The sequence below is a fragment of the Elgaria multicarinata genome, chromosome 9 (assembly GCF_023053635.1).
Source record: "Elgaria multicarinata webbii isolate HBS135686 ecotype San Diego chromosome 9, rElgMul1.1.pri, whole genome shotgun sequence".
NCBI classification, from domain to species: domain Eukaryota; kingdom Metazoa; phylum Chordata; class Lepidosauria; order Squamata; family Anguidae; genus Elgaria; species Elgaria multicarinata.
This window is the reverse complement of record NC_086179.1, coordinates 18931684-19210024: the sequence shown is the minus strand read 5'-3', so window position 1 is coordinate 19210024 and position 278341 is coordinate 18931684. Positions and strand designations below refer to the sequence as shown.

General features: G+C 41.6%; 3 protein-coding genes across 8 annotated transcripts; 1 reads left to right on the top strand and 2 right to left on the bottom strand.

Annotated features, from left to right (window-relative positions):
* The first annotated feature begins 2414 nt into the window (after window positions 1-2414).
* BCL2L13 (BCL2 like 13) lies at window positions 2415-37679 on the top strand. 5 transcript variants are annotated; one of them, XM_063134853.1, is made up of 8 exons: window positions 2415-2584; window positions 3263-3541; window positions 9757-9938; window positions 15921-16028; window positions 16480-16636; window positions 21414-21483; window positions 24388-24531; window positions 33680-37679. In XM_063134853.1, exons 3-8 carry the CDS (start codon window positions 9818-9820, stop codon window positions 34490-34492), a joined length of 1413 nt encoding a protein of 470 aa, XP_062990923.1. In that variant the 5' UTR covers window positions 2415-2584; window positions 3263-3541; window positions 9757-9817; the 3' UTR covers window positions 34493-37679. The 5 variants fall into 5 exon arrangements, with proteins under 5 accessions (XP_062990923.1, XP_062990925.1, XP_062990921.1 ...); XM_063134855.1 differs by lacking the exon at window positions 3263-3541 and having other exon boundaries at window positions 15954-16028; XM_063134851.1 differs by lacking the exon at window positions 3263-3541.
* Window positions 37680-41915: 4236 nt separating this feature from the next.
* On the bottom strand, window positions 41916-73080 carry BID (BH3 interacting domain death agonist). The gene is made up of 6 exons (XM_063134865.1): window positions 72998-73080; window positions 53561-53631; window positions 51833-52049; window positions 49779-49909; window positions 46740-46952; window positions 41916-42632 (listed from the first exon to the last, which is right to left on the bottom strand). Exons 2-6 carry the CDS (start codon window positions 53567-53569, stop codon window positions 42627-42629), a joined length of 576 nt encoding a protein of 191 aa, XP_062990935.1. The 5' UTR covers window positions 53570-53631; window positions 72998-73080; the 3' UTR covers window positions 41916-42626.
* A 17571-nt stretch (window positions 73081-90651) lies between these two features.
* Window positions 90652-232562, bottom strand: MICAL3 (microtubule associated monooxygenase, calponin and LIM domain containing 3). Of its 2 annotated transcripts, XM_063134836.1 has the most exons (43): window positions 232167-232562; window positions 220491-220879; window positions 215966-216173; window positions 213113-213229; window positions 212736-212837; window positions 210791-210946; window positions 208657-208757; window positions 205938-206195; window positions 205234-205349; window positions 202870-202996; window positions 200829-200922; window positions 199523-199670; window positions 199132-199328; window positions 196969-197081; window positions 196087-196149; window positions 194537-194710; window positions 193160-193252; window positions 187914-188009; window positions 185825-185881; window positions 184689-184802; window positions 183202-183309; window positions 177967-178074; window positions 177036-177222; window positions 174570-174658; window positions 172803-172890; window positions 154886-155081; window positions 152407-152654; window positions 149595-149684; window positions 147567-147704; window positions 143367-143429; window positions 139237-139329; window positions 137730-137858; window positions 136076-136167; window positions 130190-132041; window positions 126296-126390; window positions 122146-122196; window positions 118955-119062; window positions 118136-118229; window positions 111577-111627; window positions 98966-99031; window positions 95926-96025; window positions 93650-93723; window positions 90652-91146 (listed from the first exon to the last, which is right to left on the bottom strand). In XM_063134836.1, exons 2-43 carry the CDS (start codon window positions 220752-220754, stop codon window positions 90962-90964), a joined length of 6903 nt encoding a protein of 2300 aa, XP_062990906.1. In that variant the 5' UTR covers window positions 220755-220879; window positions 232167-232562; the 3' UTR covers window positions 90652-90961. The 2 variants fall into 2 exon arrangements, with proteins under 2 accessions (XP_062990906.1, XP_062990905.1); XM_063134835.1 differs by lacking the exons at window positions 111577-111627; window positions 122146-122196.
* Window positions 232563-278341: the final 45779 nt, after the last annotated feature.

The window sequence follows — 278341 nt, the reverse complement described above, 5'->3', positions numbered from 1 at the left end:
CCACCTCGATCCAGAGGGAGAGGTAGGTAATAAATATATTATTATTACTACTATTACTATTATTACTATTATTGCAGGTTGCGGTGGTGAACGTGATTTATAGACAGCCCTACAGTGTAACCCATTCTTAACATTGCAGGTTGAAGATCCGTCCAGAGAGCTTCAGCTATTGGGTGGTATAAAAATGTAATAAATAAATAAAAGAGGGAAGTTATTTATTCCCACAATAACCATGAGATATATAGTTTTGTTCTGGTTTTATTGGTAGAAAATAGACGTTGAAAAAAAGTCACTTGCCCAAGGCCTTCATGACTCAACTGAGGATAGAAGCCAGGCAAAGCCAGAGCTAATATGCTTTTATTGGACCACAGGAGTTGTAAGCAGATTTAGTTTCTCTCTCTTATATTTGTCCACCTAAATTTAAGTACAACAAAATAACAACAACAAATCATCTTTCCATGCTGGGCAAAGAACACTATAAAAATCGTAGGCATCTGAATCCTAAACCCACTTCAAAAAGTTAGGCACTGATATTTACACGCCATTAAATAAATCTGGCTCAGCGATAAGAAGGATAAGTGGGAATCAAGATATGAAGTACGTACGTGCTTGGGCACGTGTAGCTCTCAAAAGGAAGGGGGGAGGGAGGCGGCCCACGTGATAGGGTCCTCCACAACCGCCATGATTGATACTATGGCGGAAGTTACGACATGCCTCCCTGACGCATTGTCATAGAGATAGAAAAAGTTAAGAGTCGTACACCATCAAAGATCTTTTCGACACGGTCAATCTAAAATGGAGCATACTTTTTCACTGACTTCCAATGCGAAATATAGGAGGTCTTCATCACAGACACACCAAGGGATAGAGCGATGCTTCTCTGATTTGCATCCATAGAGCAGGAGCAGGCAGAAGGGTTAAATCAGGCTGCTGAAATTAATAACAGCTTGCTGGGAAACCAATAGTTGATTTAGAACATAAGAACTCCCATGCTGGATCAGACCGAGAGTCCATCTAGTTCAGCATTCTGTTCACACCGTGAGCAACCAGCTGTCGACCAGGGACCAACAAAGCAGGACACAGTGTAACAGCACCCTCCCACCCATTCCCCCAACAACTGGTGCATACAGGCTCACTGCCTCAGATACTGGAGGTAGCACATAACCGACAGGGCTAGTGGCCATTGATAGGCTTCTCTTCCAGGAATTTATTCAACCTCCATTTAAAGCCGTCCAAATTGGTGGCCATTACTACATCTTGTGGTAATGAATTCCACAATTTAACTATGTGCTGTGTGAAGAAGTCCTTCCCTTTAAGACTGCATGCTTGGTTCTGCTATTGAAAATAAATTCTTGGGCTCAACAAGAAGATTCACAAATGCCCTGTTGTTCCTTCATTCCAAAACAACGAGGCACCGTCAAGGCTAACCCGTTTATTATGGCATAAACTTTCTTGGATTAGAGTCCATGTCACCAGATGCCTCGAGGGTTATCCTCACTTGGCAGGTATATACAGCCAGACTGAGTGTAAAGGGGGGAAAGTAAAAAAGCAGGGTCAGAAGGAAATGGAATGCAAAGAATACAGATTATGCCAATAACGTTAAAGCTTGAATTGTACTGAAATAACTTTATTGATATCCGAAATATATGTCCATTCCCTGAGCCACTATTCACTCCAATTGGTGGGTCTCGGGTTCGAATGAGGAAACAAAAGCTTCAAGTCCGCCCACTCCTGCCATTGACAAAACGTTTTTATGCATTCATTAGAAGTTTTTTTTATTATACCACTCCTCAGTCAAAAAGGCTCCCAGAGCGGCTCACAAATTTATTTATTTATTTATTTATTTATTACATTTTTATACCGCCCAATAGCCGAAGCTCTCTTAGCGGTTCACAAAAATTAAAAACACGAAAAGCAAAACAACCAGCAGTCTAAAAACACAAATACAAAATACAATATAAAAAGCACAACCAGGATAAAACCACACAGCAGAAATTGATATAGATTAAAATACGGCATTAAAACAGCAAAGTTTAATTTAAGTTAAAGTAGGTGTTAAACTTCTGAGAAAATAAAAAGGTCTAATAACTCAGTCACGAAGAGTCGGAAGCGACTGAACGAATAAACAACAACAAATAACTTAGACAAGACTTGGACAACACATGGCTAATTTCTTTTTTTGGTTTTGAGCAGAAGTTCAGGCTGTATACCACTCTACACTTTTTCCTAGCTCTATGTCGACGAATGAAAAGGGAAGTAAATTCTCGTCAGAGATATTTCCGCATGGACGAGAACGCCCGGGTCTATTTCCCACTCCTAGGTCGCGCTGCCACGGATGACGTCATGACGCCATCTGTGTTTGGTGCATAAGCCCCGCCTTCGAGCTTGCCCTCTTCCATCATGGCCGCGGTGGAGGCTTTCATTTAAGGCTGCCTGGAAGCGCCGCGCGCGCGCACATTTATACATATATATACACACGCGTATAAATCATAACACGGTCAACGGCGCGGGTCACTTCCTAAGGAGCTTCGCGTGCCCTCTTGCTTTGACCTCCTTTACTTCCTCCCGTCCTCGCGAGACTCAGGTAAACAAAACAATAATCTCTTTCCCCCCCCCCGCCCCGCTTTCATTTCCAGACGCCCGCATATTGAGGGGTTGGGAGTGAAAGAGCCCCCCCCCGTGTGTTTCGCGCTCATGGTCACCGGTGGTCGCGTGCCACCCTGTGGGCGGTTAGGTGCGTTGCTTTGGCGCGCGCTCCGGGCATTCGAGGGTAGCCCTGCTGGGGGGTGGGAGAGGGGGGGGACTGTATTGGGGACGGCTTATTTCTACTTCTCTTCACCCCGCCCCTTTCCCGAGTTCTTGTCTGTGTGGTTACATTTACCTCAGATGTTGTGGTGTCGCCTCCCCGCACCCACCCCAGAACAGCAATTCCTTTATATTGCTTTTTGTATAAATTTCCTCAGAGGTTCCCTCGCGTGTCCATACGTTCCTCACACACTCTTGTGTGTGAGGCGGGACTTTCCTGGCACTGGCGTCTTCCGAGGGTTTCGGTTTGAAGGGCAAACTAATCCCCGGGCCTGAAAATGTGGGACGGGTTGAAAGGAAGTCGAGCCGGTTTGGGGAAGTTGGGGAAGCATTAATGACTTGTTACTAATATTGTGGTCATAGGCTGTGAGGGGCGCGCAATGCCATTCTCTCTCTCTCTCTCTCTCTCTCTCTCTCAGTATCGCAATAGTGTGTGTTGGCTATTGTCTGTTTCTAGGGGCCTCCCCCACCCTGTGGTGTGATGGGACTACTGTTTCATCCTCGATAACTGGCTGCTGTGTGTTTCTGAAGTGGCTGAAGGGACAAACCCCTCCTCCTGGGGCCTGAACAGGGGTCAGCGTTGCTGACAACGGTGTGCCCTGTCAGCCAGAAGATCTCTTCTGCTCCCTAAGACAGTTTCTGCTGTTGGGGGTGTGCGTGTGCTTGCATGCACTCCGGTTGCCTTCCCTTCCCTCTAGTATCGTCCTACTTTACAACTGCATTTGCTCAACAGTTGGTAAGGATGGCGTTCTTTGCATGGGTGTGATAATGGGAGGGGAAGAGAGCATGGGTGCATGGTACAGCATGCCCTTTGTCCTTCGTTATGCTTGTCCTTGCAAGAGAAGGCCTGTGCGGTTGTTCCCAGACTCTGGGCCTGGCCTTAATTTCATTTCATTTTGCATGAACTCCAAACTGACACTTAATGGCTTCTGCCTTTGGTTGTTGATTATATGAAATGGGAATCTTCATGTTTAGAAGTATATGCTAGAATTCTGTAGTTGCCAATGCTTCTTGGAACTTTAGTTGATTGAAGATCAACTGGAATATTTGCTCAGAGGTGTTTTGAAGGGAAGTCCAGTGCTTCTGTACATTCTTCCCTGCATTGTCAACCAACACCCTGTGGTGTGTGTGTTTTGCCACACGTACCTAGGTATACCTCTAATATTGCTCATCATTGTAGAATCTTTGGGTATTGTTCTAAGAGGTTTGCTCAGCCGTTCTATTCAGCATATGTCAAATGTAGAAAACTTTGAAAACAAATGGATGGTAGTTTAACACCTTTATTGCTGCTATTAAGAACTGCTATTGTACATGGATGAATGATTTGAACTGTCTAAGATGTATGAAAATATGAGTTTGAAGTGTGGAAAAAGTTGTGCAACTTTTGTAGGAGATAATGCAGTTAAGTCTATTGAAAACTTCACTTGTTTATTGAAGATCAGAAGATACATTCTAAAGTTTAAAGTAAAACAGCTCCCATAAAGGTCTACTAAACCTTTTGATTTCCCCCTCCCCCATCCCTTCAGTTCCATGTGGAGCAATTGTAGATACATTTTTTTAAAAAAAAAACCCAAGTTCATAAGACTTGCTAGAATTTCAAATACTGGATGGTAATATGTCAGATGGGCAGTAATTGCCAACTTCTGAAAAAGCAGATGTTCCCAGATAAGTGAGGCGATTTGTGGATGACAGCTATTACAGTGCTGCCAGCAAACATTGGTATCATTTTGTCGTCTTGTGCCTGATATGTTGCATCTAATGTGCAAAAGGAAAGATCTTAACATGGAATAACGCAATGGACCAACTCTTTGCACTGACAAAAAAAATGCTTGATATCCTGCTCTAGAAACAGGCGTTTTTAATATATGAATACTCATAGTTGCTTCCTAGAGTCTGTCTTGGGCATAACTCCCGATAGGCATAAATTGACCTAACCACTGTTACTTGTAATCTCACTTCAGGTAGGCCAGAAATGTTTTAAGCCACAAGTATTTTATCATGCCATGGCTTAGCTCTGGATGGGAAAAGTTTGTTTTCTTCAAACAGATGAGATAGAGTTTCTTATCTCTGAAACAAATAAGATAGTGATGGTACAGAAGAGAGTGGGGCAATTTGTTACAAAATAAGCTTGCTATTGTGAATTTTAAAAATTGAAGTGAGTGATCTGTGTTATTCATAACCTGTGTAATGAATGCATAATATATAATATAAAGGAAATTCTGACACATTTAAAGATGATGCCTTTGGGACATTCTTGTGTTACACTTTTAGATCCATCATAAATCTTCATATTTTAGGCCATAAAAATCAATAATGTAGTAGGAGAGCTTCTTTGAGTATAATTGCGCATTTCTTCATATATTTATATGGTATCTGCAAGGCTGTCTGCTATGGAATTTCATAACTGAAGACTAAAACAGCAAAGCCCCTTTGCTAGAGGATTATAGCCATTTTATTCATTGGTAACTATTGCTTTTCCATGTGATTGATGATAATCTGTGGATTAGGATCACTCACAGCATCTGGGGATGTCAATCTGATTGACTATGATTTTCCAAGTAATCTGAATAGCTCAAAGTCAAATGGATAAGAACGTTTTGATGGGTAGAGGTAATGCACATAAATTCATTTATACATTGTAAGTTCCATTTAGTTGCTTACTTTCAAGGTTTTGATATAGGCCAAAGTTTCAAGGAAGAAACAATCTTAATTGCTTTGAGTTCAAGAGCTGGGCAGATTCTGCGGATTCTTACAAAAACAATAGGTAGCTGTGTTGGTCCATTAACAAAAAGCCGTAGTTGTGCAATAATAGAATCAAGTGAAATGTCACAAAGTAGTGACACAACTTTGTGACATTTTAATTGGTCCCAGTAAAGCTATTACCCTATTGTGGCTTTTGCACATTCTTATTTGCCAGAATCAAAATGTGCTTGAGGTTCTTACAATCTTGGGTGTGTTGCCTTGTTTCAAATTCAAGGCCTCCTTTATTTTACAAAATACACACTGGCTACATTTTGTCATAATTGTTGTGAATTGCCCGGAGAGCTTCAGCTATTGGTGGCATAAAATAAATAAATAACATAAATAATATCACATTTTGGTTTTCTTATCAACCCTGATCACAGTTTCCAGAGTACCAATTTGAGAAGACAGATAGGTGACAGGCCAAATCCCCACACCCTCCTCACCCTGAAAATAGCCTGCTGACAAGTCTCAATGCCAGATCTACAATAACACTGTTCTTCCAACCCAGAAGAACATTGTAGTGGTATATGCAGTAGGGTTTGAAAGCATTTTGGCACAAAAGGCATTCCGGTAATGTATCTTAATTATAAGACAAGATGTCAGTGTGTTGTCAAGTGTTTCTCGCTATTTTGTATATTATGATTCTTGGCTATAATACATTCTCCAGCAGAGGAGTCAGGCTGGGAAATAGCCCGTAAAGGATTCCAGGCATACTCAACAATAGGAGAAGAAACAAGGCTTCCCGGAGAGTTGTCTAAAAGTAGTATAAATTCTCCTTACGAAAATGAATGAGTTGCAGAGGTTAGAAACTGATCATGTACAATACATTACATATTACTTATAGAGGCTGAATTCTTTGCATAAGATTTGATTGTTGAAGTTGCAGCAGGGCTGGCTGACTACATATGAACAATTGTTTTCAAGCAGTGTTCCTGAAAAAGAATGGAATTTTCAGAATTCATTGACAAATGGAAAAGTAATGTCACCAGAGCCAGACTGCATTTGCTCAATAATTCTTCAAGCAATTGAAAGGAACAATTGTGGATCTTTTAACTAAAGTATACAACCTAGCACTTATCAACCTTTTTTTATAAGAACTGAAAGATGGAGTGGATAGACCCCTCCCTCAGGGGGCTAAGGGGTGGACCATGGCAGGGCTGGGTCTAAGATTGCCAGCAGGTGTGGCATCACTCAGCTGGGGTGGGCAGAATGTGTCCAACTGTGACAGCTGTATAAGTTTGCTTGAAGGCTCAACCTAAAGGCAATTCCAACCCGTATGAAGTTGGGTCTGTTTGCTGGTCAGTAAATAAAAGTAACAAATGCTGTAAATCAGGGAATGGTGCATTAGTACTTGCCAGGCATCTCAGAAGGGTGAGGAGGGAGCATTTGGGCATAGGACTCATTCGTGTACACGTGAATCAAACACATGAATTACATGACAATGTTGAATGTGGGGAAATGGAGCACTCGTTTCTTACACTTTGGAAGCTGGTGTCAAGCTTGGCAGCACATAACATCCTGAGGCAGATATCAGGTCCCTCGCACCTTGGTGGGCCCCACCACTAGCCCTGTCCTAGGGCCCCTTTCTTAAATCAGCAGGATCTGGGAGTTGACACTTTGTAGGAAATTAATGCCCCAATGTAGTGTCACTTCAGGACATTGTCAGAATTTTCAGTGGCAGCTCAAGCCAACTAGTATTTATTTAGAATGCTGCTGCTGCCACCAGGTTATCTTTTTACAAACATTTCCTGGGACTGAAGGCAGAGTATTTCTTCCCTTGCCATTTGTCCCTATATTATGCAGTCTTGTTGTTAAGATACATTGGCTGGGTTCATACGATTACAGGCTGAAAGAACCTATAATTGGTTCTCTCCCTGTCCCCACATGTATCCATCACATGGTTGTGATTTGCATAATTACCAGAGATGCAGCAACTTGTGAGTTGTAGAGTGGATACGGAGCCACCCCCACCGCACCATGCACTGGGTTTGGATGACACAACATCCTGTGCAACCTGCACATGTGGGGGCAGGGAAAGTACTGACTGTGGGTTCTTTCACCCCTGTGATCATACAAACCCAGCCACTCTAGTGAATTTCATGGTCTCTTAAAAATATGAATTTAAGCAGCTTGTTTATCAATAGAAACTTTAAGGATGAAGGGGAGGGACAAGTTTCCTATTATGGCATTATGCTCCCCATCTGTTTATTGCCTAACACATACAAAGAGTGAAGGTTTTGTGGGCTCAGTAATGAAATAAAAATGTATTGCTAGAAAATCCCATATCTGAATTGTAGGCAACACTGAAAAAAACCACTGTGACCTGTTTCAGGATCAGTTTATGCAGTCAGGAGAAGTAGTGGTAAAGCTCTTCCTACTTCAGGCTGTAAGTGATGGTAGTTTCATATTTGAGTAGTCCCCCATTTAAAAAACAACCAAAGCAGCCACTTCCTAGACACTGAGAAGGAGCATGTGAAAAATAAGATTTTAATATAAAAAGATGTTTTTTTAGGAAGCAGTTTTTCATTTATGATCATATTTTGAAAACTGTTTAAGCATTAAGCATCCTAGATATATTTTGCTCCACACATATGCATGCACACCAATTTTAGTGGCTCTAGGGACTTGTGTGTAGGGGTGTTAATCTCTATTCTATTCTTGAAGTAATTGTTAGGGAAGTGGGGATAGGGAGGACGGTGTGGTTCCCAACTTGAGCAGTACAGCATGGCAACTGTGTTGCCAAACCTGAATGTTATAGAGAGTAGTGGCAACCCATTACCTGGAATATCGTATTTCTTCGATTCTAAGATGTCACCGGTTGTAAGACGCACACTAATTTCAGTACCACCGACAGAAAAAAAGCTTTGATTCTAAGAAATAATAAACGCACCTGCGATTCTAAGACGCACCCCGTTTTTAGAGATGTTTATATGGGGGGAAAAGTGCGTCTTAGAATTGAAGAAATATGGTAGTGGATTAACCCCACTTCTATGCTGTATTGGAGAGTTTGGGACTGAATGCACTATGAAACTGGTGTGTAACCTGAATTCTGTAGGCTGAGGGGCAGGTTTGGAGGATATAAACCTGAGTAGTATGATGGAGGAGTGGTGCTAAATCCCCTTTCCCCATTCTTTCTGGTGAGCCCTATTATTTCCATGGACATCAAGATCGTTAGAAGCTGGTAAAAGCCCTAAGAGTGATAACATGGAAGCATGGAGGATAAATTGGAAAGAGAGGAGCCAGTTTCCATAATGCAAATCTTGGTTAAATGGGGCCTTCCTACTGCCATCTCTATCACTGCTTTTATCTGTTTCGAACCTTGTTTTCCTACAGACTAGGGATGTGTGAATTTTGTAAAAACCATCCCATTTGCGTTTTGTTGATTGCCAGGTGCCTTCTTTTCCATCATGTGCTTATTGATGGAAATTTATTTTTTCCAGTTCCCAAATTTGTGCAAATTCACACTCACGAAAATGTGCATATCCCCCCCAAAAAGTTCATTTTCTTTCTCTAGCCTATGGGGGAAATGTACATTTTCAGCCAGAGTTCTTTTATTTTATGAATTTTTCTACAACTAAATATGTGTAAAATTCCAGAGAGTAAAAGAAATGTTTTGCAAATATGTGGAATCTTTGTGACTTGCGAAAAGCTGATCCGCTGCAGAAACTTTGGGTTGGATTTATAGAAAACTAAACTCATTTAAAACCGTTGTGGATTTCTCCAACATCCCTACTACAGACATGATTTTCACATGCACTCTTTAGTAGGGTTTTGAGGGAAGGTGTCTTGTTTCCTTAAAGGAATATTTTTCTTTACACCTATATAGTCCCCTACTTTATGGGTGGACTTTTTCACTGCCCTACACATTGGCATAGGGCTATCAAGTCATTGGCAGAGAGAATGATTGTACCTTGGCTACTATATACTATATGTATCTATAAATAATTTTTCTACGATGACATTAATAGACATAACTCTTCTCAATGGAATAGTCTTCTGGAATTGATAGGACTTAAGATTTAAAAACCTTGAAGTCAACCTGCTTAAAGTTTAAATCACTTTTGCACACTGTTTCTTTTCCCCATTATATGTTATTGTATGTTGATATGGGAACCAGTGGTACTCCAGTGCTTGCACAATTGCACTTAGGTAAATAACCTGAATATGGTTCTAATTTTTTTAAAAAAATTATCTTTCACTGTTTAGATCTTGAACAGAGAAAACATTACATCTTCCATAATCCTGTGGAATATTGGAAGTCAACCAAATGGCATCCTCTACTGCTGTGCCTGTAGGTTTTCACTATGAAACAAAATATGTTGTCCTCAGCTATTTGGGTCTCTTCTCACAGGAAAAGCCTCAGGAGCAGCACTCTATGCCAACTCAAGGTAATGTATTCATAATGTATTTAAAGATACAGTTAGATATAAAATTGGTTTATATATTTTTAATATTTCAAAATGTGAAAACTGTACTGGAAACATAATACTTTGAAGGAGGACAGTGATTGAAATATTACAGTTTCTTAAACTGAGTAAGTTAGGTGATACTGTATATGTTTCAGAAACTTTTTTTTTTTTTTTTGCAAAATCTGGTTAGTATGATGCAATCCATGTTCATTGGGGCTTGTCTTTGTTCCAAAAGTTGAGTTTCATACTGATTCTAAATGTTAAGCAGTACCTACATACTTAACAAGTGGGGCCCAGTAATAGCAAGAATTGGAGTTAACAAGAGAAAATAAATTACACTAGTTTCTCATTTCTGAATTATAAATTACAATATTTTCAAGTATATTTATAATTGCCATTTGGCTCTGAAGAATTGCCAATAATTTTCTAGCTTCATTAAATTATTCTTTTTAATAAGTTACTATTTGGTTTAATTATTTATATCTATCTAAAAACTTCTAATTTTATTTTTTGTTCAGCATAAATTTGATGTTCCTATAGAAATATTATAATTGCAGTTTTCCCAAAAAATAATGGCTTACAACTGCTTTATTTTAGTTTTTTAATTAGTTTGTTCTCCATGTCCATTAACTCTCTGCATTATTGTGAAATTTTGAACATGTGAAGTTTATGATAACTTCAGCTTGCCCACCCATATAAAAAATAGGAGGTAAGCAGAAGTAATACAACTCATGTCAATTAGTTGTGCTGCCTTGTGTATCATACATGTGTAGGAGAAGGTATAAACAATGTTATCTATTTTTTGAGGTTGGAAGAACTTCTGCCTTTAACTATCCATAGATAGAAGCAGTACAAATCTTGCTGCTCACCTTCTACCCCACTATATGTATAGACGCGTTAGGGTCAACAGGATGTGAGGGTGGTGGTGAAGCACCAGAAACCAGTAGAAAGCAGTACACCACTTCTTTAACTATTTTTATTTTATTATGTGTTCCTTGAGGGCATTTATATACACCCTTTTAGTAAAATTCTCAGGGTAGCGTACCATAAAATTCGGGGGGGGGGGGGAGAATCAAAATAACCGTAGCTAAGGAGCTGCTGCAGCTGAAACATTCTAAATATAATGTCTTCCTTTGTTAAAAAGGCCCTCTGAGGTAACTATAGTACTGCTAATTCAATATTCGACACTGAAATTTTTGCAGTTTTAGTTTGAGACAGGATATTTCTGTGTAATCTTTTGCAACCAATACTGTTTTAAGTAGCACTAGTGACATGAATTTCACAGCCCATTTTTCATATTTTCAGTTGCCATTTATCTTGGCAACAGATTTGATGGCTCGGACAGCAGGATGAGCCTCTTATAAGAGAAAGGAAGGGTTGAATAGTACTCAAGATGTAAACATAATCTTTCAGAGGGAATGTGACTTTGTCTAGAACAGGTAAACACCCATGTTCTGTTTGACTTGGGTCTCCAATCATTAACATATTGTCTTTTCTGCATTCCGTTTTGCATTCTTGACTTTAGTGGCATTTGTTTTGAACTCCCTGGTTGAATTAGGGATTATGGTGTTCTGACTCTGAATCAGTTGTAATCAGTTCAATATTGTATCTCTAGAAAATACAGGTGAGTGTTTTTAAATTTAAAACATTATGTGTTACTATCTTATAGCTGGAAAATGCGACTCTGGGGCTGTTTGCATGATAACCACAACTTCTTGTGGCTTCTTTAAGCCATGATGAGTGACAGTGCCTGTGGCTGCCATCCTGAATATTCAACCCCCGACCATGGGTTGTCATGTCATGTGAACCTAGCTGGTGGGAGTTATGTGAGGATTACATTAGCCATGAGTTACATGAGATTCACATGATATGACAACCTATGATCAGGGGTTGAATTTTCAGGTTAGTTTAAAAAGCCTGATCACCCTACTAACAGCAAGAATACAGTGGGACAGTTCTCATGTCATGACAGCAAATGGTGGGTCCAATTTCTATGTACAACTTCTGAAGGTGGTGAGCATGATGTGTAAATCTGGACCGTGGGTTGTATAGGGGCTAAACAAAACAGCGGTTAACTCAAGTTTTTTTTCTTGGTGTTACCATTGCATTGTCTAGCCCATAAACAACCCATTGGACTTGGTTCACATATCATGCTTACAACCTCTGATTGGAGGTTCTTTACAGAAACCATAAACAGCTCGCAGGTAGCACACATCAGGCAAATCACTGTGAGAAACAAAGAAACTTGTGATCCTTTTTGGTTAGAAGTAATATTGAGGAGCCATCAATGTCTGCTCTAACCTTTCAACAAATGTGACTTTCTGTGGAATTATTGGACCAACTAGAGGGCATCACTTGAGAATAATATACTATGCTTTATTTTTCTGGAAGTAGACAGGCATTTTAATTATATATTTTTTCTGTTTATTTGCAATCACCTTCGTGAACAAATAAGAGAAATAAGAAAATGTAAGAAAACAGTTTTAGTTAATTAAAAACATCTTAATTAACCAGTCTCTAAAACTGGACATGCTGTTTCCTGTTGCTGTCTGCCCATCAAGTCAAGTTCAAAATCAGTTAATGTTTGCTGTGTTGCTTCCTTTGGAGCCACTGAACCAGAGTGGATGTTTTTGATCCATTATCACTGTACGGTTGTTGCTTGAATGCAGAGTTAGCAATCAAATGGGAATGCACTGATGATACAACATTAGTTATATAAACAGTACTCCTGTGTATTGAAAGGATTAAACATTCTTCCTCATTTTTTCAGCCTGGTTTCTTACCAAGTATGACAGCTTGTCATGTGTGATCATCAGGTGTGGGAAACAGGTGCTGTTCTGAATGAATTTTTTCTCAGTTGGTCAGGGCAGTCTTAACATTAAATTAAGAGTAGATTTGAGTCTTTCTTTGCATAACTGTAGTTCACTCTGTCCAAATGGAGCATATTTTACACAAAATTAGTCCCTGTTACCTTGACAAAGTGGACTCCTTGTCAGGGTAACAAAGGCTAATTTTGTGTAAAATATGCCCCATTTGAACAGAGTGAATTACTCAAATCTTCCTTTGTATAACTGTAAAATATGCCCCATTTTTGCAAAATATGACTTTGGTAGTTGGCTTTGGGTGCTGTTGCATGGAAGTAGAGTTATAGGACATATGAGTGAAAACATACCTATTTCCTGGGCCAAGCTCCAGAGATGCCATCATCATCAACACCTAGGAATGAGTTCTGGCCACATTCAGCCCATCTTACAGCAGTATCATTTGGACCAGGCTATCATGTGACAGCTGTTTAGAAAGTACACAGAACATCTTGATGACTGTTTACAGGGTGGGTTTCTGTTTATTGTTATATGCTTGAGTGTGTACAGCAGGAGTTGGAGTTCACAGCATCAGGTAAGTATGGTATAATTTGGAAGATACAAGGGGAAAAGAAGTGATGCAGTTTGGTGCTCTTGCCACTGCTGTCATCTTTTGAGCTAGAACTAAACCACTCTCGTAAACAACAATTAATTAAGTTTGCATTTTTTAACCTCTATTTTTGACGGAACTTTATGTCAGCTGTTAAAAAGCCTGTTCCTGAATGACAGAAATATCCATATCATACTTAAAGTGATTTTAGTTGGGAATTCAACCCAGGTTGTGTTAGTCTGGGGGATGCTCTCAGGATGTTTGCACAGATTGCCTCTTCTCTCTGCTTTAAAGCCAGACTACAAGAAGAGGGAATTGGAGAGTTTGGTTGGACACTTTCTCTCTTGAAGAGTAGGAGTTAGTCTCCAGAATTAGAGGTAATTTTCTTCTTGCAAATTTTAGTGTTTAGAACAACAGTTTATTGCTGCATTTCAAGGAAACTTAATATTTTGTAATACTGGATTGTCCATACTTTATTTACTTTGTCTTTCCATTAAAATACAGATGGTAACTTATAACATTAGCCCCAAAATACAAGCTGACAAAAGTGATAAGAGACAGTAGATAAAACTGTTTTAAACTGCCCAGAGAGCTTCAGCTGTCTCCTTATTTTTCATTATAGAAATGAAATAAATAAATAACAATTATTATTAATAAAAACATCTGAAAATTAATATTCCAGGGAGACAAAAAAAATCAACTCTGCAGGTCATATGCGTGCTGGAAAAAGTCACTTTCAGCTCTGTTAATTTTCTTCCACTTAACTATTTTTAAATAATCGTTATAGCACAATCCTGTGCATGTTGGATGGTAATGGAGTTAAAGGAATTCTCCCAATGGAGGCATGTAAACAGTGGTGTCCCATCGGGATCTGTATTGGGACCAATACTTTTCAACTTATTCATAAATGATTTGGAAATAGGAATGCTAACGGTGCCAAATTGTTTAGGGTGATTAAAACAAAATGAGATTGTATGAAGTTCCAAAAGGATCTGTCTAAACTTGGAGAATGGACATCAAAATGGCAAATGTGTTTCAATGTAAAAAAGTGTAAAGTGATTCACTTTGGGGCAGAAAATCCCAACTTTAAGTATAAACTGATGGGATCTGAGCTAGTAATGATTGACCAAGAAAGAGATCTTCAGGTTGTGGTGGACAGCTCAATGAAAATGTCAACGCAGTGTGCAACAGTTGTGAAAAAGGCAAATTCCATGTTATAATTAAAAAAGGAATTGAGAATAAAACTACCAATATCATACTCACCTTATTCAAATCTATGGTGTGACCACACTTAGAATACTGTGTATGGTTCTGGTCACCACACCTAAAAATATTGTAGAGTTGGCTAAAGTGCAGAAAAGAGCAACTAAAACATCAAGAGGCTGGAGCAACTACCCTGTGAGGAAAGGTTACAGCAGCTGGGATTGTTTAGCTTAGAAAAAAGGTAAGTAAGAGGGGACAAGACAGAGGCGTACAAAATTATGCATGGTGTGGAGAAAGTGGATAGGGAGACATTTTTCTTCCTCTCTCATAATACTAGAACCTGAGGTCATCCCATGAAACTGCTTGATGGGAGATCCAGGAAAGATAAAAGGCAGTAGTACTTCACAGTATTCACAGTAGTACTTCAAAGCCCTATGAAGAGAGACTGGAAGAACTGGGCATGTTTAGCCTGGAGAAGAGAAGATTGAAGGGAGACATGATAGCACTCTTCAAATACTTAAAAGGTTGTCACACAGAGTAGGGCCAGGATCTCTTCTTGATCCTCCCAGAGTGCAGGACACGGAATAACGGGCTCAAGTTAAAGGAAGCCAGATTCCAGCTGGACAGCAGGAAAAACTTCCTGACTGTTAGAGCAGTACGACAATGGAATCAGTTACCTAGGGAGGTTGTGGGCTCTTCCACACTAGAGTCATTCAAGAGGCAGCTGGACAACCATCTGTCAGGGATGCTTTAGGGTGGATTCCTGCATTGAGCAGGGGGTTGGACTTGATGGCCTTGTAGGACCCTTCCAACTCTGCTAATCTATGATTCTATGATTCACACACCACAGAGTTAAACTACAGAATTTACTTCCACGAGAGGTAATGATGGCCACCAATTTGGATTGCTTTAAAAGGGGGACAAATTCATAGAAGATAAGGCTAGAAGGCTGCCTCCAGTATCAGAGGCAGTATACCTATTCATGCCAGTTATCCTGCTTGTGGGTGTCCCATTGGCAGCTGATTGGCCATTGTATGAACAGAATGCTGGATTAGATGGACCCTTGTTCTGATCTCGCATAGTTCTTCTTACTTTAGAAGTAAGTCCAGTTGAGTTCAGTGGGACTTACTCTCCGATAACTATGCATAGGATTTCAGCCTTGAGTTACTGTTTTTCTTAGGGATTTTGTCTTCATTACAAATGTTTTGCTGTTTGAGAATATGACCTGGATGCTACTGTGCCATAAGAACTCCATCTTGTCTTTCTGTTTTTATAGAAAATGAACCACTTTTGCTTTGACAGAACTAAACAGCATCTCTTTTTGCTGATTTCTTTGACTTATTTCAGTGACTGATCCATCTGCTGTCTCGCAAACTTTAGATAAGGAGATCCTGGACAAAGTTAAAGCAGAAATTGAGGATGAATTGAAACGCCTTGATGAAGAAATTTTGGAAGGTCTGTTGAATATTGGTGGACTTTCTTCCTGGTTTGTTAATGTTCCCAAGTGTTGTTATGTTTCCTAGATCCTTATTTTCAGAAGGAGACATACGTTCAAATATTAGTACATGTTCTATTACAGTGTAATAAATGTATAGGTTAAATGCAAGTAATTAGTATGCTAATGAAGCTTTATTTTCTTGTTGCAATAGTTGCTTTGGATGGGACCCAATTATTTTCCTCAGATAATTCATGAAACTGTTTTTGATTAGATTTTTCTAGCTGAGTTAAACCATGTTGACATATTTATTTTATACTTATAGCTTGTCCCTTCAAAAAGCTGTTTGGCCACTTATTGAGCTGGTTCACATGGATTTAAGAACTTATTAATGCTTTTGCATTATAATGATTCCTTCTCTCTGATGATATGAAAACCATTATAAACTGACTCTCTGCTGTTTGTCTTCAGCTTTCACCAGCACTGGCTTTGATTGCCACACATCTCCAGTATTCAGTCCTGCCAACCCAGAAACTTCAATAGAAGATTGCTTAGCTCATCTTGGAGAGAAAGTCTTCCGAGAATTGAAAGAACCTCTTCAAAGGGCATTAGAGACCCTATTTAGCAAGTGAGTTCTCATTTGCTTTGCTCAGCAGGAAGGTACTTGCTCTTAAAATTCTCACAATTACAATAATGCTGATGATGTGTCTGAATTTTGCTACAACTTCTTCTCAGCCTTATACTTAAGAAAGAAAAATGAATGTACTTACCTTTAGGTGTATGAAATGAGCTGCCAGTCTTCCATTGTTTAAACTTGTGAACATGGATCCACCATATTGAAAGCAATTTCCTTCAAATCCACTGTTTATGCTCATAGTTGTAAATACCCAGCAAAATAAGATTTTTTGCATATCAGGCAGTAGCCAGGGTACAGTCCTTCGTCCTAAATGTTTAAGATCTAGATGCTATACTACAATGCCATGGAGCTAATACTGATATCTCTATATTCTAGGTACCCCAGATGTTGCCAAACATATCATGGGTGCACATCTGCTATTGGAACTACTTCCCTATTCTCATAGTGGGAGCGCTCCTGGCCTTTAATAGAAGGGACAAGTAGGAAGTAATAGAAAAATTGCGTTGAGGTAGCACAGAAACGTGTTTAATGTAAGTCAGTCCACTTTTTTCCACATAGTGGGATAGGCTTTCAGTGTTGACATGAGATAGAAAATGGGTCACTTCACTGCATTATTTCAAAGGAATATGTAGTGTTTTTCTTATAAAACAAAGTACTGGTGTCTTTTGTTGGTAGTGTGAATATCAGTTGGATAAATTAATTGGCTTCATAACAGCTTGCTAAACTTGGCTGTTCATATTTATCAAAAAATTGCATCGATTTTATCAAATTGATTGCATTTTATTTCACTCTGCTGCATGTAGTGTAGCAGTGGATGGAAGTCCAAATTTGTTCAGGGGGCAACTGATGTGGAAAACAGCTTTTTTTTTCTTTTCTTTTTTTTTTTGCAATGGGTAAACTATTGCCATTCTACTATGTCTGGTCCTAAACACTGGGTTATCTGTGTGAGTGGTAGCAAATGATGGACAACCATCTGTCAAGTATGCTTTAGGGTGGATTCCTGCATTGAGCAGGTGGTTGGAATTGATGGCCTTATAGGCCCCTTCCAACTCTACAATTCTATGATTCTATGATCGCTTTTATATTTCAAGTTTTATTGAAGATTGTTCTTATCTTGTATAGACAGCCCATAAAGGCAGCTATAGAGAAAAAATGAAGCGGGGTTGGAGTTGAGCTCTCCAATATTTGTAAGAACTTCTTGCATAAGATATTGTGAGGTAATATGTGTAAGTAGTTCCTTTCTTCCATCAATTCTTTTTCTAAAACAGTTGTGAATATCTGGCATAAATCTGACTTTAGGGTAGTCCTCTATCAGTATCTCACCATTTTAAGTTAGTACAGAAACCAACATTAGGAAAACTTGTGGAGTTGCAGCACCTTTGTTGACTATTCTGTGTATTCACAGCATGCAAGCAGAGACAACTAAATTGCTTTAGGTTTATAGTATAGATGTGTCAGAGGAAAAAGACAGACAAATGGCCTTCCAATTGCAAGCAGATCAAAACAAAAAAACGACAGAACATGGTTTGTATGTGCCTCTTTCATTGAATTTTTGTTCGATTCTTTCCTGAATGCAGCATTTAACAATCTGGGAAGACAGATGTGGCAAGGAACAGTACAGCCAAATATTATGCACTTTTGAGAAAACACTACACAGCCTTTTCTTAACGAAGTTTATTGCCTTCCTAAGAATTCCCACTTCTTCTCTGAAATAATTCTTATGTTCAGTATTTTTCTTTTGCGCCATGTGGACAGAAGGAAAAAGCACAGGCTGCAGCCCAGGAGTCCAATTTGCTAGCTGGGCACACATGGAGCACTCTGTCAGCTGTTTGCCTCATGTACAGCTGAAGTGACTGCCACCATTGGCAGGTTGCATACACGACTCTCTTGTTTGATTTCAGCACTAAAGGAAAATAAGTCTTTTAGGCATAAAGGGAGGGCCACATATGAACTTGGTGTCACGAAACCAGTCCCAGTCCTCCATGTATCTGTGTTTGTTGTTGGGTGCTTGCCAGAAACCAACTTTTATTTACCCCCAGCAAATGGAAAATAGGAAATTTCTTGAAGGTATTTCTCCATTATTTGGAAACATAGTGAGGTATTAACTTACATAGCTATTACTGCATGTAGGCCTTCCTTCACATATTGCTTACAAGTCCCCAACATAATAGAGAAATGGAAGAAGATGGAGACTTAGGGTAGAATCACATAAAAATTTTCTGGTTTTGACATGGTGCTTTTTTAAATAACTAAGTTAGAATTTGTTTGCAACCCCTTTCAGAAATCCAGTTGGTGCCCTTGATATATTTTTGTTGTCAACTGAAGGTGTTTGTTTTGTAAGCTGGTGTTGGTGTTCCTTTGCTACATGCCCAGTTTGAGGGTTGTATGTTGCTACTTGAATGTAATTTCTGTTAGATTGGCTTTTAGTTCTTATTTTAACTGGATGGTTTTTAGACTCTTATTGAACATTACCTTGAATTATTAGTATTGAAATTGAAAAGAATCTTCATTATTATAAACAAAGAGTTATGAAAGGATGCAAAGTATCTGGCTTGCTAGTCACTGACTGGTTCAGACAACGTGATAACCAACGGTGGTTTAAATAGTCGACAGTTGGTTATTTAACCTAATGTGGGTTATCTTGTTGTGTGGCAGGAGGTTTTTAACCAACGTTGTCCAAAATAACCAACGCAAAAAAACAACGCTGTGCAGAGTTGGCTATTTGAAGCACCATTGGTTATCATGTTGTGTGGAGGGCACAGTTGATTATTTCCTCGGCCACCGTTGGTTATTTCATCAGCCACAGAGTCTTAAGGCAAGAGTGGTCAAACTGGTGGCTGCCACTCTAGTTCAGCCAGCAGGATAATTTTTCAGCAGTAATGGCTGATGGGATACTAGTGGGAGGACTGAGGTGGGGAGAGAGGGCAGAGAATGAGTGAGTCAACTTAGTGTTGACTAATAGTCAACTAAACGGTTGATCCACACCACGGTTGATTATTATCATGTTGTGTGGAGAGTGTCCCCTAGATAAATAACTGTTGAGCTGATTATTACCCCGCCATTGACTATTGTGTTGTCTGAATGCAGCATTAGACTCCCTTGTGCCTTGAAGCAAGCAGCTAGTCTTTTGCATTTCTGTTGTACCCAGAAAGTCCACCTGGGGAGCCAGTACCTGAGCTAGATTTACACTAGTACTTTTTAGCAGTATTGAAGAGCACTAATAAGAGTTGGGGCTCATTACACTTTGCATATACTGCTTATCTAGTATTATTTCCCACTTTTTATTCCGTATTATCCAAAATACTGCAACAGATGTCACCCGAAAAGCCTCCTGAAACGAAGGTTTCACAGAGCACTGGAAAGCCAGGAGTGAAGAGGCCCAACATGTTTGTTGAGCAAGAGGGTTCCAAAGAGTTATTGCACCAAGTATCCGAGAAGGCACTGCCTGTGTGTTCACTGTGTGTTCTGTGGACACTGTGTGTTCACTGTGTGTTCACAGGTGTTGATGGAACACAAAGCCTCATCCCTGAACTGAAGAGAACCAAAGATTGGCTTCCAAAGGATTATAATTAAAATGCACGGAAGGATAAAATTATTATAGGGGTATGTGGTAATATGAATGGCAGAGTATTTTGATCCCTGCCAATTGATGACAATCTTCATTCAAAGTTCTTCTCACCTGGGGGAGGGGGCAGGGGAGTCCGTCAAAGTGTGATAGCAACAATTGCCACATAATGGGAAAGAGTGTGATTTCATATAATGCTGCAGAATTTCTAGATAACTTGATATGTTTCTGTTAAAAATAATTGAGGCTGTTATCCACATGCATGCTTAAGAAGAAGCTATATTAAAATATGAATATCAGTGTTTCTCGGTAAGAATGTTTTTTCTGAATGATGCCTTGTTTTTACTTTTATAAATCTAGTTCAGATGTTACACTAAATTATGATTTAGTACAACAAGAAGAAGCTGCATTGAACCTTGGGTGCTTGCACAGGTTCCCCTCTGTTTCCACACAGCTGCATTCAGAAGGTTTTGCTTCCGTTGTTAGATAACTGCAGTTTGTCATCCAAACCAGTGACAGTGGTTAACATTAACTGTGGTTAGTTTAAACGACAGCTTCAGAAACCATGTTTTGATGCTTGTTTTAAACTAACCATAAATAATGTTAACCACATTTTGTTTCATTCAGATGACATTACAAACCATGGTTAACTAAAAACTGAAGTGAAAGCTTTTAAAATCCTCCTACTTGGCTGCATGATAGGAGGAGTTTGGAAGCCTTCAGCTTCCACTCTTAGTTAATCATGCTTTGTTCCGGTTTGGTTAACCATGCTTTGTTCATACCATTCAACTATGAGATTGTATAGGTGGTTTGGAAAGTCTTATCTCAGCCTGATTCCACAGGGTAGCAATGAAGCTAAGCTCCAGGTTTGCCTCCACCAGAGTAGACTTCCTGATTGTAGCCTGTTTACTTTATTCCAGGGTAGTGACAACTGAAAAGTGGTTAAAAGATAACAATTCCTTAAGTAGTTTTATTCAGGTATTTGGCTATTCATTTTCTGTCAGTTACATGCTTGAGATCATTAAAAGAGAAAGCAAACTGATCTAATGCTATTTGTAGGTCTAAACTGACTTCCTGAAACCCGAAGGTTTTTGACATTTTTATGTTTGCTACTTCAGCAGTGTGCAAAAGTTGTTGAAAAATGAGTTACATTTTTTGTTTTGCATTTCCTTAGCCTCTTATTTTTGTTTTTCACTTGTTCAGACCAGTGACTTACCAGGAATACAAGGAAAGGACACAAGAAGCAGCAACTCATGCCACTGGATGGAGCAAGGTATTGGCTAACTCAAGTTTACTTTGAATTGGCTAAATGTCTACTACAGGCCAATGCCTATCTATGCCATCCATAGTATGTTTCTGATGTGCCTTGCCTATACTATAATGGAGGGGTGGAGAACTTTGAGTGTTCTGGGGGCCATTTTTACCCGCCAGAGCTGCACTCCTGCTTCCACCTCACAGAATTCCTTGGGGCATGCCAGCACTGGCCTTTAAAAATGGTTTTGCCCATTTACCACTATGGAGTGGTAAATAGGTCAAATTTAGCTTCTTCGCAAGCTTGTTGAGAACAAGCCAAATTTGAACGATTACTACTCTGTAGTGGTAAATGGGCTATTTTTTGCTGCTGTAAATTTTGGCAGTGAGGGCTGCATGCTTGCTCCTACTGTAATGCATGTTTGCCATGTTTCAGTACTACTCAAGTGCAGAAATTGGTATAGTTAGTACTTTACTGTGATAGTAAGGATGAAATTGCCATCCCACAAAGCAAGTATCCTGAGAGTATCTTGGCTTTGACTTCCAAGTTTTTTTAAAAAGCAAGATACTAGTATTTAGGTGGCAAAGAAGTCTGAAACTTCAAAAGTCAGTGGGGAGCATTTCAAGTAGTCATGATGGATAATACTTCATTTCTGCTCACAGGAATTTTTCTCCATAACTGTTAAAAGCAAAACAAATTTAACAAAATAAGCAAAATATTCACATAATGTATATGATTATTGGAATTACTTTTCATGGTAAAAACATTTGAGTTACTTTCTTGTAGAACTTGATTTTCTTTGAGCACAGAGTATATACAGCTCTGATTATACCCTCCCTGAAAGGCAACATTGGTTGGCTGTTGACTCCATGCCCAATTGAAGTTGCTGGTGACATTCCCATGCTAAATAACATAGACCCAACATACTTTGGGGAGCAGCTTCACTCTTGCCCATTTTCAGGAGAGAGCCTGCCCTGAGATGAGGGTTTAAATATTTATCCATGTATTAATTTATTTGTATTAAAATGTATAAACTGATTTTAGCTAACAAGGCTCCCAAAGTGGCATGCAATCATATCAAAAATACAATGCACAAAAAAAACCATAATTAAAAACTGAGAAGCACAATCCATAAGTCAGATAAAAACAAACCATCTGATGGAAGCAAAAATTAAACTACATTGAATGCTGATCTTGTGACAGTAGTTTTCACTAGTTCCTTAAAAATTTAGAAAAGCAGCTAGATGGCAGTTCAGTGTGGCTGCCATCTAGCTGCTATAGTTTAACCTATTGCTGATAGTGACTCCTGTGAAGGAACAGGGAGTTTTCAATGTTGTATGAGAGCTCTGAGGAAGCAGTGCCAGAACCTGACCTTACAAGTATTACGGAAGAAGTCAAAATTGGTTTGGGAGATAGTTCTGGTTCAGTATTCTATATATCTAATCTTCGTTTTAATATGTTTTAATTTTGATATGTTTAATTCATTTTTGTCTCATGGAACTGACTCATAAGAATGTTTAGCTGCTTTGGGTGTTTTGTTAAAGAGAAGGTGAGATGTAAGTTTTATAATTGTATGAAAACACGATTTCTGATGCATCAGCAGGCTTGATTGTAAGCAAACAGTGTTTCAGAGTACATTGCATTGTAAGCAAATGGCTTCATTGTAAAGCTACAGGTACTACTTTGATTTATATAGGAGCTGTTTTATTTGTTGTTGCTGTGCTACAATACATCTACCCATAAGGTCTTTGAAAATGTAGCAGGTACAACTCAGACTTTTCTGTTTTATCTTTATGACTGCATACTCTCTTTAAAATTGCCTAAACAGAGGGCTGAGTTGCTTGACACACTGGGCTCACTGTGAGTTATTTAACTCATGATGAGCCATGGCATGTACTGGAAACCATTTTGAATATGCAACTCCTGATGGATTCCTGTGTGTCATCCAAGCCTGGCCATTGGGGGTTAAACAACCTTTGCATAACTCTTGGTTTGTTGTAGGATGACCCCAGTGTGTTGTGTGAACCAGGTCACTTAGTGCTTGCAGGAAAGACTGTAATGAAAACAATATGTATAGGAATTATTATTTTTACCCAACGGCTGTTTTTCTTGAAAACCTGTCCTTTAGCATGAGAATTTGAGAGGAAATTAAAAGAATCAAGGAAATCTCTTGTCTCCCAAACAGTTTATAAACTGGTAGACTTTTCTAAAGGAGGAAAACTGAGATCTCTTGTCCTCCCCTTAGACGTTGCCTAGTTCCTTAAGGGATTAGAGATGTAGTTCATCAGTTTGCTTCATTTTTAATAAAAGTTTCCAATATGTTCTACCTATCAAAGGTTTTTTAGGTATTAATGATTCTAATTATATCCCCGCCCCCTCCCAACTTGGCAAACAACTTGGTATTGTGGGTACTTTGTGAAAAGAAGCTCAGAGTTTGCATGTTTTGTTACTTGAGGGAATATAGATACCGATACCCTTTTGGGCTTCCCTTTTATTATTTGAATTGTGTTCTAGAAAAGAAAGTTTGAAGTAGAAAAAGAAGCAAATTTGAAGGAAACTGGGGGGAAACGAACAGTGCAATCCTATGTATGTCTACTTAGAAGTAAGTCCCAGTGAATTCAGTAGAATGTACTCCCAGATAAATGAGTATAGTATTGGAGCCTGCATTCTATCCTTTGGAAATAAGATGGGCATGATTTGAGTGCACATGAAAGTCTCCTGCTGAAGCTAAGCATATTATCTAGGAGCAATATGCTCATTTTTGTGGCTTCTGTGCATTACCACATTGGGAGCTAAACATATTTCAGTTATCTAAAATTTTAGATGACCTTAATGTTCCCTAGGCACTCTTTGGAAAAAGAATCGTGTCATTGAACTAAAGTCCTGCAATCCCTATTCATATCTCCCTGTGGCTTTCCCCTCAAGGTTTTAGTGCCTCTGGTGATTCTTCAGCAATTCCTGATGGAGCTGACAAGACGGGGCCAAGAGCCACTTGGTGCACTGGTGAATTTTGGAGTGACCTATCTGGAGGACTATGCTGCAGACTATATCATCCAACAAGGTGGATGGGTAAGAAAGCAAATGTCTGACTATTCCTCCTGAAATAACAAAGTTCAGATGTATGTCTCTCAGTGAGTTTTAGAGTTTACTAGAGGTTCAAAAACTGCTGAATGTTTGTCCATGGCAAAGCACAGAGACATTCTTTAGGACGATGGTCGGCAACTTATGGCTTTCCAGATATGATTGGACTGCAGCTTCCATCAGCCATAGCCAGCCTAGCCAATGGCAAGGAATGGTGGGAATTGCAGCCCAGCATCATCTGGAGGGCCACAAGTTTCTCACCCATTCTTTGTTGAAAGTGCTTTTAATTAAAAATGCTCACGGACCTTCATGTGTTGCAAAGCTCATTCCTAAATATATTTTGTAAAGCCTGGTCTAGTCAACTTCCTTATAGCCATGGGCAACTCCGGAGTGTCCATTTAGACCAACTTTTTGTTACGTTGATTGAACCTTTCTGAATATTTTAGGGGATGTATCATGCATCTGATGAAATGGATTATAGTCTATGAAAGCTTATGTCTTGATATAAGTATGTTAGTCTTTAAGGTGCCGCAAGACTTTTTTTTTAATTTGTTTTTTTATTATTATTGAAGGTAGAGGGGAACATGAACAATATACATCCCCCTTCCTCCCTTCTGTTGCAACTTGATAGTTCAGCTGTAGCTGAGCTGGCATTCAGATTATTCCTCTCTGGGAGGTAGAACACTGCCAGATTTAAACAGAATTAATCTGGGATTAGTGAAATGACTCTCAAGTTGTTTTTTATTGTAGAAGTAAAGCTGGTCAGTGATTAGAAAATCCAAAGAGCAAGAACATCATACTAATAACCTCCTTTTAGTATTTTCATTTATAAATATTTTGATTTTGCAGAAGATACTTGGAGAATGCAGACAGATGTCCTACCCATTAAGTTTTCGTCACACCCTTCTCCCTCATTCCCTTTTTTTACTTACTAGAACGAGCATGTTCTTGATTGGGAGAAATTGCTTTTTTTCATGGTGCAATAGCAAATACTTATATTTTTTCTTTTTGACCTTTACTTCTTGCAGAATGAACCAGGACTCCTACATCTGTTTATGCTTTATGCCTTGATTTAATGAAAATGTCTCCAGGACTTTTTTTTATTGGCACATATAATTCTTCATGTTTTACTCTCCAATAATGTTGCTCCTTTAGATGTTATTGTAACACTCCCAGACTATGTTCGAATCCTAAACATCTTCTATAAAGGCTTTTATAATCATACCTGTTACAGCATTTCACTGTGTATGAAAAATCGGAGATCCTAGCTCTGTCTGAGGTGGAAGGGTGTATTCAGTGTGTGACAATGTTTGTATTTGGCTTGACTGTTCCATGAACCATGCACTTATCTATTCACCTCTAACCAGGCATAAAATTGTACTGACACAGGCTGCATAGCCAACAGGGCAGAGTTATTTTTAAAACTGTGCAGGAAAGGTGAGGAAAGAATTGAAGTGATGATAATTCTTTTTAAACTGATAATTCTTCTTAAACAGAAAATATTTGACATGATTAACTGCTTTGAGGAGAAGAGTGGGATTTTTGCTAAAAGTGTAGGTATTTTTGTTCTGCATATGGTACTCTATGTTCAGTTTGTGGTAATACCCAGATTTATTTTGGTTTGGTTTAACCAGCTTGTATTTAAGAAATGGTGAGCTTGCATTGCAAGACAGATGTGAATGTTTGGTGCTTGCAAATTCATCAAAAACAAAAACATTTTTTGTTGCCAGGAGTCGTCTATAAAATTGCAATTCCAAGTTAAGAATGCTGCTGCTTGGAAGATCAGAAAAACTAGTAGATGATCTTTACTGATGGCGGTGTAGTGGAAAAGGAGTGTTAGCTGTGTCACTGCCTGAACTACTTCAACCCAATGGAAGATGTAGCTGAACTCCTAAATTACCTGTCATGATGAACCTGTCCAAGAAGGAGAGGAACCAACATCATGTGTGGGGGAAGGAACAGCTAAGAGTTCATTTAAAAGTTGAAAAAAGGCTAAAATTAGGCTGTTCAGCTACACCACCAGAGGCAATAGAGTTTAGAGTCTCCCTTTATGCTTCATTAGCCATATAGGAGTATTGCATTGGGGGCCCTACACTTCCTTATCAGAATGGCAAGAAATGTTCAACATACTCTTGGATTAATATATGAAAAAAGGGATATCTGTCATTTCTGTAGCGTGAGGACTTCATGTTTAGTATCAGGTCTTTCTACACCAGAAGAGCCACTGATAAAAATTGTACAGCCTCAGGGTGCAGATGTTCCAGACCCAGCAAGTTATTTTGTAGACATGAAAAATATTTGGTAAGTGACATGAAAATATTCATTACATAACATGGAACACAGAGGAATACAATACTAGGAACTACATTTTTAGCATCTTAATTTTACATTTTAGTCACCCAGTATTAGCACAGTGAAAATGGAAATCAGTGTCTGACACTTGTGCCTGTGGTAGCTTTTCCCATATGCAGAGTATATTTTGCAGAAAGGGCAGGAAGATTCGACCAGAAATGTGTTAATTGTATAAAAGCTAAACTTGGAACTAGCTTATTAAAAAACCTGAAGTAGTCTCTACAGCATCCTTTTTTGTTTTATTTGTATATAGCTCCTGTGTATCACATTTTTCTACTTTTGCTTTTCTAAGTGAGATGGCTTATACATATCTTGAGTATAAAGCAGTCATTAATAAAGATAAAACTGGCATTAAGGGTGTTTTTTTAAGTACAACAATCTCAAGAATGGAAATGCAGTTACAAATTCTACATCCTCCTAAAGTCATGCCTATGTAAAGAATAGCTAAAGTACAATGGTTACCCAATCCAATTTGTTACCAAATTTGGAAGAAGTTTTAAGAGCTGCAGAAGGAGGCAGGGGGAGGAGGAATTGATTTAATTTTAAGAGGTAGAAATCCAATTCTCAGCATTTTTATAGACATAGCTTGCTCTCCTAACATTACTTATAGAAACAAGAAATCACAGGAAGGTTTCATGTTTTCCACTGGGTCAAAGCAAAAAACTTCCATTCTAATTTGGCAGCAGCTTAGCTCCACAGCTTGCCCCGAAGCTGTATTAGGACACAAACAAATTGATGTGCAGTGCGCACACTCCCTCTCCCTTCCTCGGTTTGCTCTCTCTCCGTCTCTTGTTTGCTGTGTCCGCTGCATCAGAAGCTTCTCCTGGAAAAGTGTAGCACTGTCAGTTTAGGTAAGATATTTCTACCAAAGTAGTATCTTTAATCTTAAAGTGCCAACTTTGTCCTCATTTCCAGTGTTTAATCTACATTGAAAAAGGCTTGTGAAAAATCTAAAAGGAATAAGGATGATTTAAAATTGTTTCTTGAAAGTTAGTATTCTGCATTGTCATCAGTCTACTTAATTGTGTCTCGCTTTTACTGGTCTTTGCATAAAAAGTATAATTAAATGCCTTTTGAACTCCTAATACCAATTGTCTTGTAAAAGGCAAAGTTGAATCTGCAGTACACAATTAAAGCCTTAAGTGTCCCTTACCTTTAGATTGAGATTGAATTCATAGAATGATTTGGAAGACAGGATACTTTTCCTAGTGATTGGCTCTAGGGCTAATTTTTAATCTTGGGATTTTGTTTGAGGTGATGAAAGAAAGTGTTGGCTTTTCAAACTGAAATTGATAAGTAGCTGCATTTCAAATTCTGATGGTAGATGTATATGAAGAAACTTTATTCTCCACTTGAGCTTGAGAATTTTATTCTTATTAGAAAGATAATTAGGGTCTTGCACCACAGTTTAATGCTCCTGTTACTTCCCAAGACTGTAACAGTGACAGGCTTTTTTTGAGAGCAGTTTTGCCTGGTTTAGGATTTTAGGATTTTGGCTTGAGATGACAAGGCAGAAATCCTTAGACACAGTGTATCAAAATAGCAACATGCTTCGTTATAGGCATCTGATAGAGTGTTTAGCAGCAGAGTAAAATGATGTACTTTCTTTAGGCTTTACTTGGTCACAGAAGTGAGATATCGAATTTGGGATAACGTCTTAGATGGGATACTTTGAATGTGATCATTGTTGGAAGAGTATATGGAATACTAGCTGGATTTTTGGTTGGCTTGTGAGACGTTATTGACATTTATGAAAGCCTACTGCAGCTTTTCAGTAATGGATATTCCTGTTTCTCTTAGGTGGCATAGCGTTTTACCACTGCCCTGCTTGAAAATGAAACATAGTGGGTTTTAATTTGATTACATAGTGAGTGAAACTATATTTGATGGGGGAAAGCTTATTTTGTTGAGTTAGGGTTTCTTGCACAGACTGATCATGGTCCTGGAATAAAAGTCCCCATAGATTTTGTGGGAGATATGCTCTCTAAAAGAAATGGGCAAATCTTCATTCTTGATAGCATAACTAGTATGACTAATGAGTTTAGATCTACCTGATCTTTAGTGTTTTTAATTTTGGCTGTATTGAAGTACTAAAACTTATCCTTCATGTACAGTAGCACTTAATTATAAACAATTTTATAGCCTGCTCCTATCTCCAGTGCTCTGGGCAGGCAACAAAAGCTTAAAAAGTCTATTAAGACAAAAAGATTGTCCTGGCAGAAGGCTGTGTGTTCAGCCCTTTCCATAGCCTCCCACCCTCTCTCCATTCACTTCATGCTAAAGGAGCCCACCCACTTCCAACTTTCCTGTATCTACTATAACATCCACTTCCATTCTTCTGTCTCTCCACCCTCCTCCCTCGTGTATACCCTTCGCTCTTACTGAAGCTGCTCCCTAATCTTGTTCCTCTAGCTCACTCTTAGGGAAGCCATATCTTTCCCAGCCCATACTTCTTCATTCCCACTGGAAAACTAAAACTGCTGCCCCCACACCCAGGGAGCCAACCTATTTGATAGGCTGTACTTTCTGATCTTGCATGGTTTAAGATGTCTTCATTGCTACTTATTTATTTATGTGTTTTGTACCCCACCTTTCTATTAAGAAAAATGATACTCAAGGAGGCTTATTATTTATTATTCTTTAGTTCTACCCTTTCCATAATTTCTTTAACTGTGAAGTACTGGCACATAAGAAAGCTGTTAAACTGCACTCTGAAGACTTTTGTTTGATCTCTGGCAGATGAGAGCACTTGTGGATGTGTGTAGACTCGGCATGTAACTTTTCTGTCAACTCAAATGGCATAAAATAGCCTGTTGTATGGATCTGGTGATACTGCTAAAAGGATTCTGTAGTCTGTGGTGCATCTTGAGTGAAATGGAGGTATCCACACTGCTTTCCTTTTTGAGCTTAAGAATTTGTATGATATTACTAGCTTAAAACAACTGAATTCCACATACATCTATTTATTGTACACACCACTTAATATTCTGCAACTTGAGGCATACTCTTAAAGAAAAGTAACTACATTCTTCGGCAGAACTGCCTAGAGAATCCCATTTATAGTATTTGAAAAAGGCATATATGACTGGATTATCCTCCACCCTACTCCATGAAGTCCAGGGCGCAAATGAATGCAAGGGAAATTTGGACAAGGTACAGACAAGGCTATACTGACCACAGAATAGTTGTTTTTAAATGGATATTGTTCGTTTTTGTTTGTATTTTATGGTTTTTATGGTTTTAAATTTTGTATATTTCTTTTAAATGTCACTGTTTTTAACTTTTGTAAACCACCCAGAGAGCTTCAGCTATGGGGCGGTATAAAAATGTAATAAATAATAATAATAATATACTTAAAACAAATGTATGGTCTTGCCTCCTCCTCTGCTTTTCTACAAACAGAATGCTGTTGCTACTCCTATGTAAATCTACTTGAGCATGCTTGCCATGCCATTTGAATCTTTATAGGCAGTACAATGCCAAATTGTCTCTCAATTATAGTGACTGAAAGAGAGGAATGGCAGCATGATGCTAGAGTCCCTTTGGAGGTAGAATTGTGTGTTTTTGATTTTCTCTTTTACTCTGTCCCACCAGTGTGGGGGAAGAATATTTCAACCTGTAGATCTTGGGGTACTTCAGTGTATGTTATTCTAAATTTTTTAGTTATCCTGATCACCTAAGAATAGATGTATTAGATTGGAGTGTCTGTCTTCAAAACTTAAATGCTGTTACTCAAAAATTAATCTGCTTATTCTAGATTGACCTACCCCACGTCAACAGTTAACTTTATCAGATACATAACACTTCAAATACTTAAAAGGTTGTCACACAGAGGAGGGCCAGGATCTCTTCTCGATCCTCCCAGAGTGCAGGACACAGAATAACGGGCTCAAGTTAAAGGAAGCCAGATTCCAGCTGGACAGCAGGAAAAACTTCCTGACTGTTAGAGCAGTGCGACAATGGAATCAGTTACCTAGGGAGGTTGTGGGCTCTCCCACACTAGAGGCCTTCAAGAGGCAGCTGCACAAGCATCTGTCGGGGATGCTTTAGGGTGGATTCCTGCATTGAGCAGGTGGTTGGACTCGATGGCCTTGTAGGCCCCTTCCAGCCCTGCTATTCTATGATTCTATGAGGCTAATAAGGCAGTAGGTAGGTATGTGAAAGTGTAGGATGTGAAGATGAACAGGCTGTGACATCTGTTACCCCATTGATCGCCAGTGTTGATTTCGCTGATTTAGCTGGCTAGACAGGTGTCGGCTTCCTCACCACTCCATGTGTGTCCCTCCTAAAGCTGTGTGCTCAGTGGAAGAGGACAACCATCCCGGATAGAAGGGGTGTACCGTTCTTTGGTCAAAAGTTTGCAATAGCTGCAATGTGAAAGTCTAAATTAGCAAAATGAAAATGGAGGACAGTAATTGCTATCCAGCTCTGTGGAACAGGTTATTTGTTGAGAAGCATACCTCTGTGCCTAGCCCACAGTTGATGTTAGAGGTAAAGATGAACACTAAAATATCCTTACTGGCAAATAACTTCTCTGCTCGTGCTTATACATATCCCTTCTTGGTTTTGCCTTTGACCTCCTGATGCAAAGTCCTTTTGGTTATCACAAATACCTAATAGAGGGTCTAGCTACATATGTTGTGAAGCATGTGAAAGGGTCTTTAATGTGAAAAAGTTCTTTCAGAAGGGGATATTTTCATTACAGTTCTGCTTTCTATTGCTTCTGTTTTTATATTACTCAGGTGCTAAAGCGAGGATGAGTAGTGCAAGCCAGCCTAGAGCTATGTTGAGAGTAGAAAGGGAACCATTCATGGGAAAATAACATTATCAAAACCACTGAGCCCATGAGACAGCTTGATCAGCACACAGAGAGGGTGGGTGGGGATTTACTGAGTAATTACTTTCTGTATGGCAGCAGTCCAGCCCCTGATGCAGCTTTCTACATGTGACACATTCCATTAGCACAGATGGATAGATGTGAAAGGCAGCTATCAGCAGAAGCTCTGAAAGCTTTGCCTGAGTGATGCATGAGTGCTTCTATCCTAACTGCAAACAAGGCTGTATATTCTATGTAACGTAAACAATTCTCATACCAGTATAAGGAGATGAGGTTAAGTTCCTTTATTCTAATGGGAGAAGGTTTGGACGCTTCAAAGTGTGGAGAAATTGTATTGTGACCTTGGAGGAATTTGAAGACTAGATTTCTAAAAATAAAAAATAGCTCCTTTGTGCTTCTGTACCATTTGAAGTTCCTGAGGCTTTGACTGTTTGCTTTCCTAATGGTGTTGGGACCTACTGTAAGAGTCTGAGATATTAGTACAGCACTGTTATGCAGTAATATCTGAAAATGTATAAGGCTTTTTTAGAGTTTTCATTTGTCAGATGGTAACCATCAGAACATGTTGGAGGAGGCTTCAACTACACTTCGTTTTCATCCTCCAGAAAATGACCCAGTTCACATGATCACCCTGGCTTAAACAAGCCACAGTAGCTTGTTTAAGCCACTGTGTCTGCCGAGCACTATTTGCCTAATTACATGCCCAGACACAGCTTATCATGTTAACTGAACCTAAGAGGCATGGCTTATTTCAGTGAGGGAACAACCCTCAAAACCCAACAACAGACTTGAAGGCAGATCTCTTTGAGCTCTTTATTTGTTTAGAGTAGACTTTCTAAAGGGGCTAGAAAGGACTATTACATACTTTACTTTGTGAGTTTTCCATCAGATAACTTAAAACTATAGATGCTATTAATGCACTTAAAAGTTCCGATAGACACTGCTCAATAATAAGATAGCTGAGCTTGTTATAGCCTTACAATCTGAGATCTAAAACACATTAATAAGGAGGAATAAGAAAATTGGCAATTATACTATAGGCAATAAACAATAAAGTTTCTGTCACAGGCTGTCAAAGTACACTTACAGCATAATCCTATAGATGTGTACTATGAAATCCCACTGAGTTCAGTGGGGTTTACCACCAGGAAAGTTGCTATAAAGTTGCTATTAACCTGGAAGTAAACTCTGTTGAAGTCAGAACTGGAGTGTAAGGAAGGATTTCATGTTTTGTTTTGGGTTTCAGTCACCAAAGCATAGTTAACTTTGAATGGTTACTAAAATTCATGTAAGCCATCCATAATTGTGGTAAATCACAGACAATTTCACTCTTTTAACTATAATGAAAATTCCCAGCTTTATTTGCTTTCCTGCAAGTCTGTAATGCAGCTCAAACTTACACTCTTCTGACTCTGTTTTTTCAAGTGAAATGTTCGTTATTAGTAATGTATAATATATGCAGCCACTAATCATGAAGCATTCCTCTGTGGATATACATTGAGAGCATCTGAGTGAATAATCCAGTCCTCTGTGACTAGACTTACTGTCCAGAGAAGTCCTTCAAATCTGTAGAGAACAGTAAATAGTGTGGGGAAAATGCCTGGACAGTAAGACTAACGTAGAGGATTGGGAAACCTGAAGTAAAGGGAAGGAAGACCAGTGCCATAAATTATTCATAAGTTTAGCCATCACACATGTTCCTCAAATAATTAAACTTCTGCATGGGTTTTTCACTCAGTGACAAGAGTCCTACCTTATTTCACGCCATGCGTCATATGGCTTATACTACTTAGAGAAGTCTTGGTTTCTCTGAGGTGCAGAATTAAGTCAAGCATGTAGACAAAGTACTCCTCTATAAAAAGTCAGTTCCTTTTATTTGGGCCTTCTGTAGCTGTTGTGTGGAACATTGGTATTTTTTTTACTGACTCTTGTGTGTTTTTCTTCCAGGGCACTGTCTTCAGTTTGGATTCCGAAGAGGAAGAGTACCACGGAATCATTGCTGAAGACAGCAATGACATCTACATTCTAACTAGTGACAACTCGGGCCAGGTGAGCCCCCCTGAGTCACCCACAGTGACAACATCTTGGCAGTCGGAGAGCTTGCCTGTTTCTTTATCAGCTAGTCAGAGCTGGCAAACAGAGAGCTTGCCAGTATCTTTGGGCCCTGAGTCGTGGCAACAAGTGGCTATGGATCCAGAAGAAGTGAAGAGTTTGGACAGCAATGGAGGTGGGGAAGAAAGGAGTGAAAATAACTCTTCAAACTCAGATATTGTGCATGTTGAAAAGGAGGAGATACCAGAGGGGGTTGAGGAAACAGTGTCAGAAGTGGGTCTGCAAACTGACACCACAAAGATGGGTTCCCAAGAAGCTCCGACTGCACTGCTGAAGATGGAATCAGAAGCTGAAATTGTGTCTTTTAAAAAGCCAAGTCCCTCTGCATCTTCACTCACTGAACACCAGAAAGAGGGAAAAGTAGTGGAGGTGCCAGAACCTGACCCTTTAGTCTTGAGTAAACCTGCCAAGCAGTTAACTCCTGCAGAAGAAAAGGCTGCCCCCATACCAGAGAAAATACTGCTTCCAGAAGAAGAAACAAAGGCAGGGAAGGAGAGCTATTCTGAAGAAAAGGAGAAGTCCCCTGCTGGAGAGGAGAAGCCCATCCTCTTGCCAGAAGGCAAATCCATTCTGCTGTATGGTGGGGCAGCTGCAGTGGCTATCTTGGCTGTGGCGGTGGGTGTAGCACTGGCACTGAGGAAGAAGTAGAGAACTCTTTGCAAGGAGTAGCGCCTGATCCACTCTTAGTTGCATTGACTGAGGGTTGTGGTGCCTGCTGTTAATGGGAAATTCATGTAACTTAAAGGGTGGTGGGCAGGGGCAGGGGTACACAGTAAGGCTAAGCCTAGGGACAATCATGTTTTCAATGGACTGGGACTGGATCTTCCTGTTTAACATTCAGGGGTGTCATTTTGAAGCCCCCAGCACATTTAAGTATCTAAGAATAACTGAAAAATGGGGGTGCTTTTACACTGGAAACTGGAACAGGAAATTCCTAGGGAATGGGAGAATTGGTTGTTACCCCCTGGAGGCTTCTTTTACATAGCTGCTATTGCAGCTTCTTGATTCCCCTCCACCTCTCAAATGAGAGGTTCTGTATTCCTGTAGCATGAGGCTGGTCTCCCTTTTGTCTCAGCTTCCTCAGGTACTGCACTGCTCCCTTTGACCTCCCAGTTTCCTTTTCATCCTCAAAGGGTAGTGCTTATTTAATACCTCTTTGCTTTATACCTTTTTTGCCCCCCCAAAACTTTCTCATTAATGAAATTCCCAAAGCTCTGTAATGTTGGATGAAGAAAGCAATACTCTCCCATGTAGGAGTGAAAATATAATATAGTTTGGGAAAATGTAATGTTCTTTGATCACCCATGTGTATTTGTCACTTTGGTGATTCTCTCCCCCTCCCTGTCCTCAATCCCCCAATTCATTCTGCTTTACTGTATCAATTTAGTTCTTAAAGCACACTCCTTTCATACAAAAGAAAATGGCAATATTTCTATCCAGCATTTATAAGCAAAATTGAGGTGAAGAGTTGAACAGACACCAGTTGTGAAATATAAATTTAAGTACTCATTTTGTCCATCTCTTATCTATTTTGTTTCCCCACATGTTCAGGAGTGGAATACATTTAGCCTTAAATGGGCTTTGACCACTGACTAATGAGCCAGATACGTCTTAAACACACACAAACAACTGATTCAGGTGGTTCAACCTAAAGAACACTGTGCTGTACCTTCCAATTGTTTGCCTGGTGCCTGGCCACAGGATGAGTGCTGATTTGAAAGCCACTAGTCTTGTACAGCTCCTTTATCTTCAGATAATCGCTATGTGTTACTTTTTAAAATCTAATCAGCTATAATTGATCTCAGAGAAGAATAAAATCGGATTCTTCTAGTCAGTGTTTGTGTTTGTATTGGAAATGACATTTAAATATTAAGGCACTCCCTATGTATTCCAGATCTGTGTAGTGGAGATGCTCCTGTGTTTCAAGGGATTGGTGTAGTTCTTGTTTGGCCTAGAGATGTACTGAAAATGTTTAGTCAAAGTGAAAACAAAATAATCTTTCCCCAAATCTCTCTTAAAACCCATGGGCTGCAACATATAGACACATTCTCTCTTCTAGCTACTCCCCTAAGTCTATCAAATGTCACTGATTTGTTTTCTAAATTCTTGGTGTCCTAATCTGGATATGATGACTCGGCACAGCAATCCAGTATCTAGTCATATATTGCTCTGTAGTAATGTTAAAGCGTAGAGTAGTGGTTTTCTCTTGTTCCTTGCCATAGCTGCCTTTTCTGGTTACCTTCTGTAGATTGGATGATCAGGAAATTCTTAAGCTTCTCTTCAATCAGACATGGCATTCCAACTTTCCATTCATGTAAATATAGTAAGAACTATTTCAAAGTATTGCACGTATGCTCATCATGTGGCAAGGGTGATTTTGTTTTTCTCCAGCGCTTGTGTAAAAACTGTTCTTGGAGCAACGACTTGGCAACAAGTGGTCTCCTCATGAATGATCTGTGTTGATTCTCTGTGTTACTAAAAAATGGTTGATGACTAAATTGCCCTTAATGATAAAGCAAATGCAACTTTGATTCATTTTAGGCATTTGCACATGAATAGAGAGCATGCTGTTCCCACAGGTAGCAGCCAGCTAAGAAACTGCTGCAAATGCCCTCGTTATGTAAGTGGCTCAAGTATGGGTAGGTTATTTTTAAGTAGATGCAACTCAAAGGGAAGAAGGAAAAACGAACTCCCACCATTTTTGGAGCTTTGCTGGGTTTTTTAAAATGCATTCCCCTTACAAAAACTCAAATTCATTATGACTTTAGTGCTGTGGCAATTGGCTCTAAAAACTGTGTTCTTAGTTGCTGGCTTCATGGCTTAGTGTGGTTCCCATTTACTTGCTATTCTTAACTCTTAATTCCATTTAGCATAAAATTGGCTTCCTTTGTCGCTAATAACAGTCAATTGATTTTTTTGGGACATCTGAGAATATCTGGTGGTAGTGATTGCATCAACATTAACTTTAGTACGGATGACAAAAGAGTTTGGTTCTAATGATTGTTGATTTAGGGTTGCATGTTTCCCTTACTATCAAAGCAGCTGTAAAAACTTAGGAACATTCTATGCACATTTCATGTTAGCAAACCAGGTGTGCACTCAGTACATTTGTCAGGAAGCAACTGCCAGTCCCATCTTCCTGGTGAGTGTACATGTATGATATGAGATCACACCTACATACATACACACAGTAATGTGTGAAGTGGCTCTTAGCTATATGGGAACTTTGGCAAGTGGGTTTAGAGTTGCTGGCTAGGTAATTTGCAATGTTTTTTTCTAGTGCTGTTTGTTAACCATTTTTCAGAATAAAGTGCCTCAGTGTGTTCCAGTGGGCTTTAACTGTTTTTCTTATTTATCTTTGCCTACCTTCTATTTTGTAGAGTTACTGCCCGAGAATGCTCTCCCCCTGTAACTCTAAACATGCTTTCGGAAATGAGGAAGACTCCCATGCTGGAGAAGGTGAAATAACCACAGCTGCTATGTGATTTAGCATAAGCATTTTTGCATGTTTCTCTAGCAACTACTGGTTCCAACCTCTCCTAGCTTGACACTATTGTACCAGTTTGAGTTCTTGATATTTAGAGGTGACACTTTTATTGGCCCGTTCAGAAGATACCTTAAACCACGGTTTTTACCACGGTAGTTAAAGCCGTGGTTTAAGATGTCTTCTAACCAGGGCCATTGAAGAACTCCATCATTAATTAGAAAGGTTTTGATAGGTTGTACATAGATGTTGCTTACTCTGCATGGACAGTTACAAAATTCTTTTTTACTGCACACACTGTTAAAACTATACATGAATTCTTCATCCTGTGAAATAAACTACTTTTCTTGACTTCTTTGGTAGGAGTATTGCCAATACAGTATTCCACCCATCTTCTAGATGGGGAAGGGGAAATGAACATGTGGTAAGCAACCACACAGGTGCCTGTTTTGTCTACTTTCAGCCATGTGTCTTGCTTCTACATATTAGTCATGTATTCATATGAAGAGGGGAGACAGTGCACAATTGTGAAGCTATCTCTTGAAGTGCTTCTCTCATTACCTGCACGGGTCTTCAAAATGCTATAAAAGACCATTCAATGAAACAAATGAAATTGAACTGTGAACTGGTACTTTAAACAACTACCCAGTTAAGCAAGCAGATTATATCTTCCAAAGTTTTCTGAATTGAGTGGGGCACATACTGTATCTGAAAGATTAAGGCTTCATAATGAATTAGGGCTTGATTTATTCTTTTACTTAGTGATATAAAGTCAAACTTGTATTTAGTTGATTGAAATTAATGTGTGTTCCTAGGCAGGCAGTGCAACTGATGCTTTGAACCAGTATTATTCCACAGGTTTTCCTGAAATAGCACTAGGGACTGGCTTGTCAGAATTGACATCTAATGTTCTATACTCTGCCAATGGTACTTCTCAGGGTTAATGTTCATAAAGTGTAGGCACAGCCTGGAGTATGAATTTAGTTTTTTGGTTACACACATTAAACTGTATAGTCTCTGAAAAGCTAGTCAGGATGAATTATGAACATATCTTTTGTAGTATTAGTAACATGAAGAAAATGGTATAGGTATATAGGTAGAGTTGCAGAAATGTTACATGTCATTTTGTCATCTAGAGGTAGCCCTTTTGTATTAGCTATGACTAGGCTGATGTACAATTTTGCATTTGAACACCAAAAATTGATGCAAATCCAGCTACATGGGCATATTATTCAGACTGTATAGAAACTACTTTCTCCTACCACCTCCAGTTGGCAGAAATACTTGGGGGAACAAGGAGTTGTGTTGTACAGCAGCCCATTAGAAGCCTTTCTTCTACCTTAATTCTGAGCAGGTTGAATTGCCTGAGTGGAAGATAGGCTGTAGGTTTGCAATTACTGCCGATTTATAAAGGCATGGGCTGATTTGGATGGTTGCCTGTGAAAACCTCTTCCCTGTGCAGGCAAGGCACACAGAAAGGGTAACATTAAAATGTTCCTACAGCAATTCTCCAGCTAAGCAGTTGGAGTGTTTAAATGTCAGTGCTATAGCAGCTGAAGGGTAGCTGATGCTGACATGCTAACACTAAACCTCTTAAAACTCCCCCTACAGAAAGCAGCTTTCAACAGCAAAACGAGGTACATAGTAACAGCTAATGTTCAACTCAATACTAATCTCTCTAAGTAGTGAGAGGTGTGATCCCTATGGCTGATATTTTTCTGAAAAAAACCAGGAAACACATTGGCTTATTTCTCACTCAATCCTGCACTGATCCCCTAAACTTCTTTGTTGTAACGCCACTTACTTGGCTGCATTGGTGGTCTGGTTTTGGTGGCAACAAGCAATCCTTGAAGAGAGAGGGAAGTCTTTTCCTACTGACAGCTGATGTGGTCTGTCATGGCCTGGCACACATTTTAGGGGCTATTAACATTGCAGTAGCCCTCGGGGAAACTGATTTCTTGGTGTTGAGGAGTGGGGTGAAGAGAGACATATCTTTCTCTTCCCGTTAGCTACTGCAATTTTATCAGAGAGATGGGTTTGCATGAATCCCAATCCACACAATAACGGGGAGGTTGTAACAGTTGAGGCAAGTACTATAGCCCTGCCGGAAACTCTTAAGCTGGAAGTGCAAATTCAGTTACATCTGTAAGTGATCTGTTCTCTTAACTGTCTACACTCATGTGACCTTACACCAAAGTAAGTTTTGCCCACAACCTGCTCTAGCAAATAAGCTATCAGACATTGTTCAGAAGAACACATTATCCTTCTGCTAGCATTTTACATTATGCTGTAAGAGAAGGAAGGAATTGAAGCCTGGTTGCACAAGATTATACAGTTTGGTTTTTTGATTAGAGAAGTGAGAAATGTAAGGGTACAACAAACTATGGTTTATCCATTATAAAAGCACAAAACTGTAAAAGCCACCCATATGCTAACTGGTATTAAAGCTTATTTAAAATCCTACGCCTTGATTTCATAAACATAAAAATAGTGGACTTAACTCATAAATTAATATGCATTAGAAGAAAATCTTCTAAGGTTTTAGTGAAAACCCCCCCCCCCAAAATAATCAGTTGATTTGCAAGAATAGGTAAGTTTGAATTCTTAAATAGTGACTTGAGATACTGTAGTAGGCCAAGGAAATGCATTCTTCCTGTTCATTCTTTATGCAAGTTTAACATCTTCAGAAATGCTGTCTTGAAGCCTTCTGTGCCATTTGATGAATTGAACAAAAATGCTGTTTCCAGTATTAAAAAGGAGTTATTTTTAGCTCAATCTTTTTATAAATGAAAGGAGTATATGTGTATTTTTCCTCCATTGGTGGGACTCTTGTACAAACATGGCCCTAGCCTCAGTTGCACTTTATTAAAGTCAATTTTGAAGATAAAGTGTGTGGACTTTTTAATACATAGTGAAAAAATGTACTCTTTCTAGTCCTTTCTTGCATGTATACAGGAACAGGTTTGTACAATTCAGCCATGGATGTGCAGACCATCAAATACCATGCTTTTGCAAAGCTCAAAACACAGCATACTACTTTTGCAGTGGAAAAAGCAGCCCTTCTAGAATAGGTGGTATGGAAAGACAAGCAGTTCAGAATCCTAGTTCTAATGTAATTCAACTGCAATTCTAAGCTCTCTGGTTTAGGTCCTGGCCCGGTTTATAACCCACAATTTGCCTTTTACAAGCAAGAGTGATTGAGCAAGAATGCTGCCTCCTGCACACTCTTCATTCTTTCTTTTTATCGGCAACCTAAGATCAGCCAGGTCTTCTGTTTTGAGCACAACCATGGAGCACTGGGTTGCTAAAAGGTTGAACAACGCAGTGATTAACTCAGGGTTTGTTGTAGATTGTTAACTGCTTGGACAATTACAAAAAAGCCCTCTCTGCCACTGCATACCTTCTTAAACTGTACAACGACTTCTAAATCCTGTGAAATAAGCTATTTTGTTTGCCTTCTCTGGTAGGAGTATTGCCAATACAGGATCCCACCTATCTACTAGATGTTATAACTTATGGAAGAGGAAATGAACATGTAAGCAACAACCCAGCTGCCTGTTTTGTCTACTTTCAGCCACGTGTTTTGCTTCTACATATTAGTCATGTATACATATGAAGAGGAGGGGAGACACAGTGGGCAATTGTGAAGCAATCGCTTGAAGTGATTCTCCCATTACTTGCACTAGTCTTCAAAATGCTATAAAAGAGCACTGTTCCTTTAAGCACTGCCCAGTTAAGCAAACATTTTTCAAAGATTTCTGATAATTGGGTTGCTCTAGGAAGCCACTGTACATCAGCCTTGATTGTGGAACTGGTTAGTGCTTCTTCCTTTTGGAAGTTTCATTCAGGCTTACAGCAGAGCTTTTAGGTTCAGTTCAGATTCAGCATTAAACAGCTGAAAATGCATGAGATGAGCAGATGAGATAGAGGCCAGGCCGAAGACAGGATGAGTTCCTTTTTTCTCCATCAACTCCTATATATACTTCAAGATGCTTTTAAGGATTAATTGCAAACAACTGAATCTGTAAACCAAGCCCTATAACAGGGAAAGCAGAACCCAGGATGAACCAATTTGGCTTGACTAGGAAATTCTCAACTCCAAATACAGCACTTGGATCTGTATCAAATCACTGTAAGGCAGGGGTGGGCAATTTGTGGCTCTTGAGATGTTTTGGCCTACAATTCTAAATTGCCCACACCAGCCACAAGGAATATTTACTAGGCATCACTTCCTGGCATTGAGTTGAGGAGTGGAGTGGGCGTAAGAAAACATCCTTTAAAGCAAGGACCAGGAAACCTCAAGATCCATATTCCAGCAGCGGCAGGGTCAGAACCAAAAATTGGTAGTGTCACAGATGTGATTCTAACATTTGGTCTATGCCCAAAAGGGGAAAAAAGATATTTGCATCAAGCCATCATTCGTCCCCAACCTATTCATCAGCTTTGTACTTAGGGGACAGAGCAGCACAGCCTTAATAATACCAATAACCCAGAGCAGGGCCAAGGAACAGGCAGGGCCTGGGGGGAGGTACCCCACCCTGCTCTATAGCTGACCACCTACTAAACAAAAGGAAGCAGTAGGCAAAATTTAATTTTTACGACTTTAGAAAAAGCAACTTAGGAATTTACAGAAGTCACTTGAACTTGTAATGGCGATCTCCCTGGAACTGGACAGCAAACAGGTATTTATAGCACTAATTTCTTCAGAGACAACTTTCAGGTGAACTGATATGATGAACCTGGTCTAAGCTGGGAATCATGTGGCAGCAGATGTAGTATTGTCCCTCAGATGAATAAAGCTTTATGCATATTAGTGCCCAAGGCTGGCAACAATTACTCCCTCCTGAAGTAGTTCACTGTACAAATTAAAGCTGGTGTTATCAAGTATATCCAGGTAGATTTAGTCACATTTTTCAGGCTTAGTAGTTTTACAAGAAATCCCAAGTGTTCTGACCCGGTTGGCAAATGGTAGAAAGTCTCCAGGCTGTTATTAGTTTCTACTCTTCTTTGCAATGGGGATGAAATTGTCAAAACTACAACCCCGAGAAAAATAGTCAATTTGCCATTTTTGTCCTGAGATGGGGGTAGAGCAGGACCAAGTGTTTCAAGTAGAAAAAGATGGCTGAGAAGTGGCACATTAAAGCTTGGTAAGCAGCTAAATACTATCAATAAAAACTGCAAACATATCAGCAAATGGTAGTAGTTCCTTTAAAAAACAAAAACTAAAAATCACACCTCTCATTCAAGACAGAGTCAAAAAATAATGTCTTGTAGGCCGACATGTCACCTTCTCTTTGTTCAACTCTAGAGGAGAAGAAACAGGAGAGAGGGTTAGTTATGCTCAGCAGTCCACCACAATTATATTCATTTAAAAATGGGTCCCACATTGCTCTTTAGATCAGAGGCATTGAACCTCACAGCCTAAGAGTCAAATTTCATTTTAGAGAAAGTCCTAGGAGCCATGTTGTAGTGGTGGTGGGGAAAGGGTGAAGAAAACTACACAAAACCTGTGAAACTACTGAATGACCAGTGGTTGGGGGAAAACGTGTGTGGTCCAAGGAAGGGCATGACTCTCTGGGGAACCTCAGGAGACCAAATATGGCACCTGGTGCCCTGCTTTAGATACAGTACAGCGGCTTAACAATTTCTGGCCAAATCATGCACATTGTGATACAAGTGTGAAATTTGGTATGGTGGTATTTATGACCATGTAGATTAAAATGAGATATAGGGGCATCTTGGGAAATCATCATAGCGGCCACCATCTTGGGAAATGGCAGCCAAAATCCAGTTTTCGCACAATAACTATTATTTGTAATCTCACAGAAAAGATCTCAGTACAAAATTAAAGAGCATAAAATTTGCTACAAAAAAGTCATTAATAATCTTTTCATAGGAGCAACCCTCGTCGAGATATAAAGGTTTTATTCCTACCCATTTGTCTGAGAAGTCAACAAGATGCACTATCTCACCGTCATTCCAATCTTGCACTTTGTGTTGCAAGCCTGAAACTTTCAGAGGTCACATTTTACACACTGTTCAACAAGAATACGTACTGAGGCATCAATTTGGGGCGGTTGGGAAGAGAGTTAATAAAAATAATGCAAAATTTCCATAAGAGGCTCATTTATTCTTTCTGGATCTAGGTTTCAGATAATTATAGAAATCTATTTACTGAATAGCAAATGTATTAAATTAACTTGTAACACATAAAAAATTACATTTAACCATTTTTTGTTTTTTAAAACAACAGAGTTTAAAACTTTTGCTTTTGATTTTTTTTTAGTCTCGACTACATTCTCCATCACACTGACACATCACAGTACAAGGTAATCCAGCGGTACTGCATTTGCATCTGTTATTAGTGTCACATTTTGTTTTACAGCCACAAGAAACCAACTCGAGGCAGGATTTTGAAGCAGGAGGAAGTGTAGTCCATGTAGGTAGCCAGACAGATTCAGCGTATTTCTCCCATCCCCAGTTGCTGGGATCAGGGTATGATGGTATTGGCTGTAAAGAGGTTTTCCCCCTCCCCACATGACCTGCTTCAAAGACAGCACATTTTACATGCTGTAACAGAGCACTTGAAGTTGGTGGGATCCGTTCCCTGTGTGTTCCTTTTTTTTTGCAAATAGTTCTTTCCTGTTTACGTCTTTTTTGATGCTAGTACGATCATACATTACTATAACAAACTTTTCTATTGTTTTCAATTGCTGCTGTGTCACATCAGAGACTGGCATGCTGAATCAGAGTAGGGCTCTATCACACCAGTGATTTAATGCACTCTCACCATGCCTGGTGTGCGGTTTTGCAGCATGGTTCTCACATACCTCTTCCCCAGTCTTTTCTGTCTTTTCCTAAAATGGGGAAAGTCTGGATTATTTTCTCCAAGTGAATTTAATGCACCCTGAAGCCTCCGTGTAGTGCTGTCCTCTTGCTTTGTCCTTTGTTGGGGGGTGGGGGTGTGCTGTAAGGAAGAGCTTGCTGATGAAAGGGAAGGGTGGGGTGGTTCTCCTCCTCCACGCCTTTCAAACCAAGGGGCTGAGCTGGTGTAACATACAGTACTTTTGCTGGTCCAACCCTACCCCCCCTTGCCCACAGCTCCCTTAATTTTAAAGATAAACAGATGAAACTTGAGACCCTGAGAGCTTTTAAGTAGGGCTTTGGGTATGCCAAGCTTGAATCAGATCAGTCCATCCCTTGATTTTTTAATGATTTTTTAATCCCCCCCCCTTTAAGCCATTGTCCTGCTAGCCCACCAATGCGAAATTCCACGTGTTTGCATCTGTGGAGGATCGGTTTCTCTTTACTTTGATAATGTTCAACAATGTGTAAAATGTGACCTCTGAAAGTTTCAGGCTTGCAACACAAAGTGCAAGATTGGAATGAGAGTGAGATAGTGCATCTTGTTGACTTCTCAGACAAATGGGTAGGAATAAAACCTTTATATCTCGACGAGGGTTGCTCCTATGCAAAGATTGTTAATGACTTGTTTGTAGCAAATTTTATGCTCTTTAATTTTGTATTGAGACATCTTTTCTGTGAGATTACAAATAATAGAGTTATTGTGCAAAAACTGGATTTTGGCTGCCATTTTCCAAGATGGTGGCCGCTATGATGATTTCCCAAGATGCCCCTATATCTCATTTTAATCTACATGGTCATAAATACCACCATACCAAATTTCACACTTGTATCACAATGTGCACGATTTTTTTGCTAAGTCGCTGTACTACAAACAGAAGTTATTTGTCAGGGCAGGAAGTCCAACCACACACACATGTGTGTGACTGCATGGTCCATTTCCTTTAGGATCTAACTTAGGGCAAATTCATTAGTTAAGCGATCACACTAAAAACAACTTTGTCTGTTACTCCCCAGCCTGGTACTCAATACAGGTTTATATCCCAAGAGGTCATATCAAGAAACATGCTCATTCTTTACAAATTCAGCAAGCGTTTTGAGCCAAGAAATGGTTTGACCGCAGTTGTGGATCAACCTGCCATTTAATAGCAGTGCTGCATACAGGAAGGCTTGGTGGATGCGCTACCAGCGTTATGAGAGCTAAGGAAAGGGACAGAAGTGGAACAGTGTGTAAGCATCTGTAACACCTTCTCTGATGACCCAATCCCCCTTCTCTTCCTACCATAGCCCCCTCTGCCCCAATGGAGGCACCATCTCCATGGAACACCAGATCAGTTATCTAAACACATTTTTACCACACCAAAACTTCTCTCTCTCTCTCTCTCTCTCTCTCTCTCTCACACACACACACACACACACACACTCTGCAATCATACTCTTAAAACCTCACACTCCCCATTCACCCAATCAACCATTCATAAGCAAACCAAACAATCACAACCAACTGTGGTCATAATCAGCTGCCGGTCACATATGTCACATCAGGTTCACCAACCCCCCAGGCAGCATGGAAAATGGGCAAAGCATCTCTCGCTTTGCCACTTAATCCAAGTCCCATTAACCCTCCACCTGGAGTGATACAACCGCTTCTCCCTGAAAGTTTCACATTCAGACTGAATCCCACTTCTAACCACCAACAAGCTCACACTCTGGGTATTCTCTTCCCACGTCAGCAGAATCTTATAAGCAGCTGTGCACTTAAGCAGCACATGATGTGAAAACAGACTAATGAACCTGACATTTGTTTGTCTGGACCTCCCTTTACAGCATATGTTCTATTTAACGTAATAGTGAGGGTGAGGTTGGGAAACAACCCTTATCGCTATTATTTTGTCAAATGATGGGGTGAGCTTCAAGCCACACAGAAACATGAAAAACCAACCCCTTTGTACCTGTCCTGAGCTTCAAAAATAGAGTTGAGAGTGCTCCTCTGACAGGGAGACATAGGGGCAGTTCACATGGAACAGCAGCTCATGGATTAAATAAACCATGGGCTAGCAGGGAAGAGTGTTAATCCGGTGGTAAAAGGGTTAAATTATGCTGCATGAAGAAGGCTACTTCAAGTTAACTATGGATGATTTGATCTGGAATGTTGGTGTAGCTTGAGTGAGGGTTTGGGGGAGATTAACTCTGTGCCAGCCACTTCTGCTTTTAATCAACAATTTACAATCAGTCAAACAACACAGTGTTTAACTCAACAACAAACTATGGGTTAACTGCTGAGTTGTTTACCTCCTGATCTACTCAACACTCTGGGTTCGCATATCATGCTCAACAACCTACAAACAAGCCAATCCTAGGTTGTTGAGTAGACGTGCGAGTGGTGTGTGTGCATTTGGCAGCACACCCATTCTCTCCCAATCATGGATGACAGCCCATAGGTTGTTTAAACTATGGATCGCTGTCATGTGCAAACCAGGGTTGTTGTAGATTTATGACCTGGTTCGGACATGGCACGTTACATCCTAATGATTTTATTTTAATCACCTCAGGTTCCAAGTCGTTCAGATAATCACGGAGATTGCGGTTGATGAAATTCACAGTCACACTGAACACTTGCTGTAGAACGGATGGTGCTTTGTTTGCTACTTGTTTGGCCAAAACCATTGCTGCCACCAACATGGCTCTCTCCTGTTGCATATCCGAGGGCATCCTTCTCACAAGTGCCTGCACTGCCTGAGACAGGTGCTTGCTTATCTCCTAAAGAAACAGAAGAAAAAAACATATCCCTGAAATGCAATTTTTCTGGCCCACTTCACTCCAAGCCAGTCACAAGTAGAATAGATTTCCATCCCCCACGTAACATTCAGCTGATCTTTGGAACTACTTTACAGTAATAATATTTTTTAAAAAAATCAATACATGGTAATCAGCAGCTCCAGATAATCTAAAGAAGTTGAGTAATAATTTATAAACATAACAAGGTTTCATTTAAAACAAAAGATTCAGATATCTGGAATTTCTCCTTTAAAAACTCCATACAGTGTATTAATTTTCAATATCAAAACTATTTGCAAAAAATGTAACAACTTTAGATTATAATTTTCAGATGCTGACTGGTTATAGGCAATCGACTCTCTAGTCTGAAGCAACCAAGATCCAACAGGTTTTTTTACTGAGCGAAATTCACCAATGTACACATGTAGTTTGTATTTTTGTACACATGTAGTTTGTATTTTATATCTTTGTTGGCATTTTCCTAGCACTGTACCCAATATGTCTGATCAGACTTTTGTTCTGAGAAAGGTTGCACAGGCGGCTTGGGTCTCATGGCAACTAGGAATAAGAAGATGCTGATGGTAATAGGCAGGGCTACCTGCCTCTGTTGTAACTGAAGTAGATGGCTTGTATGTCCCCTACTGAAACCTAACCCAAGGACTTGCCCTTCTGCAGTATGCAAGGCTTGGGAACTCTGCATAAACCCAAAGGCCTTCCTGAGCTCCAAGCCGCTACCCTGGTTCAAGCAACCCATGAGCCAACACTCAAATTGGCCAAACCAATTTATTTATTGTTATTAATTTTAAATAATTTATATCTCACTTTTCCTCCTGGGAGCTCAAGGAGGCTAACAACAGAAGCATAAGTTTTAACAATGAACATCATCATTACACTTGAAAACAAAACCCACTAAACATTAAAACATAAAAGCTGTAGCAGCAGCAGAAGCACAAACTGCAAGTCAAAATGTTTAAAATATTAAAAAATACAAGAGGCTAAGATTAAAAAAACAGCCATTACAGGAAACATGGTCTAACCCAGAAGCATCCTGACCAGAAATTAAATTAGCATGTTAAAGCACCAAGGGAGCATCCCATATGGCCCTGCTTGTTCTAAAAACCTCTTCCCAATTCCCTGTCGGAAGGATGGCTTTTGTAAATCTCAGCCAGCCAGCCTTCATTCAACCAAGCAGCCAGCAATTCAAAGGAGAGTTCCCTTTCATCCACCATAACCAAGCTATTGATTGCTTTTTTAAAATCCATCCTGAGCCTTTCCAGAGCCATCCTGAGCCCGCTTCTTTGTGTTTCCAACCAGAAGTCTTTAACTACCCTTGGGACCAACCACTCAGTATAGTTTTTGATTGTGGGACCCAGGGAGGATAGACTTTCCAACACAGCTCCATCCTGTTGCTCGGCTCACGGGCCATTCTATGTGATCCTTCCTAGCAAGCTCCCTCTCCTACTCCGGTGCCTAACCCACATTTCCAGGATCAGAGTTCCGCTCTTGCTGCCAGTATGAATTGTTTGGTGCAACCCTGGGATACCAAAGCGCCTCCTGTGCTGGGTGCACAAGTGCTATCTTTGGCTTGCTGACCTCTTCCAGGCCTCTCAGAATCTCTGCCTTGCAGCATCACTGTTATGAGTTACTGACTTTAAGCACAGTGAACAAGCTGGAAGCCTACAGCAGTCTGCTGACATATTTCAATATCTCGAGCCACACCCAACCTCCCAACACACGCCTCCTTCCTCTAAGTTCCCTTTTCTCTGTGTTTACTTTTGTCGAAATAGAGGAAGATGCTGATTGATTCAGTCCTGCTTCCTTCTGAATAGACATGCAGAAGCTTGTCCTTCTTGCTTGTGAATAAACGGGCTGCTCATCCTTACCTCTGAGTAGGCATGCTTCCTACTATAAATGGGTAACAATGGAATTTTGGAGGGGGCGTGTAATGTTTTCAGCCACTCTTGCCTGTGGCCCACCCAGCACTGGAATCCAGCTCCTGGGTACTTTCCCCAAATCCCAAAAAGATTCCTACCCCAATATAAACCACATAATCTTCGTTAAGTCTGTGCCTAAATTGAACAAACCTGCCTCCTTTTCTAATGGGGCAGGCTGCTCCTGGCTTTTGTTGCTGATAATCCCAAGGGTGTACTGGCTAGACAAGCCCGGACCTGACCTGCCTTATGTTTTTTACAGGAGAACCATCTCATTCCCTCCTGGCTTAGAGCTCTTCTGCCTAGAACACTGTTCTGTCCCACAGCCAATTTCACAACTAAGTTGGCTCTAATAATACAAGTTGGTGGTGGATGGAGGCTTCAATGGCAGGGCTGCTCAAGATGTAGAACAGCCTTCCCCAACCTGGTGCCCTTCAGATGTTTGGGACCTCAACTCCAAGCAGCCCCTGTCAGCACGGCCAATGGTCAGGAATGCTGAGCCTTATAGTCTAAAAGACCTGGAGGGTTCCAGGTTGGGGGAGGCTGAAGTAGAGATATCTCTGGAATTCTACTCTAGAGTTTAATGCCTTTTATCTTACTTGATTATAGAAGATCCCATAGCAAAATACACCTGCCTATTATGTTGAGTAAGGATAAGTACCTAAAGCAAGAAACAGTGCTTTGTTTTTTATTCCTCTGACTCTAAGCACATGTTCTTTAGTCCCAACAGTAAAGCTGAAGTAACCATCTAATCCCATTTACCAGGTGACCCCTGGGTTGCTGGGATAGGGCTCTCCAAAAGACCCCAAGGTAATCATGATGCACGTATTTGGGAGATGAAACCCTCCCAATTATCTCAACAAGCCCACAGTCTCACCTCTTTGGGCACGTTCTCTGCCACAAACTGCCGCGCCAGGTTGTTTACGAATGATGGCTCAATCTCAGCAGCCAGTCTGTCTCCAATTACAGCCAGCTGGGCTCCAATAAGCCGAAATATTTCCTCATTGTCTGCAGAATTGGAAAGTAGGAATGGGAAAAGTGGGTTTAACAAAATGGAATCCTCTTCCCCAACCTGCCTCTCTGACAAGGATAGAGTCAGTTTTCAAACACACGGCTGAGGAGGAGGACAAGGACAATGATACTTAAAAGGTTATCACACAGAGGAGGGCCAGGATCTCTTCTCGATCATCGCAGAGTGCAGGACACGGAATAACGGGCTGAAGTTACAGGAAGCCAGATTCTGGCTGGACATCAGGAAAAACTTCCTGACTGTTAGAGCAGTATGACAATGGAACCAGTTACCTAGGGAGGTGGTGGGCTCTCCCACACTAGAGGCATTCAAGAGGCAGCTGGACAACCATCTGTCAGGGATGCTTTAAGGTGGATCCTGCATTGAGCAGGGGTTTGGACTCGATGGCCTTATAGGCCCCTTCCAACTCTACTATTCTATTATTCTATGATACGCAAGATTTGCCTCAGGTACTGAGAACAAGTTTTGCATGATGGGTAGAGTGCTCCATCACGTGACCAGCGTTCAAATCTCTGGGCAGCTTCAAAGTTTGCTAAGGAACTTTAAGCCAGACACTGTCACTCATCCGAACATGCCTCACAGGGTTGTTACGAGGAAAAAATGGGGGTTGCAAAGTGGAGGAATTATGCTGCTCTGAGCAACTTGCAGGACGAACAGGATAAAAATGTAACAATAGCAAAAATAAAGTAAAAATACTTGCGTGGTCACAGTTAGCAAAAAAACAAAATGAAAACCTCCATCTCCCTTGACCACAATAAGCAAAGCACTACTTCTCTGTTATTCTCTCTCTCTCTCTCTCTCTCTCTCTCTCTCTCTCTCTCTCTCTCTCTCTCTCAATATATAGGATGTCCAGATATTTGTTCATAATTCTAATCTGCTTAGAATAAAAAAAATGTCTGAAATATGGACCCCCATACCTGCTTTAAAACATGCATGAAAAATCCAGGCAACCAAAGTCCTCACAATATTTTTGGAAAACTCTCAGGCTGAGATCCAGATTTAGTTGTGGGCAGCTGGACAGGAGGAGGCTGACTTCCCTGCCTCTCTGTCCTATAGCAGCCCCTCCAGCTCCCTGAAAATGTTATACAGAGGGGTGGGGGATTCTATTGAATGGTCCCCCAACCCTGTGTGTGGTATGGGGGGAGGCAGTATACCCCACAATCAGGCAGAGGTGCCTTCCATGAGCAGACCCCTTCTATCAGGAGAAGGCAGATCCCGGATCCAATCTTCAAATTTTAGTGAAGGATTTTAATGCTAGCAAGAAGCAGGTGCTGAGGATGTCCGCTTAAGTTCCCTCAGGCACAAGCGGTGTCCTAATATCAATCACAAACAGCATCTTCTCAACTGATCTTAAAAGGAGAAAGAGTCTCTAAGCAATAGAAGCTGGTGGCTCCGATGTCAGTTAGGCACTGAATCTCGTCCAGATTTTAGTCAGAACTCTAACAAAGCCATTTAAGATAAGATACAAGGCTCCTTTAGAGTTAGGATAGCTGCTTTAGAGTTCTGACTGAAAACTGGAGCAGATCCACCACCCCACTGACACTGGAGCCACCAGCCTCCACTGTCTCTTAAGGAATGAAAGTTTAGGATTGATTTGAAGGGAATCCAGGGAACCTGCAAAAAAACATGGTCATATTGGGCTCTGGATAGGTCTTCTACATGAACCCTTTATACGTTCAGGGGGTGGGTAGCAGGACTGTGCCCACTAGCCACACCCCTCACACACTGATGCATGCTCCAGCCATGCTCCCCCTCAACACATTCAGAATCAGTATGAAGGAGGGGGGCAATGTGAGTTCAGAGGTACACGCAAAGGTCTCCCTCCACATGGATGGAAGCTCTTTTTCCTTCTATAGCAAAGTCCCAGCACTGCAAGGTGAGAGACAGAAAACAATGGTTACCTGGCTCCCTGGTTGGGATTCGCCCAAAACTGTTGCCATCTGTCTGAAGGTCCCCATCATCATCACCCAGAAAGTGTGACTCTGGAATCAACAATTTGTTTTTCAAAGCACAAAGCTCCGAAGTAAAACCACAGTCGGAGGAGTTCTCCAGGAAGTAGTAGAGGACGATACTGGCACCAGGGGTCTCCCGCAAGCCACTGGAATAGGTATTTACACCCTGCATGAGACAGAGGAACAATGACAAAACACAGACAAAAGAGCCCAAGTCCGGAATTCTAGAAGCAAATGTAATGCAAATAAGTTATGGTTTGGGGTCCTGCAGGATTGAGGAGGGGTAAGAATCAACACCTCAGCAGGGCTTTGAAATTATTTATTTAACACCTCCCACAGAGACAAAAGAGCCAACTTCGTTTTTAATAGCAATTGCAGCACGTGCAATCTTTGCTCCAGCATCTACAATTGTAACTTTGAAATTTAGTGCTGAGCCCTTCGAAGAATCTCAATTTTTCTTTTAACAGTTATAGGTTTCTATCTCTTAAGATAAAACTGCTAATGCTTGGCAAAATCTCCAAAGCCAGAATGCAGGTACAGATGGTTTCTCGTGGTCAATGGGTAGGACTTCAATGTTACTGTGGAGAACTTTAATATTTTGATAAACATCAAGTGGGAATGAAAATGCCTGTATCGTGCTCCAGTCTGAGTGAGCCAGACGGCACTCCTGTTTCTTTTCTTGTTTTACATTTTTTATTTTTTTATTTTCAATATTAAAACTTTGCAAGCAATTTTAACACAACTTCATGGGTAAGTATACCAAACCATACAAGATATAATACATTTTGTTATGATGTTCTTCAACTTCAGCAAGAAAAATACAGAAATATACAAAGTAATAATTTTCAGCTCACGCAGTTAAATTCAATTTGTTATCAATATACTTTTTTTTCATTGAAACTACAAATTTTGAAAGGCAGCTGGGACTTGTACCGTTGCATCATCTTGATTTGTGTATGTAATAAAGTTACACCAATCAGCAGTGAATGTTTTCCACTTTTTCTGTCCCTTCAACACTCTCATTTTTTGTGTTAGTTTTTCTGATAATGCAAGCTCCCATGCTATATTGTAGCATTTTTTGTATTGTCAATCCTGTTGTGTTTTTCCAGCATCTGGCTATTAATAATTTGGCTATCAGCAAAAATCCTATTAAAGTCTTTTTTAGTAGCATCCCTGATTTCTCTCTGAGAGTGACATGTGTATAATCAAAGTTGCCTAGACATAGCTAAAGTTTAGCACTTCTACGAAAAGGGAATGAGGCAAGAATAGGCTTCTACAAGCGTGATCTGCAACAAAATGTTGCAGTGTGGAGTATTACTGCCCAGGATTCCAGATGTTCCGTTCCATCCCCCCTCTCCAAACTTCGTTTTCTGTCCCATTCCTCCCTACCCCACAAGTGCACTGGGCATAATGAGCCTTCATTGAGCTGGCTGTTTTTTGGCTACCTCCCTTTAGGCGGGTAACCCAAGGGATTTTTGGTACTTCCCCCAGGCCTGTTAATACCTCTCTCATGTGCGTGGGTGTTGCAGTTTTAGCTATATAAGTAATGACACTCACAGTCTAAACACTGGCAATAGAGGGAATGAGAAAGATAAAATGTGTCTCAAGCGAACTTTTCTAGGCATTTCTTCAAAAGGTAAAACCAACACCATATTTGTAAGTAATTTTGGATCCAACCTTATTCATCGTAGCTGCTGAAAGAAGGGAAGCAGGTTATCCTTAAACTTCAGAGGTCACAGATCCTCTACCTGTAAAAGGAGAATTACGAGTGAATCTATGGATCTCTTTGGTTTAATGTCTTCCCAGTGACTCAAGCTTATCAGTATGCCCTGAAGTCACCCAAACCCTCTGGTGATCATAGACAATAAGTTACATGGTGAAATGGCTGATAGGTGGGTTGGGGGTGGTGGTGGTGGAAGATAATGGGACAGAACTCAGATACAATAATTAATCAGTCCCTCCCAAAGCCATCTCCAGGTTCTGTCCCTGGGAGTACGAAAGGAGGCAGCTCTCACCAGAAAGAGAAGGACCCTTAGATCAGTTGTAAGGCAAATGCTTTGCATGTATAAGGACATAAATTCAATTCCTGGCATTGCTACTTTTGCGCTTTTAGGTAGCTTTGGCTGGCTGCTGTCACTCAAACCAGACAATACTGGGAAAGATGGGTGAGGACACTCCATTTGCAAGAAGGGAAAGGTTGGAATCAACTCCCCCGCTGCCAGCGCCAATCAGGGATGCTCTACTTTTAATCTTCAAACCACCTCACCTTGAATTTGCTAATTAATTTAATATATTTGTATCCTGCTTTTTATATATAATTTCAATATGCTTCACACAATAAAACAACAAAGTGTGCCAATAAATACAATCACAACAAAAGACAGCACTAAAAACAGCACTGAAAGCAATTGGATAAAACACAGCATAAATTCTGGATTGGCCAGGAGAGGCTGCAACACCTTTCTCCCCAGGAAGATCTTCATGGCAAGGGAGAAACCAGCCTGGCCCCATCCATCAACCAGAGAGAGAACTCACCACTAACACAGAGTTTGATGAAAGATTAACAGCCAGAGAAAAAATTAAATGGAAAACCAAAGGACTTTATCACCTTAGGGATTTCTTCCAAAATGGCTATTTGATTATGTCAGGACAACTGTTAGACAAACTAGGAGAGGAGAAAGGACAATGGATAAAAATTGCACAAGCACAGGCCCTCCTCTCTCGGCCAAAATTACAAACTGCATTTACTAGGAATCCAACAGCATTGGCAAGAGAGATGGTGGGTTACAAAGGAATTACAAAAGGTTTGAGCTCAAAGTTATATAAGTGGATATTAACTCAGGAAATTGGTATAAAGGATCCACTCAGGATGGTCTGGGAATCTGATCTAGGAATCTGAACTGAAGAAAAAGATTGGAATGCCCTGTGGGATAGGTGCCCATTTAATACAATATCATATAAAAACAAGGAAATAACATTAAAATTGATACATAGATGGTATCTGATGCAAAGAAACATATCCATGATGATCCCAGGGACATCCCCAGAATGTTGGAGAGGTTATTCAGGAGTCGAGACATATTTACATATGTGGTGGTCATGTCCAAAAGTGAATATTTTCTGGAACAACGTGTTCCAGGAGATTAGCTCAATAATTGGACAATGGGTTTGTCCATCCTCCCACCTAGCACTGTTAAATTTATATAAAGGACAAGACAATAAACTATTAGACAAGGACTTAATAGACCACCTTTTACTGGTGGCAAGAGGGTTGACTGCCAGGCACTGGAAGGTGGCAAAGGGCTTCACATTGATAATTGGTATTTATTATTTATTTGTTTTATTTATATACCGCCCCATAGCTGAAGCTTTCTGGGCGGTTTACAAAAGTTAAAAACGGTGAACATTAAAAAGTATACAAAATTTAAAATCATCAAAAATTTAAAATCAACAACAGAATAAAACAACAGTATCCAATTAAACAAGAACAGTTCTGGGGTCCATTAAAAAAAAAAAAACACCTTAGCATATGTTGTTAAATGCTGTTTAAAGCTGGGAGAAGAGAAAAATCTTGACCTGGTGCCGAAAAGATAACAATTTTGCACCAGGTGAGCCTCATCAGGGAGATCATTCCATAATTGGGGGGCCACCACTGAAAAGGCCCTCTCCCTTGTTGCCATCCTCCGAGCTTCCCTTGGTGAAGGCACTCGGAGGAGGACCTTAGATACTGAGCGCAGCGTATGGGTAGGTTCATGTCAGGAGAGGCGTTCCGTCAGGTATTGTGGTCCCAAGCCGTGTAAGGCTTTATAGGTTAAAACCAGCACCTTGAATTGGGCTCGGAAACGTATAGGCAGCCAGTGCAAGCGGGCCAGAATCGGTGTTATATGTTCGAACCTTCTGGTTCCAGTTATCAATCTGGCCGCTGCATTTTGCACAAGCTGCAGCTTCCGAACCATCTTCAAAGGCTGCCCCACATAGAGGGCATTGCAGTAATCTAATCTGGAGGTTACCAGAGCATGAACGACTGAAGCTAGGTTATCCCTGTCCAGATAGGGGCATAGATGGGTGGGGGTGGGGGTGGGGAGTTCAGCCAAGGCGGAAACTTGTAATTTGTTTCTGAATTGATATGGAATGTATAGATATATGTGTATATATAAAAGATGTAAAATTTGACCTCTGTAACCAAAACTACTAAAAATAAAATATTTAAAAGCAACAACAACAACAAAAGACAGCACTGAAAGCAATTTGATAAAACACAGCATAAATCTTGGATTGGCCAGGAGAGGCTGCAACACCTTTCTCTCCAGGGAGATCTTCATGGCAAGGCAGAAACCAACCTGGCTCCATCTATCAGCCAGAGAGAGAACAACTCTAGGGAGCTTCCTTCCTTCCTTCCACCCTGTCAGAAATAACACGTAGGGTGCAATTCTATGCATATTTAGATTATTTTCATTTTACAATTTCCAGCATTGCTGGCTGGGGAACCCTGGTTGTAGCCCCCCCCCCCCCCGGTCTACATATACATGGGACTGCACCCTTATAAGAACTGTACAACTAAGAGCTCATGCCTGAGCATGCTTTTTTCCTCCTCTCTCCTCTTCCTTTTTTTCCTTTTGTGTCATGTCTTTAGATTGTAAGACTGAGGGAAGTCTTACAATCTAAGACAGTAATACTGTCTTATTACTGACCTTTGTCAGCCGTTCTGGGAACCTTTATCAGTTGACAAGCAAGATAAAAATTCTTTAAACAACAACAACAACGAAAAAGGCTGCAACAAATAAAATCTCTTCCACCTGGTGCCTAGAACTTACAAGAGTGGAAGTGAGGTGCACAGCACTTTGGGGGTCAACCCACAATTGGAGAACCGCTTCAGAGAAGACCAGTTTCTCAATCACCATCTCCCTTAGACATGGGCTAGTGCTGACCTCTGGCCAAAATGCAGTTTGGTCTCCTGCTGGTGGCTAAAACTTTGAATGTTTTTAATTTTTGTGAACCGCCCAGAGAGCTCCGGCTATTGGGCGGCATAGAAATGTAATTAATAAATAATAATTAAAAATAAAACAAAATTATTTGAACTTTGCTTGCCAAAATGCTGTACCCCACAACCCCCATGACAATGAGTAAAATACTTTTCAGAAGATCACAACTCTGCAAAATTTTTACAGAAACTTATAAAGGGGGGAAAAACTATAAGATTGAAGATAAATAGCCAGGTTGTTCAGCTGCTTTCTAAGTGCCTGGAGCTCCCTCTACAGGAATCCCGAGATGTTTTGCTTTAGCAGAGACCAGCTCTCACCCACCAGGTGCTCTATAGATGTATTGGACTACAATTCCCAGAATCCCCTAGACAGGGGAAGACTGGCACAAATACAGTGGATGGCAAAAGATCGTATACTTCCAAAGCTATGTCTAAAGGATGCGTCATACCATTTCGACTCTCTATTACAATATTTTGATTGGGGCGGGGGGGGGGGGGAGACAAAATGTTACTGATGACAAAATCAGTAAAGAGGGGTGGAACGTTTTCTGCTGCTGTGTTTTTCTGTGGGCCTCGTGTGCATCCCTGCTAGGGGAAGCAGTATGTTTGCTCCTGATCCTGCAAACTTCCAAGGGCTTCTCTGCGACACCCCTTTTTGGTGCACCCAGGGTTTTCGCTCACACAATTACCCTATTTCTTCGATTCTGAGACACACTTTTTTCCCCATATAAACATCTCTAAAAATGGGGTGCGTCTTAGAATCGCGTGTGTGTCTTAGGTGTTTTTTTTCTGTTCGTGGTACTGAAATTAGTGTGCGTCTTACAATCGAAGAAATACGGTATGTGTGTAATTGTGCAGGGGTTTGATGGTGCAATGGGTGCCTCTTGACTAGGTGAGACTGTGTATGAAGTTTGGTCCCATTTCTGCACACTCTCAGCGGTTCAGAGCCATCTCTCCCTTGTCGGAGAATGATGCTGGAAGTGCTGAATGAGCCTCTCCCCTTTCATTGGGATATTGTGGCAGGTTAAAACAGGCTGCTGCAATGGCGTCAATGGGTCAAACAGTGGCACTGCTGGGGCAGGAGGACTGCAGCAGGACAGGGGTAGGGGATGACTCAGATTATGGACAGTAGCTTAATAAACTAGGCACGGTAGCGTAATAAACTACACACAGTAGCTTATTTGTCTGATCGTGTGGGGGATAACAGTAATTATTTTCAAAATAAACTACAGTGTGTAGCTTATTAACCCATCATGGCTTAAAGTGACGTCAGAACATGGCCACTTTGTAATGTTAATTCATAATATAATGAATGGATACAACCACCACCAAGCTGGACACATTGAAAGTTATAATTATCATTTTACAGATGACTATTCCTAGGAAGTATACGTATTTAATAAATACCTAGGTTTTCTTTTTACATGACAAAATTATTAAGTTAATAGGTCTCAGTGCTTTCATTTCCCCCCTTAAAATGTAACAATGTAAGGAAATTTATGCTATTCGTCATAATCCTAAACTCTTTCCAGGTATTCTAATACAAAATTTCCAAGTAAAGCTGTGCATTTGTTTGAATGTAACATTCAAACACATTTACAGTCCAACCTTATACATGTTTACTCAGAAATAAGCCCCACTATGCTCACTAGGACTTACTTCCAGGTAAGTGTATATAGGTTTGTAGTCTCAAATTGGTTTTATTGAAGCTTTCTCTATTCATCTACCTTTTGTTATTGGGGGGAAAACATTTGTGATATTAGTACTTTAAAGCTAACATGCGTTATATTTAGTAAATGAAACCAATTTCTTTTAAAACAGACATGCTAAATCAGATCCCAGTCTTTTCCAGTTCATGATTTTCCACCCATATCACTGTACAAAATGAAACCAAGTGCCTATGTGCAGAAATGCAGACTAGAATGGTTCTGGAGCCAAACATCTGTTTCCATGCATTCAATATTCATACCACATGTCTGACACCACCAGCAGTCAGCAAGGTAAATGCTCTTTTAAGGGCCAAAATTCGTTAAGGAGTCCAAGCAAGGGCCAAGACCGCCATATTTATTCCCAATTTGTTACTTCCTTGTTACTTAGGAGTAGGGATGTGAAGGCCCGGGGGGGGGGGGGAGAATGGAATATTTTGGGGGGTAACTCCTTCCCCCATTTTCCCCCAAGGACTATTTTTGTTTTTTTCTCAAAAAAATAGAAATATTGAATTATGAAATATTTTCTTTTAGAATTTAAGACCAAGTGTTTATATATTGCTGCCCAAATGTTACTCCCCCACAAATGATTTCTAAAATCAATGCAATAACAACACTGATTTTACTGATAGATATTTATGCTCAGTTTCCCAATATGTGAGTAGAGTGACCACTGTGTATTGCCAGTTTGGGAGGTTTTTTTTCTATAAAGTCATGTGCTTCTTATGTTGCAGCAGCCATTTAATATAGTTATAATCTATTCAGGCAATAATTCCAAATTTACTGAGTTTATTTTTAAAAGTTTTAAAATATAACAATTATTTTTATGAGAAAAGTAAGTTATACATAAAATAACTTTAGAAACAGAAAGCAGCATTCTTCAACCTGCTGCCTCCAAATGTTTCAGACTACAACTCCCAACATTCCTGATCATTAGCCATGCTGTCTGAGGCTGATGGGAGCTGAAGTCCAAAATATCTGGAGACCACTAGGTTGCAGAAGGCTGCCTTAAAACAATAAAGTGACTTTAGAGCTGCAAAGATTGCTAAAAAAGCAAAAAAGTTTGTTTTTCAATTTTCTCCAAAAATTTCCAGGGAGGTGGGGGTTTCTGGGAAAGAAAATCAACAGGGAAAAAATGATTTTTTTTGTTGGCCTCAAAATTTCTGGATTTTTTTTTACTGGCAGCTGAGATTGCTGTAAAGGACATTTCTATTGGTGCAGAAAACTAAGGGTTCAAAGGAGTTCATTACTGTGTTGGAACTCAGACCCCCACCTCAGCCTTGTGCTCAGTCTGTGGGGCAGGTTACTTATCCTTTGCCACACCTACAATGGCAGCCATTTTGTGGTGGTGCCCAGGACAATTTCTCAATTTACAATTGTTTTACTCTTTTTTGTAAATAACCCTGGGAATATGATTGAAGGGTAATATAAAATGATGATGGTGATTATAATGATGATGATAATATAAATAAATAAATTGCATATCTCCTCACATTCATCAATGAAAAGCCTCCTCTCTCCTAAATATTCAGGGTCCCTCCTCTATCCAACTTGCAGAGGACATGCAAAGCCTTGCTTTAATACTGCTCCCAAGAATAGCATCATAAGAGTTGGAAGGGGACATTTAGGCCATTGAGACCAATCCCCTGGTCAGTGCAGGAATCCAGACCCAGCCTTGGCAAGAGCTGGTGGCTCCCAAGGTGTGCAGGTGGCTGTGGGGCACTCCTGGACCTTGCAGAGAGCCATGCAGGGTCTTGTGTGGCCGTGTGTGCGATCCAACAGGATCAGCAGCGGCAAGGCCACAAGCACCCTTTACTCCCCGACCCCAGTAGGTCCTTCCCTCCCTGCCAAGGCATGCTGGGAGTTGCAGATTTTTCTTCCCTGTGCAGGACCTGGCTGCTACCCTGTGAAACGGCCGCCGAAGTCTCGGACATCCAAAGTCAAGGCCAAATCTTGCACATCCCTAGTTTAAAGCACCCCTGACAGATGGCTATCCATCATTTGCTAGGCAATTGGTTGCATTGTCTGACTGCTCTGACTACTGGGATGTTTTTCCTGATGTTCAACCAAACTCTACCTAGTTCCTTCAATCTTTCCTCATAGGACTTAGTTTCTAGTTCCTTGTTGCCCTTCTCTGAACTACTTCCAATTTATATGAATCCTTCTTAAAGAGTGGTGATAGTATTCGAAATGAGGTCTGCCCAGCATGGAGTAGAGTGGAACTTATACTTCCAGTGATTTAGCAACTGTACTTCTATTGATGCAACCTAAACTTGAACTGGCCTTTTTTGCAGTCACATCGCTCTGCTGACTCATATTCAAAAATAGATTTGCCATAGCGAACGATAATAGTTTTTATGCAGTGATATTTACTTAGGATAAATCCCAACTTAACTGTTTTCTTTTTCCACTCTCCCTTTTATCTTGGAACAGGAAACTCAGAAAACTCGCCTTTTCCTTTCTTTCTTTTTTTGAAGATAAATAGAACTGTCCTCCATGTGAAAACACTGAAATGTTTGCCCTACCCTCTTCTGTACATCTTGCTGCCTCTTGCCAGAGCAGTTTAAGCATAGCTGAGGCAAGATCAACCATGAAGACCGAACGTTTTATTAGGAAGTACAAACTCTCAACAATGAACTCTACAGGGGAAACCCCAGAGAAGTAGGAAATCACCAGGAGTGATCAAAACAAATAGTTTTAACCTGGGGGAAAAAACCCAACCACAGGAAAGAATTATTGGTCTGCGGCTCAAGCTGTTATTATGCATGATCTTGGATAGCGCCAGCTGCACTCCTTACCAGGGTGTTTCTGAGCCCAATTCAAAATGCTGTTTTTGACTTTTAAAGCCTTAATCCGTTTGGGACCAAGTTCTCTGAACGACTTCCTTCACTCATATCAGCCTGTACCCACTTTAAGATCAGAAAGAGAAGCCCTTCTCATTTGCCCACCCATGAGAGCAATTAGGTGGGTGATCACACAGGAGAAGGCCTTCTCTGCAGTAGCCCCACATCTCTGGAATAAGCTCCCATCGGAGATCTGCCATACTCTATCATTGTAGGCTTTTAAGAAGGCCTTAAAACATATTATTTAACTGTGGCCTTCTCATGATTTGACTACTATTGTTCCTGCTACTGCCATTGTTGTTATTGCTGGTTTTATTGTTAGCTTTTATGGTTTTTATTGGTATTTTATTGTGTTTATATTTTATCGCTTTTAATATTTTAACTGTTTTTACGGTATCTTATTGTTGTAAGCTCTCTTGTGAGGGCCTCTGCCCTGAAAAGCAGCCAAGAAATGTTTTAAATAAATAAATGGAAATCACCTGTAACAAAATAGTTAAGTCTAACATTGTATACACATCAGGTTAAAATAATGAAACTTGGAGAGCGATGAGAGTGTACTTCTGTTTTAAAACTTTTTTTTTCTCATTTTAACCATATATCTTTGGTTATACTTTAACTATAGCTGCCTTGAGTGAGATTTCCTGGTCAAAAGGCAAGGGTGCAAAATAAATCAATCTTAAGTGAAACAAGCTTTAGTGCCATAGGTAGGGAATGGCCACTCGGCACGCTTCTACAAGCATGATTGGCATGAGGTGCTATGACAGGGAGGTCCCAATCCGCCCCCTGAGCTGTGCATGTTAATCTTAGACGCTATGGTTCAGAGAGCCTGTAATGACCCCTCCCATCTGCTGCTGCTTTTACATTGCTAATAAGGTCCCTTTTCTCCCTCTCCTCAACAGCTTCTGTTCTCTTCAGTGTCCCCCCCCCCTCCCCGCACGCAACATCCCTCGCTCTCCACACCAGAAAGAGTTTTGAAACTCTGAGTTTTGCTTTAGAGCTGGTTTGACTTAGAGGGGCTTGGTTGTTTGGGGGAGTGGTCAAATTTAGCCATTGAGTGGAGAGGTGCTAATTGCAGAGCAGAGAGATGGGGGGCTGATGAGCTTATTGAGGGGAGGGGATAAATGGGACACGTTTTTAATATACAGAGAGTAGTATCCAAGTCAACACAAGTGGTCAAGTAAATTACAGCGCACTAACCCAAGGGACCTCTAGCAAACCCTAACAGAATTGGCTGGCACGATGGGATTCCCTGGAAAACTCATTATGAAAACGAACACTAATGCTGTTGTACTAGAAGTCCTGTACCCAAGAGCAACATAGAGGTGAACAAAATTATGCATGGTGTGAAGAATATGGATAGGGACACGTTTTTGTCTTTCTCCCATAACACTAGAACCTGGTGTCATGTCATGGTTGATTGGTGGGAAATTCAGAACAAATAAAAGGAAGTACCTCTTCACAGTGCATAATTAAACTATGGAATTCAGTACCACAAGTTGTAGTGATGGCTACCAATTTGGATGGCTTTAAAAGGGGGTTGGATAAATTCCTGGAGGAGAAGGCTATCAATGGCTACTAGCCCTGATGGTTATGTGCTACTCCCAGGATCCAAGGCAGTAAGCCTATGTGCACCAGTTGCTGGGGAACATGGGTGGGAGGGTGCTGTTGCATCATATCCTGCTTTGTGACAAGATGGACCCTTTGTCTGATCCAGCACGGCACTTATGTTCTTAATGATTATTATAGCACGTTTATCCCACCCTTTAGCCAAAAAGGCAGCTTACAAACATTTTATTTTGAGACAGTCCCTGCCCACAAGCTTACAATCTAAACAAAACAAAAACAAACAAAAAACATGACGCAAAAGGAAAGGGGATTGGGATAGAGGAGGAAAAAAAGAAGACACAAATTCAGGCACTAGATGCTTAGTTGCTTAATATAATTTAAGTAATCTCTTGTATTGACTTGGACGCTGCTTGAAATCACTTGTGCAAATTTTATGGCCGTTTATAAGCTTTGATCATGTTAACATAAGAGATGTGTACTATTTACCATAGATGCAGCCTGCAGCCTGCTGCATTCCAAAGGTTCTGCTCTGGACAGGTTTGTGACACGTAAAACAAAGTGCCCATTCTCCTCTAGGACACTAAATCAAGTCCATGAACAGGGGAACGCACTAGTGAAAGGAAACGGAGGTGCAGTAAGGATAAAAATAACCCTTCAAGCACTGAGGCACTGGATAGTGGCAGGATCGGAGGTATCCAGGAATTGGATCAGCAGCAAGAAACATACACAACACCATGAACAAGCTTCAGGTGAACATCATTCCTTTTGCAAGGAGGCAGTTGTAAAGCATGCGAAGACCTACGCAAGTGCCTCACAAAGTGCGCCTCAAATTCATTGTTCTTTGGCTATTGGGAGGTATAGAAATGTAGTAAATAAAATAATATTTAAAAATATCAGAGGCTCTGAACATCAGTTACTGGTCAAAGTGCTATTTCCCCCATGTCCTACTTGAGGGTTTCCTACAGACATCTGGTTGGCCACTGAAACAGAATTCTAGACCCCGATATGTGTGAGATCCAATCAAATACAGCTCTTATGTTCTTGTAACAAAATGGTACAAAGCTGAAATACGCTTGTTATGTATTAGAATGTGGGGACATATTCCTCTAGGGGAGAGGGTGGTGTAATGGACCACGCTTGCAATTTATGTTTGGAGGGAAACAGATGAGTTGGAGTTTGGAATATTAAGCTAAAGTGGGAGGGAGCACGGAATGACAATTATGGCGATGGTGGTAGGAAATTAGTCAGTTTATTTATTTATATACCGCTAAATATAATAACATCCCAAAAATGCTTCACATACAGTTGAGAGGGTGGAAGGTAGAGGAGATCCACTAGGTAGTAATGGGTTTAGGGAGATTGCCAATTCTAATCCCTTTGATCCCAACCAGACTTCAGTTTATTGTGAACTTGATATCCACTGTTTCTCAAATACTCTTGTTTTTAACACTGGGTAATTGTCAGTGAAACCCATGCTCAAAGAAATTACTTTGATACCTACACAGCGGTGCTAAAAAAGTAAGACTGTGACTTTCTTGATTCAAGAGTCATTTCCATTGTCCAAGGAACTGTAGTTCCAAGAGAAGGCACCCTCACCAAATGACACATACCCATTTTTTCTTTCTTTTTGGATAAAGCTATGACAAACCAGTACAAAGTTGAAATAACTTTGTCGTGTAGGTATATAGATTTCTTGGAGGGAGGTGGGATTAAATTTTAACACATTAATAAATCAAACAAGTTTACATTTGTAATAAACCCTCAAGAGAGGAATCATTTGGGAGAACTCAGTTTTTAACAGTAAAATAAGATAAAATTCTAACACAAACCTTACTCTAAGCAGGCTTAAGAGACTGTAGTGGCCGAGAATGTGAGCTGGGAATTCCCTTGTTCGAATCTCCCCACAACCATCAATTCCCTGGTGGCTTTAAGGAAGTGATGCTGTCAGCCTCAACACCCTCACCTGAAATGTGGGCATAAATCATCAACTGACTTTATAGACTTCTTTATTTTAAGGGCACAAAGCACACATCTGCAGAATTGTGCCATACTGTAACTTATGGATATTTTAACTTATGCAGGATTTGGGTAATCTGTAGTATTTTTGCCCCAGCTGAATTTACCACTGCCCCTCAGCAGATACCCTTATAAGGATTGCCCCTGCCGATATGAGACTGCTTGGTTCTCTTCAGCTCTGGGATGAGGCCCTACTTTATGTTCCGTCACTATCTGGCATAAGGTCAGTGAGCTCACAGGCAGTCCCTTCTTGAATCCTGGGTGCAATAACTCTTTGGAACTCTCTTCCTCAAGAAACATGTTGTCCCGCTTTGCTGCTGGTTTTCCGGTGTGGTGTGAAACCTTCCTGTTTCAGAAGGTTTTTGGTGTGGGGATTCAGAATCGGCCTGAACTGGATGCTGCTGTAGTCTTTAATCTTTTCTTGCCCTTTCTCCTGATTATAATGATGATATGTTATTGTTTACTTTGGCTTTTGTTTTATTATCTTTGTTATTGTAGTTCTTATTTATATTATGATTTCTAATTTCTGTTAATTGCCTTCAATTTTAACTCCCTTAAAATATTTTTAAATACAAAATAGAAAGGTTGGATAAATACACAAATTGTATTCAGAATCTAAACACATTTTCTTGGAAATTTTAGATCCTAGTCTGATTGCTGCTTATATATATAGATATAGATGTAGATATAAATATAGACAGATTTTCACTCTTCCTGACATGAACGCCCATCATTTGATTTTATTGTATTTACTGTACTTTTATAATCATGGTTGAATAGTAGCTAATAAATGTTGTAAATAAAATAATTTAAACAGAGCTTTCTTCTAAATTAATACACTGTAGAATGGCAGTGTATTAAAACAATACTTATAATCACAGCCAAAATGAAACATATGATCAAGTCAATAAGCTAAGAATGACTCAGGTAGCAAAGACAGATTTGTTAAGGGAGTAATCTATCAGCACACTCTCTCATTCAACTGCTCCATACCAAGACAAGCACACCAGGGAGCAAAAGTGAAACCAGATCTACACCTCATGTCATGTCAATACAATCCCATCACGGTAACACTATAACCCTCTTGCGTATTTATACCTCATAGCGCACACACAATGACATCCGTTGCAGTATTTTGACTAATATGAAATAAAAAGTGGGAAATAACACTAGAAAAGCAGTATATTCAAAGTGTAATGCACCCTAACTGTTATCAATGCTCTTCAATACTGCTCCCCAGGTGAACTTTCTGGGTCCAACTGAAATGCAAAAGATAAGCTGCTTGCTTCAAGGCACAAGAGAGTCTAAGAGATCATAGTGATAGCAACTATATTACAATACAATGCCTTCATGTCTACCTGAAGTTGAAGATTTGGAGTACCTTAAGGCTTCCTCTTATACTATTGGTGCATGCTTATCATTTCATTGTGTGTGTTTTTTGTCTAACTATACTTTTCTATCAAAGTAACAGAAAAAGTCAAGACCCCTTACAGTAAAAATAATTCAACAAAATACTGAAGTTACATATTCAATTAAAATATGAAACAATAATTAAAACAAGAGGGAACAATACTAAAACATCTGAGACAACAGAGGCCTGTTATATTTTTGCTTTTTTTGGTATTTTATAAGCTGAGAACAGATTCTTTAAAGGAGTATATAGATTTAAAGAATACAACCATATGAAAAATCATTCATGGTGCCATTTAGAGATGGGAGTGATTAACTTTATACTGTACAAAATAACTGCTCATAAAGTGGGCCATACAATTAAAGATAAGAGATGTTAAGGCCTGGGGAGGGGGGATTGAAAATTCATTGGGGGGGGGTCTTCTCCCCTTCCCCAAGGTTTCCTCTTCCCAGTTTTCCAACCACCACCACCAGAAATTTAGTGGAACACAAACAAACCTGTTTTGAAATGAAGGAAATGCTTTTTAAGGCAAGGTTTTACTCACTCAAAATGTGTACCATGAAGACTTGAATTCGAACACCATAATACATACACTACTGAAAAGTTGAATGCTTTCAAAGTTATAAAGTTTAACTGGATATCCATATATAATGCTTGTCCTTTATACTGTAACTGTTGAGAATACTTAGGGTGCAATCCTATGTATATTTATACAAAAAATCCTACAATTCCCAGCATTCCCCAGCCAGCATGGCTGGTTGGCGCACGCTGGGAGTTGTAGGCCTTTTTTTCCTGTTTAAGGATGGATAGGATTGCACCTTTAGGCATTTATACTTTTCCTGTGTGCACTTACCCAGGAATAAGCTCCACTAAATACAGGGGGTCTTACCTCTGAGTAAACATGCAAAGCCTGGTAAGAGGTGACCTAAAAATATTTAAATAAAATTGCTGAGTAAATTTTATAAATATGCCAAATAGTACTATTATATATGTTAAGTAATAAATGATGTATTTTATGTTGTTAATTAGGTTTGATGAGAAAAAAAAATATTGCATGTTTTCCCGTTCTCCCCGGGGGGGGGGGAGGGGGAGATGGGAGGTGTTGTCAATGGCTTCAAAATTTCCAAATAGTTTACATCTCTGAGGATATCCACAGCAGCAGCTTCCACAAACTGTGTGGGTTGGTGTTTGCACAAAAAGGCCAGTTGATAAGACAGCCTGAGGTGGGCAACTCTCCAAAAACTCATATGGTCTGAATCTTTTTACCTCAGGTAGATAGTTGCTGTGAACATTGGCCAAGATGGCTGTGGTCTTGCTATCGCCTTCTGGACTGAGGGGGTTAATGCAAACCGCTCTCAAGGACCATCTTAGAAAAACAGCTCATTAGGCACTTCTCCCAGAAGACAGCACCTGGGTAGTTACCAGCTAGGCCCAAGGCCAAGGGCAATTAGCATGGACTAGTTTCAGCTGTGGGGAAAACGCTTGGCAAGAAAGGCTCCCTTTCAAAAGGGAGAAGGCCCGAAGGCCCGAGTGGAGCCTGGGATTGGCTAGCATGAGTCATGGTTCCGGCTGGTCCAAAAAGGGATAAAGGAGTGGACAACCAGGGACCAGCCATCTTCCTGGAACTAAATGCGTGTGGAACGGAAGATCCCCGGCGAGCTGGGTTACTGCTCGGTTTTTGAAAGTTTTTTTGTGTTTTAAGTGCCTGGATGCTCCAGGGATGACTAGCCACCTTTGAGGTGTGATTTATAGTGGGCTAATTTTTGTGTTTACTGCTAAACTTACCCAAATCCTCTTCCCTCATCACCCCCTCTCTCTCCCTTCCCTTTACATTCCCTTGTCTGTGCATTGCGTGTGCTTTCGACTGGAGCCTTACGTGTTAGGTTTAGTGTGTGTTAATAAAACGGCTTCAGTCCTTAGTCTGTGGTGTGTGTGGTTATTCTCCGAAGGGCTGGTTAATACCATCTTGGTATGGGGTTAGGGAGGTGGAGATCTGGGTAATCAGACGATTGGTCCAGAGCCTACCTTGCAGGGAGGTTGGGTGGACCCCAGCCTTCCTTCATAGTTGCCAGCTGCTATCCCACAGAAATAAAATAGCAAAAAGCAGGAGAAAAGGTACAAACACTAGACAGAAAGAACAGTCTGAAGACCTCAACAGAATAGTACATATTAATACAGAATATTTAGAAATCAAGATTTCGAAACCACCCCTGCCCATGGAAATCAGAAATAGATACACACTGGAGAGGCAGTATGGTGTAGTGGCTAGAGTGTTGGACTGAGGCTTGGGACATCTGGGTTCTACTCCCCACTCCGCCATGAAGCTCATTGGGTGACTTTGGGCCAGTCAATGACTCTCAGCCTACCCTACCTCACAGGGTTGTTGTAAGGATAAAATGGAAAGGAGGACCCATGTATGGTGTAGTGGGGGCTTAAATCATTAAGATCCAGCAATTTGTGGTAAGAAGGTGCTACTTTGCTCACCTATATAAGTCATTTAAGATAGGGACCCCCCAAAAAAATCAATTAGAAATCAATATGGTGGCCATCTTTCAAAATGGCGGACTCTATCTTAAAAATGGCATAGAAAAGCAGTTGAGGTGACTTTTATAATATTTTTTTGGTCAAAAAATTCAATGGTACTATTTTAAAGTAGGTATTTTAAATGTGAGCAAAGTAGCACCTTCTTACCACAAATTGCTGGATACTTACACAAACAGACCCAACTAGTATCTTGAGCAACTTGGAGGAAAACGGGGAATATAAATGTTAACAACGCTAAGTTTGTTTTTTAACAGCCCCCAGAACTGTTGCTTTTAAATGGATACTATCGTTTTTATGTTTTTGATGGTTTTAAATTTTGTATATTTTTAATGTTTACTGTTTTTAACTTTTGTAAACCACCCAGAGAGCTTCGGCTACGGGGTGGTATATAAAAGTAAACAAACAAAAAACTCAAAGCAGCTGTGACTAACAAATGAAGATGATAAATAAACCAAACCCTCAATATTCCAAACGAATATTTGTTTCTAAATCATCCCACAAGAGAATGTTAATATTTAGAGTACAATAGAGTTCCATAGCACATGTGCAGAACACCAAATACTTCAATTCTCACACCCAAACAAATCCTGGTTCAGTAGACAAGATGAAGTGTCTTGCAAACAACAGACACCTCAAATTAGAATGGCAAAAGGAAAATATAATTGAGGCTTCACCAACCAAACCATCGGGTCAGCGGCCAAAATGCCTGCTTGAACTCTTGTTTATAATGAGAATATTCTGATATTAATTTAATCAAAGCAAAAGTTAGGTCCACTACCAACATAGTTAGAAAAGTATGCCTATTCCTTCAAATAGGAGCAAGTATGGGTTTTCTGTCCTTCCCTCACCTTTGCTTTTATAATGAAACCTACACAGCCTCCAGATTCAATACTGACCAGCTCCCATCCATTGTCAGATTGGGCCGTCTGCTTTGTTTTTGCTTTCAAGTGCCTGCATGTTTATCGGAGAGAAGGTGGTTTTGTGACTGATAAGGGCCGGCCAATTAGCAATGTACAAATCTGTCTTCTGCTTTAAAACAAGTTTCCCCAGAGTCAGATATGTTACAGAAGATGGTTCATGTGCTCTATGAAGCAAAGGCACTTCTCACAACAGGCCAAGCACAAAAATGTATACTTCTGTATACATTCCAGGCTTCTATGAAACAAGTCTTCAAATCCACATGTATACAACAAGCACATACACTTCCTACTCTGCAACTTTCTTGATGTGTTTGATCTTATATCACACTCTGAAAAGTGCGCAACCTAGGATGTTCTATGCTTCAAAATTATAACCATTGAAAGCACAATACATGCAACTTGAGTTGCGCCCAAAGGGTATGGGTGTGCATTGTTTGGCATTTGTCTATTTAAAACAGAGGCGGGGTACTTGTGGCCCTCCAAATGTTTTGGCTTACCACTCCCATCAGCCCTTGCTGACATAGCCAATGGTGAGGGATCATGGGAGTTGTAGGCCAAAACATCTGGGGGGCTGCAAGTGGCCCACCCGATTTAAAATATAAGCTAACAGATGAAAGAGATCCTTCCCCAATCTCCTCTTGCCTGCATTTTGCAGAGATGCGCACACTTCACAAGCAAAGCAACCCATTTATATTGGGTTTCTGCCACTGAACATCAGTACAAAAACCTCATGCTGCCTCACTTGTGGCCAGCAGAGAAGAGTGGATAGAAGCCCATTTCTCCATCTCCTTGCCAGCCCATTCGTCACTGAGGCTTTTGCCACTGTTGCATGTGACACAAAATGAAAGCAACTGAAGCTGGGCAAAGGACAGGAACTCTCCATTCCTCCTATGAAACTTGACAGACTTCTAGCTACATTCTATACAGAAATGCCAGTTCCTAACATATTATCACCCTTTAAAAAGGGAGTGAATAGTTGCATTTCTATGTAGAAAGTACCACACTGTATTTAAGAACATTATTGTGGGGAGAGCAAAACCTGATGTGCCCCAACAGATTCCTGATAACAGATGGCCTAGCATGGAGTTTATAGGATTTTGGGGAGGTGAAATATATGCCTGTATGCCAAGAGGATCTACACTACTGCATCAAAACGGTTTATAATGGGATTGACAACTGTTGGGGCCCATGATACACTCCATATACAGTTTTCAAACTGATATATCCTGCTTGGTGTAGATCTGGCCCAAGAGATTCACTACATCCATGGTATCCTTCCAAGATTCTAATTCTCCCTCTGCACACACATGGTTCTGCCTTTCTGTTTATTGTTTGGTCAAATTGGCCTTACCTGATTCGTCTCTACAGGAAGCTCATAAAAGACACTAGTCCTCAACTGTGATTTTGCCATTGCAGAAGAAACAAAGACAGCACAGCTGCCTTACTTAGCTAAACCCATTCTGTTCACACAGTGGCCTTTTGGAGCTCTTTGCAATCCGTTTTTGTTTTAACCACCCTAAATAATTTGGTGTCATCAGCACACTTGGCCACCTCACTGCTAATTCCTAATTCCGGATCATTTATGAACACGTTGAAAGGCATTGGTCCCACTGATTACCCCCCTCCACTGGGATAATTTACTATTTTTTCCCACTCTCTACTTTCGCTTCTTTAAGTAGTTACTATTCCAAAAGAGGAGAGCAGCCAGGGCATCATAGATACATGCTACAGTACAGAGTAGCTCCTTCCAGCTATATTTTCAATGATTATCCTGAGGTGAGACCACCCCCAAAGCCCGTTCTGACTATATGCACTTCTGTGGGCATCTCTCTGGCAGTCAGCTGTATTGAAGGTTTTGACAAAAGCAAGCATCCTGTTCCCTCAAATTGGCTGGTCCCATTAGGTAACCATGAATGACCTTCCCATGCCCTCCCCCTGTCCTCATCATGAGAATAGGTATTTCATGAATACATCATGACAAGATGTGATGTAGTAGCTAGAGTGTTGGACCCGGGTTCAAGTCCCCACTCCGCAATGAAGTTCACTGGATGACTTTGGGCTAGCCATGGACTTTATGGCTAAGCTACCACTCAGGGTTGTTGTTTGGGGGATAAAATGGAGGAGGTTCACATACATTGCCTTCTGCTCCTTGGAGGAAAGGTGGGACATCAACAAGTAAGTAAATAAACTGTGTATGATGTGTATCCAGTAAATGCCTCCAAATGAAAACAAAAGAACATCTAACAAAACTTGCAGCAGGAAAGCCAAATGATAACCACCTAATACTAAAAATATAACCATAAACTAAGTAATTGACTATTTGGTGCCATTTAATAGCGCCTTGACTAGAAATTTGCCAGCTCACACACTCAGTCTCCAGTGGGGAGGAGGCAGCACCGCTGGAGGCCTGGACAGGCAAAACTGTCCACCACTCAAAGAGGCGGGAACTTTTTCCTCCGACGATTCTGGCACTGTTAGAATCCCCACCAGGAAATAAACGCAAGCCAAGAAATGCAAGCCATCCTTGGGCTAGCATTCCTGGCCTCAGAGCTAGCTTTCCCTGCTCCCTTCGCACCACCGACCACTCCCTCCAACGGGGAGAAAGACATTCCACCGATGGTGGCGAGGAAATGCAACCGCGGCATTCCCCAAGTAAGCCTCCACTATGCCTGACGCATGGTGAAAAGAGGGACGTTTGCATCCAGCGTCTTCTCTCCCTCAAGCATTTTTAAGGGCGCAATCCTATGCACGTTTAGAGAGGGGGAAAAACCCTACAAAATTGCAGGGCTTTTTCTGTCTAAACATGCATAGGATTGCGCCGTAATTGTAGGTAAACCACACGCAGTCCAGCACCGTTTCAGACGACCACCCTACAGCAACTGAGTTTCTATCACCAGGCTTGTTTGAATGCTGCAGGGTTCCGTGCCGCTCAGAAGCCTGCAAAACTAGAAAGGGGTCCATTCCACGTTGCACCCCTGCGTTAGGGAGGAGGCATTGCCAATCGGCTACCAAAAAAGCTAATGGGGAGACAAAAGGAATATAAGGCGCCCATCGCCAAAACATGCGCCCACCGCGCGCCAGAAGAGAGGGGCACTTCCAAAGATAGAGAAAAAGAGAATACACTTACCCTGCAAGGCGGACCGCGTCAGCTCAGGTAAAGCAGTCCCACCGAAGCCTCCTCCCGACTCCTCTCCGGAGGACTGACTTCACTTCCTGGAGCCCCGCTATAGCTGTGCGCCCGCCCCTTCCACGGCGAGCAAACCCCTCCTCCGAAGTGGCAACGGCGCTCTTTTTATCTGCTCCGCTTCTTACCCCCGCGCGATGAGTTGTGCATTAGTCAAGGGAAGCGATCATGGGAAAGGCGAGAAGTTCTAGTTCAGCGGTTTCCCACCTGGGCTTCCTCGCCAGCTTTTCACAGCCGTTCTCAGTGACATGGTCACGCTCGTGGTGTGCTAATCTCCCCGTGGGAAAACACAACAAACCCGGTTGACCAGACAGGAAAAAAAATCCAAAACCCGTATTACTTAGGCTGGCCCTTTTGTTGGGCCAGCCAAAGTAATTATGGTTGTTATGGATTGTTAAGGTTTTTCAGGTTTTATTACGTCTTTTAGGCGATTTTTTAATGTTCTTTTTTTTTTTGTAAACGACCTTGGCTAGCTTTAGAAAGGGGGGATAGAAATTAAATAAATAATAAAAAATCACAAGCTTTCGAAATCTCCTGTGTGCTTTGTCCAGAATGGAAACACACCTCAGTAAGAGATGGTTTTCATCTTCCCAAAATGGGGGAATCTAACGTTTTTCCCTTTCTTGTTCCCAGAAACCCTAGGGGCAGCTCTAGGCCCAACCTGTAACCATCACATGACCTATAGAGCCTAATTTGAATATCTGCAGACCCCTCCTCCTATTCTGCTTTTTTGTAAATTCTTGCCTGATGAACAGATCTGGAGATCTCAAAAGCTTGCACATTTTGCTCAGTTAAAGACATCTTAGCTGCAATGCTCTAAGGAGAAACAAGCTCCTTTGAATTCAATGTGGCTTACCCAGGTACACACACACACACACACACACAGAGGCAGCCTTGTGTTCATGGCACGCTGCCTCTGATATTGGAGGTAGCCATCATTAGTAGCCATTGATAATGTTATTCATTATGACTTTGTTTAATCCTCTTTTAAGCCATGTAAGATGCTTGTCATCGCTACTTCTTGTACTGTGTGAAGAAGTATTTCCTTTCGTCTGTCCTGAGTCTCTCAGCTTCATTGGATGACCCCCCAGTTTCTAGTAATATGAGAGAGAGAGAGAAAAACATTGCCGTATCCAACTCACCTTTTTTTCCTAAGCTAAAAAGCCTCAAACATTAACATTTCATCATATGAAAGTTGCTCCAGCCCCCTTTTCTAAACCTTTTCCAGCTCGACAGTATCCTTTTTGAGGTCGATCAGCATGCATAGGATAAAACAATAGTTCTGTTTTTAGTTGTTAACCCCTGTTTTTAGATGTGGGTGTAATGCAGGGGTCCCCAACCTTTTTGGGTCTGTGAGCACATTTGGAATTTTGGGAGAGTGTCATGAGTGCTCTCACAAAATGACTGCTCTGGGGGGGCTTGCACATTCACCAAATGGCTCCCATAGTGGGTGTAGCCAGTCACCAAAAAATAATATTTTTTAAACAATTCCCAGAACATAAAATGGCAAGACTTGAAGAAAAAGACTTGAAAAAAAAGAACACATTTCACAGAAAGCAAACTGAATGATTCTCTGAGAAACACACACATAAATATACATATCTCTCTCTCTCTCTCTCTCACTCTCTCTCTCTCTCTCTCACACACACACACACACACACACACGCACACGCACGCAGGGCCCTAAGGCATTGTAAATAAAGATTGGGTTGGAGGCCTGCACTTCATTTTGCAGCGAGCCGGGCAAGCGCCAAGCGAGGTGCCCACAGGCTACACATTTGAGCCCCCTGGTTAAAGATCACACAAGGGCCCTTTGTACACCTAAGGGTTACCCCAGGAAAATGGAGGGATTGTCCCTGCCTGCTCCCAGGATCCCCTGTGTGGCATTTGGATGCACAGGAATGATCCAGGGACAATCCTGGGGAAAAAGGCAGGTGTAGAAACGGCCAAGGTCAGTTAAACCCAATTCAAATCACCACTCAGTCCCAAAGCCCACTGGGTGAACATTTCCGTCTATCAGCCTAATGTACCTCACAGTGTTGTTGTGAATATAAAATGGGTTGGTTGGGTGGAGAAACACATATGCTGACTTAACAGCCAGATAAAAATGTAATACATAAAACGGGTTGCAGAACAGTCTTCAAATGGGATCTAAAGGCCCATTTCTTTCAAGACACTTTCTCTTGATGGATATTGGTTGCTGCTGTTTTAAATTGGTTTTACGCTTGTTGAAAATAGTTTTGACTATTTTTAAGGTTATTACAGTATGTTATTTTAATTGATAATTTTACTGTTGTCAGAGACTCTACTGTCATTTCATGTTTCATGGTATTTCAATATGTTATGATTTTATTATTATTATTATTATTTATTTATATAGCACCATCAATGTACATGGTGCTGTACAGAGTAAAACAGTAAATAGCAAGACTCTGCCGCATAGGCTTACAATCTAATAAAATCATAGTAAAACAATAAGGAGGGGAAGAGAATGCCAACAGGTACAGGGAAGGGTAAGCAGGCACAGGGTAGGGAAAAACTAACAGTAGAAAGTAACAGTAGAAGTCTGCACAACATCAAGTTTTAAAAGCTTTAGGAAAAAGAAAAGTTTTTAGTTGAGCTTTAAAAGCTGTGGTTGAACTTGTAGTTCTCAAATGTTCTGGAAGAGCGTTCCAGGCGTAAGGGGCAGCAGACGAAAATGGACGAAGCCGAGCAAGGGAAGTAGAGGCCCTTGGGCAGGCGAGAAACATGGCATCAGAGGAGCGAAGAGCACGAGCGGGGCAATAGTGTGAGATGAGAGAGGAGAGATAGGAAGGAGCTAGACCGTGAAAAGCTTTGAAGGTTAACAGGAGAAGTTTATATTGGATTCTGAAGTGAATTGGAAGCCAATGAAGAGATTTCAGAAGCGGAGTAACATGGTCGGAGCGGCGTGCTAAGAAGATGATCTTTGCGGCAGAGTGGTGAACAGAAACCAACGGGCTGATGTGAGAAGAAGGAAGGCCAGAGAGAAGAAGGTTGCAGTAGTCCAACCGTGAAATAACCAGTGCATGAACAAGCGTCTTGGCAGAAGAGACAGACAAAAATGATCGAATCCTGGCAATATTATACAGGAAAAATCGACAAGATTTAGCTACTGCCTCAATATGAGGAATAAAGGAGAGCGAGGAGTCGAAGATAAAGCCAAGGCTACGAGCTTCCTTGACCGGAGTAAGCGTAACATCATTGACAGTAAGAGAGAATGAGAGATGAGGAGATTTTAATAACTTGTTGTGTTTTTGATGCCTACTTGGGAGGGCATGGCCCAAAAAGGCAGCCTAGACTCTCTTAAATAATTAATAAACCCATCTTCACATCAGGCTCTGTCTCCAAAGAGGCATTCTATCCTGGGTAGAATAACAAAGGATGTCTTTTCTTAAGGCAGCATCTGCCACCCATGGCTTTGAAGTTGCCCATCAACTGCTAGTACTAAGCAGGCACACCGGTTTTGCACATATGCATATAAATTTGCATATGCAAATGTAATGCAGATTGGTGTCCGCTTTCTTGGCAATGCATTTCCTCTTCTTTGGGTAACACATGTGACCAATGCAGTTTCCAGACATTCCCCTATCATTAGTCAAAGTGAACCAGCTGATATTGAGTTTCAAGAAAGAGCAGCTAATTATTGGCTGTTTAATTTTATTATTATGGCATTTTTGTTGTCGGGGAGGAGGAAGATGCCCTTGTGGGATTTTCTGCCATAGGTGCCAAAATAATTTGACTGGTCTTGGGTAGTATGTACTTTGATCTTTGTGTGTGTGTGTGGGGGGGGGATTTGCTACTCCACCTCAGGCATAAAATCTCTTCGCCTGACCCTGTTTCCAGGGATTCTATGACGGGCAAGTCAAAAAACAGGAAATTTGAAAACCACAAGGTCTGAAGAGAGCTGTGGCTGCTGGCTTGCCATTATATTCATCAGGCCAGATGTTGTTGGTCCAGAATGACTGGGAGATTTTTCAATGGGATCTAGGAAACAGTTGGAGGTCTTTTTTGAAAAATTTGAATGGGCGAGGCCACACCACAATATAAAAGATGACACACCTTCTCCCAACCTAATGGGAGTGAGAGATGCAGGACTGGCCTTCGGGGTGGGCAAGCTGGACAATTGCCAGGGGTGGTGAGCTGCGGGAGATGCCAAGCTGAGCATTTCTGGCTGTTTTTCTACTTAATGTATGTCTGCGGTGAGCTAGCGTGGCGAAAAGCAAGTGTCTGTAACCTTGTTTTCATGGTTCTACAGGTAGTTTGAGTAACACGGCAAAACTGCAGGGCTGCCCAGAGTGGGGTGGGAGGGGGGAGCAACTGGGTCAATTTTGCTCCAGGCCCCCACAAAGCAAACCCTCCCCGCCACCTCAATTCCTGCATGAGCTATTGGACTCTGCTACATTGCTCACCAGAATTCTTGGTATTTTGTTTAAAGTTTTCCATAAAAAGAGGAAATGTAAGATGACACTGAATCTCAACATGTAATTGTGACATAAAGTAGGGTGATGCCAAGGGGGGGGGCAAACTGGACTGGGCTCCTTTCTTTAACAGTTGTATTGAAAAGGGAATTTCAGCAGGTGTAATTTGCATGCAGGCAGCACCTGGTGAAATTCCCTCCTCATCACAACAGTTAAAGCTGCAGGAGCCTTGCCCTCTTTTGTATCTGGTCACTAGAAAAAGGAGGGCAGGGCTCCTGCAACTTTAACTGTTGTGATGAAGAGGGAATTTCACCAGGTGCTGCCTGCATGCAAATGACACCTGCTGAAATTTCTCTTTCTGTACTACTGTACTACGCAGGAACCCTGTCCTCCTTTTCATATGGTTACCCTACTTAAAGGGACCTCTCCTTGGCCATGATGAAGTAAGTGTTTTATGTAGTTGTGTATGAAACAGAATAGATGCTAAGATAGCTGCAAAATGTATCCCTGGGAGGCTGGAAGACAGGGGCCTGCTTAATAGCTAGGCCTGCAGCCCAACTGTGACGGAGTCTAAACCATGGTAAGGTATAATCTTTCTTTGTGTCTGGGTGCAATAGAAATTAGGTTGGTCAAGCAGGCTTTTGATTGACCCATGCCAAGTAGCCCCTTTTATGGAGTTGGCTGTAAGGAGAGAAGGAACAGGGAAGGCTTTAAGGAGGGATTCTGTGACAAGAGCAGGCAGCCTGTTCTTGTCACAGAAAGAAGTCCAGGCCCACTGGGGAAAGAGTGAGTGAGTGAGTGAGTGAGTGAACATGATGGAAGATTTCCAGGCAAAGTGCCATTGGAGAGTAATTTTCTGGGGCAGTTACCACAGGGAAAGACATAGGAGTTGTGCGAGGCCAGGCCTGAAGGGAGGAATCCTTCCTGAGTGAGTAGTGGAGAAGGCTGGCAGCAAGCCACAACCAGAAGACCTGTGAGAATGAGCCCCAGGAAGCAGAAAGAAGCTCTGCCACAAATTGGAGGAGGTACTCAGGAGAAGAACAACCCGATCCCTAATTCCCTTATCCCCAAATAGGGAAAAAATGAAGCACACCTCTTATTCTGCTTGATGGAGGAGCTGCAGGCGAGAATTCTCAGATGTAGCACATGCATGAAATATTTCTCGCATGTGGCCCCCAGCTTTGTACACATATGCATGGGTCCTTGTCGGGAGCAGCAGCAGGGTCCCCAGCATTATACTTACACCGGGCCCTAGAAACCCTCTGAGTGGTCCTGCAAAGCTGACAATGGGGGGCAGGGGCATCCCAGGCATCCCTTGACCAGGGCCCAATTCGTCTTGGGGCCAGTCCTGAGAGATGTAACTGAACCTGTTTCATAGCAGTTTATGGTCGCAGGGCAGATTCAATAAATTGTGGGATGCCCATCTTTACAGTCCTGTTCTATCCATGTTCACTCACAGTCTGTGGATCTCAATAGGATTTAACTAGGAACACGACATAAATAATAAATTGTGTGGTACAGTGAATGCACGCCAAGCCCCCCTCCAGACTCCCTCTGCCTCTCTTTCATTGGACAAGGAGGAAGCCAGCTGCAGGCCTATGTTAAGAATCTTGCCTTGGAGCTATTAAATGAACCTATTAAAAGGACAGTTAAGTCAGCCACACCTATGTAGAGCATGGTTTACGTAAGCAAGGTTCAGCAGGTAATACACCACTCATCCAAATGCCAGAGGTGAGTAATAACTGCTTGGAAATCAACTGGGGAGTGGAAGCTTTTGTAGATGTATTATTTTTGTTTTCAAAGTGCCATGTGACACAAATAGCTAAACAGGCCAATCCAAAAAAGTCAAGATTTTATTGCTTAAGCCAATGGGCTATAACAATAATAAAATATGATTCTTGAGCATTGGAAAGGTGGCTATAAAATTGTGTTAATAAAATTGCATTTAAAAAAGTAAAATTAAACCAAATCCCACCCCAAAACTCTAACAAAATGTAGCAGGTATATGTGAGCAGGTGGGTTCGGTGGCTGTAAATTAGGGTGACCATCTGAACAGAAGGACAGGGCTCCTGTATCTTTAACAGTGGCACAGAAAAGGGAATTTCAGCAGGTGTCATTTGTATATATGGAGAACCTGGTGAAATTCCCTCTTCATCACAACAGTTAAGGTGCAGGAGCTATACTAGAGTGACCAGATTTAAAAGAGGGCAGGGCACCTGCAGCTTTAACTGGTGTGATGAAGAAGAAATTTCACCAGGTTCTCCATATATACAAATGACACCTGCTGAAATTTCCTTTTCTATGCAACTGTTAAAGATACAGGAGGCCTGTCCTCCTTTTCATATGGTCACCCTTTGTAAATGCTCACCTAATGTCAAGAGTCAGGGCTGTAAGGATTCAGAGGAAAATGGCAAAAGCTGACATTGCTGGGAGAGAACAGTCTCATAATAATACATGGTGTAATGCATAGAATTGCAAATATATTGTACATTTAAACCATTTAAACCATTACCCAGTGTGGTATAGTGGCTAGAGTGTCAGACTGGGAGTCGGGAGATCTGGGTTCTAGTCCCCACTTGGCCATGGAAACCCACTGGGTGAGTTTGGGCGAGTCACAGACTCTCAGCCCAACCCACCTCACAGGGTTGTTGTTATGAGGATAAAGTGGAGAGGAGGAGGAGGATTGTGTACACCGCCTTGGGTTCCTTGCAGTAAAAAAGGCGGAATATAAATGCAATAATAAATAAAATAAAAAATTTCACATACATCATTCTCTCTAGTTCAATCAGTCCCCCAGTATGCTTTAGGGTGGATTCCTGCACTGAGTGGGGGGCTGGACTCGATGGCCTTATAGGCCCCTTCCAACTCTAATATTCTATGATTCTATGTAGATGGGAGCTGAAAAGGAACAGCTTGCCTGAGGCCACCTGCTGAGTTCATGGAAGACTTAAAGCAGACACTTTCTGCTCCACTTACTTGGGAGTAAGTCTAGAAGCTGCACATTTCTGTGCTAGACTAGATCCTTGTGTATAATTATGATAATCATAATGATTATGATGATAACTGAGGGAAGTTCCTTAGAATGTATGCAGAGTGTATTTTCTTACGACTGGGGCATTTGTTTTGGGCTCAGTTGCTTTAGCTAATGCTGCTTTCTTTGAGGATGTGGGTATGGGCCTAGATAGGAATTTCCCCTTTGCACAGGTGAGCTGTGACACCAGGGGAATCCTCTGTTAGAGCAGGGTCAACGAAAGACGCTTTTAGAAGAGAATACAAGGAGGTGCTTTCCTCGCTGACTCACACCACCTCTTACGGTGTTGCAGCAATAGCATGTGATTTGCTGTGGTGCCTTTCAGGATTGTCACATATGAAAGTGAGAAGGTGCTATGGGATGGTGGTGCCTCTGTCTGGAAGGGATGGGAAATATTTACCACCACCATCCCCATTTGGAAAGATGAATTCCTTGTGGAAGCAAAAGGAGGAGCAGAAAACAAAGGCAGGAAAAGGGCTCAGAAGGAGATGGTGAAGGAGAAAGAAATGCAAGAAGTGGAAACCCCCTTTTTGAAGAAGATATGTCACTTAAAATTGTCCCCAACTGCTTCACAGTAGTTTGACAAAATCAGAAGGTCTTAGTTTTAAACATTTGAAAAATCTGCGCTGCAATGCACAGGAATTAAGATGACTGTATTACTTATTTATTTATTGCATTTACAAGGAATCCAAGGTGGCGTACACAATAAGAAAATAAGAAGTGCCGTGCTGGATCAGACCAAGGGTCCATCTAGTCCAGCACTCTGTTCACACAGTGGCCAATCAGCCATTGGCCAGGGATGAACAAGCAGGACATGGTGCAACAGCACCTTCCCACCCATGTCCCCCAGGAACTGGTGCATACAGGCTTATTGCCTCGAATACTGGAGATAGCACACAACCATCAGGGCTAGTAGCCATTAATAGCCTTTGCCTCCAGGAATTTATCCAACACCCTTTTGGAGCCATCCAGATTGGTGGCTGTCACTACATCTTGTGGCAATCCTCCTCCTCTCCATTTTATTACTTGACGAGTAATAAAATGTCTAAATCTGGCAGCCGTAGCAGTTGCATTCACTGTTGACAGTGGGCTTGTTCGCTCCACCATGGTAGGCTGTGGCACGTGCAGGTGGCCATTTTGAATATTCCAGCGGCAACTACAGCTTGTCATGTCATCCAAAACTGGCAAAGATGTGTCATTGGTGCAGTTAACGAACTACCCACATCCCTAAAACAGCCTATGGGTTCTGGGTGGTTTTTTAACCACACCAGCAACCCATCCTTGCTGGGTTTGGATGACGAAACAAGCCAGTCGCAGCTTGAATATTAAAAATGGCCACTGGCATGTGCTGCAGTGATTGTGCGAACCTAGTCAGTGGCTCCTTCTGTTAAGGAAAAATAGTAAGATCTTTCAAGTATACACCTTAGTTCACAGGTAAGGAATATGTGACCCTCCAGACAAGGATGGTCTGAAACTACCATCAGCCCTAAACAGCATAGCCAATGATGAAGAATGATGGGAGTTGCAATCCACATGTTCCCCATCCCTTTGTTAATAGATTCTGATAGAAATATAAAAACAGATTTCTCTGTGCATGTGCCATCTTAGTAATGATTCATGCACCATGACAATGCAGATTTAGAAGAGCGGCTTGTTATGTCAACGTTTACCTACTTCTAGTTCAAAGGGTTCATTTACTGGAAGCGTAGCGGTGGGAAACGAAGCACTGTTCAATAGTGCATGTTCATACACAAAATTTCCCGACAACTTCCTCTTTCCTATCAATAGAAAGTGAAACCAACAGCTGTATTTTATTTGTCCGATCTGAGGATTTATGATGCTTGCTCGTAGCCGCTGTATGAATCATATCTTTATCCCAGCTTTCTTCCCAAAACCTCAAGAGAGAACATATGGTTCGTTTCTTCCCATTTTAAATTTACAGCAACCCAGGGAGGGAGGTAAAGCTGAGAGATGGTGATTGTCTCACGATCACTCAACAAACTTCATGGCTGAGTGGTAATTGGGACTCAGGTCTTTCCCAACACTCTAACCACTATACCATGCTGGCTTTCATGGACTGGTCTATGTTGACAGCTTTTTCTTTTTGTAGGCCTACTGCAGCTTTTAATGACTACGTGAGAAAGCAGCCACTTAGGGGGAAACTTCACATGACAAGGGGAAAACTGGAATTCAAGATCCTACATTCCCCCAATAATGCCTAAACTTGGGAGCATTTGCAAGGGCTTAACCCATCCTTTGCCCATTTAATCCCCTACACCCTGAGTATCTAGACCCATTTTTATTAGGATTCCAGCCAGGATATGGAACCGAGACTGCTTTGGTTGCATGGCCTACATCAGAAACTGGATGGGCAGAGTGTGTGAAGCGTTATTAGTTTGTACTAACATTCAAAGCCCTAAATGGCTTGGGGCCAGGTTATTTGAAGGAACGCCTCCTCCCATATGTGCCTGCCCGGACCTTATGATCATCAACAGGGGCCCTTCTCCACGAGCCCCTGCCAAAGGAAGTGAGGCAGGTGGCTACTAGGAGGAGGGCTTTCTCTGCTGTGGCACCCCGGCTGTGGAATGAGCTCTCCAGAGAGGTTCGCTTGACGCCTACAGTGTACTCCTTTCGTTGCCAGCCGAAGACCTTTTTATTTTCTCAGCATTTTAACACTTGATTTAACTTAAACTTAAACTTTGCTGTTTTAATTCTATATTTTAACCTATATCAATTTTTGCTGTGTGGTTTTAATTCTGGTTGTGCTTTTTATATTGTATTTTGTATTCATGTTTTTAAATTGTTGGTTGTTTTTATGCTTTTCATGGTTTTAATTTTTGTGAACCGCCCAGAGAGCTTCGGCTATTGGGCGGTATAAAAATGTAATAAATAAATAATTTAAACCTCTCAGTGGCTTTTGATACCATCAACCATGGTACCCTTCTAGAATACTTATGGGGCTGGGTCCTTGAGGGTGCTGTACTGCAGTGATTCCAGTCCTTTCCACCACACGGTGTCCAAGCGTTGGGGGACTATTGTTCAGCACCATGGCCACGGCCACTCTAACACAGGATTCAGACCTGTCCCATTATTTAACATCTACAAGGAACTGCTGAGAGAGGTCCTCCAAAGCTTTGGAGAGAGAGGCCATCAGTTAGAGTGACCATATGGAAAGGAGGACAGGGCTCCTACAGCTTTATCAGTTGTGATGAAGAGAGAATTCATCAGGTGCTGCATGCATACAAATGACACCTGCTGAAATTCCCTTTTCTAGGCAACTGTTAAAAGATACAGGAGCCCTGTCCTCCTTTCCATATGGTCACCCTACATCAATATGATGACAACATTCAGCACTTTTGCTTTTTGTTACCTGACTCCATAGAAGTGGCTTAAACCGTTGAACTTTGCCAGAGTTCGATAATAGGCTAGGTAAAGGTGAACAAGCTGAGCTTAAATTTAGACAAGACGGAGCTCAGTAGAAAGCAAGCTGAAGCTGTCCTGTCCCCATCAGAAGACTCGGAGGAGGAGGAGGAGTTACAGGCCCCAATGGAGGACAATGCCCAGAGCCTACTAGGGTCTGCATTGCAACAGGGGTCTGAGAAGGTGAGGGAGTCCACTGACGTCCCAGCTCCTTGAGAAGAGAGGGAGTTTGCCTCAGAGGAAGATGCTGAGCACCCCAAGTCCCAGGGAGGAACATGACCTCTGACCTCATGTAGGACTCCTGGGACCTTGTTATGTTTTGGGAAAGTAAAAAAGTGCTGTTGGATCACTGGGATAGAAAGGAAGTGTATTAAATACACTCAGCTCTGTTAAGTATAAAACCCCAAAACCTCTGCCAATTTTTTTTTTTTTTTTTGCTGCTTTTCATCACAAACTTTATGCCACCACTCACAAGCATGTATGGAATTCCTAGTTGATATCGTAAAACCAACACACCTAATGTTGTGCTAGGCACTTTATAATTACTACCAACCTAATTCCAAACTCAATTTTTATTCTCAGTATTCTTCACATAATTGCTCCCCTAAAATAGCCAGAATTCTACACTGCAACGCCATCTACTGGCCAAAGGAGCAGTGAGAAGTTCCGGAACATTCAGATGCGACTCCTTCTGAAGCTGACCTGATTAGTGTCATTTGCAGAAATTGTCAAGTCATCAAAACATGAAAAAAGAACAGTGTTTCACCATCCTCTCTCACGTGTGCTTACAGATATCCTTAGTGTCACTGGAAGTGGCAAATGCACAACAGCTTGCTTCTGCCACATCATTCTTAAGTCATAGGGAGTGTGATTCAATGTTAAAAAACACACACTAATATGTAGTCTTTAGGATTTTCCCATGAAGTTGGAATTCCTAGTTGAGCCCTGACAAATTCTTGCAGGGTGTAGAAAGCACATGAAATCTGGTGACTTCTCCACATCTGCTTATGATCAGGCCAACTTCTGTATATTTGAGGACACTCTAACATCCAGACAGCAGCCCAGGGATAGGAAATATATTTTCCACAAAACATTATTCTATTTATAAATCACACCATCCACTTACCAAGCACTAAGGGCATAGAAAACCAAGAAAGATGGGAACAAAAGAATCCAAAAACCACACTATAAGTGTTAAAACTGGCATTAAAATTAAAGAACAACAGAACATTAAGCACCTCATCTAAAGCGATATAAGGAAGGAACCAATATGAATATTGCCATTTGTGATGTCAGATTTGTGCCAATTTATTCTTTTGCATTCAGACTGGCTTGTTTGTCCTACGTAGAATGCAGTAGGCATCCGGTGGGCCAGTGGGAAGAACTCGGGCCTTTGATTGATTCAGTTGAGATTTTTTAATGCTTAGATACAAGGTAAATGTAGATGACCATTTGCTAAGTAGCAACTTATCACAGTGTGCAAATGGCTTCTTGGAAAGCTGGTTATCTGAGTCGTCCTGCCAAGGGGTAAGAAGAATTCCACCAGGCCCCTGCATCCTGAAATTTCTATTCCAGTGTACAAGTGTCTTAACATCTTCCATGGCTGTTGTCAGGATGACATAGGCAACTGATACAGCAAATAATTTAATGCACACCATGGCAAGTTACTCTTTGGTAAATGATTGTATTGACCCATGTAAACAATCCGAAGCATCATTTATGACTCTCAGGCAAATAAAAGAGCAGAACACCCCATTTCAAATGTGCTGTTGGTGTGAAACCTGAAGCAAACCAAAACTTTGTAAGAAAAAATTAATGACTTTTATTTTTTTAATTTTTTCTTTTAGTTCCGTTGGCGACCTGAGGTGCTAAAATCTCAACACCAACAAAGCAAGTGTGCATAAGAACATACAGAATGAAATGCAACCATGTGGGAAGTAAAAGGGGGTGGGGACATTTTAGACATGAAATGGTACAGTACACAATTTCCTGTTACACTGCACACACACCAACAATAAAACAGTCTGAATATCAGAGTTCCCAACTGTCCCAAGGGGAAGATACCACATTAAATCCCTTCATTGGGACTGGATTTCACATACATACATACTTCTATATATTTTTAAAAAATTAAATTACTGCAATGCCATCAGAACATGACATCCCCTCCAGATTTTAGTGACTTTGCTTATGAATTTTCATTACAGGTGCCCCTGGGGGCAAAAATTATTGGAAAATGTTCTGCCCTCTTATGCGTCAAGAAAGATTCCCTCCCCTACTTCTTAATATCAAACGGGCTGTTATTATTGCAAACAACAACAGTCTCAACTCAGCAATTCTTTAAAAACACACAAAGTTGGAAAACTAATGCACTACTTTCCTTTCAAAGTCCAAATGTAAACGTTCTGTTAAATACATTTTCTTAAATCCAAACTAAGAGTGGCCGGTAGGTAGAGCAGGTCAACATTTTTGCCTTAAAAAGAAAAGTTCGTAGTAGTAGATCATGCAACTCTAGACATAATTGTGGATACTCAAAAATGCTGTCGATCTGGATGTATTAAAAAAAAATAAAAACCCATAGAGGGTGCAACAACTGTGCTTGTTACTTCTGCATTAGCACCATGTCCTAAACAGAGAGCCAGACACTGCATTTGACAAACAAACCTGCAAGGATGAGCACAGTGAACACAAAATATTACAGGAAATGATGAAACTATGGGAGAGGAAATACGATTAATCCTCCTGGTGCCACAATCAGCTCTAGAAGGCCTGTCCTGTCTGTCTAGTAAGATGGGAGTTTTAGCTGCCCAAATGAAATTTGAGCTGAAGTTGCAGGGGAGAAATATGCCTGTGGTCTTGGAGCCAAAATGCACTATCTTCAAGGAACTTTATTTGACTGGGGGCTGAGTTAGCAATTCTGTTAACTTGATCAGTTCAAAGTACAAGAATACATAGATGCTAGCGCCTGCTTTTGACTACTTTACAGGATGAGGCATATTCTCAATTCCATTGTAACTGCAGCAAGCACACCAGAAATGGTTCATGTAAATCATACGCCTCTTTCACATGAGAATGGTAGACACCAAATTATAAGAATCAGAACTGTACAAGACTAGCCTTATCCCAGACAAAAGGAAGCTTATTTTTCCATTCTCATTTTTTTTAACTATAACCCCCCCCCCCCCTGTTGGTTTCCAGGAGTGTAGAAGATGTTGTCTGAGCTTCCATCAAGGCAACCTGATGCCACATTTTCCTCTCCCTGGATGCCAAGAACAGGCACCTTATCCATCTATCCACTAAAAGCCTTCAAAAAAAGTTTCATCCTAGAATAACCCAGGAGCACATAAATCCTGCTTGTTCTGACCATGTTAAGATATGAATTTTGTCAGTGTGACAAATTTCTGCCTTTCCAATCTCATGATATTCAACAAATGTCATGCATGGTAGCCCTTTGACATCAAATTTTAGAGCCGCATTCTGGCTCATGAGAGGGCTGTTCTTATAAGTAGCTTTCTTTGACCATCTTGAGTCCAGCCCTGGTATTTCAATATGCTTGTGAGGGGGAAAAAGAGGATGGGAGTTTTAAAACATTTCTCCATTTTTTCCTCTAGGCTTTCCTGATTGGGAAAAAGAGCATTTTTTCCCTCTAATGCCAGTATAATCACTCAAAGATTTCATTTCACAACACTTCACTTCACACAAAGAACCCAACAGATACGTACAGCCATGGATATTACCTCCAAAATCACTCCATTTCCTCAATAACCATAATCAAAACAAGATTTTACTGACTTGGCCTTATTGAGCTATAAGGGGACACCACCACCTTCTATTTCAATATTTTTACCTATTTCAATATTTTATTGCTGTAATTCAGAGTTTATTACTGGATGGGGTGGCAAGGGGCAGTTCTGAACTGCTTGAGCAGTGAAGGTGGCTGTTTTAGAAAATGTCTCCATTTCTAGGAGTTGCTTCTCCCCCACTCCTTTCAGAAAGGTCCGTTTAAAAAAATTAAGCCTAATATGTGTTTGGGGAATAGAACCTGTTCCAGGAGAGCAGGAAATTGAGATAAATTTAGCAATTGCTATCCTCTTTGAAGGAAACTGTGGAACATTTGGCTTTTGACAAGAGTAACACCAATTGTCATATGTAAAATATTCCAGGTTGCGGGGGTGGGCGGGCGGGGGAAGTAAACTCCTCTAAGTACCTGGTTGGTAGACCAGAGTTGCCATTCAGGTCAATTTACACTTTGTGGTTTGACCTCCGTTCACATGGTGCCCGATCCTGCAAACACTAGTTTGAATACTGTTAAGTTCGAACTGGCCTCTAAGTAACAGAATGAAATAAGTGAGAACTTATTTCTACACAACCATTAAAGGTACAGGAAGAGCCCTGACTTCTTCTGCATACGGTCACCCGATTTTATTATAGAGTTAAGATGGTTGCAATTCCTTGATGGCTGAAAGTGAGAAGAACATATGCTTCAAAGTGACACATGCATTTTCCTGGAGAGTTTAATTTCTTTTCCTTCACAGCCATGATGCTCCCTTGGGAGTGAACTACATTGAACAGTCCAATCTTGAGGCATTCCATGGGAAGAAAGGCCTCTACTGATGAAAGCTCAAAGGCAGCAGCCATATTAATTTCTACTTTCTTAAACATATAGAAAGTGGAAATTAAGGCCTCCTTCAAAACAGGGAGAAGTTACTTTTGAAAGGTAGCTGCTGCCAAGAACAGCATGGAAGATCTATGCACTGCCTAACCAGAATCTGGCTAGCAATGTTGAAGTGGAATTACAGTTGCTGGACAGATAGGGCTCCTATGCTTTTAAGAACTGTGCAGGGAGATGTTTCAGTAGGAGTATTTTCTCCTGTCAAATTGCTGCAATGCCAGGGGAAACAGAAGTTGCTCAAATTCTCCCTTCTATGTATGATCACCAGCTCAAGAACCCTGTTCAACCTAAGGTGCTACAGAAGACTCATTTCAAAGACCAGCATCCCGCCCAAAATGGTGAACAGCCAATTCTTTTTGCTTGTTAATAATAATAATAATAATAGAAACCCACAGGAATAAAAACCCATGGGTGTAAAAATCAGCTACATCTTTTTTTCTAAAAAACAACCACCCCAAAAAACTAAGACCAAGGGCTAAAAAATTAAGAATGGAAAATTATGTAAGCTGTAGGTTGGCACCTTTGAGAAAGTCATGGTGAAGGATGTAGTGTGCTTATGGAACCTCTCAGCTGGTGATGGGACGAAAGTCTATTGCGTTATGTCCTGTTTGCTGTTGCATTAGGAGAGGGCCACCAGCATCCTTCCAGAGCCAACCAGAAGCAGGCCTGGGATAGAACCAGTGGGATTTGTGCTAATCCTTCCCTTGGAGGCAGATTGTATGGTGCCTGCATGGTTTGCTCTTTATATGGGGGGAAGTTGCAATGCTACAATTCTTGTCACCATTTTTTTTACAGCACTGGTTAACATAAGCAACAGCTTTGTCAAGATTCAGGGAAAAGACAGAGGGGACGCGGAGTGCAGAAAAGAATATCTGTCATCACTTCTCTCAGCTTCTGAGTCTTCCCCATAAGGATGCAGGAGTTGCTGAAGAAGGGCCTCAGCTTGGAAACCTTGCCTGAGTGTTTCCATTGGATGCCCCTTCAACATGGTGCAGGTCAAGTCCAAAGTAGAATCCATCGCCTGGTACTTAAAAACGTCTCCTCTCCACATCAAATATAGTGTGTAACAGTAATGCCATTAATAAGAGCTCTAATAAATAGATACAGGGAAAGGGAGACCGGCAAATTGAACACAAAAACAAACACAGAAATTGGGGGGTGCAGCAAGCACACAGATTCACCACTCACTCGTCTGCTCACTTCTTAAAAAGGTACAAAACCAATTCTTCTTTCAAGTATTAAAAAATAAGTTAATGGACATTAGAGGGTCTAAAGTGACTAAAGGGCCAGGATAGGTCTTTTGCTTCATTTCCAACGTGCAAAAAAATAAAGAAGAAATGATCTCCCCACCCCCACCCCCGGCTGCAAACCACGCAAAGAACAAAAACCCTTTGAATAGTTTTTGAGGGCCCACTTTTTGGGGGGTGGGGATGAAGCAGGAGCGATATCATCCAAGAGCTCTCACAAATCGCTTCTTAATAAACCCATTTTCATCATCAGCACTTTCCAGTGTCAAAATGGTCACAAAGTTCAAAAAAAGAGCAGTCCAGCGTCAACGGAGAAGGGAAAACAATCCGTTTCGGTCCAGAGCACTGAATGGCAGAGAAGGGAAAGGCTCACAGGCGGGTCCCCTCTCAAAACATTGGCAACTTGTGGAGGCTGCAGTGAAGAGAGCAAGTCTGACCGGGCCTGTGCCTTTTCTAGAAACCACAAGGGGGCAAGGATTTCAAGTCAAACAGCCTTCCAAGTTTCCAGTCCTCTCTGTCTCCTCCACGCCCAGACAATAATGGCAGCTTCAGGCTTCTTTGGTGAGTAGAACCTTAAACATAGACACAGTGTGCTCTGGAGTAGTGAGTGGTTTGCTCTCCCAAGGGCTGCTGCAGGGTGATGTTTCAGAAGAGAATAGCCACTTCTCTCCTTTGTATTCAAACAAACAAACAAACAAAAACAAGAATACAACTAGCTGAGTAAATGTGAAAAGGACAATCTATGGCCCACTTGGATTTGTTAAAGGTGTTTTTTTTTTAAACAAACAAACAAAATATTTTCATCTCTTTTTTTTTAACCTCTCTCAGAGAACGCAAAAACTCAATGGCCTCTTGCACAGGTCCTTGAGGAAGGCACGCAACCTCAGGTCACCCCCTCAGGCTTGGGTTTGCAGAACACACGCAGGACTCAGCACCTTTAGGACTAAACCCTCTTAGTAAGAAGCTCCGGGCTCAAGTGCTGCAGGAGCCTTCAAGGGTCTCCTGCACCAAAGACGTCTCCTCCATCCAGGCAGCTCTGGCCAGCTTAGCATACGCCAACTGGATCACGCAGATCAGCAATCGAATGTAGTGCTAAACTCAGGACCAGTTTAAGCTGAATCCTTTGGACAGCATGACGGCCTCCAGGTCCTTGTCTTCTTCTTTCTCCCGGAGTCGCTGCTCTTCAAGGAGGGCCACGAGAGAATCCCTCTGCTCCACCACCTCTAGCATTTCGTTCAGGATCCGTTTCTCTTCTGACAGCTCTTCATCTGTCTTTAAGTGATCTAGAGAGACAGAGACAGAGAGGTGGGCAGGCATACTTGGCAAGCAGGGGCTGTCTATATGTTTAAAGACCCTGTGAAGCTGCGTGTTGGAAAAGTCAGGGAGTTAACCCGAGTTTTCCCGCTGCAGTGAGGTCACTACAGCCCTTCCTGTTTCTTGGGCGGAAGGCGACCTCCGATTGGTCGCCAGAAACTGGGAGAAGGGCAGGGAGACTGCGCTGCCTCATCCAGGTAGGTTTATTCGCCGCCACTCCACCCACCCCCACCGCAGCAGCGATAATGCAGGGCTTGGCGGCAGAGTGGCACCGTGAAGACACGGCCATGCAAAGTTTTACAAAAGAGGGGGGTATCGGGATACCTAATGTAGACATTTCTTATGCAGTTTACGAAATTAGGCAGCTACTGCGAATTATAAATAAAAAAGTGTGTGTGTGTGTGTGTTTGTGTGTGTAGAATCTGGATTCACATGGAAAGAGACCTGAAATCTATAGTAGAAATGAAAGGCTTGACATACATAAGTTAAATTAAAAACCCTGAAATAAATAGAAAATCCATTCCTTAAGTGTACATTACTAGTTTGGCATAAATGGAAAGATGGACTCAATCCTGACCCCACTCCCATTATCCCTGTTCTGTTACATCTCTTGTTTTACAACAAAGATAAGCTTCAACAATTCCAGTTATGGGTCTCAAAAGGTTTATGTAGGATAAAGATCTATACATGGGATTAGCTACCAAAACAAGAACACAAAACAATTGCAGGAAGTAAAATTCAGTTGGAAGCAAATACATCAAATTCTCATTTTTTCTAATAATCTCACCGCAAAGGCACAAACAGTATGCCCACTAACAGAATCTGAGACACTAGTAGTAAAGGAAAATAGAGAAATCAAAGGAATAACCTCAATCCTGTATGGGCTTATGTCTGAATTGCAATTTGGAAATACAGAAGGGATCAAACAAATACGGGGAAAGGATCTGGGCATGCAAATTGAGCAAACAAAATGAGTAAAATTATGGAGACAGTGTCCAATAGAATCTATTTCTGCAAAAATAAAACACAATTAAATTTTTATGCAGATGGTACTTAACACTACAGAAGTTAAGCCAGATATACAAACTAATCACCCCTAAGTGTTGGAGGAATTATAATAATGACTGGTACATTTTCTCATGGTGGTTGTTTGTTGTTATACAACAGTTTTGGCAGGGGGAATTTGTAGAAGCTGGTAAAAAATAACATTTATTTATTTATTTATTGCATTTCTATACCGCCCAATAGCCGAAGCTCTCTGGGCGGTTTACAGAATTAAGACAATTCAAGTATAAAAGAACAGTACAACATGGCAAATGATTGAACTGGCTCCAGCTAGGGGGCTCCTTATTGATATATGACAAAGATGACGACAAACTACAAAGCAAAGAACTACTGACTTTCTTACGGGCAGCAGCCCGGATGGAAATTGTAGCTGGCTGGAAAGCAACACACATACCCACATTACAGCAATGGTACCTCAGAGTTTGGTCAATCGCTCTTATGGAAAAGTTGACCCAGGAATGTTAATTATAAAGACTTCTATGGAACTTGGCATCAATTTAGAATGTATATAATTAGAAGGGTGACCATATGAAAAGGAGGACAGGTCTCCTGTATCTTTAACAGTTGCATAGAAAAGGGAATTTCAGCAGGTGTCATTTGTATATTTGGAGAACCTGGTGAAATTCCCTCTTCATCACAACAGTTAAAGTGCAGGAGCTATACTAGAGTGACCAGATTTAAAAGAGGGCAGGGCACCTGCAGCTTTAACTGTTGTGATGAAGAGGGGATTTCACCAGGTTCCCCATATAGACAAATGACACCTGCTGAAATCCCTTTTTCAATACAGCTGTTAAAGATACAGGAGCCCTGTCCTCCTTTTCATATGGTCACCCTATAATTAGGCAAAAGGAAACATTAAAACCACCAGAGACTCATGGTCAATTATGGAAAGACTTGTTAGGATAATAGGATAAACGAATAGTGTATAGGTGAAGCAATCTCTGTACTGCAAGGACAGTTGGTAGTCAATGTATTCCCAAGTTATTGTTTACTGATGTTTTATTGGTTCAAAAAACCAATAAAACAATTATTTTAAAAAAATATCCAAAGATTTAGTTGGGGCTAGGGTGACCATATGAAAAGGAGGACAGGGCTCCTGTATCTTTAACAGTAATGTAGGAAAGGGAATTTCAGCAGGTGTCAATTGAAGTGGGTGAAATTCCCTCTTCATCACAACAGTTAAAGCTACACTAGCTATAGTAGAGTGGCCAGATACAAAAGAGGGCAGGGCTTCTGCAGCTTTAACTGTTGTGATGAACAGGGAATTTCAACCTCTTCAATTGACACCTGCTGAAATTCCCTTTCCTACATTACTGTTAAAGATACAGGAGCCCTGTCCTCCTTTTCATATGGTCACCCTAGTTGGGGCTTACTAATGGGATCAAGAGTATACCTGACAGAACTCACCTTCGATTGCCATCCTCTCCCGAAGCTCTTGTTGTAACCGGCTTTGCCTGTCCTCCAGCTCCAACTCCCGAGCACTGCAAGATGAAAAGGAAAATGAGCATATCTCTCGTTTGGGTTATTCCAGCAGGAGTCTAAAACTACTGACTTCTAAAATCTAACATCACCAGGAAGTGAACTGTATTTTTCCCTGCCTTTTCAGTTCTGAGTGTCAAGCAACCCTTCAGCAGTACTGGGAGTCTTTTTCTTTTCTTTTTAAAAACAACCTTCCTTTATGAAGACCAACTGTAGGTTTCCCAACTAAACCCAATGTGTGGGATGGTCAGGAAGGCTGGCAAGAGATCAAGAGGAATATAGTGAGTCATTAATCCCAGTTCACATGACATGGTGGATTATCATAGGTTAAATAACCCCTGATCAGCCACACTGCATGCCGGGCAAATGCAGCCACCATTTTGAATATGAAATCCCCCAGTCGGCTGCACCATGTTGTGTGAACCTGGCCACCAAATGTTAAACAATGGAGGTTTATGTGAGTTAAATAAGCCACAGTGGCTTGGCCGTGTCATGCGAACTGCCCCATTCCTTCCCTCTCCCATATCAGTGTTGGGTTGCAGGTAACATTTTCCTCCTTGTACAGGCCTTAACAGGAGTTATGAACTAGAAGGACATTCTGGGAAAACTAGGTCTTAGCAGCAGATGGCTGCTACATTTTTATTTTAGTTTGCGGTTCTTGTAAACTCAAGCTCTCTTTGCACAAAGATCTTTACATGATTTGTTCCCTCTTACTGGACCCAGTAAAGTAGATACACATAGTACATATTGAACCCTCCTTATCCTAAAATACTAGTATAAATACTAGGGTTTACATTGCATCTTTTCCAGGGTTCGAAAAGCTTCACAAATATATAAGTAGTTTTTAACAAAGAGCCTTGTAAGGTAGGCCAGTATGATTATCTCCATTTTACAGATGAGGGAGGTGCACTGAGGCATGCTATGATGCTCTCATTCTAAGGCCACCTAGTGAACTTGTGGCTGTGACCTTTAAGCAGAGGACTTTCCAGCTCTTATTCTGAGCCACTCCAATCCACCAGTTCTGTCAAAAGCCTAGTTTGTCCATGAACGAGAATGAGCTGACACTGGGGTGTGTGTGTGTGTGAGTGGATGGTAGAATGGACTGTACCACTTCAGACTGTAGATGAGGGACTAACAGTTTTAAATGCTCTTCACACAAATAAACAAAACTGGAAATAAAAAAACCCAGTCTAGCAAAGAGGAAGAGGGCTAGAACAGAACTTGTCAGCTGTGCTGGGTTCCTACATGCAGGGAGTTTTTAACTTAGAAGGGCATCTAAAGAAATTACCACCTCCACTTACAGTCTGAAGTGGTATAGTTCACTCCACCCTCTCAGTCCTCTACTATGTCATTCTGCTGCATGGACAGGCCAGACCAAGTCCTTCATGATCAGAAGGCTGTCTTAGTGCATTATGGGAAATTGGTGTTGAGGACTGCTGGGCCATGTTGAGAACACAGGAAGCTGCCTTATACCAAATCAGGCCACTGATCCATCTAGCCTAGTACTGCCTACTCCAGGGGTGGAGAATCTCAGACTTGGGGGCCAAAACTCCCCAAGGGGCCCCTCCACGTCTCCCCCAACCACTGATAGTTCAGTAGTTTCCCAACCTTTGTGCAGTTCCCCCCATCCCCATTCTAAAAGGGAGAAACGCTTCTCCTAAGGCTTAGTTACTGGCAGCAAGAGCTTTATTATTATTATTATTATTATTATTATTATTATTATTATTATTATTAATAATAATAATAATAATAATAATATTTACTGTATATAGCACCATCAATTTTCATGGTGCTGTACAGAACAAGCTTTAAGCTCAGATAGGCTGGTGTTTTGGCCTCACCCATTTTGCTTTTGGCCCCGCCCACCATTGGAATGTGCCCCCCCCCCCCCGAGAGCTTTTCCAAAATGGAATTTGGTCCTTGGGTTGAAAGAGGTCCTGTACCCCTGGTCTACTTTGACTGGCAGAGAGTTTCAGGTAGGGGTCTTTCCATAACTTGTGAGCCTTTCATCCATCTTTTCTGAAGCAGGTCTTCTACTAGTTAACTTTATCTAAGAGCAACTGGTTTCCCACCTGCCTAACAACTTCATAACCAAGGTGAAAGCAGATACTGGCTCCACAACAGTAGGCCTGCCTCGAGGCAGCTGCCTCAACTTTTGCCTCTCTCCGAGGGCCAGCTGTGCAGAAAGTTCACTGCTCACTTACAATATCATCAGCTCCGACTCATAGCGCACCAAAGCATTCTTCTCCTGCACCAGTTTGAACCACTCTTGCATCAGCTTGGGGTCATCTTTCTTCCCCATGCCTGCCAAGAGAAGACTCTGGGTTAGCTTTCAGAGAGATTTGCTGGCATTTCCACAAGCCCAACAGGCAGGCGGGAACAAAAAATGGAGTGGGGAGTGGGCAAAATGTGCAAAGAAAGCCAAGGAAGATGCTGCCAGAGCACTCTCATTAGATCTGCTTGTTTAGTTTGCCTATAGTGCACAGGAAGGAGGGTCACCTCCTGTAAAAACATCTCCCCTGGAGCCATGCGCCCTGAATCTGTCTTCCCACACTCCTCCCAACCCACCCCCAAACTAGGCTAAAGAGTCAGAATGACAACACTCTACTCAGTACTTTTCTTTTATTGTTCGGATAATTTCAGTCGTGTGAACACAGCTCTGGACTGGGCTCAACACAGCCGACATTTCAAGCTATGTTTTCCCATCGATAATTTTGCAAGATGGCAATTAAGTGATGCACGGGTGCTCAGATGTATCTGAATCTCTCACACCTACTCTTCCGACTGTGAACTTTGCATATGGCTACCAAGTGACTACTGGACAGCTCACTATGAATTCAGCACCAGCACATCCTTGCTGGGGTGTTTCAGGGTTGATTTTAGCCATCTATAGGTTAATATGCCCCATACCAGTTGTCCTATATGCTGTTCTTTCTCCTTTGTAAGCCACCTACATTACCTTAATGACTGAAAGCAACTAGACCTTGGCCTCTGCCACCAATATGTTTCCTTTTTGTTTGCTTTATCACTCATACCAGGTTGATCTGCTTCAATGGCTCTTCAGTTTTTTTTAATACGAATCTTCTACGGCATAAATACAGGTACCATCAACTGCAGTTTCACCAGCTCAAGTCTACTCCTCCACGAGAGAATGACACGAGAAAAAACACTGTATTTGCTAACATCAAAAGCAGGAGAAAAAGTGATGGCTTTCAAGTATCTCATTCAAAGCTTAGTTGAAAACCAAACCTACCCTCAGTCAGTAAACTTAACAACAAAGCCTGATGTGAAATATACAGCATAGCTATCATATGTTTCAGGGGCTTTCTACAATTTTGAGAGCTACACACACACACCATATCTAGTAATACATAAGAGCAGCTCCTTATAGGAAACTCCTTGTTTGGGCTTGGATTCTGAAAATAATTTCAAACGGCAAGGCAAGTCCTGATTTGTGATCTTGATCATGGGGGGGCTTGGCTCAACCACTGTAGATTCAGACAATTTGGTGGCTAAGTGCTTTCTGCACCAATAGTAATATTTAATTATCACTAAGAGCTAAATCGTCTACATTTTTAAAAGCTTGAAATAGTTTAGGAACTTGGTATATGGAAAGACCATTGTCAAATTCTAGATTGTCACTGGAAGGTTAATTCCTCATTCTCATCCATACCATAGACAAGTTCTCAACTTTAGTGTATTCTAAGGAGAAGGTGGAGCAAGGCCTATAATGCAAAATCTCTTGACTAGTGATGGGTAAATGGTGTAACATCGTATTAGAAACTGCTGTGTTTATTCCAAATAGAGACTCTTGTTTTGGGGTTATGGAAAGGCAACAGTAGAAGAGGGATGGTCAACCGGCAGGCTGGGGTCCATCCTCCAAGGCATTTTTATCTGGCTGTGGTACCATACCAAATTTTTAATCGCGACGTGGTCCTATTTGCCCAGGAGCTGCGCTTGCAAACAGAAATTTATTTATTTATTTATTTATTTATTTATTACATTTTTATACCGCCCAATAGCCGAAGCTCTATGGGCGGTTCAATGCTAATATTTCATTCTTCTTGGCTTTTGTATGTAGTTCTCCAGTTATTTCTGAGCGCAGGTGCTTGCCACTATTAGATGGCAGAGTCGTCTTTGAAACTATGTAAGTAAATCTTCCTTGCTTGGAAAGTTTTTAATCCAAGGTCTGCTCCAAAGGTTCTGGGTTGCCCTGTTTCCACCCCTCATTCCTCTATCTCCTTCTCCTCCAAAGCACTAAAACAAACTGCAATCCCAGCCCATTACAGATCCTGGTTGCAGATGGCTATAGCTATCCATTGCTCAGCTCTAATCATGCCTTTCCAAGTATCTCTGCACAAGGTGCCCTCATAGCCAAGGTGGAAAGAGAGAACAAGCTTACACATGCAGATGCCCAGTACTGTGGAGCCATGAAAAGCACTGGGAAGTCTCCCCAACCTTTCCACTGTTAGGATGATCAGAGGAAAGCAGCTTAGCAAAACAGCCAAATACATGTTATTACTAACCTATGAAAACTTTTGTTCATTTGTTTCGTTTGTTTTTGAGACAGCCAATGAGCAGAGGGAGACGGTAGGGGTGGGGAGGAAGGATGAACAATTGATGAAAGCGCACCATGGAAAGCAGATACAGTAGTTAGCAGAAGTTACACACGGCGGCCACATTCCACCCCTTTCCCCCATGCCTTGGGAAATGAAAACTCTACAATGGGAAACTAGGCCCATCTGGGATAAAGTCGAGAATATGCTTAACAAGATAGTGGCTACAAGAGACTAGTCTGGATTACGGTAAATCAGGAGGTTGGCTTTTCAAAGTCAAAGGAAGTTGGGAAAACCAGTTGTTGCAAAAGACACAGTATTCCTTTAATTCAAAGTGTATTTTCTTTTCTTTTTTTAGGGGAAGGAGATTCACTCCCATTTCTGCAAAGATCCTTTTGGGAAATCAGAACACGCCAAACAAAAGCTTTAGGTTGTGATACTGTTGCCACCACTCCAGAACTGTCCTCAAACCCACAACGCACAGCTGAAAAAGGGATACTGTACCTTTAAGATATTGCCAGACACACTTCATAACAAGACTGTTATAGAGGGTTTCATTGAGATCGAAGGGAAGAAAGGAAAAGTTTGGCGGTGAACCACTTAGTATTATCCCTAGCTGACTAGCATCGCTCTGCCAATCCAGCTGCGGTTTGGGAAGGGATGGAGGGAATGCAAGAAATTACATTACCTTCGTGGGCACAGCAAGGGCAGAAGGAGAGAGGTCTACGGCGTGGTGTCCCGGCATTGGGCTCAACTTCAATAGGACCAAAGATGGGAAAGGAAGAAGGGAAGGGCAGAGGAAGTTGGAAGTGGAGAGGAAGAGAGGAGGAGAAACAGGGTGAAAATAAACAGACAAGCAAAAGGACAAAAAAGCACAAGAGTGAGAAAGAAAGGAAACAACAAGAAGAAAGTAGAAAAGAAAATAATAATACAAGAAATGGAGAAGCAGAAACAAGGGGAACAGTCTACAGATGGAACATCCCTTGTCAACACGAGTAATGGAGAAGAGCAGTGGCAGTGAGAAGGAAAACAGTGTGGGCCACAAATGTTACTGGGACAAAGAAAAACTGCCAAGATTCGACATTTCTTGTGCTTGCAGACTTTTCATCCTAAATAACACATGTAGGGAAAAGATCAAAGCACCACGGAGGCGGGGCAATATTAAGTCCCTAAGAAACCAGGTGAGGAAAGAGATTTCGAGTGGGCATCTTCAAGTTCGGCACATCCCATGTTGTTGTTGTTGTTTTGTGATGGGGCCCAAAGAAATGGGTTGACCAGGGAAAGCAGGGCATATTTAGAAAACAAAAGCAACTTTGAGCAAAAGAGGACGGACCGACTGCCTTTTTTCTGAAGAATGGTCAGGACAACATATCAAATATTAAATATATGGGGTGGATCCAAAGATTCCCTCCTTCTGTGTAAAAGACACCTTCCATTCACAGAAGGGAACCTTTGGCTCAAACCATTATTGTGATAGATAATGTGCTTGAGTCTGGGTTGTTAAACACCAACAAATGTGGAGGTATTGTCAGTCAATAAGCTTCCCCCATGTACAAAAAAGCTCTAAAGTTCTGGACTCTTGTCATCATAGAAGTGAGACCATCTGATATCTTTATAGATCACTCAGTAGTACATTTCGGCCATAAGTCTTTCCCTTTTTAAATTTTGTGTAAAGGGCAAAGCAAGGCCTCAATGTATATTTTATCACATGTAGTTTATATATATGGCACATCCAATGGCCAGGGCAGACAGAATGTTGAGGAATGTTGTGCACTGATACGTACAATTAATAATAATAAAAAAGTTTTGGTAATAGCCATATCACAGTAAACCAGTATCCCCAAACTTCTTACAGAAGAGGCATACTTTTTTTCTGAATTAAAATGGAAAGCACACTTCTCACTCTTAACCAACATTCCCCAATGTTGGGTTCCCAAATGCTGTTGGACTACAATTCCCAGCATCCTTGACCATTGACCATGCTGGGTGGGGATGATGAAAGTTGTGGTCAAACAACATCTGGGAACCCAAGGCTGGGGGAGCCTGCTCTACATTTTTGCAAGTGTAAAAATGAATTATACAACCTCGGTGGAGTCCACCCCTATGATACTGAATGAGCCACTGTTCTGAGCATGTCTCCTAACTGGCAGGGAGGTAACCCATACAGAAGACAACCTCTAATATGGGTGGGTACTTTGAACTCACAGTAACCATTAATTATTTAATTCATTTCTCAGTTTGGGAATTACTGCAGTAGATTATATGTAAAGAGGTGAAGAATCCCCATAAAGAGACCAGTGTTTAGTCTGTAAGTAGAACGGAAGTGATTGGGAGTTTCCACTGTTTAATAAGCAGGAAGAGCAACCAAACTCATATGAAAAAGGGACATTGATAATCCATTGGTATCCAGAGTTACATGCACGTAAAATGGAAAGGAAGAATCACAGTTCTCATTTATGAAGACCTATAAGCTCTGGGAAGGGAAGGACTTTTAGAAGGGACCATCACAGAACTAGAGCAGTAACACACAGGACAGACCAAAAGTTCAAGAAGGAAGGCACATCAGCTTGCAAATAGTGTGTGAATGAGTGATATGATTCTCTCAGACAGGAAGAAACATTTATACTGGATGTGGGAAGGGTTAAAATGGAGGAAGTAGTGCATATTAGGCCACATATATACATGTTACAAGGTACCCTGTCTCCACGTTGGTGGACATTTTGAAAAAATATCTTTGTTGCTTGGGGAAGACGTTCAATGAATGTAGTGTAACAACGTATACCGATTTCTTTTTATTTTAATTTATTTAACTTTCTATTTATTTCATAGGCCTCTTTCAAGAACCAGCATTGGGGTATGTATTTCAAACTCGGTATATCTGAAAGAATATAAAAGCCCCAATTTGCTTCCTTTGGATAAAACGGTTCTAAAAATCCACCGTGACATTAGCCTACTAAGAATGGTACTCTCTGGACATCCCAACCTTCTTCACTGAAGTTCTTCCTCGGACAAGGCTAAGGGCCAGTTAAGTGGACTGCTGTGAATAGCTTCCACCTTGGTGGATTTCTTGGAACCACATGGAGAGCATGCTGGGAACCCCTAGGACGTGCTCCTCTGCAGACACCATTGCTGCTGCTCCTCTTCCTCCACGCAGGGGCTATATATACTACCATTGCCTTGTTCTAGCTGCTGCAATCATGGAAATCACAGCAGCCATTTATACAGACCCTACATGGAAGTAGCAGTTCACAAAACTCTATGTAAGCATAGCCCACCTCCCAAGCCGTTTCAATGGCAGCCACAAGTATGTATAAATTAGCCCTCTGTGTCATGGTGTCACATGACTCAGAGTCTTGGTGCTCCTTAAACAAATTCTATTGTGGCATAAGCTGCTCACGGATTAGAGCCACATCACATGCTCACAAGACTGTTTCTCCATAAATACAACCAGGATGATCAGGGGTCTGGAAACAAAGCCCTATGAAGAGAGACTGAAAGAACTGGGCATGTTTAGCCTGGAGAAGAGAAGATTGAGGGGAGACATGATAGCACTCTTCAAATACTTAAAAGGTTGTCACACAGAGGAGGGCCAGGATCTCTTGTCGATCCTCCCAGAGTGCAGGACATGGAATAACAGGCTCAAGTTAAAGGAAGCCAGATTCCAGCTGGACATCAGGAAAAACTTCCTGACTATCAGAGCAGTACGACAATGGAATCAGTTACCTAGGGAGGTTGTGGGCTTTCCCACACTAGAGGCCTTCAAGAGGCAGCTGGACAACCATCTGTCAGGGATGCTTTAGGGTGGATTCCTGCATTGAGCAGGGGGTTGGACTCGATGGCCTTGTAGGCCCCTTCCAACTCTGCTATTCTATGATTCTATCCACCAGCACCATCATCTTCTATTATTACTACTAGTGCAACTTGCACTGTGTTCACATGAATTGGCCCAGGTGAACATCTTTGTTTCTCGCAGAAGATCTGAGCCTAAATGTTTCTGACAGGAAGAATTTCCAATAGATGCAGTTTTTCCCTGTTACATCTCCAGTCCATGCCCCACTGCTCTTACAAGGCTACTGTCCTTCTCAGCTCTCTATATTATATCCCAATTTCCCCTTCCCAGTCAACAAGAAAAAAAAGCCGAACACAGATCCCCGCATTTTCTCCACTTTAAAAAACAAACCATGTAAAGCATGCAGTTATTCTCATTACACAGTTTGAGGTTTTAAATGATATGTTTACATTCCTTTAATACCTTTTCACCCATTGCACATAAACATCTTGTTGTTATTTAGGTTTAGAGTTGTAGCACAAAAACATGATATATTGCATAAGAGTTTCAGATGTAACACCAAACCATGGTTTCTCACGACATTCAAACCAACGCCCCCTGAGAAACCATGGTTTGTAAGCAGCTGCTAAGCCAGGATCTAAAATGATGGTTTGAAGATGGTTTACAAATCAAACTGTGTTTTGGTCAGAACTGACAAACTATGGTTTGAATGTTGCTTTGCCCACTGTTTGAGATAGCATCTGGAGATTCCTCAGGGAATGTGGGGAAAGAGTAAAACCACACATTTCAGAGTTTGGAGTCTGAGCCACAATTAGCACAAACCATGATTTGGTATTACATCTGACCATGCTTCCATGGAGTCGACAACACAGCCCTGTGTCAATGGTGCAATTAAGCCACATGCGGCCACAGGTCACTCTTGCTTTCAGAGTTCCACTCTGACATTGGAGAAAGCTGCCACTGGATTCAGGAAATAAGGCAAGCTGAAAGGTTGGAGGTTCAAGGTCACAGCCCATCACAGCCCACCGGCCTCTTGCTATTAATATAAATAAACCTATATCCAATAGCGACAACATTGTTTTCCAACAACAGTACAAGTAGCAGAACAGAGCTATTAATAGAACATCTCAATGAATCTCATGGAGAGTCCCTGGGGAATACTCACAGTACTCAATAATTAGGGGGCTGAACAGTTATGTATATTGATGCTTCAATTAAATAATAGATGAAATCATTTTCCTGCAGCCCTGTGCTCAGAGTAATCCAATGAATCAAACAAATCTACAAAAGTGATTATAGTCTGTAAACATTACTAGTCTCCAAGCTTATACGTAACTATGTAATTTGTAGCACATTGACAGCCCAAAAGTATACCTAGAACCAACTCTCTGTGAATTAATAAAAGCTTCTATGTGGCTTCCTAGGGAAAAATTATTATTCACTGCTAATGACTGACTATGTACAAGCCTGTAGCAATCTATTAAATACAGTACATACTCTATTTAAATTTAGACTTGGACCATATCCAACCTTTTTGCTGAGTCACACTAGATGAAGCTGCAGCCTAATTTAATTTGGGTTTTCTCAAAAGTGCCTCCATCAAGTACCACACAATAAGGTATCAAACATCATCACGCCCATTCTTTTTATTCTTTTTTCTGCTTATAGCATCCATCAACAAGGTGTCAATCTTGTGTGGCTGAAATACTTGCAAAGTTTCAATACTAAGAATTAGTCCAGCAAAGTCAGTCTATATTTCCCAAGTGGGAAACAAAAGTTGCCGAGGCTAAAAACACAAGAGTGGAATCCAATTCTAGGCATATTTGTTTGGAAGTAAAATTGTATACTTGTAACTATTCCTGTTGGAAAGAAGTAGAAGGCAAGTCAATGAAGGCTCAATGGCAGTTTTACCCAAATGGTGAATGAAGACTCATTATGGATCTTGAGGGTCTTGTACATGGGTTTTAGGGGTCTAGTCCTACAAGTAGAGGGGAAACTGCCCAGGGGGCTAATAAAGCAGCACCTGTTTGCAGGGCAGGGAGAGGCAAGGGAGCCTACGATGTTGTTTTATTTCCAGAGATGTCTCCCCTTTCTGAAAATACTGAGTACCGCTTATGTTTGGTTCTTGTAGCAGTAAATTAACTCTAAAACTGATACACTCATTGCAGATATGTGCACAACTTCCGCTGGGCATTGATAATCAACTTATAAATTTGATATACTCGTTCCATCATCATGGATGAGAGCCAACATGCACAACATCATTATCTGAGAACTTAAGCTTGGTGTCAGATGCTCCAGGACTCAAGAAATCATCCAAGGCTGAGAGAAGGGCCCCCTCTATTGTGCACTACTAGGCACAAAAGTGAAATCAGGGGACTGTAGCAAAGGAGTCAGCTGAACCATTGGGTCAGATGGATACAGCAAGCAGTGGAGAAATGTAATCTTCTATTTGAACCTATTTGAACCTCTTTAATCCAAACATCTCTTTTGTGAGATCTTGTCAGATCTGCTCCCCATTCCATAAACTGCTTTATGAATCATTAATTTCCCCCTTTTCTTCCAATGCTAGATTACTCAGTCTTGAACCTGGCATTGACTCCACCTGATGACCATCAGTTCCAATAAGATTACCATTTCAGATTCTTTGGAGTTGACTCTTGGCTCACAATGAACTCAATACTGGAATTGCCTTCATCCTGGATACTGCTGGTTGCTCCACTACATTCTTTTGACTCTGCTTTGCAAGTGTTACAACAGCATTTCCCAACCTAGTGGCCTCCAATTGTTTTGGACTGCTACTCCAAATATTGAATGCATGTTGGCTGGGGCAGATGTGATCTGTTGTCCCAAAACATCTGGAGGGCACTAGGTAGGGGAAGACTGTGCTATAATTATGATTCTGATATTACTTATAGACATCTAACAGGATCCAGGCTACTGGATAATTATATGGTTACATACTAAACTTTAACATGAATCCATTGCTACAAGTTAAATGGAGCCTGCTACTCCAAATATTGAATACAATCGCTGGGATTTTGCTTCCAAGTAACCTGATCAGAATGGACATTGGGGTATAAACCCAAAACCACTGTATGGCATCTTAATTCTAAGCACCTGTATTTACTGACAGCGCTGATCATCTATGGTGGGTGGGGGGTAGAAAGGAAATGTCTCAGATGTAGAAAGGAAATGTTTAGACATCACTTCCCCTCCTCCCCAGTGTTATGAAAAAATAACTGATTTCCCACTACTCCCTTCGCCCATCTCTTCTCGCCCCTCCTTCTTCCAAGATTCCTCATTTCCCTTTCCCAAAATGCCATCCTTGGGTGATTTCTAAGTGATGAGTAGACTAGACCCTCTACTCCCAGGTAGGACAGAAAAGTCCCATTTACCTATTTGGGTAAGGTCACTTACTCAGGTGTAAAGGACGAGCCCTAGCCGCTGGTTAAATCGCCAGGCGCTTGCTTGTGCAGCTGGCATACACCCCCTCCCTCTTATTTCCTTTCCCCACAGCTCAGCAGGAAACCAGGGAGAGAAATAAGAGGTGGGAAGCTCGCCCATCCAAAGGAATGTCAGGTGCCATCTTGAGGGCTGGGGGCTTCTTCTTCACCTTCCTTTCCACACGCTCCAGCGGGAATTTGGAAAGGGACAGTGAATACTGATTGGATGGAAGGAAGGTGAAGCAGGAAAGTTTCTGCCACGTAGGCAAGGTGGGACAGGAATGTCCCAGGGGATATTGAGAAGGGGGGGGGGAACCAGTGAGGGAGTGGTGGACAGGGATTAGTTAAAGACAATGGAATACGTGACAGGAATGTCCCAGGATTCATTACTAAGGGAATCATGTGATAATGGAGTTTTGCAAGGTCAACAGGGTCTCTCCCCATCTGTGCATGACGGAAAATCAGGGAGGAGGATCAGTTGTGATGATCTGAGCTAGCAACCAATTATTTGTGTACAATGTTTCCCTCTGTATAAAATGAAACGTAAACTTCTGTTCCGGGCCCTTTTCCTTGACATTGGCAAGGGAAAGGGACCTTTGTGCAAAGAAAATTTTGGTACCTGAGGTGGAAAATAAACTTTCTTTTTGAAACTGCATCCGGATGCCTTTTATTTGATTTAATTGGGTTGTAATCCACAATTTTTGCAACATCAGCACAACTTCCATTTCCTGCACCCAATAGGTGATCACACCCTGATTACTGATCATTTGTTGGAGCATGCATATGCTGTGCAAGAACATGGTGCGTACATCCCCCCAGTGCTGCTCATGGAGAGTTCCCTCCCCCCTCTACTACAGAGTTTACAGCAACCCCTTTCTGCAGGGGTCAGAGGGGCACATCTACAAGGCAAATCCATCTCATCACATCAGGGCAACAGCATTGCGTTGCACGTTTGATGTGCCAGAAATAGCATGCATTTGGTTGAAGAGTTCCTTCCTTGAACTTGAACAAAACTCAGTGTCAATGCAACAGCTCAACGGGGCTGAGGACCAGCAAGTAAATTTGCAGATGTGGTAACCTTCACTGCCTTTCGAAGTGCACCCTAACCTCAGCATTTATGTATGTTTTGTGAAGCCCCTTAAACACTCAAATCTATTGTCTCAGTAAACTTCATAACAACCATTGAAGAATGCCATTATTATTATTAACTCCGTCTTCCAGAAGGGGAAGCCTTAACACTGGCCACTTAATCATGGCAGACATGAGATTTGAACCAGGAACTTTCCTGGTCCACATGTTAGTCTTGTAGCTGCTGTGCTACAGTAATTCTTGAGCATTCTGGCAGCCTTGTGAGGAACTACTGCATAAACATCAATCACAAAGGAGTACAAAAAGAACTAAAACTACAAAGCCACAGAATTTTCTGCACATAAACACTGCATTTATTTAAAGGGATACGGCCAGATTGTTGTCTTTGATAGGGGGGAAATATAATAATAATAATAATAATAATAATAATAATAATAATAATAATAATAATAATAGACAAAATGGAATGTAACCAGCTCTATCCCGAGTTGGAGGAATAAACTGAAAATACCACTCATGGTTTGCCATAAACACGCCACAGTTGAAGATAGCAAACCAAATAGATATATAACCACCCCCAAAAGTAAAGTCAGGAAGTAATAGTGACTAGTATTACATACATTTATCCAAACAGGAAATGTAGGGATCAAAAGGGTGTCAATTATGAAAAGCAAATAAGAATTATTTATTTATTTTAGTTTAAGTGAGTTCGTTATAACAGAAGCGAGGTTACATGAAAAGTGACAGTGTCCCTTTAAATGACTCTGAGGACTACTTTTTAAAGCCACCGTTAGCAAAAGTGACAGGACTGTTGCCTTTGAGGAGGCATGAGGAAGAAGAGAAGGGCGGGAAAGGAGGAGAGGGAGTGTGGGGGCTGCGTCAGCCACGGAGCAGAACTTGTTAGCTGCCACTTAGCATCGACCCTTTTACAGCTCCTTCTGTAGGCACACTTTGCCTCCTAGTGGTATGAAGGGCTCTAGGAAAACCATAACACTCCCCATGCTCCCCATAGACACAGCACAAGTCTCCAGAAAGGAACCATATACCATAGGCAGCCATTCATTTCAACAGGGCTGTTATTTTGGTTTGAGGAAGGACCAAAGGGCCAAGAGCGTTAACTGATCAACTCCCAGGTGAGGAGAGAGATGGAGAAAGGACACTCAGCCTACCTGCCCACCCCGCCCAGCCAATATGGAACACAAGAGATGCTTTGGCAGAAGAGCCCTGGCCTTATTATGCACATCAGCTACTGCTTCCCATTGGTCTATGTCTCGGCTTCCATGTCTCGGCCAAGTCAGCCGCTGAGGTGTGTAAGACGAGGACTCCGACAGAGACTATGGCTGCTCACACAGGGGAGAAAAGGTCCAGAGGCCCTTTGTCCAGGTCTCAGCTGCATAGAAGCTTCTCTCATTTCTTCTCTCATTTCACTTTACCATCCCCCTCGTACCCTCCATTCTTCAAATGTTATGTTGCTCTCCCGCCCAAGAGTTTCTATCTCTCTTGCCCGGCTTCGCCCATTCTCTCTGGCTGCCCCGTTTGCTTGGAATGCTCTTGCAGAGCACCTACATACCACGAGTTCCATTGTAGATTTTAAAACGAGTTTGAAAACTAATTTGTTTTCAATAGCTTTTGGTATTTTAGCTTGATTTTCTGTTCTTATTACTATGATTTTTCTCTTATTTCTGCTTTGTGAACCCCTTCCCCCCCCCTTTCATATGTTTTAATGTGATTTTAGATTGTAAGCCTCTAGGCAGGGTATCGCTGTTTTATTTGCATATTTTGTACAGCACCAAGTACATTGTTGGTGCAATAATAATAATAATAATAATAATAATAATAATGCTGAGGTGCATAATGAGGGAAGGGGGAATCCCCTGAAATTTGGGGCTATGTGGGGGCCAGACGGAAAGTCCGTGGAAAACTCAGAACCCTTAGCCTGTCACATACTTTCCCCTAATGACAAGAGGCTTCTAAATACTATTGATCGCCTTAATTTGCAAACTGATTTTAAGCACTCTAGTGATTAGCTTGATCTCTAAAAAAGCAACATAGCCTTAGTTCACATATAAAGGTCCCCTTGAAGAGACTTGGTAATACATCTTCCCAGTAAAAACTCCCAAGGAGTAAGGAGCAGAATATATTGGACCTGGGAAAACCTCGGTATATCAGGCGTGCAAAACTGGGAACCCACTATGCAAAATGCAATCCACCAAAGTTTCAATAAATTTTGGGGTTTTGCCTCCCAGGACTGCAAAAACAATGGGGTTGGTTAAGTGCCTCGAAGGCTACAGTGCATGGCTAGTGGGCTTTGTGGGACATGTTTTGTGCAGGTCTGTGTTAAGTCATACTGCATGGGAACTCAGTCATAAGGTCATGTCCCTATGCAAAAGGAAAAAAAACGCATAGGAAATTAGGAAGTTGCCTTAAGCTGAGCTGGAAATTAGTCCATCTAGCCCAGTACTGCTGACATTGATTCCTTCAGGCAGGATCCCTTACTAGCTCTACTTAGAGAGGCTGGGGATTAAATTTGGGGCCTTCTGCATGCAAAGCAGGCACGTTACTATTACAACCTCCGAAAGTGAGACAAGGAGTCTTTAATTTAAACCTCTGATTAACCATCTTTTTAAAGCAAGTTGGGTCGAAACGGTACGGTTTTAAGCTTTGAATTCAAAATTTTCAGGGCCTGTTGTTTTCCAGGATGTAACCAGTGGGTGTATTTTAGTTACACGTGTTTTAGTCTTATGGAGACGGAAACTGTTTTGTGAATGATTGGCTGTCAATGCAATAAACTAAACTGAACTTACTACTACTTACCTATACCCCCCACCCCACCCAAGAGATGGGATCATCTTTAGTTGACCTTTGAGGGAAAACTTTAAACAAGACGAAGGAGAAAAGAGGATGAGACTCTTAATGCTGAGGGCTTGTTCAAACTCTTCCTTTTCTAAGAAATGACAGTACATTTGCAACATCTGTACTTAATCCTGGTTGTACTTCTGTGTGTAAGGACTGTACCACTTAAAGAGAAATTTAGCAGTGCTGGTTTAGTGTGATCATCTGTACAAACCCCAAAATAAGAGGCAGTTTTAAAGAAGACCTCAGCATTTGAAAAGAAAATATGGTAGTTCTTACAGGGCCGGCCCTATCATTAGGCAGAACATGACAGCCACCTCAGGCACTGGATGCTGGGATATTGGGGGAGAGGGGCAGCAGTGGCAACCCCCTGGCCATTTGTCCTGAGCCTTCTGGACTTTTCCCTTTGTTGGAAGACAGAGTTGTGCGTGCCACACAGCCTGACCTACACCCACTAGTAGGCTAACCTGCTGTTTTCAGATGTGGTGGAATACGCTGTCCTGTCAACACTGTTGAGGTAAGATTCAACTGCCATTCCAGCTGTCTTTGGTACATGGAAAAAGGGGGACATCTTGTCCTTTGCCTCAGACAGCAAAATGTTCTGGCTCAGCCCTGACTCCTTATTAACGTGGGTCTGAGACAGATGGGCGGAGATGACTGCTCATTTCAATGCTAGGGATCGCTTGGAGGAAGAAGAATGTGTAGAATAGGAAACTGGTAGAGATATTCATGAGGTGAACTTGGGGAATGAGGCTAATGCAGAAGCTTTAAAGAAACGTTTCTAAAAAACCTGAGGAATTTCTCAATGAGAAGTTCAGAACTGACAGACTGAAGGCCAAAAGACAGATCCCCCCCATTGATGGGATCTTCCCCTGGAATTTACTAACAACCTCAGTAACACACTGGGATTACTTGCAGGAAAGCTAATGGAAACGTTCATGCTTGAAAGTAATAGGTTTTAAGCTCCCTGTGCAACAGAATCATGCCAGATGGTTACATCAAAACGGAGGGAAGGCAAAAAATATTTCCTTAGCTTGCTCTTTGACTGGACTGGATTTCCCCTTCACTTTAGGAAACTATTTTGCAGATTTGTCCTGTGCAGTTCAGCCTCTTTAGGTATCAATAGAATATCTTTGGGAAGAAAATAGCATGGGCTTCATGATCAAAGTGCACAACTAAACAATAAAGCTTGAGAACAGAGCATCCAGAGTGCTCTTTTAGGCACCTGTGAGGGACATACACACCAGAAGTTCAGTTTTTGCTTCAGCAGCAGCACCTTAAACTGCTTTTCAGCTTCAACTACTTTTTACAGCTAACACTGGCAACCACTAACTCTTGCTGTACCTTAAATACTAATGTATTATGACATAAGCTTTCATGGACCAACTTTCTTAAATATTGCCAATAGAGGCTGAAGAAGGAGGCTCAGGGTGATACATCTTCTGAACTTCCCCCATGTTGGAGGAAATGGTTTTCCCAGTGCCATGGTGGGGTGGTGGTGGGTAGAGAGAGAAGATAACGAATCCTAAAAGACAAGGGGCAGAAACCTTTCTTTGTGCACAGAGATGGCACTTTGATTAGACCCATGGTTCATCCCAGAACAAAAGCAAAGATGTACGGACGACAATTTACTGTCTAACAAAACTCTTCCTTAGGCAAAGTTATTTTGAAATAGTGTTCAAAATAAGCGGCTTTGGGTTCTCTTTGAAAAGAACCGAGACAGAATCACCCCTGAGGAAGAACTTTACTAGCCGAAATGCGTAGGGCAGTATATTGTGTTCTCTGCACCTGGGTGTGTGTGTCTCCTTTCCTTTTATTCCTGCAACCTGCCCTTCTTTTCTTCCTACGGTTAGCCCACCAAAACAGATTTTGCTGTTATTGGAAGGTCTTAAAAATACAGTAGGACAAAACCCTGCTTGCTAAAGATTGCTAGATATAATTCAGCCTTCTCCTTTGAGCTGGAAAAGAGGTTTTGCCCTAGACAATCAGTTAGGTGCAAAGTTGGTTTCATCTCATTGCCGTGAGCCAGGGATGGAAAGAAGTAGGTGGAGGGAGAGGGTGTGGCAACAGGAGCAGGTGTCAGCAGGGTTAGTGCCAGCAAAGAGGTTCTGCCATACATACCACCCAGGTGCAAGTCGATGAGGTCACTGTAATAAGACTCTCCCCAATAGTCTACAACAAGGAATTGGTGAAGAGAGAGAGTTATTGGTTCAAATCCCCACCCCTGCTAGCCCTCCCCACGCCCTGCCCCGAATTCAAAGCAGTTGATAAGAGAAATTGCATACACAAGAGAGGCAGACAGGGAGAGAGAGAGAGAGAGAGAGAGAGAGAGAAACAAGAAATCATGCAACTTTGTAATAAATATATACACATACAGTATATACACATACAATATGGACAACTGTAAAGACAGGGAGAAGGAATAACAGTCCCTGGGAAATAGGCAGGCAAGACAGGCAGGTGTAGACTTCCAGGCAGAGAAGAGGGGCAGGGTGGGTTTTGTACAAGGATCTGTCCTCTATGTTGCACTGCATTGCTGTTGTTGTTGATTCGGGGGGAAGGGGCCACGAAGAGGAAACTGAAATGGAGGATGGGAGCAGGGGAGGGAGGTTCATTCCTCTGGGGAATGGCCTTCTCACTTCATTCTCCAATTACTCAACTGCAGTGCCTGCAAAGTCTAGGCACCCAGGAAAGTGTGAGAGTCTTCACTCCTGCCTGCTGCCTTTAATTAGTATTTTTCACCCTCCGGGGCCAAATCCACTAATAGAACTCAATGGAATCTAAGAACTCACTTGTGAAAAAGTTAAGTCTGTAACCATTTTTGGGGTGTGTGTGTAACTTTCCCCACATTCCTGCATTCATGCAATCACTTCCCATAAGTAGCCTATACGGTATCATAATCAGCCTGCTGTGAATGCGCTGGTGGAACCAGACAATGTGTAGCGTCCACATGGGCTAAGGATGTTGGATTTGGGCAAGAATATAATGAAGAAGGACAAAACGTCAAAATGAAGAGCGATTAAGGAGTTGCCATGCCTTTCCTGCAGAACGCAAGGATTGTTTCCCCCAAATAATAGCTGTTATGTTCTATCTACGCACATGCCTGGTAACCATGCTAAGGTCCCTTTAGGCACAGGAGTATGCAAGAAATCGTATTTGTCAGGTTATAAAGAACTTTATCAAAGCAGTAATGATGTAAGAAAAAAGAAATCTATGGTGAATATGTATTAAACTTTAGGCTCACTTACTTAAATCATGAGGAAATAAATATGTATGGGAGACCCAATTCCTCAGAACTGTGCACCATGAAGGGATTCCTTTGTGATTCCAACATTTATTTATTTATTTATTTATTACATTTTTATACCGCCCAATAGCCGAAGCTCTCTGGGCGGTTCACAAAAATTAAAACCATAATAAAACAACATGGCTATTTGCAAAGTAATGGTAACTTTTATGCAGAGTTTCCATTCTTTTGGTAATAAAGAGGGGTATTAGAAGTAAAATCTCAATTGTTATTTTACCTGCAACTCTTAGGAACGAAGTACCAAGAGTGACTCAAGAAAATGGACTTCGGAGTTGGTCCAATGCACCAAACTTTCACTTGGGACCAAGACAGGCCCGGCCCTTCTCTGATGCAGAGTGAGTTGGCCCTGCTTCAAGTGTCAGATTTTTATTGGTACCATTAAGGAGCAGCAAATGATCAAGTATTTAATTTATTATTATTGCTTTTGTCATCACAGAAGGAGTACCACTAGGACTAGCTGCCTCAAATACCAAAGTGTTTCGGGCTGTTTCAGGGTGCCTAAGGTATTTATCCTCCAAAACAAAACAAAATAATAAAACCAACAGGGTTTTGTCCGCTGAGGACTACTTTGAGATATACAGAGGATAGCAGCAGCAGCAGCAGCAGACAATTGTGCTATAGGCAGTAGAACATCTCCTGCACAGATACAGTGCTGGCGTAGGAAAAATACATGTATGTTGTTTGCACACAACATGATAAACACATGGCGTCTATTTCTCTACAAGCACGTGTAGTAGTAGGAGAGACATGTTCATTTGCTCTGTGTTGTGGCATAGATGCAATGCACTTAAAATGTAATCAATACCTATGTAGAAAAATGTCTTGAGTGAAATGGCTGTAAGATTCTAATTCACAAGGATGCCATTTTAATGTATGGCCATTAGCCAATGGAGAATGGCTAATATGGGGAGGGGTGTTCCTTTCCCTATCATGCAATACCAGGTCTGCACCTTTTCTTCAGCAAAACTGACTAAAGAGAACAAGGCTTTGCAGTTATTGGCTGCAATGCAAATCTGTTTGCCTGATGCTGTGTCTATTCGAAGAGTGGGCAACTTATGACCTTTCAGATGTTTTGGCCTACAACTCCCGTCATTCCTCACCACCTGTGATTATTATTTATTTATTTATTTATTTATTTATTTATTTATTTATATAGCACCATCAATGTACATGGTGCTGGCTAGGGCTGATGCTGAGAGTTGTAGGACAAAACATTTGAAGGGCTGCAAGTTGCCTACTTCTATCGTATAAGAAAGACAGATTGTTTGGAGAGTGCATGGCAAAAGGATGTGAATAAGTTACTGAAAATGCTAGAGGGAAAAGAAGAAATTAAAGCATGAAAAATCTCGAAACCTTGCATCTTATCTCACAGAATGAGAGGCTGCCCCAGATGCAGACTATTTCCTAAAAGAGTCCTGATGTTGGATACTTTCTCAGCAGTGTCAAATGATTATTAAACCAGAGTTCAAAAGACAATTCATTACTAATACTTATAGGAAGGCCCAAGCAATGCTGGAAGTTGTGATCCAACACATCTAGAGGACACCAAGTTGGGAAGGCTGGCCTGGGTCAATGCTGGCTGGGAATGATGGGAATTGTAGGCCAACACATGTGGGTGGAGCCTGGTTGAGGAAGGCTGCCATAGGAGAAGCCAACCTTTTGGTTTATCCCCTCTTCCTTCCACTTATCCACCTTGCCCATCACATTTTGGCTATCAACAGACATTTTCTGCCTGCAAACACACCATCACTGCACATGATGTGTGAAAGGTAAATGCTCCACTTGTTTGCAAATCTCCTCGGTCTCTGGTGACACCATCTACAATCTGAGCTGACAAGGAAAGAAATGAGTCTCAGGGGACAAGAAAATTTGTATTTCTCGGCTGGCAAGTTGGAGGGAAATACAATGAATGCACAGAGAGATACAACATGTGTGGCTGGTCCATTAAACCTGACTGTTACTCGATGGCAATAGACAGATGGGAATGTTTTCAGTTATATCTTCTCTTTACCTTAGTAAGGAAGAGGGGGAATTCTGCTTTGTTTGCTAATGTAAAAGATTTTAAAATTTAGAGGTGAAGTGAGCTCTAGTGCTGGAGGGGGGAAACACACAATTTTTAAAAAATAAGGAAATTCGCTTTATAGGGCACAGCTATTGAAATGGCACAAATTAGCTTTACATGGCACAGCAAAGACTACCCAGAGTATAGCAGTGGATAATCTTGCACAATTCCCCCCTCTTTTAGGAAGACATACACAGAGACAGTGTATGTTGATAAGTATCTGCATTTATCTTACTTTAAATTTCTTTGTGTGTGTGTGAAAAACCTCTTTTAAGAGTTACAAAGGTGTTTTGGAGATTAGATTGGTTGGGGTGCACTGTTATTTGTCTCCAGTGTCGCTATGGGGTGCCACTAGCTAATAGACGCACTGCACTCCGCAGCCCAACATTAACATTATTTCAATCAGGATCTTCCCCCCACCCAGCCCCTGCTCCAGAATCAGTTTAAGCCAGAGCCAGCTGCAGGTTATATTATATATATGGTATGGTTGGACTCCGGATGGCGATGGCACTATTAAAAAGGCCCCTGTCACCTTGAAAATGTTAATATCCGACTCCAACTTTAGTGGTGTGTCTTTGGAAATTCAGGCAAGATACAGTGCTTGGCTTCCGACAAGGTCATCAACAACGCACTGCAATGGTTCACCAGATGTTGGTTTTGACCTAAAGCAACCTTCTCCAAACTGCTGCGCACAAACACACACCAGGCAGATGTGTTGGACTGCAATTCCATAATTCCCAGTCCAACAATTCTGGAAAGCTTCAAGTTGGAGAAGGCTGACCTAAATGGACTGAGTTTCTTCTGTATGAATGCCAAGATCAGCAGGAGTCACTCTTTGTACAGTGAATTTCAGTGACGGGAGCACAATACATCTTTCTGGGAGCTGATCTACACTCATGGACCTCCTATCCTTTTAAGATATGCCAAAGCATGGACATCCTGCAAAATTAGGTAAAACTGCCTGTAATAGGCGGCATAGGATAGCAAACAGGTGTTTTATTTATTTATTTACTATATTTATATATCACTCTATATCTAAAACAGATTTAGGAATAAAACAGTAAAAAGAAAGAAGATTAAAAACAGCAAGTTAAAATTGTTCAATTTAAAACAAAGGACCAATATAAACAGTAGCTGGTCAGTTGAAGAAAGCTTCCTGGAAAATAATTGCTTTCAAGATGCACTGGAACCAGTGTAGTGTACATGCTTGCCTGACTTCCAAGGGCTGGGAGTTCCAAAGAGAAGGGGCCACCACACTAAAGGCTCTTCTCCTGGTGGACTCCAATCGGGCCTAAGGTCCATGTAGAAGCACCAGGAGCATGCCCTCCAATAACCTCGGTGACCGGGAAGGTTGATAGAGGAGAAGGCGCTCTCTCATGTATCCTGGTCCCAAGTTGTTTAAGGCTTTGTACACTAGTATCAAAACCTTAAACCTGGCCCGGTAACCAATAAGAAGCAACTCCTGACAATATTTGAGCTGCTGCATTCTGCACTAGCTCCAACTTCCAGAGCAGCTTTAAGGGCAGCCCCACATAGAGCGCATTGTAGCAATTTAGTCTTGAGGTTACTAATGCCTGTACCACTGCGGCCAAGCTATCCCTGTCCAGAAGAGGCCGCAGCTGGTAAAAGGCGCTCTGAGCCGCCGCGGCCACTTGAGCCTCCAGTGACAGAGACGGATCTAGGAGTACCCCCAAACTACGAAACTGATCTTTCAGGGAGAGTGCAACCCCATCCAGAACAGGCAATGAGCCTATTTCTTGGACTCGGGAACCACTCACCCACAGGGCTTCCATTGTGCCAGGATTCAGCTTCCATTCATTGGCCCTCATCCAGCCCATTACTGAGTTTAGGCATGTAAACGTAATTCATGCTATATTACCTTTGACGTTGTTAAATCTATCTCGAATAAGCTCTTATCTATCAGAAAACTTCAGAATCGGGCAGGATAAACATTGAGTGAAAACAACACATTGTAACTTTTAAGTATATTGTTCGGGTAATAACATCTGATCTTTGTGCACTGATCCTGTGGTAGCAATGAGAATGTGTTGACCAGCGACAAATAATCCTATCACATTCCTATAGGAAATTTCAATGTGTCAAACCAAGCTTCAAAGAAAGCAGAGAAAAAGTTCTTCTGAGATGTTTCAGGGGAAGCTACTTTGGTTACATTTCCCTCCCAAATTTAAAGGTAGTCCATAACAAAAGGCTATACTTCCTTCACCTGATAGTTAAAAGTATGTAGCCTCTTGCAAGGATCATATATAACCTGGCCCTGCAAGAGAGTCACACAATATGTTTGCCTTTATTTGCCTGTACAGAAAGAAGTTGCTGGGATATGTCAATCACCAAACTTTGTTCTCTCCCATGGATGAACTGGACATTGCAGCAGACATGGGGCTATTACCAAAACACCATCCTCACGTCTAATACTCCCTCTCTCACAAAGCCTAGTGAAATTCATTGTGGGATGCAATGTTTATGATGGTGTGAGTTTTCTTGCCTCTGCCAATAACAGCCAATGAAGGAGCAGGCAGGAAAATTCACAGAGCGACATCACATTGCATGGCCAATTTCAATAAGACAGGATTAGATACAGGGACGTCACTTTTCAGCAGCAGCTCCGTGTGGCAGTAATGCCTAGTTCTGGTCTTAATCTCCTTCATCTATGTTAATTCCAAATACCATTCATTAAACCTAGTATAAGCCCATTCCACTAATAGCAGAAGACAGTGAAAATATTATCACACGGTGTATGAATTTTTGTTCCATATGCCTTGGTGAGAGGACTCAGTTTGTGCAGGATTTTGTAGAGAGAAAGTGGTACTTGCTGGGCTGTTCTGTGATGGTCCCTTGCGAGAATGCTAATGCTTGTTCATGGAACACTTAATTAAAACCACATGCTATTTTTCTCTCTCTCTTTTCCCCCCCACTGGTTCTGAGCAAAGTGAAGCCTTCCTTGCTATGACACAGTTTTATTTCCTAAATGAATGTTAACAGATGGGTAACCTATAAGCGGCATTGCAACTTTCTGGAACATGCAACCAATAACTGTACAAAACTTTGCTGAATTAGTGGGATGAATTTCCAGAGTACATGTAACTCCACCTCACAGGCAGAGGAGTCCAAAGTATGTTAGAGAAGGGAAATGGTGAATTTTAATTCATATATCAAAGAACTAATTAATAAAACCACTTGCAGCTTAGGAGGGGACCAGTTTTTAGAGGTAGCACACAAATTGTTACAAACATTTGCATGGAAATTTAAGCAGCAAAGATTTAAAAAACACAAAGTTGAATGTTGGAAGGTACCTGCTTCCCCCCTGAGGGCTTTCTCAACAGCAACTCCTCTCTCTTCCAGCTGTCTTTGCTTCTCTTCTACCTGCTCCAGCTGTCGTTGGATAATCTATTGAAAGAGAGTGACAAATACAAATATAAATTCTCATCTTCACATCCAAATGATAGGATTCCAATTCCATGAACTCTCAATGCTTCCAAAGTAGACTGAAGCCACCTAAATTTCAGGTCATGGGTTCTGTTGATGCTCTGCTCTGTAGCCAGGGCTTGGTTCTGTTATGGGTCAGATCTTTAGCAGCGGTCAGGTTTCTCAGATAAGCAAGATGGGAAGAGATCATCATCATAAAAAGCTCTGAGTAGTGTTGGAAGCCAGATAAGGTTGTCTGTATGCTGCTCCAATGAAGAGCATATCAAGACTGAGCCCTAAATAAGAGTTTGGCTGAATTTAGTTGGGTTGACACTGCCTCCACATTTGGTAAGTAAACTTTAGATTTAGGAAAGGCAGATAATCCACCCTGGGAAGAGCCCAATCCATCTTCTCAAACCACTCTCAGGAGTCAAACCCACAGGATCTTACAAGATTTCGACCCTAGCACATATGTCACGTCATACTACCCAACGAAAAGCAGGCAGTGAGATGTGCAGTTTATTATGGTGAAACATCAGGATCACACCATAAAACTTGCCTATGCTACCTGCTTTTTCTCTAAATGGAGATAAGCACACAATAAGTTTTTCAAGTGCACACTGCAGAGATGTGGGCATAAAATTATTCTCTTCTTACAGACTCATGAAAAATACTTCCTAGAAAAGTGGGGGAAATTGTGGCTGTACCTGGGCCCTGTGTAACCTCTTCAGCTCCTCCTGCTTGGCTTGACGGCGAGCAGCTTTCTGCACTCGCCTGGTCAGTTTGGCGTTGAGCTCATCTTCTGTGTATGCTTTCTGTAGTAACGAAAAGTAGAATGTGTTTCAGCCTCTTACAGCAAATTGTCAGCCCCAATAACTTGGGACAGGAAGTGATCCTTCTTTCCTAGAGTGTTGTGCTACTTGAGGACTTCCTGCTTAGCAGGCATACTACCTGTCCATACGGATGCTAAGAGTGCAGGAGATGTGGCTTGGTGAAAGACTAAGACGTGAAGGAAGAGGCGTGAATCAAGTGCAAAGCAGTGATTGTATGTAGAGCTTCAAGTTACAGCTGATTTCTTTTTCCATGTTCCTTGTGGCCCTACCTTAAATATAGGCATCGCCACCAATTACACTAACTTTCTTACTCAAGATGTTGAATTACTTGGTTTATCTAGTCTTGGTAACAAATAGAACTCATGGCTAAATCATGTTAAGAAATGGACTGAGCACATCTGTGAAGGTCACATGGGCACATGGTGAAGTGCCTGCCAGTGCTGCTTTGAGTTCAGCACATCTGCATACAACCCCTTGATCCATTCAACTTGCATTCTCAGCATCATGAGAGAGGACTGTGTGATTTATCTGGTGCTGGACTATCACTTCAGACTGTGAGGACACAAAGGCCACAGCTAGACCTAAGGTTTATCCTGGGATCATCCAGGGTTCGCCCCTGCCTGAGCACTGGATCCCCTGTGTGTCACCTAGATGAACAGGTTTGACCCCTGGACGATCCAGGGATAAACCTTAGGTCTAGCAATGGCCCAAGTGGGGGAGAAAGGTTATTGGATTATCACCCATATTTTAAGAATCAACTTTCAACACATACAAAACTAGAATGCTAGGTGGGAGGTTGTACTCAAACCCTTTTGCCTGACATGGAAACATTCTAGGGTATTTTTTTACCTGGCAAGCATAGGATAATGGGGTCACCCTAACAACAGTCATAAATGGTATAGTCCAGCAGCAGATGCATCATATGGGGCTGCTGATTATGCAGCTCAACTTTAATTTTGTGGAATTAATTCGCCCTTAATTTATGATTATTATTATTTTGGACACATGCTCCAATGTCTTTTAACCATCTTGTCAGAATGATTAATGCACATAAGAAGCTCCAAGGTAGACATGTGACTTGCATAGCTACTTTTGGAGCTGTGGAGTTAGCATGTCTATGCTGAAACTAGATATGGGGGTTATGTGTCTTATATCTTCCTCTTGTTATCTCCTTTGACACAAGCAGCTCAGGATTATTTATAAGCACCCATTATCTTCACACCATTTTAAAAATCAGTTGAGGTAGATCAGTGTGGCTGAAACCCTGAACAGAGTAGAGGCAGGAAGAAAAGGAATCCCATTACAATCACCACCAGAATTTATTAGCGTGACAATGATGCCATGCCACAGGAAATCACTTCAGTGTCCCTTCAAGCCCATATAAACCACATCATCTTGAGATCCAGTTCCACTGGTGCTTTACATCAGTACTTGGCCAGAGAATATATAAAGATAATGTATTTGCCCTGAGAAAACCAAATCAATCAATTGCCTCTTTTCTTCTTCAAAACCTACCAAACTTGTAACTGTTATTCTCATGTTATACTTTTATATGTCAAGATCTACACATTCGTAGGTAGACATGCATTTTGTAAAGTGAGACTCTCTCTCTCTCTCTCTCTCTCTCTCTCTCTCTTTTTAATTTGGCCCAATGCATGCATCTGGAAGTAGATGACAACTCTCACGTTACAAAAGGCAAACCATCTTGAACATGGAGATTTCTGCATACAGAATCGTAACATGAGAAGCAGAGTAGAGATAGAGGGCATCATAGCCCAACAATATACATTGGTTTTATATTGGTTTAATTGTTATGCTGCCCATCCCATTAAAAAAAAGAATTTTGGGAACTGCTGTTTGCTGAGGATTCTGTTGAGATTTCTAAACACTCTCACAGAACTAGAGTTCTCAGGACTCTTTAAGGAGAAGGACTGTTTTTAAACCAGTTAAACCCTGTGGTGTGGATGAACCCAGAGTAGTGGAGACTGTGGCTTTAATGACAGTGGGGCGGAGAATCCCAGAAGCACCTTGGGTAGCTCCTTTAAACTTCTCAATGGTTCTGACTGAAACCCAGAGCAGATTCACCACCCCACTGACATCAAATCCACCAGCCTCCTCTGGCCCAGAGTCAAAAGCAAGGCAACTGAGGTCCTAAAACATTATGTTTCCTTGGAATGCAATTTGGAACCAGTTTTAATTACCGTATTTCTTCGATTCTAAGACGCCATCGATTGTAAGATGCACACTAATTTCAGTACCACCAACAGAAAAAAGCTTTGATTCTAAGAAATAATAAACGTACCCGCGATTCTAAGATGCACCCCATTTTTAGAGATGTTTATATGGGAAAAAAGTGTGTCTTAGAATTGAAGAAATATGGTAAGAATTCAGAATCAACCCAGTGATTTGGAAAACTGTATTAATGAAGGCAATTATTTACAGAGATTTTTTTTTAATGAACCCTAGTTTGCACCGTCCACATGTTTACATTTTTGTCACATCTGGATGACATATATAGTGGACAATAACTATTATCTATGGCAGGGACCATACTGTGGGCGTAGAGCTGAGAGGGTTCAAATCCCCATTCAGCTTACTGATTGACCTTGGGCCACTCACTCTCTCACAGTCTAGCCTGCCTCTTAGGGTTGTTGTGAGCATTAAATGGGTAACCCTGAGTTCTTTGGAGGAAGGGTAGGATAAAAATGTAATAAATAAACACCATTAATAGTATATATAGTATTTATTTTATTTCATTTTTATACTCTTCATCTTGCAAATGCCACATAAATACCCAATGTATCTAGCCAAACACCTTGTACAGTTCTTTAAAAAAAAAAGATCAATATTTCTCCCTGCTGGATCCTTGATGCACATATTGCATGCATTTCAAGTGGACTTGAAGATGACCTATTCTCCATATTTGTTAACCATTTCATACATGCACAGTCAGGGTTATGTTAGTACAAATGAAGGCAGGAGAAAGGGGCACAGACTAGAGTTCTGGCAGGTTAGTAACAGGAATGCATGCAACCATGGCCAGTCAATGAGAATGGAGACACTACCTTTGATGCGTATGATCTCTTGAATGCCAAGGCGTGTGGGACGTAAATCGACTTTAAAAGGGGGAGGGAGGGGAAGGAATAGCGAAGGCAAAAAAAACAAAACAACACATAAAATGGAGCAACATCAGTTCAATGTTAAAACACGGAAAACAAAATGCACAGTAATAAACACAAAGGCTGCTTGAAATGCACCATGAAACCACATAGGGGTTGAATCCTCCAGGATCTGAAATGCACAATGGAAGCTCAATGCTAAAAAAAAAAAAAAAAAGTAGTTCTTTAAAGGAGAGTGCCAGGACAATTTGAGAAGTGATTCATCCTGGGAACTCCACTAGACAATTTCTCAGGGGTTCTAAATTTTTGAGACACGCACAAATGTGCGTACGGCCATCCATCTCCAACCTGGCACATCCCAGATGTTTCGGATTTCCACTCCCGTTAGTTCTAGCCAACATGGCCAATGGTTAGGAATGCTGAGAAATGTAATCCAAAACATCTGGAGGACACCAAGTCGGGGAAAGACTGCACTAGACCCAGCTTGCACATCTTGTGGTCCAACGAGCCATGCACAACCTACCACTCCTGTACTGTGGCCTGCCGTGTGGTCTTGGCAATTACAAGCAGTTCACCAAACACCCAGCTCTTCAACACAACTCATGTTCTTTTATTCATTTTGGGGGGGGGGGAGTCACAACCTGGCCAGATCTAGGCTATACCAACCTTAAGTAGAAAGTGGAAACTAAACAGCTGAATAATAAGGGGGCTCTGCAAAAGCTTCTATCAGTATTCACACTAAGGTGGTGATGGTTAAAACGTGTTTTGCCTGTGACTGAGTTTGCATGGGAGAAAATGGTGATGAAGGCTAATAGGAAGGCTACTAGCAATGGAGACGGTTAAGGGTCAAGTGGAAAAAGCCAGTCTGAAACCCCATGTTTCCAGTTGCATTTGTCGATGTCAGGCAGATGAGCTGGTAGTGGCCTCACATTTCAGGTTTGGGACCAGTTTCCATGCTACACCTTTGTGTATACACACACAGACAAATACAAGTATGTGCCTATATATATAGGAATAGCTGCGTAAGTTGATTTCTAGCCCTAATAAAATGTCTTTGAAAGACTATCTTTGCATTCTCTTCTGAGTCCAATCTTCTACTTGAATGAGAGGCATATTTGCAGAATTTTTTTTTTTGGGGGGGTGCACAGAGACACCCAAAGTCCTCCACTTACCAGCTTCACTGTCACATGGCAGGAAAGCATACTCAATCAAATTTACAAATATGTTTCAGAATTGCATAACTGATTCTGCTTTTGCTAGTGACACAGGACGAAGAGGTATGCAGGATAGCCCTGAGGCCCTGTCTGCAGCCTTGTGGAACCCTGCCCAACATCCTGAACAAGCCACTTCTCAGCAGAGATGCTTTATGGCCTAGAAATTTGACTTTTTAAAGGATGACATATTGAGTTTTTCAGGGTAACGAATTTTGTGCTCAACACAAATTCTTGCCATTGTGAGGTAGAGTTTATTGAATTGCACAAAACACACAGGGAGCCCAGGCCTCAATGCCAGCCCTTTAGTATTTCTGCAGTATGTTCAATTTGCCTGAAACAAACATATAATCATGAGCAGAAAACTGAGAAAAAGTCTGAGGGTTTAGACAAAACCTCAGTAATTAGCAATCTGCCACAGGGGAAAATACATCTTTGGCAAGTTTGCTACTAAGCAGCTCAAAGATTGTTCAACAGCAGCGCAAATCCACATACACTGACAATAGGTCCTTGTAACACACAACCCACAGGAAATTTTGCTAGCAGATATTTAGAAGCGGCTGCTAGCATTACACATCAGACAAAATTAGTGCTTATCACAAACCTGATTTTGACCCAGTTCGCATTTAACGACCAACCAAGGCTTGTTTAACCCATGGTTGGTCAGGGCCACACAGGAGCACTGCCTCCTGAACACTTGGCGCTTTCGCTTTGTTTCTGGGTTAGTAAACACCCCAGAAATGTCCTGTTCCTGGATTGTGCTCTGTGACATATGAAACCAGAACTCTGGGGTTTGTTGAGGGAGAAAGAACCCAGAGTTTTAACTCAATAACAAACCATGGGTTAAAACTCTGGGTTGTTTCTCCCTCAACAAACCAGAGTCCTGTGTTCACACATTCCCAGGTTGTTTTGCAATCCAGAAATAACGTGGATTATTCGGGAGGCAGTGTGCTCACTTGCTCCTGCTTGGCCCTGGCACTGGGCCTGTAAATCAGGTCAAATAGGCAACCTTTGGGAAGAGGGGAGATGGTGTTGCAATACAATTACTAGTAGCTGAGTTTCAATCTATAAGCAGTTCAAGATCAGTCACGTAGCAGAGAGAAGAAAATAATTATTGGCTCAGGAGATACACACAAGATCATGCTCTCCTATTCCAGATTAGTAATTAAATTCGTTAATTCCACCCCACCCTGCCATTTCTGTCCTCACAACTCGCTAGCATGGAAAATGTCACACTGGAATGGAGCATCACAAAGAGAGCTCTCTGAATTGTGATTGAGAGCAGTTGCCATTCCATGCTCCCTCCTGCCACCAGCCATCTGTTCCTCACCACAATTAAGCCTGCTCCTGATCTCTGTGGTGAAGAAGCCCCTTTGCTACATGCTCACCCACTGAATATCAAAATGTCTGTTGTGGATTAGTTAAGTCCATGGAATGTTTAATCACCCCTTTCCTTCACGTAACTAAGAGCGACACAAGGATAGATTATTCCCACTCTTTCAATGCGTATTCTCAATGCTATATTAACAGCAGTTTTTCACAGAGTATTAAGAGACCTGGAGTGTTTGCACTCTGCTAAATGCAGAACAGAATCACCATCCTACACTCCAATTGCTCTTTAGAGGGGAAATCATTCAGCTTGTCACAGACTTCCTTTTGTCACACTTAGGCCGTCTGTCTGAACCAATCGTGGTGGAAGCAGCAACTAATCCATGCTAAGTGATTGTGTGAACAGCAGGGCAGCTTCAAGACGCTAAGCGGACGTGTATAGCGACTGCGTCATGACTAATCCGAACCCACCATCTCCTCACTACTGCCTCTTCCCCATGCCGTTGTTTCCGGCATCCCCAGGTACCTCCTTTCTTTGCATCCCAGATGCAATGTGGAACCTGCCACGAAAAGCCTGAAGGCAAGCATGAAAAAAGTGGACGAAAAAGATCAAATAAAAAGAACAGTTTAAAAGGACTGACTGCAGATGAGTTAACTATCTGGGGAGAAACTCAGGGGCTGAATATGAAAATCAATCCCATTTACTGATGGGTCAGCATCTGCACATCATTGCCCTCTTGAAGGATTGCTGCCCTAGCTGAGTGCTATCATCCCAGGTAAAAGCAGCCCACTGGGTGTTTACCCACACATCTATCTGCTATCAAAAAGAGCTATAAACATCTGCTTGACATATAAACAGACCAACCCACAAGTAAGAACCCCAGCTTGCTGTTTCAAGTAGCAAGCTTACAGGACGTTCTTCACGATGTCATCAAAACAGCCCCCTTTGCTTAAAAGAAGAAGAGGACACTGACCATTTGACCTGTGTAGATAACATTGGTATAGTTATTACAAGATTTAAAAAAAGTAATGCTCTTCACACACTACTTTTCTGCAATATAATCTGGAAATTTATCTATAAGTGGACCTTTGCCAAAAACACTTTCCACTCCTACTAAAATATCTTTCTCTGCCCCCACTGAAATCTATATCTGGACATTGTCACTTGCCTAAAACCATCTAGAGAGTTCAGGGCTATGATGGAATCTAAACACATTTCTCAAGTCCAGTCTCAGGTTGCAGTCCTATGTACATAAGCCCTTCTGAACAGAATGGGATTTTTATTTCTGAGTATTTATGCATAGGGTTGCACTGGGCCAGTGTCCGCATGACAAGTATGCAGCATGACCTTCTCATACAAAAGCAAGCAGGGGAGAAATAAACCTGTTTCGCATGATCTGCATTTCCCATGCAGTTCCCATGACCCAGTCAACAGAGAGACTAAAACAGCAGAAAATATTAAAATGAAGCACATCAGCCTTGGTAAGACTTTGGGACCCATCTTGGCTTTAAAAGAGCACTGCTGTCTCGACATTTCCCACCAGGCTTCACCTTACCTCTCGCTTGGATCTCTGCGAAGAGCGTTCCAAGACGTCATCATTGGAGAGGTCGGAGTCCTCGGAGAAGCTCAAATGTCGACGCAGTTGCAAATCTGAGGCAATAAAGGAACAATAGTATCCTTTAAGGTGGATTCCTGCATTGAGCAGGGGGTTGGGACTCGATGACTTTATTGGACTCGATGGCCTTATAGGCCCCTTCCAAAGCCACTATTCTATGAGGCATTCAAGAGGCAGCTGGACAACCATCTGTCAGGGATGCTTTAGGGTGGATTCCTGCATTGAGCAGGGGGTTGGACTCGATGGCCTTGTAGGCCCCTTCCAACTCTGCTATTCTATGATTCTCTGAAACTTATCAGGTGGCAAAGCCAGAGGAGCACTCGGCATCACAGTGATGGAGTATGGTGAGTCCCTTGAGGTCGGGCATATGCTTGCCTGAAACAGTACCGTACCCTCCATTGCTGCTACAGTGACTAGAGAAATAACGCCTTTCTCCCAGAACAATACCCTGATAGTTGGTGAGCTCATGTCTTGTTTAGGCAAGAACTGCAATTGTTTTCAACAACTGTACGTCAGCTTCAAGCATCCTCTGGTTGCCACAAGGTGTTGGATATGGGTGGTGGCTAACCAAATCTATGCCTTGGTTGCTGTCTGGGATGAGCAACTAGGGGAGTGCAAGCCTGTTGATTCTCTTAGACCTCTCAGCAGTTTTCAATAACATTGACCAGGGTGTCCTTCTGGATAGGATATGGGGGCATGGTATTGCAGTGGGTCCACTCCTTCTTGGATGGCTGATTCCAGAAGACAGTGCTTTTTAAAAAGCAGCAAACAGGACTACCTTTCTGATCACATCACTAAGAGGCAATGTGGCATAGTGGTTAAAGTGTCAGGTAAGGAAGATAGGTTAAAATCCCCATTCAGCTATGAAGCTCACTGGATGACTGGGTTAGTCACTATCCCTCAGCCTGACATTGAACACCTACCTCACGGTGTTGTTCAATGGATAACTGCAGGTGAGAGAATAGAACCATGTGTGCTACTTTGAGTTCCTTGGAAGAAAGCCAGGATATAAATACAATAAAATGTGTGGTGTGGTGGCTAAAGTGTCGGACTGGGAGTCGGGGGATCTGGGTTCTAGTCTCCGCTTAGCCATGGAAACTCACTGGGTGACTTTGGGCCAGTCACAGACTCTCAGTGCAACCCTCCTCACAGGGTTGTTGTTGCAAGGAAAAAATGGAGAGGATTATGTATGCCACCTTGAGTTCCTTGGAGGAAAAAAGGCGGGATATAAATGCAATAATACATACTATATCTATCATTCCCTGTTCTCCCTGCAGCAAAGCTTCCCCACCCACCCCGCTTTATGGAAATAATAGATTACAACTTCTTAATTAAAGTCTTATCTAATAAAAAAAACCCAGAAGGGATCTAAGAACCCAGAAGGGATCTCCGCATCCACCACTTTCTCTGATGCCTTGATTTACACATCCAAGCAACATGTCCCTGAAGGGCAGTACAGCATCGAAGAGCAGCTGGGATTCCCCCCTCCTGTAGCAGGCATGTCATCAATTATGGCAAAGCTCTTGCAAGTGGGACTGATAATAATGAGTTGTGAAAGTGGCCAACTCCATTTTCATAGAATCATAGAATAGCAGGGTTGGAAGGGGCCTAAAAGGCCATCGAGTCCAACCCCCTGCTCAATGCAGGAATCCACCCTAAAGCATCCTTAGCAGATGGTTGTCCAGCTGCCTCTTGAATGCCTCTAGTGTGGGAGAGCCCACAACCTCCCTAGGTAACTGATTCCATTGGCGTACTGCTCTAACAGTCAGGAAGTTTTTCCTGATGTCCAGCCGGAATCTGACTTCCTGTAACTTGAGCCCGTTATTCCATGTCCTGCACTCTGCGAGGATCGAGAAGAGATCCTGGCCCTCTTCGGTGTGACAACCTTTTAAGTATTTGAAGAGTGCTATCATGTCTCCCCTCAATCTTCTCTTCTCCAGGCTAAACATGCCCAGTTCTTTCAGTCTCTCTTCATAGGGCTTTGTTTCCAGACCCCTGATCATCCTGGTTGCCCTCCTCTGAACACGCTCCAGCTTGTCTGCGTCCTTCTTGAATTGTGGAGCCCAGAACTGGGCACAATACTCTAGATGAGGCTTAACCAGAGAGGAACCAGTACCTCACGTGAAGGTACTGGTTCCTCCTTTGCTGCAGATCCTTTGCTGCAGATCCTGAGAAATGTCAGGTGTTTCTGACTTAGACTGAGGTTCTTTTATTACTAGTTCCCTGAATCACTGAGCTCCTATTTTAATAGTTCTAAACTGGGCCAGACAGTAGATGAGAAACAAAAGCATGAGATCAGGCTGACAACTATTACCCAGAGGACCTTTTCTTCTGCCGCTCCCAGTTTGTGTAATGGGTTGCCGGGAGAGATTCGTCAACTTAACAGTCTTCCATCCAGAATTTAAGAAAGCCATAAAGACTGATCTCTTCCGGCAGGCCTACCCAGTTGAATTTTAAGATGCCTTTTAATAATGTGCTGTTCTTAATAATGTATTAGTTTTAAATGTTTGAATTACATGTATTTTATGGCATTTGCATTTATGTTGTACCCCGCCTCAATCTGGAGGGAGAGGTGGGTAACATTTTTTTTTAAAAAAATTATTATTATTATTATTATTATTATTATTATTATTATTATTATTATTTATTAATTAATTAATTAATTTATCACTCAGGACCCCTAGCTGGATTTGTCAAGGCTGCTTAAGGGACAAACAGGGCATAGAATCCAATCTGGACCACAATAAAGCGGGTTGTATGAGAAAGACAGCAGATCATCCTTACTCTGGCAGGCTTGGGACACCAACTGAAAACCAAGGGTGAATCACATGATAAGCCAATAACTGCTGCCAACCCAAACCTCTCTCTTGAATCGAACTGTGGCAGCAAAATGGGTAGTCCTGGATGAAACAGTCCATGGTGACGGATGCCTTCAGGGTCATGCAAGGGAACTATTGTTGATTAGGCAGGATGGAAGGAGTGATGTTGCCCGGTAGCCATGTGAACTCATGTTACGTGTTTGACTGCTTTGGAGCAGGGGTTTCTTCTCAGACATTATGGCAGCAACCCACCCCAAATCAAGAACACTGTCAAGAACCCAAATATAAGTGCACACAATACTTCACAGAGGGCTTGGGCTAAATGTTGAACTCTTAATATTGTGAGGATTCTTGTGACACTCCCAGGCCTTTGGAAATAACTATTTTCCTCTTGCTTTCCTTGATCCTATTCTGTTTTTTCATGTTTTATTCAGGGCTGGGAGAACCAGCAATTCTTGAGATTGCTCAAATTCTCCAAAAATCACTTCAAAGCTTGTTTCAGCTCACTCCCATTTTCATTCTGAATTTTGGCTCATTCAAACAGGAAAAGTGCGCATTACAAATGGAAAAAGTGTGTATTTTTGTGAGCATTTTTTCAAAAGTGTGCACTTTCCCCCCTTTGACTAAACATAAAATGTGTATTTTGGAGGGGGTGGGAAATGGGCATTTCAAAGGGTTGATTTAAAAAACAACACATTTTTCAAATGCAACTGCAGGAATTTGTAAACATTTCTTGAAAAAATGCACTCCTGCTCACGTTCACCTTTGGGATTGTGGGCAGAACATTTTACATGATTTGTGAACAGAAGCTAAGTTCTTCTACATCCCTAATTCTATCTCCCCACCCCCTTTTTAGTTACCTCCCAAACCACAGGGGTCTGCTTGCAGGGTGACATCAGTCACCTATATCTGGATCAGGGAGCCAAGAGCAAACCTTAACCTGTGCCCATATCCTGCGCACACAGGAAATTTGTTTCCCAGGGATTACAACAGAATACAACCAGTGACAGAATACCTGCTGCTCTAATTAGCGGAGACGCCTTATGTTTCCCTGAATCCACTGTGGCCTCGCTGGAGGGCGTACTAGGGCATGATTTGTCATCCGTCTTTTTCTTCTTGTCCTTCTTATAACCAGAGAATACAGATTTCCACAGCGATTTGGGCTTGGTGACTTCCTCGGCGGCGCTGCTGGATTTGTCAGAAAGCTTGCTGTCGTTCTTGGACTTCTTCTCCTTCTTGTTCTTACGGGGGGAGAAGAGAGAAGTCCTTTTCTTACTTTTCCCTCCGGAACCTTCCGAAGAGGTAACTGACCCATCGCGTCCACTGGCGTCCGCAAAGGGCGAGAAGAACCTTTCGCCACTAGCCTCGTGCTTCAGCGTGGGGCCTTCGCTGGCTTTCGTAGCCAAATGCTTTGGGGACTCGAAAAACAGCTCTTTGGTCTTTGAGGGCATGGTAGAGGCTTTGCACAATTTGACAGCAGCACCAGGCACCTCTGGATCTTTCATCCTGCAGAGCTGCTTTACCATGGCATCGCGCAAGGCCTGGCTCTTGACAGACTTCTCTCGGGCCCTCATTCTTTCCTCAGCCAACTCCTTGGCTTCTGCTGAGACTTGAAGAAGGCCTCTCTTTTGCTGGCTTCCTCCTTCCATGGAGGGTGGCCCACCGTTTTCTTTGACCAAATGTAGGTGAAGAGGCTTCTCTGGCCGTGGCCTGCTGGGGGGCGTGTAATACTTTTCATGAAGGCTTGTATCCTCAGTCCTCTCGTCATAAGTGTCCTCTACGTCATCAGCAAACGGTATCTCATCCACGCTCTCCACAAACGACTTCCTCACCTCCTCTCTGGGGGGCTGGGATGACTCCCTGGCTGGCCGGATCCGTTCGTTTGCTGGTGGCGGGTGAGGTGTTTGCATAGATGCCGGATTTGACTCTGCCTCATTCTGCCAAGTGGCTTGGTGCCTTTTTCTTCGCAGTGTTGCTGGCTCTTCATTTTGAGGGGGTGGAGGGGGAGGGCTGGAGGGAGGGGTGAGCATAGTGGAATCGGATGTGTTGAAGCTCTGGCTGGCCAATGTCCTCATGTTGGATGAACTGCCCTGAAGACCCAGCCCCGAACTGCTGGACAGGTCTCTCTTAACATCACTTGAGTTTTTCAGCTCCTTCTCTGATGGGGACTTTGGTGTCAGTAAAGAAAACTGCTCATGGTCTAACTTGGGTGTGACTGGCTTCCTCGGGGCTGGCTGGGGTTTTATAAGGTGGATCCCCTTTTCTTCTGGAATCCCCTCAGGAGTGTAGGATTTCAGAGGGGCAGACTCGAGGGCCGAGATGGTAAAGCTGGGCTCTGACCCTCTGCTTCTGTTCACAGGGGTGAGACCCAAACTTCTCCGGATTTCGGCACTCTTCATCCAGAACTCCTCCACAAGGTTATTCCTTTTCAAAGCTTCTTCTGCCGTGGTAGGGCTCCCCAGTTTGTCCACTTCTCCCTCTTGACTCTTTAGGGCAAGTTTGGCCAAAGGAGTGGAGGTTAAGGCTGGGACAGGTTGAAAACACACTGGCGGCTCCCCTGGAGATGGAGCAGATGCTTCACCAGAAGGCAAAGGCTGTGAACAAATAGGCAAGGGAGCAGCAGCTGGAGATGGAGATGTGGTGGGTGTTGCTGGATGCAATTTCATAGGTGATGTCGGCGTGATGGCCTCAGGCAGTGCAACTGGCTGGGACCGTATTGGAGAGAGCAGTGCAGGTGGGCTTTGGACTTCTTGATCATTGAGGATCTTGTCTTGTTTCTCCTCTTCCAGGAGGAACGGCTCAGGGAAAAAACGTGAATCTGAGGATCCCTCATTGCAGGCTCCTGTTGCGAGAGGCTCCTTTGAGTCCTGCAGAAACAGATATAACCACAAAGCATCACCAATAGAATGAAACACTCTTCAGTAGGCTTTAGAACAGTGAGTTCCAAGCCTTCTACTTTCCAGGGAGCTATTTCCACTTATCTCCCTAGGAGCATCTCCATGTTTGTCATATATCCCAGTGTGTATTAGAGCAGGGGTGGTCAGAAAGTAAATCTCTAGATGCTTTGGACTTCCAACTCCCAGCATTCCTGACCATTGGCTATGCTGGCAGGGGCTTTGGGGAGTTGTGGTCCCAAACAGGGTAATGCTATCAGTGGCTACTAGTCCTGATGACTATATGCTACCTCCAGTATCTGAGCCAGTATGCCTATATACATCAGTTGTTGGGCAACATGAGTAAGATGGTGCTGTTATACTCATGCCCTACTTCTGAGTTTCCCATAGGAAAGCGGTTGGCCACTTTGTGAACAGAATGCTGGATTAGATGGACCCTTCTTCTCATGTTCTTATCTGGAGATGTACCTTCTGCCCTCCTTTGTGTTAGAGGATAATAACAATAATAATAATAATTTACATTTGTGTACCGCTCCATAGCTGAGGTTCTCTGGGCAGTTTACATAGGATAAAAACACTTAAAAACAATATACAAAAATTTTAAATCACAAAAACATACAAAAACAAACCCAGGCTAATTTCATATTACTAAATGCCTGGGAGAAAGGTCTTGATTCTGGGAAGAGTTTAGGGTGATGTGCCATTCATTTGGGACACTGCCCAGGCTTCACCATTGCCCGACATTAACTTGAAGTGTAGCTTAAAACGTAAGAAGTGCCCTGATGCTGGATCAGACCAAGGGTCCATCTAGTCCAGCACTCTGTTCACACAGTGGCCAACCAGCCATCAGCCAGGGATGAACAAGCAGGACATGGTGCAAAAGCACCCTCCCACCCATGTTCCCCAGCACACAGGCTTATTGCCTTGAATACTGGAGACAGCACACAACCATCAGGGCTAGTAGCCATTGATAGCCTTTGCCTCCAGGAATTTACCCAACCCCCTTTTGAAGCCATCCAGATTGGTGACCATCACGACATCTTGTGGTAGTGAGTTCCATAATTTAACTATGCGCTGTGTGAAGAAGTACTTCCTTTTATTCGTCCTGGATCTCCCACCAAACACACTCAACATTTCAACTTGCAATTTTATTTGTCAGTTTGGCAGCAACTGAGCTTATGGCCTGGACTTAGGTATGGCTAGATTTCGATCCAGCCCCTCATCTGAGTAGGTGAGGGCAACCCATATTGCTTAGTGCTGTTGTGAAGGGCCAGAGGAGGAGAGTTCATTAATTACTCCAGGAAAGAGAGAGAATAAATGTCAATAGCTATTGGGTTATTTAGGATGTATACGTCCTGACAGTCATTTAAGCTTGACTCAGCCTTTGTAACTTGGTGCCCTCCAGATGTGTTGAGACTACAACCCACATCACGCCCGGACAACATGCCCAGGGGCCATGCTGCCTGGGGGATGCTGGGAGTTGGAGTCCAACATGTCTAGAGGGCATCAGGTTGGGTAAGGCTGGACTAGAATGTGGCTCCCTTTTAATGCCTGTTCTGTTAAGCAGTAGGCAGTAAAGAAGACCTCAGTTGGAGAGAGAATACCATGGAAGGCGCACCATTGTTTTGACCTATCCAGCTACTCTCTTCTTCTTATGTTTGATGTCCTTAATTCTGAAGTAACACTGCCCTTGAAACCCAGTGGTATTAACTGAATAAGGGAAATGCTCCCTTACCCCCACCCACTAGTACTGGCGTTATCAGCTGATCTTCTGTAGTCTAAATGATTAGGCTACGAGACCCCACCCCACCCCAAATCATGGGAACCTTGCAAATGGCCTGTCAGCAACCAGGAATGCACACAGTGTGCAAGATTGCAGGACTAGAGATGAGAAAACACCACCAAAAGCAAGAGAACCTGCTATCTGGGCTGTCACATTATGAGAAGGGGTAATGCTAGCCGACTTGCTGTTAGAAGGTAGCACTGGCATAGTGGAATATAATCCACAACTCCAGCTGTAGAACACAGATCGCAAAGTAGCATGTACAGAGAGTAGGTATGCTGCAGAGCAAATACCTCCAGCTGACTCAAAAAGTGAAAACAACAACAACCACCAAATGCAGAAGGAAGCACCACCACTAAGGAATATTAGCCAATCTAACCTTTCCCCTCTTCAGGCATTTGGGAAGGAAGATATCTATATTCACTTAGACTAATGCAGAATTTTTGGTAATGATGTCATTGATGATTGTTATTCTTTCTCTGTATTTATTTGGAAACTAAGCGTCCCAATTCATGGAAGAATTGCTATAGCTGCAGTTAAAATAAAAATCACTCCATAAAACTAGTGCTGAAACTAGTCAAAGCCAAACAAGTCAAATAATTATGTTCAAGTCAAAGAAAGTGCCAGCAAAGATGATAGATATGATGACTCCTGACTCATCCTCAAGGAATGACTGGCTCAAATCTAAACATTCTGAGGATAACACTGTAGGAATGTCCCTCATGGATGATCCAAATCAAGCTGGTTCCAGAAATGATTCTTTTACCTAAGGAGTTTACTGGAAAGTCTAAGGGAAGATAGTCTTAACATTTTTTCCTTGATCTCAAAATATAGTCAATTACGTTGCTACATGATACAGAAAGCAATTTATTAAAGACTAAAGCAAATCAGTTCTTTAAACTTCTTCCCCACTCTGGTGCCCTCCAGATGTGTTAAGAACACATGAAGAGCCCCTGCTGGATCAGGCTAAGAGTTCACCTAGTCCAGCATTCTGTTCACACAGCGGCCAACCAGCTGCCCATGGGAAACCCACAAGCATGACAATTCCCAGGGTCCCTCACCATTTGCCACACTGGCTGGGGCCGATGGGACTTTAAAACATCTGGAAGGTACCAGGTTGGGGAGAGTTGCTCTAGATCATAGATTCAGAAGAGAATGTGTGGATGCTAGGAGCTATGCTCTAAGCTTAATTTGACTAACAAAGCTAGGCAGTTACCTTCAATTCAAGCAGCACTGTTCTCAACATTCCCAGAGTCACTTGTCATCAGGGAGAGGCTTTCTTGAGAAGCCTCTCACAAGCCGCTACCCTAAAAGTCCATCTCCCACCTCCTCTCAACTCCGCTCTCTTGACCCTGCGGCAGACTCTTGGATGTGTCAACTCCGATGTCCCCTCGCCTTCAGAAAGAGGCTGAGTTCCCAGGAGTGGGGATAGTCTCTGGGCCAACTGCATTCTCACAGATAAGCTGCTGGGAAGATTCAACCTTGACTTCTGAAGAGTATTAGAGAATCTCCTCCCCTGCTTCCTATGTTGGCTGGTAAATTTCTGGTCCTTCTTCTTCGGATTCTGATTGACCCCCCACAACCCCTTCCCCCCACACTAGAGAGAACAAGCCTGATCCTGACCTAGAGCTGGCACAATTGGTGCAAATGGCTGCATATAGTGCATTTGGGAAACAAATTTATAGTACTATATTTTCTAAATAGGTATGTACATAATTGCAGAATGGTATATAAATGCATATGTTTGCTTGCAAATCAACAAGTGAACACCAACATGAATGGCATCACACCTCCTCTTTGAAGTAGGTTTGTGTGTGTTCATTGGATTGTAAGCCTGACTAGAGCCTGCCTTAGTTTTTAGAGAAAGTCCACTTCTTAAAATATATTACTATTTAGATTTCAGTATCAATTTCTCACCAATTTGTGTTTTAACCTAAAGCGTGATGGAATACTGAGAACTGGTTTTTATATAAAAAGATTCCAAACCAACTGCCAGTCCTGTTTCACAGAAATAAACTGCTATCCATTAAATATCTCAAACTTTCACATGTATTTCCACTATGAGTTAATCTGCTAAATGCAAGCCAATAAAAATGACTATTGGCTTACATATACAGTAGTTTGGGTATGGTGTTCAGGTTTGTGATTAGATTGCTCTTTTAACAAAGCTTGACATGAATGGGCACATATTTGCCATTAAGAAAAGCATAACATATTTTCTCACCTCTTTTTCTGCTTCATTGTGGTTACCAGCTGGTGAAAGAAGAACAGCCTTCTCGCGTGGTGATTCAACTGGCAGACAAGGCTTGCAGGGATCTGAAAGAGAACCAGTGAACAAGGCTATCACCACCTTAAAGCCGTTTGATGTACAAGGGAGTTTACTGGCTGCTGCTTGCACCTCTGTAGATAGTTAATTTGGTACCTGACCTGAATAGTGCCATTCCTCCCAGTTACAGCATTATGCTTTGTTCAGCCTGAGCTTTTGTATATTACTTGGAAGCAAGTCCTACCGAGTTCAGTGCAGATTACTCTCAAGTAAGCATGCATAGGATGACAGCATTATATGCCAAAACATTCTACTGCTTCTGGAGGTAATGTTGGTGGTGATGGTGGTGGTGTGGCTCACTACTGGCACCCCAAAAATATGTCCGGCAGCGAAGGGCAGAAGTACCACGCTGCTGGATCAGACCGAAGGTCTATTGACTACAGCACGCTGCTTCCCACAGCGGCCAACCGGATGCCTGTGGCAAGCCCACAAGGAGGAGCCCGAAGAACAATTCAATTTTGCTATAATAACTAATTGATAGACCTATCTTCCATGTATTCCAATTCCCTTTCAAACTGTGTAAGCTAGTGACAATCACCATATCCTCCGGCAGCAAATTCCATAAATTCATTATGTACTGGGTGAAAAAATACAAGGCAAACTTGAAATGCATTTGTGAGCCACATAGCTGCAAGCCAACGTGTGTGTGTGTGTGTGTGTATGTGTGTGTGTGTGTATATATATATATGTTTGTGTGTGTGTGTGTATGTATATATATATATATATATATATATATATATATGCTTAATTTGCACAATTTGCTCCTCTTTTGCTAGCCATGAAAGTGACCGGGGTTTGGGAGAAAGACAAGAAGATGAGCTGACTTACAGAATCCCCAGTCTTAGAGGGCGTTCAGACAATCACAGGGGGGCGGGGAAGAAGCCATTGTGGCTTCTCTGGCCGCTGCTGTGCATGCTGCCATTTATATAACTACCCATAATAACAGAAGCAAGCTCCAAATGCAATTCAGCAGAGGAAGCTGCAGCAAGAACCCTGCCCATCCAAGATAGTTAGCTATAACTGGCTGAGGCCTCCCCTGAGAGAACCAAAGGCATGCCACTGGAGGAAACAAGGGTCACAGAGGAGTTCCACAGAGAGGACTCCAAACCTGAATGTGACTCCGGCTGGCACACACTCCTTCCGAGGTTTGGATACCCAAATAAGATCAGCTATGATTTGGATCGAAAGTGTCAGATGCCAAATAGCATTATTGCGACATGCAGTTAACAGTGGAGGGGAAATTCCCCAACTCCTTATTCTTTTTCCCTTTGTGGAAATTGGCACACCAGTCTGAAAACGTAAAGGCAGCCTAGTTTTGTGTATGTCTGGACACATTTTGCCACATCTACAGTCTGAAATGACCTTTTCCCATGCACAGACCTTCACGGCAATCATCTGCAATCATTCCCCCAGCTGCAAATGTTCTGGGGCAACTTGGCTATAGATTTACTTAAATAACGATAATGTGGGAATTGGGCATTGGTTCATTAGAAATTAGCAGATGCCTGCTGTATAGACTGCTCTTAATCCATCTAGCCTAGTACGCACTGACCTTCTGTCACAATGCAAGGGGCAGCTGCCGCTGCCTCTGCCTCCTGGTCTTCAGAGACTTTCAGCTCCAGCTCTTTCTCCTCTTCTTGATGCAGACGACACTCGGCTTCTGCATCAGATGGGATGTCATCTATTCCGCATTGATTTGCATGAGGAAAGAAAAAAAGGGGGAAAATGATCTTAGGTGCAAATTTACAGTGACTTCCTTCTAGGATTTTGGTTCGTCATCCCAAAGTCAACAGAGATGTGTGAAAAGACCGGCAGTGGTGGCAATGTGATCTGCTGGCGATCTGAAGGAGGAGGTGTGCTGTCCCCACCCTGCATTCCATCCTCAAAGTGGCCTTCCCTTAAATCTGCTGGCCAGGGTCTCATCACACTCTTTAGGAGTTTTATACAGCCACTTAGTAAGTGGCTAGCTTGAAGATAGTGAGTGGCTTTACACAACATGCCAACCCACACTCAAGGTTCAGCATGGGTTATAAATGAAGCATGGGTTGCTGAAATGTGGTTGTTGAGTTGTGTGAACCCAGCCAAACTAACAAACCATGGTACACTATGTTCAGCATCTAAGGCCCTCCTCCAGGTATCGGAAGCTCAGAGAATAGCCACAAGCGAGAGGGCCTTCTCAGTGATGACCCCCTCAATTGTGGAATGATCTCCCTGATGAGGGTTGCCAGCCCCAAAACTATTATCTTATCAGCGCCAGGTTAAGACCTTTCTCTTCTGTCAGCATAGGATAATGTTTTAATCAGATCCTGGATTTGTCCTATCGCAGATTGTTTGAAATAGTTTTAATTATATGTTGCCTATATGTGTGCTGTCTGTTTATATGTTGTCTGTAAATGGTTTTACAGTTTGTATAATGTATTCCTAATGGTTTTTAATTTTTGTAAATCCCTCAGAGAGCTGTAGTATAGAAATGCAATAAATGAAATGAAACCATGAACAACTCATGAAGAGAACCCATGGTTTCTTGTTGGGTTGTGAACTGGGGGTTCTTCATGATAAACAAACCATGGTTTGTAAGTATAGCTAGTTTCACAAAACACAACAACCCATGTTTCAATGACAACCCACATTCAACCTTGAGTTGTCATGTTGTGTGAACCCATATTAAATAATAAAAATAGGCACTCTCTGCCCATCTCTGAAACATTTTCACATATGAATAAAACTAGACAATTGCAATTCCTTTGCCATTCTTTTTCCCCTTCTCGTAGTACTAAAGCAGCACATCAGCCTTCCTCAACCTGGTGCCCTCCAGATGTTTTGGACTTCAATTCCTACTAGCCCCAGGCAGCAGTGCCAATGTTCAGGAATCCTGGGCGTTGTAGTCCAAAAACATTTGGAGGGCACCAGGTTGGGGAAGGCTGGCAGATGCACTGAGCTCTTTTGCTTTGGGTTTGCTACATCTTGCACAAAATACCTGCCTCCCATCCTTTCGTAACAAGACTTTGTATTGCTGCAACAATGTTTGATAACACATCAGGGTATTCACAGCCCCATACCATCGTCCAGCTCTGCACCCGTGTCCCCATCTTCAAAAGCTTCTGCAGGCTCGGTGCCCACCTCCTCCTCATAGTCATTCTCCTCACACAGGGCTGGAATACATTTGATGTGTAGATTTAAACAAACAAACAAACAAATAAACAAAAAGGGAGGGGAAGAGAGAAAACAGATTTATGTAAATTCAAGATTCTGATGTGAAACTGCGGTCTATCTGAAGTCCACGATTTCTAAAAGGTTTTCGTGAGACACACTCCAGAAACAGCAAAATCATGTGATGCAGACCTTGCTGGACTGTACCGCCTTAGATTAAAAGTGGTGTGTATGTGTGTGTGTGTTTATCTTTGAATGCTTCCCCTCAAAAACAACACTCTTCACATAAAAAAAAACCCTAGCATGTCAGGAAGAAGGCTGCACTAGAACAAAGCTTTTTTGGTTATTTGTTTTTATGTGGGGAGTATTCAAAACTGCGATCTCCACCTGCACATACTGAAAGTGGTACATCAATGATTCTATGTGAGCTCAGTTAATAGAAGTTGTTGTATAAACATACAAATCCCATATCTCTAATCGAGTTAATCGTTTTAAAAAGTATTTTGTACCCAGTGCTAGACATTTCCAAAAAAGTTTGTTGCCTTGAAACTGTCTGGGTGCCTCCTTCGAAAAATCGTATTTGGGAGTCGATTACACCATAGTCATTTTCTATTGGACTTATTTTGTGCTGTATTTCAGATTAAATAGCAGTTTCAAAGCACAGATATCTATGTCAAATGGTTACCAGGCTCTGGCTGGTCTAAGCAACCATCCAAAGCAAGAGTAATTGGAACTGGAATATAACATAGAGACTAAAATAAGGGGCATCACATGCTTAAGTGATTCAACACTTTGCAACATCCTTGAAAAACAGGAAATCTTGTTATTGCCTGAGCTATTGTACAATTTCCCAAGAATGCCCTGAAAACATTGTCAAGACACCAGAAATTGGTGACGTGTTTAAAGGAGGCAAAGATTAGAAACACATTGGTGTAAACATATATTCGGAGAGGGGAGGTGTGTACTTATTCACAGTTATTGTACAAGTATGCATTTACACACATTATGCAGTTAGATGAAGTGCAAGGGAATAAAAGCTGTCACACAGAAACTTGTGAGCTATGAGCTACGGTAGCCAGGAACTAATGGAGGCAACGTTTTGTCCAGGTTGGTCAGCAGCCCCAACTGGATAAGGCGATATTGCAGCCGTCCTTGTAAGCTCTGCTGTCAGAAGCAAAAAGGTTTAGAAATGCACTAACTACATCCATGCAAAACTCAAAATGTCAGTTCGCAAATGATCACTGTTCTACTGTGTGAAATTAAGTTTGTCACTGATCGGAACTCTGTTCTTCCGGCAGGGGCTGAGTCTGAATAATAAAATCCGGAAGTAGGGCAAAGTAGAGCTGGCCTTTATAATGCAACTTTAGTATACAGAGTAGAGCAGTCTTCCCCAACCTGGCACCCGCCAAGTGTGGAGACTACAACTCCCACCATCCCCAGCCAGCATCGGGGATTATGGCAGTGTAGTCCAACACATCTGGAGGGCACCCGGTTGGGGAAGGCTGGGTAAGAGCATTTCTCTCATGATCCATGCATCATCTGAGAAAAAAAGTACCTTTAAGAAGAATTTGCTCCTTTAGTAGGGAATCTAATGTGATGATGGTGTGGTAGGAAGAGCCTACAAGCTTCATCCTTTGCAGACTTCAGGATTCTTATCTTCCAGGTGTTTATAGCAATTACTTTCCTTTTGAGTGCAGTTTTGACTTAAGGGCCTGGATAGGCAGACTGGTGCCCTCCAGATGTTTTGGACTACAGCTCCACTAATCTGAGCATGGGCACTTCTGAATGGGGCTTCTGGGAGTTGTAATTCAAAATATATACAGCGACCCCGGTTGCCTATGCAAGCTTTATTAGGGTGTATCCAAGACCAGCATTCTTGCCTCTCATTGATCTTCATGGAAATACACTTTCCTCCCAGAGTTTTGGGCACTGTTTATTTTTTCCTTCATGCTGAACTTGCATAAAATCCAAAATAAATCTAACAGACGTGGAAGAGGACCTTGTGATGCAATTGCTGTGAAGTTTTAGATCTGTGAAACGACAGAAAGATTCAGCAAAGAGTCTGTGGCAAATGGGTTGCAGGGGTTGAGAAATATAATTTTTTCTTCTGCTCTTTTTGTAACAATGAAGGCCATGGCCGGAGAAGAACGGAAGGGAGAAGTTTCTGTCCAGACCAAGAGCGGGAAAGCTTGTTCTTCTTTAATGTGGTGCATGTTTCTGCATGAAAAAAGTCTGCAGGAACTGGAATACTGAACAGGAATAGATCATGGGATGTACTGCGGACTGTACAACTTCCTCTCATGAACCAATCACTTGGAAGACTGCTGGTTTGGATGCACTCTCTGGGCCAAACTACACATGACATTAAATGCTTTATAGCGTTTAATGCAAGTATAGTTTTAAACAACTGTCGCTGCAGGGGCTCTAATCCCAATCAAAACTCTGACAAGTGGGAAGATTCACTCTTCCCTCCCCTCCTCTTCTTGCCGGCCTGCCACAAACGACGTCTCCCCACCACCCCTGGCTGCAATTTGCCTCTGAAGGCAACATTCAATTAGCACCAATGGCAGCTTTCTTCTAGAGGCAAAGTGCAGCTGCCGGGGTGGAGTTGCCTGGACTCTAGGAAGGGAGAGGAGAATTATCCCCTCTCTCCCAATCCAGATCAGGGCTTCTCCACAGCAACAACTGTTTAGAACTACAGTTGTGTTAAATGCTATAAACACATTTAAGGGGCAATCCTATACATGTTTAGATGGTGGTGGTGGGGATTTCCTCCAACTGCCAGCTTTCCCCAGCCTGCCATGCTGGCTGGGAAATGCTGGGAATTGTAGGACTTTCCCCTCCTCTAAACATGCATAGGATTGTGTCTTCAGTGTAATGTCTCAGTATAGCATCTTTCCTTGGTTTTCATTTCAAAAGGAGAAGCCGCTTCGTCAGTCGGAGGGAAGGTCTTGGCTTTTTTCACCATTAGAGGATTTTACTACTAATTTAGAACAAACACACACTGCCCCCTTCACAAGTATGGTCCATTGCAAACATGGTGCTTCCCAAACATATCGAGGGGGGGGGGGCACTCGATGCAGCTTCTGTAACGTTTTCCAGCCAGCTGCCTGGGACCATACACTGCTTGTTGGGGAGGGGGGAAGCACTGCATGTCTATGAGTTATTGTAGCCTCCTAGTGTCCCTCATCCAGATTTCACTTCTGCTATGGAATGACCATGAGGCTATAAGCAAGCCACCATTTATAATATGGGGATAACCCTAATCTAACTGACAGGATGGTTGCAAGGATTAATGAGAGAATATATGTGAAGTCCCCTGAACCATCTAACGGCACAGTTCTGGGAGTAAGTCCCATTGAACTCAACGGCACTTACTTCTCCTGGAGAAGAAGGCTATCAATGGCTACTAGCCCTGATGGCTATGTACTACCTCCAGTATCCAAGGCAGCAAGCCTATGTGCACCAGTTGCTGGGGAACATGGGTGGGAGGGTGCTGTTGCACGGTGTCCTGGTTTGTTGGTCCCTGGTTGACAGCTGGTTAGCCATGGCTCTTCTTGACACTTATAAGATTGTGCTCTAAAGTATTATAAAAATGTATCATCATCATCATGATAATGATAATAATATTTAGGATGAAACAATGAATCAAGAACCTTTAAAACATTAAGGGCCTGCATGGCTTTCTTGCAGGAAGTGTCCTGTCTAAATTGGTCCTAATGGTCAAAGGTATAAATGCAAAACCTGACTGCTCCATTTCCTTCATTCAATGAAGGAAGCAGCCACTTCTGTTTGCTCTGCCTTGGAGGAGGTTAAGATGGAAGCCTAAATCATGCAAGAGTGGACCATCTCAGGGAGACATGCAGGCCCCGCCCTCCTTCCCTCCCCAACTCAGCATGCGTGAGCGACGAAGGCACAGGTAGCCCCATGGTTAAAAGAGGGCCAGCAGCTGAGGCGCTGAAAACGCAGAGAGGTGGGAGCGCCAGCAGTGGTGGGCAGGGTTACTTTTGAGCTGCAAACAGAACATTGCCAAAACTACCTCCTGGGACTGCATCCAGCCACGCCTGCACTGCCTCGTGGCGTATGGAGGGAAGGTCAGATGCTGAATTAAAAATAAAATAAAACGGTAATAAATTCCAGATCACATAAAACAAACACTTCGAAATGGAAACACCATGGAGAGAAATGTACAGAACTCTAAAGAAGAGAAATAAAAACCAGGGAGGCATTGAACTCGGGGAAGAACAGACTCAGAAGCCCCCCTTCGAAGTGTATGTGGGCGGGGGGGGGGAGAAGGAGGAAGCGTGGATTCCTGGAGCTGCCGATTCCTGCTGTAGCGGCCTTTGCTCTACCCACCTGCAGACAAAAATGTTGCAAAGACGACCCTTTCTGCATTTAGTAGAACCGTTGTCCAAATTTTGGTCAAGGAAACCTCATTTGGGCTACTGCAGGCTGGCCTTCTTTTCTCTCTTCACTCAAATTAGGAAGGCTTTACTATATGCCTCTCGCCTAAAACTTAAGCAGTTGAACTGATTCCCCAGTTCTTGCTCATCTTTTTTATACCAATACATGGCAGTGCTAGTCAGAACCCAGGGCTCAGTGTCCTTACATCACAGGCTCTTCAGCTCTCTGCCCCCTTTGCCAAACTCATCTGTTACGGACTCCTTTTCCCATCAGGTTCACACTTACATCTTACAGGGCCATTCCCTGCTCATTCAATGGCCTTCACAGCTTTCAGAGGAATCCCTTTCCTGAACTACTGTCAACAATGACCCAGTTCACACATAACAACTACCTGTGGATTCTTTAAACCATGGGTAGTTGGGACTGAGTGGGAGCTAGTGAGGGTACAGACTGCTTACCCCTTCTACTTTACGAAACAACCCAGAAATAGTCCCAGGTTGTTCTCCGTGACGTCTGAACCAGCACTCCCAGCCCGGAGTTTTAACCTAGTAAAAAACTATGGATTAAAAGTCTAGGTTGTTTCCCCCTCAACAACCCAGAGTTCCAGGGTCACACATCATGGAGCTCAAACCAGAAACGGGGCATTCCTGGGTTGTTTACCAAAGTAAAAACATAGCAGCAAGCATTTGAGAGGCACCACGCTTGCACGTTCCAGACTAACCATGCTTTAAACAACCCATGGGTAGTAATTATGTGTGAACTGGGTCTATGAAAATAGTTGTTATGCAGCGATTTACCTTCCTCAATTTGCTACTCCTTTATCAAGACCTGGGCTCCCTTTTCAGCCTCCTCTGGCAACTCTCATCTATGTGGCAAAGTCAAGTTCTTTTTTGCTACATTAATTTGGGGATGAAATGGTAGACAGGATAAGAAAGAAAGAAAGAAAGAAAGAAAGAAAGAAAGAAAGAAAGAATTCTGAGAAACAAGGGCCCCACAAGAGCAGAATCCAGAGAAAGCTGAACTCCACATGGAATAAAACAAAACAAACAAGCAAATGTCTACTCCCAATATATATCTCCCCAGGCCCCAAATCTACCGGAGCTCCAAAACTATGCTTTTGGTGTTTTTAAAGAAAGGGATAAAATACCTTCAGTGTTTGGAACTGGTCCTTGGCACTGCAAGTTTAGATTTATCAAAGTTTGGGGTTGCTTATATTTGAGGAGGCTCAAACTGTTGAGCTCACCCTTCTCTTGCCTAGAGTGTTCGCATGACCTGCTCTACTTATAATTTACTTAAAATATTAAACACACAGAAAACAGCAGTACAAGTTAGTCACTTATTTAGAGGTAAGCATAGGGAAGACAAGACACTGCAAATGATTTGGAGAAGATCCATGAATAACTGGACCAAAAGGGGCTGGAGATCTTGACTGCTTTGAAGAAAAGACAGTATTCCTCAATCTCACCCCCAGCAACAAAATATTACTAATTGAATACTAGGAACACAATATAGCCAATTAGAAACTGAAACATTACTTAGAAGTCTGGGATTGCCTGCAACAGAAAAGTAACAGATGCACGTTTATTGTGCAGAACAATGATTTTCTGGTAAATCCTTTAGGAATACAGACCACTGTATCATCTCCAGAGGTTGGCACAGTTGGGTATTTGCTGTGGTCATATAAGGGCCCAGTCTCTCAACGGCAGACATAGTTTGCATGAAGCACTCAAGGAGGTCAACGGTAAAGTGAGAGAATACTGCCTCTTCAGGGTTAAAAAAATCCCACTGAGGTTTCCTTGCCTGGAGGCCCCCAAAATCCTACACAAGACAAGGAACACCAAGCAATCCTCCTTTGTTCAGAACCAGGATACCCAATACATAAAGGTATTCCCTACACCATTCTTTTCCAACCTGGTACCATCCCCAGATGTGTTGGGACTACAACTCCCATCAAGCCCAGCCAGTATGATGGAAGCTGTAGTCCAACATATTTGGAGGGTACCAGGTTTAGGAAGGCTGCCCTACACATTCCCTTTCAGCTTTTTTAAACCACCAAGGAGGAGGATTCCAGAGCTCCTATAGCAAAACCCATCTTATATTCCCTTAACATTCAAGAAAAATCAACCTTTGAGTTCCTTATTTTGAGTCCTGCTCTTATGAGCGAACAGCTACCGTTCTCCAGACATTCAAAACCACCATTTTGAAGGCCTTGCTCTGGGAAGGCACAAATATTTTAAATATACCGTATTTCTTCAATTCTAAGACACACTCCCCCCCCCGCATATAAACATCTCTAAAAACGGGGTGCGTCTTAGAATCACGGGTGCAATTATTATTTCTTAGCATCAAAGCTTTTTTTCTGTTGGTAGTACTGAAATTAGTGTGCGTCTTACAATTGATGGTGTCTTACAATCGAAGAAATACGGTATTAAAACAAAAACAAAAGGGAGAGTCTTCTTTTTAAGACTTTCGAATACCCAGCTCTTTCAGGTTTTCCTCCCATCATTTCACTCCTATGCTCTTCATCATTCTTGACACTCTACTCTGAATCTTTATGCATTATCAGGGCACATCTTGCACTGTGCAAAACCCTGCTCCCCCATGAACAAAATACTCCAGAATTCTAAGCGGGCTCAACATCACCAAGAAAAGATGCACTATTACTTCCAAGGTCTTTAATATCATCCCTTTGCTAATTCTTCTGTACCTTTCTATGGCTGTCTACTTCTGATCCTTATGGACTTGTTCACCTTTACACTTCAGTCTCTCATCAGCCCTCACCACCAGCTCTCACCAGTACAGCTACTCCTGTCTGCTTTAAGAAGACAAGAACTCTTAAAGGCCTGCCTGTAGGATCATCTTCTACTACCTCCCAGATGTGCACAGCACCAGATATCCAGAATTTTGATCCTGGCTTTGTACCTTCTCTCCATCCCACAGAGACAAAGCCAGAACTGACATATTTCCCAGCCGTTAACAGCCGAGTACTAAGCTTGGGTGCCAAAACGTCCTCGAACAAGCTTCTCACCCCTGGGCAGAGCATCCTTGGTAAGCTCAGAGTACAGGTGATGACAGCCATGACTGCCTCCTCAACCAGCTTCACCAAGTGTGGATGCACCTTATGGGTCATCTTCCCTTTGGTTTAAACTAAGATACTTCTGCTCACACTGAAGCTGATCAGAAGAGGAAGCAAAGACATACCCTGTTCTCCTGCCATCCTCTGCTGTACTATGAGCGAGCCTGGCAGGGCACTGACGCATTATGAGAACAAGTTGTGCGGGTTTGAATAAAATCATACTGCAGATTACTAATTGGCTATCCTAGACTATCAAGGCTTCCGAAATCACCTCCTTCTCCCAGAAATGTTGAGCAACATCTTATCAGGTACACACAATATTGTCAGAAAAGCAACTGCCAAATTTAGTCAGGATAAGGCCCTGCGTCCCTACATAAAATGGTATGACCTGCTTTTAGACCAAATTTAGTATCCACACTGCTCTGTGTCTTGGACATACAAGATAATGATTTCTATTATGAGTTAAGACTGTCCCACTGGACGAGGCCAACAGTCTAGCAAATCCTATTTTCTGATCTCTTCCCCTCTGTGACGCTATTCTCATATGAGGACATAAAATTGTAAATGTAACCAAAGATGAAAATTCTGTTTCCTGTTGGCCTCTATAAGCGCTGACAAACGGAGACCAACTTGAAATCAACACCACTAAAAGCGACATTACGACACTCTCGGGAAGGAGGGTTGGCCTTTCTGGAGACGAAACCAATAGGGAACAAAAGCCCTTGTGATGGAAAGGGTCAACGCAGGAGACACGTTTACCTCTGGAGGTGGAGGACTTAGAAGTAGGGCCCACTTTTTCCTCCTCCTCTTTCTGACGGATGTGTGTCCAATGCACATCTGCCAAGATCTCCAGGGGATCAATCGGATTTACTATCTGCTGCAGCCTCAGGTTTCCAGCTAGCAGATAAGAGGCCAGCGGTGGATCATGTTGATGGAGTGGCAAAGGAGAACAGGGAGGAAAAAGAGAGGGAAGGAAGAGGAGCACACACCATAGGAAAGGAAATGCAGGGAAAGAAAAAAATGAGAGAAGTTATTTGCTGAGATCAGCTTTCAAGAGAAGACAGGTAAAGTTCAGCATCATGCATGCATATGCGCTCTCTCTCTCTCTCTCTCTCTCTCGCTCTCTCTCTGTGTCACACACACACACGATTGCAATTTACAAATTCCACTCCATGCCAAAAACTCTTCAGTGAGGCACACAATTACTTGAGGATTCATCATCACTATATTTTCCTTTTAAGTATCTCTAGGGCAACAGACCACATTCTGCAAGTAATGAGAGATTAATGTGCAGTTTCACACAAACCTGTACTTTTTAACATCATTTTCTGAATACTAACACCACATAGGTGTGAGACACTGTCCACCCAGTATGGTTTATAAAAAAGACTACTTTTGAATTTCTTTCTTCATTTGTATACTAGAGCATTTCAAAGAGTAAGAAGCAAAACAGCTGCCCATCACATGTCTTAATCAACAAAAGGGCAAAAGGAAACCAAATACAACAGAGTTTGAATTACAGTCAGTTTTTTGTTCTACTTTTAATACCACAATATTGCTTCCATCTCAGGAAGTACCATTCTAATTTGACACAAATTAAAACATAGAACTGAATTGCAGAAGGCAAACATTGATGCAGCAGTGAGTGAAGGATCCTGGCTCTCTGGCTGACACATGGCACCTCATGCTGCTAGTCCTTGGGTAAGTAGAGTTAGTGTTTACACCACATCACACACACACCTTAGGAGTTAGAAGGATGAGTTTTAATCAGCAAGGATTAACAGTGGGAGGAAAGTAATAAACAGAAACTTAGCAAGGCTCCCAAAGAGCAGGCCTCACCTAGTCATCAGGAATTGTAACTCTTTATTTGGGGTGGGAGTGATGTACTGCAACGTTCCCAAATTTGATGGATAAAATATCGCTTTCACAAAAACTTGGATGGGGATTTTTTGGGAGGAAAAGTCATAGGGAAGTTTAACTAAGGGTGGCTAATTGGTCTCATTAAGAGAAATCCAGTTAACACCATCATTGTTACTGTGGTCCTGTTCCTGAATGATACAATAATTGTTGCAACTGGATATAAAGCACCCCACAAAAAAACCCTCCCCATTATGTCCCATAATGCTGCCAAAGTTATAAAAAGTAATATGTTTCAAGGGAACCTGTGAAGGATTGAAACAAAAAGGATAATAAGCCCCAAAACAGGATGGGAATTGCCAGTGTTTTAGCCAAATCTTCCATAATTGAAAGATGTATTCTCACATTCTGTGGCATAATAATAATAATAAAAAAGGGGCGGGGGATGGAAAGGTAATTTGTTGATTCTTGTGTCTCTGGAAATCACTGGAAGAAAAATGCAGGCTACATTGTGAATTTATTTATTTATTGCTATAAGAGTCATGCAGGTATAACATCAGGCATCAAATTGCTTTCTAATGCCCTAGACCTCTCTTGCCAAATAAGCAAATCAGGAAAAGGAACAGAAGCTAGGGCACAGCAGCCAGGAAAGGAATTTTAATAAGATTAAAGCAGAGGTTCACAACAAGCTTTTAATCCAACACGGTTCAATTTGCATATTTGATGCAATAAACCAAGAACAAGCAAGATGTTGAGCTGGAAATTTACAGGGTGCTCTTTGCTCTCGATCTGGAAATTAGCAGCGATGTTAAAATACAAGTCTGGCATCTTAAAAATACGCTACTTCAGGTGAGACCTGCTCTTTGCAAAATGGGGCTTCCTCCTCCTCCCCCCTTTTCCTTTGGGGAAGTGGAGATGGCGCGAGGGTACCTTTAAATGTACCCGTGTCCTCTTCGTTTGAGAGACGCTGAAGCCAAAGGCCTTGTTGAAGTTCTCTCTCCCAAGGGTAATACTCTCCCTCTACAGCAGGGGGGAGTCACACACCAACAAATAGCATTGATACAGAAAGGAGAGTGAAGGAAAGAGAGAGAAGGACAGAGAATCAGAAAGAACACAGTGGTGTTTTTGCAACTTTCCCCAACCTGGTCCTCTTCAAATGTTTTGGACAACAGTTCCATCATCCCCAGGTTTGGGATGATGGGAGTTACAGTCCAAACTATCTGGAGAGCCCCAGGTCGAGGAAGGCTGGTTTGGGGAAACCCAGAAGGCTCAAGGCTGCTTCACCTACCATAAGTGATCTTAAACAGATTTCATTTCCCGTCCTGTGCAAGTACACTGTCCCCTGTGATGAACGCATGTCTACTCTGTTGTGTGTGCATGCTGCAAAAACTTTCCATTGATTGGTACTTCCCACAGCATGTCAGAAATACATATGGTGTATATGGAGTTACAAGCAATTTCCTTACAAATAATCAGTGTTTGTCTAGCAAATTTTTCACAGCTGGAGCCCTCAATTCCAAAGGTATTCAGTCTGCTAAATGTCTTCTGTCAGGCAAACGTAAGTGTACGCTGGTGGTAAAGAAGTTCTGGGAACTTCAGAACTGTAAATCTACTTTACACAGGAGCTACCAAGCTGCAACGTTACAGTATCCACTTAGAAAAATACTATGTAACCCAAAAACGCAGCCCTTACTCGATTTCACACAGCAACATAATTATAGCTGCCATTAATCCGGGCCCATATTATCAGATCTCTTGATCACTGTTGCCTTGTATTGGTCAATACCATTTAGAGAAAAGACACTGTGTATCTTAAGCAAATCCTGCCAGAGAGATGGGAGATCTCTGGCAACCAAGGCCTATTTTGAAAGCTGAACCACTTACTGTATTTGGAAGATGCACTTCAAAGGACAAGTATGACTGAAATGAAGCTTTTGCAGTTGCCAAATGCCATTCTTTTTCCAAAAAAAGGACATGAGCAAAGAAGCTGTTCTGCAGTTTTCTTTCTCTACAAACAGCCCTCCCTCCACAAAAAAATAACCCAAGATGCCAACACGCAGAGAGAAGATTCTACAGTGGTTCCCAAACGTTGTGATTCCAAGACTTTTCAATAACTGAAATGTCTCTCCCTTAGGAATACACCTGCTTCTACCTTAACACAGACCCCCCTTAGAGTGTAATCCTACATGAGTTTATACAGAAAAAAGTCCAGCAGCTCCCAGCATTCCCCAGTCAGCCAAATCATCGGACTTTTTTTCTGTCTAAACATGTGTTAATACTGCACTTGTCCTCATTGGCTGCCAGTATGAATATCTACCCATAATATTTACAAGATTCCCTGGTGATTTCCCAATTACCTCTAGTTTAGTCATATTTCTTTCTGATCTCAATTAATACCATGTCTGAAGCAGCCATAAAAAAAAACTGAAAGCGGCTCATAGTTAAACTATTTAATTCACTACCACAAGATGTGGTGATGGCCACCAATTTGGATGGCTTTAAAAGGGGATTGGATAAATTCCTGGAGGCAAAGGCTATCAATGGCTACTTCTCCTGATACCTAAGTGAAACCTCCAGTATCAGAGGCAGTAAGCCTATGTACACCAGTTGCTGGGGAACATGGGTGGGAGGGTGCTGTTGCATCGTGTCTTGCTTGTGGATCCCCGGTCAACAGCTGGTGCTGGACTAGAGAGACCCTTGGTCTGATCCAGCATGGCTCTTCTTATGTTCTTAGGACAGCAATAAAGAAGAACCAAAGATTCAAGTGCAGAACCTAGAGAACCAAAACTAACCAAAACTAGGAGTTCTTCAAGTCTCGAGGCAAGGGCATAGGCTGAGCTTTGGCCAACTTTTTCCACTATTTATAACTATTTTGGGGGTCCTAACTCTGCACTATGATGGACTGTGGACAGATCCAAACACTCCCAAGCCAAATCAATTCCAACTCTGGGCATTCAATCAGCAACAGGCACAGAATTTTGCCAATAAGCTGAGCTACCTTCTCGATCCCAGTTCTAGCCATTTCCTTGCCAATGAACCCCATTGAACCCACCTCGCTGCCATCATGTGGTAGGTACAGGAAGATGCCTTATACTGAGCTAGACTCTTGGTCCTCCTAGCTCAGTACTGTGTACTGTCAGAAACTCTCCAGGGTTTCAGATAGGACTCTTGCTCAGCCTTACCTGGATTGCGGGGGGCTGAAACTGGAACCTTTTGTGTGCTAAACATGTGTGCTTCCACTACTCTATGGCCCTTTCCCAAGCCTCTTCATTGGAGCAATATCTGCCTCTTCTCCTTGCTCCAGAAATCATGATTCTACACCTTAAGGATGATTCCCATCTATCTATCTATCCATCCATCCATCCATCCATCCATCCATCCATCCATCCATCTTGTAGCCCCAAAAGTAAAAAAACCCAAGCACTGTGTTCCACGGATGAAAAACAGAAAGAGAGCAAGAGACAGATTAGACAAATACAATCTGAGGAATCGCTGGCACGATGAAGGCCACCGCTTTTAGTCCTATTCCTTCTTCAAAACGGTTTTCATCTGACGTTTCAGCAGTCCATACACATTGCTCCCCAGGAGGTTCACAGCTTTCCCATCCATTTCCAGCTTTTTCACAAAAAGAAAGGCATCTTACATTTATCAGATTATTTATTCTGCATGATTGTGATCCGCAATCAATATGCACATCAGTAGCCATTCCCAGAGGGAAAAAACAGAACTATCTACTACTAACCTTCACTAGAGGCTTCTTCCTCTTCCTCCTCTCTTTCCTCTTCCTCGTCCTCCTCTTCCTCCTCCTCCTCCTCCTCTTCATGGTCATGGTTTTTCTCAGCCTCCAGCTCCTCCTCGCTCTTGCCCTTTAGCATGGCATGTATCCGCACAGCCTCTTTCCAAGGCACACCACCCAGGTCCGAGGAGGGTTGTTGAGGCTGCCCTTCCTCTTCCTCCTCTTCCTCCTCCTCCATCTCAGATTCTGAACTACTGCAGGGAGGAAATAGACAAGCTGATGATGCTTTCAAAATAACTATGGCCAAGAAAGAACAAAGGAGACTACCTTATACCAGGTTCAGGCTATTTCCCTATCTAGCCTGGTATTGTCTACACTGACAAGCAGCAACTCTCCCGTGTCTCAGGTAGAGGTTTTTCACACCACTTGCTACTTGGGGCGCATCTACACCAAGCAGGATATTCCACTATGAAAGCGGTATATAAAAGGCAGGAGCCACACCACTGCTTTATAGCAGTATTGAAGTGCACTGACAACTGTTGGGGCCCGTAAGACGCATACCATATACATTCCTACCGCTATATCCTGCTTGGTGTGGCCCCTGCCTTTTATATACCACTTCATAGTGGTATATAAAATAGTGTAGATGAGCCCTTGAACTGAAGATACCAGGCACTGAACCAGGGATCTTCTGAATGTGAAACGTGGTCCCTTGCTACCTTTTCCATTCTACTGGATTTCAAAAGGAAACAGCTAACTAGATCATGCACTCCAACAGCTGATAGAGCATGTAATGAACGTGACAAGGAAGATGTGGGACATATCCTTCTGACTTATAATGTTTACTCTGGCATTCCTGCTACTAATTAGGAAATGCACATCTTCAGCTCATTTCAATTAGGTGTGTAGCAGCAGCAGCAGCACTTTACACTACACTTTCCCCATTGTCTTTGCTTGATTTGTTTCCTTTATCAAGAATCTTGCTCTTTTTAATTTTTTTGCTATTGAAGGATAGCTTTGGGTTCTAACACTATTAACATAAGCCACAAAACTTCCCAGTTGTTGCTTAGCCATCCATCTTCGCAAAGTAGTATGGGAACAGATCCTTCATGACTTTCCTTTTTTAACCAGGCTGTTAAGTGAAATTATGGGCAAACGTACCAAAATGTAGAAGCCATATGGGAATTTTATCTGGACAAGGAAAAGATAATTGCGATTTTCTCAACTTCTAAGAATGTGTTTTTTTTCAAACATTTGTGTTAAGAGTTATTTTTAATATATAAAAAAAGCAAATCACAGATTTTATTTTAGCACATTGTTTGAGAGATAGCTTGCCCCCAAAGAGGAATGTTGGCTTTGCTTTGTTGGAAGAAGAAAAAAAGTAAGTTTTATATTTGCTGTCACTTAAAAATAGCATGCAACTCCCTGTCAGAGCACGGAAATCTGGCTCAAACTACACAAACGGAACATTTGGATTCTTTCCTCGTGTTTTTGTTTAAACTAAAGCAGCTTGGTACAGACTGTGTCTGAGTGGAAGAAAGGTAAGGCAAAGATACTTAACCCTAATCCCATGTTTTGGCAATGGCCAATAGTTGCCTATTTTTGGGGAGGAGGTTATTATATCAATAAACTTTGTATTGGAACAGTCTTTAATATTTATTGGTGTATATGTCCTCTTAAATTATCAACCTGGAAGTTAACCCATGCTCAGCACAAATGGCTTCTCCACGACGTTTTGAAAGCTAAAAGACTGATATTACAACATTTGAAGACTAAATGCTCACCTCCTATAATGCAATGAAGACCTTATAATAATTTCTACATTTGAACAGGTGGTGCATAGATGCCACCTGTGAATGGATACTTATTTGGATATTTGGCCTTTTTATATAGAATTCTTAGAAAGCCGTATACACACATACTTTGTATGCATGTATTGAAACTTATATATTCAAATTTATATAGTATGTTGATGTTGTTGAAATTTCACAATAAAAATTAATTAAAAGGAAGTTTCCCTTCCTGTAATGTTTTAGTTCCCTCCCCAGGTTCCTTTTTCACTTGCAAGAGGGCAAAGGAGAAGAAATATAAGGACCCCATATCTTTTCTCCGTGAGTGAAAGAACAGAAAAATGACCAAAAGGGAATTGTTTAAGCAGACTGTCTCTGTGTACCCTTCCACTCAGAAATGGTCTGGCTCAGGCGACTTTGGAGGAAGTTCAGGAAAGCACTGCAGTTAGAGGACATCTTTGCAGTAGGGCAAAGCCTACCTCCTTCCCTAACTGACAGAGACTCTCCAGGAGGCGCTCTATATGGGTTCTCACTTTGGGCTCCATGCTTCCACTGGCACCACAACAGGCATTTTGCCAATTATTTTTAAGAAGCACTCAAGAATTTCCTCCTGCGTAGGTTTTGGTGTAAGCTACAGGAAACACGGTGCAAGTTCTGTTAATCAGAACATAGAAAACTACAACAAATAAAACAACCTGCTGGGTACATCCTCTTCTGTTCCTTTGTCTAGCACACTGCTTAGGTTATGCTCTGCCAACGTCTCCTCGGGAACCTCTTCCAATTCTTCTTCCCGTTGCACCGAGAGCCGGTAATTCTCCAATTCGATCCGCTCCGGTGTGCCACGCAGTCTCTTGGCAAGACTGGGTTCCTCTAGGCCATTGACATTGGGAGCTGGAGAAAAATTAAGAGGCAACCCCCCCAAAAAGCATTATGATCGTAGTTCTAGAATGTGCAAAAGGACGTAGTAGCAACAAGACAGTGCTTTGTATTATTTCTGTCAAGGCACTAAACTTAATCCTGTTTTGTCGACGTGAAATTGGTATTAAAAGCAGGGTTTAAAAACAAGGGAAATGCTGCTCTGTGGAAATAACCCTGTAGAAACCAATCATTTCTGCTAAATGTCTTACCTTAAATTCACACAAAAGGCAACTAAAGAGGTCTAAAGCTGAAACTACACATGTAGCCCAATAAGGAGACTGAATAGACCATATGACTTTTTGAATGCTCTGCTAGATCAAACACTACCTCCAAGTAGAAAACTGAACTAGAACTACTCTCTTAGCTGTGCTCATTTTCTTCCTGATGGGAGGTGTTTTTAGTTTTAGTTTTAGCTCACCAGAGAGGTCCGCCTGGCGCCTACACTGTACTGCTTTCGTCACCAGCTGAAGACCTTTTTATTCTCTCAGTATTTTAACATTGAATTTTAACTTAAATTTAAATTTTACTGTTCTAACTCTGTATTTTAATCTTATATTAATTTTGTTGCGTGGTTTTATCCTGGTTGTGCTTTTTATACTGTATTTTGTAATTGTGCTTTTAACATGTTGGTTGTTTTATGATGGTTTTAACTTTTGTGAACCGCCCAGAGAGCTTCGGCTATTGGGCGGTATAAAAATGTAATAAATAAATAAATAAATAAATAGGTTGCTTTTAACATGGGGAAGCAATCAAAAATGGTATTCCCCACCTGAAGTGATACAGACTGCTCAACCATCATAAGACTCTACCACCTCATTCTGCTGCATCTGTAGATCCACCTGAAGTACCTTAGCACCCCATATGAAAAGATCATGTTCCTTGGTTCTGGGTTAAAAAAAATGGAGCGACTATTACTTCCAGTTCTACTCTTGCAATCATTAACACTGATTAGAATACCTGTTTCACCCATAAACAGAGCATCAACTGAATCGTTAAGCACCCTGATTATGAACACGACAGGCTGATTAAAGTATAGGAGTAACTCCTTCATGATAAGCAGCACTGAGTGATAATGACTCTAGTTACAGACATAGAGAGCAAGTCCATTTCATTCTAGAGAATTTTATATTTCTACCCCTAGCCCTGCTGGTTCCTATTCTTATTGTCCATGTAGAACAAAATATTGTTTGATCAGACATCGCTGCCAATCCTGTATGCCTCCCATCTGCATCTCCAGTCCCTTCCCAATTAATTTTCAGGTTTCACATTTTTTTTAAAAAAAGTTTCTAGGTATTTTACTTCAGATCTGTAAAAAACAACAATGAAATGGTACCTTAATCAAGTTGTTTAGTAAGTCATAAAACTACCATCCATAGATCTGGTTAATGAATCCACTTCAACTATATACAAGTTAATAAATTTAAGGCTGCAACCTTAAATACACTTACTAGGGAGTAAATCTCATCAACTATGAAGCAAGTCTCATGAAATCCAATGGGAATTACTTCCAAGTATAAGACTGTACAAGTTTTGTGAAGTGTACCTTGAGGCCTCTACACCACAGAATTTGTTGTACAGTGAAAGCTGCAGGAGATATACTGGAGTGGCCATATACAAAAGAGTGTAAGGCTCCTGTAGCTTTCACTGTTGAGATGAAGAGGGAATTTCACAGGTGCTCCAAGCATACAAATGACACCTGCTGAAATTCCCTTTTCTATACAACTGTTAAAGATACAGGAGCCCTGTCCTCCTTTTCTTATGGTCATCCTAGGTAGAGCCTTTCTCCTGCAGCACCCCTTCCTTGAAAATTTAAGATTTTCTTCTAGCAGTGAGCAATAACGGGCTTTTTTGACATCCATTTTTAATCAGTTGGGTACTGGTTTTATCATTTTGTCTGATATTGTTTTTATATCCTGGTGTGTAATTCTGCTTTTTGTACGCTACTTTGGATGATTGGATTGGCGGCATGAAACCAAAAAGGAATGAATCAAGGATTACCAAAAATAATTGCGAAACACTGTGGGAACAATCCCTAGTGATGAGAACTAGAGGACTTGGCCTGGAAAGGCGATCTATCTAGATTTAAACAGCTAATGCAAAATGAATTTTGGATAACAGAAGAGCACCAATGTGATGAAGAAAGCAAGATGAGAATGAACCTAGTCCCCTGTATCCATCTTTTGGGGGACTTATCAAGGTGACATTTCAAAACAGCTTGCAGTATAACTAACTTCACATTCTCATTAACATAATGGGCCTTAAACAGCTGTTTCTGCTTTGCCCTTTCTAACAATTGAAACATCTAGCAACACAACTGTAACATTCAGGGTTTAGTAGAAAGATCAGGAAACTAGTAGGTGTTTGGATCCTTAATCCAAAATTAAGGATTTTGTTAAGTGTTTTGGTACTGGCAAAACCATACTCCACTGCAATGACACTCCAGCAATTATGACTTTCTGCTTTAAGAGCACATAAAAATAGGATTGTTGGCAGGGTATGCATTTACTGGAGTAGTTTTTACCATTCCTGGAAAAAGGGATAATTAGTCCTAGTTTAAGACATTCATAACATGGAGATGATTTGTGAGGAATGGAGGTAACTTTAAAAAGAAATTGGAAAAACAGATCTGTTAAATATTAGGAGATAAAGATAAACTTGTTTTATGTTGATATCTGGTTAAACACTTTATTAGATTACAATAATATGGTAACGGGATTTTTAAATTGGGTTAGTGTGTATGTCCAGCAGTTTATATTATAATTTATGGAAGCTACTTTTTGTGTGCATGTTAAAGATTTCATTTTGTAATGTGCAAATTGTATTTTTATATGTTGTTAATTTTTTTTAAAAAACTTATTCATGGCGTCTGTCAGGGATTCTTTAGGGTGGATTCCTGCATTGAGCAGGGGGTTGGACTCGATGGCCTTGTAGGCCCCTTCCAACTCTGCTATTCTATGATTCTACACATAGTTCAAAGTTTAACATTAATTTTCAGATAATGATGGATGTAGATTGATTCTAAAACATATTTGTGATTGAAGAATAGAATACATTGGGGAAGGTGCAGGTCATAGTAGAAAACATGCTTTGTTTGCAGAAGGGCCCGGGTTCAGTTCCTGGCATCTCCAGTTAAAAAGAGCATTGGAAACAGAGTTAGAACAGCCTTTGTCCAAGACCTTGGAGAACCTCTGCCAGTCGGAGCAGACAGTACGGGACCAACGTCGTGATTCAGTATAAGATAACTTTATATGTTCATATTATATATAAACAAATAAAAACCTACCTCTACCAGAGACTTGAGGCGAAATCCAACTATGTTATACTGTTAGCGCAAATGCAGTCGCGCTGACAGAAACCAGATTCTGAACTATGCACAAGAGAAGAATCCAACTCAAGTTACGTTGGTGCAAGCACAGTTCTGCAAGCAATTGTGCATTATGCTTGCACGACCCATTGTGCAACTGATCCCACAACAGGTTGAACAAATGTAATGGGCAACCAGTTGTGCAATGGAAAGATTCAGCAGAACTCCACTAGCACTATTTGAGTTTGTAGAATGACACAGCTGGATATTGCACTTAATGTCGTACCCTGGAGAGCTCCAATTTCCCATCTGTAAAATGGCTACAACAATAATCTACATGTCAGGACTGCTGTGATGGCGAACCAAGAAGAGGAGAAATAACTTAGCTATTTTGTATCAACACATATGCACAGTAATATTATTACACCCCACACCCAACAAGTTATATGTTGCAAACCACCTTGCAAGGGCTTCTACCCTGAAAGGCAGCCAAGAAATGTTTTAAATAAATAAATATAATGTATTCTCTCTTTTATTATTAAAGTCGAGCAGATACAGTACAATATTGCACATGCCTCCATTAAAAGATCTATCATCATGCAGTGTTGACTATTTTACTGCTAAAGATACCAACTTGATGGTCAAAACCCTGTTTGCAAGTTAAATATCCTTAAATAACCTTAACAAGCAAAGGGAGCTGTTTTTCCTAAGTGGACAGCCTGCTTGGTTGTTATATGAAAACTGACAGGGGAGTATTTCATTCCATGACAGAGCCAACGTCTTGGTAAAAGAAATGCCAAGGGAACAGATAACATCACTCCTCTGATGTGCCCTTTGACATTTTCCCTTGTGTGGAATATTCCCAAGACAATCCCCATTTTCTGTGAATTTTGTTCTAAATAAAACTGTTGCAACTTCCTAAAGTCAACCACCATCTTCCATCACAACTTTCACAGAACAAGTCAGAGATTGCCTGGATGGTGGCTTCCTATGGAATTGCAACTACAGCAAAGGTAGGAAGCTATTTCTACAAGATGCATGGAAGATTACATGGTCTGAAGCACTGTATATACTTAATATAAGTAAGCATTTATACCGTGCATTAGTGTCCAAAGAGCCTCACAAACTTTGTCCAGGATCTACAGCAGGAATGGGCAGAAGGTAGACCTGAATACTGATCTCTTGGTGATTTGCAGTAGATCAGTAGGCCCAGCATTGGGCAAAAGGCGGGATATAAATAAATAAATAAATAAATAAAATAATAATCAGCAAGGATTTCTGACTCACAATTGTTTAACAACAGCAGCTATTTATTTCATTTATATCCCACTTTCTTTCCTCCAAGGAACCCAAGGTAGTGCACATAATCCTCCCTCCCTCTATTTTATCCTCACAACAACCACCCTGTGAGGTAGGTTGGGCTGAGAGTCTGTGAATGGCTCGAAGTCACCCAGTGAGCTTCCATGGGTCGAGTGGGGACTAGGACCTGGATCTCACGACTCCCAGTCTGACACTCTAGCCACTATACTACAGTGACTCCTGCCTGACTTACATTAGAGAGAGAGAGAGAGAGAGAGAGAGAATGAATAGGATGCAGGTAGGTGCACACACACCGTCAGAGCCATAACCATGGAGTGTGGCAGATAGAGTGTCTTTCCGAAGGATGCTATGCCTCTCTCGTTGCCATACTCCAATGTAGGGTCTCAGAGTTTGCATATATACTTGTCTTCTATTCCCTTTCTCACTCAATAGCCAAAGCTCCCTAGCTGGTTCATATGGTATATCAGCATTATATTGATATTAAAAACGTGAAGGTGGGGTGGGGGTAAGCCTTGAGAAAAGAATAGCTTGTCTAAGGCTCCCATGTCAGTTCATGGCAAAAGTATACTTTGAACTGGTAACTTTTTGGTTTACAGCTCAGTCATTTAGCCATTATACATGGATTCATGTAATCAGAACTGGAAACCAACATTTATTAACTAAAGTGAGAGCCTTCTGGACAAGGCCTGCTAAAGAAAAACAAGTCCTCTGAGAAACTAACCACAGGATTACAAAAGGAACTATGCTGTCCTTACAGCTCCAGACCTGAGACTTCGGAGGTCAATGCAAGACCAGTCGCAAAACAGCAAGCAAAACAGTGAAGTCTTTAATGAGTATGGCTGTTTCTACACCTGCCTTTCCCCCCAGGATCACCCTGGGATCATCCCTGTGCATGCAAATGACACACAGGGGATACCGGGAGCAGGCAGGGATGATCCCTTCATTTTCCTGGGATAAGTCTTAGGTGTAGAAAGGGCCCTTTGCTCTCTTTGTGATAGCAAAGAGAGAAACCCAGCGAGAAGTATTTCCCCAACATCATCCCTACTAGAGCTTCAAAAAAGTCAGTACTGTGCTCCACAATAACCAAAATCCTGCACCAACAGAATAGTGTGACTTTTCTAATTATGCAAACTAGATTTGCATATATTTGCTAATTTTGCATAATTTATTCTCTTTGTGTTAGTCATGGAGGGTAAAGGGAAATGCAAGGCACTGGAGCTCCTGTACCCTGATTAAAGGGCTCAGATCCACTTCTGGCTTCTGGTATTTTACAGGCAGTGTCCAGTTTCCATATACCTGGAACCCTAAATTGCTCTGTTTGAAGTAAAAGCTGGAATTAGGGGTATATTCCATCCTGTGTTATATAACAATTTCTGCATTTGCAGAATGCCCACATCCCAGTTCAAGATTAGAAGGGTACAAGCAAGTGGGCTGGGCAAACACGTCTGCTTTTTTCTGAGAGATCCATTGGTTGTAATTACACTTCACCAATGACAAAAAGCTAATTCTCCAACTCCTTCCCCTGAATACATCTCCTTAACTGGCAAAGTATTTGTGAACTCCCTACCAGGGGGAACTAGGTCAGTGGTCTTCAAAAGTGTGTCGCTAGATCAGGCCAGGTGGGTTGCGGTAAAGCTGTTGCTGCCATGTTGGGCATGGAGAAATGTTGGGCATGGGTCCCATGTTGCAGGTTGAGAGTCCAAGGTGGGTCTCGGGTCTGGACCAGTTGAAGACCACTGATCTAGGTGATATAAGGATGGGGGGCAGCAGGGAGAGAATTATCAGCATTCCCAAGAGATTAAGTTGTGGAACTATTAAATCAGCACAAATTAAAAGAGAATTAGCCACGGCTCAATGGGAAAGGGCCATGGTTCAGTGTTAATACATATGCCTTGCATACAGAAGGTTGTACATCCAAACTCTGGCATCTCTAGTTTTAAAAAGTCAGGTACCAGGTGATGGGAAATGTTTCTGCTTGAAGCCTTGGAGAGCTGCTGCCAGTCAGAGTAGGAAATACTGAGCAGGAGGAACCAACAATCTGATTTGGTCTAAGGCAGCTTCATATATATTCTTAAAATATATCCACGTAACTCCATCCAGAATATGTCCCTTTCAAATCATTGGCTTCAACAGGTGTCAAATCTAATTCCTTGAACCTAGGTGCCTGCCAAACAAAACTATCAATGACTGTATTTACATCAGAAGTGTTATGGAAGCTTCCAACCCACTCATTTAGGATAATTAATGCAAATGTTTTGTTTTTAAAGTCAAGAGATGTCAAGAACACATTGTACTTTTTAGTGAAGTAAATGTCTATGTGTAGAACTGCACGTGGTATGATTGGCAGCGATATCAAGAAAACATTATGGAATTCCATGAAAATCAACAAAGCTTTGTTTGGAAGGTCACTTTCATATACTTGTGATTTGAAAAATGTGCCAAAGCCCAACTAAGGGAAAGGATGACGAGTAAAAAATGCTCGTGTACACCAACATCATTTGTACTTGCACTGTCAGAAAGTATGAAACACCATGTGTATTACACATACTGTAGATTGTACTGCGTTGCTATGTTATGTTCCACTCATCAACGTCTTTATACTGTGCACGAATGTGCATTCCACAACAGTGAAACCTACTATTCATTAGAAGAAAGAAGCTTGATTTTAGAACCTAACCACTGGGTGGCAACACAATCCTCTGGTCCCCAGACCAGTGTCTTCAGAGTAGAGAGGCCATGGTGAATATAGAAGTTGGTCGCCCCTGATGAACATGGTCACTTACCCTGGGATGAGAGAACTGTGTCAAAAAATCTTGAAGCCAACTCAACTTGAGTCTCTGATGTACCCAGCCTTTGAATATGTAAACAAATTAGACTGTTCAGCAGTTGTAATAATTAATTAGTTTAAGTAGGCTGTACAATCTAGCCTTCATGCCTATTGTTGCCTACCGATGGGTACAACCATTTTTTTTCTTATTAAGTTGAACAAAATTTTTTGAGGGAGATGATAAACTAAAAGAAATTTCTACATTGCAGGCTGAATTTAGAGGTGATTTCCGAGTCTAGAAATGCTAAAGATCGTGGCTCTATACCACACAGTGGCTACAATGCTGGATTTTTATGTGTCAAAACCCATATTAAATTCCCTGTTCAGCAATGAAATCACTTAGTAGCCCTAACACATGAAGGGTCAAACATGGCTGATGATCCAAATAGCTGCAAATCCTTCCCCTCTATGTTATCTATTTAAACGTTTGTCCCTTCAGAGTTTGTATAGTCTGACCTTGAAGACAAAACTTTTAAAAATGCTCGGGGAGAAACAGGGAGGAGAAGGGGAAAGAAGTTGTTAATTTTTATTCTATTTAATAGAAGTTTCTGTATTTCAAATCCTCATTATCAGAAACAAGCCACAAAAGATGCAATATTGTGGTATTAGACAACCCCATAAGTCTCTTGTAGCATTAATTTATCATCATGGGAACAAGCTTAATTCAATTTTAAAGTAAGCTAGCAGAAGAGATCCAAAATACAGGTTTGTTTTCATACTGGCTCAAGTCAGACATTGTTGAAGGGGAAGGCACCCTAAGAAAAATTGCGGAGATTTCATTGATTTTCACACCAACATGCAGAATTTTAAGTTTTGCATGTAGAGTGCAAAGAATAGCAATAGCGCCTCAGAAATTTCTATGACAGAACCCTTTTGAACCCTTTCCGGTTATCCCCAAATGTTAAGCAGAGAGAATGGTGTGTGTGTGTGTGTGTGTGTGTGTGTGATTACTTCACTCTGACCCCTCAGAGCTTGCAGCTACACCCTTGGCATTTAGCTTCTGCTAAAGCCAGCTCTACAAATAGCATTTATATGTGTAATGAGGGAGCTCTTCATCCAACCATGAAGTCAGGAGACAGTTCAGGCTCCCCTGGGCACTAGCTTCCCCCACTCCTACCATCTTGTGTGGATTCAAGGCTGGTAGCTAGTTACATGCTGCACACAGAGACTGTTTTGGTGGTAGTGGAAGGAAGGGAGGAAATATTCCAAAGAAACTAAATCCATATTTTATTATGTGCACAGGAAGATATGGAATCCATATGACCCCACCACTGTGATGGTTTATAGTGAATCTCTGCTAGTGCTGCTGTGTGCATACTGCTTAAGCAACATGGATCTTTTCCTCTACCTGTCAACAGTTGCATTTTCATTGCAAAAGCACATCTTGGACATCAAGAACCATCATCTTAACCCTTCCTGCTTCTCTTGAAAGCATCCTGACAGTATAGCATTCACCATGTTCCTCTGGAATTATTGAATTACTAAAAGAGATGAGGAAGAAAGGTTCCTGATTTTACTGCTGGCTCTTTTAGGATTTGGCACAACAGTGCTATTTATTTTACATCTGTCATCTCTCATGTGCAAACTATTTTGCCTCCTCCTCACAAGTGTCATGGCTCCATGACAGCAAAGCTCTCTCTAGGATTGGAAGTGTCTTAAGAGTTCAGTATTCACAAGGCCTATCATGTGTCCTATATTGCTGTTATTGTAAGTAATGAGGGGCAACTCACAAGAGAGGAACAGATTTCTCTGCTTCATTTCATTTGTTTGATATATGCAAGGAAAAACTAGGTGTTCAAGGGCTCTGAAATTCTCTTTTCTCTGTATCAAGAGTTAGTTGAACCAAAAATATTTATACAGCAGTGCCTTCCAGAGCAGACCACTGCCAAAATGTTCATTCCTTAACCTTGGCTGTCTTGTCGCACTTAATAGAGGTAGAAAGAGTTGCACTATGAGAAAACTATTATCAGTATTATAGAACAAAAGTGTTAAACATCTTCGGTGATGAAGCAACATTATAAGTACATGATGAGAAAGAAAGCTGTGGTTAATTTGCATATAATACTTATTAATAAATGGTCAACAAATTGTAGTGAGTGAGCATTTTATTTCATAATTTAAATCAACCCCTGTAAAAAAAAGAAAAAAACCTATACTGATTTAGCAATTTGGTTCTCGTTCACTTCAGCACTTTTACTGTCCTACTGTTCAGGTTGCTTCCAACAAAGAGAGATAAATAGAAGACTGGGGGTTGGTTGGTTTTTAAATGCAAAACCACATATAACTCTCTCAAATAAAATGCCTGGCATTAGAATGTGTGGAATGAGTGTATGAAGTATACATTGGACTCCTGTGTGCATGCATGCATAGCTGCTGCATACTTTGTACATGGATTTACACTGACCCATGTGGAGCCCCCGTTAGAAGACCAGGTCATCACTATCAGTAGTGGAGGGCAGGTTTGTCTTTCATTGCAGTTGTGTCCCCAAGTACAGTGCTTTACTTCCGTTGATGGTAGTGAATTGCAATTATATACTTATTTAGAATAAAGGGAAGCACTGGGGAAAGGGCTAAATCTGTTCTCTACCATTGGTGACCATAGCCTTTTAGAATCAAGATTACCCCCATTTGGATAGACACATCCAAGGTTCTGTTTCTTGGCCATGCTTGACTATGAGAGCTAGAGTGTGAATTGCTGTCACTATATCCTACTATAACCTAAGATACTTCCTGAGCTCCTATGGAGTAATGGAATGTTCATAAACATTCTAACTATTTAGAGAGACATTGTTATCAAGAGAATATTTACAGCAATGTCACTTCAGCAGGGGAAGTGAGAGGTAGCTAGTTTGGAAGAAAACTCTCAACACAGAGGCCTTGTTGACAGGAGAAGATATGTGATGTTGGCCGCAAGAGTGAACAGGCAAGGGCCTTATAAAGACATGGCATTGGGAGGCAGGGGTACAAAAAGCCAAAGAGAACAGGAAAAGAGGCTAAATATTATATGCTTTGACTGTTCTCTAGTTCTATTTTCCCCCTAACAAGAGCACATAGACTGTACTACCTTCAAGGCATCCTATTGCCTTGGGATTCTGTGCATACTACAGAACAGGAATGGGGAACATGTGGCCCTCCAGATGTTGTTGGAGTGCAACTCCCCTCACCCCTCACCAATGGCTATGCTGGCTAGGCCTGATGGGAGCTGCAGACCAACAACATCTGGAGACCATATGTTCCTCACCAATGCTATGGAACCACAAACTGGAAACGCAAGCATTGAATTATGTTTAAAAAAATCCTTGCTCTGCCAAATCTTACTCTGAAGTATATTTATCTTAGTACTGGCCAATGCTTAATTTCAATCTAGTGGTCCAGCTGCAGAACCCCATCTCCTGAAAGTCTTCACTCCCACCCTGTTTTTCAGGCTTGAATTGCAGGAGATAAACAAGGGGATGGAAAAGAAACACTCAGAAACCTGAAGATTGTTTGGAATTTATTCCCTTTTTTAAATGTGAGATGTAACATTTGCACAAAAATGTATTGCTTTCACAGCAAGAAAAGTTCCAGAGTTACAGAATGTAAACACACACACACGCACACACCTGCACCACCACAATAAGTGCAAAAACCAAAGGCCAAAATAAGGTGCAACTTCTCAAGTTGGAGATGTGAGGTTTTCTGGAGCATATTTCCCATTCCTCCCTGAGTCATAGTCTAAATCTCAAGGGGGCTGTCTTTTCTTAAATTTTGCAATTCAGAATAGGAGGTTTTTAAAATAGAAGCACCCCAGTTTAATTGCTGGGAGGGGGAGAAATCATACCCCAGTGTCCTCGAGATTTAAGGTATTTTAAACTGACACACAAGTAATATTGCCTACAGTTAAGAAAATGCCCAGAGTAACTCACATCCTCCATCAGGAAATGCATGTACATATAAATAATAAAGCAAGTCACTACAATCTATAAGGTTTGAAAAGAGATGAGAGAGGGGAGAGGAAGGAAATGCTTTTCTCCCAGGAATAAAGTGTTCTCAACAGGATTTTATGGTGGATCCCCAATAACCTTACAGATTTTGCATTTCTTCTCATCCACAGAAAATGTGAAGCATTGCATTTTTTCTTGTAAGTCTGCTATACCCTCTTGACATACCATACCCAGGCTTCTTTTTATTTCTCTCTGTCCGTGTGTCCTGTGATTTGACCATTTCTTCCCTCCACATCAATACCACCATAAAAACTTATGAAGAACACTGAAGGGAACACATGAAGAGGGCTAGGAACAGTCTCTTAAAGGCAGCTTCCAAGCTAAGCTCTGGAAGACTTTGTTTCATAGGGAAGGAACCCTATCTCAGTCACCAGGCATACATCCTCAACTTTCCAGACACACAGGGCCTTCGTCAGTAAGATTTATTCTAAAAGCAGTTTCATACACTACAGTAGCTTATGCACATCTGCATGGGGGCATTCAACATGGGCCTATACTGTATTAAAGCAGCAGGTCACTTGGAACAGCTGTATCACACAGAGAGTTTTAACGCTAGCACCTGCTGTGCAGCCTATGTGACACAGCCGATCCTCATGTTGTGCTGCTACAGGTTAGGGCCTTATTTGGAGCAGCCAACAAGCAGAAGTCAATTGACAGTCTAGGGCTGCTTTAACATATAAAATGACTCTAAACATCTCTGAAGTGATAGATCTGGTTGTTTCTCGATTCCTCGAGTCCACTCTTCTATCCCGTTTTAATGTTCCCAGAAACATTATGAAACAGAATTCTTGCCTCATTGCTGCATGTTCTGAGTCCACAGCACAGGATTTGACTGACCTATAGACTTTTACAAGATTGTTTGGCTTATAAACAAAAAGCTTTAAGATGACTAGTTTAACCTTATTTCACAGATCATTAGATTGCTACAGTGGCTATAGTAGGATCTGAACAACATTTCAGAATAGGGTCAACTAACTGAAATGTAGCGTTGCTTGTGCAGGATAAGCAAGTCCATCTACACATGTAAAAGTATTCTCTCATAGGTGAAAACTGCTCTGCATCAGCCCAAATGTTTGCTATCGTCAATTCTGTGAAGAAAATATTCTGTAAATACAGAAACTGGCAGCACTTGGATGCTGGCCAAATGATATATCTGTGCTGAATTTGGGGCAAGTAAATTTTAAATGACCTGAGATCAAGAAAGTATCTCACAGCTTAGCCTATTTCTATGACATAAAAGTATCATGAAATCTTGCATTCAAAGCTGGCAACTGCATCTTAAATCAAAGTGACAACCATTTGACCAGCAATTAAAGGGCTAAATTAACTGAGACCAGGTTTAGCACATTTTAGAGCCTGTAGATTCAACAATACACCTACACGCAAATTAACTTGTCAAAGAAAAAAATACATTCAGATCACAGCCTGTTGTGACTAAGGAAAGTATACTAGCTTTTAATATGTATGTCTATGAGGGTATATACTTTTACACTGGAGATATATATCTTACATATTTCACTAAATCTAGTACAGTAAGAACACCATTCTCACAATCTAACAGAGCTTAGTCATGCTTGAATTGTGGCCTATATAAGTATTCCTACTTACTTTGTATTCCGACCTACTCCATTCCATGGCAAGTTCTGCTCCACATTGGTTATTCATTGGATGAACCAATGCATTTGCAGGAATACAACATTAGGTTTATTGCAACTCTCTAATGATTTCTGTGAGACATTTTAACACAGTTATTGAGTGCTCTATTGCTAGAAGGGACTCATCCACCTGTTTATGTTGGAAAGCAGAGATTTCCAAAGGAGGAGAGAAGTGAAAAGAAAAATCTTAGGGCTCCTCTGACCACCCATTAAAGAAGGCACTCTCCCCCCGCTTCTGCCGATATTGTAAAAATAAATGCACATAGACACAGAAGTAAATTCACCTTGCAGTCTGCAAAAACAGGTATATATTCCAAGCTGCTCTCAGAAACCCACCCAATTGCCATCCAAGTACATGAAAGAGGAACAGTATAACCACAACCCATGGGTGCTTTTGTAAACTCTGTCCCATTTTCAAACTCCTTCTAATAATCCAGGGGTCTTGATCTATGCCTTTGCCAAGCTATCTCGTTAGTGTGGAAATAGCTTAACATCACTGGGATACCCTATTGAAAGATATACCCCAAAGCAGATAACTTCTGTCCCTCAAAAGGGAATGTTTATTGAAAAAATTGAGTGTTTATTAAATTTTTGAATGATAAATTCCAGGATAGCATTTATCCATCTCCATCATCTTTATTACTAGTCTGAATCTATGTACTATAATTTATGTATTTGTAATTTATGTATTTACTATTTACTTTTATATATATCTTATTGTTTATTTTGTATATTTCTTATCATTTCAATTTAAAAATTGCACATTTATCTACATTCTAATTTTTCAGGTTTTCTCTTTTGTAATTGAGATGTCTTGGATTATATGGGTAACATTTAGGGGCTTTATCTAATGGAGAATTACTGTAATTTCAATACTCCTGTGAGTCCATGCAGTCTTCCCTAACATCCATACTTCTCAACCAGCATGGCTAGAAGTCACGCTGGCAGGGAATTATGGGAGTTGAAGTCCAGCATATCTGGAGGTTGCCAGGTAGGAGAAGGATGAGTTAGTGAAGGAGGCCCAAATGTCATTCTCATAAAGTTTAAGGGCAAGGTGCAAAGAGACTGTTCCAAGCCCACTAGACCTGGGGAAGGAATCAACACATTCAAAAACATTTTACAGACATTTACAACAAACAATACTTGTGTATTTAAAAAACATGTATATAAAAAAAATATGCATTGTAAAACATTCCAAAAAATACAAGAGAAATACGACTGTTACAGGATACAACCGCTGGAAAAGCAAGGGATTCCCACCCCCCTTTTATTGGCAGCAGCAGCAGCAATTGTGTCACATTTGCAAACGCAGAGATTGGTTGACACAAAATACTCAGGAAGACAGTACAAGGATAGGCTTAATACAGAGTCTTCCACAAGCATGCCAGAGTTAAAGCAGAGAAAGCACCCGTCACCTGTCACAGCTTTCATCACCCTTGGACCAGCAGAAAGGGCGACTTGCATCTTTTACAGACAGTTTGCAAGACACTTCTCCAGATAGCAGCAACATCAAAAGCTACTCACTTAAAGCAGCCTCATGTGCCACACACACTCCTTGGCAAACCAGAGCAGTGTGGCCTACTCTAAGGGCTAAATGCTGAGCTTTGGGATCAGTGAATTATGGCCTTTGTAATAGAATATATAGCTCTAGGAACAATCACAGAACACCTATGATACAAGAGTCACACATGCCAGAAAGTCTATAGTCATACTCTCTCACAGGAAAGTGCTTACTGTTCCCTGACCGTTAATCTAATGCCTGAACTCTCTCCTCTGCTGTCCCAAGTTGGTCAACAAGCAGGGAAGGGAAGGAATGTAAAATTCCATAGCGCCCAAGTCAACACTGGTTGCAAATTTGCTTGAAACATGCAAATAGAGGAAGCAGTGTTCCATTAAAATGTTTTGACCCATTCCATATCATCAGCTTGGAATGATCATGAACACGAATCAGTGGGAGGTGTGGATTTCTATTTGTTCCAAGACCGCACTTCTGTGCTTCCCCCCAATACCATCCAAGCACATTTTATTAAACACAAACGTTTTTATTTTCAAATCACAATCATTTTGCACATTATAAAATGCCATTCCCTGCAGGAATTCCAGTATCTTTAATGTGCAGTTAACAGAATCCTCTCTCTATCATCGGTAGCAATTCATAGTTCACAAGAGGAATGCAATACTTTGCAAGGCTGTCTGAGTTTGAAAATCATTAAACTGAGCTCAAAAAAAATCCCAGGATGCCTGGGATTCCTAAACACTTTGAACTGGAATCTAGGACCTGAAATGTTTTCCCAACACTGACCATGTAAAATGCTGGTTCTTTAAAATATTTTTTCCAGCACAATCTTTAACTGTATTCAAAAGTCATAGAAATTCCATACCACAAAGGCCAGGATTAATTAATGCTTCAATTATTGCTGTATTCTACTTTGTAGAGAGATTAAAGTATCATCTATATAAACACATATAAGTACGTGTAAAGCACACACACACTGTCAATATATATATTTAAGTCCTGATCTCAAACTCCATAAATATATAGAGATGTGTCCAGCAGCCTTCCAGTGAAATATATACATTAATTTCCCATATAGTCTTTCACTCACTATTGAACCTGTACATTCAAGTTAACTTCATACCAAGCAAAAAGTCTTAAAATGTGAGATATTTACTTCCTCCTCTGACCCGCAGAGAACAGGAACTAAAAGGTACATGGGTTAAAGGCAATGTAGGCCAGAATTAAATAATGATAAACTGAAGATAGCAAGGTGTAAAGCAGCTGAAAACGACAAGCCCAGAAATCAACTTTGCTCTTAAAAATCAAGTTTGTCACATGTACTGTACTCCACTTGTAAGTAACCTCTGCAAATTGTTGTAGTACTAAACTCATAGTCTGAATTTTAAAATGTTATCTGAACAGCCATGTCTCATCTCAGCACCACATATCACTTTTACTTCAAATAAAGCAACTGATAACAAGTAATAGGCTAGATAAGGGGTGGCTGTCCAATTTGCCTACATTTAGCTTCACTTAGATGCACTTTATTCCACAATCAAGTTCCACAGCCAAATGACACCTGTCCAAGTGTCATTTATCCAATAAGAAGCTGTGTTTTCATGTTTGAAAGGCTTGCTCGTTATAAAATCTTTCTCAGAGTGAGGTATCTTATTAAATTTTTCATTCTGTTGTTGGGTGGAAGATGCCATACAAATACCCCCCCAAAAAACACCTTCAGAAAAACACCTCCAGCCTTTTCCAACCTTGTGCCCTCCAGAGAGCTGCAGTCTAACACATCTGAAAGGCACCAGGGTGGAGAAGGCTGCTTTAACCCTTCAGTTATGGGGCAGTATCCAGCGATGCCCAAGCATCAGCGGGATCCACCACTTGCACAATGGGGATTAAGAGCTTTCACAATGGAGGTCTGCTGACCTGTCCTTTCCACAGCTTGCTTTATGAAGTGCTAAATCTCCACTGCTTAAGTGCTTGACCCCACTGGCACAATAGAATCGGCACAGCCCCAATGGATACTATGCATAATTTCTCCTGCCATTTTAAAATGTTTTTTAAAAATTATATATCCAATGGAAGGGCAACAATTTAGTACCTTCACATAAGCATAGCTATTTAATTCATGTGTGTTAAAATAGACTAGTTTGACTCGCCATAACCAAAACGTAGAACCCATTCCAGCCTCTCAGATTTTACTCAAGGTTAGTCACCGACAGGCCAAGTGAAAAGTGGGGCCAATACAGGAGTTTGTGACACAAAGGGAGTATCACTCCCACACAGAAAGGAATCAAGTTTAAGATTAATCAGAATGCCCTCAACAGCATACAGCTTGGTTTGACAGGCAGGAAAATTACTGGCAGGAAAAGCAAATATTTTGGCACAGGAAACCACCACATGCCAACACCAAGGCCACCCAGAATTAAAGGCTACGGGTCCCCTTAGCTGTAAAATACATCAAGGAATCAGCTATAGCAACCACAGTTCGAAGAGGTCAATGAGATTTTGATGTTTTGCTATTCAGGTACCGTGTTAGTGAGAAGCAGAGGGACATCATATTCAGAGTTCAGGTGAACACAGAAATCCAGTTAATGGACTCTTCCAAACAATGATAATACTCTACCTAATTCGCTCAACAACACAGTTTTTACAGATAAATGTTTAAATTATTGGATTCACCCCAGGGAAATCCTAAACTGAGTGTCTGTGTTTCCCTGGACAAGACTGAGAACAATACTCTTGTCAAAACCTTTTTTTGAACGGCTTTGTCTCCCAAACTATTTCCCCCCACACACATACCAGCCCCCAAAACCCAACCCAACAAGTAAACAGTGTTACAAAGTTGTTATTACTGTATTAATATCCTAGTGCTGATAAAAACTCCCCTAGTATCTGCACAAGAACCTCTGACTGGACATACAGAAAGGGAACCCCAAAAGCCATCAGCTGGCACATGAAAAAGGAGTCCAAAGGATTTTGAGCTACGTGGTGCCCAATTGAGGAAATTGTGCCTTGGAGGAGCTGGCTTGCCACCCTAACTCTGTCAAAGAGGCGGAGTGAGTACTGCGACACCCTGCCAAACAAGGAAGCAGAGCTACCTGGGGTCCTCTCTGATGACGTTGAGATGGAATTTGCACGTCCGGCCCCATCAGCTGCCATGCTGTCCTGCTGGGTCCCTTTGTTGTCCTGGGGAAAAAATAAGCGAGGAAATGTGAATTTTAAATCTTAGCTTAAAATGAGAAGATGCAAAGAACAAAACAGTGGTTTACTCTTTTACATCTAGGACATTCCAGATCTCATTCTCAGTATATCATCCTCTTCATCCAGCTACCTATTTCTTCATGGAAAGCCAGATGGAGGGCATAGCCAGGGCCACATCATTTATTCTGCACTTTTAATACACGACTGCATTACTTTTCCACAGCACTGCTTCGAAGAACCTCTTGCTGTCTGGCCATTTGCTTCGAAGCCTCAACAGCAGCAACATCTAATGCAGGGATCCAGAACCTCTTTCAGTCCGAGGGTGAGGTTCCATTTCAGAGAAGCTTTTCGGGTCCGCCTTCTAATTGTAGGCAGTGTGAAAGGCAAAAGGGGTGTGGTTTAAACCTCTTGCTGCCCGTAACTTAAGTCTTCAGAGAGGGATTTCAACATTTTAGAATGGGGGGAAACGTCTCAAACCCGGCAAATCTTCAAACAGCCACTTGGTGGGGGAAAGGGGGAGGGACGGGGGTAGGAGGCATGGACATGCAGGGAACTCTGGAGGGCCATGTTTCACTCCCAGGAGTGTGGTATTTGCCTCCTAGGCCTGAGATTCTGCAGCCCCTGATCTAAAGGCAAGGGAAGGGAACTTTTCCAATGACCCGGGGCCACATGCCAAAGCCGGGGGACGGGGACGGGCGGCGGGGACGGGAAAAGAGCAACACGTGGGCAGGGCCACCCCATCACTTCCTTTTTCCTTCCTTCCTTCCCTCCCTCTCACACACATGTACACTTCTCTCTTCCTCCCACCAGCAGCCTGCCCACCCCTAATCTGGGGAGTGGACATTTTATATCATCATTCCCCCTGAGCCTTCATCAGTCATCACTCCCTTTAAATTAAATCTTACTGTGTTTATTAAGTATTAGCTGTCAGATACATATTGTCAGCCAGGGTATAAATATTTAAGTAAAATAAATACTGTTAAATACATGGCATGAAGCCAAGCAGTGAGATTTAAAATATATCATTAAAACATGGGTCTGTAAATACTAGATTCTGCCACTTGAAAAAGAAAGAATAGAAAACAAACGGCAGAAATGAAATACATGCACGTTAGCCTTTGCAATTCAGTACTTTTAGAGTTATTCCTGATATTTTATATATATAGTGGCAGAATCTAGGTTTTAAACTTATATTCATGTTTTGACAACTGACTCCTTCGCTTTGGGTTTGAAATGATAATTTGAAGAGTTCCCTGATGGAAGACTTCTCCCACGAAATACGGTGGATGCATGGAAACATTGCAAAGCCCCCTATTTTATTAACCTCAACAATAAATTGGATCTTGGCTATATAGAAGTACGAATGACTTATTCTGCATATTCCTGCACACCTATTCTGCCTTGCCTTTGGACTGGCACGGTTCCTCTTGGATTTTTGTAAGGTTTAGAAGCAACTCCCAAAACAATTTGTAAAGGTTTCCATTAAGTGCTGGATTCAACAGACTACAGCTAATAATTTAAGAAAGATCCATGCACACATGTGATTCGGGAAGATTCTAGACTCTTTTGCAACAACGCCCTCCTCTTCCAAACATCCTGAAGCCATTTTCCAATACAAAATGGCAAAAACAGCCTTATTGGTTAAAAATATAGAAGCAACTTACCTTTCCAGACAGAGGACCCACTGCTGGTCTCTTCCTCTGTGCATAACCTGAAAGTCTGTAACAGTAGTGAGGTTTGCAGTAGAATTTTCCTGCAAACAGAACAAGTGGGAGAACGATAATGAGAAGATGAAAGCTATAGTTTGGTAACACTGCAATGCCACAGTTCCTTTGCACCCTCTCTGTCCTATCTCATCTAATATAAAAGGAGAAAACTGTGCCTAGAAGTTTTAATTCAAGTTAATTTCTTCCGTTCTTGAAAATAATGGATTTTCCATAGGGTGCCTTGACAGCCGTTTAACCAACACCCAATCAACCACCAGAGCGGCCCAGGGAAGCCGGCGTGGTATCACAGATTAACAAAGCAGTACTGTGTAAGGAACAAAGGCTGCATCACATGAAAATCTGGCAGAAGTGCTGCTGGAAGATGCAAGAATGAAGGCAGAGAAGGGAGGGCTGGGCATTAACTCCAGCAAGACCATTACTTTGTAAGCCACTGTGGGAGCCTTTTTTTTGTCTGAAGAGCAGGGTTAAAAAGAGTTGAAATAAATACTAGATAAATAAATCCAGGCAACCCAGGTGATGTCCAACTATAAGCCTGAAACATGGTTCTGGATATTCTCCTTTGACAGTGACAAGAGGTCAGTAGAACCACTACTGAAATCAGGGGCATGGTCTTGCAAGATCATCCAATGTGCCATTGAAGCTTCTGAACAGTCTTCAAGGACAGCCCCATATAGGAAGCTACACCAGGCTAGTCTCAAGGTACAAAAGGCAGGAGTGGTGGCTTCCCCGAATAGGCTTTCTATCATCTTTGGCCTTATATACACACTGAGCAAGAAGATGACAGGATGGGACCCTACCCATCCCCCTACTTTGGATGTCCTTGTACAAAACCTATTGAACGCCTCAAGAACAATTTAATGCCTGTAAAATTCCATGGTCTCATCACCAAAATCTCATGATCAACTGTATCAACAGAGTACATCATCTCAAAGTGATGCCAATCTCATTGCCTTGTGCTCAGCCCCCACTCTTTTTAAAAGCCTGGCAGGAATGAAAAAAGCTGGTGTTCCCCTTGTGTGCCCAGAGCTGAAATATAACCACTCACTCCAAATTGGGAAGTTGGAGACAAGACAAAAAAGTTAGATGTTTGAGTAGAGGCCAAATAACCACAGATGAAGCCATCCAGCCAAAAACCTTCTAAAATTATAAAATCTGCTAGGGAAGTTGTCCTCAATGGAAGACTTTGGCTGGGTTCACACCTCACGTTAACCCATAGTGGGTAGCAAGTTACACTGGGTAGGTGTTTATGCAAGTAACCTATCATGGTCCCATCAGACAATCAGGCAAACGAGCTGAACAGAGTAATTTATTTCACACACCCCTCCTTCTCCACCTCTAGTCCTTCCACCCTGCCAGGCAGGTATCCCAGTTTCCTTTGTGGTGGGAATAGAAATCTCTTGATGGAACCTGAATTTTTGGCCACTCTTGACAAGCAGTTCTGTAGGCAATCTCCGTAACCCACGCTGCATGACAGATAACATGTTAATCCACCATAAGTAAAATAAGCCTTACTGCAGAACATGGGTTCTCAGGGTGGCTTATTTGTTAGAAATAACCCACCATGGGGCGAGGAGAACATCCCACAGTCAACATGCTAACCCATCATGGATTGTTCCAGAAAATAAACATCGGTTAGTATGTTGTGTGAACCTAGTCTTTGTCTCTCTCAACTCCAAGTTGTTACTGCTTTATTTCAGAGATCCAAGTGATTTAAAGGCACCAGTGCTTCCATCTCTAAAGCTAAGCAGGTTTGATTTTGGTCAGTATTTCAATAAAAAATTGCCTGGAAACTTTATATCCATCATTCAGCGATCTTTACAGAAGACACTGGATACAAAATAAATAGATCTGTCCATTGTTTAAAACATATCCCATCCTTAGCCCACAATATACAGGGTAGCAAACAACGAACTACAAAATCCATTTATTGATTTACCTCTTGGTCTGGTGTTAGAGTTGGTTAATTTGGCAGCATCTTCCAATCAGCAGACATGGAACAATCCTTATACAGCATCAATCCCTCTCTCCAACCAGAGGCACTTACAGTTATATGCTACAAGCTCTATGAATGTTACTGTGTAGCCCCGTTTCTTGCCTTTGTAAGAGATTTATGCCCTTAACTGTATTATTTTATTCAATACAGTTCTGGGTACAAGTAGTGTTAATTAGGGTTGTGCATTGGATTTGACTGAAGTCCATGATGAATTGGGCCACTTCAGACTGTTTCTGATGCTTCCTGAGGCAAAGCAGGCTTCCCTCCAAAATGGGCAGAACCAAAGCTGGACCCTGCATGAGCCTTCATCCCAAAACAGTGCCTTTTCCCCTACTTTCTCTAAACACTAATATTCTGGGGGTGTTGTTGTTAAGCAACTGACAGGTCCCACATCTGCACAGTTCACTTACCATCCACCAGGTCATAGGCATAAGATGATAAACGCAGAGTGGTGGCACAGTATTCACACTTGAAGCAGCTGCGGTGGAAGAACTTGCCTTCGGCACTCAGTCTTTCCATCACGTAGACACGCTTGTGGCAGAAGTAACAGACGTCGCTGCCTCCCAAGTTTGGGGGGAATTCTTTTTTTAATGAACCCTAAAGCGAAAGGAGCAAGGAAAGGCCTGGAGTTATCAGCTTGCTTCCTGTTTTCATGAGGATTGTTTTTATATCCCGTAGAGGAGGATGCTCCAGTCAAAGTCAAAACACCAAAATACCTATGGATAACTGGAAGATTCTGACATGGGGAGAAAAGGACAGCCAGAGAACACACTTCCTTAAACTGTAGCTTCCAACCACCTGAAAATAAAGAGCCTTAACAGCATATGGGGGACTCAAGGATCTGTAAATGTTGTAATTTCTTCCCGCTGCCTCAGTTTCTCCCTACCTCCCATCTCTAAAATGGGAATAATGATTACTTACCTCATATGGTTGTTGTCAGTTAAAAACTTGTGCTCACTAAAGAGTCATAGAAGTAATTACACAATTCTGATGGCAATAATCCTTCTCCCATATCTAGTAGAGACAATTACTATTGAAGTTAGCCCCTAAACATCCATTGACAAATGACATGTCCATACATTAACTCCAAAGACACCACCTAGCTTTGAGGGGGCAAAGTCTCCTCTAACCAATCTTTTGTGCACTACCCAATTTGTCTTTATAGTAAGACCCCCAAAGATCCACAAGTTCAGGTGGAGGCACAGACAAGGAAGGGCTTATGTCCAGCTACCTTTTATCTAAGCACTGAGGAAAAACTAGACTCCGTATTACAGCAGATCTAAAGAAGAGCCATCTAATTCCTAATCACAAACACACATCACCTTCTGTACATTCTCTTACCAGTTCCTTCTTGTCTAGAAGGGTTTTAGACTGTTCTTTCCTTTGAAGCTGATTGGCTATCTGCTCAGCCAATGAGCTCACGCCACCTGTATACATCTTTATATACTTCTACCAGATGAAGGTAATTTGGGCAGTGGGGGGGGGTAGGGGTGGGAGAAGAGTAGATGAACAGGAAAAAAATGAGGGAAAAGAGAAACAATATAAATTCATGATAAAACTAGGAAAGAAAAATGGCACAAAAGGTGCAGAAGGGTTTCAAACCATGCCAAGACAGTGGACAAGGCAAGCAAATGTGGTACCAGCAAAACAGGTGATGTCAGCAATCACTGGCATGGGCAGCACTAAAAGTTAAAAGTTTGTAATCAGCCACACTAATAACCTGGTTAGAGACTGGGTTGTTTGTTTGTTTGTTTTGTTTTTCTAGGGAGCCTCCTTGAGAAGTAGGTAGGAGGTGAATGGCCAACATGTTCCAAACTCCATCTCCCCAAAGAATTTCCTTTACAAGTCCTGTTATACCCACCGGATTCTTTCTATATCCCCATTTTTGTCTCTGACAACTGTGCGTGGTCTCATCAAAGGGCCAGATCTAGTCCAAAAGCTGCCAGTTGCTGACCCTCCACAACTGGCGATTCAGAGGGCCATGTTTCATGGAGGTGGCAGTATGGAAGCACTTTATTCACAGGGATACTCAAAGATTAGGATACCGTTAGCATTTATGATATCCAAAAACATAAACTGGGGAACTGTATAATTTAGGTAAAGGTTACCTTGGGGGGAAACATGGGGAAAGAGGCATTTAACATGGCTAAATTTGCTGGTATCCACACTATGCTTAGGAATACGTTCTACTTCCTTGCAGGGCTGTAAAAATACTATATAAACTTCGCTACTTCAAGTGCTATTAAAGCAGCAAGCAGCACTACATGAAAAGGGGAAAAGATAGGATTATGTTTCAGAAATACACTAGGGAAGGAGACAAAGTCATGGAATGCATAGGGGCCTAGACAGCGAGATGGAACATGCACAGCTACACCGAACAAGTCATAAAAGCTGAGTCTTCCTAGCCCCAGTTAAATGTAAGGGGAAGAGATGGTGGGTGGGGCAGCATGACCTCTTTGCAGGAAAGGAGGTTTGGAAATAGAATACCAAACAGATTGGGCTCAATCTTCTAACAAATTTATCTACTTCAAAAACAACAGATGTTCCAACTCTTACATGTGAATCTCCTTCGTACACAAAGCAAGATTAGCGAGACACCTTCTGACTAGAGATACCAGGAACCTAAGAGGGGTGGAGAAGTTCCACTAGCTGTTAAGAGCATAATAGATGTCTCCAAACAAAGTTTTATCTAGTCAAGCATCCTTTGCCCTCACAGTGGCCAGTGTGCTTCTGGGAAATGCAAAAGCAGAACAGAAAGGTTTGTCCCTCCACTCATCTACAATAATTGATATTCAGAGCTAAATGGAATGGAATTTCTATTTTGCTGTCACACTGTCTGTATCCTCCCCACCATGAATTTATATACTACTCTTTTTGAAAACATCTAAGCCATCCTTCCCAACCCAGTGCCTTCCATTTTTGTTGGGACTACAACTCCAGTCATCCCTAGCAAGCATTTGGAGGCCACCAGGTTGAGGAAGGCTGATCTAAGCCTATGTACAATGAAAGGGGATAAAAGCACCATGGATTAAAAGGCAAAAAGAGAGTGTTGAATAGGGCAAAACATGATTTTAATGTAGCTCTTGTAGCTCAACGTGTTTAGGAGTCAAAGATTCCTTCTTCAGAGCTTGCAAGATTCTCTAGTACCTCTTGAGCAGACTCAAAATTGGTTTTAGAACAAAAAAGCAATGTTTTTCTTTCATTCTATCCTCATGCATGAATAGCCTCTGCAGAAATAAAGGGGTGGGAACTGTTTTGTTCTAAAACTAATCTTGAGTCTGCTATATCTCAAGAAGTACTAGAGAATCTTGCATATTCCTGAGGATGGAGTCTTTAAGCCAGTTCACATGTCATGGCAGCAATTAATTAACATACAACTGGCTGGGACACATAAATACTTCTGGTTTGCATAAATACCATATGAATGCCCCATTCGTGACAACCGAACCCAGACGTTCCGGGTTGTTTATGGGTTAAACATGTCAGAGCTAACCTAACAACAAGTCACAGGTTAACTCTGGGTTCCACATTGCCTTGTATGGAAGGTTCTCTTAGTCCCTAATGATTATTTTCATTGCCTCTTCTGCACCCCTTTTCCAGTTCTAGGATATCCATTCTGAGCTTGGGTGACCAGAACTGTACATAATATCCAAAATGAGACTGTACCACACACTTGTCTAAAGGAATTATGAGCCTAGCTGTTTCATTTTTAATTCCCCTCCTAAAAATTCCTAACACAAAATTTATCTTTCACAGCTGATGCACAGAGTTTTCACTGAGCTATCCACCAAAGCACCAACTTCTTTGTCTTAGAGAATCACAGCCAGTTTAGAATCAACCAAAGTATATATGCATATGCTTTTGCATGTGTTTATTTTGTGAGGGTTTTTTTTTTTACGTATAATATATTTAAATGTTTTATGATATATTAAGGAAGTAGTGTTTTTTTTAAAAAAATCTTTTTTTAATTGCAGGTGGAGAGACTGTAGTACTCTATATTGTCAACAGGTATGAGAAGATAGGATTGTGATATGCATATATAATTCTTTCTATATATCTTCTTTTATTTATTTTTATTTATTTTTCTTATATCTTTTTATATACTAAAACACTGAAGAAGACCTACGGTCTAAACATTTGGTTATTTCTGGTATTGAACAACATGATTTTATAACTTGATTTTGGTCTCTTCTATTGCTTAACGACTATATGTTTGCAGCGTGTATAAAGTAACTTTATCAGACTTTCGGGATATTATTCATCTTCACCAATTTACTTATCCCAATTGTTTTATTGTTTCTCGCTTTTGGGTTGGGATAAGTTTCCTGTTTGGTCTGGAAACCCAGAAGTAGAACATGAGTGCCAATAGCACTATCCCACTCCTGTTCCCCAGCAACTGGTATACAGAGGCATACTGTCTCTAGAACTGGAGATAACATATAGCCATTAGGACTAGTAGCTCTTGATAGCTTAATGTACTTAATCACTACATCCTGAGGTAATAAATTCCATAGTTTGACCATGCACTGTGTGAAGAAGTACTTCCTTTTAATATCTTATTTGTCTCCAAGACTGACTCCACTCCTTTGAGTGTGAAGTGAACAAGAAAGTTCTCTAATACTAGGCTACCTACAAGACTGTCCCAATTCAGAGCCTTGGGGGATCCCCACTGCTTGTTTCCATCTATTGTGAAAACTGGCAATTAATTCTTATCTTCCACCTCAGGGGTTATAACTCCCATAAACCCCAGCCAGCATGAATAATGGTCAGGGATATTGGGAGTTGCAGTCCAAAATATCTGGAGGGCACCAGGTTGCCTAGCCATGCTCTATTTGTTCAGAGAACTTGTAACTAGCTAATGAAGAGGCAATGCAATTGCTATGTCTGAAGCAGGCTTCTGTGGCTGCCAGCAAATTTTCTGTTGCAGAGGGAAGGCCTTGGCTTACGACTGCTTCTCCTTCCCATCCCATAGGGGTGGAGGGAGGAACTGAGAGACCTGTGGTATGATGGTTCTCACTATCAAGCTCTTCTCTAGACTATCTAGGGAGGAGGCAATGCAAGGACGCCTTACCAAAAGAACTCGTACTACTTTGGCTCATGTGCTATCCCAACATAGGGGAAAGACAGGCAGAAGCCTCAGAGGAGGGGACCCTGCTTCCTGTCTAAAAGATAGGGCCTGCCTGGGGTGATGGGATGGGACATCTTTCTCCTGCTAAAATCAGAAGACTGAATGGCCCCATCCTCTAACTGCGCTCTGGCCACCTTGGACAGATAGGCAAATCCAAACACCAGTTAGGATCATCAATTTGAAACTCACTACCACCACCGCCGCCTCCCACCCTGCTCAAAACTCCCAGATGAAGATTACATACTCAACCCATACTCTGGGTTGGCATCACATGCAAACCAAGCCATTTTTTAAAAGGACTAGCTGAGTCAAAGAGAGGTGTCCACATGCTCAGTGATCTGTTTTGCAGAAATAGGCAACATTTACTAACACAACAAATGAAATGCTTCCTCTGAAATTCCTTGAGCCTTCATCAGAATAAGGCAAGTGGCAAGCATTTTCCTATTTGCTACAATGCTCAGAAAGCCAAGCGTGACTACTCCATTATTTTTGCACAAGATGCACAAAGCAGCTTGAATCACATCCTCAAAGTGAAGCAGCAAACAAGCATTTATTTCTTGTGTAGACTGTTCTATGACCAAAGAAAGTTCAGTCCTAGAGACAGCTGATGAGAGACATACAACACAATGATGGGAATCAGGAAGCCTGGTTGTCGGATCTTTTGGCAGCCAAAAATGGCTGCCTGGGACAATGGCCATAACATCACCATGGTTTAGTGGCCAGCTGCAGTCCATGGGTTCATTCATTCCTCCCCTCCTCTTCTTTACAATAACCATGGTTTACTGTGACGTCTAAACTAGTACAACATAATTACCCACTAGCCAGACTTGCTCTCAATCGAGAGACGAAAACCAGGATTTGATCTTTTATCTAGTTTGAGAGCAAACTATGGTTAGCAGTAATGATGGTATCACCAGTTCAGACAACACAGAATAATATAGCAATTGCTCAGAAGGAAATAAAAATGAAGGAGGGCATGAGCCCAAGGAGGATGGAAGGGAAAAGAGGGGGAAAGGCACACAAGCTCACAAGGCACTCCTGATGACCAACCCATGATTTGATAACTGGTCCCCATGAGGGACAGCATTACCAATCTGGAGGTAGAATCAGCCAGTTCCGGATGACAGAGACAAGATGCCATGGTAGGTGGGTTTTTTCCCCCATAAAATGTTTGGGAGCCACTGTTCTTTCTCCTACCAGACTAAGCTGGCAGCTTTGAAAGATACAGGATGTGCTTCATTTCAAAGTTCTATAAAGCTTAGAATAACCAGGACACAGTGACAGCCTCAACCTTCTCATTTGCAGGCACATCGGCTAAGCCCAGCCACATCGAGGCAAAGGTAACATATGAGTCTCGCTTTATCTGGTGGCACATTCTCAAGTGGCAGGAGATGGAGTAGGCCTAGGTATGCAGCCAAGTGCAGCTTTTAAGCCCCACACCATGCTACCTGTCTGAGGGAGTCAGATGAGGGAGAAGAAGGGCGGCTGGAAGAGCGGAGGCTACAGGAGAGCTCCCACTGCTCAACAACAGATCGACGAGATCGCTCGGCCTCTGGCTACAAAATAAAGGCAAGAAAGTCAGAAGATGGCATTTTGAGAAGCCACATTGATCGGAGCCTCTGGAAATAAGAAAGGCAGATCTTGCAACTAAAATAGAATTGTGCATTTGCTGTGCACTCACCAGCCAAACCTCAACACATCAAATGTTTGGAGGAAATGGCAGAACACTTAAACCAAAGGCTAATTTCAGTTGTGAGTGACCTCCCTATTACTTATCTTTCAAGTTCTAGAAAGGAACAACTATCAGAATTAAAGGGCTTTATAAGGACTGTGCGCTGTGAACTTTTCTAAATTATATACTGAGGAGTGTATATACTCTGGACAAAATTGGAAGAATTTTACTGGACGTTTAGAAAGAATGCAAATATATCCTTTGGAAGAAATAAACAAAAATATCCTGGTCATGAAGCAATACAGCAGTTCTTAATAAAAAGAAAAAAAGAATTTTCTAAAATGACTTCTTTTTCTAAAAAATGAGAGGTTGTAAGGCTGCTGAGCAAGACATGTCAAAATATATATGCTCATATGCAAGAACCTCTTTTAACTCAGTGGTTCAATCAAAAATATATACATAATTGATACTTGACAGTACAGAATTTAGCAACAAGGTGAAAGACACTGTACCAGCCTATGATATAGGGCGGGATACAAATGTTTTAAATAAATAAATAAATGATAAACGTGGAAGCAGAAAGCATGTTTTGTTTCCCAATTGATATATGATTATATTCTTGACACGGAGATACTGCATTAATAAAGTAGAACACATATGAAAATATATGTGTTTCTTTTCTTTCTTTACAATATAAAGGTTTCCAAGCCCATTTGGTGGTTTGGATTACTTCCTGGTTTCTTTTGTTTAGGACTACTCTTTAACAAGCTAATTTTATAGATTCTTGTTTCCAAAACCTAGTAAGTACCGCAGACACCGTTCCTCTCCAGTTTGGCAATGCAAAGCTCCACTAACACTACTTGAATCTGGCTGAAATCTTTGACAGCCTCTAACTTCTTCTATGGATATACAAATTCCACTCTTGATCAAGAGTGCCTTTAATTTCCTCCACACATAAACCACACTCCTTTTATTAGTGCAAGGAGCATCAATTGACGAACAGACAAAATAATGATTCAGCAAGTAGAAACATTTGTTAGTACATAACAGGAAACGTGGAATTATGTGTTCTTTGGTGGTGGGGGGGGGCTTTGCACACTCAGAGTGGTGGAAGATGTTCTCTTACAATGTGATAGTGTACTAATCAGCCATGAACACACGACATCTGATGCCAGCCATGTAACGGCTCAAGCAACCTTTCATTTCCCATTCTACGGAAATGCAAGCAGACACAAAGCGCCAGACAGACAGGAAGGCAGTCACCTGATGCCTGGTTGTTGGCCTTTGCTCCAGGAGGGCAGCCAGCTGGCTTGCCCTCTGCTCAATGGTAAGTGTGCGCTCTGGCACACGGTCATCTGAAAAGAACTGCCGGGATCTCTGCAGGGTAACGGATAAGGAAAATGAACAAAAGAGTACTGGAAGAGAATATTCACGGGGAAAGCACAGTAGTACGAACAGAAGCAAAGCAGAAAATGATGCCAGTGCCAGATAATTAAATGTCTGTACGTAAATAAAAATAATAATTTAAAAAGCAGGTGGAAAGAACCAGAGCTTAAGAAATCTTTTGGATAAGGTCTTCCTTCCTTCATCAAATGTGACCACCCTCATGTAGCACAAGCCACTTACAGTAGGACAATCTTATTCATGTCTACTCTAAAAGTCACATTGAATGTAAGGGGTAAGCAGTCACAGGGCTTAGAAAGCTGTGGATTGCTTATCCTATGGTGGTGGAAAAGGCAATTCTCTATCCTCGTGCCTCCAAAGCAGCAGCACCATCTAGTTGATACAAAATGCGGCTGTATTGTGGGTACCTGGAAGAGGCATGGAAGGCATGGGCAGCCGGGCAGCTGCAATATCAGTGGGGTGGGATGAGAACGGCAGGGACAGGAACTGAAATAGATGGATTTCCTTCCTCACTCCCCCTGCCACTCAAACTTTTAAGTTGGTTGCTTTGAAGAGTGGATGTATTGTACCACCAATCTGGCAGGCAAGTGAGGTGCTCAAAAGACCATGGAAGATAAGCAATGGCAAATGCAAGATTTTATGCTTCCCGCCCAAAGGCTCTTTCTGCTCCACTATAACATCTATTAAAAATAAAATGAAATGAAATGAAACAGGAAATGCTAAATTCACAGTACTGATACGTGGCAAATTGAAAAAAACAAAACACGTCATACTATCCAGAGTGGGCGGAAGCCTGAGAAGCAAGTGTTTCCGTGAATGTCACACACACAAAATTACTATTTTTAGAAACATTTTCAGCAGTGCTGCACTGGTGTGTTAGTATTACTAGCACATGGATAACTGCACGCCCTCCTCCCCCCGCTTTCCCAGTTTGCATAACATTCCCCCAAGATTGCACACGCCCTACTCATGCTGTTTTGCTCATGCCTTTTTACCCGTTGCTGGCTAGGACTCTGTTCTCCAGCCGGGACTGCATGAGGATCCCTGTTTGTCTGCAGGCAAAATAATTTCCTTAACAAACCCCACACACAAAAAAGACAGCATAGTTCAGTTAGGAAACACCCTACAAGAGAAACATTAAAACCAGTCCTGGAAAGGTTTTGGAGTTTGGCAAAGTTCATGTGGTTACTGTGCAGAAGATATTTATGCAGTTTTATGCAGAGCAGTTAAAAGTAACGCCTCACTCAAATTGTATTAGTAAATGGTGACATAATACATAATCTACACAGTGATACGAGAGGAGCAGGAAGAAGAGAAAGTTTCAAAGGAATGGTAATATTCGTGCATTAAAGTGTGCCTTGAAAAAAATCCATTTTATATGGGAATATTACTTTAGACATACATGTCTGTTGGGCTGAAGTCACCAGATTTATTTTTCGTACACAAGTTATTTTGAAAAGACTGGATTCCCCTTAGTGATAGCAGCAAACAAGGCTTCTGGGCTAGACTATGGGCCATAACTTACCATGCTCTGGAGCCTGCTCTAGTTAAGTATCACATTCATACAGGTATAGTTTTTATCAAAAACCTGTTATCTTCATGAAAAGAGCCTGATATACATATGCTATCACTATCCAGAGAATTCTATTAATTTTATGTGCTATGTAAAATAGCATTGTTTCATGCAACTTTCATTATGGTAAGTTACTATGTTCTGGCTTAACTCAACAATGCCACAAGATTCAAAATGGGAACATTTCTTTTTAAAATAAGAGTTAACAAGATGGAGTGATCTGGAAGCTAATTCCTCTTGAGGACCAAGCAGAGATTATGATCTGTGCCTCAGTTTTTCTAACCATGAGAATACCCATTTTTGCCTTATAACCAATGGCATCAAAATGAACACACACACACACACACACACACACACACACACACACACACACACACACATATATATATATATATATATATATATATATATATATATATTATTTTGCAAGAACACTGTTTCGACTCTGATGCCAGGCTTCCAATAATTGGGACACTCATGTAACTAGGGTGTTCTGATTTGAAGAAGCTGTTTGGGAGGAATATATGGAGGACATTAGCTGGGGAGGGTGACCAGAAAAGCCAAACAATGCAGCATGACATGCTAATTAGTGGTGGAGGTAAGTGGGAGCAGGAATAGAACAGCACACTAGAGAGAGTAAGGAAAATTGTAGCAGGATGGAACTTGGAAGCCCTCTGTGACCCAGATGACTGGAGAGCATCCTGACTGTCCCCAACCTCACAAGTAAAGATGCAACAGCAAAAGGGCTTACATCCCAGTAAATGGCAAGGTGTTCCCAAGACCTTGTTAATTAGTAGAGGGATCCTGGTGGTGTGGAAAGGAGCAGTGTTGCAGTAACTCCAAAATCACAGGGGTGATATAAGAACCTCCTTTATGTGTTCTTGTGCAAGTCACTGTCTTTCATGAGAAAGAGAGTTACAGTAAGTCTCTATTTGTAACCTACAACCCAGAGACAGGATGCACATAGGAATGTGCATTTCGTCAGTGGCAATAATTGGGGGCGAGGGGCATGTCCTGATGGTAAAAGTCCCATTGATAGATCACTCTCAGATATGAACAGGCAGGTGCCAATAATTTCAATGTGGTAGTTGAAGGTTCACAAAAGTGTTACGCTGTACTTTTCTTCCCACTACAATGTAAATCAAGCTACAGGCTATCACAAAAAGTCTAAGCTAAAATATAAGTAGTTTATTTGGGGTCTAGATATGTCACTCCTCTTATAGTAGCCAATATAAAAGCTGGGCAATACTAATAGTACCCTTTATTCATTTGGTATAACAACCTATTGCACACAAATAAAAATAACAGTACGAGAAGTTCTACTACATGAAATCAGAGGATGTTAAAAAGAAGTCTGGTCTGTTGCATGGCTTTGGGGAGCAAGGAGATCAAGAAACTTGCTGTCTTTTTATTCAGCTTATGGTGGAAAGTCAAAATAGAAAGGGCATGTGCTCTAGTCACTTGTGGAAGCAGGAAGGGAGAGAAGGACAGAGCATGCAGAAAGGAATCACCTGATGACTGGGGTACGATGGAGAAGTGCAAGTGGAGGAAGAGGAGAGCATGATCACTTTTTTGGGGCAGGTCCGAGAACGCTCCTTTTTCCTCATCTTTGTTTTAAAATAAGGGGGGAAAAGAGAATAATAATAGAGCGAGAAGAAACATGGTCATTCGTTCTGCTTACAGCAATGGCAAGGCCACAGACTAAGATTTACCCAAACCGCAGATGAAGCATTTCTGGATCGCTACCAGCTTAGGCTACAGATGTGGGGGTCTGTGGGTCTGAATGGCTTCCCATCACGCACAGAAAACTCAATTATCATGGAACAGCCTAACCTTTGGCTCAATAGAAAGCCAGCCTAGGTGCAAGGAATTTTTCATTCAACCACATGGCTGCCCATCTAAAGTTGTAAACTCTAAGAATAATTTTATTACCTCCTTTGCATTTTGTGTGAACTAAGCCTCAGAAATGCATCATCTGGAGGAAGATGACCTTGTTTCTCTTTCTCTGCTGTCAAGAAAGTATCAGCATGGCTGCAATTCAATATAGTGGAACCCACGAAGGGCTGTTTCCTTGCATGGCAGCAACAATATTTGAAGTCCCTGCTGGCTGCCTGTTACAGGATGCCTCATTAATCGGAATAGCTGAACTGACAGGTGTTCGGATACTCCTAATTTGGAATAAACAGGACTTCTAGGTTTTCACTGACGTAATTGAAATTTGAATAACCAAGATTCAAATAGGAGGAGTTCTGTTGTGCTGTTTTAAAAGCATCAGCACACAGCAGAACTAAAAAAAAAATGCAGTGTATATCAGCATTCATGCAATTGGTCCAGATACAGTTGATCTACTACAGAAATATCCTTCTCCTTCCAAATGAATTAAAGTGGATGAGGTGGAGTAGTTGAAATACAGAAAATGTTTTATTGCTGACCAAATGTATCAAATATATGCCAACCCTGCCAGTTTCCTGCTAATATAATGTATATGCATTTGGGGTAGGGGGTTAGTTTTCTCATACAAAGAGGCCTGTTAGATCAGAATAAGGCCTCTCTACTCAAGCATCCTGTTTGCCACATTAGCCAACCAGATGCTATGGGAAGCCTGCAAATCAGGACATCTGGACCTTCCCACTCACGTTACCCAGCAATGTGTATTCAAAGGCATCTGCCTCTGATCCCGGAAGTAGCACATATATACTACAACTAGTATATATTTGCCTAATCCCCTCTTAAAGCCTTCTAAGTTGCTGGTGAAAACTGCATCTTGAAGTAGCCAGTTCTATGGTTTAACTATGCACCGCAAGTCAAGCTGCAGCGCATTCTCTTCAGTTTTTTAATTTTCCTATTATGTTTTCCAAATTTTTAAGTATCAGCTCTGGGCTTCTATTTCCTTCAAATTTTGAGTTTGAACCCTTCTGCTCAGTAAAGCCAAAATACTTATCTGTATTAAAGATGATCCTTGAACACTTTTAATGCTACATAATTATAAGGCCTAGAAGGAATGATTTTTTTGGGGGGGGGTCGTTGTAGGTGATGAACACATTAGCTCTGCACATTTGGAATAATCCATGGGATACATAGGAGGATTGTGTCCATTCAAAATTATGGAGGGAAAAATCATTAAAATCACTCCACTGGCTGCCAATTAGTTTCCAGACGAAGTACAGGTTATTACATTTAAAGCCCTATATGTATGTGATTTGGGTCCAGGTTACCTGCATGATTGCCTTCCTCCATTCAATCCACCCTGCACACTCAGGTCCTTTGGAGAGAATTTACTCCAGTCAGCCAAAACTAGGCTGACAACTGTTACCCAGAAGACCTTTTCTTCTGCCGCCCCCAGACTGTGGAATGGTCTGCCAAGAGATTCGTCAACCTAACACGCTCTCCGAATTTAAGCCAGCCATAAAGACTAATCTCTTCCGGCAGGCCTACCCAGATGAATTTTAAACATAAGAGTTTTAAGATGTTCTAATCATTATTTTAATATTGTATTGGTTTTATATGGTCTTTTAATCAGTTTTATGCATTTGATTTATATTGTAAATGTTGCTCCCCACCTCGATCCAGAGGGAGAGGATGGTTATTATTATTATTATTATTATTAATAATAATAATAATAATAATAATAATTCATGAAGTCCACAAGCCTCACCTGCTGACTCCAAATTTTGCCAAGCCATGGTCCCTTCCTGCACCTTTTTAAAAACTGTAGCTAAGATGGTTATCATGGAAGGTAAGCAGAGGGTGGCTCTTCCGTCCTCCCGGTAACTTGAACACTGTTTTCCATTCTCAAGTAGGATGCATTTCTGAGTTCACAAAAAGCCAATAGTGAAGGATGCTCTTCAACTGAAGGAAGATTCCATATGACAGAAATCAAGCTGGTCGATGTACTTCTCTTCCATTTTGATAGTTGACTCTGGTTATTTCAACTCAAAGAGCTCTTTTGTTCTTATCAACGTCAGAGTGTGTGTTTGTTGCATATGAATTTCCTTCTAAGTAAAAGCCCAGGCCAATACACTCCTTGGCCTTCTTAACAACACCTTGATGTCCCCCCATCTACATCCCCAGATGTCAAACATGCAGCTTCCGGTTTCACAAACCTCCCACTCCACCACCCTGACACACACTCCCACTCCCACAAACAGAGACCCACAAAGTTCTGTTAGTATGCAAATGAAGAATGATGGAGTTAGTTCACTGGAATTTCAAAGAAAACACATTTATGAATATCTAGGATTTCTACCTCCCCTTCCCCTCATACAGCAAGACTGCAGATTCAGGTTTGTTTGGTTTTTAATAATGTCCAGTTTTTGTCAAAAGAGAGCAATCCAGGGATATTGAAAGCAATGGCCATCAAAACCTAATTATATTAGATAAGCATACACAGAACCTCTTGCAGGTAGTTTATTCCCATCGCTTTGGGAGCTTAAGAATTCATAGCATGATCATGAAGGTTTTCTGTAGAGAGCAGCATCCTCAAGATTTGGTTAAGAAGGCAGCCCAGCTGGCATATCTGTTGGTGGAGCAGTAGAAATGGAGACTGCATTTCCACAGGCAGTTTTGTGTGTGTTGGTTTTGTGTTTAAGAGTTCTTTCCTTAATTTGTATAGCCCACCTGATCCTAGTCTCACCCAAAGAAACAGGCCCTGATTCTTGTGGGGGAAGAAAATGAACATAAACAGTGCTGTCCCTGGACAATTACTCCTTGTCAAGTCACAAGGGAAAGCAAGCAAGAATCAATGTGATAATGACCTAATGCCACTCATTATTAAACACACACCTCTATCCATCAATAGATTTTGAATAGATTGTATTCCTTTCTGCCTCTTCCATTAGTATGCTACTGAAAAGTTCTTCACAGGATGGACTCTTTTCTTATGGTCCCCCATCCTATCCTGATGGCTCATTTTGGTGATCTGTTCTTCATTGATAAAGATAGTAACACTTCCTTACCAGCACTCTCTTCACAAAGAACAATCTTATGGAGACTGAAGTAAGATCCCAAAGAAGTTAGGTTTTGAAAAACTAACAATACGCATCATAGCTTTCAAATGACTGATTCCCCATGAGCACAGCAGAATACAGGCTAAAGATATCAATCAGTCTGGCTAAAAATAAAAGTGGCAAAACACATGTGTTAACTATTGTGTGAATGAGTCTGAAGGCTGCAACCCTGGGCATTCTTGTATTGGTAAGCCCAGTTCAGTTTAATACATTGAATTAAACATGCATAGGATTGTGCTATAAGACTCCCAATATTTTAATTACAGGCTAAAGCAAAATTCATACTGAAGGGTTATCTTTTTCAAATCCTCTTTCTGCATATCGATTACATGGTTCTCAGTACTGTAATCAGCACATGATTCCAAATAACTGTATAGTTTGAGCAGGGGCTGAATTGCCACATTTAAAAGTATCCTACTGACCTGGATAAACCCCTTCTGCCTTGGCAGCAACATGTAATTACTGAAACTAAGTTCACCTGATCAGCTGTATTGCAGGCTGGCGACCTTAACTTGTTTTTTATGAACCTGGGTGTTCAGCAGATGCAAAGTGAGGAAATAATATTAGAAGCAGTGTCACTATTACTCTTTCCTCATACCTAATCTGTTTGCTCCTGTAAATGTGAACATTACACTACAAAAAGTAGTACTGATACACGAGTAATCCTTGTGTTAACTGACTAAGTTATTTGAATTTGCTCATGTTAACACATGGGATGAGAAGACTTTCCAGCCATTAGATGATTTATTACAAAGAAACTATGTACTCAATGTTTAAAATAATGCTAGTATAGCAACCAAAAAACAAAATAGGAAAAGAGGATAAAATCTGATTCCTCAATTATCTCTTCGAGTTAGGCAAACTCCATTTTTTTAACTACAGTACAATGAAATTCTATTTTGAAAAATGATGAAGAGATAATGGTGAGAATGATGAAGAAAATCTTAGAGCAGTTTGCAGAAAGTTTTTGACACATAGCAAGAATTAATGTCACATCTGTAACAAATTGAATAAAGTTAATTTGGGGAAAGGAATTCCTCTGAAACAAGTGCAAGAATGGCAAAAATTTGTAACTGTGCCAAGGAAAGTGGACAGTTCACATTTTCTTGCTAACACTTCGATTGGTACACAGTAACTTCCACTTGCCTAATATGAGTCTTTGGGAAATCAGCGGTTCTTCCCAATTAATTCAGGAAGCACACTCCAGGAACTAGGTACATTTCGTTGTGGGTTGTTGCTGTTTTACTTCAGAAAAGAGGCTGATTCTCACATTATGTTTTCCGGTATTTAAATCTCCCTGAGCAAGATCCTCATGGATATTGGAATGTGTTAAAACATGTTATCTGTTTTTCCAGCCCACTCCCAAGCCCCCTGCAAAAGTAAAACTCTGGCTTACCCAAGTTGATAGGAAAGCAACTCTTATGTATAATGAAGAATGATTTTAATAAGGATTCTTTACAAGAGTTATCTCATGACTGAGCAAAGTCATGTGGATAAGATAAGAATTTGAGAGGACAATTTATGCTCAAATAGTCCCTAACTGCCAGAAATAAAAGTAAAGCAAAAGCTATTATGGTCCTTTGATATAAGCCGTTATACCTACATAGCAAATGACAAACAAGTCTCCGTCATAAAACAGTGCCTGTACACATGAATACTGGAGGTAGTTTGGTATGGAAAAGCAGCAGTCGATGGGGTGGTAGTTAGAAGTGGGGGTGAGTGTCACAGTCATTCATCCGGTTTTGTTTTACCTGTTTCCACTGAGGTATTTGGGCAAGGCGGCCCTGCTCTCGCGGTCGGTAGGCTGGCTGGCTGAGAGCACGGTCTTGATAAGGCTGGGCAGACTGTTGCATGCAGGTCATAGAGTAAGCAGGACGGAGGCCACGGAGGGCATTAACACAAAAGGCAAAACAAAACTCACAAAGAAACCCACAAAGGGATGGGGGGAAGATGTTAGATGGGGTTGGTCAGCAGACAGACATTTAGGAGGGAAAAAAACGGAGTAAAGAAAAATTAGTTGGCAAATAAAATATAAAATTATATGAAAGTGGAGAAAAGTAAAGAAAGAAAAAAAAAGGAAGATGGAAACTTATCCATGAAAGAAGGCCATCTGTCTCCTATTATTTGGACTGGTTATTTTAACAAGTTTAGGTTGGAACCAAAAGAAGTTTTCAACACTTAAGAGGAATAAAATTCCTAGAATTCTCTCCCAAACAATTCTGGGAGCAAAGGAGCTCATTAGTTCTAAAAAAAACAAGGGTGGTGGTGGATGTAGCATCAGAATCGTGCATCTTAGGAGAGCTTATTGGCTTCAGGAATGATTTTCTCTATTGCAAGACTTTTGTTAAATCTTGAATCCTTCTTCCTGAAGCACTGGAGACAGGCAGAACTGGAGAGGGCTCAAGAGCCAGCACCTGGGATAGAAGGCTCTTTGGGCACTCCTTGGCTTTGTTTTACTTTCATGCTCACATTGTGCCATATTAAGGGAAGGAGCAAAGTTTCCATTTTGCCTGTTTAGAGATGCTGGTCTTCCCTTGGAATGGATATCATAGCTTGCTTGCTTTCCTTAGCCATAGGGAATTGTTCCAATCCATGTACTCCTCGCGCTGTTGAAGGTATTTCTATCATGGTTCCACTTGCAACTCTGTCATTTTGCTTGCAGCACATGATAAAATGGATTGTGTGTGTCGATGAATAAAAATCGTTCTCTGCCATGCTCAAGCAAATTGAATTACAGCCAGAATGCCTGAGAGATGAAAGTCCCAGCTATCAGGATCCACTCTCCCAAACAAAAGAGCTGGTTATCACAACGAAAACTATGGAAACTCTTCCCATACATTAGAGAGATTGCAATATAGCAAGGATTCTCTATAGTCCGATAGTGCCCTTTCCCAAACTAGTACAGGACCAAAAGGGCTGGTAAAGTAGCGCATTTCCTTTATCCTAAAGACATTAAATCTATGGTAGGCATGTATGACTTATATGGGAACAGACAGATATCCTGGTCAAAGTCAAAATGACTTAAAGCCATCCCTCTGTGACCCCTGTCCCTAAATTAATATATATCCTACTAGCTAAACCATTGGCTGAGGTCCAAATTACATCCAACATGTAAAGCCCCTTCCTACCTGTCTTCGGATGCCTGTGGACTGCACAGGGGCATTCTCCTCAAATTTGGCCAGCAGCTGTGTTGCCATGGATTTCACTTTATTCTGATTCCCAATAGCAGCATCGATTCTTCTCTCTGTCAGGGCGCTTACCAGGGTGGGCCTCTCTTCTCGGTAGCTTCGGGAAGTGTCCTCCTGAAAATCGGTATATATTATACATTAACAGATTGACTTAAGAGGCTCTCTAATCAGCTCTGATTTTATGCATCACCCTGAGTTTTGAAATATGCTTTCTGTCTTTGCCAATTTGCCTTGCTTGCTCTGCTCATGCACATTCAAAACAACAGGAGTTTTAGCAACAAATTGTAAAACAGCCTTCCTCAACAGATGTTTTGGACTCCATGAGCCCCAGCCAGCGTGGCCAATGGTGAGCAATGATGGGAGTTGTAGTCAAAAAAATGTGGAGGCTGCAGGTTGCACAAGGCTCTTTCAAAGAAACAGAGGGGAGGGATCACAGAACAATGGCAGTGTAGATGCTTTGCACGCAGAAGGTCTCATTCAATCCCCACCATCCAGGTAAAAAGATCAGGTAATACGCAATGAGAAAGCCTGAAACCATGAAGAGCAAGGTAACTTGAAGGTAACTTGAAACCTGCCAGTCTGAGCTAATAGGCCTCCCTCCTGTCAAGTATTCAACAAGAATGCAAGGGCAGGAATCCCACCAACTCAAGGTTACAATTTTTAATGCACATCTCTCCGTCAAGATGCATTGCACATTTTCATATGTTCCCAAAAGCTCACCCACCCACAAACATTTCAAAGCAATGCTACCCAGGTATAGCATCTCTCATAGTATGCTAAGCCATGACCACACAGAGCCTTTTGCATTCAACACAACTACATCTCTCTACTTGTTTGGATGGATGACTTGTTTCACAAACATCAGATTGGGAGACACACACACCTCTTTCTGAGCTGTATCAGGTTGGGGCTCAAATGACTGAATAATCCTCTGTACAAAATTACTCCCTGAACAGTGAGAACTTGTATGGCAGGGAAAAGGCTAGGCAAGAATGTTTCTTCCCAATATTTAATTGTATGTATGCATGCATGGATATTAATTTTTTTTGCCTATTTTGATCATGGATGTTCCTAGGTACTGGCCCGGTTCACACGTAATGAGAAGCCACTATGGGTGAATTTCCCCATGAGGCTTCTCATTGTGGCGATAGCTGCTAGTCTGAAAATCCGAGTCCCAGTAGGGGCACCATAGCTTACTTCAAAACAGCCCATGGGTTCTGGGTGGATTGTCAACCACCTCAACAACCCACCTCCCTGGGTTCACAAGTAACAACAAGCTATGTCACATCCCTGCTGTGGCTCAAATATTCAAAATGGTGGCCACTGCCAAGATGACAAGGCCCACAGAGAAATTCACTCCCAATACGTTAACACCAGGTCACTGTGTACTGAATACATAGTGTGAATTAGACAAGGGTTGCCATCGGGAAAGATCCTGGCATGAAAAGAAAGACAAAAGGAAGAAACACAGCTGAAACAGTATTACTTACATCCTCTGACTGGCTTGTTTTCCTCCTCTTCCCTGCACCATCCAGATCTTTCTCTTTTTTATCCTAATCACAAAAGAAAAAAAGCCTGAGTCCCCCAACTGTTTAGCCTATAATACATCTGGTAAATGTACTGCAACGTTTGACTAAAACTGGTACCCAACTCTGCTTTTCCATCTAAAGCAGGGGTACAGATCCTCAGTCCCAGGGGCCAAATTAGGTCTGCCTGGGTCTCCCCAGATAGCCATGCCCCCTTCCTGTTTCCACCCTATTTCTCCTGACCACTGATCATTTGTTGGTTTTCCAGCCTTTGTGCAGTCCCTTACCCCTGCCAATTCTAAAAGATCAAAATGCTTCCCTTAAGGTTTAGTTACTGGCAGCCCTTTTATTACTACAGTTAAAATGGTATGGAAATTGTATTTAAATGTTATTTTTTCCATTTCTTTACGCAGATTTCTAACTGCCTCTTTGAAGCACATATTTTATATTTATTCTACCTTTCCAAAATTTGCCAAATAACTAACCACCTTATGGGAACCTTCCAACAAAGTAACAGATAAAATACTATTTTAACCCATGCAAACAGCTTTAAACATCTGACAACGGCCACCCTCTGTCTGAAGGATCAAGCCCCATCCTTGATTGGCACTGTCAAAGCTGACAACTCTGGTCTTCCTTTCAGAGCTGTACATGATTCCAAACACAGCACTGGAAACTGTGCACACAGCTTCAAGACCTGCATGTCAAGACGCAAGTCCTGGGAATGGAATATTATCACCCTTTCATATGTGTGCTATCCATAGCCCGCTAGGAGATGCTTACAGAAAGATGCTTGTTCCTGCATTCTAGACTTGAGCAAACATGACCACATAAAGACATTCCTACCTTTGGTGTTCGTTTCCGAGAGATGCTTTGCCCCAATTTGCTGAAGAAGGAAATGGGAGATTTGGTGCTAGCAATTAACGCAGCTTTTTCTTCTGCATTCAATTCCAGATTGTCTGTGAGCAGAAAGAAAAGATCAGTGGAGACATAATAAAATTAGAGATTTGAGAAGCATTCCCAAAGAGAATACCATTCTGAGCTTCGTTATGATTGCTTTATCCCATCCTTTCCACCCCTACGCCTTACACTTCCATTTGCCTACACTTTCTGCACAAGAAATCAACCCCCCATTCAATGGGCAGGTTCAAACGTCATACTAAGCCACCCTGTGAATAAGCCACAGTGAGTTGATTCTTCACAGGACAACCCCTCCTTCCCCACCTAGCTGGCTCTGGCACATATCCCAGGTGCCTTTGTGGCAGAACTTATCTTGTCTCTTCACTCTGCCCCCCTCCCTGCCCCTATTGCTACCCCTTTTTGTTCCCCGGCACTTTTGTTTTCGTTACTTCAAGAGTACGCAAAAGGAGTTGTATCATCATCATCCCTTTGCAAGTTCAACTGTCTAATATATGTAGCCTTGTCTTGTCAATTTCTTAGTATGTTTCAGCTGTCAAAGGGAGTGCTGAAGTGATAAAAAGAGGAGCACCATAAAGGGTGGGGGGGACCAATATCTGCCACTTGGCAATATCATCCTCTGGCTTTTACATATTGAACTGTCACCTGTCAGTGTCCTCCTCCCATTCAACATTTTCCCGAGTTCCTTGCAAGTCCAGAAAGGGGTGATTATTTGTTCCCTCCCTTTTCACTGCTTTTTCAGAGCAGTCACTGAAACATACAAGGAAACTGGCAAGGCAGGGCTACACACCTGGGACAAGCAAAAGTGCAATCCTGCGGAGGAACAGGAGAAATATAGATTTAAAAAACCACAACCACATTTGCGTACTCCCGAAGCCACCCAAATTTAAAAAAACTGATGGCGAACAACTGATGGTTCCTCCAAAGTGCAATTTGGGCATCGACGGAGAAGGAATCAGTGGCAAGGGAGGCTGGAGGCGGCACTGATGAGATTGTAAAGAGTGGCACAAGCTTTTTGCCGCTTCTGTTGGACGGCTCTGTAGCTGATCCCAGCAACCCACAATAAATGTTCTATTTCAGGTTTGGTCAACACGACAACCCACCATGGATACAAACAACTCTACAACAAGCCATGGGTTCCAAGGGTGGAGTCACAAAAATTAAGCCAGACTGCAGAGAATGTGCTGGGTTCAGATGACACAACCAGCCACCATGGTTGGCTGCCCATGGTGGGTTGCCGTGTTGTGCAAACCCAGTCAATCTCTTTTCCATTATTGAAAATGCTTTTCACCTGACCATTCAAAATCAATGTTTGGCTGCCTTCCTTAACAAGTCAATCAACGGGCAAAAAGAAGGAAGAGATGAGAGTACTGTGAATATTCAGCAAGCACAATGTAGCCAGCACTTGCTTTTAATGATTACATCAATTTCATTTAAAGTGGTTATTGTAGAATTTATTCAGCATTCACAACATATACAAGTGAACCGTCAAGGCATTGCTGCTGCTACTATTATTCTTCTGGTTAGTGGTTAGAATGGTTGCATAAGCCACTACTTCTTACTCAGGCAACAGTGTCCTTCACCCAATTATGAGAGCCCACAGATTTCTTTGAAGAGGAAGACTTCGCCAACACAACTTGTAATATTGCCCCACTGTTCTTACTGAGCCCATGGCATTTTTGTCCTACTTGGTTGTAAAACTCTGGGCAGGTCTAGTCAGAACAGTCCTACACAGTTCAGCAACACTGTAAAAGTATCCCAGGGCTGAAAGGGCAGGACTTGCTGGAAAGTTAATGGGACTTTGGCAATAACAGCAAGGTCACTCCCCTCCTGCCCCACCATCTTAGAAATATCCCAGTCCGAGATACTTTGCAGGGCAGACTTCCACCTTTTCTTGTGGGTTACCAATTCAATACATTTTGTGCACTTTTGCTGCACTGATTTGATAAGAAAAATGATCTAAGCTTGAACACTAAGGCGTGGGTGAAGCTCTGGAGAATATAAAGCCCTCAAGAACAGAACAGAACCAGCTGACTGAATATTGCAATGCTCATGGCAATGCTTCTACCAGGTATGTCCTAGGCCCCTTACCACTAGAAGGGAGGGAGTCCTTGAACATCTCGTAGAACTGGCTGAGATACATGACCATGGACAGCTTGTCTGGTTCACCAACTGATGCCATATCTTTGCCAGTCATGATGGGAGAGATTCCAAACTCCTTCTCAGCGATATCAAATGCCAGCTGGTTATTCTTTTCTACATTGTGTTCGTCTAGAGAATCAAAGTCTCTGGAAGGGGGAAAAAATAGGTTGTCTAACAGTTAACAGGGTTATGTTCTTTCCATTCACAAGTCCTTTGGAAACATCTGCCCCATTCCAAATAACGATGGTACCACCAGACCTTTGAACATTATATCCCTCCCCAGCAAATCGGACAAAATGGCAAGAGGACGTGCTTCCCAATTTTAAGTCCAGTGACTTACATGAGGTCAGGGCGATATCGATGGATAATGGCACACAGTGCTAGGCCACTCTTCCAAGACATTGTAAGATCCGTTACATTAACACCAGAATATCCATCCGTCTGCCTCTGACACCAGCCCAGTAGTTTGCTAGAGCGAGCCACCGACTCTGAAAGCAATATTGAAAAATGTTGGTCCTTTGACCTGAACACACAATTGTTATTCTAGATAATCAGCACTGTTACCTAACAAAAAATGGCATCCTGGAGTTATAAAAATGCAACATTCTGTGATGGATCCCCACCAATACACAGACAACTCTAGATAAATGCCCACCCCACCCCCAAGTCTCTGCATAAGTCTGAGAATGCAGACTGTGTTCATAAAAAACTAAAGGGATCTTGACGTCACCAACGGTCAGGTTTGGGCCTCTATGCAGCTTAAGAAAATAGCTGGGCAATACCTGCCATGACACAGTCTCTGAACAACAGGCCCAGCCGCAGACACTCCCTGCTCAAGCCAAGCACCACCGCTTAATACACGTGAGGTGAGGGACAAACACTGCCTTTCTCCAAACTACGTGGAGAAAGAGGTTAAATGGAGGAGGATTTCAATAATAAAATAATGCACTGTAAATTATATGTGCTGAGGTGAATTATTGTCAGAGTGGGTGCTAAATGAATAAACTTCAGGTGATAAATGCCAAACAGACATGTGGGATTTTTGTGGTAGTTAAAACAAAATAATTAAAATTTATTTTAAAAGTTCATAAGCTTTGTTTCAAAATCAAACATTTAAAAACCTTTTTGAAACCTCTCATCCAATCCTTTCACCCATTCACATACACACTTTCCTGTCACACACACATTCACTCTTGAATTTTATTATCAGTATTGTTTATTTTACACAAACTGTCTATCTGCACACCCCACTCAAAAGACACCACTCTCTATACTGAACCTCAAACTTTCCAGAATCCAAGTAGTCTGCACACAGAGAGCTAAAGCACTAAAGGCTAAGACTCTAAGAGTACCTAAAAGTCTCTCCCAATCCCCTCAGTCATTCCCTTATGTATCACTCCTCCCCCTTCCTAAGACATTCAAACTCCACCCACTCAGGTCAACATTCTAAGCACCACAGACTTACCAATTCCAGCAGACATGCATTAGGGAACTCACTTTTGGGGTGTAACGCCACAATACCCATCTAAAATTCAATGCATCATTTAAGATCTCACCACTGATGGCAGCTGGCATAGATTCAATGAAGGAAAAGATAAGGGAGGGAGAAAGCAACATCCAATGAATGGGATCGAACTGGACCTTACCATTCCGTGACAACTTTGGGGTCCTGGAGTTCACCAAGTTCTCTATCTCCAGGTGAATATCTTTCAAGTCACCTGTATCATACAAATGGCGTACCTGTAGCAGTTCAAAAGGATTAGACATATCACATCAGACTTTGAAGAAGGATATAAAAAGAAAGCATTTGTTCAATGACACAGGTGTGAACAAACTGTGTAATTACTGCAGCACAGCAAAAGCTAGGAATGTTGTATTATCCTCAATTCCTGCTGTTTTGAATCATCACTGAGCTTAACTTGCATATATCTGATCTTTGCACAGAAAAACCTAGGCATTTTATGGCATTTAGCCCAACTGATTAAACCTTTTTTCTCCTCTAGAGTCTATACTCAAATCAACAGACAGACCTAGTATTTATCCATTTACCATGAGAACTGCAGGATCATAGGTAAATCACTGCAACAATCCACAAACAATTATCACATACTGAAGTAGAGAGGGGGAAGTATTTCAACCAATAAACCCTAAAAAAATTCTATGCCACACTCTTCTTATTATTATTATTATTACTATTATTTTTTCTATATTACCCAATAGCCGAAGCTCTCTGAGCGGTTTACTCCCTGGGCGAATAAAATGTCCTTCCCAAGTTGTCACAGCTGTACTATCTGCCTGCCCTCATTATTTAAGCATTCAATTACAAAGCAGAAGAGTACAAAAATAATACCCTTTATTATTTAAAATATACCCAAAAAAGTACATTTTAGTATAAATCAGGTACTGGGGAACATGGGCAGGAAGGTGCTGTTTCACCCATGTCCTGCATGTCGATTCCTGGTCGACAGATGGATAGCCAACAGTGTCAACAGTGTTGGACTAGATGGACCCTTGGTCTGATCCAGCAGGGCTCTTCTTATGTTCTTAAGTACATAAATCAACACCCTTGCTGGGATTCAGGAAGGGCTGCAATACTCTGTGTGTGTGTGTGTGGCTATGTTTTTGTGGCTGATGCATTGTATTATTTTAATGTTGTAAGCAGACTGTTTTATACGTGTTCACCCACTTACTACTGGAAAAGCAGCATATAAGTATTGAACATAAATGAATAATAAATAAATTATGGCAACTTGAGAGAAGAGATGGGGAAACTGATTTATGCTGCACGAGTGACAGGCATTTGCTGTTGTGCCTCAGCTTGGGATAGAGTGGAAAGGAGGAACAGCTGAGCCTGGGAGTGTTTGCGGAGGGGCCCTTCAAAGGAACAGGCAGAAGCCGGCAGCAGGCGAATGCAGCTGACCACAACCCCTAATCACCATTTAAGACATGCAAGGGCCCCTGAGCAATGCTGGAAGCAACTGTTGTTCTTCGGTGCATCTACCCTTGTTCCTTGTAGACCAGCTTCTGAAACTTGCCTAAATGTAACCTGATCTTGGACTGGACTCTGACTACTCTTTGGCACATTCCTGAATCCAGTATTGTTTGACCTGGTTTCTGATAGATACTTTTGGCTTTTGACCTTGGACTGTTTATTGACTTTTCCCGCCTGCTTATCTCTCTAATGTCAGTGAATTACGACATTTGCTTTTCCACACCAAGCCATTTAGTACATGAATACTTATGGATACAACTAGCCCTCCCTCTTCTCATGATTACCCATTTGACTTCATTTCTGCCTGTTCAAGTTGCCCCATACCTCTCTGTTGACTCCACATATTTCTGATCTAGTTTATTTGCTTTTCTCACATGTACTGACACGTCTCCTTTTCAAACTATATTTTTTTAAAAGTCCTGTGCAATTTCACACCTACACACACACACACACACCAGAGTTCTTCACCCTACCAGCCCATATTTCAGATTTCTGACTCCCCCATGTCACCCTCCCATCTTCACCCATTCAAAACCATGACCGGCCTGCACTTCCAGCAATTGCTTCCACACCTGATCAAAGGTACAGTCAGCAGACAATTAGAGATGAAGACAGTGCAAGACAATCACATCAAGGAAACACAGGATCCACATTGCATTAAGTGTACTAGAAGAGCTCAGGATTGACGTAATTACCTGGTTTGGCCGTAGGAAGTTGACGTTGATGTTTGGATACCGAGTGACAGGATCAATGCAGTACTGGCTAAAGTTCTTGCTCACATTCTCAGGGGTTGTCTGAGGCAGCAACCTATAGATACTCTCTCTAGAAAAGAAGAGACATTGAAGCTGGCTCAATGACGTAAAACAGTGCCCAGTCAATGCCTTTGACAGCAGCCATATTTGGGCAGAATTACTTTGTCCTGTTTGGTGTATGGCATAACTGTCTTCACCATATATGGCACACAGTTATCATTTTTTGATTGCCTTGTAGAATAAATAACTCTGTGGCATATATGAACAGCTAAACGTGTGGCACTCTGTATTTAAAAAATCACTTAAGATTAGTAGTGTCCTTTCTGAGTCTTAAGTATTGCAAAGCACACTGAGGTTTAAACTGATTATATTTAGGTTTCAAGCAATCCCTCATGAGCTGGTTGTCTAGGCCTAGCAACTCAAGATGCACTTTTTCCATTCAATGAAAAAGTTCAAATACAAAGCAGCCAACGTTGGTTATATTCTTATTTCTGTTTCATCCAAGCTGTGTTTGGCCATCAGCAGGTGAGAAAGCCTGACATATGTGCACCTGCTGGATGTATCCTTGCCATGCAAAACAAAAGATATTGTCCCTGATAAGCAGCACTCTGCCGTGCAGTTTTTAAAAACACAGAAACAATCTTTGAGGCCATGTATTGCCACAGTCTTTTTGGATTGTTGGAAGGAATCACAGGTTGAGTGTCAACAATATTCAAAGGCAGTTAGGGCCAAAACAATTACTTTAAATCTGTGTCAAGCAGCTATACTGTTTTTTGTTTCATTTTTAATCCAGACTAGTCACAGGAGCCCCAAATTCTGACTGGGAGGTAGGGCGGCTTTTAAGATCCAGATTGGGTGCCCTGCACCTACTCTAGAGTAAAAACTGAACAAAAGACATAGCTGCTAGATACAAATTTAAAGTAATGTCTGTTTTGGCTCTTAGAAAAGACAGGAGACTGAGATTCGTTTAGAGTGAGCTGAGCTCGTTTAGAGTGAGCTGATGGTGTGGGGCGGGGTGAGTGAAGAGCGTTCAAGCTGTCTGTGAGGGAAGGATAGTCATCTCTGCCTCTTCTATAAGCGTGAACTAAATTTCTTTCCTAAATCCCACCTGTGCTCAGGCATGACATCAGATATTAGTAATGCTGTTACACAGTGGGACAAGGAGCGAAATCCAACTCAGAGAAGAACAGCTCCAAGCTTTAATTACATTCTTGTTTGGCTCCAAAGCCTTTTAAGGTAGGAAAGTTCACAATTGCTGGTTTTAGGTGATCAGTCTCTGCAACAATATGAATAACTAGTACAGTCTGGACCTCATCTCATCCCGTTTTACCAATTATGCTTTAATTATTTTCTACCTCCAAATACCAAGATGGGATGTGGGATCAAATCAATGAATGATTTGTTCCCTATGATTTCAATGAATGAAATGAAATGCAATCCACTTCCTCAGTTTGGAAGCTCACTAAGGCTACAATCTAAGCACACTTACCTGGGAGTAAGTCTCACTGAGCTCAGTGGGAATTACTTCTGAGTAGATATGCATAGGACTGCACTGAGAGTGTAATAGGGCCAGTCTCTCTTGCCACCTAACCTCTCATATAGGATCATTATTTTATAGGATGAAAAGGCTCCGAATTATTTTTTGTTGAGTTGGATTTTTGTGCATATACATAAAGTTACTAACGTCTGTAGGTGAAAAGGTGTGGAACTAACATGAAATACAACAATGCGGGTTCAGAATTAAAGCTGATTCATACATACGTATACATCACATGATTACCACCCCATTTATTTAATTTAATTAATGTATAGTCCACCTTTCCAGCAAAAAAATAGCACTCAAGTCAGCTAACAACAAAATCCAGATTAAAAACAAAATCTTAATTATAATATAAAGCACAATTAAAAACAGTAGAAGAAATAAACAGCACCAATCCATGAATAACTACTTCAGCTTATGTGCCAACCAAAAGCTTGCCTGAATAAAAATGTTTTTTTTGCTGCCGGTAGAAGGACAACAGAGAAGCAACTAACCTAGCCTCCTTCAGCAGGGAGTTCCAGAGTTCCAGAGCCTGGGAGCAGCCAATGAAAAGGCCCTGTCTTATCCCCCAACTAAATGTGCCTCTGATGGTGGTGGTACCAAGAAAAGGGCCTTCCTTGAAGATCTTAAAATCTGGACAAACTCAGGTTGATGTGTGAAGGAGCTACCAGACAGAACCATATTCTCCCACATCTGGAGTCAGTTCACATTTGTTTCCCACTCCCACCCCAACACACACACACACACACACACAAGCATTTTATTACCTCTCTGCAAGGACCTCCAAAGGGCTTGTTCCCAGTGACCAGCTTCGTACCATCCAGGCAGAATCCATGGCAGCAAGAAAGCCCCTGGCTATTCCAGTTCCCATTGGCCAGAATGGCTGGAAGTATAAAGAGATGGTAAGTAGATTGGGGGTGGGGAGAGAGGAAAATCAAAAGAATAACCTTCCTGAGAATACTGGAGAAATTGACATATCACAACCCTCTAAGGCCCAAACTCCCTCTGAGCCTACCCGTACACTACGCTCAACATCTAAGGTCCTCCTCTGGGCGCCTACTCCAAGGGAAACTCAGAGGACATCAACAAGGGAAAGGGGCTTTTCTGTGGTGGCCCCCAATATGGAACTATCTCCCTAATGAGGCCCGCCTGGCGCCAACATTGTTATCTTTTCAGCACGAGGTCAAGACTTTTATTTTCTCCCAGGCATTTAACAGCATATGTTGAGTTTTAACTGACTCCATAACTAGCTTTGGCCTGGCTGAGTGTTTAAAAATTGTTTTAAATGTTAGCTGTTTTATGCTTTTATGGTTTTACATTTTGAATATTGATTTTTAATGTTCATTTTTTTTAACCTTTGTAAACTGCCCAGGGAGCTTTGGCTATGGGGCGGTATATATATGCAATAAATAAAATAAAATAAATAAATAAAACAAGGAATTGTTATAAGCAAGGCATTTAAAGAACAAACCTCTAATAGACTGTCTCCAACCAATGCAACCAGCAGCTGGTGGCCATTCACCTCTCGAACCATGGCTGCGTTCTCTGAGGCATACATGCACGTGAAGTCAAACATGGCCACATCAGGCTGTCCATAGTGGTTAATGGCGAAGTCAAGTGATGGCAGCTGCTGATTGGTTGAGAAGTCGGCAGCTTCCCTGGCGTAGTTGAGCAAAGCCTCCTGGTCCACATTCTCTCGTGAAAGTAGTAGTTCTGTGTCGGCATAGTCCTGCCAGACCAGACAAAAAGGATCACAGAATGCAAAACGGTCCAAAGGCACATGTGCCATCTGACTGCTAAAGCCAAGCAGGCCTGGCTAGATAAACTATCCAGATGGGAAACTTCTTAGGAAGTATTTGTAAGCTGTTCTTTAACTGAAGAGCAGAGTATAACAGAGTTTAGGTAAGAACTGTGCCAGTCGGTGGAGATGCACAGGTCGCAGGTGAACTTTGGCATTTCAGAGAAATAGATTATTTTCAGCACTAATATTTTCCATCATGGGCCACAGAACCTACTGACTTCAGTAGCATCTCTTATTCAGATTATATTAAACAACTATCTGATCCATATTCTGATGGAGAAAAAAACCTCTCCTGTTGCGCTTTATACACAGCAGTATACATGCTTTATCCTGGATGGAAGTTAACTGCATGTACAAAGCAGCAGCCCCCAGCAAACTCTACCGCTCGTAAGACCTCATTGTCAATTGCACTTGCCTCCCAAGACTACTGAAGGTCCTATTATCAGAAGCCTTACATCCACATGCACTGAGCTTCCATGTTTTGGCAATGGCTTCTGGGAGACTTTAATTGCCACATTGCTTGTCATCTTTTCGCTTCATGACCTAATGAGCTCTCTTTGCTTTTAGTCTATGATATATTAAATATTCAGCTGGTTCAAACACTGCCCAAAAAGACTGACATGACAGCCAAAAGTCAGGAAAATAGTTCAAATTACAGCAATGGAACGATGGTGCAAGAGCAGTTTCCACTGCATATTTATTTAAGTATTATCAATATTTATATTCCAGCCCTTTCACATCATAAAACCAAGGCAACTGGCAAGAATTAAGATAAAACCCAAAACTTCAATAAAACAAATCCTAATTTATAAAATTGAAACCAGATGATGATTAATTTCTACTGGAGATATGTACATGCAATTTGCAGTGGTTTGCACATAACACTAACTCATGATTTATTTAACCCATGGTTTGTTGCACTACCTAGGGTTTGTCTGGCAGACGAGCTAACAAACCATGGGTTGATTTCTCAATCCCTGGGTTGTTTCCCTACTTTGCCTCCTTCCTCCCTGTATCCTGAATGCTTTTGCGGTGCTGTAGTAGTGGAATGTAGAGTGGCTGGGGCTTTTAACACTCCTGCCCACAACCTTGTGAAACAACCCATGAACTACCCAAGGCTCAGGGTTCACACGTGATGACAACCCACAGTTTAAATAACTCAGAATTCACAACCCAACAACAAACTATGGGTTCTTTTTCTGGGTTGTTCATGGTGAACAAACCATGGTATGTTAGTACGGTCATGTTCACACCTCATAACAACCCAAATTTCAAGAACCCATACCCATGGGTTGATGTTATGCGTGAACCAAGCCATTGTATTGCTTGGGTGCTTATGCAAAGGAAATAGCTTCCTTGCTCTAAGCAAACTACCAATATTATGAAGCTAGATTACAACCCAAGATCTGCAAATTAACCCCATTATGTAACCTAAATAAATAAATAAATAAATAAATAAACAAATAAATAAAACAGAGGGAAAAAACACCCCACAGTAGGTCATTTAAAACAGGGTGATGTCCAATTAACCCCTTGTCAACAGACTGGCTTTTGTCAAGAGGAACAGGGAGTGGGACAACTTCCCCTTTCCACTTGCAGCTCCCTGCTCCACTCAAAATCAGCTCCAGGGTGCTGGGGAAACCCCTGGAGCATAATTTGGGAGCCTCAGATGGGAAGAAACAAGGAGAAATTGCATTGTGTGCACAGAAATCTGTTCACATAATGCTAGATCTCACCCTCACAATAAAAATGTTTTTAAAGTATGGAAGGAAGATGAAAGGGGAATACCTAAAGCAAGGGATAGTCAAATGCTATATTATTTGAGGGGGCGGAGTGCCCTTTATTCTCCACACTCTGCGAGCACACATCTATTTTGATGTACAAACCAATCCCTTCACGAGTGGCCAGGGAGGAATCACATACACTCAGGTGTGCAAAACCTAAACAACAATTTAAGATTACAGTTGCAATATCTCTTTTGCAAACTTAGGAGGGGAAATTCTTACAACTCAAATCTTTGAAGACTCCACAACCCACAAGCCACCCGCTGACCATCCCTGACCAATAGGAAGGTTGGGATACCAAAGGGCCAAACACAGAGATGACCCACGATTGCCTAGTCATTTAATGGGGCATTCCCACAACAGTGGGTTATGGATCTCAGTGACCAAAATTCACTGCTGCCCAAAGTATTAAATGACCCAGAGTATTGGGGTGTTTTATTCTAACTCACTCACTATTTCTCTCTCCCCCTAAAAATATCCAAATCAAGCCACACATAATCACCCACCAATTGTACAAATCCTTGACCTTCTCTAGTAGGCCAAAGATAAACCCTCTCATCCATCAACACTTGATTAAGGTTTCAAAGAGGACGCAGCACACTCACATGTAATATTACTCCTTTATCCAGTAAGCTCTGCTTTTTGGCAGTCATGACAAAATAGTGGGTGTCATCTTTGTAGTAGACAATATTCTCCAGATCAATGCCTGAGATGGAAGCAAGAAGGACAAAGTCAAGCAGCTGCATGGTAAATACAAGAACGCACTAAAACATGCAATACCACCAATTGATATATTAAATTTAGCAATTGTTTCCACTTGGTCCTAGAGACCATTCAAAATTTAGCTCATGGGGCATGGTTATCCAAAGAGGCCTTCCCATGCCAAGGTTACAGGATTCATGATTAAAGCAGTAGACATGATTTCAGAAGCCACAAGGAAGGAGACGCAATTTACAAAAGATCTGGTTATCAAGTATATGCAGGATTCTGGGTTTCAAGTCCACAACAAAATAACAAAACAGACTACAGCAAGAGAAACGAAGGTTAAATCATGGCTTTTTATTGGACAATTAGCCTAGCAGTTGAATCCTAAGCACATTTACTGAGTGAACTCTGGTTCTTATTTATTAATTTTTATTTATTTATTGCATTTCTATACCACACAATAGCCGAAGCTCTCTGGGCGGTTTACAAAATCTGGGCGGTTTACACTGATATAAATATATTTGCAACATACACAGCCATGTTTCCTAAACTAGGACTAGGATTCCGAGAAGGCATAACAATGAAGGATGGATTCAAGGTGATATGATGGTGGTTGTAAAAACGGCGAAACCAAGTTTTTGCACACAGCCACGGAAGAACAGAACTCAATTCCAAAGTAAGTGTGCTTAGGACTAACTTAAATACTATTATTACTCATCTGCAGGACCACTGATTGCGACAGGCATCCACAGTAAGCAGCAGCATGAAATACCTGCAGAGCAGTAATTCTGTAGCAATGTTTTGGTCTAGCTCCCCCTATAAGGCATGCTGGGAATGACACTGGCCTAGGAAGGCGGTTTTTTTAATGTTCTGTCCAGCTTTTAGTTTTGATTTTGTTTTAATCAAGAGATACTGCAGAAGGCCTTTTAAGGTGCCCTTCACAATGATATCATGATTATGATGTGAGCTATTGTCAGATGGTCTCAGCAGGAACTCATGCGAAAAATCTACAATGAGGTGCTCATTAAGAAAAAAAAAGAGCTGGTGTGGATGCAAAAAGAACTTATGTAGAAGCAGGGAATATGAAGACACTCCGCCTGTCTGAGCCATGAAACAGAGCGCCTATAGAGGAGGGAAGTGATGCTACATAGATCCAGCTCAGAAGAAACATTAGAGGCTTCATTTTCACAATTGTAAATAGGCTCAGGATACAAGCTTCTGCCAGGCTGGGTGTGAAGCATATGGTGTTTTCTATCCCAACAGATGAGGCCCAGAACTTGTAGGTCCATAAATGAAAAGAAAGGACTTGAGGAATGGACTTTTCGGAAGCTTCTACATTCAAGATTGAGCCAAACAGAAAAAGTGGTCCATAAGACCACGTAGGATGCAGAACTCCATCCTTGAGAACATCTGAAGTATTCCGACCAAGTGGGTTGTTGTGATGCCATGGTTAGGTTCCAGGCAGGTGACACACCTCCCAGGAGACTGGACATCACCTGCATAGTCACAGTGAGCAGGTGACTTTGTATATTTTCTTACCAGGCAGGGAGAAACTGTAGGGGCGGCAGCAGCCAATCCATCAAATGCACAGGTAACTGTAAGACTAATGTACCAACACAGATGGAGGAACCACCTGAGAATGAGTCACAGTGATAGACCAGCCTTTCTCAGCCCTGCGCCCTCCAGATGTGTTGCACTGCAAGTCCATCTTTCCCAGCCAGTATGGGCTGGGAATATTAGGAATTGCAGTCCAATACACCTTGAGGACACGAGACAGGGAAAGGCTGCCACAGAAAGCTATGGCTGTGTCATCCTTTTAGCTTATCTTCTCTGCATGCAGACTGTGGGGTTACACCATTTGTCCCAAAATCATTGCTATTGAAACAATTCCAGGTGTGCTTGTGGCACCCAGGATTCCAAGCTATGGTGGGCCAGCAACCATCTGCATATGGTACAGATAATCATGAACACAGAAGAGATCAAAGATGCAGGCAAAAAGTGCCATAATTTCATCTGTGAATAACATCCTCAAACCTGTAGCTTCTCGAAGATCCTGGAAGAATTTCTGGTTGAATATGAAGGCCACACCACTGATCTCTTCAACTTTGGCTTCCGCTGTGGTATTGCGGTTGATGAAGTTTGCTGTGATGGCAATCGCCAGCTTGCCACGGAACTCTTTTCGGCGAAACCCTAGAGAACAGATAAGAACAGCGAAATAGGCCATGGGATCAAATGACTTTTGCCCTAACCTATGACAGAACACAGACAACATACAAAGTGGTAAATGCACCACCATGGGCATATTAATACTGTGATGGCAAGCTGGACATCTGCAACATGAGGAGAATCGCTGGATCTCTTACCAGGTGCAGATATGCAATAAAATTCTCTTCTTCTCATGGGTGGCTATAATGTATGACCCTCTTCCCACATGGCTGTGTGTCCAGCATGATTAACTTAACAGTTAGACCTGGTTCGCATGTAACAACAACCCAGAATACAGGTTGAGTATGGGTTGTCATTGAATCACATGCGAACCCTGCAATGTGTTTTAACTATGGCTTGTTAACCACACACAACCCAGAGTTCATAACACAGCAACAGACTATGGATTATCTTCCTGGGTTGTTCATGGTTAACAACCCAGAGTTAAACCATAGCACAGGTTAGCACATGGCAACAACCCACGATTCAATGACAATCCATACTCAACCTATACTCTGGGTTGTCATTACATGTGAACCAGGTCGTAAAGTCCCTTAAGAGTACCCAGCCCTGCTGCAAGACACTGATTCTATTAAGGCACTTTACATATTAACAAATGTATAGAGTTTTGACCTTTGCTAGGCTACATTTTACCTAGCCAAATCCCTCCCCTGCCCCCCAGCAAATATACTGAATCCTACACAGGGTAGCAGAAGTGGTGTTGTTGTTGCAACATGCTAGTCAGGAGCTGCTGAGTACAAAACTGCTATGGCAGAGCTGAAATGATACAATCAAAATGATCCAGCTCTTGCAACTTAGCACGTATCAACATACAAAGCTTCCTTATACTGAATCAGACCACTGGTCCATCTAGCCTAATGTGGTCTACCTTGACTGCCAATGGCTGACCAAGATCTTAGGTGAAGAGGTATTTTCAAAGTCCTGCTACCTGCACCACTTTTTACTGGAGATACTGGGGACTGAACCTGGAGTCCGCTGCACATAAAACATGTGCTTTACCACCAACTATGGTCCCCACATCTAGCAGATTTTTTTCCTTACTTGCACTTGCAAGTAAGACACAGGACAGTGCACAATAATGAGCAGAGACTGGAGCAATCTTTCCCAACCTGTCGCCTTCCAGTTATTAGAACCATTTTACACTTGCCTTGAAAGACTTGCAATGGTTGCCAATTGCTTTCAGGGCTCAATTCAAGATGTTGGCTTTAACATTTAAAGTCCTAAACAGCTTAGGACCTGGACTACCTAACTGGCCGCCTCTTTTGTTATGATCCTGCCCAGGTATTAAAATCTACAGGAGAGGCCCTTTAGTTGGGCACACAGGGAAGCGTTTCCTCTGTGTTGGTCCCAAACTGCGGAATGCTCCCTCAAGAACTACAATTGGCCCCCATTTTCTTATTTTTTTCTTATTTATTGGCTTTTAGAAAGGGTGTGAAGACGCATCTTTTTCATCTAGCCTTTTAAATTATGTAGTAGTTTCAATCTTCTAATGTTTTACTGTTTTCAATCTCGTTTTTATTATTTTAAGGCTTTATTGTTTTAATTTGCTGCGCGTTGGCTTGATGGCTTTTTAGCAAATAAGACAATGTATGAATTTTAATAATATAGTAAATGTGTTAGACTACAACTCTCACCACCCTCAGCCAGCACAGGCAATGGGCTGGGGATGATGAGAGCTGTAGTCCATCACATCTGGAAGTTACTAAGTTGTCACTGTAGGCTCTACAGTGCCGTAAACATCAGCAGCAGTTACCTTCCAAAGTGTTCCGCCTTCCATCTCCTCCGATGATCACATCAAACTCGTATTCTGACACAGGATGCGTTTTCGGGTGGACTTGTGCCCGCCAGCCTATCCCTGTGGATATATTCTGCATTATCAAGGCGTCCACAATGTTTTTGCATAAGCATACAAGAGATTCAGTTAACTTTCCAATGGGGCTTGCAATACAGCCATGAGCATCTAACCTTCACTTGCCTCTCCCCTTTATATGCATATTACTGGAGCACCCCATGTGGAAACAGCACTCATGCTGCCATGTTCACAAGACAACCAGCTCTTTGTCATCCCCTGCACAGCAATAGAAGCCTCAATCTTTACTCAACCTGCCACTAATTGCCAATTCTACTTACGCTCATTCTCCTGGTCCTCAGGAGGATAAAGAAGCCCCTGGAACTCCACATTGACATGGATCTCAACACCCAGGATTAAGGAGACCTTCAAAAGTATCAGCTGGAGCTGACGAATACCTGAGACACAAAAGAATAGACAACAATAATGACAAGATGTGCTCCATATGAAATCTCTCCCGTAATACTTGTTGATTGACACTGGCACATTTCCAAAGTTAATGTTACCACCACCACCCTAAAGGGGCTTTCAAACCTAAAGGGGCTTTCAAACACATAGCAAAGAGTCGATGAAGTAACTGAAAGCACCCCTAGACATATGTGCCCTGGAAGGCTAAGTGTGGCATAACTTTGAAAAGTATTTGGTTCTTGTCCAAATGCAACTGTACGAAGGAAAGTTGATCAGGAAATCAGAGGGGAAGAACTATTCCAAGTTCCATTGCATTTGGACATGAAAGTCCCCAGGAGGCAACTGTTCCCCGTTATTTTCTTATGGTGAATTTCTTTCCTGAATAAAAAAAGAGATTTGTAGCATTTTGACTCATAGCATAAGCCTTTGATACCCCACGAGACACTCTGTTGTTTTTGCTTCGACATACTAACATGGATGAACCCCACTAGAAATTCTTGCCTAAATAGATCCCTATCTGGTGTACAGTAAGAAAACCTCTCTCTCTCCAGCGGCAATAGCATACCTCTCCAAATGTGGAGCATTCCAAAGAAGAGTTACAGAGTAACTCACCTTGTAGCAATTTACTACAGCCATAGAAATAACTATTTTCCACTGGTAGAGGGTAGTGATTATTGTCTCTGGGCAAAGATGGTGCTGCTGTATTTCTAACAGTGCAGTCACAGATCACTTCTCATGTTTTGTTTGTATGCCTACCATTCATATTTTTTCTCATTCTCCCCTCCTCTGGAGTGCTGAGGATTGAAAAGGAAAGGAAGCAATCGATCCCCCCTAGACCCCAGGGGCTCTAGAGCATGTGTATATATATACCTGTAATTTAGCATAACGCTTCATGCATTTGATGAAGTGGAGTGCAATCCATGGACGTTTATGCCATAATAAATGCATTTATTTATTTATTTATTTAAATGTCTATAAGATGCCACAAGACTTTGTTGTTTTTGCTGTAACAGAACAATATGGTTAGCTGTCTGGAAAGCTTCGGGTATTGGGTGGTATAGAAGTGCAATAAATAAATAAAAATTGAAAACAAAAATAATTTAGGTTAAACTGGGCTTTGCACAAGTTTGCACCATTTATCAAATGAGAGCTTTGAATTCTGAATGAAACCAGCCTTACTGCAAAAAACAAGGAACTGAGCAAAACAGAGTTCTTTGTATTTCCCCTCAGCATTCATTTTAACAGTTGACCTGTTTGCAGTGCAAAATGCAGCTTAATTGATACTTAATTAGAAACTGAATGAAGGGAGGCGGGTGAGGTGAGCAGGTCTCAGTCACAATGTCAAGGCAACATTTTCAGTACTGGCAATTGAAACCAGCACCCGCTATATTTTGGAATGTCTGTCACTTACTTTTAACAACTAGGTTTACTGCAGCCTTCCCGAAGCCTGGTGCCCTCCAAACATCTTGGATTTCAAATTCCATTAGCCCTAGCCAGCATAGCCAATGATCAGGAATGCTGGGAATTGTAGTCCAAAACATTTGGAGTTCACCAGGTTGGTTGAGGCTGCTTTAGTCCAAGAGTAGTGGCAGAAGATTCATTGACTAGCAAAGGTTAGAAAAGAATTTCTGATCTTTTTTATTTTTTAAAAAACACTAGAAGAGAAGAAATAGTGAGATATGATCTCATTAGTGGAGAAAGAAATTTGGCAAATCCAAAGGACTAAAAACAAAGGCCATTCTGGAGAGGGATCTGTTTTATGATGTGTGTTTTTTAAAGGGCTGTTTTTGATGGGTCTGCCACGCTCCAGAATGGTGGCCTTTACTTAAATATCCCAATATATCCCAAACCAGTTCCATCACCCTCAACCTCCCAAAGGTCTCCTGCTCTATGAAATGATTCTGCCCTCTCTCTTGCTGACTCCTATCCCTGAAATGCCCTCCCACAATGCCTGCATGATGGTAACTCTATTTCTTCCTTCTAATCCCTTATTAAAATCCACCATTTCCATGAAGCCATTGACATAATCCATTAGTCTTCATCCTTTACTGGAACTATCCCTATGTACATATAGCTGTAGTGAATGCATATGGTTTCCATTTACCCCTGTCTCCATCTTCCTCTTCTCCCTCTGCCTTTTCCCCTGTGTCTAACTGTGGATTACAAGATTGTTGGGGCATCTTGTTAACTCTGTAAAGCTCCATGTACCATTGACTGAACTATATAAATAACTAAAATCAAGGATAGCAATCCTATGCATACTTACATGGAAGTAAACCTTACTTAACTTAGTGGGACTTCTGAGAAAACACATACATGATAGGGACTTAAGGGTAGTAGGATGAGAAGCCATTATTTGGCAAGAGACTGATCACAAACTCTCTGCACTCAGGAAGAGAGTCAGTTTTAGCCTCAGTTTTAAAAAAAAATTATTATGTTTTACTATGTTTCATTATGTTTTACTATGTCACTGCACTTTGTGGTTTAAGTTTTGTTTTATGAACCACTCTGGGAGCTTTGGCTAATGGGTGATAGTGAAATGTAATAAATAAATAAATCTTTTAAGTTGGGCTTTTTAAGGTTTTGCTATGTTTTTATCTGTTCATACTTTTTATTTTTTTATTTTTGGTTAACCATCTTGTTGATTTTCCAGAAAGCCACTATGAAAAAGTTTAAAATTAAATCAGTTGGTCAATACTGTGATAAGCAAGAGTGGCGCCACTTACTGATATGGTCGATGGCTCCAGCACAGAATTTGCCGTAGAACTTTTTGGCGCCAAGGCCCCGCAAGTCATGGATAGTAAATGGCCACAGGTGCAGAACATTGTTGCGGGAGAAGGCATCACGCTTTTCTACCACCACCACCTTTGCTCCAAGAAAGGAGAGGTCAATGGCTGTTCGAAGGCCGCAGGGTCCAGCCCCAATGATGAGACACTGCAAGAGAAGCAACAACTTTTACAAGCCTTGGTATAAAAGAGGAATTTAAACTTGGGGTGGGTGTGGAGGTCTGTTTGCCCCCAACGTTCACTGAAATGCAAGAGAAGCCAGAATGAGGTCAAACAAAATATTTAAGGATACCCATTTCATTCAGATGTGCTGCCTGCAATTTTGGCTGAAGGAACAGCATCATTTAAATGGAAGCATACAGGAGTAAAACAAGAATTTTTTGTGAGCCGCCCAGGGAGCTTCGGCTATTGGGTGGTATAAAAATGCAATAAATAAATAAATAAATAATCTTGGGTCTACATATGACTCTGCAAAAGCTGCAATGGAATCCCTAGACATAGCAGATCCATCACCTCAATGTCTGACATCAGAATATCTAGGGAGGGGCACATGGCTCAGTGGTAGAAGTTCACAGATTATTATTATTATATTTATTTGTATCCCGTCTGTTGCCCAATACTGGGCCTTAAGGCAGCCTTATAAAATTCAAAACATATACATTTTAAAACCTATCAAAAGAAATATACAAAAGTTTTAAAAAGTTAATTATATTACAATATTAAAACATTAAACATTTAAAATACACAACAATTTTACAAGTCCTTAACCTAGACAGAGGCCCAGATTATTCACCAAAGGCCTGCTGGAGCAAAGAAGTTTTTCCCTGCTTCCGAAAGCGCATCAAGGAGGGAGCCAGTCTAGCTTCCCCAGGAAGAGATTTCCAGAGCACTGGAGCAGCCACCGAGAAGGCCCTCTCCTGTGATCCCACTAGGCGTGCCTGTGAAGATGGTGGGACTGAAAGAAAGGCTTCCCCAGAAGATCTCAAAGCACGGGCAGGCTCATAAGGGAGAATACGATCTTTCAGATAACGTGGACCTGAGCCAGTTCAACCCCTGGCATCTCCAGCTAGAAGTATCTCAGATATAACATGTGCTGATAAGACTCTATCCAAGTCCCACTCTATCCCTCCCTCTATCCCCAAATCAGGTCCTCCATTAGAGCTTCTGCTGTAATTCAGGGCACCACTGTCTTCCCTCTTCACTGCAAGTCTGAAAGCTATGTTCATATTGGGTGTGTGTGGAGGAGAGAGATCCTCAGCTGTGCTTGGAAGGGGGAAAGGAGCTCTGTTGCTGTTCTGCCCTTCTTTTTTTATATTTGGTTAGATGGTCTTTCTAGCACAGATGAATGTGGGGAATGCATATTCCCACAACATTCTGGTGTCCAGAGATTACTTTCCAATCGTGAGGAAAACAGATGAAAGAGTACCATAATCCTTGTGAGGGACCTCAGAAGAAACTACTTGTGAGCAAATGGAAACTACAGACAGCAAGTCCAGATAAAGCTCAGCAAAACAAGGGACCTTCACCAGGCACCTTCCCCCCCTAACTAAAGTTACCATGTTTATGCTGTCCCTATCATAAGGATATGCCAGCTGGATCAAGTTAGCAATGAGAAGAACAAGAGAACAATTTAGGGACAAGCTAATGCAGCCAGCAGAGAATGCTGCAGCACTACACAACCATACCTCAGAGAGAGACCTGACAGGGGCTCTCGAATTATGTCTAGCTGAAAAGGATTAGAAGAGACCAACCAAGAAGCAGCAGTGTTTATCCTGATTCAGATACTAGAACAGCCTTCCTTGAGCTGGCACCCTCTAAATAGACTGGACTCCTGGCTGAGGATGATGGGAATTGTAGGCCAACCCATCTAGAGGGTGCTGGCTTAGGGAAGGCTGTTCTAGAATATACTATTGACATGCGAAACATCTAAGTGGTAGGGCACAAAGTGTACTGAGTGGAGGAAGCCGTGAGAATCAGGGTCCACCACCATGAAGGCCCTCTTCTCATGTTGCTACTCCAAATCTCACTCAGAGGAGGTTCTCGAAGGCAGATCTCAGATGCTGATCAAAGTGTCTGGGTAGTTTCAGACTGGGGAGATGTACATCAGGTGTTGCAGACCCAAGCCATGTAAGACTTTATAGGTCAAGACCAGCCCCTTGAATTGGGCTCAGAACTCTACCGCCACTTTTCGCCACGTGCATAAACTAGGTGTCAGCCATGAAACTCACTTGGTGACCCAATGCTTGTATTCTTTCTCTCGTCTTCACTTACCTCCCAGTGTTGCAAGAATAACTGTTATTTATCTCACAGTATTGCAAAAACTGGGAGTTAAGTGAGGCTGAATGAGAGAGGGATGTACTGCTGCAAGTCCCTCTCTCTCACCCTCACTTCCCAGAATTGCAAGAATAAAAATAAAAAGGGAAAGAGACATCCCACACATTCACTCCTGAGTCCCTTGAAGGGAGGGCAGAATACCAATATGATAGGTTGTAATAAATATTCACACAGCACACAACCTGTAGCAATTATGTCTGAGATGTGGCCACAGTGAGAATTCCTGATCCAGTTCACAATTTTAAGTCTGAAACTTATATAAGGAAGTGAAATCAGCAAGCCACCAAACAGCTAGGATAGAGAAGATAGGGCCAAAGCCAGGGTATCCAGAGATGAAGGACAGGCAATATTAGCAAGAGATGGAGCTGGCAAACAACACTATGAACTGTTTTCATCTTTGGTGCATGACGTTTCGGCTGATAAAACAGCAGAACCAAAATCCATCTGCCAGTCACTTCCCTACCTCATAACATATTGTAGATTACAAGTTTAAGGGAATTACTTATTCGTGTTCTCTTTGCTTTATAGACACCAACAACAGTAAGTGATGAAGTGCTAATAAAAGCGAGACTTTTAGATCAAGAAGATCAGCATTTTTAAAAAGGTAATTGTGAAGTACAAAAAAGATTGGAACTGAAGTTTGCATTTATTTTTTTAGTCAAAGCTGGCCATTTAATAGTTTAAGAGATTCTTGTTAAGATTAGAATCCAGTATAATTTCTTCCATGGTCATTTTAAAATTAAAAATAAATAAAAACTTTGCTATCTATTGCTAAGTTGCCATGATGCCAAATGAGAAACAGGGAGTTATTTTTCTAAAAACGGATCTACAGTTTTCTCTTCCACATTGCTTGGTTGAAATGAAGTCAGAACAGAGAACTATTACAGAATGGAGCTGTTTCGACATAACACAGCTTTTGACAGCAGTTTGTGGCTTACTTAATTACCCATGAATTTGCAGGGATATCCACCACACGTGCGCTGCTTCCTGTTTCTGCAGCATTCAAGCGTTGTTATTGTGAAGTCCAAACCTGGGAATTTAGGGTTGTTCGTTGAATCTATGTCTATTATCTACCAGAAAACACTCGCTCTTTACAACTCAAAAATTAAGTTCTAGAGGGTGAGAGAACCCAGTTTCCACCTGGAATAAAATTGGTTTCGGAACTTCAACTCAGTAACAAATGAAGAACACGAAATGCAGAACACAACAACAATTGCTCATTGCACAAAATCAAAACACTGCAATCCCCAAACCCCAATTTTGAGTGCCAAATATGTTTTTTAAATGATAGAATTGTTGCAATAGCGACAAATTACAGAATACACACCATAATTAAGGGCCACTTCACCCATTCATGCATATCATGTGATCACTCAGCAAACCATCAGCTCTCTCAAAGGAAAAACATTATACATAGGTTGAAATCCAATCATATTGAACTTTTTTCATGGCTCTTCCACACATACAGTTCATCACTGGACAGTACAATTGAGTGATTAATATTTATGTATCTGGACGACCGCTTAATTCCTAAGCTCCGTAAAACTAAACATCTTAAGATGCTTTCTAAAAGGTACACATTTTCTACAGTTGTTAATTGAGAGTTTAGGTTTCTGAATTGCTAGCTAAAATCAAATTACCATAAGCAAATAATTATATAAGTAAACGCTAAGTTATCTTTTTCTGATTAAGGATGGGATTTCAAATACTTCCACTCAAATCCACAGGAAATTCTAGTTAAAGGTGTCGTATCAGTTACAACAATCTGTATAGCTCAGCTGTACATCACATTGTGGTTATTTCTCAAATTATTGCAACAGGGAAGAACACCAAGAGCCATATGGGAAATACCAGCTAATGGTCATAGCACCATTATGTATGTATATAACTGCACATGTTTTGGAAGCCATTTTGGAAGCCAAATACAGATAAATTCTGTATTTTTATTCTGGTTGTGCTTTTTATATTGTATTGTGTATTTGTGCTTTTAACCTGTTGATTGTCTTACTATGATTTTAATTTTTGTGAACCGCCCAGAGAGCTTCGGCTATTGGGCGGTATAGAAATGTAATAAATAAAATAAATAAATAAATAAATAAATCTAATGAAAGTTGGTCTTTTCGATGCTCACCTTCGTGTTGGCGCATACTTTCCCCTTCTTGTAGTCTTTGTGGCAGCCTCTCTTATCCAACTTGGCCCAAAGGGCTTTGGCTTTCCAGTAATTAAGCTTTGACTTGAGTTTGTGATAGAAAGTACGATAGTCCCTGGGCTTCAGCTCTAGATAATCACAGAGCTCCTGGAAGGCTTTGAGAGTCCCTTTGCAGGTTGAGGCCTGGACAAATCGGTCAAAGAGGACATGAGCCTGGTTTATCTTCTCATTAATCCTTTCCTCCATGCTTCCAGCTGAGCCACTGGCCCTCCTTGGTACGTTGGCAGCTGTCCCCTTCCAGTCTGCCTGCTTTCTTGACTGCTGTTTTGCTCATCAACAATCGCTTCTTCTAATCCATATGCATTATTAATCTAGAAAAGCAAAAGAAAGAGGTCACTAAATACACACAGAAACACACACCTGTAAAAATGCTTACATGTAAAAATGATGTTAAGTTAAGCCAACATGTGTGAAATTAAGCCAATTCACACATTTCTGTTTAACTCTGTCAGACCCAGGGTAGTGCATGGAACCACACAAGCCACAGAAAGACCATTCTTATGTCTGAAATTGCTCTTTACTATCAACCTGCCACCTCTGTATCTGGTGACACTGCCTATGAACAACCCAGAATTCTGTTCTCACATGTAATGACAACTCATGGTTTAAAAACCCTAGAGTTCACAACCTAACAACAAACCATGACTTGTCTTTCTGAGTTCTCCATGGTTAACAAACCATGGCTTGTTAGCATGGCTGGTTTACACATGATAACCCAGAATTCAACAATCCATGGGTTAAATAAACCAAGGATTAGTGCTATCTGTGAACCAGATCAAGCTTTCGATGGAACAGGGAAAATGAGCAGGCATTTAAGCAAAGATTTAAAATAAATCACAACATTATAATATGAAGGTAGCTAGTAGGAATGCAGCCATACCCAGATTTAGCTTTACCCATAACCAACTCAATAGCAAAGTTGGCATAGTACTGATGCAACACTCATTCAACACAATCAACAGCACCTGGTGAAGGACAAAGGACACACACAGAAAGTCCTCAAGAATACAGCCAAAACAAATATACTATGACCCAGTGATTCCAGCACAAAAGGCAGCTACTCACAATGGGCAGAGCTATGTATACACCATTACCTAATAGAATTTCAGCTTCCATTTTCCTAGCCCTTTAAGGCTGCAAAGATTTAACTGGAAGTGAGTGAAAGTAAGAAACAATGAGCAGAATGAAGTTGCAATAGTTAAGAGTTTATACAGGTTAAAAAATTCAAACTACTTTAGTGCAAATACATTGCCCTGCAAACTGATTATGTGTACCCGACACTCCTCAATTTGTGTGTTCAAGTGCACACTCATACACAACCTACAAAAACAAGCCAAAATTTAAAAGGATTAGTTTTATAAGCTAATTAGCAGTATCAGAAAGTAGACACTTTCTATATGGTATACACTTGGGAAGATTCATATTAAAACCTCAGAGAGGCACTTTTGCCATAAGAGATCATGATAGCAAATTACACTCAAGCCATTCTGGTCTTTTAAAGCTGAGCCAGCATGTTAAAGTTGTGGCCAGAATACCATAGCAAGCACTGGGTGCATTTCTGCAGCAGCTTCGAAGTTCCAGATAGAGGAAGGGTATGCCATATAGAACTTATTGCCTAGCCTTAAGCTTATCAAGAGCCATTAATACTTGTGAATTGTGTATCTGATATAAAGGGTCACAATCTTCTTACCAAGTGCATCTATGTTTTAAGGCATGTTTTAAGGTGGAGTCCTGCATTGAGCAGAGGGTTGGACTCGATGGCCTTATTGGCCCCTTCCATCTCTACTATTCTATGATATGGGAATTGCACACAGGTGTTGCATTATTCCCATCACTATAAATGAGGCCAGCATTTCATATCAATTGTTTCCGTCAGCATTCATATCTATTTATATTTATTAACGGACCTTATCTTTGATACTGTAAATCAGCCTTCCCCAACCTGGTGCCCTCCAGATGTAACTCCCAGAATTCGTGACCATTAACTATGCTGGCTGGGGCTGATGGGAGTTGAAGTCCAAAGCATCTGGAGGGCACCAGGTTAGAGAAGCCAACTATAAACTAAGTTTCTCATTGAAGCTGAAGGATGAAAGCACCTGTACCATCCATAGGAAAAAGAAATGGGAGAGAAAGGTAGAATACACTTCCCTGAAGGACACCAAAACAATAAGCAGAACTATTCCTATAAGCCAGTATTATGTTTAAAAATAAGGGTGTTTTTACTGGAACAGAGGGATGGCCTTAACTCAGATCCAACTTCTTCAGATTCTTGCTAGCTTGTTTTTCTTGCTCCTGGCAGGGAGTAAGCCAAGGCAAACTTTCACAGCTTACATTTCTTGCCATTCCAAAGTGTTAGTGCTCTCTGGTGTTTTGCTTGCTATGCAATCACCAACACTATGCCCACATCATAATTTAGGATTTCAAGCAATGAACAAGCAGCTCCCTTGAGGCTTGCTCACATTGTCAGGACACACTCACACAAGATGGCGGTCTCCATAAAAATGTCCATCTTGCAAGGATGCAGACACACAATCCCAGGCTAATAGCCAAACTGACTCACAAGGGGGGCATGTTTGTGCAAAGCAGGGCCCCCAGATGTGGGGTGCATCTGCAATTGCTACAGTTTACACAAAGGCCATGGATCAAAACAGTGTCAAAACATGTGTGGGGAGGGTGCTGTTGCACCATGTCGTGCTTTTTTGCTCCTTGGTTGATAGCTAGCTGGCCACTGTGTGAACAGAGTGCTGGACTAGATGGACCCTTGGTCTGATCCAGCATGGCACTTTTTATGTTCTTATGTTCACCATTACAGAACAAAATACTCGCATAATGGCTGCATGAGGCACACAGTTCATACAAACAACACTTTCATGGAAGTATGTGATCTAGCCAAAAAGCCAGCAGAAATCTTGTACATCCTCAAGGTAACTGGTTAGTAACTTCCACAAAATGCACATAACTAGAGACAAGTAGTTATTCCAGATCAACAAATCCAGAATAAACAACGTGCCCTCTCAAAGGTCTTATCTGCACATATCCTTAAATCACTTTGGTGTATCAAGTTACACTTGTCCCGTACCACCCCCCATTGCTGACAAAATGCTTTTTATAGTAACAGAGCATAAACCAAAGAACACTCTGCAGCTTAGTGCCAATAAAGGTCTAGAGAGCAAGGCTAAAGCTAAACTTAGCACACCCCTGCTTGTTTTTCTACTTTGCCAGACAAATGATCACTGCTGTAAATTCTGTAGTATTTGGGGGGACCTCAGGGAGAGGGGGGAGTTAGAACCAAAACTCCAAGAACTCTCTCATCTCCAGGAATCAAGTGCATTGTATGTGCAGCCCTTTTGGCCACACTGTTTATAATTTCTCTCTCTCTTTTCTTAAGTGGATGTATATATCTGCCAACTGACGATAACACTTTAGGCATCTATTGAAGTGGGTTCTAGTGGACAAAAACGTCTCCCACAATAAATCTATTAGTCTTTAAGGTGCCACAAGAAACACTCTTTTTTCTTTTTCTTTTTGTAAGTTCAAGCTGTGTGTGGCAAGGATCTTCTGTACAGGCTGTCTCAACCTTGTATTGCCTCACAACAGTGAGGTATTAAATTAGGGGTGCTGAAATATAACTGAAAGGATACCATCCATGTTCTTTTTTTTCTGTTGCAGGGGGAAAGGGGGCTAGTGATATCTGTAACATTCAAAACTTCCTTCTGCAAACAGCTTCGGTGATTTCCATCCACCTCTGCCTCCCCTCCAAACACAACTCTTGCCAGGAATAGCTGGGGCCCTAAAGCCCTTGAAACCTGAAGGCAGCAAGCCAAAGATCAGAGGAACTACAAGAAAAGGCAGAGATGCCTGCCAGGTTTCCAAAGTCTTGGCATGCGTGCCTATGCTTTACCGCATGCCCGTAAGATCTTGTATGTTTTGTCTTGAGACAGCTGATGCGGACTCATAACCTCCCTTGGCCAATGCATTATCTGTGGGAGGGGAGGAAGAGAGCGGGGGCATCAAATCTATGAAGAGGTATGCAGGAAGAGGGCTTTTCCTGTGTACATCACTGGCAAGCACTTGCCGTTGACTCAGGATCTCTAACTCACATCCAGAACAATAGAAGCTGATGACAAAAAAGACCAGGATGCGCCAAATAAGTGGAATGGGAGGGGGAGCAAAAAGCCCCACAAAGTTTACCATTAGGTGTTTATTTATTTATTGCATTTCTATACTGTCTAATAGCCGAAGCTCTCTGGGCTGTTCACAAAAATTAAAACCATTCAAAGTATAAAATAACAGTATAAAAACATGATATAAAATACAATATAAAAACACAACCAGGATAAAATCAGGAGCAGTGCAGAAATACAAATTTAAAAAACAAAGTTAAAATTAATTTATAGACTGTTAAAATACTGAGAGAATAAAAAGGTCTTCACCTGGCGTCTAAAAGAATATAGTGTAGGTGCCAAGCGAACCTCCTTAGGGAGCTCATTCCACAGCCACTATGTTTTGTAGTATTATTTAAAGCACTATAACAAAAGTGCAGATTGCTGAGCTCCGATTCAAGAATGAAGGGCCTCGTCACAGTTTACATTTTCAGGTGTACACACTACAGATGATTGCACACTTAAAAATGTGACATGTGAGTATAAAGCATGCATACAGGTCTGCCGCTTAGGGAGATGGGTTGAGTTGTAGCTCCCTGTTTAGGGCAGACACAAGTAGCAAAGTTAAGATTTGCTGCTCTGTAATACGTGAAACCTTCCTAAAAGACAAAAGGGTTAACACAAAGACCTTAACAGCCATTTTAGCGCTGGACATTTTCTTTCCCAGGGCAAAGAAGAAGAGGAACAGGAGCATAGTGTTCCAGTGAGGTCATTCATAACAGTCTAGCGGGGATCAAAGAAAGACTGCTGTCCATTCACAGCAAGGCAAAAACTACCCACCTCCTACAAATCAACCCACATCATAGGTGTTGAAATATCCTTTTAATCCTTTGGTGCATGTTAGTATGCACACTTTCATCGGTGCAAGAAGATTTCCAGCTAGTATCCACTTGCTGTAATAATTACCCGAGCATAAGAAAGGCAGTTAAAAAACCATAGATGAATGGCTGAAAGTCACTGCCTATCAAAGAAATCATGCACACACATATATTAGCCAGCATACAGAGTCAACATATCTTTTAAAAATTGTTAAGGATATGAATACAATCTCAGCTCAAGATGCATCCTGGTCTAAAGCTTCCAGTTTCAGCTGGATCCAAGGGGCCCAATGTGTTGATGATACCTGAGCTCTGAATATGAACTTTGTAATTTCTCATCCGATAAGCACATCACAGTGGCAAATCCCATAATTATTGGGTACTTGGGACACATGCTCTACTTCTGGTTTTCATAAAAAATCTATGAACACCTCATTTGTAAATTTTGAGTGTTATGTCCAAATGCAGAAACTCTGGATTGTTTATGGTTTAAGCAACCCAGAGTTAAACTTTGTTAGGTTAACTCTGGGCTGTTTAACCCATAAATAATCCAGAGTGGGTTTGGATGTCACGATAAAAGGGGCTTTGTAGGTTTATGAAAACTGGAAACAGCTTGTGCACAGCGTGCATCCCAGCAAATCATTAATTTGCCATAGTGACATGCGAATTGGCCCAATGGGTCATTTCAGATGCTTTTTTTTAAGAGTGACAAAACAAATGACTCTGTTCAGGTGTTAGCTGCCCCCAGGGATAGATCAGGAATCATTCCCTGCCCCTTACCATAGGTAGATCACGCCAGAAGACAGTAAAAAGGGATATCTTCCAGTTTAATCTTCCTCTTCTACCTGCCTTGAGGTGAGCAGGGAACAATTCCAAGAGGAAAGTTACGATTTAGTACACCCAAGTATCTAGGGGAAAACTGGCTTAAGCCAAATTATTAGATCAGCAGTAGACAAACGTCAGGCTGACAGAATCTACTTCTTTTACTAGAACCCAGAGGCCCAACTAGAGTTCACTTTTTAAAAATCACAGAAAATGTAGCAGCAGCAAAATAAAAAAGTCACCATGAAAATGGGTCTTGCATCACAACAAAACAGCAGAAAACACACAGCCCAATCAGCCTCCCTAATCTTGATCTGATGGCAAAGTAAACTTAAATGCAGGCCCCGTCTGATTTCCTCAGTGCCACAAACAAAACAGCCCTTCCCCTTCTACTCACTCAGAGCAACTCAGTTGGCAGGTAAAACTGGAGCATCACGTCTGATGTTAATCAGAGTGCACAGGAGGAAATACTCGAGAGACCAGCCTGACATGCTTTCCATGGGACTTCCAACTAGGATGGGCTCCAATGTACTCATTCTGCAACTAGGATGGGCTCCAAACAGCCCCCAATGCCTACGGCCTTAAGAAACGTTTTCCCTTTCAGCCCTGGGTATACACAGGCAGCCATTTCTCAAAAAAGTCAACTTACCAGGACACACATGCATCCACACCATTAGCCTGTTAACATGCTGGCAAGTGCTATGAATAATTTTAGCACTCAAATGCTAGTGTCAGAAGGAGTGTTAAATTCTCCTCACATTTTGGCAAATTAAATACGGTGGTTACTTCCAAACCAAGTTAAGTTGCCATTTGGTATCCAGGGTGGTTCAACCCTGATGGCACTAGAATTCCTTAGAAGGACCCCATCTTCCACTGTAACAGTACACAAAAACCAGCCATATATGGAAAGATTTCTATACTAAGACCCTGCATATATTAATGGTTTGTAACATTGCTAAAATAAGCAGTGAGTATTTGAGAAATCAATTGTCACACACATTAATGAGCAAAACATTCTGGCTTGTTAAACTGTAATGTGAACAACAAGCTGTTGTTTAAAGCTGGCTTATTATCCTGGCTTGCTTGGGCACAATAAACCATAATCCCAGATGCATACTACACTATCCCTGATTTACCCACTTGCACAACGCAGAAGCAAATATGCTGCTTGTTCAGATTGTGATTTAATAAGCCAGAATTAATGGCTTATCATTACATGAAAATGCACCTATTTCCTCCATCGATGCACCCAAGATGTGATTTTGCAGCTTTCTTAATATCCAGATAAAAAGGGCTATCAGTGCAGGTGCAGCCTGCTCACCCTTGTTGTATTTATGTAGGTGAGACATCGAAAGCTGGGCCATGCGTGAGGTTTCCCTCCAGTTTCGTACAGCAAAAGACAACTGGTGAACATCACCAACACTGCTGTAGATTTTGTGCTTCAGGGCTCACTTTAACCAGCTTCAGTGAGTCACCTACTAAGTAGTCATAACCACAGCACGCACAAAGACTGCACTGAACCATCCAAGAAGAATGGAAAAAGCTGCCCGAGGGTTAGGACATCTTTCACTGCTGGACGTTGCCTTATAAGAACACATGGAAATCAGTTAGGAACCCAAAATAAATTTCAAGGGAAAAGGACAGCATCTGCGTACGAAGTGTCATGCTTCAACCTGGATTTAAAAAAAAGTCTAATGAAGAGACTAAACTGTAAACTAGGAAATTCCAAGTTCAAAACTCATCTCTGCCATCTACTAAGTGCCTGAGGGAAACCTCACTCAGCCCCACTACTGGGAATAATGGAAACTGACTTACCCTACAGGGCTGTTGTGAAGATTACTGAGGTAATAAATGTGAGGTGAACACTTGAAAGCACTATATAAATATTGTTTATAGCTTGTAGTCTATAAAACTGGAAAAAGGAACTGTACTACATTATTTAGAAAGCAGATTCCAGCTACTTGTGCCTGGTCTCTAACTTCAGGATGTAAGGGAGGTGGGGCTCATATAACTGAATGTTCCTCCATACCAAAACAAATCCCTGCATGTAGAAAGTTAGCAAGTCAAGGAGAAGGGTTCTAGCCTAGTTTCTTTCTTCACATGCTAGATTTCTTCACATACAGGAAGGTTTCATTTATTTATCTTTTTAATGGAAAAGGATTCACCAATGTAGCCTGAAGCAGTCCAGTCCAGACACAAGTTTACCCCCTCAGTACAAGAGTCATATCTCATTATATGGCAAACGCAATTCCAAGATATTATTCATCATGTTGCTGCCTCTAAAGCAAACATACCCTCCCCTATGCTAAAGGAGAAAAGGGCATTTTGTCTGATCGTGAGTAGGAACTTCTGCATGATCACAAATCCTCATTAGGCTTTTTTCAAGTGAATGTGAATGGAAGCTCCCTTCAGACCTTCCTCCTCAGCATGGGAAAGATCAAGGAACGAAGGGGATGTGAATATTGGGAGTGGGGCAAACATGTGGACCCACCTCCCCACCCCACATTTAACCCTCTTATGAGAAGACTGAAAGGCCTAGGAAGTGTCTAGGGAACTGTATCCACCTAACAGAAATTAGAAATTGAGGGAAACCAACACAACATATAGAGACAGAGTAAAACGATAGTTACATCTGGCCAGCTGGCCTTATGAGGCTTAGGAATTTTCTACCTCAGCCAGGCTTTGGTGTAGAAAACATACACACACTTTTCTATCAGAATGCCACACGTACCTCAATTAAAACAGTTTAAAAAAATAGTGCTAGGCCAGCCCAACCTATTGCCCTCTGGATGTGCTGGGAGTTGTAGTCTAACACAGCTGGAGAGAAACAGGTTAGGAAAGGCTGTACTAGGCCAAAGCAGAGTAGAGGAAGTACCTACCTCTACTCTGCTGTGGCCTAGTACAGCCTTCCCCAACCTGGTTGGAGAAGTTTTACCCTTTTCATTCCTTTCATTCCTATATTTTAGCCTTTTCATTCCTTTGAGCACTACCAATGTCTGTCTCGCACACACCCATCTTGGCAGAGTCCATGAACTGTATATACTATTATGTGGTCCAGACTAGGCTGAGGTCATTTCCACCTGGATCATCAAGGGAGCTGTCTTAACATGAGATGCTATAATTCTAGGTATTTCAAAATTTGATCAGCATTTCTTCACTGTGTTTTAGCACAGGACAGAAAAACAACAGATATAAAACACCATAAAGGATATGTATGCCATTTACATCGGACTCTCTGCTAGATAATTGCTGCATGGAAGACTTACCCTCGTTCTTTTGCAAGAGCATAGGGTAGGAAACGTTTTTATTGTTGTCGGGTTGTACTATGTGAATAGGTCTGAGAATGTTTTAAAATGTGAATATATTCTAAATAAAGGGGGAATAATTTTGCAAATCTAAAGCATCTAAGTATTTGCATAGTATTTTAACTGAGTACACTTGTTACAGGGGAATAAATAAATAAACAAGTAATGTATGACTCATCAGTCAGTTTCAGAAATCAGGAACCTCATTTCAAATCTGCAGCACACCTGAGCCCACAATGATATCCATTAATTTATACAACCCAGCAAGTCAGCTACTATTTCATAGTAGCTGACTTGCTTTCCATGCAGAAGATTCTAGGTTCAATCCCTTCCTCTCCAGTTAAATATATATATCAGAGAATAGAGGTAGAAAAGACTTGTGTCAGATTTTCATGATATGGAAAGTTCACCTGTTCAATTTCTGCTTTACTCAAACAGGATGATCCCTAAACCACCTGATCAGAGTGGGTCTGTTTTACAACTTTTTTTTTTAAGTGCTGCATTTCAAAGATATTTAATTAACCTCTAATCAGGAGCGAACAATCAAAAAGGCCTGGTTAGTGGCAGAAAACAATCCTAGATATAGGAAGCTGTCTTACACAGTCGGACCCCTGATCCATTAAGCTTAGTATTATCAACACTAACTCGCAGCGGCTCTCCAGGGTTTCAGGCAAGAGTTTTCCCAACCCTTCCTGGAGGTATCAGAAATTTTAACATGGACCTTCTGCATGTAAAACATGCACTCCAATACATAAGAACATAAAAAGAGCCATGCTGGATCACACAAAGGGTCCATCTAGTCCAGCACTCTGTTCACATAGTGGTCAACCAGCTGTCAACCAGGAACCCACAAGCAGGACACAGATGCTACAGCACCCTACCGCCCATGTTCCCCAGCAACTGGTGTACATAGCCTTACTGCCTCAGATACTGGAACTTACTGCCTCGGATATTGGACCAATCTATGGCCCTTCCAGATCCATCTCTCCAAATTCTGAAAGCAGGGTAACCGTTGAATTGAATTTAGCTTTACTGCTTCTGAGCAACAGTTATTGGCATCAAGTGACATCATTCCAAGCTCTCACATAACCAGCTTTCCAGAGATACTCTTCAGACCTTTGTTCATAAAACTGGTATCACCCAACTAAGAAACACAGGGCAAAAGGAAACTCCTAATACCACTTTAAAAACAAGCTAATTGCATGATGACAGCGGCATTATACATGAGTGAAGTTCTATTAGCAATGAAAATGTGGAGATAACATTCCAGTGTACCTCACACAGGAGAAATGGCACCACTTTTCTGCAGTCACCTTGGAAATATTCTGACATTTTTCTATATAATCTGTGACACAGCCATTACCCTTCTGTAGAAAGTGATTCTAGTATTTCTATATTCCCTCCCCTGCAAAACAAAATTATGCTGTCATAGCTCCTGGATAACACACTAAAAAATCAGAACTAAAAAGCAGGCACCTAAACCCTTAACAGATCTAATTCCAGCCAGTAGAGGACAGTAGCACACACAAACAGGAACTAGCAAGTTATTCATTTTGCAAACAGAACTGCAACATGGAGTATGCAGCATGAAGACAACCGTGCTACAATCAGCACATATTGAACTGGACAATTGTGCTGGCACTAACCATTCAGGAACCAGGGTACATTCTTTTAATCTCCCCATCTATAATCAAGATTTCCAGGACCAGTTTGGATCCTCCACTGTCCAGGGTTCTAGAACTGCATAAACTTATGTTCATCGAAAGTAACATATACAGCAGGTTTCAACTGTTCAAAGCACTTAAGGCATCTCTGTAACCCTCACAACAACCCTGTCATGCTCACTACTAATCCAGTATTGCAAATGGGGGGACTGAAGTTGGCAGACACTGGCTTGCCTAAGGCCATATAAGTTGCACAACCTAACACGTGTCAAAATATGTATCCCCAGTTGCACATGCAACACAAGGTCACAGGCTTGTATTCTGTGGTGTTCAGAGCAATTACCATCTCTTCATTTCTTATTCCAAAATTACTTATTAAGGGATTACAGTTTGTAATGCAGGTATAAGCAGTGGCATTGATTTTCTATTTGTTCATTCCTTCTACTCTGTAAAGCAGCCTTCCCCAATCTGGTGCCATCCAAATGTTCTGGACTACAACTCCCATCAATTCCAGCCACCATGGCCAAGGATTAGAGATGATCGGAGTTGCCATCCAAAACATCTGGACGTCTCCAGCTTGAGGAAGGCTGCTGTAAAGAGATCATGCCCTTTCACTCTGTTCACTCATTTTGAATTCCTAAATCCAAGCCACACCAAACCAATTACGCAAACTTCACCCTACCTGGGTTTTCGTTGCTCTTCAAAAATGTGCCGTTACCGCATGATTTAAACCAGAAGATCGAGCAAAGTAATTATAAACAAATTAGCTAGGCTTCCCACACCCACTCCCATTAGAAGTTTCATGCCCTAACCAGCCACTCCTTACTGCATCTCCTTAGTGATAGGAGAGTCCAAGAGCTCCAGAAAACAAACCTTTCTCTTGGGTGGATGATGTACTAACACTATCCATTCAGCAGGAGGAGATTCTAAGACCTTGTTAGCACAGTTAACAAAACAAAACTGCTTTCCCATGAAGCTTTCAGAGAGGAGGGCAAAGGACTGAGCGATTTCTGCCTGCTTTGCAAAAGGCTCTTATGGAAGCAGTTCTCCACAGGAGCAATGACCTGGATTCTGCAGAGCTAACAGCTGATCAGAACCAGAGCTTCTGCCTTCAGGGAAGAACTTCCATCTTACAAGCTACCAGTGTCCGTACACTGTTCAAACGTTTAAAAATAGCAACCGGGAAGCACGTTCCTCTCTCAGCCTGGACACCTGACTCCCACTTGAGTCTGGAACTAGGTTTTAGTTGAAGGGATTTGACTCAAGTCAGCAAGCATGTTGAAATGGCTTGAGCTAGAGAGAAGACCAAGTTCAGTGCCTGGAGCAAGAAAAAAAAACTGTTAGGAAATCAGTTTTGTCAAGGAGGCGGCGGCAGTGGTGGCGAGGGAGCAATTTGCTTGTCTCTCCCTCAGGCTGTGGCAATGTGTAGCTTCTCAAGGAATGCATCACTTCCAGAGGCACCAGCAGACAGATGCTCAGATTCTGCCACACTCTACAGGATGTGAAAGGGCTTAGTGGGTGTGATGTGAGGGTCATGGTTCAAGAGAGCTTATTTTGCTTTGCAGACTTTTCTCTGTTCGCTGCCCAGTTCAGTCCACACACGGCAAATGAGATTTGCCCCTCTTACTAGTTGTAATGGCTATATTAGGGCTGGGGAATGTTTGGCCCACCAGATGTTGGTGGACTGCAACTCTAATCAGTCCTAGCCAGATGTTCTGATGGCTACTACTTTGGATGGCTTTAAAAGGAGACTGGACAAATTCATGTAAGATAATGCTATCAATGGCTAAGAGACCTGATGGTTATATGCCATCTCCAGTATCAGAGACGGTATGCCTATGTACACCAATTACAGAGGAACTTGGGTGGGAGGGTGCTGTTGTACTCATGACCTGTTTGTGGGTTTCCCATGAGCAGCTGGTTGGCCATTGTGTGAGCAGAGTGCTGGACTAGATGGACCCTCAGTCTGATCCAGCATGGCTCTTCTTATGTTCTTATGAAAGTTGCAGTTCACCAACATTTCCCATCCCTGGGCCATATACTACCCACCTCCAGGATCAGAAGCAGCTGGAGAATTATCAGTTGCTGGGGAAAAACAACAGGAGAGGAGAATTGCCCTTGTGTCCTGTCTGTGGGCTTCCCAGAAGCACCTGATTGTCCACTGTAGAGACAAGATGCTAGACTAAATAGGCCTTTGGTCTGATTCAGCCAAGCCCTTCTTAAAGAGCCGTGTTCCTAAGAATTCAGGAGGAGGAAAATACTTCTTAGTGCAGTTCCAAATTGCCCTGTGAAGTCCGCATATCCACACAATACAGAATATACTAGGAAAGGAATTTTAACAATTCGAACAAATTGGCTTAAATTTGCATAATCTGTTCCAGTTGCAATATTCCATACTTTCGCACACAACAGATTCAGAAGAGAGACTGCATAGGATGAGGAGGGAGGTAAGTAGTCTTATAAGAGTAGGGCAAAGATGACTTGGGATGGTAATTTTAGACATTTCTTTAAAATGAGAGCTAGGAATTTGCTTTCTCATTTAAAGATAAATGCAAAAGTTACTTGAAAGCCAAAATTGCTGTACCAAGTTTTGTTCTGTGCAGAGTGGGTGTCAAACTATCATCCAAGGCCAAACTGAAGATGCAAAGTAGATTTGCTTCAGCAGGTGAATGATGCCAAATGTACCAGCAGTTCATCTATACGGGATAATGGGTCCTTATTTTATGAATTGATATAATCCCACCACAAACTAAAAATGCTTCACAATAGACAGAACGGGGGATCTAGCACAGAAAGGCAGTTTCCAGCTTTCATTTATACACACCCACCTGTAGCTACTTGAAAACACAAATCCGTTTACTTTGAAAAAGGAGCACAAAATCATTAACACTCACTACTAGCCTGCCTCCCAGTTCAATTCGAATCAGTAGGAACAGTAAAAGGCAGGCTTGAACTGGCTGCATGCCATGCCACTATGTTTTTGTATGGTTAGTGCAAACTGGAAAATCTGAGGATTGGTCTTGACACCTTTAGATTAGTTATTGGGAAGTCAAATACATTAAAAAAGTTGCTATTACACATCAAAGGTAAAGTTCAGCCCAAGGAACTGGAGCAAGTTCAACTTATGTGCTTAAACCAGCTGAAGTATATCCCAGCTCGTGTAGACAACAAGCAAACCTAACCCCGTAAGGGATTGGATGCAGTGGATGCACACACATCCAAGAGCTATAAATTCAGAAGCTGTGCTGAAACACTTGCTTATATTCACATCACGTATTCCCATTTCATTTACTGGAAGTAGAAGCATTTTGTAGGGAAGTAGCCTATTGTCTAATCAGCAATTCGTTTGGTTCAAGATGTGCCGACTTGCTTTTAAAGTTATGGATGGCATATGCCACAGGCGAATTCATGTTACACTTACACAAATAATCAGACGGCCTAGGTACCTGTGGAAGGGTAGGATGAAAATATGAACTACTTGCACTGAACTTGAAGATCAACAGTGCACACATTCGCAATAAAGCAATTCGTAATTCTTGTTTACAGCCCTCTTCCATGGTACATCTCCTGGGTGTCATGGAAAGGGATTTACCATCAAAAACTGAAGCAAAAATGTAATCAAAACATTGCCAGAGATTTTAAAGTTATTTCCCCAAAGCCACAGTAAACATGTCTCCAAATTTAAAATCTGTACCGCTAAAAAGTGAGTGGGGAGGGGGAATGCAATAAATCCCACGGAGGAGGAATGTAGATGGAGAAGACTTGGGTTCCTTCCCCCAATTTGGGAACCCTCTCCAAAGAGAGGCCCTTAGTAGATGCCAATGTTGCAAACAACCCTGCTCAATCAGATGGATAGAGGCCTATAGGACCGTAGTATAGCACATGTGTTGCATACAAGAGATTCCAAGTTCAATCCAAGCAATTCCAGTTAAAGACTCTCAGGTGGAAAGGCTACCTAAATCCTTGAAGAGCCGTGACCATCAATAGAGGTCCACATGTTCACAAAGGAGGAAACCTTCAGTTTGAGTAGGGTTATCTGGGCAGCAGCAGCAGCACAACATAGGAACCAAGAGGACTCCATAAACTTGAGTTCTACTGTGTTGGTGAAATGCCTCCTTGAGGTAGCTCAGTGTCTAGGACACCCTTCCCCAACTCGGTGCGCTCCAGATGGGGGATTATGGAAGTACCATGAATCAGAGGAGCCGATGGCCTTCTCCTATTTTGTGTCAAGTTTTTATATCTTTCTGCTGATCAAGACCCATTGTTTCCATGGGCAAAAACATGCCCCCCTTCCAAAATACAAAACAAAGATGGACACATAAAATTAAGCTGCTGTTCATTTAGCCCTCTGTTGACTACATTGACTAGCAATGGGTCTTAGGCAGAGGTTCCACCTGCCCCCCATCACCTGCGACTTGATCTTTTTTGACTGGAGATGCCAGGAATTGAACCTAAGACCTTTGACATGTGAAGCACAAGCTCTATCGCTTGAGCTATGGACTCAACCCAGGACACGCCTGCTTGTGATTTTAATATCTGTTTTCCATTTATAGAACACCTTCAGCTGACAGAGTGATTTTATGAAATTTTATTATATTTGCCCTTACAAACACCTCATGAGGTATGCTGCTGTTCATCCAGCTGTATACTTGAGAAACCCAAGCATAGAATGATATATGGCAGAGGTGTGGACTGTCGTACTCATGTAAACTTCCAGATTATGAGGCTGAGGGGGTGGCTATGAGCCACACCAGCTACAAGTACTTTTGAGAATTGGCAGCTATAAGAGGGAATTTGCCTCTAGTTTAGAGAGCACTTCTTGATAGAAGAACTAGAGCAAACGGCCACTCAGCAATCGAGCAAACGTCAGAGCTTTAAATAGTTCAAAACAGCCTACACCAGAGATTATGCTGTTTTGTCATTCCCTACTTGCTCATGCTAAACATACCAGAGGGCAAAGGTTTGTAATGTTGTGTACAATAGAACACAGAAATGAACTATGTCAAATGTACACTGAGTTCTCTGATGATCTATCATGTGTAGGAGGTTCAGGAGGCCAAACAAGGAGCAAGTAATTTAAGGAAGATGGCAATTTATTGTCTGTCTGAATGCATACTAGGTTTCAAGACATTCTTGGAGACATAACCCAGTACAAGGATCTCAGAAGATGGCAGACCTCCGGAACCAGGAAGGAGTGTTATGTGCAAACAGTCAAATTGTTTCACATTATTTTTGAGCTTCTTGGATGCACCATGAAAGCTGCTGCGGCTGAGTCCTTTGCTGATCTTGTGGGGAGGTGGGGAGCACCAATTTTCAGACTCAACTTGGAAAACCTGAAAAAAGGGCTAAAATAAATAAATTTAATTGCCGAAGCACTCCAAATGCTTATCTCACCTAATGCATTTTGGAAAAAAAGGAGTTACCAGTTCGTTTTACTAAGGAACATTAAGAGACCTATAAAGGCTGGGTATATTTTCTTTGGGGGGGGTTCAAATTCTTGTGCCGTTATGGTGATCTTTACAATTAACCAAATAAGGGTTTTCCTTTCTCTTTTTAAAAATAAGTAGACGCAAGGCCTTTCAACAAGAATAAAAACAGAGTTGATTACACAATAACAGAAATAGAGTTGGAACTCATTTAAGCACCATGTACATCGATGGTGCTATATAAATAAATAATAATAATAATAACAATTATAATAAATATTCACAGAATACTTAAAATGCATTAGGCATAACAAGAAATTGGAGTCTTTTGGTAAGTAAGTGGAAATTATCTTTAGCTCCTTTTGAAATTTGCCTGTTTTTCAGCCCCCCTCTCTAGAGCCAGCCCTGCCACAAACAATCACTTTGGTAAGTTTAGCAATGCAACCTGAAATGAAAACCGGGGGGGGGGGGGGGGCACAGTTCCTTTTAGCAAGTCGATTTGGACTTCAACTCCCAGCATTCCTGATCACTGGCCATGCTAGCTGGGGATTCTGGGAGTTGCAGTTCAACACATCTGGAGGGTACCAGGTTGGGCAAGGCGGCTTTAAGCATAATCCAGACTCTCCCTTCCCTATAACCTTCTGTAGATCTAGAAGAAATCCTACTGCACAACTCTGTATTACCAGGGAGCTCTGAAGAACCATGTAATTAACCCGGTAAGACTCTTAACAAAGTTTTGCAGCAGCATTACTTCTAGGTGTAACAACATTAATAAAAAAGCTGAGTTAAATACGCACCTGTGTGAAGTGTACACATAGCAATTAAAGTTGCAATGCAGACCACATCTGGAATGAGGAAGATGTTACTGAGTTGGGAGGACAGGGTAGTAAAGGAAAATAAATTAATCGTGTAGAAGGATTTTTATCTCCTTATTCAAGTTGTGTGTTATGCCAATGAAACACCTTCACTGAGAAAAGAGACTGTCTAAACTAACATGGACATCTAAGGTGTATTTGACTGATGGCATGTGAACAACACTATTTTCCTCCTTCCCACAATGCAACAGAACAATCATTTCAAGGAAAGAGTTGACTTACTAATTTACTACACTTATTTCTTGAATAGCAATTAGGGTTTACAATAGGAATGGGCAACAGCAAGAGTTTGGCAACAATGCTTCCATGATTTCCCAATTTTAACAGCCATAGCTGGGACTGAACCATTGCTGATGAAAAATTGACCAAACCCCCCCACCCCACCTTTGGTTAGAAACAAAGCATAACATATGGTTAAGGATCTTTTGCATTCAAAGGACTGTCCAGCTTGTGTGGTAGCAGAAGTTGGAGAATCTCTGTGCAATAAGAGGTATCCACATGCAGAGCTGTTTTCATGTGCCCTTCCTCCATGCCAACATGAAACTCTGCCACGTGGAAAGGGTTTCTGGCAGCCTCCACTTAGGAGCTGTGATGTTTTGAATCCACCCAAAACAAAACAGGAAAAAAAGAAAGGCAATAACATAGAAGAATACAACAAAATCTTTTGTGAACATGAACAACTCTGTGAAATATTATAGAGCAGGTGTTGTACTTCCTTAATGCTCAGATTTTAAATTTTGGCTGCCCAGAGAGCTTTGGCTATGGGGCAATATATAAATATAATAAATAATAACAATGATGATGATGATGATGATGATATAAACAGTCAGAGGTATGGCAGCTAGTTCTTATTTTGTCTTCAACTTCCAATGCGTGGGATTGTAAAGTTTCTCTTCCAGAGCAACTAAACATCATTTAAGGCTGTTTGAAAGATATGCAATGTCAAGTTATTGGATGAAACCAAGGAAATATTGAGGCCGTGCATCAAGATTTCCTCAAGCAAAAGAAATAAGGCAAGAAAGGAGAGGGGAAAAGTGACACACTTCTAGAGTCTGTGCCAATGTTGTAAGTGTCTTCTTAAATATGAAAGGCATAAAAATTTTTAATGGGATTTATTGTTGTTTTAAATTTTTTATATATTTCTATGTTGGTTTTTATATTATGTATTTTGGGGGTTTAAACCTCCCCAAGAGCTCTGGCTAATGGGCGATACAGAAATGTAATTAATGAAAATGGATGAAATGAGAAGGAAAATGTCAATTCAGTGTGCAGCTGCTGTGAAAAAGGCAAATTTCATGTAAGTCATAATTAGGAAAGGAACTGAAAATGAAACTGTCAAAACATACTTGTACAAATCTATGGTGCGACCACACTTCGAATACTTTGTGCAGTTCTGCTCACCACACCTAAAAAAGGATGTTGTACAGCCAGAAAAGGTGCAGAAAATGGCACCTAAAATGATCAAGGGACTGGAGTATCTCCCCTATGAGGTAAGGTAACAACAGCTGAGATTGTTTAGCATGGAAAAAAGGAGGCTAAGGAGAGATATGATAGAGGTGAACTAAATTATGCATGGTGTGGAGAATGAGGATTGGGAAACATCTCTCTCTCTCTCTCTCTCTCTCTCTCTCTCTCTCTCTCTCTCAGAATACTAGATCCCGGAGTCATCCCATGAAGCTAACTGCCAGTAGATTCAGGACAGATCAAAGGAAGTACTCCTGAGGAATGATAGTTTCAGCAAGATTTAAGTATTTCATGCCATATATTACATCAGCTGGGCCATGCTGATGCGGATTGGAGTAGTAGTCCAACACAGCTAAAGTGCACCATGTTGGGGAAGGCTGTGTTAAAAGGATTCATCCTTGCCTCCCTTTAAGCACTAATCATTCGAGTAGGATGGAAACCATTGACCAAAGTGTATAGATTGATACTATACAATGGGCAATTGATCCCAAGAATTAGACACATATCTGGCTTAGTTAAGAAGTCAAAGCTGGCAACTCTTTAACCCAAAAAGGTAGATGGAGAATTCAAGCAAACACTGTACAGTGTCCCCTTAATGACCCTTGGCCAACAGCCAGGCAGAACCGATTAGGGCACGAGTGACATCACGGTTTTCACAGAGAAAAGAAGGGAAATAAGCAGACGGCGATGCACAGGCTTGTGGCTGGTGTTTTCCTGCCAAGAATTTGCCCCCATTTCCACCCCCTCGTGTCCAAGGTAAATATAGAAGTACTAAGAAGTGACTTCTGTCAGCCCGACTGTGGTCCTGGTAAAGCAATAAGAGATAACTGAGGTGTTCACATACTATGCACAGGAACCTTCTGTTTTCAATTTGGTATCTTAAATGCATTTATTATATGGGCAGGGGGAAGGGAGGGAGAGAGAGAGGGAGGGAAGGGGAGAGAGAGAGAATGCTCTTAAGAGCACAGACTGTTCTCTTGTATATACAGACACCAGATTTTGGACTTGTGATTTTATTGCAAAAGGCTGCCTCACCTCCTACTGTGATGGAATGGAAAGAGGGAGGCGTAGGCTTCGCTACCAAAACAGCTGTTGAAAGTCTGTTTTAGCTGTATATTTCCGGCAAAGTGCATTAACAGCCCTGCTGAGCCACTAAGAGAAAGAGACACTAAGAGTAAATATTCCAGGCACTACAACTTCTTGAAAGATAATCTCCTCTTGAGTCTCTCTTTTCTGCCTTAACATCTTTAGGCAAGGCCTTGCTTTGGACACCCCTGCTATTGAAATTCTACAGGTGACTACTACATCTAGGGCTTCTTTGCAGTCACAGCACTCTCTTGTGCAATTCCTTGCCCAAGGTGGCCTGTCTGACCAGCTGACTTCTGACCTTCTGGAATATGGTTTTAAGTTCTTCATATTTAGAAAGGTATTTATTGTGCTGTGAGATTCTTCAGGCCAAGTTTTAGGATGGGATCTGTAGAGCCTTGATCAATGTTTTCCTATTTTGAGTTTTTTACTAGGAGTAAATATTTTAAGTTGCATTTTAATTTACTCTAAGCTATTATGAGATACCTGTGGGGCAAGGTAGCAAGACAATACATTTTAGAGACAGCATACACTTCTGTGTTAATCCTGTGAGACTCCAGTGAGTAGATCATAACGTGTAGCAGTCCTACATGGTGGTAAATTTGCTGCACGCATGTGGATTTTTCGGTAACGTCTACAGCAGCCCAACAGTTCATTGCTACAAAACAGCTTTTCATATAAGCTTTGATAAAACAAAAGCAGGGTCTCTGATAAATGTTCATGATTTTATTCAAAATTAATTTACTTTTGCTAAGCCTTTGGCTTTAGATCTATCCACTCGGTTAAGTTAAAGGTTTTATTCAATTCAAGGCAGGTTTAAATTGTTCGAAGACTTGAGGGATTTGATCTTTAGATATTAAAATACAGGAAGTCCCCCCCACCCTAGGGATCTAGAATTCAATACCATTCATCTTATGGACAGACGCAACTCAGAGTGACGGCTGCAAAAGGTTGTCAGATAATGTCTCAAGGACAATTCAGATATTTTAATATGCAAATTTAGAAGTACAGATCGCTTGTGCGTGGGAACCTCTATGTTTAAAAAAAACATGCAAACTAGAGCTAACAAGTGACATGAGGATTCACAAACTCATTTAAACCTCCTTCTGTATATACCAATTTAGCATAGTGGCTAAGAGCATTGAGCCATAAATCAATAGTAGTAATTGGAGTATCCCATTGATCTGCTGTCTCCTGCTCCAACCTGGTGTCCCCAAGATGTTTTAAATTATAACTCCCATGAGCCTTATCCAGCATGGCCAATAGTCAGGTATGATGAGAGTTGTAGTCTAAAACAAGGGTGGACAGAAGGTAGATTTCCAGATTTTTTAGCTTCAGCTCCCAAAAAACCCTGCCAGCAGGGCCAATGGTCAGGAATGCTGGGAGCTGACATCCAAAGTATCTGGAGATCTATTTTCTGCCTACCCCTGATCTAAAACAACTGCCAAGTACCAGATTGGGGGAGCTTAAACTAGGTAATTACAAGCTCGCTTAGTGAGCTTTGTTTTATTTTCAAAAACCTTACTAATGACAATCCAAATTTTGTTCAAAAAGTAGTTAATTTTCCCTTGGCAGTTGTTAAAAAGTTATGGATGAATATAACCTAATATATCACTAATTTCGTTATGACTGCTGTTATGACCAATGGCTAAAACAATAAGATTGTATTATCTTATTACTCCACATAGTAGTTCCAAGCAGCAGTTTAAACTATTATGTTTATTGGCAGTATGCAGTCCCAACAGAAAATAAACTCTGGTACCATCATTGTAGACAGACAAATTTAAAAGATAGTCAAGTATGAGACCTTACTAATTTTGCTACTTTATACAAATATGTGTTTCACTTAAGGTATCAAATGTGAGATACTGGTAATTAGAGCAGCCCTCCTAGAGCAGACCAAAGGCCTATCTAATGCAGCATTACATAGTGGTCAATGCCTCTGGTAAGGCCACAAGCATGACAAGGGGGCAATAGCTTTCACCCACTGTTGTCCCCCATCCTGAAGTACTTCTGATCCTGGAGGTAGCATTTCACCATCATGATTAGCAGCCATTTACTATTTTGTGGCTTTTATTTGGAGCCTACAACAATGCTCAAATCACAGAAAGGTAAGACCCCTCCCCACTTACTTTTTTATGGTCCACTAATTACGGTTTTAGAAGGCTACTGAGGGCTGTTATTTGGCATGATTTGAGGAGAGTGAGGGAGGCAAGTGAAGACCACCTCCAAACTAGCTCTAGCTAGAATGTCCTCTTCTCCCATCCCAAAGGCCATCTACTATCACCTGCCCTGTAAGAAGAATCCTGTTTTCTTGTTATATGTTCATATTACTGTGGATTTTTTTAAAAAAGTATTTTGATACTTATAAGGCACCCTGGAAGGTTTTGCATCCTTCAAGGTGGAATGGATATACAAGGTGGGATGGACACACAACACATACTTAAATAACTTTAAGAAATAAATACAACTGGGAGAATTAAGGGGTGGGACACGTGCATCTCCTTAATTGCAACCCCTCCCTCCCTCCCCACCGCCCCCCAATTAATTTAAGCACTGGACTACATAACAAAATAGTTGCGGCACATTGAGACAAGATGGAATTGTTTTTTTCTAAAAACAAACAAAGGTGAAGGAAGGAGGCAAAGATTTGTTTTTAAAAAGGAAACAAGACAGAGGAAAATTAAAGTGTCAATAAGGCAGCAGTATCATTGTAAGCAGGGAGGCATTATTTGAACCTTATTTTCTTCAATATATTGCAAGTGCATCCAAAAAGCATACAACAGCTTGAGGGAAGAAGGGATGTGATGCCATAAAGGAAGGAAAATAAGCCAAACAGAAGCCTTAAGTCATAGAAGTTTCATTTCCCAGGCCTCTTCTGCCTAAGATCCACCTGATCTACTATTCCTAGAGGAAATTTTAAAAAAGCAAAAGGAAGTCAGCTGAACAATGCTTTTTTAGGTGGCGGTGAGGGGAATAAGGATTGCCTACTTTATTAGCAAGAACATCAACAAAGGAATTGTACAGCAACTGTGTTGTTCTGTCTCTCCCGAGGTGAGGTTAAGCCACAGAGTGACTAAAGATAGCCCACTGATAGTATGTTTGCTGAAAATGAATTAAACATGCCCCAGGAAGGCCAGCAGCAACCAAAACTCAAGCAACTGCAAATGCTTCGATTGTTTTTGTTGTCTATTCCAAGCCCCCCAAAACACCCAACTATCCAGAAGTCTTGGCTCTCCCACAACCTGCCCAGTACGTGGCTTGTCTTTCCCACTGTCCCCTTTTTCAGCTGAACACCATCATCAGAAGAGGAGGTTTCAGCAGTCTGAAATCTGGAAAGTGCAAAGGAGAGTCAAGTTCCACAAACCAGAAAATCTCCTACCACATCTTGGCATAGAATTCTAGAGCAGGGATGGGCAGCGTGCAGCCCACCAACTTTTGACATCCCTTACCACTGGCTAAGCTGGCTACGGTTGATGGGAATTATAGTCCAATAACATTCTTTAGACATCCTGAAGTGGCCCTTCTTTCAAGACAGAGGCAGTTTGATGGCAACCCAAAAGAGGGCCTTTTCAGTGGCCGCTCCCAGGCTGTTAAACTCCTTCTCAAGTAAGGCTAGGTTTGCTCCCTCTCTGCTGTCAAAGCAGGCAAAAGATAAGTGAACATAAGAAGAGCTCTGGATCAGACCAAGGGTCCATCAAGTCCAGCACTCTGTTCACATACAGACCAATCAGCAGCCCACAAGCTGGACATGAGTGCAAAGCACCCTCCTATCCCATGTTCCCCAGTGACTGGTGTACACAGAATTACTGCCTCTGATATTGGAGGCAGCGTATAGCCATCAGCACTAGTAGCCATTGATAGCCTTCTCCTCCAGGAATTTAATAACACCAGGAATTTAATAAGTGGGTCTGTTGGGTTGCGTGTGGTTTTTAAATCCCACCCTGTAATTGTTGTTTTTATTGTATGTAAGGTATTGTTTTATTGATTTAATCAATGTGAATTGTGCTTTGAAGCTGCCTTGTGTGCCATTTTTTTGTTAGTAAGACGGGATACAAATCAAATAAACAAACAAACCTCTGGAAGGCCACACATTCCCCATCCCTGTTCTAGTGGCTGAAATCATTCACTCGGCCACTGCCATCACATCAATCCATGGCTTGATCTTCCAAAGATGGCATCATGAATACCAGCCATGCTGGCTTGCTCATATCTTCTTTCAGGCAAATTCCTTGTTAATTGTTCAGGATATTTGGGTGATGTCAAGATTGATCCTTGAAGTAGAGACCCATCGAGAATGTTCCAAATAGAAAATGGAAGACATTTTCTGCAAATGGATGGCATATTTCATGCAAAGACTACTAGTCTCAAGGTCAGCCTCCAGTTCCCAGCCCCAACCCATTCCTGCCCTCAAAGCTCATTACTCCAGAAATCATTAACTTGCATTCCATTTCATTCTAAGAAATGACTGGCTTACAATGAATGGAGCCATCTTAACTAGGTTCATGACACATGCATGAAGAGGGGCGAGAAAAGAGTGTGAAGGGTGTAGCCCATGAAGAAACGCGACAGAGCAAATATTGTTTATGGACACTGAGCCAAGCTAATGCAACCTAATTTAATATTATGCTTGACAAATCCTAAACAATAAGGTAGGAATGGGGGCTAGATGGAGAATGCTATCACCTCATCCTCCATAGTTTTACTAACTGGCATGGGGTCAGCATTTCAGGCTATGTTTATGAGCACAGTAGCTAAAGCAACAGAGGCCTTTGAGCTTCTGCCTTGGCACAATTGACTATTCCTGGACGGCCAAATCACATCTGGAAATTGGCAGCAGGAAGGGGAAAAGCAGCTCACCAACTCCTTTTAGAACTTTACTGCTGCAAACTGCTCTCGTGCACTGAACATTGTATCTAGTCTCTCTATGCAGGAGCAGGTTGATCACCAGGTGATTTGCAGTAGAACAGAAAGGATTTCCCTCTCCCATACACATGAAAGAGTCATTTCCCGTCTTCCTAAGTTAGGCTGATAACTTAGGCATGGGGGAAAACAGGACTGAATTTCTGTGCAATACCAAGTTCTGGCACTGAAAACAAATCCCTGGGCTGAATATGTGCTCAGAGGCACCTTCTTCCACAATTCTGTATCTGCCCACCTATTTTGTACCTGGCTCCAGTTGGTGGAATTTGAGGTTCTAGTGAAAAACTAAGTAGATTCTGCAAGATTAAGGTGTGCCCACCCCTGCTCTATGGTTCTCTTCAACCATTCCGTTCAAGAGAGAAAGCTGAACCCAGTGCAAGTCAGAGGATCTAACATTTCCCCCCACCCTCACCAAAGGCTTCCAGGCAAGGGTCTAAATTGCTTTGCCCCAAGGCCTGTCCTATAAGCACAAGGAAATCAGAGATTAAAAAATTGGATGCAGGGTCCATTTGTACACAAAACATCTGCATGCAGAAGATGCAGCTGACTTGTTCTCTGTTGCTCCAGAGGACAGGTCTAGACCCAATAGCAGGAAACTGCAGACAGGCAGATTTCGGCGAAATGTTACAAGAAACTTCCTAAAAGTGAAAACTGTTCAGCAGTGGAACATACTGCCTAAGGAGGTGGTGGGTTCTCCTTCGCTGGCAGAGACGTTAGAGGCTGGGCGGCCATTTATCAGGGATGCTATAGCTGCACCCTGTAGTGCAGAACCTGCATTGAGCAGGGGGGTGGACTATATGATCTACAATGCCCCTTCCAACTCTGATTCTATGAAAACTTTTTTTTTTTAACTATTCTAGTTTTCAGACTCCTGGCCAGTGTGGTTGCAGACCTGTTTATGATAATTTGGAGCAGCCATTCTCCTTAAGATAAAACAATGGTGACAGGGGTAGAAATATATCAGAGTCTATTGATCTTCCCCACAGACCTATTGCATATGAGGCTTGAAATAGAGGTATGAATAATACAGACACTATACCTATGTGGTTTTAATCTGATTTTCCTGCACTAGATTGGCACAGCCCTCTCCTATCTTTTGTTGACAGCCCTGCAAGTGGGATTGTGCCTAAAATCTTCCACAGATTTACCCATGTTACTTGCAGGAGCACAACTTTAAGGGAAGGATCATATCTCAGTGGGAGAACACCTGCTTGGCGTGCAGAAGGTCCCAGGTTCAATCCTTGGTATTTCCAGGACTAAAACCCTGGAGAGCTGCTGCTAGCCAGTGTAGGTAATAGTAAGCTAGATGGATGAATGGCCTGACTCGGTATAAGGCAGCTCCCTACGTGCCTGGGTCCAGCTCCAGCTGAGAGCCCCCTCCCTCCTGCCACCAACTGTCTCTGCAGAGGCCACCAGTGAGGGAGGAAGCAGCAGCCAGGCACCTCTCCACCGTGCCTGGGTCCAGCTCCAGCTGAGAGACCCCTCCCTCCTGCTACCAACTGTCAACTGCTGAACTTTCCAACTAAGATTATAGTGCCTGAATTTGCTTTCCTTTTCCCCCTCCTCCTCCTCCTCCTCCCTCCCAATCCCCTTTCCTTTTGTGTCATGTCTTTTAGATTGTAAGCCTGTGGGCAGGGACTGTCAAGAAATACTTTTGTAAGCCGCCGTGAGAGCCTTTTTTGGCTGAATGGCGGCATAAAAATCCATAAATAAATAAATAAATAAATAAGATGGAGACTCTTAAAACAGACAATGGGAGGAATTATCCATAGCAAAGAACAGGTAGAATTGGAAGGCAAAACTTACCTTCACATATTATGATTCCATGCATAGGATAGCAGTAGAGTTAGAAGAGGTATTGTACAGCATTGATTTCAACTCTTTGCTCGATGAAAGAAATCTATACATACATATGTACCTCCCTATATATAGAGATAGTTTAACATGCTAACTGCAATGTGTTTCTAAGATCCTACAAGCAACCAATACAAGCAAGTGTTCTTTCCCTATACAGATTGCTCTCTTTCTGTAGGAAAGTATTACTCCAGGATGCATACTGTATGTAAGTGCTTCTCAAATGTTATGGACTGGGACCCATCTGTAAACTAGCTCCACTTCTCAAGCTCTACTACAACAGAAGACACAAGAATATCACATCACAGCATCCAACATTGAACACGTTTCTGCTCTTTTTTTCAATTTGTAATATTAATGTAAGCATACATAGGCAGTACGTATCTGAACAACGAGTTGCATACCAATAATGTTGCACTCTCACCCCGATGAAAGAAAAAAAGAAAGGCGCGTGAATATGAAAAAAGGCCCTTATTTTGCAACCCACCCAGGAATAGGTCAGGACTGCACAGTTTCAGAAGACTGGTGTATAGTCTGGTATGTACTCTGTCATGCAAACCCTTGTACAAGAAGGAAAGAGAGAGGTCTCAGTTGCGAAATTAATCATGCTGTTAAAGGGGGGTTGGGGGAAGCAATTTTAATACCACTTAGGCTTGTCACTGATTGCTCCGATGAAAGGTCCCTTCAAGAACAAACGAAACACTCATTTACTCTCTGCATAGCGGCTGCATTACCAATTTTGACAGAACAGAAGTAGACTAACAGATTTCCAAGTGTTCACTTTGAAATACATGTGGGCTCTCAGGTGTGGGGGGGAAACCTGAAATCAGTAGCCTAAAATAGGCAAGAAGGCAATCGATAGCTGTCAGCACCCTAGCATTATTCTTATGAGAGACAGGGAGAGAGGCAGACACTAAGAGGACAGAAAGATACTATCTTGGTAGTATCTGCACAGATGTTTCTTTGGTGACTCGGAGATGCTCCCGTGAAGTATCTAATGCCCACAATCCAGATATTTGGGGTTCTTCAGCCTACCCTGCAGTAAGCACAGTGAAATAACTTGCTTAATCCATGTGATCCTGTGCTGAATTCTAAGGTCCAAATCACAGACTAAAGACATAAGTAGGAGCTGCATTTTCTCTTTTTTACTCTAGAGTAAACAGATTGGGACCCTAGTATGTGGAGTAGGGGCTTTAACTCTTTTCCACTTACTGAAGTCTGCATCTGGTTTGAGGGTGTTGCGCCTGCAATATATATTGCCAAATAGTTATCTGTTTGTGTTAATGGGGCACCCTTTGGCAATATAAATTGCAGGTACTGGAGGCCTAATCTGGATGAAGACTGCAGCCAGGGGGAATGGTGAAAAGTCCCCTACCTGCCCACCAACACCCAAGCTAATTTCTGACCTGGATCAAAAACCCTGCTGCATTCACAAACTAACCTATGCTATGCAGCTCTAGTTCACAGCATTTTTATTAGCAGCTTTCAAACCAACATTCCTTAAGCAGCTTACATAGGCACACATGCCTGAGGCCTGTCCCACATAAATGCACTTGCAGAAAGCAGCCAGAAGTCGCCAGATTTTCTTCTCAGACAGATTGCCACATTCCCCCTTCACTTGCATGGAGAAGAGGGAACGTGGCAGCGAAGGAGAGAGAAACTGAGTGGATGTGGGGTGGCAGGAAGGAGCTACAAGATACCCAACACTTCTGAACAGGGCAAAGGTTCCAATTGCTAGACCTAGGCAGGACAAAGAAGTTTAAATCTACTGCACTTCTGTCAAAACAGAAAGCAGGATATCCAAAAGACAAATAAGGAACAAGACAGATCTTGCATCTAGTAGTCAATTACTTATATCTGAGGTCCAGATATAAGGGCCTCTACGATGTTGTTCCCTCAAACAGCTGAGATACACAGTTTGTGTGAGTCATTGTTCTGGGCTGGCTACCTCTGAAGGCAGCTAATTCTGCAGTGCCTCTCCATTGGGAATGATTGAAGGATCCAATCACACTCAATACAGACACACAGTACCCACCACCAGCAAGGACTAACTAGATGGGCTAGGGCAAAAGCAGTCCAAGATGAAGTGACACAGTGCACAGCCTCCTCTGTGAGTAGATAAGTGTGCTTGGAGGAGACTTGCATTTTTTTAAAATTGTATTTCTCTCTAGTAGCACACTAGCAGTTCTCTCATGACACACAATTTGAGAATTACTGATCTATGATCATAGTGCCTATTCTAAATTTTCTAGGGTGCATTTGAATGGGAGATAGATAACTACTGGTTACAGAAACATTCCAACAGTCCCATTTTTGCTCTCTTCTAAGAAAGCTACCTTATTAAGCCTGACAAAACCGAAAGCTAACTGCATCAGGATAATTTGACAGAGCTTACTAAAGTAGGGCTGAATAATGGCAGTTCAATTCTCTCTCCAGAGAATACTTCGCACTCTCATTCCAGTGTGCGTCAGGGCTTGCAAAGTGCAGCATTATCTTGAAGTGCTTTGCGTACCAATCCCAAGCTGCTTCCAGGACCAGATGTTTATGTAAAGATCCACCCATCTCGCTGCTGCATTACTCACCCTGGCAGCTTGGAAAGTTGCACACTGAAAAACAGCGACATTTCCAACACAAACAGGTTCTGGCAAACCCCAATTCCTCTCTTTTCATTGTGTGCCATTTCCCCCCACCCCTCAATTGCAGTACACCAAGGCCAGGTGGAAAGATGTTTTTCGCTGTTTTAAATTGCAGAAAAATAACAGCTCATGATCTCAAAAGAGATATATAGCTATAGACCAGGTTTTTCTTAACAATATATTGTATCTAGTACTACTATGCATTTATTGAGCATCAATGCATTGGATGCTAGAGAGAGTACAGGGTTGATTATACGGTCTCTGAGGAGTAACTGCAATCTGCACTAGGATTAGGGATTGAGAAGTGAGTGGTAAAGTCAGAGTGTGAGTCCTCCAACCTAGTTTTTTTAGGAAGCTGAATGCAACAGTCAGTAGCATAGAAGGCACGCAGGTCAGATTTGTGGTTTCCATAAAATAGTCCACCATAAGACTCCGACTATTTCCTAATATGTAATACTGAGGTAGTGTGGTACTGGTGTGGAATGGGGGAGACCCAAGTTGAAGCTCCTGTTCAACCATAAAGCTCAGAATTTGGCCTTGAAGTGTTACTATTTTTGGTCCACCCTACTTCATGGGGCCATTATATGCAGAACTTAAAAGAAACGAAGCAAATTGCTAATAGCAGAAACCAAATTCACTAGTGTGAACTCACTAGTTGTACATACAATTATTTATAACAAATATAGAACTTCCCCCAAGAGAAGGCTGAACTAAGCAATCACTAATCTTTCTTGTAGACTGCTGAGTCATTGGAGAAGCTAACGCTTTGTTAGTGTATCATGTTACTGGGATGAAGAAGCAAACTCAGCAGATGTGCAGACTTCGAATGCATATATCACAAGCAGGTTCAACATGCTACTTGCCTTGAATGAAGTATTTCACCCTTTGCTACAAAGAAAAATTAGCTGAGAATTCTAAAACTCATTGTACTATGAAAACACTACAGAATTCAGATTCTAACTTCACTGCTCTATTTACTGCACATCAAAAGCTATTTGGAATGAAAACATCGTATCTGCACAGAGACTAAAAGGCCCGTCAACACAGCTTCAGAGGTTATAGGCTCCCCATATGGAGAATCAAAAACTGATAGAAAGGAAATACTTTCCTCACACCACATGCAATTAGACTATGGAGTACGCTGCTACAGGATATGGTGGAAGCCAAGAATGTAAGATTTAAAGGAGGCTAAAAAAAATATTTCCCTGTGGATAGCAGAAGCATACAGGGCTGCAATTAATTAATGTAGCCACAAGTATTCATATACGATTTATATATCAAGGGCTACAACATTCACAGGAATTGGAAGACTGCAGCTAATTTGCACATTTAAGCCAACTGCCAGAATACAGAAAATGAAATAAGCCTTTGCTGCCGAGATTAGCCATTTGATAAGCACATGAAAAATGCAACATTAGCAGCTGCAACCACCACCACCCAGCTCATTATACATATTTTGTCAACATGCCCCCTTCAATGCACAGCTGCCTCCTTACAGGTTAGGGGATAACCCATATCAAGACGTTTTCTCAGACAGGAAGGAGAGCTTGTACCAGAAATGGCTGCTGAGTTGCCATTAAGATTAAGGAGAGATAACGCCATTACACCTCCGGAGTAATGGACTATACAGACCGGGCTGAGTAGTAAAACGGGTTTGCTCATCGTTACCCAGAGTTTCAGATCCTATCATGTAAATGGGCTTGCATGTGAACACTGCCATGACTTAGAACTGCTTGGTGCGTTTACAGAAGCAGAAAAGCTTTTATAAACTGGGGGGAAAGAATTGGTTCTCACCCACACTCCCACCCAAGCTGGCTGTCAATGTGTAACAAATGAGTAACAGATACACATAGGCACTTGGGCCAGTAAAAATATCTCTGGGCTGGTAACTTTTGTGGAATCTGTGAATAACCACTGATAATAATATGGCTGCCACTTTTTGCATTGAATTTCTTTCTGGCCTCACTGTTTCAAATTCTTCGCCACCATATGTACTATATATAAACCTGAAATTCTCCATAATCCTCCATGCATCTGATGAAGTTGGCTATAGTCCATGAAAGCTTATGCCAGAATAAATTTGTTAGTCTTTAAAGTGCAACAAGACGTTGCTTTTGAACTCTAAGGAGCACATTTCCAAAACTGGTGGGGGGAGGTGCCCGGGAAAGAATGGTTTGTAGATGCAGAACCGTTCGTATCCCTCAGTGGGAAGCTTTACCGCTTTGTCTCCTGAATCAGGAAAGAGGATGCAACTGTCAAGCACACTGGCAGCGACTCACAGGATATGATCCCAACAACAGGGGAGAGGAAATGGCATACACAGAGAAGAACAGACAAGGAAGCTGAGAGACTTGCAGAACCTCAACCCAGCACGTCAATTAAGTGCTCGAGTGGAAAGAAGGCCACATTCATCCTAACTCCTTTCTAATTTGCCTTGACAATTATTTTCATATTTTTTATAGGCAATGCCCTATTGTTGGAAGCAGTATTTGCTGCTTGTCTCAGATTGCTTCCATCAAGCAACAATGTTATTGCACAACTGCCAGCGCCACCCAGCCATCACCAAATCCTTGGCCGAGGAGAATGGTTGGCTGTATAAACACTTGGATGCTACTGTCCAGCTACGGGTTTATTAGGGGCCTGCTCTGTACTGTAACCAATTTGGGAAAAGTACCAGACAGACTCAGAGGAGTGAACTTTACTGTGATGCATTCAACTTGCTTTTGTCGAGTTGCCCCAAGGCCTGTTATAGAACAGAGAACTAGCATCGTCCATTTGTTATTCAAAAGACATGACCATCCCCTCACACTAGATCTGCAACCATGCCACATAAACATGGAATTTCATAATAGGAACCGTGTTTAGCATCCTGATGAGCTCGGATTTATTTAAATCAAGTTTCTAGCTCAGAGGTACGAAGACACAGGAAAATTGGTGGCTAATGTCTGGAAGAAACATAAGCTGGCAGAGGAACCAAAAGAAGACTTACAATTGTTTGTGTGTTTGCGGGGGGGGGGGGGTGCTTCAAAACTCAGCTAGGTTCAGTTTTCCTGGAATGAGGCTCACTTCCCCCTAAGCTAAGGTTGGGGGCATACTTTATTTACTATGGGGTTTTCTGTCTTGCCTTCAAACAATTTCCTAGTTTAACTAGGCTCTTGCACGTGAAAATAGTTACTTTTAGAATGTGCACTCATGAACCCACACTCAGAGGAGCCTAATTTTCTATGCAACTTATGCAAGGAAGAAGGCCTGATCAGTGAATCATGCAAAGGCACAGCAGACACACTCCTCTGTGGATGAATGCTTTGGACCTCACAGAAACCTTTGTTTTGCGTATGCATTTCTCATGGCACACAGTTCAGGTCTTACTTGCCTAATCATCCACAGTAAATGCAAATCTGCTACATTTGCATTTATTCAGGCCGAAGAGACGTATTTTAGTGAGAAGTATACTCTCGCTAAAATCTTAAAAACACAAGCCACGTGTAGTTAAGTTAGGAGAGAAGGAAGAAAGAAAATAACTGATGATCTGTAAGTTTAAAGGTCTTAACTCTTACATGGTAATAAACAAAAACAAAACGTGGTCATTCATGAGACACTTGGCAGATTCAGGTACAACGTCTTGCATCCCAAATAAACCTTAAGGGCTCTGAGTTACTACTCAGCTTATTTGAAAGAAATTAAATACTGGATAGGACCTTTCACCTTTTATCATATATGGAGAATGGGAGAGAGACTTAGGCACAATGTTTAAAGGGAAATGTTAGTGGCTAATAAAGAGAAGAGAAGAGCTCACTTCTGTCTGAAATCACAAGCACTGATTTAAATAACTAATCTGAAGGACCCAGTCTTTGATAGATGAGCACTCAAAAGCCAACAATCCCCAACCCCCCCAGATCTGTTGTTGGAACAATGCTCACAATTACATCATGTTCCCCTTTAAAGACCAGACACCATCTTTACAAAGCCATCAGTGCCTACTCAAGGCAGCAGATATCTCTTGCACACAAAGAACGGAGCTCCGCCTCTGCAAATGACATCCAGCCCAGAACAGGGCAGCAGGATCATGCGATAAGAGCCGAATGCTCTTCAGAAAATACCCACCCCTGGAATTATCTTTCTGACACAGAGACCGGCTTTGTGTCTCCTCCAAGCATGGCAACTGCCCATCATACACACACACAAATAAAGGCAGTGAGATGCAAAGCAGCAGATGTTTTGGGTGCACGCCAGGCGGCTGCTCTTTTCCAACATCCGCAAGCTACATAACCAGCACACTTTGCCCAATAGCAGCTTTCAAAGAAGAGCAATTAAGAGAGTAAGCTGTTGCCCTTGCTACAGCTGGGAAAATGCAAGATTTCTACAAGCGATTAAGTCTGCCACAAACTAGCTGGCTAAAAGCAGCATGCAAGGAAGGTTTGCAGCGAGTTCTTTGGAAAGAACACGAAACGGAGAAGCTCCAGATTAATAGGGCACAGTGATTATTTGTTTTTATTAAGACCAGCTGACTATATACTGAATTAGTCTGAATTCTATCCCGATTAGACCACTTTTATAAGCATCGCCTATTTGCAGTATTTGTATTTTCAGATACTGGACTGATTTACAAAGAACTTGCTGTAATGAAGGGGGTGGGATGGAATGAAGTATCTCCCAGAGCACTCCAGTAGCTAAAGCAGGGGTTCCCAGCCTTTTTGGACTGGTGAGCACATTTGGAATTTTGAGAATGTGGTGGGTTCTCTCACAAAATGGCTGCCATGGGGTAATGTTTGCTCAATGATGAAGTGGCTGCCATGTGGGCACGGCTGGTCACAAAGCACTCATTTCCTAGACTTAAAAAAAAAAAAAAAAAGTAAGTTGCCCAAGAACCAGTGTACAGGACAGAGTTGAGACCTGAGTGCTAACACACAAAACCACTCTTTTGATTTGCCTCCCCCCCACCCAGTTAAAAAATATTTTAAAGCTCTTAAGAAACTAAACTAAAATCAGGAGAAGCAGGGAGCCAGCGGGCGCCAAGAGAGGTGTCCATGAGAAGCGTATTGGATACCCCAGAGCTTAAGCATGAGTGGTCGACCTGCGATATGGAGGCAGCAGGAGTTAATAGCACCCCTGCACTGGATCAGAAGGGCCTGAGAGCCTGGCCATGGCAGAGAATCAGATCAATTTGCCCACCTCTCCCACAGCTTGCTGCCTGCTCCAATGATCAGCAGACTAACAATTGGGGGGGGGGGGCACTCATTGAGAATCCTATGGTTCGCCCCACCTTGCCTGGACTTAGTCCATTTTTCACCAACTGGCCAAACTTGATCTGCATCGACTCGGGCCAGTGTGTGGATTTTCTGTGTTTATTTTTTTCTTTGCAAAAAAGAGATTTGCGCAAATTGTGATTGCAATTTACACAAATCTCTATTTGTGCGAATAACAAAAAAATACGCAAGAAGTTCCTGGATTTCAGGAAAACCCTGCAGCTCTCAGCCCAAAAATGCAAAGCGAGTCAGGCAGAACAGGGAACTCCATCAAGCCAAAAAAGAAATGGATTTTCCAGCAACGGACATCCCTACTCCCTTTCAGCCTAACCTACATTAAATTACTCAATAGGAAAGAAATTTGAATGGGAAAAAAATCTTTGTAGCAGCAAGTTAGTAACCCATGGGGAGGGGGCTCTGCAAGGCACAGACATTCCTGTACATATCCTATGATGGCAGAGGGAGAAAGGTATCAGGGGGTCTAGAAATCCAGCCTTCTGCTTTTTATGTCCTTCCTGATTACCCCTGATGAATGAGACCTGTGAGGGCTGGCTAACAGTAAAGGAGACACACTCTGTACATGCTCGTAGGTGCTTTCACTTTGTAGGGCTTAATTTGTGCCAGAGCTCAGCACTATAATTTATTTTCAATGCAAGAGCCAAGACTTGGATTATGTGGATCTGTTCGAGGTGCAAAGCAGTTAGCCTGCTCTCAGATGAAGGAGCAAAGCATCCAGGACCAATGACACCATTGCCAGCATCTTTTAAATGAACAAAGCACTACTTCTGCATTATTTCACATGCCCCAAGGAATAGGTGCAGGGAATGAAAACAGCTTCTTGGACTCCATGATGGCTCTCAGCCTAGGAGTCACTCTGATTTTTGAGTCTGCTTTCATAGCTTTTGTATACAACCAGGAATGACACTATTGTGTTCTTCTTTAATAAGTGCTGTGTTTCTTGGGAAATGTAATCAGTATCTAAATCATGCTATGTGGCCAAAAAAAGACACAGTCATTAACAGTACATTTACAGAGGGAGCAAAGTTGTCAATTTTGATGCAGTTAAGAAAAGAAAAGAAAGCTATCAGTCCATAGCTGTGTGCCCCATTTCCATCTGCTACAAAATAACCTTAGGCAAGTCATTTAACTTTTCCATAAAATAAAAGGAAATTGCAAAACTTAGTCCAGAGGGCACAGTAGAAAAGAACCACATGGCTAGGTTCTTTCATCAGAAATGCCACGCAGAGACTTCAGATGGAGCCCTCTTATCTATGTGCTCTATACATGCCACACAATTCCATTTTAACATCCCAAACCTATATATATTTACTTAGAAGCAAACCCCCTAATTGTCCATGTGCAAGGTTATTTACAAGGGCAATATCCTATTATGTCCAGCACCATGTACATTGATGGTGCTATATAAATAAATAAATAAATAAATAATAATAATAATAATGTCCGTGTACCAGTGGGAACAATCATTCGTGCAAAGGGAATTTTGCAGTCCTACAAGCAACCTGAAAGAAGCAGAAACACTTGTTTCCAGAACAGGGCAGGTCAGCAGAGCTGGCAAAAGGGAGCTCCAACTTAACTGTCCTGATCCAGAAACAAGTGCTTCCGTTTGTCTTTGGGGCTGCTTTTAGAACCACAAAATTCTCTTTGCCGGACTGTTTCCGCTGGGGTAAAATAAACAGCAGGACCGCAGTGGCAGTATAGGAAGTGCCCTAAGTACTCCCTGTTGATTCCAAAGGGAAGATAAACCAATTTGTAGAGGGAACAATATATGAGATATTAAAGCTGGATACATATAAAATGAGATGAATATTTTACAATACTTTCCAAGAGAAGCTTTTTCTTTAAACGGTCCACCTCTCTTTAAGGCCAGTACACTAAATTAAGCCATTCCTTACACAGCCGCAAGACAGATTAGACCTTCTTAACGCTCTCCTGGATAGAGAACTAAATCTCTTCCTCCAGTTTCTACTGCTAAAATCACACATACGACTAAACCATCTACATGGGGGAGAGGCTGGATTGTATACTCTGGGATTCAGCACCAAAAGCACTTAAATGTCACCAGCTCTTACAATATTTTGTTACAAGCCATTATGCTGGCATTTGTTTAAAGTTCTAGCACCTGGTGTCAAGAGCAGCTCTTTCCAAAAAAAAAACCCAAAAAACCTTTCTAGGCAATGAAAAATTAGAACAGTCTCCAGACATCTCTTTTTTATTATTATTGCGGCATTTTGAAATGATGTACCAGGCTACATGGTATAATGCCTAGCTAGAAACCCAGAAAATTGCTCCCTCAAAAACTTAAGTTTCAAGGATAAATCTTTGTTTTAAGGCAGCTTTAAATCAAAATTTCAGGAGCACTAGTGTGGTGTAGTGATTAGGGCGCTGAAATAGGAGTGGGGAGATACAGGTTCAAATCCCCTCTCAGACATGAAACTCGTTGGGTGACTTTGGGACAGTCATTATCTCGCTCAGCCTAACCTTCTTCACAGCACTGTTGGGAGGGTGAAATGGAGAGTAGAGAGCCACATTAATTCAGCCTGTCAATAGTTAAAAGTAGACATATAAAAACAAAGGAAGCTACCTTATTCGAAGCTGGACCATTGGGGTATCTAGCTAAGTACTGCCTATACTACCTGAGAGCAGTTCTCCAGGGAATTAGGCAGGGGTCTTTCCCAGCACTACCCAGGAATTTTCTGCATGCAAACCATGTGCTTTATCACTGAGCAAGGGCTGGAAACATATAAGAGAGTCAAAATAGTGGTAGCTTGGATCATGCCACAAAGTACTGAATACAGCTTCCAGGTCTGGTAAGGACATGCAGAGCCCAGAGCTTGCACCTAAATGTCAGTGGATGGGGGACAGCAATCCATTAATATTTTCAGTTTCAACTACAATCTCAAAAGACCAGGCATTATCTAGAGTCTTCCTACAGTAAGTAGACAGTTTAAAAAAGTACATAAACTAAATAAAACATTCAAAGTAGACATATTCAAACACAGATTATCACTTGCAGCAGTTTTGCAACGCAGTTGAAAATGGTGACGTGCATAATTCTGGACCCCATATATAATGCTAGGAGCACTCTTAATCAATTCACACTCCAGTATTTTCCTACTCGGGTGTATTTACCACATGACAATTGCAAATAGTCTGGCTAGCTTAGGGAGTCTTTCCAACTGCACCAACATTTTGGAGTAGGAAGGCTTGTTATAATGTTTAAGGAATCAAAGATGGGTCAACCAAGACCACCATGCAAGAACATCAAAGGAAGAAGGAGGATAGGGCCCCCATCATGCTAAGCACCGCATGATGGAGATGGAGCAAAATATCTCTGAAATGCAGCAGTTTTCCATACTGGCTGATAAGCACAGTCAATGTGAACCAATGGAAGACAGTAGCAAGCAATGCATCAGATGTGGGTGAGCATAAGACATTAGGGGCCCCAGTTGGATCAGACTAAGGATTCACCTGGCCCAGTTTCCCCCCAAGCCCACACCATCCAGATATTTTGGACTACAACTTCCATCATCCCAACCCAAATGCTTCACTGGCTGTGGTGATGGGAGTTGTAGTCCAACTCATTTGGAGGGTGCCAGGTTTGGCAAGGCTAGTCTAGGGTGGCACACTGTTTCCAACAGTGAGGGCATGGAGGTTATTCTTTGGTCCCCAGGCGATTGGTGTTCAGCAATATAATGCCCCTGGATATGAAAGTACCATACAGCCAGCTATTACAGCTAAGAGGCACTGATAAACCCAACCTCCAGAAATTTATCTAATCCATCTTTAATGCCATCTAAGCCAGCAGCCATCCTATCTTGTGGTAGCAAATTCTGTAAGTTAATTATGCATTGTATATGAAGCACTGTCTTTTGTCTGTTTCAAATCGGCTGCCAATAAATTTCACTGTGTCCTGATTACCACCACCACTTGCCTTTTTTCAAAGGCTAAAGAAGGCTTTGAGCCTAACAAGGAGACCAGAGGTACCATTTCAGATTTCAGTAGGAGAAGCGAAGTTCTTGGTGACCATGGGAATTCTCAAAAAGGTCAGAATACCTGTGCTGAGATATACACAAGATAAAAAATGCTAACCTCACACATACCGCACCAAAAGACAGTATATTTTAAGACAAATATTGGGCCTGTACTGACAACATGCTATGCCATGGTTAGGCCACTAACACTTTTGCAGCAAATAGTTAGTGGTCATGTTTAAACCATGGTTATGTAGCCACCATGGTTAGGAATGGTTCTCACAACATGCTAAGCCATAATGTTTAACTCAAAATGCTTTGTGTCTTTCACTTGAATGCCTAATATTTAGGCCCATTTAATTGTTTCTAATAGTAAGAATCACTCTGAGTCATCCAGAGATAAAAGGTGTCTAGTACATGTACACTGATGGTGCTATATAAATAAATAATAATAATAATAATAGAGACTAACACAAAAGCATGGAGTGATGCTCCTCCCCATCCCCCCTCAACAGCACCCCACAAAAGACAAAAAAATGTGGGGGTGGGAAGGTTTAGCCTGTAAGTAGCAGCTCATACCTCCTTCGCAAATTCCTGCATCTCTCTCAATATAAATTATCCTTCACACCAAATTCAGTAGTTTCTAAGTATAAGAATGTTGAATGAAGGAACAAAAGTGTATGCTAATTGTTTGGGGGTGTATGCTAATACAAGACTCAACTTTCCATGCTGAAATGTACAACATTTACAAATGAAATCTCAGAGGCAGGCATCTCATTTTTTACTCCCAAGAGGTATATGTTTTTAAAAGATCTCAGCTGCCACCTACCCCATAGACAAGCCTTCTCCAACTTAGGGTTCTCAATATGTGTTAAACTTCAACTCCCATCACTCCTAGTCAGCATCCCCAACTGGTAAAAATGAACCTACACTATTAGAAAACTACAAACATATATCCTAAACATATACAATAGAATCATAGAATCATCATAGAATAGTAGAGTTGGAAGGGGCCTATAAGGCCATTGAGTCCAACCCTCTGCTCAATGCAGGAATCCACCCTAAAGCATACCTGACAGATGGTTGTCCAGCTGCCTCTTGAATGCCTCTAGTGAATGCCTCTTGAATGCCTTTACCACACATATAAAAATACATTATGGCCTAACAGCTATTCTCATTTAAAAAAATAGAGCAAACATACGGAAAAACGATCCCTAACTAAAGTGAACTTAGTAACTGAAATGGCATTGGCCACACAAAAAAGGTGGTACAAGGAGATATAGGGGAAATACCAATTTGAGGATAAATAAAAAAACAAATTGTGTGGGGGGGAATTAGGGGGGAACCCAAACAGCTCAATGAAAATGGAAGATACTTGGTGGCCACAGAATACTGAATTAACGTTGGGGGAAGGATGGGAGAGGAGAAACAGAATAGACTATCTTGAAGGTGACATTTCGTTGTAGGGCCCACCTGCCCCTATTTACAGGTAATCAAAGGTCTGAGCCACATTTAGGGCACAGTTATTGTACAGCTTTTGACGAGCCCTCAGCTCAAGTCTTTGTTTACCAAGATCATGGACATGACATCTGCCTTCCCATACAGTAAGGAGAGACAGTCCATTGTTTGAAGACACCACATCTACCAGTAGCAGTTACAAGTGGTTACTTTGGAGAGCTTTAAAGAAACAAAGCCTATCCACATCATGGCAAACAGATCTGCTCAGTCTATTTACAGCCAAGATATGACTAGGTTGGCTAATTTCAAATTTAAATTTAGCATCTAAATGAAAGGGTTCTTTGGGTAGTTTTGCTTATGTTCAGTCGCTGGATACATGCAGGATCTGTGCCTCAGATTTGTTCTAGCAGAAGAAGAAAAAGAAGAAGAGGAGGAAGAAAAGGAAGAGGAAGAGTTCAAGAGCATCCCTCAGCTTCCGAAGAACATGGCCTATGCAAACAAGATTGCTGAAGCTAGCTCTTACATTCAAGAATCTGATTTCACATAGAGCCTAATCCTATCCCTAAGAATTACGAAGTCTTACTGAAGTCTTATTCCTACAGGTGCTAGGAACAACAAGCTTGTCTCCTTGGGGATCAGCAATGTTAGACCTATTGCGACTTCCCACAGAACATGGAACAAAGAGATGACTCTTGCTAGTACAATCAAAATGACAACAGAACTTTTGGCTCCCTGATCAAGTATGCTGAAAGCATACCACACTTTCTAGTTATTATTATTATTATTATTTATTTATTTATTTATTTATTTATTTAGCACCATCACCTATGTGTTAATGGCCCCCAGCAACCACTGTAATTCCTGCAGAGGTGCAAAAGTGTTCAAACAGCCCCACATTGCACTCTAAGGGAGCAATCCTATGCAAGTTTAGACAGAAAAAAGTCCTACAACTCCCAGCATTATCCATCCATCCATGCTAAGCCTTATTCCCTTCTTACAACTAAACATCTGGAATGACCAGAAGATAAGGTTGCCTTCTGGTGTTTCGGGCAGATGATGATGATTTCACAAAGATAGATTCGAGGTGTTTTATAACATGGATTAAAACATACAAAACAGATTAAAATTTAAACAGGTAAAAGCAATAAACAATAAAATACCAAACTGATCAAATTGAATTAAGAAGCCAAGCCTGGGAGTTAATCCAGGTACATTTTTCTAACACACAGGCACACACAAATCAAGTCTCAGATCTCTCATCATCGTGACACCGAGATATATTTCAAAATATGCAGTGCCTGTTAAAGGATGCATATGAGACTCTAGGACATCTCCTCTTTTGCAATCTTAACTCTTTGGGGCCTGTAGAAATGTGCTATTGTCTGGTGACCACCCAGTCTGTCCCCACATCCATATAACACAAAATAAGAAATTTGATTGTGTTAATCAGGGACTCAATAGGGACTATGGTTTCCATGCACATTATAAAGACTCTTAGTGCACCTTGTGGTTTGTAAATGTTGAATTAAATGAATTAAAAGCTTTTCAGACTCAAAGCCTCCAGTTCCACTTACAACCTCTGATGACGTGGGCTGTAAGTCACAAAAGCTCATGCTAATTTATTAAACTAACTGAACAACTAAAGCAGTCTATCTCTGTGTGCTTGAATTTGTAAACAGTCTATTTTTGTGTGCTTGAACTTGTAAACAGAAGGGTAACAACACCCTTATACTATAACAAAATAAAGGTCATGACACCATTCTATTCCTTAATCTTCCTTTCCATGGCACCACTCAGTTATGCCGGGCTGGGTGAATGGTGGGTTTGTTGAAGCTATTGCCTGCAGAGGTGGTGCTCAGTTCTAGCTCTCTTGTGGGCGGAGTGCTGTCCCTTGGGGGAAGTGCCATAGCTCAAAGGTAGAGCACATGCAGTCCATGCAGAAGGAGCCAGGTTCAACCCCTGGCACCTTCAGTTAAAAGGATCAGGTAGCAGGTGATGAAAGCCCCAGCCAGAGTAAACCATACTAGACCTACAAGAAATATAGGACTCTGTCACACATGTTTCCAATACGCTTCTATTGAGCTGGTGGGAGGAACAAACCATTTGGAGCAGACTTGCTCAATAAAAGGGTTAAAGCCAACTTTGGAAACCGTGCTTTCCCCCCTTCTCCAGTCTTTAGACTAGGCAGCAGGAACAAGCGAATGTTTAAAGCTACAAGCAGCTACCACAGAACAACTCTGCTGATTGGCATTCGCCACATTCGCGTCCACTTTCTAGTTGTTGTTTAAAGGCAAGGCAGGCAAGGCTTTAGCCAGCTTCGAATTTATATTCCGTCTTACTGCAATGCCACACAGAGGCCAAATTAATTCTTTTGTTTTCCTGGGAATTTGCTGTCACACTCAATATTGTCTGAAAACTGCCACACAAACAACGAATCAAACAGCATGCCACTCTCATTTTGGAGTTGCGGGACAAGAGTTCAAATTCCAACAAGACATGGAGGTCGCTGACAGCCCAGGGGAATAGATGGGAAGGGGGAGGGGAAACAGACAATACTTCATTCTCAGTTGCACGCCAGTAAAAATAGAAACATAAAGATGGTAAAGCATTTTGCACATGAAGGTACTATAAAATATTAACAGCCGATCACTACTTGCAGAACATGCTACAAGTTATTTCTTGGAATTACATACCTTGTGGGAGCAACCGCCCACACCACAACGTTAACCTTTCCTGCTTCAGCCCTCTAATCATTTCAGTTGTCTTTTTCTGCACCTTTTCTAGCTCTACAATATCCCTTTTGAAATGTGGTAACCAAAATGCCAGGCAGTATTCGGAGGATGGCCACACCACAGATTTGTCTGAAGCCATTGCAATATTTTGTTTCCCACCTGTTTCCTAACGATCCCTTCACATGGAGTTCACCTTTTTCACAGCTGCCACATCTTTACGGAGTTGCTCTTTCAGCTGCATCATGTAACTTGGATGAATGATTCATCTGATTAGTCATGGATGAGCAAGCTACAGCCATTAAGAGAAGTTCGAAGTTATTATGGAATAGCAGGTGGAGACTTGCGGAAAAGAGCAAGTGGGGGGGGGTTCCCCTTTCCTGTTTGCTCTTGCAATCCTCCACATTACTCATGCACACAATGTACATACAAGACATGCACTCTCCTCTCCCCTTCCAGCATGGCCACAGGGAGGAGATCAAAAGCTTTTATTTCCGTTTTCAATTGTCCATGGTTTATTGTTATTTCTAAACTCCCAAACTATAGTTAATCTCATGGTTTAGGTCAGGGATGCCTAAGCTTTTTGGGTTAGTAGGCACATTTGGAATTTTGAGAGAGTATCACAGACACCATCACAAAACTGTCACGGTGGGGCCTCCCCATTCACAAAATGGCTGCTATAGTGGGTGCGGCTAGTCACAAAACACCCATTTCTCTGAAGGCAAACTAGTGACACCAGAAGAAAAGTAACTTGGCTGATAACCTATGTACAAGGCAGAATGGGGTATGAAATCCCTAACACAAAATCAATCTTTTGAACCCACAGTTTTCAGCTCCAATACCCGTTTCTCAGACTGCAAACTGATGAGGCTCAGAGGCAAGAAACTTGGCCAAGAAACTGAGTGCAAGGCAGAGGTGGGGGCTGAGGACCCCAAGTGCCAAATCATGTATTTGGGCGCACACACACACACAAAATACCAATTTCACAGAAGACAAAATGATTGTGCGAAGACTCTCACACATAGCACAGAGAGAACACCTCCACATGTCCCCTCACCCAGTTTACTTCTTTTTTCTGGGCAGGCTGGGCACAATAGACTGCAGCCACCTGCTGTTGTTATTTTCAAAGAATGTTTCTGTGGCCCATGTGGGGCCCAGAGGCACTTTTGGAAGTAAGATGGTGCTGGGAGCCAGTACTTCACTTTGCAACATGCCAGTCTCCTAGTTAATTTGTTTATTTAACCCTGAAACATTAGAATAAAAATCAAAGCCCGGGGGCCGGGCAGGCACCAAGAGTAATTAATATGAGGACATTGATACTCATGGGCACCATATTGGAGATTCCAGGTTTAGGCTTTAGAGAAACAGGCCAGGATCATTAAACATGGTTTGAAATTAGCTTGTTTCCATAAACTATAGTTTTGGATGCCTCATTTCAGCCTGCATGAGCCAGGGGAAATAGCAAGGGGAAAACACACACACACACAATCTGCAGTGTTTATATCAGGTTTTTGTTGGTGGGATCATCTGATGGGAGGGCAGAGTAGGCAAAACCATTACATTTCTTCAAATCTACATGTGACATTCTTTAATGCAGTACCTCACTTGACTTTCTATGACAACAGAAAGTACCCCAGAAGATTATCCAAAGTTAGTTTTGATTTCAGAAATAGATATATTGATAGTGGAATATGAGTGGGGCATTCTTAGGCAAATATTCTGTACATACCCTCAAGAATAAGCAATCCATACAGTCTGCCAACATTCTGGTTCTTAAAGTTTGCAAGTGCCTGATAATCCTGTAGATTGAATTGCTCAAGTGCTCCAAGGTAGTACATGTGTTCCAGTTCTCCGGTGTCCTACATTTGTTTGATACAATACTCCACAGATTCCTTAGTAAATATTAACAGCTGGGTCCGCTTGACTCATGGCGCTGGAGTGATATATTCTGCTGTGAAATATACTGGAGCGGCTTAATTAGTTTTATATTACAGTTATTTAAAGTATGAATCAAGTAGCACCTTCTCAGATGGATGTTTAATACGGAACAACAAACTATACGTTTGGGGGCACGTTTCTCAAGAGCAGCACATCAGAAACAGCATCTTAGGACAGCAGCAAGGAGGTCTAGAAAGTGGGGGAGGGGGACTCAATAAGGAGTGATGCAAAGAAGGTTGTGATGTACCTGAACATTCAGCAGATTTCATAAGCGCACCTGGGAGAGAAATGAAATTAGCCTCGGGTTAAAAATGCCCAGAATAGGGACAAACCAGCAGTATTTTTTTACAACATTTGCATGATAGCCTCACAGTGGTTTGCAATGACATCACACAAAAATACGGTAGGAACCAACAACAACAAGAAACAGAAAATAAAACAGAACCAGGAATTAAAAGCCCAACAAAGACAACACAAAGGGAATTTGGAAGATCTCTTGATACCATTAGAGAATGAGACAGTCTTTGCCTGGTGCCTAAAATATACCATGCAAAACATATTTGGGGATGAAATTCTTCAATTTGAGTGTCAGCACCAAGGTGGCCCTCTCTCTGGCAGCTAACTAGTGACCTCAAAGGCCAACCTGCCCACCTGGGAAGGACTATGAAGACAATCTTACTATATGGGCGAATAGTATGCTATAAAATTACCTAAGGAAGTGTAAAGCATCTCTTAAAATAAAATATACCTGCTCTTGGAACTCTGTACAAACCTCATTAAAACAAATACTAATTCTGTACCAAGAAGGGACTGAGTAGGATTTTGAGTGGCCAGGAAGTCATGGCATCAGAGCCTTTCATAGGAGTATATACAGGAGTATAAATTATGAGAAGTAAAAATATAAATAAAATAGCTTAATTTGCATGAACTAGACAAGAGCAGAATTCCAAATGTCAAGGAGAGATACTGACAAATCTCCGTTAATAAACTGTAACCCAAAGGCTTTCAGCTATTAAATTCTTTACTAGTGGCTACATTCTATAACTGGCTAAAATATAGGGGGGGGAGAAAGAGCAATTCAATTTTTAGAAACCAATTATGGTGACTATGGTTAAGCTGATTTTCTAAGAGACTCTAGCTTCCTTTCTCAGCATCATTTTAATCCCCAAATATTTAACTTTTATTGCCTGTGAAGACAATGAACAGATTTTAGAACCAATTACACTCATCATACTTAAGTTGGTATTTTAAAGCGCTACCTTGCAGTCTCTTGTGTTACAGTCCTCACTGACAATAATGTTGTAAAAAGCATGAACTGCTGGTCGCAGGTAAACAGAAGTCTATTAATCATTTAACTTCTTCATCTCAACATGACCTTTCTAATGGTAGATTACTGTGCCCTTTTTACAGATGGGAAACCCAGTCTGAGAGCATGGCATATGTACACTGCCTACGTGGTTTGGATCTTTCACCCAGCTCTTTAAAAAAACTAAATTCTAGACTGCAATAAAGCAGTGATGACTGACCACAGAACTACAAGGCAAAGGGCATATCCTGGCGATTCCCAAAAGTTTAGTGAAATTCACGGTTCTATGGTTCAAAACAAATACTCTGAGCTAGCGCACAAGTGACTGAGAGTTCAAGTTACGAATAACGGCATCCACAGTTCAAATCTTAGTTCACAAGGTGGTCTTAGACAAGCTATACCCTAACCTGCAGTCCCCCCTTTGCAATATGAGATAATACTGATTTACTTAATAGGCTTGTTGTAAGGATAATAAAGTAACATATAAAGTAATGATAATAAAGTAATGTATGCTCAAGAACATTAAATATTATAGATCCACAGACCACAAGGAGATAGGCCTCGCTCAAGTTGTGCAATGAACACCAACTCTGTGCAGCTTGCAAAGTTATCTAATTATAATCTAAGTGCAAACATTTTACTTTATTTTCCTATAGATAACCTAAACTACAAGATACAGTGAGGGATAGCTGCAGAAAGATGGAGCAAACCACAGACCTTATACTGGGCAAATATTGGTAACCACATCCCCACAGATGGTTGTGGCTAAGACTCATATTACTCAGAATTAGCTCACAACATGCCAGAATTGGGTTCAAATCCCAACCTTGGCTATTAACTCAGTGGGTGGTTTTGGACAAGTTAGTCTTCCCAAATGCATAAGATGCTTGCAAAATGTCTTGCAATATCCAAGTGATAACCGACATAATAATAATTCACAGCACATTTTATTGTATTTGAGTACCAATTTTGCCCTGCACAAACTCCCCAGTTTTGCCCCAAATCCTCCACCTTTCAGAACTACAAAAGCAAGGTCACATCTCAAGCTACTCCCTCCCCAATTATACAAGGTGTCTTGGATAACCTTATCTGACAAAAACATAGACAGGCTGTTCCCATTGATACATAGTATCCTAATGGTAGACAAGTGTTAGTGGCTGATCTGTGATAAGGTGATCTCCTTGGGGCACCTGAAGGAGAACTCTACACCTCATGCCTGGTTTCTTCCTTTCCTCACTGAGCCCCTCTCCTGAATTTCCAGGAAAAGGGACTAAGTTTCCCCAATCCTGTAATCACCCTCTTGAATGCCTTCAACATTCCCAGGGGAAGTCCTGCGCTGTTCACATCCCAGCCCAAGAAAAATGCTTCACTTTTATCTATGAGTTACTGAAACTACCAGGCAGAATAGAAATGCAATAAATAAATAAATAAATAAACTACTTTTGAGGAATAACAAGTGTAAGGACTTCTTTTTAAAAAATCAGATTTTTCTTTGATGCAACCTTGTATTTCTCCCCCCACTGTCTTACAGGAAAGTTAAATAAAACTTTATTATTGCAAGTCTGGAGTTGATTACGTTTCTTTGCCTAACCACAACATCTGGTCTTACCCACTGTGCCTAGTCATTTGCTGTAGCAACCACCTTTTAAGGAGAGGATCTGAAGTTATAGATTGGACTCGGGCTGCAGCATGTTCCCACTCCTGGATCACTTCTAAACACCATAAAGTCCCAGATTTCTGTCTCAGCCAGACCAGTTTAAAAGGGGAAGTGGCAGTAGCACTACTGAGAAATAAATACTGTAAAGAGTTGTGCAGCTTGTCCTACCTCACAGGAAGTGTGTACATTCATAGTAACAATTCCCAATACTGTTTTATTTCATTTTTTAACCATGGCTCTTCAATACATTTCCAAAATTCAGAAAGCAAAAGAAAAAATTAAAAGGTAGGCAATGCTGTCATCTTTTAAAATCGAGAAATCATGCTCTTGAATAAAAATGGAGTTTTGAAAAACATGGTCCTAATGCATTTCCTTCAGTTGTGAAAAAGTTATTTCAGAATTCCAATTGGACTATGTGTTTTTAAAAAGCTAAATCCCAAGTTAAAAAAAACAAAATCACTATTCTCCACCAGTAAACATGGGTCAAATATGGATCTGTGGTGAATAATAGCCTGCCATTTAAAACAACAACAACACACCAGCGTTGATACTGAATACAGATCCATATACGACAACACTCTTTGCACTGGTCCTGGCAATAGCATGCTTAAGTCAGGCGACTTAAGGCTGAGCAGTTTGTGAATAACAACAAGGCAATGCAAGAAAAGGAATTTTGTTTGCTTGTTTCTAGGAGCGTTTGTGCAAACACTGGGGGAAAAACGCTTAAAAGCCAAACGAAGTAGGCAGCACTGTCCTGAAGCTGCAGAAAGGGCGGTGGATTCTAACAAACCCATTTTAGATGGCAGAGGAAAACCCTGCTGTGATGTATAGATGCCAAAGTTCCCTTTAATGGCAGTCCATTCGTTGCCAACAAAGCCACAACGGAATATCCTTCTTGATGTTAATATCCTTCTTTGCCTCTATCCTTCTTTGCCCCCTTCAGAGTTTAAGCACTTGTTTCCCCATCAGGAATTTTATAAAAATAGAAAATGAGCTGCTGCACTTACCAAAACCTGAAGGAGGTGGCTACAGCATTTGCAAAGATGCACAGAAGGGGAACCCACACAGCTCAGTGACGGAGTACAGACGCCGCATGCAGAAGGTTCAAATCCCGGCGCCTCCAGGTAGAGCCATAAAAGACCCAGGTATGAAATCCTGGGATCAGTGTAGTGCAGCCTTCCCCAACCTTTGAACCGTCCAGATATGTTGGACTACAGGCTCCCTCATCCCCAGCCATTATGGTCAATGGCCATACACATCTGGAGGGCATCAGGATGGGCAAGATTTGTGCAGATAACACTGAACTGGTCAGACCAGTGGTCAGGCAGCTTCCTAAGGTGAGAGGTCAGCAGAAAGATGAACCATCCCAAGAGGTGCAGGACTTGCCATTTAACCCAGAAAATGATCTCTTTAAGGACCAGTTTAGGCAGCGGAGGTGGTGGCTATGATTTTGGTGGGCCTGGGGTACCATTCCGGGTTTTAGTCAGAACCTGCCAGAACTCTAAAGCAGCTATTCAAGGTGCTGAATCCTATCTCCAAACTGGGCTAAGCACCTTGGATAGCTCCTCCAGAGTTCTGGCTAGTTCTGAGTGAAACCCAGAATGGGATCACAACCACACCAAAATCAGAGCCACAGCCTTCAATGATTTTATGTATTATGCAGAGAGAAGCCCAGGTTTCCTGCACGGCGTATACTCAACAGGAAGCTGCACCCAAGCCCAACTCCCCAGGTGTACAATATACATATTTTTAAACAAGTATTTGCTGTATTCACCTTTCATACTATGAAGTATCTACCTACAAGAGATTGTTATTTGCATGCACTCCACTTCTGACTGGTGAAATGTTTCAGGGTTCCAAAGGTCCAGTTTCCTTACAAGGAAGTCACTGAAGACGTATGGGGATGTTGATGATGATTAGCATTTCTATACTGCCCCATAGCTGAAAAATTCAATATTTATTTATTTATTTATTTATTATTACATTTTTATACCACCCAATAGCTGAAGCTCTCTGGGCAGTTCACAAAAATTAAAACCATGAAGAGCATAAAAACAACCAACAATCTAAAAACACAAATACAAAATATGCAAAATTTAAAAACATAAAAACATACACAGACAGTATACACAGAGACAACGTATATCTAAAAACAACTTGAGCAATCAGCCAAACAGCAAACAAACGTATTTACACAGGTTTATTCATGCAGATATACAGGCTGAGCCTAAGAGGAGGGTTCATTCACAGCGTTAACAGTCCAACAGATTGCTGTTCCCATCAGATTATTATTGTTATTATTTATTTATATAGCACCATCAAGCACCACAGAATTTCCTGCAGAGAGAAAAGTCAGCTCTCTGCCTGCTTTTCAGATCCAGTTCCAGCACAAACAGACTTCTTGGTGCATGCACAGATTTCCCTCGCCTCCTCCCTTTATCTAGTGGTAAGGAAGAAAAGATGAGTCATCTCCACCCATTGCCTATATCTTCTTGGCCCATCCCAGCTCCTACTGAAACAAATCATCAGAATGTTCACTACCTACTGTTAGGTCTTTTCAGAACTGTTGCCTCAGGGCACCACACTGGAAACTCTACTTTCTGAAATCTTAAGAGTCAGGGATTACAAGAGTTGGTGGTTGGGGGGAATGCAGTCATCTTGACCAACCCACAACTATATCAAGTGGGAAGTGACCCTTGGTCATACTGCATCCAGGTCTGTGTATAGTCTCTTTCACTTACACGCCATTAACCCTAAAAAACACCATTAAAATGACATGTTAAGAAGTACAAAGTTCAGATAAAACCACAGGCAATCATTCAGGGAAAGCTTCCTGGAACAACGTTTCAACTGTGGGTGAGAAGCCCTGTGGGTGAGTGGTTCCCAAGTTCAGGAGATAGGGTCATTGCCTGTTCTGGACGGGGTTGCACTCCCTCTGAAAGATCAGGTTCGTAGTTTGGGGTACTCCTAGATCCATCACTGTCGCTGGAGGCCCAAGTGGCCACGGCGGCTTGGAGTGCCTTTTACCAGCTTCGGCTGGCTCCCCAGCTACGGCCTCTTCTGGACAGGGATAGCTTTGGCCACAGTGGTACATGCATTAATAACCTCAAGACTGGATTACTACAGTGCGCTCTATGTGGGGCTGCCCTTAAAGCTACTCTGGAAGCTGGAGCTAGTGCAGAATGTAGTAACTCAGCTGTTGTCTGGAGCGTCCCCTTTTCAGGATACAATTCCTTTGCTGAGGGAATTGCACTGGCTGCCCATTCACTACTGGGCAGATTTAAGGTTCTAGTACTAGTATACAAAGCCCTAAACAACTTGGGACCAGGATACCTGAGAAAGCGCCTTCTCCCCTTATCAACCTGCCTGGTCACTGAGGTCATCCGAGGGCATGCTCCTGGTGGTTCCACATAGACCTACTTCACAATTAGAGTCCACTAGGGGAAGAGCCTTCAGTGTGGTCACCCCCATCCTATGGAATTCCTTGCTTTTGGAGGTCAGGAAGGTGCCAACATTGTATTTCTTCCACTACCTCCTCAAAATGCCACCCTTTCCAATAAAGGAGGAAAAACAACAATTTCCTTATTCCTCAGTGCTAACCTGAGCTTCCTTCTTCATTCTGTGTATCCTTGACCACACTTGTCTTCAAGTGATGGATCAGGACCTAATGTGGGTCAAACAGTGGCACTACCACCATTTTGTTGTTGTTTATTCGTTCAGTCGTTTCCGACTCTTCGTGACTTCATGGACCAGCCCACGCCAGAGCTTTCTGTCGGCTGTCGCCACCCCCAGCTCCCCCAAGGTCAAGTCTGTCACCTCCAGAATATCATCCATCCATCTTGCCCTTACAAATATATAAATCTAAGAAGTGGATCTCTAAATGCACGTCTGGGCTAAAGTTGGGCTCCAGATCTGAAAAAGTTGAAGACTACAGCTTTACAGTACTCCAGATGAGCAGGGAACAGCTACAGTCTCATGTCAACAGTTAAGGCCTGCTGCAGAATCAGAGCTATTGGGATGTGCTACGCGGGTGAGGGGACAAAGTGAGCAGATGAGAACTGAAGGTCCAGCCACCATAAAAGGAAAGCAGAGAAAACTGATAGCAAGCCAAAGAATTGAGGGAAGCTAAGTAGGAACTGCTTACTGAAGGTCTATTAGAAGGCATGCAGCTGGGGTCAATTTCTACTTTAACCCTGTAAAATCAGCATTGGGTTTATGTTTTGATCAAAGAGGCTAACATTTAAGATCATTCCACAGTGCAAAGCACTAAATATGGGTTTGTCACTGGGTATATGAACGAAGAACTGCAGCCAATCTTAGCTCCTTGATGAGTGCATCTGATTGAGAGGCATGATTCACTGGTAGCCCATCTTGTCTCCAGCATCAGAGGCAGTAAGCCCATATATCCCAGTTGCTGGGGAAGCAGCCCTCCCAAACTTGGTTCCCTCCAGGTATGTTGGACTACAACTCCCAGAATTCCCAGCCAGCATGACCACTGAGAATGACAAGAGATGCAGCCCAACACATGTGGGGAAGGTTGACCTGAAGGACAGCAGGAGATATTAAAAAGAGTGAAACAGAGAACTTCAATGTTTATTCAAAGGGAGAACTTCATTCAAATGCTTGCTAAGGCTGAACAGAAAATCCTCATCTTGCTTTTGGGGCTCTTTGCACCTAACAGTGGCAAATCATGGATTAATTAATCTATGATCTGCTACGGTGGTGCATCCCACTGCCATTTTGAATATGCAACCTCCAATTGGAGGTTATTTTGGAATGTGCGAACCCAAACACCATGAACTGGTTGACACGGATGAATGCAAAGTTAAAAAAGAAAATAATTAAACTTAAATGAAAAAGCACCTCAAAGAGAAAAGCCTGCTTTCTCCCTCCCTCCCTTTGATGGATGAAGACTGGTAGGATGAGGGGAAATAAGCCCTCCCACTTACAGGGATTTTTTTTAAAAAAAACACACACACAGGGGGAACATTGAAACTGGCGTTCTTGGTGCTATCAGCTCCCTATTTCTGTTTAAAAAACACAACACATTACAACTATTACATTGCTGCGGTGTAATTTCTCTATAAATATCTGTAACACTTTGAAAATGTGTGGGCAATCTAATAGCCAAGAATAAGTAACAAAGACTTTTATTATAACAAGTAAGTTGTACAGAGCTGAATCAGCAGAAGTCAGAGAGAAAATTCCTTTTGGGAAGGCACTTCTGCCTACAAAAAGGACACCCACAGCCTAAAGAACAGGGACATTATTCCCTCCAGAGGGCTACCTAAGCACAAACCAAAGCAAGTCACCCCCTTTTAGGGTGAACAGATCCCCCCCACCCCCAAATGAAACATTACCAGAACAACCTTCCCACGCTGAACAAACGTCTCGAATGGCATTGTCCATGCAGATTACAGGCAAAACAACAGTGTTTCAAAGCAAACAGCAAACATCCCCTGCTGCTAATGTAGTCACGCAGTACAACAAGCTAGCTATTTTGGTTAATCCAGGTTAAACCCACTCCAGGAAATACACTAGCGAGTTCAACTAGAATGCCCCATACGGTCCACTTGGGATGAAAAAGAAGTATACATTTATTCTAAGGCAGTCAGCCTATTGCTCAAGCACACACATATGGTGGGGTGTGTTTAAAAACAGTTGAATCTGTATAGATTAACCATTGTGTAAGCAAAGTCAAAGCAACCGTTCAATTATAAAAGGTATCTGCCTCATCGTTTCAACAGTATTCAACTAAACTTTTCATCGACACGAGCTTCCCACCCATTTACTGACTTGCTACTAATGCATGGATGAGGCTAATGAGACAGTTCTTAATTTGGCATATAACCTGCAGCTTCTTGACTTCATCCAAAGTGGCAGATAATGTATGAACCAGTCATAAATGGAAAGTCCCTCTCTAAAATATATTTTAAGTTGGATTTGAAAATGCAGAGATTAGGGGAAAAACACTTTCAGTTATCTTAGACTAAGACAGTGAAGGTTTTTTCATTGTGAATGGATTTTGGAGAGCTTCAGCTATTGGGCGGTATAAAAATGTAATAAATAAATAAATAAATTTTATGTACTGTTGCCAAATGGGAAAACTTTGAGAGAAATTAGTAACTACTAGATCTTTTTACCGATTTATATTTTTAACTTTATACTTTAAGAAGTTCATGCTTACACATTGACCCAGTTTGCACAATCCAAAAGCTCACCATATTTAAGTCATGGCCCCTAAAACAACCCAGCAGTCTGGGTTCACATCTCACATTGCACAGCCTATAAAGAAGCCAATTGTGAGTTGTGCTGTAAAGCGCACCTGCTTGTGCATGACAATCCGTTGGTTTTTAAACCGATGGGTTCTTGCATGTGAACAGCCCCAAATGGTTAATCGTGGGTTAAACAACCTACAGTTAACCTATAATGGCTGGGTTCACACAATACGGCAACCCATACTTAAGGTTAACTCACGGTTTCCTACTATAATGTGCAAACCAGATCCATATTTTTTTACGGTGGTTAACAAAATGTTTGTTTGCTAGTGCACATTCTGACAACCCAGAATTCAACAACCTATGGGTTAAATAAACCATGGGTTAGCGTTTTGTGCGACCCAGTTCATTGGCTAATTCAATGAAGGTCACTAGACTAGAGAGATAAATGAAAACAGGGAAAGAATCAGAAAGTTTTTTGAAGCTCTTCTGAATACAATCGCAGCAAACTAACACTCCAAAATCTGATTTATAATTCAATAATTAACAGAAGGCACATCATGTTCTCTAATCCGTAGGGGGGAAAGCTCATTAACCACTTGAATTCTGCAAGCTTCACTTCCAAATTTTCCAGGATCTAAGAGATGTTAACAGAAGGGCTAATTTGTTTGCCATGCTGTGCTGCTTAATAAGCAGCAGCACAACATGTCCAGGAACATCAAGCAACAGTTGTTGACCAAACAAGTATATATGTGTTTATATGTATATTAAGAGAAAGACAGCACTTTATTCCCATAATAGTAATGGGCAGATACAGCGAATTTGCCATAAACACAGCCTTTCCCAAACTGCTGCCTTCCAATGTTTTAGACTACCTTGGCCACTGGCCATTATGGCTGGGGCTAATGGGAGTTGTAGTCCAAAACATCTAGAGGTCACCAGATTGGGGAAAGCAGCATGAAACAATATTTTGCACAAAGGCAACCCCAGTATGATTGACCTTTGCCTCCCGGCAGTGAATAAAAAATATGTCTTAAATTTTAGGCTACTGTCTACATTGAAGTTAAAAAAAACCCCACCAAAATCCTCCTAAAGGCATTGCTGTTGGAATCAGAAAAGAGTGTCCTACACAATTAAGACTACTTGAGTGCTTCGGCAAGTCAATATATAAATTAATAATAATAATAATAATAATAATAATAATACTTGAGCTTTCCCCCAATCTTTTACTCAGTTTTGCAATTCTCCCCTCCATTCCTCCCCCATTATTTCCATCCTTCTGTTTGTGTGCTCTGCTATCCATCTCAAGATTATAAGCTTCTGATTCTCAATGATGATATAGCCTTTCTGAATTTCTTGTAGCATATTTTTAAAAGACAAAATACCCCGAAGTATCCAAACATGGGAACTATTCCACACTATTCAATGTAATGACTGGATCCGAGATATCTCTCTCCAATGTAATAATTCCATTTTTCTGATAGGACACCCATGAAATTCATACCTGTGAGTTCCCCACACTCAACCACTAATACAGATTAGAAACCTCTTCCACACATGCAGCCTCATCTCAGGGCTAGGGTGGTGGGATTAACTCCCAAGTAAGTGTGCACAAGATTGCACCCACAAGCATGCACTAAAGTCACGGGAGAACATTTGCTCTTTTACCATGTTTTAGCCACAGTAGCTGTGTTCATGCTGGTTAGAAGGTAATAAAGACTCCCTCATCTATGCTAAGTATACCTGAGTACTCAGCAATCCTTACTCTTTCTCTGACCTACATGACACCACCTCAGGTATGTTCTGGCCCAAGTTTTATTTAAAATCGTTGCAGCTTCTACATCTTGTTCTACTGGTGCCTTGTTCTACTGACAATTGCCTCCTCACCTCTCTCTATTCAATCAGTTAGCAAAACTATGAGCCACCTGTCCCCTTTCACTCATTAAAAGGACTATTCCCCCATGGAAATCCCTCTGTAGCTAACCAAGTACTGCTGCCATCATCAGTTACAAAAACGTTGGCACAAAGAGCCAAATGGAATACTTACTAGATCAGCCTTCCTCAACCTGGGGCGCTCCAGATGTGTTGGACTACAATTCCCAGAATGCCTCAGCCAGCACATCTGGAGCACCCCAGGTTGAGGAAGGCTGCACTAGATGAATGGACTGATATAGCCTCAGAAGTCAACACATTCCCCGTTCTAAACCTGGAGTTCTGAGTTAAACCCACACCCTCTTGACAGAGCATAACACTTCACATTAAACTAGACTTATCCACAATACAGTGGCTCAAAACATTCACTGGAAACACTTCTACTTTAAAAGCACTGTAAGCTTTTGAATTCAAGAGTCTCTTTCTTCAGTAGTTTTCAGAACAAAAGTAGAAAACAGGATGAGTTTTCACATAGTAAAAAACTACGCTGACAACTGCGAAAAAGAGAGACTGTCTACTTCACTGCCAATATATTTTATAGGTAACTGTCTCAACCAAAAAATAAAATTGGCATACAATATGATCCCTTGTTAACATTAATTTTCTCATGCCAAGTACTCGCTGCTTTAAAGAATAAAGCAAAGTCTGAGCTGTTGATTCAGTTGCAGTTCATGTGGGTTCTGCGCAGAGATGTTGTTTTTACCTCAGCTTGTTATATTGACTTGATTCCACATACCATAAACCAGGGGCAATGCAGAAAGTAAATGGGGATCTACTTGTAAACCTCTGAGTAATCTGCAGTAGATTTTATCAGCTTAGGTTGATATACCAACTACGCCCTTATCTGGACAGAGATAGCCTAGCTACAGTTATCCATGCTCTGATAACCTCTCGTTTGGATTACTGCAATGCATTATATGTGGGGCTGCCTTTGAAAACGGTCCGGAAGCTTCAGCTGGTACAAAACAAGGCAGCCCGTTTACTAACAGGGACTGGCCGGCGAGATCACATTATGCCAGTCCTTTTACAACTCCATTGGCTGCCAGTCCCGGTCTGGGCCCAATTCAAAATGCTGGTATTGACATTTAAAGCCCTAAATGGCTTGGGGCCAGGTTATTTGAAGGAACGCCTCCTCCCATATGTACCTGCCTGGACCTTAAGATCATCTACAGGGGCCCTTCTCCGTGAGCCCCTGCCAAAGGAAGTGAGGCAGGTGGCTACTAGGAGGAGGGCTTTCTCCGCTGTGGCACGCCGGTTGTGGAATGAGCTCCCCAGAGAGGTCCACCTGGCGCCTACACTGTACTCCTTTCGTCGCCAGCTGAAGACCTTTTTATTCTCTCAGTATTTTAACACTTAATTTTAACTTAAATTTTACTGTTCTAACTCTGTATTTTAGTCATATCAATTTTGCTGCGTGGTTTTATCCTGGTTGTGCTTTTTATATTGTATTTGCGCTTTTAACCTGTTGGTTGTTTTATTATGGTTTTAATTTTTGTGAACCGCCCAGAGAGCTTCAGCTATTGGGCGGTATAAAAATGTAATAAATAAATAAATAAATAAATAGATCAGCAGCCAGTGGCTGAACAATAGCAACCAAAAGCCTTTTTCCATCCCAACATGTGAACCCAAAAAATCTGGGTTGTTTATTGGTTAAACAACCCAGAGTTAACCCAACAATAAACCATAGCTGATTGCTGGATTAACTCTGGGCTGCATAACCCATAGTTTCTGGGTTCACACATCACGAAACATGTTAACTGAAATCAGAAATGGCTCACACATGAAACTCATCCTCCGCAATTCCTGAGTTAAACAGTTACATACAAACCAGGTGAAGATGTCTCAACCTGGGGAGACTTTTTGCTGAAGCCAAGGAGGGTTGTTGTTGTTGTTTTAATCATTGACACTTCAAAATGAAACATCTTCCTGAACTGCTTTGATATGGGAGGCACAAACAGTTTCTAGAAGCAAAACAACTGAACATAAAAGGCAGAATTTCAATCCTATCATATGTACCTATCGACGTTTATATTGCTGAAAACACTTTTCCTATATTTTGTTTTAGACAGCCCTTGTCAACAAATGGAAGAGAAAACACTATTCCTCAGCTCATTATGAACACAGACCTCACTGAAGTGGAGAACCCAGGTCTCCTTAGCCCTATCGAACATTTTAAACCCAAATAAGGCAAGCACGTGAGGAGAAGGCCCTGCCCTTCTCCCTCATCCCCCTCAACTCACTGTCTGAGGAGGAGAGCCTTC

What these genes read in the sequence shown, in the direction of transcription:
- BCL2L13 (XM_063134851.1), top strand. Translation starts at nt 9,818, where the DNA reads ATGGCATCCTCTACTGCTGTGCCTGTAGGTTTTCACTATGAAACAAAA. An exon ending in GCACTCTATGCCAACTCAAG is followed by an intron (nt 9,939 to 15,920) that starts GTAATGTATTCA and finishes GACTTATTTCAG; the next exon opens with TGACTGATCCATCTGCTGTC. An exon ending in TCATCCAACAAGGTGGATGG is followed by an intron (nt 24,532 to 33,679) that starts GTAAGAAAGCAA and finishes TTTTTCTTCCAG; the next exon opens with GGCACTGTCTTCAGTTTGGA.
- BID (XM_063134865.1), bottom strand. An exon ending in AATCCCAACCAGGGAGCCAG is followed by an intron (nt 49,910 to 51,832) that starts GTAACCATTGTT and finishes CCAATTCTGCAG; the next exon opens with ACAATGAGGAAATATTTCGG. An exon ending in CAGAGAACGTGCCCAAAGAG is followed by an intron (nt 46,953 to 49,778) that starts GTGAGACTGTGG and finishes CTGTTTCTTTAG; the next exon opens with GAGATAAGCAAGCACCTGTC.
- MICAL3 (XM_063134836.1), bottom strand. Translation starts at nt 220,754, where the DNA reads ATGGAGGAAAGGATTAATGAGAAGATAAACCAGGCTCATGTCCTCTTT. An exon ending in TTCTAGACAAGAAGGAACTG is followed by an intron (nt 177,223 to 177,966) that starts GTAAGAGAATGT and finishes CTTTCGCTTTAG; the next exon opens with GGTTCATTAAAAAAAGAATT. An exon ending in CCCTTGCATTGTGACAGAAG is followed by an intron (nt 136,168 to 137,729) that starts GTCAGTGCGTAC and finishes GTTCTCTTTCAG; the next exon opens with ATCCCTGCAAGCCTTGTCTG.